Source organism: Peromyscus californicus, unplaced genomic scaffold (genome assembly GCF_007827085.1).
Source record: "Peromyscus californicus insignis strain IS unplaced genomic scaffold, ASM782708v3 Scaffold_22__1_contigs__length_63687245, whole genome shotgun sequence".
Lineage (NCBI taxonomy): Eukaryota > Metazoa > Chordata > Mammalia > Rodentia > Cricetidae > Peromyscus > Peromyscus californicus.
Genome location: NW_026294525.1, coordinates 54,363,619 through 54,651,976, shown reverse-complemented (window position 1 = coordinate 54,651,976; position 288,358 = coordinate 54,363,619). Strand labels below are relative to the sequence as shown.

Below are 288,358 nucleotides of genomic sequence, written 5' to 3'. Positions count from 1 at the left end.
ATTTTGATAAGTCCTGCCTTTATATGTTACTTTGTCTCTTCCCATTGCAGTTTTTAATATTATTGCTTTGTTCTGTATGTTTAGTTGTTTTGATTATGATGTGCCAATGGGATTTTCTTTTCTGGTCCAGTCTATTTGGTGTTCTGTATGCTTCCTGTAACTTTATATGCATTTCCTTCTTTAGGGTAGGAAAACTTTCTTCTATGATTTTGTTGAAAATATTTTCTAGGACTCTGAGGTGGGATTCTTCTCCTTCCTGCTGTCCGTCGTCTTCTTCTTCTTCTTCTTCTTCTTCTTCTTCTTCTTCCTTCTTCTTCTTCTTCTTCTTCCTCCTCCTCCTCCTCCTCCTCCTCCTCCTCCTCCTCCTCTTCTTCTTCTTCTTCTTCTTCCTTCTTCTTCTTCTTCTTCTTCTTCTTCTTCTTCTTCTTCTTCTTCTTCTTCTTCTTCTTCTTCTTCTTCTTCTTCTTCTTCTTCTTCTTCTTCTTCTTCTTCTTCTTCTTCTTCTTCTTCTTCTTCTTCTTCTTCTTCTTTAAACATTTTTTAAAGAAAATTTTTTGTTCATTTTATATACCAACTACAGACCTTCCTCCAATACCTACTCCTGATGCCCCCTCCCAGTCTTCCTCCCCTGACCCACCCCCATCCCCTCTTCCAAAAGGGTAAGGCCTTCCATGGAAAGTCAGCAAAGCCTGGTACATTCAGTTGAGGCAGGACCAAGGCCCTCTTCCCTGTATCAAGCCTATCCATAGGTAATGGGCTCCAAAAAGCCAGCTCATGCACCAGGGTTAGATCCTGATCCCACTGTCAGGGGACCCCTCAAACAGACCAAGCTACACAATGGTCTCCTGTATGAGAGGGCCTAGTCCAGTCTCATGCAGGCTCCATAGCTGTTGGTCTAAAGTTCATAAGTTCCCATGAGCTTGCTTCATTTGTCTCTATAGGTTTCCTCATGATCTTTGCCCCCATTGCTCATATAAACCCTCTTTCTTCTCTTCAACTGGACTCTCAGAGCTTGGCCTAGTGACTGGCTGTGGATCTTTGCATCTGCTTTCATCAGTTACTGGATGAAGGCTCTATGATGACAGTTAGGGTATTCACCAATCTGATTATCAGGGAAGGACAGTTCAGGCACCCTCTCCACTATTGCTAGTAGTCTAAGCTGGGGTCATCCTTGTGGATTCCTGAGAATTTCCCTAGCACCAGGTTTCTCCCTAACCCCACAATATCCCCCTTTATCATGATATCTCTTTCATTGCTCTCCCACTCCATCATTCTCTCAACTCAATCATCCCATTCTCTCATGTCCTCATCTCCCATGCCCTACCCTGTATTGCTGCCCCTCACCCCCAGTTTACCCAGGAGATCTCATCTATTTCTCCTTCCCAGGGCAATCCATGCATCCCTCTTAGGGTCCTCCTTGTTACCTAGCATCTCTGGAGCTGTGAGTTATAGTCTGTTTATCCTTTGCTTTACCTCTAGTATCCACTTATGAGTGAGTATATAACATGTTTGTTCTTCTGAGTCTGGGTTACCTCACTCAGGATGATATTTTCTAGTTCCATGCATTTGCCTGCAAATTTCATGATGCCATTGTTTTTTACTGCTGAGTAGTACTCCATTGTGTATATGTACCACATTTTCTTTATCCATTCTTCAGTTGAGGGGAATCTAGGTGGTTTCCAGGTTCTGGCTATTATGAATAATGATGCTATGAACATAGTTGAGCATGTGTCCTTGTGGTATGATTGAGCAAACCTTGGTTATATGCCCCAGAGTATCATTGGGTCTTGAGGTAGATTGATTCCCAATTTTCTGAGACGTTTCCGAAGTGGCTGTACAAGTTTGCACTCCCACCAACAGTGGAGGAGTATTCAGCTTGTTCCACATCTTCTCCAACATAAGCTGCCATCAGTGTTTTTTTTTTTTTCAATTTGTTTGTTTTTTGTTTGTTTGTTTGTTTGTTTGAGACAGGGTTTCCCTGTGTAGCTTTGGAGCCTGTCATGGAACTTGCTTTGTAAACCAAGCTGGCCTCAAACTCACAGAAATCTGCCTGCCTCTGCCTCCTGAGTGCTGGGATTAAGGGCGTACACCACCACTTCCAGGTACCATCAGTGTTTTTGATCTTAGGCATTCTGACAGGTATAAGATAGTATCTCAGAGTTCTTTTGATTTGCATTTCCCTGATGACTAAGGATGTTGAGCAATTCCTTAAATGTCTTTTAGCCATTTAAGATTCTTCTGTTGAGAATTCTCTTTAGATCTGTACCCCATTTTTAAGTTAGGTTCTTTGGTATTTTGATGTCTAGTTTCTTGAGTTTTATATATATTTTGGAGATCAGCCCTCTGTCAGATGTGGGGTTGGTGAAAATCTTTGCCCATTCTGTAGGCTGTCATTTTGACTTATTGACTGTGTCCTTTGCCTTACAGAAGCGTCTCAGTTTCAGGAGGTCCCATTTATTAATTGTCAGCCTCAGTATCTGTGCTACTGGTAGTATATTTAGGAAGTGGTCTCCTGTGCCAATGTGTTCAAGACTACTTTCCATTTTCTCTTCTATCAGGGTCAGTGTAACTGGATTTATGCTGAGGTCTTTGATCCACTTGGACTTGTGTTTTGTGATGAGTTTTGCCATAGATATGGATCTGTTTGCAATCTTCTACATGTTGACATCCAGTTTTGCCAGCACAATTTGTTGAAGATACTTTCTTTTTTCCATTGTACAATTTTGGCTTCTTTGTAGAAAATCAGGTGTTCATAGGTGTGTGAATTAATGTCAGGGTCTTCAATTCTGTTGGTCCACATCTGTTTTTATGTTGATACCAAGCTGTTTTTATTACTATAGCTCTAGAGTAGAGTTTGAGGTCAGGGATCATGATGCCTCCAAACAGGCTTGTTTTAGCTATCCTGGGTATTCTGTTTTTCCATAGGAAGTTGAGTATTGTTTTTTCCAGGTCTTTGAAGAATTGTGTTGGGATTTTGATGGTGATTGCTTTGAATCTGTAGATTGCTTTGATAAGATTGCCATTTTTATTATGCTAATCCTATCTATCCATGAGCATGGAAATCTTTCCATTTTCTAATGTCTTCTTTAATTTCTTTCCTCAGAGACTTAAAGTTTTTGTCATACAGGCCTTTCACTTGCTTAGTTAGAGTTACCCCGAGGTATTTTATATTATTTGTGGCTATTGTAAAGGGTGATGTTTCTCTGATTTCTTTCTCAGTCTGTTTATCATTTGTATATAGGAGGGCTACTGATTTTCTTTTGAGTTAATCTTGTATCCTGCCACTTTAGTGAAGGTGTTTACCAGCTATCAGAGTTCCCTGGTAGAATTTTGGGGGTCACTTATGTATACTATCATATCGTCTGCAAATAGTGAAATTTTGACTTCTTCCTTTCCAATTTGTATCCCCTTGATCTCCTTTGCTGTCTTATTGCTCTAGCTAGAACTTCAAGTACTATATTGAATAGATAAGGAGGGAGTGGACAGCCCTGTCTTGTTCCTGACTTTAGTGGAATCTCTTTGAGTTTCTCTCCATTTAATTTGATATTAGCTGTCGGTTTGCTGTAAATTGCCTTTATAATGCTTAGGTTCCTTTTATATCTGATCTCTCCAAGACCTTTATCATGAAGGGGTGTTAGATTTTGTCAAAGGCTTTTATCAGCATCTAATGAGATGCTCATGTGCTTTTTTCTTTTAGTTTGTTTATATGGTGGATTACATGGACAGATTTTTGTATGTTGAGCCATCCCTGCATCCCTGGCATGAAGCTCACTTGGTCATGGTGGATGATTTTTTTATGTGCTTTTGTTTTCGGTTGGCCAGTATTTTATTGAGTATTTTTGCATTAATATTCATGAGGAAGATTGGTCTGTAATTCTCTTTCTTTGTTGCATCTTTGTGTGGTTAGGGTATCAGGGTAACTGTAGCCTCATAAAAAGAGTTTGGCAATGTTCTTTTTATTTCTATTGTGTGGAACAATTTGAGGAGTATTGGTATTAGCTCTTCTTTGAAATTCTCGTAGAATTCTGTGCTGAAACCTGGCCTTTTTTTGGTTGGAAGACGTTTAATGACTGTTTTTATTTCCTTAGGGGTTATAGGTCTATTTAAGTTGTTTATCTGGTCTTGATTTAATTTTGGTATGTGGTACCTTTCCCAAAAATTGTTCATTTCTTTTAGATTTTCCAGTTTTGTGGAGCACAGGTTTTTGAAGTATGACCTGAGGATTCTCTGATTTCCTCATTGTCTGCTATTACACGTCTCTTTTTGTTTCTGATTTTGTTAATTTGGATAGTCTCTCTCTGCTTTTTGGTTAGATTAGATAAGGGTTTGGTCTATCTTTTTAATTTTCTCAAAAAACCAACTCTGTTTCATTGATTCTTTGTATTGTTCTCTTTGTTTTTATTTTATTGATTTCAGCTCTCAATTTGATTATTTCCTGGCATCGATTCCTCCTGGGTGAGTTTGCTTCTTTTTGTTCTAGAGCCTTCAGTTGTGCTGTTAAGTCACTAGTGAGAGATTTCTCCAACTTCTTTATGTGGGCATTTAGTGCCACGAAATTTCCTATTAGCGCTACTTTCAAAGTGTCCCATAAGTTTGGGTATGTTGTACATTCATTTTCATTGAATTCTAGGAAATCTTTAAATTCTCAATTTCTTCCTTGACCTAGTGGTGATTCAATTGAGAATTATTCAGTTTCCATGAGTTCTTAGGCTTTCTGTAATTTGTGCTTTTTGTTGAATTTAAACTTTAAGCCATAGTGATCCAATAAAATACGGGGGGTTATTCCAAGTTTTTTGTGTCTGTTGAGATTTGCTTTGTGATCGAGTATGTGGTCAGTTTTAGAGAAGGTTCCATGAGATGCTGTGAAGAAGGTAAATTCTTTTGTGTTTTGGTGGAATGTTCTGTAGATGTTTATTAAGTTCATTTGAGTCATAACATTTATTAGTTCCCTTATGTTTCTGTTAAGTTTCTGTCTGGCAGACCTGTCCATTGGTGAGAGTAGGGTGTTGAAGTGTCCCACTATCAGTGTGTGGGTTTGATGTGTGAGTTAAGCTTTAGTAATGTTTCTTTTATGAATGTGGGTGCCCTTGTATTGGAAGCATAATTGTTCAGAATTGAGACTTCATCTTGATGGATTTTTCCTGTGATGAATATGTAATGTCTTTCTTCATCTCTTTTGATTAATTTTAGTTTGAAGTCTATTTTGTTAGATATTAGGATAGTTATGCCACCTTGTTTCTCAGGACCATTTGATTGGAAAGACTTTTCCCATCCTTTACTCTTAGGTAGTGTCTGTCTTTGAAGTTGAGGTGTGTTTCTTGTATGCAGCAGCAGGGTGGATCCTGATTTCTTATCCATTCTGTTAGCCTGTGTCTTTTTATAGGTGAATTGAGTTCATTGATATTAAGGGATATTAATGACCAGTGATTGTTAATTCCTGTTATCTTTTGGTGTGTGTGTGTTTCCCTTCTTTGGGATTTGTTGTTGAGAGATTATCTACTGCCTGTGTTTTTGTGGGTGCATCTAACTTCCTTAGGTTGGAGCTTTTCTTTTAGTGCTTTCTGTAGGGCTGGATTTGTGGATAGATATTGTTTAAATCTGGTTTTGTTGTGGAATATCTTGTTTACTGTGTTTATGGTGATTGAAAGTTTTGCTGGGTATATTAGTCTAGGCTGGCATTCGTGGTTTCTTAGTGTCTGCATTATGTCTGTCCAGGACCTTCTGGCTTTCCAAGTCTCTATTGAGAAGTTGCATGTTGTTCTGATGGCTGTCTGGTGATGTATTGTGTCCCCCATTATACTGTATCTCTCAATAAAATTTGCCTGGAGATCAGAGGGAAAAGCCAGCCACTATATAGAAATCAGACAATAGTAGCATATGCCTTTAATCCTATCACTTGACAGGCAGGGATCTGTCTGGATCTCTGTGAGTTCAAGGCCACACTGGGAACAGAGCCAGGCATGGTGGCATTTGCCTTAAATTCCCACACTAGTTAACCATGGAGGTACAGATGTTTGTACAGACAGACAGGAAGTGACAGAGCTGGGCAGAGAGAGCAAATCAGATGGCAGAACAGCAAGGTATATAGGTATGTATTGGTGAAATTATTAAGGCCACTCCATGTAGTTAAAAGGAGATTTATTTAATGGCGTAACTTACAAATTAAGGAATAGGTAGGTCGCGGAGTCTGGGGAAGGTGTATCACAGTCCAGCGGTGTTCTCTGGAGCTCTGCTCGGTCCACCTCTCCAGTCCAGGGTCCCGCAACAGAGAGAGCTCCCGCTGATCCAGCTCTCAGATCCCCAGGCGCCTCCCTTGGCCCCACCTTATAGGCGTGACAGTTGCCGAAGTCTCAATGGGGGTTGGAACTTCCAGATCAAAGCTGGAATGGCTACCCACTACAGTTATGGGTAGACAGGAAGTAGCTCACTGTTGGAAGCTACAAAGTTGATGAGGTAAGGTTAGCTGTGGCTTTCCCTATTTCCCTGATCTCTCAGGTTTTCACCCCCATATCTGGCTCTGTGTTTTTTATTTAATAAGACCATTTAGAAATTTATCTACAGGTCTGCCTTTCTAAGTTACTTGGCCTTTTTCCTTTGCAGATATTAATATTCTTTCTTTATTCTGTATGTTTAGTGGTTTGATTATTATATGATGAGGGGACTTTTTGGGGGGTCCAGTCTATTTGGTGTTCTGTAAGCTTCTTGTATCTTCATAGGCATTTCCTTCTTTAGATTGGGAAAATTTTCTTTTATCATTTTGTTGAATATATTTTCTGTTCCTTTGAGCTGGTATTCTTCTCCTTATTCTATCCATATTATTCTTAGGTTAGGCCTTTTCATGGTGTCCCAAATTTCTTGGACATTTTGTGTTTGACTTTGTTGGCTTTAATGTTTTCTTTGACCGACAAGTCTATTTCCTCTATTGTACCTTCAATAGCAGAGATTGTCTCTTCCATCTCTTATAGTCTGTTGGTTATGCTTGCATCTGTAGGTCCTGTTCATTTATTCAGATTTTTCATTTCCAGAATTCCCTCAGTTTGTGTCTTCTTTATTGTTTCTATTTTAAATTTCACATCTTGAACTGATTCCTTCACCTGTTTGATTGCTTTTTCTTGGCTTTCTTTAAGGAATTTATTGATTTCTTCCAATTTTTTGTTTGTCTTTCCCCTGATTTCTTCAAGGAATTTTTTTATTTCCTCTTTAAAGGCCTCTAGCATCTTCATAAAGTTGTTTTCTTCTGCTTCATCTGTGTTTGGATATTCAGGTCTTGCTATGGTAGAACTTCTAGGTTTTGGTGGTTCCATGTTGCTCTTTATGTTGTTGAGTGTATTCTTGCACTGGCATCTTCCCATCTCTTTCTCCAATCTGTGCAGGCACAGATTTGTTTGTGTCTCAGGGAGCCACTGAGGTCACAGGTGGATGAGTGGGCTTGAAGGATGGAGTGGGACTTGTAGATTACAGGGTCTGATGTAGGGGGTGGGGAGGTCTACCCACAAGTTTTGCCTGCAACTGGGGCTGCAGTGGGTGGGTAGGGGCTATTCATAATATTCTTAGCTTTGGTCTTTTCATAGTGTCTCAGATTTCCTGCATGTTTTGTGTCAGAAATTCTTTTTATTTCACATTTTCTTTCAGCGATCTATCTATTTTTTCTATCACATCTTCAGTGCCTGAGAGGCTCTTTTTCCGTGTCTTATATTCTGTTGGTGAGGCTTGCCTCTATAGTTTCTGTTCAAGTCTTAAATATTTCATGCACAGAATTCCCTCAGTTTTTTTTTTGTGTCTATTTTCCTTTTAAGCTCTTGAATAGTTGTGTTCATTTCCTTCAACTGTTTTTTTTCTTGGTTTTCTTTAAGAGATTTGTCATTTCCTCCAATTGTTTGTTTGTGTTTTCCTGAATTTTAAAAGAGATTTATCTATTTCCTTTTAAAGGACCTCTATCATCTTCATACAGTTGGTTTTAAGGTCTTGTTGTGTGTCTGTGCTTCCTCTATGTTGGAATATTCAGGACTTGCTGTGGTAGAATAGCTGGGCTCTGGTGGTGACACATTTGTTGCCTTGGCTATTATTGATCATGTTCTTATGCTTGGCATCTAGGCATCTGGGTTTGTGATGATTATGGTTCTAGGTGCTGATTTCTGGATCTTTTTTGGCCCTATGTTCTGTTTCTTGGTTTCTGTTTTCTCTCTTCATTTCCCAATGATGTGGTGGCTGTATGTTGTCTGTTTCACTGGCCTACTCAGCCATTGTGTTCACAGGGAATGCTTGCTGGTGTTGGAGGGTGGCATGCAAGAATGACTGGGCAGAGGGTGCTTAGAAGGGGATCCACAGGAGATATGATGTTTAATTTGATTGTCAACTTGAGTGGCTCTGGGATTACCTAGCAGATAAGACTCTGGGAGTGAGAGTTTTCAGATTGGGCTAATTGAAGTGAGAGGACACATGTGGGTGGCACCAATCCATGGGTTGAAATCCCAGACAGAATAAGAAAAAGAGAAGATGAGCTGAGCACTGACATTCATCTCTCTCTCTGCTTCCTGACTGTTGTCACATATGATCAGATTATCTGAATTATACAGATCTTCCTCGTCTTGAGGGACGGTACTCTCAAAATATGATCCAAAATAAACCTTTCCACCCTTTAAACAGATATTGTCAGGTATTTTGTCCAGCAACAAGGGAAGTAGCTAATACAAATGGACATCAAGAAGAGTTACAAAGGGCATAAATAAACTAGTGTGGAGTATGGGTAAGTTCACTGTCTTGATTTGGTTGATGCTCCCATGGGTGAATAGATGCTTAGCCATTAGTCATGTTGGATACCTTAAACACTTGCTATTTATTATATCTCAATGATATCTTAATTAAGCAACAGATTTTGGTCATAGTCATTTAATAAGATCTAGTTTCTCTAAACATATGCACATAGATATAAAGATTCAGAGCATGTCTCCCAATGACTTCACTACATTTCATTGTTCTCTAGTCTCCCTCCATCTGTAGGTTCAGATAATTGAGTAAGCAAATGTCACCCTCCACTTTCTATCTCAGGGCCTACAGGCTTCCTTCTGTACATTTATTCATGTGTATTTTATACATATCAGATCTAAACTGCAGATGCAACATGCACTTTTTACCCATTCATGTGATTGGGTGAGAGAAGACCTCTCATCCTCACTTACTTCAAGCTGCACCTCTTTGGTCGGCTCCTAGAGCACCATATAAAGTGCTTCTTGGATTTCTTTTTTTGATCTCCCTCCTCTCTCATTCCAGGAAAAATTAATGGAGCTGAGCCCGGAACAGGTATCCAAGACACACAACATACTGTTTTACGTGTGTGTGTGTGTGTGTGTGTGTGTGTGTGTGTGTGTGTGTGCAAGTGTGCATGTGTGTATATGTATAGATTTAGAAGGTGAGGTGTAAAGTAAAGTAAAGTAGAAGAAAAAAAGCAAATTAAAAGTAGATTTGTACATCTTTAAATGCTTATTTGGGTTGGATGGAATCACTATTATATTTAAACACATAAGTTTGCCATTTTTCCTATTGTGATGAAAACTAATTTTGTTTGATCTTTCTCTGTCCTCCTTCTCACACTATAAGATGAGATATCTTTGATTAGTTTAGAAAACTAAAACAAGTATTAAATCAGCCATTTATAGAAAACCCAAAACGGTACCAACAGCTCGTTAGAATAGCATGCCTACAAGTAATTACCTCTCTTACACCCAACTCCCTGATAGCTCTCTATTTATGGAAAAGAAAAACTGCTGGGGTAGGAAGCACAGAGTGTGGAAAATGACTTCTACAAACAGCCAGGAGGTTAAGCTCAGTGTTTCACTGATAACAGCAGCTTCCCCACCAGGAACACAACCTGTCCTCTGCACTTCATTCTTGGGATGACAGCTTACTTCCTTTTGTTTGTTTTTTACTCTTTTGGGGGGCCCACCATCCAGCTTCCAAATAAATCACACATGGAGGCCTATTCTTAATTATAAATGTTTAGCCTTAGCTTGGCTTGTTGCTAGCCAGCTTTTCTTAACTTAAATTATCCCATCTATCTTTAGCCTCAGGGCTTTTCCTGTTCTTTTACTTCTGTAAATCTTACTCTTACTCTGTGGCTTGCTGTGTAGCTGGGTGGCTGGTCCCTGGAGTCCTCCTCTTTCTCTGGCTACTTCTTTTCTCCCCACCCCCAGATTTCTCCTTCTATATATTCTCTCAGTCTGCCAGCCCCACCTATCCTTTCTCCTGCCTAGCTATTGGCCATTTAGCTCTTTATGAGACCATCACATGTTTTAGACAAAGTAACACAGCTTCACAGAGTTAAACAAATGCAATATAAACAAAAGTAACACACCGTAAAATGGTATTATACAATAATTTCCTTTTAGTTCCCTGGGTTCTCTTTATCCTTGTGTGATTCCATAACCCAATATGGACATCCATCCAGTGATGACAGTGATGGACCCTCTTTTTCTTGGACAATACCACTGGGACCTGCTCCTGGAATGAATTTTACATTCTAGACCATTTACCAATGGTGACTGTCTCACCAAAGATGAAGCCTCAGACCCATCCTAAGATGCTGTCCATGCCACCATATTCTTTTAAACAGGAAAATAGAGAAAGGAGGCATCTTTGGTCTGAGAAGCTTGGCTCCTGGTGTAGTGGTGTTGGGAGGTGCTAGGGACCATTAACAGTTGGAACACAGCTGGGCAGTGGTGGCACATGCCTTTAATCTTAGCACTTTGGAGGCAGAGGTAGGTGGATCTCTGTGAGTTCGAGGCCATCCTGGTCTACAAAGCAAGTTCCAGGACAGCCAGAGCTACCCAGAAATACTATGCTCAAAAAAAAAAAAAAAAAAAAAAAAAACCAAAAGAGAGTTGGAACATTATGCAAGGTAATTAGATCCTTAGGGATACTGCCTTTATGAGGGATTAATGCAGTTCTGTGGCTCCCAGCTTAGTTCCCTTAAGAGTAGTTTTTTTGAGACAGGATCTCCTGTAGCCAGACTTACCTTGAATTCCTCATCCTTCTTCTCCAACTTCCCACACCAAGGACTGTAGGCATGTGCCACCACACTTGGCTAAGAAAGTGAGTTCTTACGAAAAGAACAAACTTGGTCCCTAAGCCTCCCTGGCTCATGCAGCCCAGGCTGATCTTGAACTTGCTATGTAGCCAAGGATGAGCCACTGGCCTTCATCTCCTGAATGCTAAGATTGCAGGCTTGCACCACAATGGCCAGTGTTGTCTTTGCTCTGCCCTCTGTCCTGGATGCTTAGGTTATCCTCATGCTATCTCCTCAAATCACACAGTTCAGTCTTTTGATGGACATGAGGAGAAGCATTGTGTGTTGTTTCCAGCTGTTCTTCATAAACATAGACCATGTAGTTGCTGAAGATTTTCATGCTGACAGTCTTTCTACAATAGTTCTTTGGGGTATCATGAAAATCTTACCTTACAGGACAGTGTATGTAATCTCCTGAGAAACCATAAACCTCTAGGAATGCAGTTCTGTGAGAGTGTGTTTTCATATCTCTTGTAATTCTCCAGAGGCAGAAGACTGACAAATACATGAAAAGATTTAGAACTCCAAAGGTTTTAAACATACTTGAAATTCTTGAAAGCTTCAGGAAGAATTGAATTATTTAGTCCAGGCAGGTGTTTCTGTTTTTTTGTTTTTAAATAGGGCTCAGTTCCAATATTAGACAAATCAGTCCACTCAGCTCTAGCTGACCTGTTTTTTCATCCCTCCAAGTCATTACCATAATCTCTTTGTAGCTTCTGTGTTCTGTAAGATGACTGGCACCCCTGGAATCCACTTGTAGCTGGCAGTGCTACCTACTTGACAAAATGATTAATTAGCCTAAATGTATGTATTTATGAAGAACTCTCTCTGAGATGACTGACTGATGGATCAAATGTGAATGCGTTCTGTGTATCCTGGTGACAGGAACACTGCTCTATAAAGCACCAGTGAGACCCCTGACTATATGACTTAGTATCCTCAGTACCATGTGGAGGCGTAGCCCAGTGCCAGGAGTGACCACGCCTGCTCCACTAGACTATATCAAACCTTCTCTTTCTTTCTCAGTTCCAGTGACTTACTGACACTCCAGCTTCCCTTTCTTCCTTTTCAATGTTTGTTCAACCACCAGTCTCTCTTCAGAAGCCCATTCCCCACCAATGGAGACCTGCTTCTTCCTTCTTTTTGCCAAAGAGTCTTTATCCAGCCTCAGTTTTCTTTAAATCTTCCATATTGGCAACATAGATTCTCATCACATCCATCTTTAGCATCCTTTATTCACATTTCATGCCTCTCACTTGGCATTGGTTCCCATATCCGTGGCTAGAGGGACAGGGATGTTGTAGTCACCCTGGGTAGTCTGTTTATAGAAGTATTGTGGAATAGTTGTTTACACTGTAATGATATGCCTCTGCCTAAAGTGTCTTCTGATTGGTTTAATAAAGAGCTAAATGGCCAACAGTTAGGCAAGAGAGATAGGCAGGATTTCTGGGGAGAGAGAGGAAGAGGAGGAGGAATCTAGGTGCACAGATTATGCCAGAGAGATACAAAGAGACTCTGAAGAAGTTGGGCATGTGGTACAGGGCAGAGGTAATCAAGCCACATGGCAGAATGTAGATTAATAGAGACAGGTTAATTTAAATTATAAGAGCTAGTGGGTCAAGCCTAAACTAATGGCCAAGCTTTCATAATTAATAATAATAAGTTTTTGTTGATATTTGGGGGCTGCTGACACAAAGATAGTCTACCAAGAAAGCTTGCTATGTAGAAACTGTATGTCAGCGATTTCCTCTTTTCACTTACAGGACCCTTCAGCTGTTTGAGTGAAGTGAGTGCCATTTCAAATTCCACATGGCTCATTGGTATCCCCAAGGTTAGGCCCCTCTATCATGTATAGGTGACACCTGGTGCAGGTCTCCTGATTATAAGGTAGATGCTGACTGTCTCCCCCAGAATTCAGAGTTTCACAGAGTTTTGATTTGACCTTGTGCATAATAGGGTTTTTTGTTTTTGTTTTTTGTTTTCTGTTGTTACCATGACTTTCACACAGCAGGGCCCTTCCAGGTTTTTTCTAATATGTGAATATTTTGCTTCACAAAAGTAGAACCTTAAGCTGGAGAGATGGCTCAATAGTTAAGAGCACTTGCTGCTCTTTCAGAGGGCCTGGGTTTCATTCTCACTACCCACATGGTGTATATATAGCTCCATACATAACTCCAGTTCCATGGGATCTGATAGCCTCTTCTGACTGCCTCAAGGACTGCACACACATGGTGTCCATACATACATGCAGGCAAAATACTCATTTGCATAAAATAAATAAATAAATTGCAGAAGTAGGACTGGTGGACAAAGGAACTATGTGAACATATATATATATATATATATATATATATATTAATGTATTTGATATATATCTTACATAATCATCATTATATATGAAAGTCTATTTCTTATACATATGTGCCTATGCACATACATATTTCTCCCACATAGTATAGAAGGAAAGATTTAGTTTCTTGGATTGCTGCTTAACTTGCTCTGACAGGTCAGAGGTCAATAGAGTGGTGAAAGTTCCGCTTTGAGTTTTCTGTGTGCTCCTGTGCGTACTACACTCAGAATAAACAAGAAAAGAACTCTGCTTGTCAGTCCAAATACAGGTGGTAAGACCACACAGTATCTTCAAGAGAAAGGTGTGCTGTGCCTTTAGGAAGCCTGTTGTAGCCCTGGTTCTAGTGATAGGCTCTCAACCTAACACTTCTTTGGGCCAAATAATTCTAATTTTCATCTAAATATTTTTCTTGCAGGAGTTGGCAAACTAGGTCTTATGGGCTAAATTTAGCTAATGCCTATTTTCAAAGAAATTATACACTAAGGATTAGGTTTATACTTTTAAATTACTGTTAAAAAAAGCAACAACAGAACTGAAGGTTTTATCTTAAGAGTGTTTGTTTGTCTGACATGTGAGAAGCCTTGGATTCAATTCCAGCACCATGAAACAGTAACAAAAACAAGAAAGGGTTGGCAAGATGGCTCGGCCAGTTACACCATAGCAGATCCATCACAGAGGTCCATGGAGTCTTATGGTAGTACCACAACATTTGCATTTATGAGACATGTCAGTAATGCTGAGAAACGAAGCTGGCATGTGGTCTCATGTAACATGTCTTTGCTAATTTGATGAACCCTGACTTTATAGTTTTCTAATTCTCGATCTCTGAAAAAGAGGCTGCTGACTTTTTTTTTTTTTTTTTTTTTTTTGAGACAGGGTCTCACTGCATAGCTTTGGCTGGCCTGGAACTCCTTACATAGACCATTTTTGCCTCTGTTTTACCTCCCAAGTGCTGAGGTTAAGGAAGTGCACCACCACACCTGACTGGTGTTAAGGACCATGCACACACTGTGCTCTTGCATTGTTTCTTCTAAAAATGTTTATTTCATGCACATTTATGAGATTGTGTAGATTACCTTCTTGTCCTGGATAAGAGATGGTATTGTCTGTCACCAGTCTAAAGGCCATGGGACCTGGGAGGATGGAGCCAGGAAATGAGGTAGGCTAAAGTCTCATGCAACAGCCAACTTTATTCAGAGCCTCAGACAATTTATACGCTTAGGGTTAAGAAAGGTCACATGAGTAAAGTTCTTATGAGTTCAAGTTGTATACAATCACAAGGACAAGCTGTACTTGGTAAAAACATGTATTTTAACAAGGGCAAAAAGGATAATTCGAACATTTAAATGAATAACAATAGCAAGCAATGATGAGCAATTGGCAGTAAACTCACTCCTATCTGCTATGTCTGGGGGGAGCACACAAACACATTACAAGAGCAATTCCATGTTTTGAAGAAACAGGTCACAAGACTCTTGTCTTACTTTCTTGGAGTGTTCTCACGAGCACTTAGAATTCTCCTCATATGACTCTTGAGAGGTTAAAAAAAAAATGAAGTGAAACAGCTGAGAAGAGAGTAGAGAATCAGCCTTGCCTTCACTCACCAGTGTTCACACCCTCGATCTTTCCTTGGTCTTTCCACACTTTAAATTCCTATTTTCTTGATTCATGTCTACTTATTCTGTATGCGTGAGTGTATGCCACATGTGTGCAGGTAGAGGCCAGAAAAGGCTAGAGTTACAAGTGGTTATGAGCCACCAGACATATGTGGGAGCCCACAACTGACTCAGTTTCCCAGTTTGAATCTGAAGTCTATTCTGAGTCAATAGAGTTCAAGCTTGCTTGCTCCAGGACTGTGAGAAAGGAAGGAACACATTATCTAGCTAGATGCAGGCTGCTAACACTAGCCAGAGGTACATCGAGATAGAAAATGAAACTGCCTACTCCTTGACACAAGGCAGGATAGATAGTGGCTGAATGCCTGTGCTGTGCATTGTTCTACCTCTGTCCTTCAAAACTGTATATAAGCTGGCTGTGAAATAAACTCGGGGCTGTCTGGCATTGACCAGCAGACTTCTCAACTCTTTTCTGTTTTCTTCATTGTCTCTACAATCCTCACACCTCTACCCAGCTACCCAGCTGACTATCGGCAGGCTCTGACAAGTGGTGCCCAGTGAGGGGGCGGGGCATGGAGGAGCCTGTGACAGACACCACAGAAGAAAAAGGAGTGCACTCCAAAAAAGTGGAAGCTGTGGTGAGTGCAACTTGAGAGTAAAAGTGATAAGTGCAAATAAAAAAGCAGATGCGGCCAAGGAAATAGAAAGCAGCTGTTTATACATTTACTTAAAGATGTCTTAAAGGCTAGAGGTACTAAGTAGTATTAACCAACTGTGTAAATTTTTTAGAATTTGTAGAACCTATTGGAGTTAAGATACAGCAGTATTATGATAAGCATGGTCCAGAAAACTTCCAACAGATATTTTCAGTCTCTGGACACTCATTCAGGACAGCTTAGACCTTTGTCCTGAAAGGTATCAAGTGTTTCCTGAACCAAGTAAAACTGAAACTAAACATTCTGCTCTGCCAGAGGGACCGCTTCATGTGAATGCTTTTACAAAGATATTTGATGATAATGACCAGTTAGATTTTGGCAACAAGGCAGAATTAGAGGAAGAAGTTGCTAAGTATTATAATGAAGATTCTCCTCTGACTCAAGATTCTCCCCCACTTCCATTTCTGACTATGAATGGTTCCACTGGAGAGATTAAGCAGGTCATGACTGCAAACCATTATCCCAATGTCTCACTTTCAGATCTGTTCACCATGGCTGGTAAATGTAAATGTGAGCGCTCTTTGTCTTGGTCTGTGTTCTGAATGTTACCATGTTACTGTTCTGTTCCATGTGTTTAAGGGGACTGGGTCCCCCTGACTGAACTGAGATAAGCAGGTAGCTCCTGCCAGGTGTGGCTTGCATATTGCAAGAGAAGCCATCTATTAAATGGGACTTGCTAACCACAAGTGAGGACATCATCTCAGTGTTGAAGTACCAGTGCTTATGTCTATGCAAGTATTACTTGTTTCTTTCTACTAATCTCCCTTATTTTCCTGGAAGAGAAGGAGAGAGAGGCATGGCAAGGGCCACCCCCCTCCATAGCTCTCTTGCTATCAGGCCCACAGCACGGGTGGATCTAGTCTTGGCCAGCAGGAGAAGCCTGCAGCCAGCCAGCAGTTATCAAAGGGTGAGGGTATGCCCTCTCAGAGCAGGAAGGGCAGAGATGGAAGTTGCAGACGAAGCATCACGGAGTTTATACCTACAATTGTCAAGCTGAATAAATGCTGAAAAAGAACCTGGGGTTAATTGTTAATTTTAGTCAGAGGATTTAACAAAATATTTTTTCAGGAACGCTGGCAGCCAAGGACGCACTCTGTGGCCACTGTCCTCCTCTCTTCCTTCCTAAGCCAAATTCTTCACTGTGATAACTTCAAGGTCTTTCCTGCTGGCCAACAGTATCCTTCTTTAACCCTTCTGTGTCCTGATACTGCTTGAGAAAAAAAAATGTTGAATTACCAGCCTGCATACTCTGAAAAGCTTTTACTTAGGATAAAAGTAAAAAATATATTATGTTTTGAAAAAAAATTATGCTTTTGCCTCCACAGGAAAAGAAAAAAATACATGGATTTTAGTCATTTGAGTTCAATGGGTTACAAATACTTGTCATCATTAAGAGAATTGATTACAAATTATTATTGATCAAGATAAAAAAACTATTGCTAATCTGAAATGTTTCACCTTGATACAGGTTTATATATATGCAAAAATAAGTTTTTTGTTATGATATATGCTTATATCTATATGTTTCTATTCTCATTTAAAATGTTATACCTATGCAATGTTTTAAACTGCTGGGAAGAAACCACAAGAAAAAGGACTTTGAAGGAAATTTGCATGATGTCTGAAAAGCAAGAGGAGGCAAAAGACTGGAATAATGAAAGGAAAAAAAAAAAGGGAATTTGTCTAACCAGAAGAGAAAACACAGTGAAAGGCCGACCTGAAGGTAAGTGGTAAGTTGTAGAGGGTCAGAGGGGATGTGAACTATGCTGAGTGGGAAGAAAAACTGTAAGATGTATTTGGAATTTAACCATATTGTGTTAATTCCAGTTTTCTTCATTTCTAAAAAACAGCTGATGATTCTTTATTGCAAAATTTTTGTTAAAAATGGAAATATATACATGTTTATATATGTGAACACTCAAGTGATGTAAATTTAACTCTTTAACTCCATATGGGAACGAATGAAAGTTGGATCCAACTGTGTGTATGTGTGCTTGTAACTATTGTTTAATTTTAAACAGCAACGACATGGCCTTCCTCTATCTTGGCTGGTGACCTCATCATGAAGTGGGCAGCCATGTGGCTGGTACCAATCTTTTAATAAGGTTAAAGAATATCTCCCTTAGCCATAATGAGCTCCCTGTTCACTGTATCTCCTTTTAGATACAGTGAAGTTGAGGAAACAACAAGTCTCAAATATTTTTGATTGAGATAGATTTCCATATGATAATTCATGTTATAAAAATAAGGTTTATATAAGATAGGATTTAAAACAATATTTATTTAATAAAATATTAAAGCTGCACCTCAATGCTTTTATACACAAGAATGCACCTTGCTCTGCGAGGTACACTTCGCAATATAAGAGTCTTCCAGATGATAAAAGTCTTAAAAACATGAAGGGATCATGGGAAACAGCTGAGGGTTATGGATCTTAACAGTTTTGCCAAGTGATGGCAATGATAAGCACAAACCACAGGAAAATGGCATAGGTTGATTATAGAAGGTATTTTGGAAAGGAACCAAATGTAATAAATGTTCCATTTACTAAACAACAGATTGATTGGCTATTTTCAAAAATGATTCCACCGGGCTCTGGTGGCACATACCTTTAATCCCAGCACTCAGGAGGCAGAAGCAGGTGGATGTAGCAAAGCTACACAGAGAAACCCTGTCTTGAAACCTCCTCCCCCCCAAAAAAAAGATTCTTGGGCAATTGCTTTTGCTCAGTCTTTGGGTCAAATTGATAATCATTATCCTGCTGATCAATTATTACAGTTTGCTCAGATGCATTCTTTTTTTTTTTCTAAAGTAGTAATGCAAACTCCAGTGAAAGATGCTGCTTTGGTTTTTACTGATGGTTCATCTTATTGGGAAAGCAGCTTATGTGAATATGGTACAAGATATGGAGTTCAGACTACTCCTGATTCAGCTCAAGTTGTTGAGTTGAGCTGTTGATCTTTCAAGTTCAGAAAGATAATTCATTTAATTTATACACAGATAATGAATATATTTATAGAGTTCTTCAAGTTATAGAAACTGTTTCTTATATTAAAACTATTAATGAGCAAATAAGAATGTTATTTCAACAAATTCAGGATGCCATTCATTTAAAAAAATTGACATATTTTGTGGGACATACTAGAGCACAATCAAATCTCCCTGGTCCGTAGGCTGAAGGTAATGTTTTAGTTGATAAATTTACTCAATTGATCACTTTATCTCAAGTTGAGCTTGCTCAGTGATCACAGGCTTTGCATCATAGAAAATATGATGCAAAATAGTAAAAGCTTAAGAAAACAATTTGGTATAACAAGAGAAACTGCTCATCAAATAGTTAAAAAATGTGCTATGAGTCCATAATATTTGAATGTACCTCACTTTGGAGTAAATCCTCAAGGTCTTCTTCCTTATCATTTATGGTAAATAGATGTTACTCATATTGCAGAATTTGGAAAATTGAAATATATGCATACGAAAATTGATATATATTCAGGATTTTTAATGGCTACTGCTCAAACTGGTGAAGCTACTAAGCATGTAATAGCTCATTGCCTGAAATGTTTCTCCAATATTGGGATACCAAAAGTTATTAGAAGTGATAATGGATCTGGATATATTAATAAAGCTTTTTTACCAATTTTGTTGTCAGTGGCAAATTGAATATGAAACATGTATTCCTTATAATCCTCAAGGACAAGCATTTTTGAGTGAACCTCTGGCAGTCTCAAAATGCAACTTCAAAAAATGAAAAAGAAGTTGCCACATAATGCTTTGAATCATGCCTTATTTCTTTTAAAATTTTTAATTGTGAATGCTGCTGGAAAATCTGCAGCTGATTGATTTTGGAATGAAGGCACCACCACAAAATTTGCTGAAGTTAAATGGAAAAATCCTTGTACTGGTTTATGGAAGGACCCCAACCTTGTTTAATATGGGGATGAGGGCATGTTTGTGTTTTCTCACAGGATAAAAATGAATCTTGTTGGTTGCCTGAAGGATTGGTGCAGTGTATTAAGCAGAGAGATGCTGATCCTGATGTTGCTGATGACCATCCAGAGATGCCAGAGTGAAACCTATTGGGTCTATGTTCCTGATATATCAATTTTACATCCTGTAACTTGGGAAGGAAAAGAAATTGTGGTCACAGTTAATGACATCAGGCTTTGAGATCGATCTGCCACCCGAGAGTTCCAGATTGCTCACAATTTTTCTTATGTTGGATATGATAAAGGGATTCCTGTATGTTTTGCAAAAGTATTTCTTTGAAGGATGTCTTGGATTGCTTCCCCAAAGGTAATTGGATAAATAATATTTCACCCCCTCACCGATTTCCTCCATGCACAGAAGAAATTTGAGAGTCTAACAAAACTTTGTTTTGGAGATAATGTACTGGCATTGTTCCTTTAAATCATAACATCACAGGGACACAGCAGTATATTCTTGATTGGTCTGGAAATCAGGACAGTTATAATGACTCTTATTCTGTGTCTACAGCAGAATCTTGGGACCAAGGACTGTCAGCTGGAATTTGGTATTCCAGTACTGGATCTCCACAAACTTATGTTTGGAAACTTGCTGCTCCCATGGGAACAGTGGCAGGACATTCCAGTTGCTAGAAACCCATTTGTCCTTTCAAAGGAACTGTTTTAGCTTGTGTTAAAATTGCCCTATGTTCTTTTAGTTGGTGAAGCAAATATTTCTATGAATAGTTCTATGTTTAATGTATCATGTCTTAATTGCATTTTGACCAACTGTATTCCTCAAATGGATAATCATACTCATGTAACAGTGTTAAAACAACCTTCCTTGGTAATATTGTCAATATATATGAGTGATCCATGGTTTCATGATAAAGGGTTATAAATGATTGAAAAAATCAAGAAAGCTTTAAGCAGACAGAAGCATGTTGCTGGATTAGTTAGAAGGAATTGTAGCTCTTGTTACTATGCTTGCTATGACTACTGTTGCTTCAGTGGCATTGTCTCAATCTATTCAGACAGTAGGGTTTGTTAATCAATTGTCTATGAATGTTTCTATGACATTAATGACTCAAGAAGACATAGATGTAAAAATGGGACATAAATTGAATGCTTTGCATGATGTGGTACAATTTCTGGGAAATGAGCTCCAAAGACTGAAAACTAGAGTACATTTGAAATGCCATGCTAATTATGAATAGATTTGTGTTACATCTTCTGTGTACAATGAAAGTGGTATTGGATGGGAAAGAGTTAAGGCACTTCTTAAAGGAATTTGGCATGATTCGAATGAATCCTTAGATTTGGCTAAATTATATCAAGAGATTATAGACATGAAAAAGGCTAAATTGGAGTTTGATGCAGTTAAAACAGTTGAAGATATTGAAAAATTCAAAACAGTTGAATAATTCAAAAGGGCTATTCCATCATGATCATCATTTACTTCACTCTTTAGTTTTGTAGTTATTGGAGCATGTGTCTTAGTAGGCATAATCTGTTTGACTATGATTTTCCAGCTGATTTTAAACTCCTGTGGAGATTGGGCTCAGAACTCCACTGAGTAAAACTCCGCACGTTCCTCTGACTTGACACCCACCAGAGGTTGGTAGCCAAAGACGGGAAAGGTTTTTTTTTTTCTTTTTTTGCCTCCTTTCAACCTAAGACAGGATGTGAATGATGGAATTCATGCTCCCATGATGGGTAAGATTGGAGTGTGGTAAGGAAACACCTAAGACAGACACAGTCATCTGAGAGACTCAGTGGCGTCTTAAAATAAATAAAAAAAGAAATTGTGGGAGCCCACAACTGACTCAGTTTCCCAGTTTAAATCTGCAGTCTATTCTGAGTCAATAGAGTTCAGGCTTGCTTGTTCCAGGGCTGTGAGAAAGTCTTGATTAGCCCATAGGAAGGAACACACTATCCAGCTAGACACAGGCTACTGATGTCAGCTGGAGGCACATTGAGACAGAAAATGAAACTGCCTGCTTCTTGACACAAGGCAGGATAACTAGTGGTTAAATGCCCGCACTGTGTATTGTTCTACCTCTGTCCTTCAAAACTGTAAATAAGCTGGCTGTGAAATAAACTCAGGGCTGTCTGGCATTGACTGGCAGACCTCTCGACTCTCTTCTGTCTTCTGCATTGTCTCTACAATCCGCACCCCTCTACCCAGCTACCCAGCTGACTGTCAGGAGGCTCCAACAGACATGAGTGCTGGACACTGAATTCAAGCCCTCTAGAAAAACAACGAGTCTCAACCACTGAGCCATCTATTTATTTCCTGCCCTCTACTATTTAAAAAATTGAATTTTAATATGGGATCCTATTATATAACCCACAGCCCAGGCTGGTCTTAAACTTGTGAGCCTCCTGGCTTGGCTTCCCAAGTGTTGGATTTGTAGGCTTGTGCCTCCACACTTGGCTTCATTATTTTTTCTTTATCTCCTCTGAAATAGTGCAAAAGAATTGATAGTGATTAAGATACCTGCTTCCATATGTCAAGATCCATATGTCAAGAGATCCCGAGGGCTGAGGCCACAGGGATCTGTAGTCACTAGCATCTGTCCAGTCCTGTTCACACATGGGAACCCTGAAAATCTGTCCACACAGGTTCATGGTCTTAAACCTCACTCTCCTTGTCATGGCATGCATTGTGTGCTTGGGGATTTAAACCAATGTGAGTTGAATTCAGCCATAAAGAAGGAAGACTTTCCTACCTACGCACTGTGTGAGGACCTGCTTGCTTGCTGCTCTGCCTGAAAGTGCTGCTTCTCATTCTCAGCTCTGAATTGCCTTCCCTCTTCTGCTTTATCCAGAATTGGCTGATGTCATGCTCATTATTTGTTTTGTCCTCACGTTTAACTTGTCCTCTCTCTTACAGCTTTTATCCTTCTTCTACCTGAGTTCTGTAGGTGCCATATTGGTCTCCACAGTTGACTTTCTAAATGGGCCAATGCTTTGGCTCCAGTCACCGCCACACATGGTAACAGATGCCTTCCCTATTGGGCTGCTAGACATAGTGAGGGTGGTTCAGAGGTGTGTGCCTGCATATGTCTCTGTCCATGGTTCTGAACCACCACTACCCCATCATGGGTTTGGTTGGCTAGTTGGCTGCTTTTTCTTTGAATTGTTTGCATTCTTTTCATCTTGTTTCCAGTCCAGTTCATGGTCAAGGCCACACATGGGACATAAACACCATTTTAAATCTAGAATACGTCTAGAAGGATGCTATGAGGGGACATTGAGATAGTAAACTCAGCCTGCTGCTGTCTCCTGAATTTAACAAAATCTTGAAAGAAAATATTGAATGCAGATATAACTTTGAGGTTATTTTCTTCAAAGTTTTCTTTTGTAGTCCTCTTTATTTATTATTATTTATTTTTATTTTTAATACATGGATGGTTTGCCTGCATGCACGTCTATGCATCACATGTATGTCTGGTGCCTGCAGAAGCCAGAACAAAGCATCAGATCTTCTGGAACTGGAGTTAGAGACAGATGTGATGTTCCATGTGGGTGCTGGGAACTGAACCTGGGTCCTCTACAATAACAGCCAGTGCTCTTGACCACTATGCCATCTCTCTAGCCCTGGGTTACTGAACTCTACACACTGAAAACTCCTGCATAGGCCCGAACAGACTGTCCAGTCCTCTGGAACTGGAGTTGCAGACAAACATTAGCCACCATGTAGGTGCCAGAAGCTAAGCCCAGGTCCTCTGCCAGAGGAGCCAGTGATCTTAACTACTGAACCATATCTCTAGCCTTTGCAGAGAATTTCTTAAAGATGCAATTTATTATTATTATTTTAATTATGTGTAGGCATATGTGTCTGTGTGTGGGTGTGTGGATAACTGGAGTTACAGATGGTTGTTAGTTGCCATGTGGTTACTGGGAATCAAACCTGTGTTCACTGCTAGAGCAACAATTGATCTTGACCACTGAGCACTATTTCCAGCACCACTTGCATGGAACTTTTATAGTTGTGAGTTATGGAGACAGATAGAATCTTAAAATAATTAAAAAGCTCCCCATCCCCTGCACCCAGATGAAGTTATGTTATCTAGGCATGAGTCAAACTTCTGTGCTCAAATGATGCTCTTACTTCAGGATCCCAAGTGGTTGTGCATTACCATGTCCAGCCATATTTTAAATAAAAAATGTTGAGAATAGTAGGCATATCAGAATCTGTGTACAAAATATCTTGGGAAAAATATGATCAAAAGAGAAGTTACATGAGGGGAGAAAACAAAGCTTTCATTTTGGGTAAAGAAGTCTACATGGTCACACCGAGAGTCATCAAAGCTTGATTATAGACAATTAGAGATTCCCAATGTATATTCATTCTACTTTCGTGTATATTGGGAAAGCATACCAAAGTTTTAAAGCTGTTCATGATGATACACACATGTAATGTTGGCACTTAAGAGTCTGATACAAGAGGACTGCCCAAAATCCAAGGCCATCTTGGTCTACAGAGTAAGTTCTAGGTCAGCCAAGGTTATATAGTGAGACCTTGTTTCAAAAAACAGGAACACAGGACTGGAGAGATGGTTTAACAGTTAAGAGCTCTTGCTGTTCTTGCAGAGGACCTGGATTTGGTTTCTAGCAACCACATGGTAAACACAATCATCTATAACTTCAGTTCCAGGGAATCCAACATCCTCTTCTGACCTCTGCTGGCACCAGGCATGCACATACAATATTTTACTTTTAAATTAATTTTAAAAACCCAAGAAAACAAAACGATCTTAGTTTAATTTCTTTTGATATGATAAAACACTGACCAAAAGCAACTTGAAGAGGAAAAGTTCTGTTTGGTTTACATGTCCTGATCACAGTTCATCACTGACTGAAGGCAGCAAAGGCAGAAACTGAGCAGGGGCCATGAAGGAGTACTGCTTAATATCTGCTCTGTGTGCCGGATAGTTTTATGTCAACTTGACAAAAGCTAGAGTCATTGGAGAATAGAGAATTCAACTGAGAAAATGCCTCCACAAGATTAGGCTGTATGCAAGCCTGTAGGGCATTTTCTTAAGTACTGATTGATGGGAGAGGGCCCAATCCATTGTGGGTGGTGCCATCTCTGGACTGGTGGTCATGGGTTCTATAAGAAAGCAGGCTGAGCAAGCTATGGGGAACAAGCCAGTAAGTAGCACCCCTCCGTGGCCTCTGCTTCAAATTCTGCCTCCAGGATCCAGCCCTGCTTGAGTTCCTGTCCTGACTTCCTTGAGTGATGAATACATTGTGGACATGTAAGGCAAATAAAGCCTTTCCTCCCAGTTGCTTTGATTGTGGTGTTTAGTCACAGCAATGGAAACCCTGACTAAGATGCCCTCCTTGGCCTGGCCATGACACTCACTATGTACACAAGGCTGGTCTGTAATTTACAGAGATTCTCCTGCCCCTGGCTCCTGAGTGCTGGAATTAAAAGCGTGTGACACCTTATCTGGTCCTGCTCAGCATTTTAAGATGAAAAGATGGGAACAGCTGCAGACGCAGCAAAGCTGTTTTCCAACTTCACCTTTTCTCCCCTAAATCAGACATACAAGAGTGCTCTGACCTAGAAAGTAGGTTTGAAGACCTTCACTGCAGAGAAATTCTGCTCTGTGCTTAGACTCAGAATCTGAACCTAGGTTCTGTGAGGTCTGCTGCCATCAGATAACACCCTTTTGTCCTACAATCTGACTTCCTCATGATCATCTATAAAAATACATAATTTTCCCTGAGTCTCATGTATTCATTTCTGAAGACTCTTGTGTCATGCAAGATTTATATTAAGTAGATGTATCATGCTTTTCTCTTATTAATCTCTACAATACTGTGGTGATGTCAGCCTATCAACCTTGTACTGGGTAAAGAAAATACTAACTTTCTCTCCTTCATTATACATTAGTCTTATAGAGCTTTAGAAACAGGAATTAAAAGCTATATTTTCATTAAATATAAGATTATTTTTATAATGTTTTTTCTGCCTCTTGATTTTAAACTTATTTTATTTCAGAGTTTAAGAATTTTTTAAAAAAACATTCTGGAGGAGTGGGGATCTAGAGATGGATAGTGGTGGAAGTTGTACAGTACTGTGGAGGCGCTTAGTAGTTATTGGTAGGAACATAAGAAACCATTTGTGTGACTTGGATAATGTAATGTTTGCAAGATAAGGAGCCAGCCACAAAGCAGCTCCAATATGAACCAAGCCTAAGGCAGGCTCTGATAAACCAGCTCCAAGGTGGCTCTGAGATGTTACTGAACCCAGATTGTGCAAAGCTGATATTCTTTGGAACAATAAAACAAAACAAAACAAAACAAAACAAAGCAAAACAAAGCAAAAAAACAAACAACTGGAACTTGGAAGTGATGCTAGGATTGTACAGGCATGCTCCCGAGACACAGGCACCTCGAGCTGAGACACAGGCGCCTCGAGCCTCTGCCCTGATCCCCATCATCAAAGGGACTTTGAGACTGCCCACTGTGTGTGTTCTGGCTCTGGTGATCATTGAGTTTCTAGCACCGTTGCTGAGTTCACAAATGCCTGCCTGTCAGTGCTACAAGCTGTCCAAAGCTCTCAAGGACCTTCTGGAACTTCCAACAGTGGTATCCTCCCTGCCATCCTCCTGGCCTATTATAGCTGAGGGACTTCCAGAGGGACATTGGTCGAGCTCATGAAGCACCCTCACAAGAGGATTCTCCAGGGGAAGTCTGAAGCATTTCTTGTCCACTGTTCTGCACTTGGTGGAATGTCTCTTCATGTGAGATTACTGTAATCTTTTTTGTTTTTTGTTTTGTTTTTCTAGACAGGGTCTCACTATGTAGCCCCAGCTGTCCTGGAACTCACTCTATAGATCAGGCTGGTCTCAAACTCAGAGATCTGCCTACCTCTGCCTCCCGAGTGCTGGGATTAAAGGCATATACCACCACTACCTGGTTTGAGATTACTGTAATCTTTACAATTATGATGATATTTTATTTGTGCTGAAAAGTGATTTTATTCTTATGTTAATAAAGTTGCCTGGAGATCAGAAGTCACAGGAGCCATAATCGGGAGTCAGGTGGTGGTAGCACATGCCCTTAATCTGATCACATGGCAGGCAGAGTCTCAGTGGTAAAGGACACATCCAAAGCAAGGTGACCTGAACATTTAATCCCAGTACCAACCATAGAGACCTGGAGGTCTGTATAGATAGGCAGTGACAAAGAAATCATGTGGTTAGGTTTAGAGCCAATGAGAAGGCAGAACAGAAAGGCAGAACAAAGGAAGAAGGTCTCTCTCTCAGGGGAAGGATGGCAGTGAGTGGTAAGATAAGGTGGTCTTAGTTCTTGGCTATTGCTCTTATCTCTGGGCTTTTAACTCCTTATTTGGCTCTGTGTTCTTATTTAATGAGACCATTTAGAATTACACCTACATTTGGCACCCAAAGTGGCAAGAATTCATTAAAAACCATTGGTAGTTATGGCCCTGGCTTGGCCCTGGCTTGGCCCTGGCTTGGCCCTGGCTTGGCCAGAGTTTACAGGCCCCAGGCCCGGCTGGAGCTACTGGTCCAGCTGCACATGGTCAAAGCTGCACTCAACTGTAGCTACAAGCGGTTACCCACAGCTGGAGCTGCTTGCAGCCAGATCATCAACTCAGTGGTTGGAAGCTGGAGTTCAAACCCAAATCGGCTCAAGCGGGAATACATGGTATGTAGCTTTTTTCTCTTCTCCTGGTAGATAGTAGATTCTCTCTCTCTCCTCTCACTCTCTCTCTCTCTCTCTCTCTCTCTCTCTCTCTCTCTCTCTAACCACACTAGGTAGCAGTTTTGAAATTCCCTCAGATTTCTACTGTTCTATACAGACTTGGTAAGTCAATTAAGATATCAGATATTTTAAAGGGAAAAACTACTTAAAAGAGAAAATTTTTCCCATATTAAAGAAATGGGTATTATCTGTACAATAGAAGGATATTGGTCTTTGTTTGATAAAACTTTAGGCAGTCTGAAAATGGAACAATTATATGAGAACATTAATGTTGATGGGATGTACATTACACCAATTATGCATCTTATTAGTTTACTTATCCTTATTTACAATTTAAAAAGATAGTCAATTTAAGTGCCAGGATAAAAGCTTTAGAAAAACTTGTTAAAATGAATTATAGAGAAATTTAGATTCAGACAGAAGAATTTAAGGGTGAAATTATTTCAGGATTGGATTATAAGGTTACAGAAAGAAAGCCTGTTTTCAAACAAGCAAACTTAATTTATCTGGTAACCGTACAGCAGGTACCTGCTCAAGTGCATGTACAAACTAATTGGATTCCAATTGAAATGTTAGATTTAAGAAGGTTTAAGGAGGCAATAGTCTCTTATGGCATGCATTCATTTGTAAAGCAAATGTTAAACTCCTGGTCAACTTGTAATAGGATTATCCCCCAAGGCAGGAAAGAGCTGGTAAATGCTGTCCTGGAGCCCGGAGCATAGCTGTAGTGGTGCATGTATTACCGTGATGAGGCTTAAACCATAGAAAGTCAATGGAGGGCTAGAGGTGTGGAAATCTCCCAGAATCAGCTTCTTGGAGAAGGCCAATATGCTGAAATACAAAGACAATGTTTATATGATAACCAAACCCTAATTCTGTACAGCATGTTGGCCATGAAGGCATGGGACAGAATTGAGGTAGCAGGAAAGAAAATTGAGTCATTCACAAAAGTTATACAAGGCCCTAAAGAATCCTTCACTAATTTCTTACAAAGACTGTCTTCAGCAGTAAATAGAATGGTCCTGAATTTAGAAGCTAGCCAGATAATAATTGAATCTTTGGTGTTTGAGAATGCAAATACAGCATGAAAAAGAATAATCAGGCCATTAAAGGCAAGATCTGCACCCTTGGAGGATTGGATTAGAGATATGATTAATGTTGAGTCTCACGGCCATGATGATATGTAGATAGGAGAAGCAATTTCAAGAGGTTTGAGGAATGTCAGATATTTTGGATGTGGAAAGCAAGGTCATTTGAAAAGGGACTGTAAACAGGGCATTCCTAGAAACAATGTTTCTTCAAGAAGCAAAGGCAACACAATGTCCCTTCCTTCTGGAGTATACAGAAGGTGTGCTAAGGGTAAACATTGGACCAACGAATGTAGATAAACAAGGGACAGAAAAGGTAATCCTTTGCCTCAGTCTTTGGGCCTCAGGCAAGTTCCCACAGCAAATCCAGTTCAGACCTTTCCTGCCATCATAGAAGAAACCCCTACTCAGAGCAATTAATTAACCAAATGCCTATCGGAATAGACTGGGCTGCTCAGGGTGATAGAACAGCTGAGACAGAGAGAACAGAAAATTCAGGAGAAACCATAAAGAAAAAATTTTGACAAATATCAATAAATGAACAAAGACCAAAATTAACAATAAGGATAAATGATGTTTTGTTATCTGGTCTAGTAGACACAGGTGCTGATGTGACCATCCTTGCACCAGAATTTTGGCATCCAACTTGGGCTCTTCAGGAGGTAAATGTTCAGCTGTTCAGGATTGGAACATCATCTCAAGTGAAACAGAGTGCAAGATGGCTTGAATGTATAGGTCCAGAAGGACAGAGAGGAAAATTAAGACCATATGCGGCTAACATAGCTATGAACTTATGGTGTCGAGATCTGTTACAATAATGGAATACTCAGATTAACATCCCTCCAAACTGAGAAACAAATCATAAACTAGCACATGTTTCTGAAAGAAATATTAGAAGGTATTATTCTAATGAGTAGTCACCAGCCATCCAGATTGTACAAGAACAGGGCACAACAACTAATGATCTTTCAAAGACACCAATAGCTCTACCTATAAAATGGGTATGGGTTCAGTAATGGCCTTTAACAACAGAGAAACTCCAGACTTTAGAAGAGCTGGTAGAAGAGCAGTTAAATACTCAGCATATTGAAGAATCAACCAGCCCTTGGAATTCTCCTGTATTTGTTATTAAAAAGAAATCTGGTAAATGGAGAATGGTAACAAACCTTAGAGCAATTAACAAAGTAATTCAGCCAATGGGCTCCCTACAATCTGGAATTCCTCTGCCTACTTTATTACCTAAAGGATGGCCTCTTATAGTTATTGATTTTTTTTTTTTTTTGGTTTTTCAAGATAGGGTTTCTCTGTGAAGTTTTGCACCTTTCCTGGATCTCACTCTGTAGACCAGGCTGGCCTTGAACTCAAAAAGATCCACTTGACTCTACCTCCCAAGTGCTGGGATTAAAGGTGTGCACCACCACCATCCAGCTAGTTATTGATTTAAAAGACTGTTTCTTTTCAAAACCCTTACAAGAAAAAAACAGAGAAAGATTTACCTTCATAGTGCCTACTTACAATAATTCTCAACCAGTTAAGAGATATCAATGGAGGGTCCTCCCACAGGGAATGCTGAATAGCCCAACCCTGTGCCAATATTTTGTGCAACAGCCATTGGAAGTGATACATAAAAAATTTCCTAAATTTATAATTTATCATTATATGGATGATATTTTTTTACAAGCTGATTCAAATGCAGATACTTTAGAAAGAATGTCTGAAGAAATAAAGAAAATTTTGCCTTGCTGGGGATTACAAACTGCTCCTGAAAAGATACAAAGAGGAGATTCTATTAATTATTTAGGATATAAAATAGGTCAACAAAAAATTAGACCCCAAAAGGTACAAATTAGGAGAGATCAATTACAGACTCTTAATGACTTCCAAAGAATATTTGGAGACATTTCTCATCTATGTACTATTGTTGGGATAAAAAATTATAAACTGAGTAATTCCTTAGAAGCCCCATGTCTTTCTTGGGGTCCTGTTTTCCAGGTAGCCTCCCTGGTGATGTGAGTAGCAGTCCAGTCATCCTTGTTCCACATCTAGTATCCTGCTATGAGTGAGTACATACCATGTTTGTCTTTCTGAGTCTGGGTTACCTCACTCAGGATGATTTTTTCTAGATCCATCCATTTGTCTGCAAACCTCATTATGTCATTGTTTTTCTCTGCTGAGTAGTACTCCATTGTGTATATGTACCACATTTTGTTTATCCATTCTTCAGTTGAAGGGCATCTAGGTTGTTTCCATGTTCTGGCTATTACAAACAATGCTGATATGAACATAGCTGAACAAGTGCTCTTATGGTGTGGTTGAGCATTCCTTGGGTATATGCCCAAGAGTGGTATAGCTGGATCTTGGGGGAGATGGATTCCCAATTTTCTAAGAAAGCACCATATTGATTTCCAAAGTGGTTGTACAAGCTTGCATTTCCACCAGCAGTGGAGGAGAGTTCCCCTAGCTCCACATCCTCTCCAGCATAAGGTGTCTTCAGTGTTTTTGATCTTAGCCACTCTGACAAGTGTAAGGTGGTATCTCAGAGTTGTTTTGATTTGCATTTCCCTGATGATTAGGGATGTTGAGCAATTCCTTAAATGTCTTTTGGCCATTTGAATTTCCTCTGTTGAGAATTCTCTGTTTAGTTCTATAGCCCATTTCTTAATTGGACTGTTGGGCATTTTGATGTCTAATTTCTTGAGTTCCTTATATATTCTGGATATCAGTCCTCTGTCAGATGTGGGGTTGGTGAAGATCTTTTCCGGGGATCACCCAATGACAGAGAAATGGAATGAGATCTACATGAACAGCCTGGACATGAGTGGGGGGTAGTAAAGGGTGAGGGTCGAGGGAAAGAGAGCTTGGGGGAGCAGGAGATCCCAGCTGGATCAACAACAGAGAGGGAGAACAAGGAATAGGAGACCATGGTAAATGAAGACCACATGAGAATAGGAAGAAGCAAAGTGCTAGAGAGGCCCACAGAAATCCACAAAGATACCCACACAACAGACTGCTGGCAATGGTCGAGAGACAGCCCAAACTGACCTATTCTGGTGATGGGATGGCCAAACACCCTAATGGTCATGCTAGAAACCTCATCCAACTACTAAGGGATCTGGATGCAGAGATCCATGAGTAGGCCCCGGGTGGATCTCTGGGAGTCCAATTATCGAGAATGAGGAGGGTTTATCTGAGCAAGAATTGTTGAGACCAAGGTTGGATAAAGCACAGGGACAAATAGCCAAATGAATGGAAACACATGAACTATGAACCAATGGCTGAGGGGTCACCAACTGGATCAGGCCCTCTGAGTGGGTGAGACAGTTGATTGGCCTGATCTGTTTGGGAGGCATCCAGGCAGTGGGACCGGGTCCTGTGCTCATTGCATGAGATGGCTGTTTGAAACCTGGGGCCTATGCAGGATCGCTTGGCTCGGCCTGGGAGGAGGGGACTGGAATCCATGGCTGATATGTAGAACTGAATTGTATTGCAAAATAAAAAAAAAAATAAAAAATAAAAAAAAAACCTTAGAAGGTGACAAGGACTTAAATAGTCCAAGAGAATTATCACCTGACTGAGAAAGAATTGGCCTTGGTAGACAAGAAAGTACAGGAAGGACACGTGGATCAGGTCAATGTAAATTAAACCTGCACCATTATGAGTGTGGAAAAGCAGTACTTAGATGACATCTGTATTTATTTGATGAGTATAGAATGGTTTCCTTGGGCTCCAGACATAGGCTCTTAGAGTATATGCATACAAGCCACAAGACACATGGTAGCTAGCACATATTCATATATTCTAGCACACACACACACACACACACACACACACACACACACACACACACACACTCAAGAGGCAACACTTACTGAAACAAACCTAAGCACAAATAAAACTGGATAGGATCAAATATATCAAGTTCAATGATATTAGTTTTCTTGAAACCATTATGTTTTGTTTTGGAAGATATGTGACCTTGGCTGCTCCCCTTTCAAATGATCACTGAAGTAATTGAACTTACTTTAAACCAGAAAGGTCAGTCCCTAGTTACTGATTTTATTTCATTTGTTACTGATTTTATTTCATTTGTTATAAAAGTCACAAAGGTCTATAAAGGCTTTAAGGGTTAAAAAGTTTAAATGCAGGAAGGTAGTGGTGCACGCCTTTAATCCTAGCACTCAGGAGGCAGAGGCAGGCAGATCTCTGAGTTTGAGGCCAGCCTGGTCTACAGAGTGAGCTACAGGACAGCCAGGGCTACACAGAGAAACCCTGTCTAAAAAAAAAAATGTTTAAATGCTCAGCATGAGTCAGAATGTAGATGTTGCCTGTATCTACTCCTAATATTTCTATGTCTAACAAGACTTACTTTGGAAGATACAGCACTGATTTTAATATTATCACAAACCATGGCATTTTTTTATAGATATATGAAAGATTGAAACACCAAATTTATTGTAATCATAACCAGGACCTCTGACTTAACATAGTCACGATTTATGTGATTTATGGAAATCCTATAATTCCTGTTTCTCCTAAGAATAAATACATTCTAAGATCCAATCATAACATACAAACAGGCTTGTAATAGAAAGCTTTGGCGGCCTGCAGCCACATCCACAAAGATCAACTGCTGTTAGCATGCACCTCTCATTGTAGATGGCAAGAGAATATTCATAGGCTTTGAATTCACAGAATTCAATATGGATTCTCTCTCTTTTTAATTGACTGTGTGTGTGTGTGTGTGTGTGTGTGTGTGTGTGTGTGTGTGTGTGTGTTTGTGTGTTGCATCTGTTAACTACAGTTTCATCTTCTAGGTACAGATTTTTCAATTTAGATGGCCTCAATATTTGTGTGGAATCTCATGTCAAGAAAATAGAAAACTAAATTTAAACACAGCTAGATTTTTTTCCCTATGGTGAATTCTGTCCATATGTCAAGGTACATATTAACCTGGGAAGGAGGAGCTTTACCTGTCCCTGGATTGCTTCATCTTAGTCTTGGATAAGAAGCTTCTTGCATTGATGGAATACATACTCACTTGTGTCATGAAGATAACAGAGATACTGAATAACTTCCTGTACTAGAAAGCCTTTCTGACTTACTTTCTCTCTCTCTCTCTCTCTCTCTCTCTCTCTCTCTCTCTCTCTCTCTCTCTCTTTCTCTTTCTTTCTTTCTTTCTTTCTTAGTTTTTAGTCAGGGTCTCTCTATGTAACCTTGGTTGTACTAGAACTCTCTATGTAGACCTTGAACTCACAGAGATCACACTTTATACTTATATAGAGAGGAAGTATACAGACACAGAGTCATGGATTTTGGTTGCTTAAAAGCATTTTATATATTTTTATAGGTCTGACTAAGCACTGAATTCTTAGAGGAAAAAAAAGAGACTATATGGGTGCATGTAGAAGAATGGAAATTGATCCATGTTTACCACCCTGAACAAAACTCAATTCCAAATGGATCCAAGGACACAAATAAGCCATATACATACATTGAGTCTGATAGAAGAGAAAGTGAGGAATGTCTTGAACTCGTTGGCACAGGAAAAGACTTTTGAAACAGAACACCAATAGTACAGGTGCTACGAACAATCGACAACTGGGACTTCACAAAACTGAGACGCTTCTGTATGGAAAAGGATGCCATTATTTGGACAAAGTGACAGGCTACAGAATGGGGAAAAAAATCTCTTTCCCAACTACACATCCAATAGAAGGCTAATATCTAAAATATAAATAACTAAAAATCAAAACCAAAACCAAAACCAAAGTGACTATCAAGAAAACAAGTAACCCCATTTTAAATGGAGCACAGCCCCACTAGCTACAATACTCAGGAGAGCAGGCCCTGCACCTCAACAGAGAGGCACAATGTAGCCAACCCTGTCAGTGCAGGTGTAGGTGAGCCAGCTCTGAAGATGTGAGCATGGAAGAGCTGCCCCATTTCTCCTCTGTCTTGTGGAGGCATGGGTGGAAAAAAGAAGCCCTTTCCCCTGCCCACCAACACCAGGGGCAGGTGGGAGAGCTGGCCCTGTGGTCATAAGAGAAGGAGAGCTGTCTACAGTCCCCACCAGCTACAACACTCAGGAGAGCCGGCCCTGTACCTAATGGAATTTTTCCCAGGGGCTTGCCTTAAGAAAATCCCTCCCAGGGTCCTTGGGAAGACACTACATCCAGCATGGGATTATCCAGCATGAGGCAAAAGAATCTACATACACCATGCTCTTTCATGTGTTTACTTTATTTCTCTAAGACAAAATTCTATCTATACAGCTTCAGTTCCGACCTCATATTCAGCTGCTCTCTGTACCTACTGGGCCTGCTGTGTAACTGTCCTAACTAAGCTCTTATGCTTTTGACCTCATCTTTGTCCTCTGTTCCTTCATTCTCCATCTTTCCTTCCTTGCTCCTTACCCCTGGCTCTGAGAAATTCTGTCTTTTTCTCTTCTCTCCTGCCACACAGCTCTGTCTACCATCTACAGAAATTCTCCTTGTTCTCTTCTCTCTGGCCACAGGGCTCTGCCTCACCAGGAATTCAGCTCCAGTCTTTATTGCACCTGGTTATGCAAAATGCCCTACTGTCCTGAATCAATAGCTTTGCAATGCTACTAGGCCTGAAGGCAAGGGATGGTCTGAGTTTCATTTGCACAAGAAACAAGGCTATGCATCTACAGCCTACCTGTCTCATAGGTACTGTAGGGGTATTACCTAGTAGATCAGTAGTAGTTCTGAGAAGCTTAACTGTTTGCCATTTGGCCTAGTAGTATATGGGCACACAAGAATTTCATAGCAGAAGACAGCTGATATATTAAAAACTGAATAAAATCAAATATTCCTTGACAAATGGCTTCTACTAAAATTCCTTGACTTTCCTAGGTATAGCTTTAATATACAGCTGAATCTCTATAATATATTCTTGTGGCCTGCTGCATGCACCCCATCAGGGCAGCACCCAACCCTGTTAGTAGAGGTGTGGATAAGCCACCTCTGAAATCATGAGCATGGGACAGCTGGTCCATTTCTCATCTGGCAGACCAACTCTTCAGCTGCCCAGGTCCAGACCCAAGGTTATGACTTGGCCTGCCCTAACATCTACCTCATCTATGATTTGATAGAGCACATGAAGGGACCTGACCCATGGACCCAAAGCTGCAGGATCTCCACAACACAGAGTGCCAATGGGATGTTCAAAAAGAGTCCTAGTGGGGGCCCCAGTATCAATCATGTAATGGATACCAGGGGCCTCAAACCAGACCAATGACTCTTTCAAAGAACACTGAAAGTAGAGATGTATGGATCAAGGAATATACAGTTGTTGGGTCACACTGCAGCTTCCATGGCAAGATTTTTAATTTCTTTCCTTTTTAAAATTTTTTTCTCATTTTAATTCTTTATTTTTTCTCTTGAATTTTGTTTTATTTTATTCAGTGTGTGTGTGTGTGTGTGTGTGTGTGTGTGTGTGTGTGTGTGTGTGTGTGTATGTGTGCATGCGCACGTGCACAGAGGTGGAGGGCAGATGCAAAGGGATAGGGAATGAATGGGATCAAGATACATGATGTGAAGAACACATAGAATAAAAAATTTTATCAACAAAAAATAAATAAAATAGGGTACAGATCTAAACAGAGAAGCCTCAAAATATGAAAAACAATGGCTGAGAAATACTTAAAGAAATGCATAATATCTTTAGTCTTAGGGAAATGAAAATCAAAACTACTTTGAGATTTCATCTTATACCAATGAGAAAGGCCACCATCAATAAAACAAATGGCAGTTGATGCTGGTGAGAATGTGCAACATACATCATACATTCAGTACAACCACTATGGAAATTACTGTGGTGGTTCCTCAGAAAGCTGGGAATAGATATATCACAAGATTCAGCTGTACCACTTCTGGGAATATACCCAAAGGACTCTATATACTACTATAGAGGCACTCATCTATCCATGTTCATTGCTGCTCTATTCATAATAGCCAGAAATTGGAAAAAGCTTGAAATTCTTTTCAGTTGTTAAAAAATCAAATTATGAAATTTGCAGGTAAATGAATGACCTAGAAAAAAACAACCTGAGTCACATAAACTAGACCCCAAGGACCAACATTGTATATATTCTCTTATATATCTTAGCTTTTAATCCTTAGATATGTATGCTACAATCACTATAACCACAGAGGTTAGATATATGTATACATATCAGTAACATTTTACAGACTGGGCAGTTTGGATTTATGTGTTTAGAGGAAACACACACACACACACACACACACACACACACACACACACACACACACATACACACACACAATTAAAGAAAAAAAAGGAAGGCAAATGGGAGGGTTTGGAGGGAAGAAGGGGAAGTAGGAATGATGTAATTATAATCTCAAAAATAAATAATTCAGAAAAGAATGTAGGGTGGTCAAGGGCAGTGGCACATGCTTGCATTCCTAGCACTTGGGAGGCAGAAGCAGGAAGAGCAGGTTTGAGTGTAGCTTGCTTTACAGAGTAAGCTCCATCCCAGTTAGGGCTACAGAGCCATATCCCGTGTCAAACAATCTGCCACCAGCATCAACAAGAGCTCACAGTGAGCCACTTCCTCAGTATTTAGTTTTCCACTCAGTAGTTGTCCTGCCTGTTCCCCTCTTCCACCAACCCCATCAATTTTCTCACACATGTTTTTGTTTTGTAACAGGGCCTCACTGAGCTTAAACTCGAGGCAATCTTTCTACTTGGCATCTTGAGTGCTGGGATTACAGGTGTGCATCACTGCTCTGGTTTGCACATCATTCAAAGGCTTTAAAATGTTATAGCACATAACATCACAACTTACTGTGTAAGTTTCTTATTGTTAGACTTTTTTAATTCTTTACTCAAAAGCTTACTGTGCTTTAGAATTAACAGGATTGATAATTATTTCTCTAAAATAGTCTATTCTTTTCAACCAGAGAACATAAACCTCCCTTAATTATCTGACAACTAAAAACAAGAACAATAAACTAAATACCTCCCTCTACCCCCACATCTCACCACATGCCTCTCTCTTACTCTTTTTTCTTATTCTATGCAAACATATCAATATTTTACTGGGATTAACTGATTCACCATTGAGCTTTTTAGGAAGCTAATTCCCTTTATGGGAGGTTAAGCTATAGGGATGCCTTGGACACATTAACCTCCCTTACTTTCCACTTTCAATATCTTCTGAGGCTTCAAATATCACCTGTACATCTCCAAATACATCACTACCCCTTGATAGCCATGACATCCACTCATCAGCTGGATACTCATGCATCAATATCTCTGAGGTTTCTCACCATTCTATTATGTAATGTCCTCCTCCAAATCTGGTTCTATTCCATTGTTTCCTGTTCCTGGGAAAGATACTATAGTTCACGTAATTGGGTAAGCTATCTTCCATATCCAGTATGTCATTAATATTGACTTCATTATAAAACATTTCTCAATCCATCCAATTTTCTCTATTTTCAGAGTCATCACACTGTCTAATATTCAATTACTCATCCGTCCATCTGTCAATCCATCCACACATCATCCATCCATCCATTTTTCTACTTATGTATCCACCTATCTGTAGAGAGACATAGACAGGATCTTTCTAAGCTGTCTAGCTGGTCCCAAACCCTTGGCTCAAGAGATTCTCTAGTGGCTGGGACTACAGTGCTATCATGGCTGCCTTTAACATAACTATTTTACCCGACAGTGGTGGCACATGCCTTTAATCCCAGCACTTGGGAGGCAGAGGCAGAGGCAGAGGCAGAGGCAGAGGCAGAGGCAGAGGCAGAGGCAGAGGCAGAGGCAGAGGCAGACTGATCTCTGAGTTGGAGGCCAGCCTAGTCTACAGAGTTCCAGGACAGCCAGAACTGCACAAGAAACCCTGTCTCAAAAAGACAAAAAGTAAAACAAAGAAGATAATAATTTCTTCTGTGAACCATTTAGTAATCCACTAGCTAGTCTTCCTTTATCTACTTAACTGTCAATCTAACACATTCTTCATATATTAGCAGGAATGAAATCTTCCCCTGCCTAGAATTCTTAATGCTTTTTGCATTGTTGTTATGCCAACAGCATAAGGCTCTATCATGTCCTTCAAGGACTAGCATGGATGGCTTCTTCTGCCATCATTTCAAAAGTATATATACTGCTTTGCTTTTGTCCACACAGCCTAGAGACAGCTGCGGTTTAGGTTTCTTGAACATTCCAATTATACCACATTGGTATAATTATATCACAATTATATCACAAATTCCATTTTTCCACCCAAACATTTTTCATCTTCATCCTTTTACATATTTAAAAATCATTTTGGAACCTGTGCTGAGTACACTACAAAGGAATTACTAGATTATTGCTTGCCTCATCTTTTGCTGAGTGTTGTGAAAGTCTTTCCTGATATTCTTAGTCATTCACATAATTTTTTTTAAGTCACAGAACACTTATTTCTAGCTTTAATAGTATGAGTGCAATTATTTGGAAAATGTTTAAGAACTCTCTATGCTTGCTTGGCATGTTTCTACATACATGTGATGCTGTGATCCCAAGTCTGGAGAGGCACAGATAAGTTTAGTTCAGAATTAGCTACATAGCAAGATATGTCAAAAGCTAAAAAATCCGGGGCTGGAGAGATAGAAAAATGATTAACAGCACTCGTTACTCTTCCAGAGGACCCAGGTTTGATCCCCAGCATCCACATGTCAGCTCACAATCTCCTGTAACTCCAGTCCTAGGGGATTCAATGCCCTCTTCTGGCATCCAAGGGCACTGTACACATGTGATGTATAGACATAATGCAGGTGAAACATTCATCTACATAAAGTAGCAATAAAGGTTAAAAAAAAGCACTACAAATTCTGAAGGAAAGACAGAAATAGATAGTGATGTCAGATCTGTCATTATTATTTTTTGGTTCTCTGAACTGTGTCCAGAGAGGAAATGAAGGAGCTTAAAAACTTAACAATTGTTCTAATGATTTTTCAATATATGATCAGAGCTGTGGACAAGACAGGCAGGTAGTTCAGTTTGTAGAGTGCTTGCCTAGAATGCACAAAGCTCTGGGTCCAATTCCTAGCACTAAATAAGCTGTACCTGGTGGCATTTGCCTATAATCTCAGCACTTAGAATTCAAAGCAGGAACATCAGAAGTTCAAGGTCATTCTGAAGAGCTTGGTGAGTTTGAGCCTAGCCTCGACTACAGAGAATCCTGTCACAAACAAACATGTCGCAACCACCTCGACCAGCAAGGAAGACACAACACCGAGCTCTTCTTTCTGCTGTTTATTCAGGAACCTTGAACGATCTTCTGACCCCTGGGAAAGCCAGCCCACGCCCTTTATAGCCACTGGGCAACCAACCCCGTAGTGCCACGTGGACAATGCCGATAGGGTCAGACATATGCAAGCAAGCCAGATTCTACGCCCAAGCCAAATAAGGAGTTGTTTATCCCAGAGAACACCTGCCATTGGGAAGGCAGAAGCCAGATGCCGGCGCCATCTTTGAGGCTCGGCTGTGCACGGCTCTCTACAGTTCCCCCTTTTTTGTTTTAAGCAGCAGGCAAGAGCAGAGGTCTAATCTCTGCCAAAAAACTTGGACATTGTACTGGTGTTAGTCCAGGTGTCATCCACCCAGAGAACACTTGACCTGTCCGATACCCTTTTTTGCAGAGGTGGGAATTAGGGTATCAACCCACATGCAATTAGACTTGCTCTTCTTGGGTTTTGCAATATAGCTAGACCCAAGTGCAGTGCACTAGCCTCACATCCTGCGCAATCAAGCTTTTAATGCAGCCAGCCAGGCCTGGGGAGACTGTCCAGCCTCTATGGCTGTAAAGGCTTGGATAATCATGGCTGCATTGCGCTGCTGAGAAACCCTTAAATGAACAATGCACCACAGGCACATTAGGGAGACAAGTACCAGTAGGCCTGCCAGGGCACCTAATCCTGCTCACTCCTTTAAAAAGGTGATAGAATTTCACAGCCAAGACATCATTTACACAGCGGAGGCCAGGTGCACACAGGTGGAGTTGACCGTAATGATCTCATTGTGCAGGATCTGGGTTCTGCTCCTGCAGCAAGTCAACTCAAAAATAAAGCAATACACTAGAATGTGATGTTATGGGTAAAGGGTATGACCAGGCTTTTATAAGAGCCCAGAATAGTCAATCCTCAGCTGCTCCCGCTGGCACGCTTGTCAGAATCAGGGCTATCAGGATCAGGCACATCAGCTTCCGGGGTGTCATCACGTCTCTCTGTCTGAGGGGCCCGTTGCACCAATTGTTCAGGTACCCAGATAGGGTCCAGCCGGTCCTGTGGGAAAACACAAACAGAACCTTGTGCCCGTGTCAGCACGGGATCGGGGCCATGCCAGCTACCCGTGAGGATATCTTTCCACTTCACCATGCCCTTCATAGGGCTGTGTGGATTATGATGCCTATCTTCTGATGAACTTCCCGAGGCATCTAAATTAAAAAAATTTAAGGTGAATAATGCCAGAGAGAGTCTTTCTCTTGGGGTTCGGTCACAGCCTATTCCCCCTTTTTGTTTTTGAAGAATTTCTTTGAGGGACCAATGTGCATGCTCCACAATGCCTTGGCCTTAACTACTTGGCGTGCAGCTGCATGGGAAAGGGAAAATTTAGCCTGCAATGTGCGTGCATTCACGATCCCAGTAAGACCTCTTATGGTGGTGGAGGATCTTCCCATCAATAAACCCACCATGCCCGGCTTCAAAGGGCCTTTAAAATCAGACTCCACTAATTGTACTCCCATCTGCGGAGTCAGTAATTTTAAACCACCCCGTTTTCGCTGTTGGCTCAGGTTTTTCTGTGTTGCATTGATTTTCCACAGATCTCAACTGCGGATGCCTTGTTGTGCTGGTTCTGGCGTCCACCATTCTTAGCTTCTTAGCGGCTTCTGGAACTTTTGAAACCATTCAGACTGCCTACTTTGCAGTCTACTGGGACACTAAACTTCTGTGTCTCAGGTTCTTTCACCACATACATTAAGCTTAGATTCACAATCAACATTTACACCTTTTCACAAACTCACATATAACATGTGCTTAAGCCTAAACTCACACTCAACATTTACACATTTTTACAAACTCGCATATAACATATTAACATCCACTTATTTATACTCTTTAATGAAACTATAGAACTACTTTAGCAAATATATTTCTTATTACTTCTTATATACTTCTTATATTTCTTATTTAAACTTACATTTACAGCTAACATCTTTTCTTCTTACAAGCTTATTACTACATGTCTTAAGACTACCTTAGATACTTCTTGCAAGCTTATATTCTTTTTTTTTTTTTTTTTTTTTTTTTTTTTTTTTTTTGGTTTTTCGAGACAGGGTTTCTCTGTGTAGCTTTGCGCCTTTCCTGGAACTCGCTTTGGAGACCAGGCTGGCCTCGAACTCACAGAGATCCGCCTGGCTCTGCCTCCCGAGTGCTGGGATTAAAGGCGTGCGCCACCACCGCCCGGCTGCAAGCTTATATTCTTAAAGGAACTCTATGGATCTATCTTACAAACTTATATAGGGCTACCATTAGCATATATTTAACTTAGCAAACACCTAAAGATTTCTTAACACAGACTTAACAAGACAGAATAATTTCTACAAACTCACATATCTTATTTTCATCCTGGACAGATTCCGCTAGAGACTTGATGACCTTAAAATCCAAAGGTTCATGGTATCTCTGTTGAGTCTGGGCATTGAGAAACACTGGGTGAGCTAGCTGCATTTCAGTTCTATCCTGTCTCCAAACCTCCGGGTTAAAAGAATTCCCCATAGAGACAACTCTAGACATGGAGGCAGATTCCAGATATGGTGGAGGAGCTGAGGGAGCAGCTCCACACTCAGACTCACATCCTTTAATTCTTTCTCTTTCTCCTTTATCTCTACCCCTTTTCTTTCTTATTCTCATGCTCTGCAAGGTTTCACATAATGAATCTACATCATCAGAATCAGGGGAAGAGATAGGGGACTCGGAACGCTCTAGGTCCGCAAGGTCAGGATATAGCCTTGTGTTTTCTTCCCCCTTTTTTGTTTTACTTCTGGTAGACGCTGCTTTAGCAGACATGGCCTTTTCTGATCTTTCCTCCTGCAACATTTCTAAGGCTGCCTGCCCATTCTCTACTGCATCACTGCAGTGCTGGCCTTCGAGACACCCTCTCACTAATTTCCAAACTGGTCTAACCCCATGTTTAAGCATCCCTTGTTCTGCAGCGAAGTCTAGATCGTGTCCCAACCTTTCCCAGGAAGCTACCGTGAGGCTTCCGGAAACTGCGAACCAGGGTGCCATGACATCACATTCCTCTAGAAATCTTTCTAAAGTACTCTTCTTAATCTTTAATTTCTTTGAAAGTGCAGCTCGTTAAGAGCCAGAAAAATTGGGTGCAAAGAAGTTGCACCCATGATACTAGCAGCACTTTTGCCTTCACTTGCTTTCACTTTCTTTAATTTTCCCGTCCACTTTTGTTGCGGCTCTACTCTTTAATTTTCCTGTTCGCTTTTATCGCGGCTCTACTCTTTAATTTTCCCGTCTGCTTTTATCACGGCTCTACTCTTTAATTTTCCTGTCCACTTTTGTCACGGCTCTACTCTTTAATTTTCCCATCCGCTTTTGTCGCGGCTCTACTCTTTCCCGCTCTCTCTTTATCTACAGATGAGAGCAAAATCTGCTTTTATCGTGGTTCCCCAAATTACCTGAGGATTTACCAGTATATCATCCTGACAGCAAAAAGTTCTGAGCTCCACGAAGAGGCTGAGGTTCCCCGTACAGGCCACCACTTGTCGTGACCACCTCAACCAGCAAGGAAGACACAACACCGAGCTCTTCTTTTTGCCGTTTATTCAGGAAGCTTGAACAACCTTCTGACCCTGGGGAAAGCCAGCCCACACCCTTTATAGCCACTGGGCAACCAACCCCGTAGTGCCACGTGAACAATGCCGATAGGGTCAGACATATGCAAGCAAGCCAGATTCTACGCCCAAGCCAAATAAGGAGTTGTTTATCCCAGAGAATACCCGCCATTGGGAAGGCAGAAGCCGGACGCCGGCGCCATCTTTGAGGCGCGGCCATGCACGGCTCTCTACACAAACAGATGATGAGTAGCAATAGATGAAAAAAACTCACCCTCAAGAAGTCCTCTAATGAATCAACAATAATCTAGAGACTTAGGTAATTTTAATGATAATTTTAAAACCACCAGTTTTAATGATTTTTTTCTCTCTCAGTCCCCTTGTTTCAGAACTATTATTGTACTGTTTATTATTGTTATTATTATTATTGTTATTAATTATTACTTCTGGTGATTTAACCCAGAACCTTGTGCATACTAAGCATGTGCTATGCCTCTCAATTATACTCCTCAACTTTGTTCAATTCTTTAATCTGACTTAAGTCCCTACATGAAGAGGGAGCTTGTCACAGCTGCACAAGATACACAGCACAGGCAAACACAATAGATGGGTTCCAAAGAGCTCATGTTATCATAATGGCTCCCATAGTACAAATAAAGGATCCCGAACTCTGCTGCTCAGGGGCAGCTTGACCCTGCGGTGCAGTGAGACTGCCGCTGCCTGCGGCTGCCTCTCATGGCCCAGGGTTTCTTCTGCTTGCAGTGTGTCCTGCCTTTCTTGCAGTGTTTCTGGTCCATAGACTGCCTTGTTTTCCTCTGACAGCGGCCTTTGTGCATCCCATTCTTTTGGTTCTCTCCTACCCTAGTCTGCCTTTCGTTACTGTTTTCCACAGTTGCCTTCTCACTGAAGCTGTTCAAAAAAGAACTATTGTTGTTCTTGGTATTTTTATAAATATAAGATAGAAGAGGATATCAGAGAGAAGGGTGTTAAAAATCCACCCCAGTGGGGATGAACTTCCTTCCTGTAGTTTGCTTAGTGACGTTTTATTTTTAGCCTATGTTGTTAGTTACAGGTTCATATTATCAACTCCCTAGTGATTCTGTAATGAACATTTTTTCTTCCTTTTAAAGCTGACTTTGCTCATACTGATGTTGTTTATGATGGCAAATTTTATGTGTCAACAGATGTTTTTGCAAGAGGTTAGCATTTAAAGTATGTTTAATTTTGTGTGTGTGTGTGTGTGCACGCATGTGCGTGCATGCATTTGTGCACACATGGGTGTGTACACTCATGCCACAGCATATAGAGAGAGTTCAAAGGACAACTGTGGTTGCTGTTTTTTCTCTTTGGAGGACCTGCCACCCAACTCACAAATAAATCACACAGAGGCTTACTCTTACTTATAAATGCCTGTACACCTACTGTATACCACTCTCCACAGACTCTAGGGGAGCACCTCCATGGTGAGTCTGGTTCCATTCCCAGTGAAAGGGAGTGGCTGCATTCTTGCCACACAAGGGAGCAGCTGAGTCCAGTCCTGTGGCAAGCTTAGCCCCTAGACCAGTGATAGCCTCTGTGAGTGAGCTCCCCCTGCTCCAGGAGCTGGAGGTGCAGCCACCGAGCCTGACCCAGCTACCATCTGAGCCTCCAGCATCCACTGTCGCTTTCTAAAGACACTCAGAGGCTGCCCGGTTAGAATAGATGACAAGGAGGCAAGGCCCACTGCCACTGCTGCAGACACCGCCCAGCCGGTGCTGAGAGGGGTTCTGGGCTTCAGCCACCACCATCTCTAGCCTGCTGCCCCAGGCCAGCCATAGTCGGCCTACCTGCTGGCCCCAGGCCAACCTCGTTACCGCCCCTGGCCACTTACAGCTCACCAGCTGCCTCTCAGGCACTTTCCTGCCCCAGCTAACCTGCCAGGCAATAGCCTCCACCCAATTCGTGCCATGGCTCAGGTCTCGCTAGGCTACTGGCTTCACTGTGAAGCCGCACAGCACCAGCACCAAAGACGGCCTTCATGGCCACTCCCATTCTATTCGTAGTGCCAGGGAGCAGCTGTGTCCAATTCTGAGCTTAACTCTTACCCACAGCTGGCAATCTTCCCCCGCTTCACTGTGGGTGCCATTATCAAGCTTGCACTATAGCCTATTTAAGCAAAACAAGCCACAGTCTTCAGAAGAACCTGCTTTAGCAATACACTGGTGATAACTGCTGGCCAAAAAGCACTACTATCACCCAAAAAACCATCACAAGGATGGTAATACAAGCAAACCAGTGTTTCATTTCAGGTAAGAGTACTTGGTAATTTTACAAATTTTGAATATTTCTCATATGGCAGAAAATATTACTTCACAGGAATTTAAAAATTTTTGACTGTTTGATTAATGACATTTTACAGGAAATATACGACCTTCCTGGGGTGTATCTGGCATGCACGATTTTGGCATTTACCATAATACCACATAGCATTGAAAAACTGGTTTAATAATAATAGCAAAGGTGAGTCATTATTGGGACTGATATAGGCTTTACAAGATATCAATGAAGACTTACATAAAAAGATTCTTTCTCTGGAATCTGCTAACCAGGATTTACAAGGTAGTAATAAAGACTTACATAACAGGTTCCTTAGTTTGAAATCTGCTGACTTATTACAAGAACTTCAGCCCATTAATAATAAGTGTATAGCCCAATTTGATTTTATTGATAATAATTATGAATACTTAATGGATAGAAAAATAATTCTCCAGGGTGAAGTTGTTGCTACTCAAACACTTTTAAGGAAGAAAGATTATCACTATCTAATAAAATAAGGTCTATGGAATCATGTGTTTCAGAAGAACATAAAAGGTTGCTTGATTCCATGAGAAATCTGGAATCCCTTGCAACAGAGGAAGTTAACTCACTGGGACAGACCCTAGGTCTTCATTGGAAGCCCTGGAAGAAATTCTCAGTAAGGATGATAAGGGACCTAATAAACAGAAGGGCAAGACCATACAGGTCATAACATCTCCAGATGGCTCTCATACAATGGCTTATCCTGTTATCATCTGTGAGAGGCCAACAGATGATAGACACCCTTAGCCATATGTAAAATATATATTACAACCTTTTCCAATGAGAGATTTTTTTTAACATATAAAGGAAGCAGTAGTCACGTAAAGCATACAATCAACATTTGTAAGACAGATGTTAAATTTGTGGTCTACCTCAAGTAGAATCATACCAGATGACTGGAATCAGTTCATTTCAACTGTTCTAGAATATAGCCAGCAGTTGTAATGAAAAAGCTGGTTGACAGAGAAGGCTAGGAATCTTAATTAGAGGTTTTGAGATCTCCCAAGATCAAATTCTTAGTGAGGGACGTTTCCCTGATAGGAATGTACAAGCCCCTTATGATGAGCATACAATATCCCTATGCCATACAGCAGCTCTAAATGCTTGGGAAAAAATTCCAGATCAGGAAAACCAACTGAGGTATACACAAAGATATTCCAGGAACCACAAGAACCTTTGTCTGATTTTTTACAAATGCTGACCACAGCTATAATGAAAGCTGTGCCAGATAAAGAATTAAGACAAATATGAACTGAGTTTTTGGCATTTAATAATGCTAATACAGAATGCAAAATAATACTTACACCATTAAAGGTCAGATCAGTTCCTTTGGAAGAATGGATTTAGTACACTAACATTGTTGAGTCTCTTAACTATAGTAATGAGGTTTGGATAGGAGAGGCAATTTCCAGAGGTGGAAGAAGGCCCAGAGGTACCAAATGCTTTAAATGTGATACACCAGGTTATATAAGTAAAAACTGTACACAGGGTGCTTGTAGAAGTAATACTCCTTCTAGAAATAACCCAGACGGGAGACCCCAATCTTCTGGATTATGTAGAAGATGTGGCAAAGGCTGACACTGGACCAATGATATATATATTTATGAGGCAACACTTTACTGGAGGGAAATGCTTCAAGGGGTCTTTTGCAGGCCCCCAAATCAAACATGATGCAAACATTTCCAGCCACTGTGGAGGAAATTCCTCTCCAGAATAATTAATTAAATAACCCAGTGTCTAATGTAAAGAATGATACTGCACTGGATGATAGAATAGCCCTGATAGATGAATCAAAAGTTCCAAAAAAAAACCCCACAATAAAATGAATATTTTGGCAGACTTCCATAAGTGAACAAAGACCAAAGCTTAGAATTTGAATTAATGGCATTGTTCTGGAGGGCCTGGTAGACATGGGTGTGGATGTGACTATAATTACACCAAAATCAAGGCATCCAAATTGTCCTCTTCAAGAGGTAGTTGTCCACTTTCTAGGGATTGGACCCCTATCTCAAAATCGGCTGAATGCATAGGGCCAGAAGGACAGAGAGGAAGTTTGAAGCCATATGTGGCAAATGTAGCAGTGACTCTTTGGGGCTAAAATCTGTTACAACAGTGGAATACCCAGATTAAAATTCCCACACACTCAGAAAGGGAATACAGACCAATGCATGTTTCTAGAAATAATAGCATAACATGTTATAAAAACCAGTAATGAACTGTTCAGGTTGTACATAAGCAGAGCACAACTGCTGTTAAACTATCAGAAGTATTAACAGCCTTACCTTTAACATGGCTCCTGAAAGTTGCTTGTGTTTTTCTCCTGTTTTTCAGGTATTATTATATTGCTTCTCAGATCTCTGATGGGTTTGAAGACTTAGTTATAGTTACAATCTTCTTGTATCTTAGCTAGAACATATAAAGTATTAGATTCAGGTTCTTCAAGATAGGACACCTTTTGGAATGATCTCTGTAACATGCATGCCATTTACTTATGTTCCAGACTTCTCTGGATTTTAGTATGTGTCTCCTGTTTGATACCATTCATGTTGGTTGTAGTTCCATCTTGTCTAGTTCATTATCCCTTATTACTCTTGGACAATATTTGATAATAATTCTATTGTATATAGTTTTGTATTAGGTTAGATCTTTATTATTTAGACAAAAGGGGGAGATGTAGTGGGCAGCTGTTCCAGGTTTGACCTTGAATCACTGCCACTAGTGATGAAGCTAGAAACTGCCATGCAGGCCTATGAACTGCCCTGGGGTGTGGTCAAGATGGGAGTGCTTAAGACCTGAGATGTGTACTTGCTGGCTCTCTTGGCTCTTCACGATCCTGGATGCTGGATTGCAGAACAAGTCAGAGTTCTCCAGAGAACCACGCTGAACCTCACCTCACCTCACCTCTCCAAGATCCTGTAACTGACCCCTTTACTAGTTGTAAATTACCCAGAAATAAACCTCTTTTAACTACCAGATAAACTACATGGAATTGCCTTGTTATTTCCATGCTTTTCTTTTCTTTCTTTCTTCTTTTTTCCCCCCTCTTTTTTGGGCCAGTCTTATTTGGTTCTACCTTAGGACTTAGGGCCACCCAGGAAATGTCATGCCTGACATTTCCTGGGTGTGGGCCTCAAGTTAAACCAGAGCCACAAGCTCTGTGCCCCCATTGGCCCAGTACATTTTGTAGGCATGACAGACTGTAGGTCAAGGATTTTGTGGCTGGGATGGTGTCTAGGTTTCTCTTTCCATAGCCTGCAGAGTACTTTCTTGCACCAAAGAGACTAGAACATAGGGGCAAAGGCTCCATTCATGCGCTAGCTAGACCTCTCTATGTTAAATGAGCTGTGTGAATGTTGGCAATATGGCTTCACTGTAAGTTCTCAAACAGTGACCCTCTGTGTTAGCATCAGCCTCAGTTGTTTAGGAATCTCCACAGGACATCCCTTGGCCAACAGCTCAACTGAATGCAACCCACTCCCACCACTGAAAGCCTTGCCTAGCTACAGAAGATGGCCAGATAAGATTCCATATCTTCCATTGCTTGGAGTTCTCACTAGGGTCACACTCACAGATTCTAGGAAATTTCCAATGCTTTAGGTTTCCACACTGCCCCCCAAATGTCCCCTAATTCCAGCCATTTCTACTTCCACCTCTTCCCCCATGCCCAGACCTGATTTCTCCTGCTCATCCACCCCAGTCCACCTAAAAATTAATTCTATTTCCTCGTCCAAGGATATCCATGGCCCTAGCTTGGATGGAGCTGCATGTGGCCAGAGTTGCAAATGGCTGGAGCTACACCCTACCAGCACTGCATATTGCTGGAGCTATACATGGCCAGAGTCTTTTTGGATTTCTTTTTCTCCTGGTGGGTGGTGGGCTCTCTCTCTCTCTGGATTCCCATCTCAGACTGCCACCACACTAGGTAGCTGCTTTAAAATTCCCTCAGACTTCTACTGTTCTATGCATTTGGCAGAATTGGTGAGTCAATTAAGTTATCTAAAAGGGTGAAATTACTTAAAAGAGAATTTTTTCCCACATTAAAAAATGGGAAACAATTTTACTATGGAGGAAATTTGGTCTTTGTTTGATAACACATTAGGCAGTGTGATAGCATGTGAGAGCAGAACAATTAAATGAGAAGATAATTAACATTGATGTGATGAATGTAACATCAATTATGAATATTATTTGCTTGATCATTTTTATTTTAGCATTAAAAAGGTTGGTCAATTTAAGTGCCAAGATAAAAGCTTTAGAAATTTAAGTGCCAAGATAAAAGCTTTAGAAAAACATGTTAAAATGAATCATAGAGAAATTCAGACCAAGACAGGAGAATTTAAAGCTGAAATTTTATCAGGATTGAATTATACAGTTACAGAGAGAGACTGTTTTCAAACAACCAAACTTAATCTATCTGGTGACCTTACAGGAACCACCTGCTTAAGGGTGTATACAAGATAATGGGACTCTAGTAGAAATGTTAGATTTAAGGAGATTTAAAGAATCTGTAAGTATCATATGGCATGAATACTCCATTTGTAAAGCAGATGTTATACTCATGGTCAACTTGTAATAGAATTATCCCTCAGGACTGGAAAGAGTTAATTACAGCTCTCCTAGAGGCCAGTCCACAGTTACAGTGGAGAACATGGTTTCAAGAGGAGGCTAAAATGATAGAACAACAAGGTAGGACTAGAGGTGTGGAAATTTCCCAGGATCAGCTTCTTGGAGAGGGTGATTATCCTGATACACAAAGACAATATTTATATGATAACCAAACCATAATTCTATGCTGCATGTCAGCCATGAATGTGTGGGACAGAATTGAGGAAGCAGGAAAAAAATTGAGTCATTTACAAAAGTTATACAAGGCCCCAGAGAATACTTCATGGATTTCTTACAAAGGCTGTCTTCAGCAGTAAACAGAATGATACCAAATTCAGAAGCTAGACAGATAATAATTGAATCTTTGGCTTTTGAGAATATAAATGCAGCAGGCAAAAGAATAATCAGGCCATTAAAGGCAAGATCAGCACACCTGTAGGATTGAGTCAAGGGCACAATTAATATTGAGTCTCATGACCATGATGATATATGGATAGGAGAGGTTATGTCAAAAGCTTTGATGAAAAAAAATAATGTCAGATGTTTTAATTGTGGTAAACAAGGTATTTTTAAAAGGGAGTGTAAATAGGGCATTCATAGAAAAATGTTTATTCAAGGAACAATGGCAACACAAAATGCCCTTCATTCTGGACTATGCAGAAGGTGTGGTTAAGGGTAAACATTGGACTAACAAATGTAGATCAACAAGAGACAGACAAGGTAATCCTCTGCATCTGCCATCAGGAAACTCCCTGAGGGGCTTTATGCAGACCCCCACAGCAAATTCAGTTCAGACCTTTCCTGAAATCGTAGAACACCCTCCTCAGAGCAATTAAATAGCCAAATTGGAGTAAACCAGGCTGCTCAGGGTGATAGAAAGGTTGTAGCAGAGAGAAGAGGAAATTCAAGAGAAACCATAAGGAAAATTTTTTGGCAAACTTCCATAAATGAACAAAGACCAAAATTAAAAATACAAATAAATGACATTCTCTTGGAAGGTTTGGTAGACACAGAGGCGGGTGATACAATAATTGCACCAAAATTATGGTATCCAAATTGAGCTCTTCAGGGGGTAAATGTTCAGCTGTTAGGAATTGGAACATTATCTCAAGTGAAACAGAGTGCAAGATGGCTCAAATGTATAGGGCCAGAAGGACAGACAGGAAAATTAAAGCCATTTGTGGCTAATATAGCTATGAATTTATGGGGTTGTGATCTATTACAACAATGGAATACCCAGATTAACATTCCTCTAACCTCAGAAACAAACCACAAACTAACACATGTGTAGCTAGAGTTTTCCTGCCTGGCCCACAGTCAGGACAAATCTCTCTCACCTGCCAGTCCCACAGCCACTCAGACCTGACCAAGTAAACACAGAGACTTATATTGGTTACAAACTGTATGGCCGTGGCAGGCTTCTTGCTAACTGTTCTTACAGCTTAAATTAATCCATTTCCATTAATCTATACCTTGCTACATGGTTCATGGCTTACCGGCATCTTCACATGCTGTTTCTCATCATGGTGGCTGGCAGTGTCTCTCTCACTCAGCCTTCCACTTCCCAGCTCTAGTCTCCTCCTTGTCCTGCCTATACTTCCTGCCTGGCTACGGGCCAATCAGTGATTTATTTATTGACCAATCAGCAACACATTTGACATATAGACCATCCCACAGCACACATGTTTCTGAGAGAAATATTAGGAGGTATTAATATAAAGAACAGTCATCAGCCATCTAGATTGTACAAAACAGGGCACAACAACTGATGACCTTTCAAAATCACCAACAGTTCTACCTTTAAAATGGTTAACAGACAAGCCTGTATGGGTTCAGCAATGGCCTTTAACAACAGAGAAAGTCCAGGCTTTAGAAGAGCTGTAGAAGAGCAGTTAAATGCTCAGCATATTGAAGAATCAACCAGCCCTTGAAATTCTCCTGTATTTGTTATTAAAAAGAAATCTGGTAAATGGAGAATGATAGCAGACATAAGACCAATTAACAAAGTAATTCAGCCAATGGGCTCCCTACAATCTGGAATTCCTTTGTCTACTTTATTACCTAAAGGATAGCCTCTTATAGTTATTGATTTAAAAGACTGTTTCCTCTCAATACTCTTACAAGAAAAGGAAAGAGAAAGATTTGCCTTCACAGTGTATAGCACAAATCTTAAAAGATTGTATTAATAAAAACAAACCCAGAGCCAGATATTGGGGTGAATGCTGGAAGATCAGAGAAGCAGAACAAAGCACAGCTTCCTCACCTCACCAGTTCCTCAGCTGATTCTATTTCCTCAGACAGGAAGCCTCTGAGTCCTCATCTAAATGGATCTCAGCTGAGCTGCTGCTCAAAAGCCTAAAAGTTTAACCAGGCACAGTGCCTGCTTATAATAATTCTCAGCCAGTTAAGAGATATCAATGGAGGGTTCTCCCACAGGGAATGTTGAATAGCCCAACCCTGTGCCAATATTTTGTATGACAACCATTGGAAATAATATGTAAACAATTGCCTAAATCTATAATTTATCATTAAATGGACAATGTTTTACTAGCTGATCCAAATGCAGATAACTTAGAATGTTTAAAGAAGTAAAGAAAATTTTGCCTTGTTGGGGATTACAAATTGCTCCTGAAAAGATACAAAGATGAGATTCTATTAATTATTAGGATATAAAATAGGCTTACAAAAAATTGGACCACAAAATGTGCAAATTAGGATAGATCAATTACAGACTCTTTTTTTTTTTTTTTTTTTTTTTTTTTGGTTTTTCAAGACAGGGTTTCTCTGTGTAGCTTTGCACCTTTCCTGGAACTCACTCAGTAGCCCAGGCTGGCCTTGAACTCACAGAGATCCGCCTGGCTCTGCCTCCCAAGTGCTGGGATTAAAGGCGTGCGCCACCACCGCCAGGCCAATTACAGACTCTTAATGACTTTCAAAGTTTATTTGGAGACATTTCCCATCTATGAACTGTTGTTGGGGTAAAAAATGTTGAACTAAATAATTTGTTGAAAACCTTAGAATGTGATAAGGTTTTAAATAGTCCAAGAGAATTATCACCTGAAGCTGAGAAAGAATTGGCCTTGGTAGAAAAGAAAGTACAAGAAGGACATGTGGATCATGTTGATCCAAAGTTTGATTGCATTTTGGTTATTTTACCCTCTAAGCATTCTCCTACAGGAATTTTCATGCAGGGGGAAGATATTATATTGGAATGGATATTTCTACCAAATAAACAGAGTAAAAAATGAAAAACTTATGTGGAAAAGATCTCTGACTTGATTGTAAAAGGAAAATTGAGACTTTGTCAATTAGCAGGAATATACCCAGCAGAAATTGTCATACTTTTAATTAAGGAGGACATTGACAAATTATGGGCAGAAAGTGAACCTTGGCAAAGAGCTTGCAGTAATTTTTTGGGAGAGATTAACAGCAAATATCCCAAAAGTAATAGCATTCAACTTATAAAGAGAGCTGATTGAGCCGGGCGGTGGTGGCGGCGCACGCCTTTAATCCCAGCACTCGGGAGGCAGAGCCAGGCGGATCTTTGTGAGTTTGAGGCCAGCCTGGGCTACCAAGTGAGTTCCAGGAAAGGCGCAAAGCTACACAGAGAAACCCTGTCTCGAAAAAAAAAAAAAAAAAAAAAGAGAGCTGATTGAATTTTGCCTTGCATTGTATGGGAAGTATCCATATCTGGAGCCCATACATTTTATACAGATGCAAACAAACAAGGAAAGATAGGTTACAAGTCAGAAAATTTAAGCAAAGTGGTTCAAAGTTCTTATAATTCAGTTCAAAAATCAGAATTGTGTGCTATTCTGTTGGTATTAATGGATTTTTCAGAAACTCTCAACATAGTTACTGACTCTCAGTATTTTGAAAGGGTGGCATTATATATTGAGACTGCAGAATTTATCCCTGATGAGTCAGAATTAACTTCACTATTTATTCAGTTACAAGATACAATCAGGAAAAGGAGTCATCCCTTATATATAACTCACATCCGATCCCATACTGGTCTGCCAGGCCCTCTAGCACAAGGTAGTGATGAGATTGATAAACTATTGATAGGAAATGTGTGGGAGGCCACAGAATTTCATAAAAAACATCATGTCAATAGTAAAGGTTTAAAAAAGGATTTTTCCATAACCTGGCAACAAGCCAAGGAAATTATAAGGAAATGTCCTACTTGTTCCTTTTACAATCATACTCCTTTACCAGCAGGATGTAATCCAAAGAGTACTCAGAGGAATGAAATCTGGCAGATGGATGAGTTTCACTTTGCAGAATTTGGAAAATTGAAATATGTACACTATACCATCGATACTTATTCAGGATTTCAATGGGCAACTGCTTTGAGTTCTGAAAAAGCTGATTTTGTAATTATGCATTTGCTAGAAGTTATGTCCATCATGGGTATACCTGCACAAATTAGAACTGACAATGCTCCAGCATATGTCTCTGGTAAAATGAAACAGTTTGTTGCTTATTACAATATAATGCAGGTTACAGGTATACCACATAATCCTACAGGTCAAGCAGTTATAGAAAGATCAAATTGAACTATAAATGATATGCTAAATAAACAGAAAGGGGTAATAAAACCTCCCAGAAATAGATTACATAATGCTCTGCTAGCTTTGAATTTTCTCAATGCTAATGAGAAAGGAACAACAGCTGTAGAGAGACAGTGGATAATAGAAAAAACTACAGAATTAAATCAGCCTATATACTTTATAGAAGTGCTGACCTCAGAATGGAAACCAGGATATGTTTTACTTGGGGTGAGGTTTTGCATTTGTTTCTACAGGAGAAGATAAGCTGTGGATACCATCAAAATTGATAAAGGTTTGATTTGAACAAGAGAAACCTCTTAATTAGAGGAGGTGATAGTTCATCAACCAGCATGATCATCCAATTTAAATTAACTTATACCACTAACAAATGCTTTTCATTGAATCAGATATAATGTGACAAAAGGGACCTCCCCAAAGTTAGGCTTGGGGAAGCGTTTTTGTTTTTGTATTTCAGGAGAATGAAGGCTAAGGAACCTGAAGAACACTGGACGAATGAGATATCTGAAGAAAAAGGACAAATTATCTAAAAATACTGTCCCAAGAAAAAGAGTAAATTGGCCTATTGGTATATCACATATAAAATTTCCTAAGTCTTCCTAAATGTTTGTTTCTGCTCTTCTCTATGAACACTTAACACAAATGGTCTTTTTGTAGTCCCATTTCAATTAAAAATTAAAGTTTTCTTTGGAGTTGGAGAATGCCTCTCTCCTTCTCTAAACCCAAGCATGTTGTTAAAAGGAAAATGCCAAATCTCTGTATTGTGTCAGAAGAGCTATCTGATATGGGACAGAAAAAAACAAAATTAAGAGACTAGTCTATTGCCACTAATCTCAATTCTTTGGTTCTATTTTGATTCTTTAAAACTTTTCTTAAGGTATGAATTTTATAACAAAATTTATAAGATTAATATATATATATATTAAACTTTTGTTATGATATTTATGGTCATATAGAGTACTAACTAATTCTAGAAGAAAGGGTTCATTTATCTGCCTATACATGTTTTTGTGTTGGAGTCTCTATCAGTTTTCTGCAGGGGATCATGACTTGGCCTAACAGTGAATTTGAAGTCTCCAGAAAGATGATTAGACCCCACAGTGACGATTCCACATGAACAGTAATAATACCACTGTGGTGGTATTGTGTTCCCCAAAATATTGTGTACCCTAATAAACTTATCTGGGGTCAGAGATCAGAAAAGCCACTAGATACTTAGGCTAGAAAATGTTGGCACTCACGCCTTTAATCCTAGCATTCCAGAGGCAGAAATCCATCTGGGATCTCTGTGAGTTCAAGGCCACATTGGAAACAGCAAGGCATGGTGACACACACCTCTAATCCCAGGGAGTGAGTCTTTAATCCCAGGGAGTGATGGTAGAAGGCAGAAAGATATATAAGGCATGAGGACCAGAAACTAGAAGCATTTGGCTGGTTAAGCATTTGGCTGGTTAAGCTTTTAGGTTTTGAGAAGCACAGTTCAGCTGACAGCCATTCAGATATGAGGACATAGAGGCTTCCAGTCTGAGGAAACAAGATCAGCTGAGAAGTTGGCCAGGTGAGGTGGCTGTGGCCTGTTCTCTCTGATCTTCCAGTGTTCACCCCAATACCTGGCTCAGGTTTGATTTTATTAATAAGAACTTTTAAGATTCATGCTACATACCACTAAGCTGACAAACATCATGCAAAGATCAGCTTTGGACTACAAACTACTCAGAACAATTTCAAGATGGCTAGCTGAGATGATCCAGACTCACAGACTATTCAAGCGACCAGTTGAGATAAGCCCTGCACTTTTGCATTATGCAGAGATTGGACAACAAATGATACAGCTACCTCTCCAAGGACTTGACAGTTAACCCAAAATTTTTCTTTTCAGGATCCTCTTAAGATGCCTTTGCCCACAAACAGCAGGAAGCAATTTTAAGAACATGATGCCCACATTCCCAAGAGGTGGGGAGGGTCATTTATGGTCTTTCAATGGGTTTTGGGTTTGGAATAATTATCATTGTTTAGGATGGTTGGTTACAAGTTGTTATTGTTAATGGTCAGGAAAAAGACTAAATAAAGGAGATTAGATTTAACATTCATGTTTGAAAAAAGAAGATATATATAAGAGGTAGATTATTGAATATACTCTGAAAAAAAAGGTATAGAAATGATAGACTAAAGGGTAGATTATTGAATCCACTTTTAAAAGGCAAATACTAGTTTTAAATATTTTATATTGGATTGGATTTTTGTATACTGTTTACAAATTATATATATTGATGCAAATTTGAGACTGATTTTGTTAGAAAATACTGTGTGTATATTTCAAATCTTGTTCAGGATATTGTACCTATACAGTTCACTTAACAATGCAATGCAATTTGTTAATCTTTGAATGTTATTACCAACTATTAGGATATAAAAGAAATGAAAGTTAGTAGTTAGATATTACAATTGAACTTATAGTCATATTAGGTATGTTTTCAAGGTCAAGCAGAGATATATTTTAGATAGACAGGTCATCTTCAAACCCTTCAGAGATCTACAGAATATAGCATTTAAAATTTTTTAATAACAGATTTTTTTCTTTTTTTAAATGACTATGAGACATATCTGCTCCTGGCAGCATCAATCTACTTCAGAAAAGCTATGGGCATTGAAGAAAGTGCATATGGAGTTAACTTTCATTGTGGCAAAAGTTAGCCACTGGACAACAAAGTGTCCTCGAATTGACTGCTGACAGTATGCTGTCCAAAATGGACAAGCCTGACACCAGAGGACTACTAATATTTGCCAAGACAAGTGTGGTTGCAGCTTTGGCAACAGACATCCTCTGAGGCCAGGACAATATGGCACAATCCCTGAAGTGGCTTCACAATCTGGAAAAGGTACAGTGCCCTTTCCTTCGATGGCAGCTGAACAGGCAGTGGACCAGTGGCTTCTGGTGTGCAGTGGAACAGTAGCTGGAACAGTTATTCTTGGAGGAGTGACTAGGCTGACCGTGTCTGGCCTCTAATGGTAGACTGGCATTTAATAAAGGAAATGAAGCAACCCACAAACTGATTAGAATGGGAAGCCCAATTACATAAACACCAGCAATATCTAGAATTTAAAATCCTGAAACATGACATGACACTGGTGGAATTCAAGTTTATCTGGTACATGGAATACTCGCACTGAATGTGAGGTTGAGCTATAGACCTTGTATACACCCTACTTCAAAAATTAGTCACATATGCTAAGCCTATAGGCTGAAGATGATGCCCCTACGCTGCAGAGAAACCTTGGAAAGTCACTGTCCAGGCAGCTGGCTGTTTCTGTCAACTCACATTTTTTTGGAAGTCACTTGTTTACACTTCCTGTTTTACTAGGTAATATTATTTCCTTCTTGGGTCTCTGAGGGAGTTGAAGATTAGATAGTTGTAGTTACAGTTTTCCTTGTTAACAAATTCAGAAAAGAAACTCACTAAGAAGTGTTAAGTGTGTAAGTTTGAAAGACATCATAAGATAGTTGTCTGTTGGTAATATGAGATAGGATAGAATGTGAATTAGGTACATTTTGGACTCACCAAAATAATGGAATATTTTCTCTGAATTTGTCAATTGCAAATGGACTAGACATTATTGATGTATTTATTGCTTGTATATTGTATATAGTTATTGTACTCATTGTATATAGTTTTCTTATATTAGTTATAACTTTTTTATTTTTTATTAGACAAAAAGGGGAAATGTGGTGATATTTTATTAGTGCTTTAATAAATAAAGCTTGTCTAGAGATCAGAGGAATAGGAACATTATAAGTAAACAAAGAAGTCATGCAGTGTTAGCACACACCTTTAATCCTATCGCTTGGCAGGCAGGATCTCTGTGTGTTCAAGGCCACACTAAAAATAGAGCCAGGTGTGGTGGCATATGCCTTAATTCCAACACTAGTTAACCATGGAGGTTTGGAGGTCTGTACAGACAGAAAATGACAGAGCTAGGCAGGAAGAGGAAGTGATGTAGCTGAATGGAGAAAGCAAATCAGATGGCAGAACATCAAGGCATATAGACATGGGTAGACAGGAAATATCTCACATTTGAAAGCTGCAGAGTTGGTTAGGTAAGGTTGGCTGGTGGCTTTCCCTGTTTCCCTGGTCTCTTTAAGTCTTTCACCCCTATATTTGGCTCTGTTTTTTTTTTTTTTTAATTTAATAAGACAACTTAGAAATTCATCTAGGGCTGGAGAGATGGCTCAGTGGTTAAGAACACTGGCTGTTCTTCCAGAGGTCAAGAGTTCAATCCCCAGCAACCACATGGTGGCTCACAACCATCTGTAATGAGATCTGGTGCCCTCTTCTGGTCTGCAGGAATACATGCAGGCAGAACACTGTATACATGAATAAATAAATAAACTGTAAAAAAAAAAAAAAAGAAAGAAAGAAATTCATCTATATATGGGTCCTCCCTAAAACCCTTCTCTTTACCTAACCTCTCTGGGCCTATGGATTGTAGCTTGATTATCATTTACTTTATGGCTAATATCTACTGTAAGTGAGTACATGTCATGTTTGTCCTTCTGGGTCTGGGATACCTCACTCAGGATTTTTTTTTTTTTTTCTGGTTTCATCCATTTGCCTTCAAATTTCAAGATGTCACTTTTTTTTTGGAAGATAGGGTTTCTCTGTATAGCCCTGGCTGTCCTGAAATTCAATTTGTACACCAGGATGGCCTCAAACTTACAGAGATCCACCTGCCTCTGCCTCTCAAGTGCTGGAATTAAAGGCATGTGTCACCACTGCCCAGCAGTCACTTTTTTTTAAACATCTGAGTAATACTACATAGTGTAAATGTACCACATTTTCTTTATCCATTCTCCTGTTGAAGGATATCTAGGTTGTTTCCAGGTTCTGGCTATTATGAACAGAGCAACAATGTACATGGTTGAGCAAGTGTCCTTGTTGTATGGTGGAGCATCCTTTGAGTATATGCTCAAAAGTGGTATAGCTGGGTATTGAAGTAGATTGATTGCCAATTTTCTCAGGAACTGCCATATTGATTTCCATAGTGCCTGTACTAGTTTGTACTCCCATTAGCAATGGAGGAGTGTTCCCCTTGCTCCACATCCTCACCAGCATCTTAGCCATTCTGACAGGTATAAGATGGAATCTTAGAGTAGGTTTGATTTGCATTTCTATGATGGCTAAAGATGTTAAACATTTTTAAGTGTTTCTTGGCCATTTGAGATTCCTCTATTGAGAATTCTCTGTTTAACTCTGTACCCCCATTTTTTAATTGGGTTACTTGGTTTTTTGATGTCGAGTTTCTTGAGTTCTTTATATATTTTGGATATTAGACTGCTATTAGATGTGGAGCTAGTGAAAATCTTTTTCCATTCTTCTGCTTTGTCCTATTGATGGTGTTCTTTGCTTTTCAGTTTCATGAAATTCAATTTATTAAGGATTGATCTTAGTGCCTGTGCTATTGGTGTTTTGTTCAGAAAGTTGTCTCCTGTGCCAATGAGTTCAAGGCTATTCCCCACTTTCTCTTCTATCAGGTTCAGAACAAAAAGAACTCACATCCAAAAGTAGTAGACAGCAAGAAATAATCAAATTCAGGGATAAAAGCAACAAAACATAAACAGAAGAAAAAAATACAAAGAATCAATGAAGCAAAGAGTTGGTTCTTTGCGAAAATCAACAAGATAGACAAACCTTTATCCAAACTAACTAAGAGACAGAAAGAGAAAATACAAATTAATAAAATCAGAAACAAAAAGGGGGACATAACAATAGATAAAAAGGAAATCCAGAGAATCATAAGGACATACTTTTAAAACCTGTACTCCACCAAATTGGAAAATCTAAAATACATGGACACATTTCTCTCTATGCACCACTTACCAAAGTTAAATCCAGAGCAGATAAACAATTTGAATAGACTTATAACTCCTAGTGAAATAGAAGCAATTGATGAAAATCGCCCCCCAAAGCCCAGGGTCGGACAGTTTTAGTGAAAAATTCTACCAGACTTTCAAAGAAGAGTTAATGCTAATACCCCTTAAATTATTCCACAAAATAGAAATAGAAAGAACATTGCCCCAAATCATTTTATGAGGTCAAAACAGATACCCTGACACGTAAACCACATAAAGACCCAATAAAGAAAAAGAATTACAAACCAATTTATCTTATGAACATAGATGCAAAAATACTCAATAAAATATCTGCAAATCCAATTCAAGAACACATAAAAAGATTATCCACATGATCAAGTAGGATTCATCCCAGGCATGCAAGGATGGTTCAACATATGAAAATCAGTAAATATAATCCACCATATAAGCAAACTGAAAGAAAAATAAACCACTCATCTCAAATGAAAATGCTGAAAAAGCCTTTGAAATTATCTAACACCCTTTCATGATTAAAGTCTTGGGGAGATCAGAGATACAAGGGACATACCCAAATAATAAAGGCAATTTATAGCAAGCCTATAGTTAACATCAACTTGAATGGAGAGAAACTCAAAGCAACTCCACTAAAATCAGGAACAAGACAAGGTTGTCCACTGCCTCTGTATCTCTTCAATACAGTATTTGAAATTTTAGCTACAGCAATAAGACAACTGAAGATCAAGGGATACAAATTATAAAGGGAGAAGTCAAAATATCTTTCTTTGCAGATGATATGAGGGTATACATAAGTGACTCTAAAAATTCCACCAGAGAACTCCTAGAGCTGATGATAAGTATTTTTAGCAAAGTGGCTAGATACAAGAATAACTAAAAAAAAATCAGTGAGGCTCCTATACAAAATGAGAAAGAAATCAAGGAAACAACACCTTTCACAATAGTCTCAAATAGTACAAAATATCTTGAGGTAACTCTAACCAAGCAAGTGAAAGACTTGTATGATAAAAAGTTTGTCTTTTTTTTGAGACAGGATTTCTTTGTATAGCTTTGCACCTTTCCTGGAACTTACTCTGTAGCCCATGCTGGCCTCGAACTCACCAAGATCCACCTGCCTCTGTGTCCTGAGTGCTGGGATTAAAGGCATGTGCCACCACTACCCAGCTAAGCTCAAGTCTTTGAAGAAAAAAATTGAGGAAGATATTAGAAGATGGAAAGATCTCCTATGCTCATGTATCAGTAGGATTAACATAGTAAATATGGCCATCCTACCAAAAGTAATCTACAAATTCAATGCAATCCCCATCAAAATTTCAACACAATTCTTTACAGATCTTGAAAGTACAATTCTCTACTTCATATAGAGAAACAAAAAAAACCCAGGATAGCTAAAACAATCCTGAACAATAAAAGAACTGCTGGAGGTCTCACCATTCCCCATTTCAAGTTGTACTACCCAGCTATAGCAATAAAAACAGAATTCTATAGCACAAAAACAGACACATTGATAAATGGAATTGCATTGAAGACCTAGACATAAATCTACACACATATGTACATCTGATTTTATTTATAAAGAAGTCAGAAATACACACTAGAAAAAGGAGGGCATCTTCAACAATGTTGCTGGTCAATCTGGATGTCTGCATGTAGAAGAGTCCAAATAGATTCATACTTATCACTGTGAATAAAACTCAAGTCCAAATAGATAAAAGATCTCAACATAAAACCATATATACTGAACCTGATAGAAGATGAAGTGGGGAATAGCCTTGAACTCATTTCACAAGAAAATAGTTTTTTTAAAAACAGCACAGGTAAAAAGATCTATAACCAATAAATGTGGCCTCATGAAACTGAAAACTTCTGCACAGCAAAGGACACCATCTCTCAGATGGAGAGGCAGCCTATAGAATGAGAAAAAAATTGTACCACCAACATGTAGTAGAATATTATTTTAAGGTGTGTTACCTTTGTTCATGTTGCATTTGTTTAATTCTGTAGAGCTCTGTTACTGTGCCATCTAAAACATCTGATGATAAATAAAGAAATGAACTGTCAATAGTGAGGCAGGAGAAAGGATAGGCAGGTCTGATAGGCAGAGAGTATATATAGAGGGAGAACTCTGAGAGGAGAGAAGAGAAGAGGAGCCAGAGAAGGAAAGGATATCAGGGGCCAGCTACCCAACTACACACACAACCAGCAAGTCACAGAGCAAAATTAAGATTTACAGAAGTAAGAGAATGGGAAAAGCCCCAGAGGCAAAAAGTAGATGGGTTAATTAAAGTTAAGAAAATCTGGTTAGAAACTATGCCAAGCTAAGGCTGGGCATTCATAATTAAGACTAAGCCTCTGTGTGTGATTTATTTGGAAGCTGTGCTGGGGTCCCCAAAAGAGTAAAGAACAACAACAACATATTTGAGAGAAGGCTAATATCCAAAGTATATAAAGAACTAAAAAACTGGATATCAAGCAAACAAATAATCTAATTACAAATGGGGTACATATGTAAAAAGAGAATCCTCCAAAGAGGAAACTCAAATGGCTGAGAAAAACTTAAATTGCTGAAGATAACACCTATACAGTTCATTGATCATGGAGACCTCGAGCTGGTGCCTACATAGAACCTTCACCTCTACATTCTAGAGTCTTTGGTACAGGAAGGTGCTCTGCATGGTACCAAAGGAAAAATGTAAACACCAAGACAGCCATAAGCCCTTTGATCTACAATGGTATCTTGCCTGGAATATATGTTAGGGCAATGGTGGCACAAAGCTTGTGGGAGTAACATGATATGTGATTGGACTTAAGGATCACTTCATGAGATGGAACCCATACCTGACTTTGCTTGGGGGACCAAGAACCAGAGACTAGATAACCCAGGGTCCTAGGGTAAAACTAAACTCTTACCTCTCTAAAAACAAAACAAAACAAAACAAAAAACAGAAAATGTAGCAATAAAGTGACTCATAATGATATTCTGCTATACTCATAGATCAATGCCTTGCTCAGCCACCATCAGAAAAACTTAGTTCTGAAGCAGATGAAAACAAATAGAGACCCACAGAACCTATTATGTAGAGCGAGAGACCTTTGAACACTCAGCCCTAAGAGGAATATCTCCATCAAATCCCTCCCATCAAATTTCTGGGAACCCCACAGAAGGGGAGGCAGAAAGAGTATAAGCACAGAGGGGATGGAGGATGCCAGGAGATCAAATCCCTCTAAATCAACATGAGCAACATGAGCACGACCCCCATGGTCGTGCAAGCCCAGCGGGATACTTAGTCATCTCTGCCTAGTCATTTCCGGGTCATACATCCTGCGTGACCCATGCCCCATGGTTATGTGGTCACGTAGTCGCCGAGTGATCTATGTTCATGCATGGAATAGCCACATGGGCCTGTGTGCTGGTGCGTCCTGGCCTTTATAAGGAGGCGCCATGTTCCCCCAGTCTCTTTCTTGCGCATGTTCTTCCACAGGCCTGATCACATCTATCCCTTTCTCTTTGTCTTGATAAAACAAGTTAGTGGATTCTGTCGTGTGTCGTGACTTTTCCTTGGGGGTAAGAGCACTGAAAAAAAAAATCACAAAGTTCACGTGAACTCATAGAGACTAGGTCTGTACCCGGTCTTCTGCATATATACTATAGCTTTCAGGTTTTTGTTCTTATGGGGTTCCTGAGTGTGGCAATGAGTGGGTCACTGTCTTTTGTGCCTTTTTTGGTGGGGGGTCCTTTCCTTCTATCTGTTGGTTTTGTCCAATTCTAACACGTTAGTTTTTGTTTTATCTTATTGTATTTCACTATGTTGTATTATATTCCCTTAGAATTCTGTTTGTGTGCTGGACAGATGGCTCAGTGGTTAAGAGCACTGGCTGCTCTCCTAGAAGTCCTCAGTTCAATTCCCAGAAACCACATGGTGGCTCACAATCATCTGTGGTGAGATCTGATGCCTATTTTCGGCATGCAGACAGAGCACACACACACACACACACACACACACACACACACACACACACACACACACACACATCACATCACATAAATAAATCTTAAAAAAGAAGCCTGCTGACTTTTTAAAAAATATTTTTATTTTATAATTAATTTAATTTTACATATCAGCCACAGATTCCCCTGTCCTCCCTCCTCCCACCCCCTAGCCTTCCCCCCCAATGCATCCCCCATTCCCACCTCCTCCAAGGCAAGGTCTCCCCTGAGGAGTCAGCCCAGCCTGGTGGATTCAGTTGAGGCAGATCCAGTCTCCTCCTTCCTACACCAAGGCTGAGCAAAGTGTCTCAGCATAGGCCCTGGGTTCCAAAAAGCTGACTCATGCACCAAGGACAGGTCCTGGTCCCATTGCCTGGGGGCCTCCTAAACAGTTCAAGCTAATCAACTGTCTCTCTTATCCAGAGGGCCTGGTCCAGTTCCATGGGGGCTCCTCAGCTATTGGTTCACAGTTCATGTGTTTCCACTAGTTTGGCTAGTTGCCCCTGTGCTTTTTCCAATCATGGTCTCAATATCTCTTGCTCATATAATCCCTCCTCTCTGTCCTCGGTTAGACTCCTGGAGCTCCACCTGGGGCTTGGCTGTGGATCTCTGTATCTGCTTCCATCAGTCACTGGATGAGTGTTTTTAAATGAGAAACCAAAAGAGAGTGGATCCAGGTGGGAGAGGACATGGGGAGGAACGGGAGGAGTAGAAGGACAGAAAACCGCAATCAGGATGCATTAAGTGTGGGAAAGAAAAGTATTTCCAGGGGCTAGAGGCATGGCTCTGTGGTTAAGAGTGCTGACTGCTCTTCCAGAGGACCCAGGTTCAACTCCCAGCACCCACGTGGCGGCTAAAGTCTGTAACTCCAGGATCCAACACCCTCACACAGACATACATACAGGCAAAAGACCAATAAGATAAAATAAATAATTTTAAAAAGCATTTTTAATAAAAGGATAAAGTAAAAATGAAAATAATCTTCAAAAAAAGTACACAAAGCTTATCTTTTATGTTTATGATTAAACTTTTGGACTAGTCAGGATGACGTAAAGTTTCTGATACAGGCTCATAAGTAACTAAATGCTGACACCACTTACATTTTTTTCTTTCATACTTGTAATCTAAGACCTCTTCTTTATTTTTTTTTTTGATTGATTTTTTTAAAAGTGGGGTCTTATTTGACCCAGGCTGGCCTGAACTTGCTCTGTAAGCAAAAGTGACTGAACTTCTGATATTTCCAACTTCACTTCTAGAGTCCTGTGCTGGCAGGGTTCCAGCATTCTGCCTGAACTATACATTCTGTCGATTGCACTTATTTCTAGACCTCCCTGTCTTAATGGCTGAGTTTACTCAATGTACTTTGAATAAATTTGGATATACTATATACTATCTTAATTTGGAATTTATTTTTACAGTTTCTTTTGGTCTTTGTTGAATTGATTACTTTCTTATTTTAGGAGAACTTTAAGCTTGAGTACTTCTAATATAACAATTTTTAGGGTGGTAGGGAAAAGGAAAACAGAAATAGAAAAAAGAATGTTAAAATCCTCTGAACTACAGGTGAATGTGGATTTTTTGGTTGTTTTCTATTTCTTTTTAAATATATAATGTTTTGGTTTCCTTTTAGTGTTAAAGAGTTCTTCCAATTTGTTTTATTTTATGTGCTTGAGTGTTTTGCCTACATGCACTTATATGCACATGTGTATGCAGGTTCCCTTGGAGGTCAGAAGAGGGCCCCAGATACTTTAGAACTAGGCTTAGGCACACTTGTGAGCCACTGTGTGGGTGCTGGGAACCAAACCTGGGTTTTCTGGAAGAACAGTAAGTTTTCTTAACCAGTGAGCCATCTCTCCAGCCCCTTGACTTGTTTCGTTTGGCAGTAAGGACTTTCTATATAGCTGTGCTAGAAACTTGTTATGTGACCCAGATTAACCTCCAACCCACAATCTTATTTACACCTTTGTCTCCTGAAGATGGGGATTATATATGTGTGATCTGTGGCTCTAAGCTAGAACCTAGATTTTTTAATTATTTTTTTCATGCAATATATTTGATCATATTTTCCCCTCCTACAATTCCTCTCAGATCCTGCCCACCTCCCTATCCACTCGACGTCATGTTCTTTACCAGGAAGATACAAATACCCAAACAAAACAAATGAAACAGAAAGCCCACGTAAAAACCATGGAATCTGCTTTGTGTTGGTCTAGTACTTCAGAGCATGAAGCCTGCCCTGGAGTGTGTGTATGTCAATACTCAGGGACACTCCATTGGAGAAAACGATTGATTTTCCCCTTTCCAGCAGGCATCAGTGGCAAATAGCTCTCTTAGTCAGCAGTGGGACTTCGGTGTCCACTCCACTTCCCAGTCCTGGGCTAGATTTGGTTTTTAGCAGACTATTTTTCTCTCTCTCTCATTTTTTAAATTAATTTTTTTATTATTTATTTTTATCTTATTGGTGTTTGCCTGCCTGTATGTCTGTGTAAGGGTATTGGAGTGACAGACAGTTGTGAGCTGCTATGTGGGTGCTGGGAATTGAACTTGGGTCCTCTGGAAGAGCAGTCGGTGCTTTTAACTGCTGAGCCATCTTTTCAGCCCCTCCCTCTCTCAACCATTTTAAATAAAAGTTATGCATATGATTTCTTTAATATGCCAAAATATTTTAGCTAAAAATCTGGTGCCCACCACCTTGAGGCAGATCCTGAGGATTTCCCTTAGTGAGTAAGGTGAAATCTCAGCTATTGTCCACTGGTAGGAAATTTCCATTGTATGATTACTTGGTAGCTCCCCAAACATTGATTTTTGTAAGTGAAAAGCTTTGTTCGTTTTCATAATCGAACTTGCAATAATACATAGTGTCCTTTTAAATTTTCCATTAGATATGTGTGATATGTTGTTCCTCTACCTAACCATATGATTACTCAATATATATATATATATATATATATATATATATATATATAGAGAGAGAGAGAGAGAGAGAGAGAGAGAGAGAGAGAGAAAGAGAAATTTTTCCATACAGTATATTCTGATCATGGATTCCCCTCTCACAGCTCCTCCCAGATTGTCTCCACCTCCACATCCACCCAAACCTACACCCTTTCTCTCTCTCTCTCTCTCTCTCTCTCTCTCTCTCTCTGTCTCTCTCTGTCTCTGTTTCTCTCTCTCTCTCTCTCTCTCTCTCTCTCTCTCTCACACACACACACACACACATACATACACACACACACACACACACACACACACACACACACACACACAGGCAAGCAAAAACTCAAACAAACTAAACTAAAAAAAGAAAAGTAAAAAAATAAAGACAAAGCACAAGAAACACACACACACACACCATAAAAACAAAATTGGAAACTGTAGTATACAAGTAAAAATCTAGAAAGACAAAAAATGCCCAAAGTCCCACGACACAAAAAGTCTATAAAAATACCATTGAGTTCATTTCGTGTTGGCTGTCTACAGCTGGGCATGGGGTCTATGTGTTTAATATCCCCAGTGAGATTCCATTAGAGAAAGATAAATTTTCCTTGGCTAGTAGTTCTTAATGGGAGATAGCTTCTGGGTTAGGGATAGGAGCTTATTTCCATTTCCCCACTCAGCACTGGGAACCCATCTGGCTTGAACCTGTACTGGCCCTGTGTAACCCTGCCAGTCTCTGTGAGTTTACATATGAACTCACAGGTGTAGATGTAACCAACGGTCTTATAAAATAAGAAACACAGAGCCAATTCAGAGAAGAAAGCCAAGAGGTCAGAGCTAAGAGCCTCACCCTTCCTGATTCAGGGATCCTCTCCAGCCAAGAGAGCTCTCCGAAAAGGACCTACTTCCTGTGTGTCTGTCTTTAAAGTCTTCCTGTTCTGCCTTGTCATTGGTTGTAAACCCAAACATGTGACTGCCTCGTCACTGCCTGAATGTACCGCCCTCCAGGTCCTTAAAGGCGTGTGCCACCGCCGCCATGCACTTGCTATGACTCTAATAGCTCTGACCCCCAGACAACTTTATTTATTAACATACAATTAAAATCACATTTCAGTACAAGTAAAATACCACCACATTTCCCCTTTTCTATTTTAATAAAAAGGAAAAAAAAGAAAAAGGTTATAACTAACAAAAGAAAAACTATATACAAAAGTACAATGACTATATACAATATATACAAGTAATAAATGTCTAAACAATGTCTAGTCCATTTGTATTTGACAAATTCAGAGAAAATAATTTCATTATCTATCCTATTTTGTTAAGTCCAAAATGTATCTAATTCACTTTCTATCCTAATTAATCTTCAACTATAACTAACTAACCTTCAACTATAACTACCTAATCTTCAACTCCCTCAGAGACCCAAGAAGGAAATAATATTAGCTAACAAAAATAAAAACAGAAAGTGCATGCAAGCAACTTCCAAAAAATTTGTGAGTTGACAGAAACAGCCAGCTGCCTGGACAGTAACCTGAGGTTTCTCCACAGTGTTGGGGCATCATCTTCAGCCTATAGGCTTAGCATATCTGACAGACTCATTTGTGAAGTAGGATGTACACAAGGTCAACAGTTCAACCTCACATTGGGTGAGAGCAGTCCATGTACCAGAAACACCTGAATTCCACTAGTGTCATGTCATGATTCAGGATTTTAAATTCTGGAAATTGTTGTTGATTTTTTAATTCAGCTGTCCACTCTTCTTGGCTGTGTATATATGGCTTCATCTTAGCATCCCGTTCTTCTCCACATCCCTCTGTCAAATGCCAGTTTACTATTGCAAGGCGTGAGCTTAGTTACTCTTCAAGAATAACTGTTTCAGCTGCTGTTCCATTGCACATCAGAAGCCATCGGCCCACTGCCTGTTCAGCTGCCTTCGAAGAAAAGGGCACTGTACCTTTTCCGAATTGCGAAGGCCACTTCAGGGATGGTGCCATATTGTCCTGGCCTCAGAAGATGCCTTTTGATAAAGCCATAACCACACTTGTTTTGGCAAGAATCAGTAGTCCTTTGTTTCATGTCCTGTCTGTCCATTTTGTCAGCAGTTGATTCAAGGATCCTTTGTTGTCCAGTGGCTAACTTTTGCCACAATGAAAGTTAACTCCATACACAGTTTCTTCAATGCCCATATTTTCGCTGAAGTAGATTGGTACTGCCAGGAGCCGACATGTCTCATAATCATAACAAAAAAGAAAAATTTTCTAAGTTATTAAAACATTTTAAATGCCATATTCTGTAGATCTCTGAAGGGTTTGAAGATGACCTGTCTAAAATATATCTGCTCAATTTTTAAAACATATCTAATATGACTACAAGTTCTATTGTAATGTCTAACTACTAACTTTCATTTCTTTATATCCTAATAGTTGGTAATAATAACATTTAAGGATCAGAAAATTGCATTGTTAAATGAATGGTATAAGTACAATTAGAGATATACATATAGCATTTTCTAACAATATCAATTTCAATATATATAATTTGTATACAATATAAAACAATCCAATCCAATGTAAAGTATTTAAAACTAGTAATTGTCTTTTTCTTCTTCTTTCTTTCTCTTTTTTTTTTAAACAAGAACCTTAAATCTAATCTCTTTTGCTTAGCCTTTTTCCTAACCATTGACAACAACTTGTAACCAACTCCCCTAAACAATGAAAATTATCCCAGACCCAAAACCCATTAAAAAGACCAAAAAAACACCCGCCCCACACCACCTCTTTGGGAATGTGGGCGTCGTATTCTTAAAATTGCTTCCTGCTGGGTATGGGCGAAGTTATCTTTATCCTGAAAGAAAAATTTTAGGTTAATTGTCAAATTCTAGGAAAGGTAACCATATCCTTCATTATCCAGTCTGTGTATAATGCCAAAGTTCAGGGTTTATCTCAAGTCTTTATTCAAGTAGTCTTTGAGACTGGATCATCTCAGCTAGTCATCTCAAAATTGCTCTGAGCACCTTGTAGTTCAAAGCTGATCTGTAGATGATGTTTGTCAGCTTAATGATGTTATTATTGTCCACGTGGAATTGTTGTTGTTGTGGGGCCCCAACTTCTTCCTGGAGACTTCAGTTGATGTTAGGCCTGGCCGTGATTTCCTGCAGAAAACTGATAAGAGACTCGAACACAAAGACATATATATGCAGCTAACTGAAGCCTTTTTTCTAGAATTAATTAATACTCTATATGACCATTCATATCTTAACAAAGGTTAAAATGTATATATATCTATATATCTATATATTAATCTTGTAAATTTTGATATAAAATTTATACTTTAAGAAAAGTTTTAAAGAATCAGAATAGAATCAAAGAGTTGAGATTAGTAATAGAATAGTCCCTTAGTTAATTTGGGTTTTCTCCTGTCCCATAGCAGAAGATGGCTCTTTTATTCTGGCATGATACAGGGGGTTTGCATTTTCCTTTTAACAACATGCTTGAGTTTAATGAAGGAGAGAGCCATTCTCCAACTCCAAAGTCAGCTTTAAATTTTAATTGAACTGGGACTATTAGAAGACCAATAGTATTAAATTTTTAGAGAAAAGCAGAAACAAACATTTAGGAAGACATAAAATTTTTTAGATAATATATACCCATACGCCGTTTCACTCTGTTTCCTGGGATAGATGATTTGTCCCTTTTCTCAGTTGTCTCATTTGTCCAGTGTTCTTCAGATTCCTTAACCTTCATTCTCCTAAAAGACAAAAACAAAAACCTTTCCCCAAGACTAATTTTGGGGATGTCCCTTTTTGGCAAGTTATTATCTGATTAAATGAAAAGACATGTGTTACTGATATAAGTTAGTTTAAATTGGATGTTCATGCTGGTTGAAGAACTATCACCTCCTCTAATTAAGAGGTTTCTCTTGTTCAAATCGAACCTTTATCAATTTTGATGGTACCCACAACTTATCTTCTCCTGTAGAAGTTCTGTTTGATCTTTCTATAACTGCTTGACCTGTAGGATTATGTGGTATACCTGTAACGTCTATTACTGCTAATTGACGAAGTCTCAATTTTCCTTTCCAAATCAAGTCAGAGATTTTTTCCACATAAGTTTTTAATTTTTTATTTGGTTTATTTGGTAAAAATATCCATTCTAATATAATATCTTCCCTCTGCATTAATATTCCTGTAGGAGAATGTCTAGAAGGTAAAATAACCAAAATGCAATCCAGCTTTGGATCAATACGATCCACGTGTCCTTCATGTACTTTCTTTTCTACCAAGGCCAATTCTTTCTCAGCTTCAGGTGATAATTCTCTTGGACTATTTAAGTCCTTGTCACCTTCTAAGGTTTTGAACAAATTATGCAGTTCATCATTTTTTACCCCAACAATAGTTCTTAGATGAGAAATATCTCCAAATAATCTTTGAAAGTAATTAAGAGTCTGTAGTCGATCTCTCCTAATTTGCACCTTTTGGGGTCTAATTTTTTGTAGCTCTATTTTATATCCTAAATAATTAATAGAATCTCCTCTTTGTATCTTTTCAGGAGCAATTTGTAATCCCTAGCAAGGCAAAATTTTCTTTACTTCTTCAAACATTCTTTCTAAAGTATCTGCATTTGAGTCAGCTAGTAAAATATCATCCATATAATGATAAATTATAGATTTAGGAAATTTTTTACGTATCACTTCCAATGGCTGTTGTACAAAATATTGGCACAGAGTTGGGCTATTCAACATTCCTTGTGGGAGGACTCTCCATTGAAATCTTTTAACTGGTTGAGAATTATTGTAAGTAGGCACTGTGAAAACAAATCTTTCTCTGTCTTTTTCTTGTAAGGGTATTGAAAAGAAACAGTCTTTTAAATCAATAACTATGAGAGGCCATCCTTTTGGTAACAGAGTAGGCAAAGGAATTCCAGATTGTAGAGAGCCCATTGGCTGAATTACTTTGTTAATTGCTCTAAGGTCTGTTACCATTCTCCATTTACCAGATTTCTTCTTAATAACAAATACAGGAGAATTCCAAGGGCTGGTTGATTCTTCAATATGCTGAGCATTTAACTGTTCTTCTACCAGCTCTTCTAAAGCCTGGAGTTTCTCTGTTGTTAAAGGCCATTGCTGGACCCATACAGGCTTGTCTGTCAACCATTTTAAAGGTAGAGCTGTTGATGTCTTTGGAAGATCATCAGTTGTTGTGCCCTGTTCTTGTATAATATGGATGGCTGGTGACCACTCAGAATAATGCCTTCTAATATTTCTCTCAGAAACATGTGCTAGTTTAAGATTTGTTTCTGAGATTGGAGGGATGTTAATCTGAGTATTCCATTGTTGTAACAAGTCTCGACCCCACAGGATCATAGCTTTGTTAGCCACATATGGTTTTAATTTTGCTCTCTGTCCTTCTGGACCTATACATTCGAGCCATCTTGCACTGTTTCACCTGAGATAATGTCCCAATTCCTAACAGTTGAATGTTTACCTCCTGAAGAGGCCAAGTTGGATGCCAAAATTCTGGTGCAATTATGGTAACGTCCGCACCTGTGTCTACCAGACCAGACAACAAAACACCATTTATTTTTATGGATAATTTTGGTCTTTGTTCATTAATAGAAGTTTGCCAAAAAATTTTCTTTATGTTTTCTCCTGAATTTTCTATTCTCTCTGTTTCATCATCCTGACCAGCATGACTTATTCCAATAGGCATTTGGTTATTTAGTTGTTCTGAGTTGGGGTTTCCTCTACGACTGCAGGAAAGGTTTGAACTGGATTTGCTATTGGGGCCTGCATGAGGCCCTTCTGGGAGTTTCCCGAAGACTGAGGCAAAGTATTACCCTGTCTGTCCCTTGTTGATCTACACTCGTTGGTCCAGTGTTTTCCCTTACCACACCTTCTGCATACTCCAGAAGGAAGGGGCAGTCTGTTGCCATTGTTCCTTGAAGAAACATTGTTTCTAGGAATGACCTGTTTACAGTCCCTTTTCAAATGTCCTTGCTTTCCACATCCAAAACATCTAACATTCCTCAAACCTCTTGAAATTGCTTCTCCTACCCACGTATCATCATGCTCATGAGCTTCAACATTAACCATGTCTCTAATCCAATCTTCCAAAGGTGCAGATCTTGCCTTTAACGGCCTGATTATTTTGCATGCTGCATTCGCATTCTCAAAGGCCAAAGACTCAATTATTATCTTACTAGCTTCTGAATCCGGGACCATTCTCTTTACTGCTGAAGCCAGTCTTTGTAAAAAATCTGTGAAAGATTCTTTTGGGCCTTGTACAACCTTTGTAAATGACTCAGTTTTTTTTCCTGGTTCCTCAACTCTGTCCCATGCATTCAAAGCTGCTGTACGACATAAAATTAGGGTTTGGACATCATATAAACATTGTGCTTGTGCTGAAGCATATTGACCTTCTCCAATAAGCTGATCCTGGCAGACTTGTATTCCTTTATCCCTCCACTGTTTTTCTATGTTTTTAGCTTCATCCTTGAACCAAGTTAGCCACTGAAGCCTTTGACTGGGTTCAAGAACAGCTTGTGCCAGCTCCCGCCAATCCTGTGGTACAATCCTATTATATGTTGACTAAGAGTTTAACATTTGCTTTACATACGGGGAATGCATGCCATAAGATACTATTGCCTCCTTAAACCTTCGTAAATCTAACATTTCAATTGGAGCCCAAATATTTTGTGTAGTCATTTGATCAGGCAACTGCTGTACGGTTACTGGACAAACTAAGGGTGACTGTGTGAAAACAGGCTTTCTTTCTGTAACCCTATGATCTAATCTTGAAGCAACTTCACTGTTAGTTTCTTCTGTCTGAGTTTTTACAGGTTTATCAAGTTTTTCTAAAGCTGTCATCCTGGCACTTAAATTGACTATCTTTTTAAATAGTAAAATGAGAATAAGCATAGTAATAAAAAGCATAATTCGGTCAACAGTAATCTTCTCATATAGCTGTTCCATTGTCAGACTGTCTAAAATTGCAAACAATGCCCAATTTTCTTCCAATGAACACAGAAAACCCATTTTTTTTAAAATGTGGAAAAAATTTCTCTTTTAAATAGTTTCCTTTAAAATATTCGATATGTTAAATGACTTACCAAGTCCTCGTAGAACAGTACCAATCCAAGGGAATTTCAAAACAGCCTCCTAGTGTCCGAGGTGTGAATCCAGAGAGAGAGAGAGAGAGAGAGAGAGAGAGAGAGAGAGAGAGAACACGCAAGAACCGTAGCCACAAGTTCTGCCTAAGAACTTGAATCCAGCCACGTGTTCCTGCCTTGGCTCTGGCTACCTTAAGCTCCAACCATGTGTGTTGGCTTTACAGGCAGGGGCCCTGTTCGGCAGGGCAGGCCTGAATTGTCTGTAGCACCGGCTTTAAGCAAGTAGCTCAAAGTTAGTCTGGCCTGAGGCCAAGCCGACCTGGGCCCGGGCTAGGGAGCCGGCCGCCCTGGCAGAAAAGGGGACCTGCCGGCCGCCCTGGCGGGAGACCAGACCTGCTGGCCGCCCTGGCGGGAGACCGGACCTGCCGCCAAGCCAAGTTAAGCGTTTTTTAATGGATTCTTGTCACGTTGGGCGCCAAATGTAGATGTAACCAACGGTCTTATAAAATAAGAAACACAGAGCCAATTCAGAGAAGAAAGCCAAGAGGTCAGAGCTAAGAGCCTCACCCTTCCTGATTCAGGGATCCTCTCCAGCCAAGAGAGCTCTCCGCAAAAGACCTACTTCCTGTGTGTCTGTCTTTAAAGTCTTCCTGTTTTGCCTTGTCATTGGTTGTAAACCCAAACATGTGACTGCCTCGTCACTGCCTGAATGTACCGCCCTCCAGGTCCTTAAAGGCGTGTGCCACCGCCGCCATGCACTTGCTATGACTCTAATAGCTCTGACCCCCAGACAACTTTATTTATTAACATACAATTAAAATCACATTTCAGTACAAGTAAAATACCACCACACACAGGGAAACTCTCTGCACGCTGTCCAGTTGTGAGTTTCTGTGCTCCCATCTACTGCAGGAGAAAGTGTCTCTGATGATGGGTGAGCGAGGCACTGATCTATGAGTACAGCAGAACATTATTAGGTGTCATGTGATTGCTATGTTCCTTTAGCAGAACAACAGTAGTTGGGTTTCCCCTAGGCCTATGGTCTATCTAGTCTCAGGTTCTTGGTCACCTGAGCAGTGTCAGGCATGGGTTCCATCTCATGGAGTGGACCTTAAATCCAATCAGATGGTGGTTGGTAACTCCCACAACTTTTGGGAGGTTCACCACCCAGCTCCCAAATAAATAACACATGGAGGTTTATTCTTAATTATAAATGCCCGGCCTTAGCTTGACTTATTTCTAGCCAGCTTTTCTTTAACTTTAAATTATCCCACCTACCTTTTGCCTCTGCATTTCCTTTTCTATTCCTGTATACTTTTCTTTGTTTCTTACTCTGTGGCTTGCTGTGTAGCTGGGTGGCTGGCCCCTGGAGTCCTCCTCCTTCTCTGGCTACTTCTTCTCTTTCCTCCCAGGTTTCTCCCTCTATATATTCTCTCTGCCTGCCAGACCCACCTATCCTTCCTCCTGCCTTGCCATTGGCCATTTAGTTCTTTATTAGACCATCAGGTGTTTTACAAGGTACAGTAACACAGCTTCACCGAGTTAAGCAAATGCAACATAAACAAAAGTAACACACCTTAAAATAATATTCTACAACGCTGTCAGGCATGGATTCCCTCTCATGAAGTGGACCTTAACCAATAAGATGGTGGTTGGTAACTCCCATAACTTTTGTGCTACCATTGTACCAGTATATCATACAAACAAGCCACATTGTAAATTGCAGGGTTTGTGGCTGGGTTGGTAGTTACCTTTCTCCTCTGTTAGTGTGAGGAGTACTTCCTATACCATGAATACTATTCAGTAGGGATGAAGGCTCTAGGTAGGCCCCAGATCAGCTTCTCCAAATTAGGCCTTACTATTTGTTTCTGGAGCACTATTAATAGCCTTGACAATAGCCTGAGTTGTCTGGTTTTTTGTTTTTTTTTTTTCTTTTTTTGTGGTGTCTCTTTGACCAACAACTTTACTAAATGTAAACCATTCCTGGCACTGGATGTTTTGTTTGTTGGCAAAAGATATAGACAGTTACAGTTGGGGCATTATCTCCCCTGTAGTTTGGAGACTTCATTTAGATTTTTTCATGTATGTATATTTTATAAGAAGCTTCTAATGTCGTAGGTTTCCATATGACCCCGAAATGGCCGTTAAGGTTAGTTGTCCTTCCCCAATTCCTCCCTTGTTCTTCTTTTCTTTTCTGCTTCCTCTTTCATCCTCTTGCTCCAATATCCCCCACTACGTCTCTCCATAACCATATGTTTTATTTCTCCTTCCCTAGGAGATCCTCCCAACTAGTCCCTTACTCTATACCTAACCTATGTGGCTATTGGGATTGTAGCATGCCAATCAAAGGCTTAAGAGCTAACATCCACATATAAGAGAACACAAATAAATGATACTGATTTTTGGGGGTCTAGGTTACGTCAATCAGGATGATTTTTTTCTAGCTCCATTCATTTACTTGTGAATTTTACAGTTTGATTTTTGTTAAGATGGATAATATTCCAAGGTGTTAACGTACCATGTTTTCATTATGCATTCATTTATTAAAGGACATCTACATTGTTTCAAATTTCTGGCTACTATGAATAGAGCAGCAATGAACATGGATGAGTGAGTGCCTCTGTAGTGGGATATAGAGTCCTTTGGGTATATGCCCAAGAGTGGTCCAGCTGGATCTTGAGGTAGGTCTACTCCTAGCTTCCTGAGAAACTACCACTCTGATTACTATGATTACTAATAGTGGTTGTACAAGTTTGCATGCCCACCAACAATGGATGACATCCTCACCAGCATGAGGTGTCATTTGTTTTATTGATCTTGGCCATTCTGACTGGTGTCAGATGAAATCTCCCAGTAATTTTGATTTGCATTTCCCCGATAACTAAGGATGTTGAACATTTCTTTGCTTCTCAGCCATTTGTGTTTCATATTTTGAGAACTCTTTGTTTAGTTCTGTACCCCATTGGGTTATTTGTTTTCTTGATGTCCAGTTTTTTACAATTCTTTACATATTTATACATATATATATATGTATATTATATTAGCCTTCAATTGGATGTGTAGTTGGTAAAAATCTTTTCCCATTCTGTAGCCTTCCATTTTGTCCAAATGATGGTGTCCTTTGTAATACAAAAGCTGACAGGGTCCTTTGTCATATAGAAGTTTTTCAGTTTCATGAGGTTCTATTTATTGTTTGTTCTTTTTGCTTGTTTGTTTGTTTTTAAGACGGGCTCTCTCTACATAACCTTGGCTATCCTGAAACTCACTATGTAGACCTGGCTAGCTTGGAGTTCACAGAGATCTGCCTGCCTCTGCCTCCTTAGCGTTAGAATTAAAGGCATGTGCTACCATTCCTGGCCCTGTTTATTAACTGTTTTCTTAGTGTCTGTGTTATCAGTGTTCTGTTTGGAAAGTCTTTTCCTATGCCAATGAGTTCAAGACAATTCACCCCTTTCTCTTCTATCACATTCAGGCTGTCGGGCCTTATGTTGAGATCCTTGATACACTTGGAGTTGAGCTTTTGTGTAGGGTGATAAATATGAATCTGTTTGCATTCTTTTACATTCAGTCATTTAATTTGACTATCACCATTTGTTGAAAATGCTCTTTTTTCTTGTGTGTATTTTTGGCCTCTTTATAAAAAAAATCAGTTGTCCATAGCTTTGTGGACTTATATCTGGATCTTCAGTTTGATTCTATCGGTCAACATGTCTGTTTTTATGTCAACACCATGCTGTTTTTATTCCTATAGCTCTATAATACAACTTGAAATTGGAGAAGGTGATACTGCCAGCAGTTCTTTTACGATTAAGGATTGTTTTAGCTATCCTGTGTTTTTTGTGTTTCTATTGAAGTTAAAGATTATTTCTTTCAATTTCTATGAGCTTGTGTTGGAATTTTGAAGGGAATTGTATTGATCCTGTAGCTTGATTTTGGTAGGATGGCCATTTTCACAACATTAATCTTACTGATCCATAAGCATGGGAGATCTTTCCATCTTTCGATGTCTTCTTCAATTTCTTTCTTCATTGTCTTAATTTTTTTTTAAATTATGGATTTAAAATTCAGTGTACCAGCCACATGTATGCAGTATGTGTGCAGTATGTATATAGTATGTAGTAGCTTTGTTAGGTAGTGTTTACTGCTTTGAACTGTGCAGATTATAGACCATTTCTATCACTGTTGGAATCTCAACTGGAAAAACAGGTGATAAGTCTATTGTAACACTATTCATATGCCCCAAACAGAGCTATTTGGGAGACTGTTCTATATTGTAGAATTTGGAACTACTAATCTATAATTCTGTAAGGTTCTTCCTGTATGTCTCAGTCCTATAATAAACAGCGACCAACTTGGGGAACATTGCTTACAGTGAACTTGGCTTGGGGTCTACCCTGCTCACACACTCTAGGCTTGATGCTCAAAGACTTTGGAGGTGATCTATGTGGAGCCCAGGGAACTATTGTTATCTTGGTTATTAGTGCCAACAGACTAAATTTCATGTAACAGTGAAATCCTTTCCACTTACCCCTTGTTTTTGAGACTGGCTTTCTTTGTGTTGTCCAGACTGTCCTGGAACTTCTGTGTTCATGTGGGGCCATGTTATCACACCTGGCACCAAAACATGCTTTCCTTTTTTATATTTATTTTTAAATTCACTTTTATATATTTTTCTTGGGTATATGTGTGTGCACTGCCTGTGTGTCTGGTACCCAAGGAGTACAGGAAAGTGTGCTGGATCCCCTGGGACTGGAATTATGGATGATTGTGAACCATCACATGGATGCTGGGAACTGAATCCACGTCTTCTGCAAGGGCTCTTAACCATTTAGCCTTCTTTCCTTTCCTTTTAGTGTGTGCGTGCGTGCGTGCGTGCGTGCGTGCGTGCGTGTGTGTGTGTGTGTGTGTGTGTGTGTGTGTGTGTGATGAGGACTGAGATCAGCGTGCTAGGCTAGGGACCTATTGCAGGTCTCTGACCCCACCACAGGAAGCTGACCTTTTAGGTGATTTAAGGAGGACAAACAGAGCGTGAGCGTTTTCACTTGGGGTCAGGTTGCAAAGTCTGACATCGCCCTGGTTGGCTCACTGCCTTTGTCCTTCCTTTGAGGTTTTGGCTTTCCCAAACGTCTTGCCGGACAGGTTTTTGTCTCATCTGAACCAACTGGTTAAGTGAAGATGGTGGAGGTCCGCCTCCAGCCTGTAGCACACATGAGTGACTGATTTAGAACCGCCCTGGGAAGGAACACCCGTGGGCCACCTTCTTCGTCTGCACATACTGCACTTGAGCTTAGCAAAAGTCAGAGAAGTAATTCCTCTGTGTATACGAGGTGGGCAGGTAAGGTTTGCTCTAACACAGGTGAGTTCATTGAAGGGGAAGCTTGGTGTCTGAGAGAGAAAGGTGAGCAAATGGGTTCCTTTGTGTCTCACTCCAGTCCCTCTCAGCACTAGTGATGGACAGGAGAAAGGCTTCCTTCCTTGACCTTTCAATTTCAGCAGTGTTAGCCCTTCTCATATTCACCACAGATTGCATTGACTCAAGTTTCAGATGCTCAAATTTTTGCCCTTTTGAATTTTTTGATTTATTATTTTTATTATATGTGTGAGTGTTTTGCCTCTTGTAAGTTCAATATGCTTGCAACACCTGCAGAGGCCAGATCATGTGATTCCCTGGAACTAGACTAAGGACAGTTGAGTCACTCTGTGGGCATTAGAGAAGAAGCCTGGGTCTTCTGTAACAGCATCGGTGCTCTTAACCGCTGAGCCATCTCTTTAGGCCCTTAAACTGTTTTTAAAAAGATGTTTTATTTTGAATTATGCGTTCTGTGTGTGGGCATGGGCACTCAAGTATGTCCGATTCCCTGGTGCTGGACTTACATGAGCTTTTGAGGTGCCAGGTGTGGGTGCTGGAAACCATACGCTGGAAGAGCAGTACATGCTCTCGACCACTGACCCATCGTTTTTATGCATTTGCCTGCATGTCTGTCTCTACGCCATGTGCATGCAGCGCCCAGGGAGGCCAGAATGGAGCATCCGATCCCCCTGGAACTGGATTTACAGAGGACTGTGTGCTGCCACGTGGGAAGGAAATCTGGTTCTCTGGAAAAGCAGCCTGTGCTTTTAACCGCAAAGCCATCTTTCCAGCCCTAGCTTAAACTTTATTAAATTTTTTTTTTTTAATTGAGGCTTTGTGTCTGCCAGGCCGGTGGTGAGCGCCTGGGATCCTAACGCCTGGCAGGTGGAGGTAGGAATGTAGCAGTGTCAGCTACATATCGACATTAAGGCTAGCCTGGGCTACACGTGATGTGCTCAAAACACATACTGCCTCCATCTCAAAATATCATGTGGTCCAGACTAACCTCAAACTTAGGATCCATCTGCCTCTGCTTCCCGAGTACTGGGATTACCTGTTACCATGCCCAGCTTGGACATTTCTGTTTTTCTATGACTTGTTATACTCACGAAGTCAAAGTCTTTGCAGTTCCCATTGGGGCCTGTCATAGGAACTGAGATTGCATTTTACCAGATAAACATTTTTTTCTTTAGCCATTCCTATCTTCCCCAAAGTTTGGGGTGGGTGTTACCTGCAGTGCTAAGTACAGGGATATACAACAAAGCATACGATAGAGCCATGTCTCTGTTCTCAGAAATGTACTCAGCAAGTGAAACAAATAAGGTACTGTTAAGTCACAATAAAGGAAAAACCCACAGTTTGCTTTCGAATTTGAATTTTATTACTCTTCAAATTTTACGTATGTAAACATGATATTTAAGGCACTCGTTTACCTGAACAAGTGCATCAATTCTAGCACGGTGGTGATGGATTTAGGAACAACTGCAATTCTTTAATCTGCTTTACTGGGGTGTGTTAGGACTGAGGGGAAAATGCTCTTGTACAACTTCGCAGGGAAGAACGAGAGGGCGTTAGAAAGCCTGGAAGTCTTTCCACACACTACCGCGGCTCAGAGGCCGTAGAGGCGGGGCTCCGCCAGGGTGTGGGGCCAGCCAGCCCGGAACTACAGTTCCCAGAAGGCCTCGCGAGCCCAGGAGGGAAGCGGGGCCGCGGCAGGAAAGGCGCGAGCGAGCTAGCGAGCGAGCGGAGGCGGCGGCCGGTGCCCACCCCGGCGCGGTCTGGCTGGCTGACTGCCGTCGGTGCCGCGGGCTGACTCGGCGTAGCACCCTAGCGCTCCGGAGCTCCGCCCGCGGCGAGCTCACTCCTTCGCCCGCGGGCCCGGCCAGGGTCGGGATGTAGGGCGCGGGGCTCCGCGGAGGCCGCGGGCGCGGCGGGGGCTTCGCGGAGGCCGCGCCGAGGATGGAGAGAGCGATGGAGCAGCTCAACCGTCTGACGCGCTCGCTGCGCCGCGCGCGCACCGTGGAGCTGCCGGAGGGTGAGGCGCCCCGGGGACGCGCGCTCCGCCGTCGGGGGCGGGCGGCGGGGGTCCGCGGGGCCGTGGGCCGGTGCCGGCTGCTCGCTGGAGGTGGGTCCGAGCGGAAGTGGCCCCGCGCCGGGGCAGGGTGCGGTGGCGCGCCCCGGACGGGCGCGGCTGCGGACTCGCAGTGTTTGCCTGAGCTGCCGATGGGGCAGGCGGGCTAGTTTTTATTTATTATTTATTTATTTTAAATATGGGGCGTCGCTGTGCTTTGGCAATGGGCAAAGGCTGTCAGACACCAGACAGGTGTTTCTAAAGCGCTGTTGGCGTGTGTAGCAGGCATTCCTTCGGTAGGCATGCCTGCTGTCTTCATCGGTTTAGTCATGAAGACTTGTGTTGAGTGGGCTGGGTGAGAACTGGGGTGAATTCACACGGAGGAATAAAAACTGTTCCGGACTTTTGCTTTGGAAAACTCCCAGGAAAGCATATGGGGGGTGGGGAAGCCAAAGTGTTTGCTGCCTTGTGAAGTCGGACGTTTTCGTGGCAGTGGGAGATTATTTGTAGCCCAGGCTGGCTCTAACTTAGGGAGCTTCCTGCCTTAGCCTTCCAAATATTGGAATTCCAGGCATTCTTCCACCGTTCCCTGTGTAGTTTGTTTCATTCCATTTCCCCCAAAACTTTGTTTCAATTACCTACGGAGAGTGATGAAAGAAATGTGGAGCTGGAGAATTTGGGGATAATTCTTTTGAAAAAAAAGTTTTATTCTCTGTGATTCTGAGTAGAGAAAGTTTGTAGCAGCTATTTCTCAGAAATAAATTTGTATTTGTTAACTGTGCTAGAATGAAACAATTGATTTAGAATAATTCGAGTTTTATTAAGTAAACTTCAGCTTCCCTTTTTCCTCTATGTCCGCCTGTGAGTCTTTTCACTGAGGACTGTGCTCACTCATTTTCTGATGTCACCCTATTGATGACAGCTGATGAAGGCTGTTTATTGACATTGCTATTTTTGTATTGCTATCTTGCATAAATATGGCTTTGATAATATTTCCTGGTTTTAAAAGTTAGTATATTTTCATTGTAGAAAATTTTGATAATAAAAGTAATGAAAAGTCTGTTATCCACTCCCAGTAGTAAACAATGTTAGCATTTTCTTTTTTTTTTCTTTTTTTTTTGGTTTTTTCGAGACAGGGTTTCTCTGTGTAGCTTTGCGCCTTTCCTGGGACTCACTTGGTAGCCCAGGCTGGCCTCGAACTCACAGAGATCCGCCTGGCTCTGCCTCCCGAGTGCTGGGATTAAAACATTTTCTTTACTTTACATATTGCATACAGTATTTTGTTTTGCATTTAGAAAACATCACAAATGTGTACCCATAAATATGTTTAATGATTTGGCAGGACTTGGTAGGAAATATGAAACAAAACTTGCATCTAATTTTTTTTAACTGACTGTATGAAGAGTAGCTTTGTATTTAAGACTTACTTTTCTGCTTCCTTAGGGTTTGTTCCTAGAAGATGAGCAGTATTTAATTATATAATCAACATTTTAAAGACATAATTATGCATTTCTTAACCTATTCTTTGGGAAGTTCTAGTCAGCAGTCTGTGCTTGGAAACTTGAATATTGCAATTAAAAATAAAGTGTTTCCCCTTGTTGCTAGGCAGGAATGGCATATTGCTTACATCTTCTTTTTGATTACAAATTTTCATTTGATTACAATGAATTTGTTCATTTTGTTCCTTGAATTTATATTTGTCTTTCAGTTTTGATGAATCTTTGAATTCTCTTAGTTTGGCTTTTTCAGGTAGATCATGTGTAGGGCTTTCTGTTTGTTTTTGTTTTTTCTTAATTGAGAAAATATTTTATTCTTATTCTTATTCTTCTTATTATTTTTACATCCCAACTGCAATTTCCCCTCCCTCCTCTCCTCCTCCTAGGTTTCTCTTCAGAAAAGGGCAGGCCTCCCATGGATATCAACCAAACATGGCATATCAAGTTCCAGTAAGACTAGGCACCTCCTCTCTTATTAATGCTGGACTGGGCAGTCCATTATGAGGAAAAGGCTCCCAAAAGCCCTCAAATGAGTCAGAGACAGCCCCTGCTCCGACTGTTAGAGGAGTCCCACAAGACAAACAAACCTGTTACATATATATAGAGGGCCTAGGTCAGTCCCATGCAGGCTCTCTGGTTGTCAGTTCAGTCTCTGTGAGCTTCTAGGAACCCAGGTTAGTTGATTCTGTGGGTTTTCTTGTGTCCTTGACCCCTCTGGCTCCTACGTCCTTCCTCCCCTTTCCAGAAGTGTTTAGTTGGGGGTCTCCACATCTTCATCTGTTTCCTTCAGGTGCTGGATGAAGCCCCCCTGATGACAGTGGGCTAGGCACCAGTCTGAGTATAGCAGGATATCATTAGGAATCATTTCATTGATTTTTTTTAAATTTATATTTATTTTTTATTTTTTTTGCCAGTCCTATTTGGTTCTATCCTAGGACTCTGGGCTATCCAGTCTCTGGGGCATGGCCCTCTAAGCAGTGACAGGCATGGGGTCCCTCTTGTCTCTTGTGGCATGGGTCTCAGGCTGGACTAGTCATTGGTTGACCACTCCCCTGATTTCTGCACCACCGTTACCCACCCCAACACATCTTGTAGGTAGGATAAATTGTAGGTCGAAGGTTATGTGGCTGGGTTGGTGTCCCAGTCCCTCCACTAGTAGTCTTGCCTTGTCACAGAAGAGGGCCAGTTCAGGCTCTGTATCCCTCATTTCTAGGAATCTTAGCTAGGGTCACCCTTGTAGATTCCTGGGAGTTTCCATTGCACTAGTTTTCTAGCTCATCCCCGAGATGCCCCATGAATTCCAGCCCCACCAATTACAGTCGTCTCTCCCAGTACTCTCTCCCTCTACCTGATCCCTGCTGTTCTTATCCCCCTTCTCACCCCCTTCCACCCTCCATATCTATTCTTTTGTCCCTTCCCAGGGAGATTCATGCTCCCCCATTTGTGCCCTCCTTATTACTTAGCTTCTTTGGGTCTGTGGATTGTAGCATGGTTATCCTTTACTTTACAGCTAATATCCACTTATGTGTGAGTACATACCATGTTTGTCCTTCTGGGTCTGGATTACCTTACTCTGGATGATTTTTTTTTTTAGTTCTATCCATTCCCCTGCAAATTTCATGATGTCATTGTTTTTAACAGCTGAGTAATACTCCATTGTGTAAATGTATCACATTTCTTTATCCATTGTTTGGTTGAGGGACATCTAGGTTGTTTCCAGGTTCTCGCTATTACAAATAAAGCTGCTATGAACACAGTTGAGCAAGTGTCCTTGTGGTATGATTGAGCATCCTTTGGGTATATGCTCAAGATTGGTATAGGTGGGTCTTGAGGTAGATCGATTCCCAATTTTCTAAGAAACTGCCATATTGATTTCCAAGGTGACTGTACAAGTTTGCACTCCCGCCAGCAGTGGAGGAGTGTTCCCCTTGCTCCACATCCTCTCCAGCATGAGCTGTCACTTGTGTTTTTTCTTAGCCATTCTGACAGGTGTAAGATGGGATCTCAGAGTTGTTTTGATTTGCAGTTCCCTGGTGGCTAAGGATGCTGAACATTTCTTCAGGTGGTCCTCTGTTGTTTGAGATTCCTCTGTTGAGAATTCTGTTTAGATCTGTATCCCACTTTTTAATTGGATTATTTAGTTTTTTGATGTCTAGTTTCTTTAGTTCTTTATATATTTTGGATATTGGCCCTTTGTTAGATGTGGGGTTGGTCAAAATCTTTTTCCATTCTCTAGGCTGCTGCTTTTTCCTATTGATGGTGTCCTTTTCCTTACAGAGCTTTTCAGTTTTATGAAGTCCCATTTATTGATTGTTGATCTTAGTGCCTGTGCTATTGGTGGTCTCTTCAGGAAATTGTCTCCTGTGCCAATGAGTTCAAGGCTATTCCCCACTTCTCTTCTGTCAGGTTCATATCTGGATTTATGTTTGGTTTTTGATCCACTTGGACTTGGGTTTTGTGTAGGTTGATAAGTATGGATCTAATTGTGTTCTTTCGTGCTGACATCCAGTTAGACAAGCACTATTTGTAGAAGATGCTTTCTTTTTTCATTGTATAATTTTGGCTTCTTTGTCAAAAATCAGGTGTTCATAGGTGGGTGGATTTATGTCTGGGTTGCTGATTCGATTCCATTGATCAACAAGTCTTTATGCCAATATCATTTGGTTTTTGTTACTATAGCTCTATAATACAGCTTGAAATCAGGGTTGGTGTTATCTCCAGAAGTTCTTTTATTGTAGAGGATTGTTTTAGATATTCTGGGCTTTTTGTTTTCCCATATGAAGTTGAGTATTGTTCTTTCTAGGTCTGTAAATAAATGTGTTGGGATTTTGAGGGAGATTGTTTTGAATCTGTAGATTGCTTTTGGTAGGATTGCCATTTTTACTATGTTAATCCTGCTGATCCATGAGCATGGGAGATCTTTCCATCTTCTTATGTCTTTTCCAATTTCTTTCTTCAAAGACTTGAAGCTTTTATCATACAGGTCTTTTTCTTGCTTGGTTAGAGTTACCCCAAGATATTTTATATTATTTGTGACTATTGTGAAGGGTGTTGTTTTCTTGATTTCTTTTTCAGCCCATTTGTCGTTTGTATACATGAAATGAAGGCTATTGATTTTTTTGAGTTAGGGCATTCTATTTTATTTTTAATTTTTTAAAAAACTTTTAGCCAGCAGTTGTGCTGTACACCTTTAATCCAAGCACTTGGGAAGCAGAGGCAGAGGCGGGTGGATCTCTGTGAATTTGAGGCCAGCCTGGTCTACAGAGATAGTTCCAGGACAGCCAGGACTGCTTCACAGAGAAACCCAGTCTAAAAAACAAAACAAAAAAACCCCCCAAAACACAAAAAAACCTTTTATTCTTGTCACATACATTACATCCTGACTACAGTTTCACCTCCCTCCACTCCTCCCAGCCCTTTCCCCACTGCCCCTCTCTCCCAGATCTATTTCTCCAACAACAACAACAACAAAAAACCCCCAAAAAATTATTTTAGCATATGTATATATATATATATATATATATATACACACACACATACATATATATACACACATACATTAACACATATATATGTTTTAACATCCTAGTGTTTAAATTTGGGGTGCTAAAATTTCCCAAACTATACTTATTAACAATAAAACGTGTTTAAAAAAGTACCTCTTTGGAAATAAAATGTCACTTGCGAAAGTTACGGGAAACACTAGATCTCCAGTTTTGTCTTTAGCTTGTGGTCAAGCTAAGCTTTTCTTTGACAGTGTAGAAGGCAGAGGCAGCAAGAGAGGCAGAAATTCTGTGGTGGTGTGAACCCTGCAGCATCTTTGGTCACACTATTCTTGCCTTACTGGATCTCTTCACTGTTTACAGCAAACACTTTACAAGGAAACTGTAATTGTTGGTCTCGTTGTTGCAGAAGTAGGGGATACTTTTAATTCTTTTCTGTTTATTGTTTTACTCAGATAATGAAACTGCTGTCTACACATTAATGCCAATGGTTATGGCTGATCAGCACAGGTAAGTATGCACCCGTTTTTAATTTATGCCATCATGCTTTTTTCTTGTTGATTTTTGAAGTGTTGTATTAACTGTCATTCTTCAGAGAACTGTTAGGATTAATCAATGTTGGTAAAGAGCTCTCAACTTGATTTAATATGTTTTAAAAATGTTTTTATTATTCACATATCAGTTCCTCTTTTTATCTTTTTTGGGGGTATAGGTCTGTTTCTGAACTCCTGTCAAATTCAAAATTTGATGTCAATTATGCATTTGGACGTGTGAAGAGAAGCTTGCTTCACATTGCAGCAAAGTAAGCCATTTTTGTCATTAAAGTCTGGTCTAGAGTAAGGATGTAAGCCTTGAATCTGTTCCCAACAGCAGCTGGCAGCCAAGGGTGCTTTGTCTTGCTTAGCCCTTGGTGTGCTGTATATTTGCTTCGTAAATTGTTAGCCGTGATGTGGAATTCATGTCCTGTGTTCATGTGATCATAGCTTGTTTTAGGTGAAGCACAGGGATTTTCTAGATGAGTGCAGAGTGTGCATTCACCACCATTCCCTTTGTCTTACCACTGTCAGGGATTAAAAAGGGCATGGTGAATGCCTGTGGGCTTAGCAGTTTTATTCTTCTTACCAGGATGGGAGTATTGGTTTTATTAACAGCCTGGCACCAACTGACCAATATCTGTCTTCCTTTCAAGATTTAGGTGGCAGTCTTGAAACTAATTGTTCACAAGTAACTAGCTCCCAGAAAGTCAAGAATATTGTATAGTTTCTTTCAGAAACTAATTGTTTATTTTGCTTTATTTGAACTTTCATTCATAGTAGAATGTAACATCTTGAAGGCAGAGGATAATTAATTTTTGTTATGAGTTAAATGGTAGATAAATTGGGACTTAATAATGTGTTTGATAGATTTTGTTTTTAAATTTTGTCTAGAATGGCTGTTTGTTGAATGTATCTGAACTGTCTTTTAATAATGTTTTAGCTGTGGATCCGTGGAATGCCTGGTTCTTCTGTTAAAGAAAGGAGCAAATCCTAACTATCAAGATATTTCAGGCTGTACACCCCTTCATCTGGCTGCTAGAAATGGGTAAATTTCATTTTTCTAATGATGCACTGTAAGTCCTGACTAAAATATTCATGGAACTCATTCTTGATTTTTTTTTTCTTCCCAACATTTGTCTTTAGGAAAATTACAAAAATGATATATTATTATAACTATTTTTAGTTTTTTAAGGATATTTGTTTACTTTTTCTCCTTAAAATTATTAAACTTGCAAATGATAACCATATTTAATAATTTATTGAATTTTTCTCTGATAGTTTCCTTTTTGGAAATGGAAATTTATTATTACTTGGATATAAGGACAGTCTATTTTGTGTTTTTCTTGTCTCTTTCCCTGTTAATCTTTCCACTTTCCTTGGCTTATTTCTAAAACTATTTAGTTAATTTTATTAGTGGAATTAAATTAATATATTACACAGTTTACAGTTGTTGGAGAGTGACTCGTATAAGAGTAATCTTTCTAGGGAAGGGTAGCTTTCTACACCAAAGCTGCTCTTCATTTTATTTATTTACTTATTTACTGACAGTGCTGGAGAATGTGCACAAAAGCTACATGTCCAGTAGCTCTAGCCCCACCCTGTTTCTCATTTAACTGTTGTGGCAGTTGCTTTTCTTGTTGCCCTAATAAAGTGCTCTAACAGGAGCAATTTAAGGGAGAAAGGGTTTATTCTGCACGCAGCTTGGGGTTTTAGTTTGTCATGGTGTGGAAGTCAAGGTGGCAGATGGCAGCTGAAGCAGCTGATCATGTCACATCCACAGGCAGGAAGCAGGATGTCAGTCCCAGAGTGGTGCAGGGCTTCCTCGGCAATTAGTGAATCAAGATAATCCCCGAAAGCGTCCTCGAGACTTCCCAGGTTATGTCAGACCTGCGACAACTGAAATTAATCATCACAGCTTTGAAAAAGTTTCCTCAGTGTTTAAAGGAAACAACAAAACTAACACAATACTAGTATTTCTAAAGTGTGAAAACTTAAAGATGCCGTATTAGGTACATGGTTTGCCTCCTCCTGGTAATATTCTGGTCATTATTGATTAATATCATTGCCATTTTGTGCTTTTTAAAGCCCTACTGTGTTGTTTTCTTGTCTTTTTCTGCCACATATTTCAATAGTGTTACATCTCGTGGCCTTTATCCCTTGTGCTGGTAGTTCTTTGTCAACTTGACACAGCCTGAGTCATTTGGGAAGAAGAGAACTTCAGTTGAGAAAATGCTTCAAAGAGATTGGCCTGTAGGCAAGTCTGTGAGGCGTTTTCTTGATTAATGATTGCCGTGGGAAGATCCGGCCCACTGTGGGTTGTATGACAGCATTCCTCCATAGTCTCTGTTTCAGTCCTTGAGTTCCTGCTTTGACTTCCCTCAGTGATTGATTGTGATTGAGACATGGAATCCAAGTAAACCCTTTTGTCCCAAAATTGGTCAGCATGTTAACACAGCAATAGAAAGCAAACTAGAACACATTGGTATTTGTTTGCTTTTTAAAATTCTGTTGGATTAAGGAATGATACCAAAATGATGGAATAAAATTCAAAATGAAAACAAGCAGTTGTTGATCTAGGCCTTGATGAATTTAGATTTATAAGTCTTTTTCAAACATTGTAAATTTTCTCTGTCAATATACTTCCTGTTGTGTATCTTTTAATTAATCTTACAGATATTTTTATTTTCTGTTCTGAAGAGGAATTCTATATAATTGAAGTAGCCTCATATATGAATGGCTATGGAGATAAAAATTGTCCATCTCATAACTTAAGGCCAATTTTTTTTCATTTTATACATATACATATATATATATATATATATATATATATAGAGAGAGAGAGAGAGAGAGAGAGAGAGAGAGAGACCTAAGACGACATAAACCATAGTTATGGTTTATGGGTAGGGGAAAGGTATAGTATTTGGTCTAAAGTCTATTGATGTGTCCCACATCATGAGTAAGCCAATTTGATAGGTAACAAAGTACCAATTAAGCAGCTATTTTATATTAGATATGTTGCAGTATGTCACATCCAAAGTCACAAATTATTCATTACCTTTTAGATACGTTAACTATATTGTTAGGATAATGGCAGAGCTCTTTCTTGAATGGTTACTACACATCTCACAGTGTTTTTGAACAGCTACAAAGGAAAGGATAGCTTGGTGCACGGGAGGGATGAAAAAGTTCTCTTATACACACAGTGTGTGAGGATCAAGGAGTAGGTGTCAGACTCGAAAGACAGGATGGTCTTGGTCGTCTGCAAAGACTGTTTAGGTACAGTTCTTCTGAAATAAAGGACTTTTAAGTAGAACATACAAAGTACTTTTGATCATTCATGTCAACACTAGTTGAAAAAAGTTAACATTTTGAAGGTTCAGAACTAGGGCAGATAATACATAATTCACTTAGCAATCAGCAGGATGAAAAGGAGCAGACAACCTGTTCTCTGATTTGGATGCCTTTCTTATGTCTACCAAGACTACTTGGGATGTTCAGTACATTAATATCTTAACTGATAAGCCTCCTGAAGGCCTCTCTGCCGATGCAGCAAACCTAATCAGACCGAATTGGAAAGCCCAGGTTTAATGAGTAAAGTGCTCCCAGGCAGTTCCCCAGCCCACAGAGAGGAGACCGAGACTGGAAGAACCACATGTCTCTTTTCGGGGATTCTGCTTATATACCCTGTGTGAGTGGTCTTGAGCCTCTCTGGGGGAGGAGCTGTATTTCAAGGGCTTTGAAGGGGCTGGTTTAGGGAAAGAGATTGGGGAGGGGAGTTGAAGTGGATCTTTCACCAGACTCTTTCCAAACATCCAGACTCTTTGGGTATAGGGCCACTGGTTCAAGTCTGGCTACTTCCTGCGGGCATGGGATGATGTGTGGAAGTGGGGAGTTGGGAGTTGGTGGGCTTATATTCATCAGGAGGTGTGAGGGGAGGAGCATCTAGTTAATTGTCATCCTGGAGACCTCAGGCATCTGTTTCTTGAGGAAGCAAAGAAGGCAAGTTTATAGGAAAAAATAGATCATTAACATCTGCCCTAGTTGTACTGTAAAGATGAATGTACAGAGCAGAAGAGCAGGTAGGCCCTTTAGTGGGACATCTTGGAGGGCCAGGATAACCTGAGTTCAATGGAGAACTTGGTGAGCTGTTGTTTGATGAGTCCATTGGCCTTCTCAACCTTTCCCAAGGATTGTGGGCGATAGGGAATGTGGAGCTTCCAGGAGATGTTGAGAGCATCCAACACAAGCTCCGTGACTCTGGAAGTGAAGGCTGGCCCATTGTCCATTTGTATGGTCTGAGGCAGGCCAAATCTAGGAATAATGTGTTCCAGAAGTATTTGGGCCACCATGTCTGCTGTTTCCCTGGAGATAGGGAAAGTTTCTATCCATCCTGTAAAGGTGTCAACCATAGTTAGGAGGTAATGGAGTTTTTTATGTGTGGGCATGTGAGTGAAGTCCACCTGCCGATCCTTGCCTGGTTGGTGTCCTTGAAGCTGGTGCAGAGGCTGACATATCTCGAGGGCCCCTGTGAATGGACCTGTGAAATCCCCAGGAGAGTGTGGGGGCCAAGGTGAGTGTGGCCCCCAAAAGGCTGAGAACATTGTGACCAAGCAGAGGTGCAGGACAAGCAGGTATGACCAGAAGAAGAGTGTGAGAAGAATCGCCCTGCAAGAATGCAGGGAAGTGTCAGGGTCTTAAGTGGGAAGGAAGGGATCCTGTCCACCCCTGTGACAGAAATTGGTGAGGAACTGTAGGACCTGAGTGAGATGTCAAAACAAAATAGGTAGCTCCTGTGTCCAAAAGAAAGTCAGTGGACTTACCCATTACCTGCAGTGTCACCCTAGACTCCGAGAGGGCAATGGGAGTCAGCAGGTCTGGGCCATGTCAGTTCTCCGCCAGACTTAGGAGTTCTCAGTTGTCTGTGTTGGTGAGGCTGAACCTTCATGGCATGGCATAGAGGATGAGCCTGCATGGGGGCATTCCGATTTCCATTGCCCATCCTGGGCAGCTGGGAGTCAAGACAATATTGTGACCAGTGGCCCTGCTTGCTTTATTTGAAGTAAGTTTTTGGTGGAGTTGACTTGGGCTGAGCTCTGGTGGGATGGAGCCTCGTGGCCAATTTCCCTTGTACCCCTTGTGGGGCCCCTGGTGGCCTCAGAGCAGCTGCTGAGGCTTGGGCTTGGAGCGTATTCTGTTGCAGCCTTGTCTGTTGGGTTGACTCAGCTGTCATTCCCGAGCATTAAAAACTTCAAAAGTCATTTTCACCAATTCCTATAGGGGAGTTTGGGGACCCTCCTTGGCCTTTTTAAGTTTTTTCTAACATCTGGAGCTGACTGAGAAATGAAATGGGTGGGAAGGAAGGCAGGAGTCTGGCGAGATCGAGTATGAGAGGAAACTGGGGAAGATTTGGGGTGTTAGGACAGGGTGTAGGTTGAGGCATTGGGAGATAGGGGAAGCAGTGGGGGGAGGGGAGGGCAGGAAGGAGGGTAAGGAGGAGGAATTTGATCTTAGATTTGTGATCCTGGAGGAGGGGGTTGGGTAGGTAGAGTCTGGGGGAAGTGAGGGAGGAGTCAGTGTCTCCAGCAGTGAATGGACTCGTACTGTGAGACATTGGCCCCTGTAAGGAGAGCAGGAATGCAAAACCAAAAAACCATGGACATAGGACAGTTCTGTCCAATTGTATCAGACAGCCCCAATTTGAATAGATTTTTGTAAAAGACCCCGCAGCGTGGTGTTTGGGGATCAGGCTTTGAATGGCAAGTGCCGTTTCTCAAGTCTATGCTGGGGAACCGAAGCCTAGCATACTGCATCCACTGTGGTCTTGGGTCAAAAATGGGGGGTGGGGGTGTGAAATGCCCTTCAACAGAATGTCTTCTGGAGAAGGGGTCCCGTGGAACAAAAGCGGTCCTTCACTCTGGAATAGGTCAGGTGGAGCGAAGGCAGCCCTCTGCCCCGGAACGGGTTGGGGACCTGGCACAGCTGCATCTCCAGCAAGACACCCTGAAAAATGAAGAGGCCCAGGGCCTCCTAGGCAAGAACTTGGAAAGGGCAACTTCGCAGCCCAGAACCGATCTTACTCTGGCGGAGAGCAGGTGTTGGGGAGAGGGGTGTTTTCCCACCAAGTGTCCCTGGGCCAATGAGGAAAAATCAACCCCTACTTGGTGGAACTTCCAGACGATAAGTCTTTGGCCTCCTGAAGTCCTCTTCGCTCACGCAGCAAACCAAATCAGACCCAATTGGAAAGCCCAAGTTTAATGGGTAAAGCACTCCTGGGTGACTCCCCCGTCCTCAGAGTGGAGACAGGGACTGGAGACCGGAAGAACCATGAGTCTGTTTTCAGGGATGCCGCTTATATACCCTGTGTGAGTGGTCTTGAGCCTCTCTGGGGGAGGAGCTGTGTTTGGTGGGCTTTGAAGGGGCGGGTTTGGGGAAAGAGATGGGGAGGGCAGCTGAGGTGGATCTTCTACCAGACTCCTTCCAAACATTAATGTTTATTGCTTATTGAATGGCTACCTTTTTCAATATGGAAGTGCTTACTGAGTGTGATGAATGATTGAGTATTCAGTACTTCTGGAGCTGCTTGTATTTTCAGAAATAGCTTTTTACTATAATTGTATTATAAAATCAAATTTGTCTGTCTTGAAGTATAAGTCATGCAAGAATTTTGTCATTTTGGCTGGTGTAGTTTGGTTTCTTTGGGTCCTTACCTGTTGCTGTGTGAAGGGTAGTGTGTGTCTGTTGGTCTGCCTCAGCTCTCCGTCTCTCCTGTCAGCATCGGTGTTGTCTTGGATTGCCCTCCTGTCCTGCTTTTTTTTTTGGTTTTTCGAGACAGGGTTTCTCTGTGTAGCTTTGCACCTCTCCTGGAACTCACTTGGTAGCCCAGGCTGGCCTCGAACTCACAGAGATCCGTCTGGCTCTGCCTCCTGAGTGCTGGGATTAAAGGCGTGCGCCACCACCGCCCGGCTCTGTCCTGCTTTTTTAAACACAATACCTTTGTAGCTCGAGCTGGCTTGGATTTTCAGCAGATCTGCGTCAGGCTTCTAAGTGGTAGGATTGCAGGTGAGAGCCATCATGCCTAACACCTCCTTTCTAGTGTAAGTCCCATAGGCTTTCATAGGACTCTGTCGTTTAGGCCACTATAAGCTTCCTATAATTGTTTATTATCTGGGCAGGAAAATAGTTGTTTCTTTATGTAGGAGATTGAGCCCTACTCCTGATTATATGAAATATTAAAAGGAAAGACTTTGAGTTATCATTTATCTGTAGGTTACAAATTGGTCAGGTTAGAAACATGATTTTAAAAATATTTGGAGGGTAAGTTATGAGTTCATAAAGAGCAAAACTAGCATCAGTATTTTAGCTGTGGATCTTAGCAAAAGAGCTGCTTAGTTGTTGGGTTGTTTTGACAGAGATTGTGGAAAGTAGTGATAGTGGTTATTAAATAAGAAAAGCAGGGTAGATTTTTCTCCTCTTGCCCTGTACCTTCTGCAATTTGTTTTTGGAAGGGAGAGCATTACACATTGTTACTTGCTGTGGGATGGTCTTTCTGTATGCTGTGAATATGTATTGCTACCATTGGTTAATATAGATGCTGCTCTGGCCTATGGCAAGACAGGTAATAGCCAGGTGGGAAATCCAAGCAGAGATACAGGGAGAAGAAAGGTAGATTTGGGAGCCACTGAGAGTCTCTAGGGGAAGAAGATGTAATGGAATACAGGTAAAGCCACGAGACACATGGTGATACATAGATTAATAGAAATGGGTTAATTTAAGATGAAAGAGCTAGCTAGCTAGAAGCCTGAGCCATAGACCAAACGGTTTTTAATTAATATAAGCCTCTGTATGTTTATTTGGGACCGAGCGGCTGTGGGACACAAGAAAACTTGTAGATGTAACCAACCTTCTTATTAAATAAGAAACACAGAACCAATGCAAAGAAGAAAGCCAAGAGGTAAGAGCTAAAACCTTACCCTTCCTCCTGCAGTGGTCCTACCTCTCCGAACCAGAGCTACCCCTGTGTTAAAGTCTTTATATAGAGTTCCTGTTCTGCCTTCTCATTGGTTGTAAACCCAACCACATGACTGCCTCCTCACGGCCTGTCTGTATAGGCCTCCAGGTTTTCCATGATTGGTATTGATTAAAGGCATGTGTATCCAATAATGGCTGTATCCCTGAACACACAGAGACTTACCCAGCTCTGCCTACCAAGTGCTGAGATTACAAGAGTACGCCACCACTGCCCTGCTTTCCTATGGCTTCCTTATAGCTCTGACCCCCAGGCAACTTTATTTATTAACCTACAAGTAACATTTTAATACAAATAAAATATCACCATAAAAACTTCCAGCTACAGTTACTTTTCTTCAACCAGCCTGCTTTAAATGCTTTCTCAGGTCTGTTTCCACCCAACTGCTTATTTTGGAGCTATGCCAATGGTCTACGTTGGATTCTGAATAGGTTTTAAAATGCCATCTGGATGGACACAGTCACAAACGTACATTTAGAACAGAATATTGTTTTTAAAATTGAATAATTATAGTCGGCCTTTCTTTGGACCGCCAGCTCCCAAATAATGATACGGAAACTTATTAATTATGAAAGCTTGGCCGTAGCTTACGCTTGTTCAAAGCTAGCTCTTTTAAATTAACTTGTTTATGTTAATGTATGTTCTGCTAGGTGGCTCATTACCTCTTCTTTTTTTTTTTTTTTTTTTTGGTTTTTCAAGACAGGGTTTCTCTGTGTAGCTTTGCACCTTTTCCTGGAACTCACTTGGTAGCCCAGGCTGGCCTCGAACTCACAGAGATCCGCCTGGCTCTGCCTCCCGAGTGCTGGGATTAAAGGCGTGCGCCACCACCGCCCGGCTTACCTCTTCTTAATATAGTGTATATTTGACTTCCTCTGCGTCTCCCCAGCGAATCTCTGCCCCTCTGATTCCTTCCCAGAAAGTTCTTATCTTTGCCCGAAAGTCTCTCCTATCCTCTTCTGCCTAGCTATTGGTCATTCAGCTCTTTATTAAACCAATCAGAAGGTGCTTTGGCAGAGACCCATCTTCACAGTGTACAAAAAGATTATCCCACAACAGTTTTATTATTTAGAGGATTTCATACATGAGCACTATATCATCATCATTCCCGTCCCTCCTCTTTCCCTCCAACTCCTCCCCGTCCCCTTACCAAGTTCATGATCTTTTAGTTATTATTGTTACATGTATATATGTGTATGTATAATACTAATATACATACATGTATATAATAGTAACTAGAACTGAATCAGGCTGTAAGGAAGTTTTGTTTTACTGAGTTCATTTTGCTTTGTTGTATGTGTGTTTGTTCAGTGCTGACCACTTGTGGTCTGTGTGGGAATTCATCCCTTTAGGGGGCTGGTTCTCTTTCCCTCAGCATGCAGTGACAATTTCATTTGGGGTGAGACTGTGTGGAATTTCCCTTCCACATTGTCTTGTCAATTGATGTTGGCACTATGCTGGTCTTGTTTAGGCAACCATATTGTTGATAGGTCATAGATGTAGCTTCCTTGTTATATATGGAAGGCACTATCACCCAGCAAATGTTCTGGTCTTCTGTAGAGGTTTTGCATATGTATCAGTTAGGACTGGGTATTAGTCACTTAATAGAGCTGTCAGATGTGTTTCTTATGATTATGTTTATTATGAATTTCTAAGATCATTAATAACTGTTTTAGATAAAATTTGTAAGTAAGAATAAATGTGAACATTTATTCACAGCTTTATTTTTCATTTCTTTGAGTATAATGCAGATTTTTAAATGAGATTTAACCTTGTTTCAAGAGCAAGAATAAAAATGAGAAAAGTAGTTGTTTTGCAGTACTAGCTATTTACTCTCAGGTTGAATGTTTATTAATAATCAATTGATAAAGTTTTATTAAAAATTTCTGCATCACTGGCTATGTTTGGCACTAATGTGATTAAACAGTTATATAATCCATGACACAAAAAAATTGTTGAACTAGTTGAGTAAATATTTGTTATATGCTATATACTGTGTTTGGTATACTACTGTATGATAATACTGTATACATCATATAACACATACATGATATACTATATTATGACTTAGTCAATTAGATTATAAATAACTTCATGTCATGGATTATATCATAGCTCCTCAATTCACTACTTAATATATATCAGTTATCTGTCTGTCTTGTAAGTGGATTGCCATGTGAGGGATATGTAGAAAATGAGTCTTAGAAAGTATGCGGTTCCTTCTAGTTCATGGGAATCTTGAGCAGGTATTATTAATGAAGGTGAATTTAAGATAAATATTAGATAGTAACTAGGAATGGATCAAGTTACACAGGAGTTTTATGAGCAAGATGAAGTGGGTAGGTTGTTCAGAAGCACAGAAGACTTATTTGAATAGACATCTATTCAAGGACACACAAAGATCATTGAGTACATGAGAAGATGCTTAGCATCAGTAGTTAGGAAATGTTGAACTAATGAGCTACCAGCTCCACTATAAAATGATAACTATAAAAAAATACACCATAAAGCAAAGCATTGTACCAGCTCCATTATAAAATGATGACTATCAAAGAACACAACCGTAAAACAAGACATTGGCTAGGCTGTGGAGAAATTGGAACCCATGTCAGCGATGTAAAATGGCGGAGCTGCTGTGATAGTGCCTCAGAGATGTAAATGTAGAATTGCTGTGTGCTCTAGCCTTTTCGTGGCCATATCTACTTAAAGAATCAAAAGCAAGTCCAAAATTTTTTTTTGTTATATTTATATCAACATTATGTATAATGGTAAGATGTGGAAGTAGCCAAGTGCCCATCAACTGATGACAGATAACAGAATATTTATCAACCTTAGATGATGCTACAATAATTAAATACCATATAGATCTGTACAAAGAATCAATCAGTACATCAAACAAAAATGGTTAAGATGATAAATTTTATATTAGATATATTTTACCACATAACATTTTTAAAAAATGTGGGTAGAGAGGGGTACATATATTTCCGTTTTACCAATACTCTGATTATGTTTTTAATCTTACTGGGGATCAAACCCAGGGTCTCAAACATCCTAAGCAAATGCTTTACCACCATATTATACCCCCAGCCTGGTTTTGTGTTTATAATTTGTCTTAGTATTTTAAACATTTTACAGTCAAGAAAGTAGGGATACAACAGTGTGGTATTTTGCTTTGTCCATTATATATCTTCTTATATTTCAAATGAAGATTGTTACTCCATTTAGTTAGTCAGCGCTAGAAATTTCTAATAATTTGATTTATTTAGTCAAGACTAGCAATTCCTCAGAAGTTTGGATGATAACTTTGTCCCAAATGAAATGAAAAACAGATTGTATTGTTTCTTTAATCTGTCATTTGGGTCATAGAGACAGTTTTCTATTTTATTTCAAAATAGTATTCATTTACATATTGGAGCCATAGTTTGAAATTGTGGATAGAGATATTATTTAATATTGGTAGTTGTAATCTAATATTGGCTGAATATAGTATATAATAATTCAGTGAAATAGTTGTCATTTATACATTTCTCATCTTAGTTATCTGTTACTGTCTTTTTTTCTTTTCAGACAGAAGAAATGCATGAGTAAATTACTGGAGTACAGTGCGGATGTCAACATTTGTAATAATGAAGGCCTTACAGCAGTATGTGCTATCAATTTTATCTGAGACTTAAAAAAATACTCTAGCAAATAATGGTGATGTGCTGTTAATGCAAATTATAGTACAAGTGTTTCTGTGGGTTACTTCTGTAAAGTGCTTGTGAGGTATATAATGAGTTCATTCAGAAAAGTAATATTCACCATGTTCATCTCGTCTCTAAATTTATAACTTCCATTCATTTTGAAGCTGTATTCCTGTACTTTCTGTCAGTGACTTTCAAGGGAGTTTTTCTGTTCAACCAGCTGGGCTGGTGGTGGCACACACCTTTAATCCCAGCACTTGGGAGGCAGAGACAGAGGCAGTTAGAGCTCCGTGAGTTCTAGTTTGAGGCCAGTCTTGTCTACATAGGAAGTTCCAGGATGACAGCCAGGATTACGTAGAGAAACCCTGTCTCAAGAAGTGAAAAAGAAAGCAGGAAAAAAAAAGATTGCCCGTTCATTATACAAGAGCTATTTTCCATGTGTTTTTAGGTAATAAAGGGAATGAGAGTTCACTCTATATATCCTGAACTCAGCATCCGTATCCTTTCAGGTTGTTTTATTGTTTTTAAACCAGTGGTTTTTAAAATCCATTGTGCTGTTATCATTTTTCATGCAAAAATAAGTTAGAATACTTTTGATTTATATACTGGGAAGTGATATTGGATACTCCTGAAGGGATTGTTAAAAAAATCACAAAATTTTAATCAAATAATTATAATTTATTTGAGTAGTATTTGTTTTTGAAGTAGAGATAAAATAATGTCAGCCGGGCGGTGGTGGCACACGCCTTTAATCCCAGCACTCAGGAGGCAGAGCCAGGCGGATCTCTGTGAGTTCGAGGCCAGCCTGGGCTACCAAGTGAGTCCCAGGAAAGGCGCAAAGCTACACAGAGAAACCCTGTCTCGAAAAACCAAAAAAAAAAAAATAATAATGTGATCATTGAGCAGCTGTTTTGAAGACATAGCAGGTGTGCCTCAGCTCCTTTATGCTGGGATTTCAAGTGTGTCCTAACATGCCTGGCTTTTATTACATCTTTTTCTTTTTTTTTTAATTGTGGCATAAGAGAAAGCCTCCCTGAGATTTGAAGTATTATGTTAGTGGCTTAGTTTAGAATGGGTTCAATCATGAACAGAATCTGTAATTCCTGTGAAAATCCAGATTTGTATGTATTAGCAGTATAATAGCATCTTCTCATAAGGTAAGGTTGCATTCAGAATACAGAATGCTTAAAGATGCGGTATATACCATAGAGTTATAAAACCCTAGAGCTGACATAGATCTTTTTCTAGGACAGTCAATTGAGGCAAGCTTAAAATGTCTACTTCTATCATTTTAATGGCATAATTTTATATCTGCCAACTTTTCTTCATTCTTGAACTTTAAGGAAGATAGAATAGAAACATTTTTAAGTCTTTTATTTAAAAAAAATAGTGATGCATATAACTAAAATGATTTTGCAAGGCCTCTCACAAGGTCTCTTAAATTTCCTGTCTCCTTAGGAAATTCTTTCAGCTCTTTTAGTAGATTTAGAAGTTATGTGTCTCTGTATTTGAACAATGCATGGTAGTAATCTTTTTGTTTTTAGACATCGCCACTTAACATTTAGAGATGAATTTATTCTTTCTTTCCCCTGTCTTTCCGCTTATTTCTTCATGTATAAGCACACTTTTCATGGCCTTCCAATATAGTCATTGTAATTTTAGTTCACTTTTCAAAATCTAGCTTTGACTGAATATGGTTCATATCTATGCTAAGAATTTGCTGTAGTTACTTTTTTTCCTTGCATAGCATTTTGTTCTGTGGTTGATAATTGCCTTTAAAATATTGAGGTAATTGTAGACTGTTAGATCGGTAGTAGGTAATATGTAGAAAGCCTTTGCACATTTTTACCAGTTTTCCTGAACATTTTATAAAACTATATAGTATGGTGCTGTAACCAGGATACTGATACAGTCCATCTTATTGAGATTTCTCCAGTTTCATTTGCATTGTGTTCTATGTGGTATTCTTACCTGTGTGTTCATGGGTTTACCACCATAGTCGTAGTTTGAAGATTTGTAGTCCACAAAAATAGTTGTGCTGCTCTTTCCCCACCTCTCTCTCCATCTCCTTCACTCACCACGATCAGCCATTGGCAACCATTGATCACCTTCTGTTTCTAAACGTCTGCCATTTCAAGGATGTTAATTAAACAGATCCTGCTGTATTGAAGCTTTCAGGCTTGGCTCAGTTTGTGTTTATTCCCTGGAAATTCATCTGGCTGTTGTGTATGTCAAGAGTTTTTTCCTTTATAATGCTAGATAGAATTGCATGTTGCTTATGCTGCCCTGCAGCCTTCTCACCTGTTAAAAGACATCTGAGTCCTTTGGGTTTGGGCTGTTATCAATAAAGCTGATATAAACATGTGGTAATGTATAGGTTGTATTTCTTCAGGATAAATGCTTAGGAATGAAGATGCTGGGTTTCGTGCTTTGAAAGCACAGTACCTAACTGTTGGCTATGGAGGTTGTGCCACTGCCAGTGCTGAGTATCTTTTCATAGACCTGTTTCTCATGTATGTATCTCTTATGTGAAGTGCTTTATTTATTTTAAAAACGACTTTTATTTTATTATTTTATATGTATGGGTATTTTGCTTGCCTGTTTCTCATGTTTGTTTGTGTACCACACGCATGCACGGTCCACTGAGGTCAGAAGAGGGCATTGGATCCCCTGGAACTTGAGTTAGAGACAGTTGTGAGCTGTCATGTGTGTGCTGGGAATTGAACCTGGGACCTCTGGAATAACCACTGAGCCATCTCTCCATCCCTGAGAGTAGTGCCTTATTAGATATGTGGTTTGCAAGTATTTTCTCCAAATCTTTAGTTTGTTCTTCCAAATACTTAACAGAGGGTTTTTTTTTTTTTTTTTTTTTTTTTTTTTTTTTTTTTTTTTTTTTTTTTTTTTTTTATAGACAGTCTCATCATATAGTAGACTGCCCTAAAACTCAATTCCTGCCTCAGCCTCCCAGGTACTGAGATGACAGGTGTGTGATGTCACGCTGGTTTAACAGGGTAACTTGGGAAGTAAGCTTTCTTTCTTTTTTTTTTCTTTTTTCCCTAAAAGACTTATTTATTTATTATGTATACAGTATTCTGTCTGCATGCATGTCTGCACACCAGAAGAGGGCCATAGGTCTCATAGATGGTTATGAGCCTCCATGTGGTTACTGGGAATTGAACTCAGAATCTCTGGAAGAGCAGCCGGTGCTCTTAACCTCTAAGCCATTTCTCCAGCCCAGGAGTAAAAGATTTTAATTTTGACAGGTTTTTCAATTTATACATCATGCTTTTGATAACAATTTTAGGAACTCTTTATCTAGCCCTAAATATTGAAAGTTTTCTGTTTTTCTCCCTGAAAGTATTACTAGTTGTACTTTTTTCTACATCTGCAGTTTCATTTAATGTTGTTATGAAATGCAAAGCTTAGGTTGAGGCTCACTGTTTTTGCCTGTGAGTGTTCTGTTCCACTAGTACTGTTTGTTGAAAGGTTATAGTCTTATCTATAATTTATCTGTGTATTTATAGCCAGGTGTGGTGGGTCATGCCTTTAATTCCACTTTTAATTGCACTCTAGAGGCAGAGTTGAGTCTTATCTCTGAGTTCAAGCCAGCCTGGTCTACAGAGTGAGTTCCAGGCCAGTCAGGACTACACAGAGAAACCCTGTATCACAAACAAACAAACTTTATGTATTTATTCCTTTATGAAATTGGTTTTGTGTCTTCCTCAAAAATTCAGCTGGGTATATTTGTGTAGTCCTTTCTAGGCTATGTATTAGTTGTGTTGATGTATGCATATGCTTCTCTTCCTGTACCACACAACCTTGGTTCTTATTATTATAGGTATGTTGTTGTTGTTATTGTTATTATTATTATTATTATATGTATGCATATGTTTCTCTGCCAGTACCACATGGCCTTGCTTCTTATTATTGTAGATATGTTGTTATTATTATTGTATGTATGTATACATTTTTCTGCCCATACCATACTATACAGACTTGATTCTTATTATTGTAGGCATATTATTACTATTACTATTATTATTATTATATGTATGCATATGCTTCTCTGCCTGTACTACACAGCCTTGATTTTTATTATTGTAGGTATGTTATTATTACTGTTATTGTATGTATGTAGTAAGTCTTAATACTAGAAGAGTAATTCTTCCCATCTTGTGTGTGTGTGAAGATTACATTACTTATTCTGGTTTGTACCTACAGAAGCACTTGCCAGGATATGATTGGAATTACATTGTACATTAATTACATTTAATTACATTAAACTATTGTACTTACTTGTCTAGGTCTTTGCTTTCTTTCATTCGCATTTTATATTGCTAAGCACAGGGACTTTGTGTGTGCCTTGTTAAGCACATAATAAAGTGTTTCATTTTCTTCAGGGCGTTTCTAAGTGCTACTGTTTTTAATTTAGATTTCTGCAAGATTACAATATTAAATTTATGATATTTCGGTGTACACACATGTATGTATGTTTTATATGTGTGAGTATAGGCACACATATACTATGACATACATGTAGAGGTTAGAGGACACTTTGGGAATTGGTTCTTGCCCTCTACCTTTTGAGGCAGCATCTTTCTTGTTTTTGCTGCTTTACAGCGTTTGCCAAGGCAGCTTGCTTGTGAGCTTCCGATTTGCTGTCTCTGCCTCCCATAGGAGTGCTGGGATTACAAACGTGTGCCACTACACTTGTCTTTTTGTGTAGGTTTGGGGACTTTGACGATTTCCTCATCCCTGTCTCTAACTCTCACTGTTTGGATAGCAGATCTCTCAGAGGGTCAATTTCAGTCCAGTACTACTGTTTCTATTGTTTCTCCATTTCTTTCTGCAAGCTTTGTGGGAGACTTCTTTAACATATCCCTTTGAATCGCCTTTTGAGGTTGCATGTCCCTGCCACAATATTGATTTCTGAAAGTTTTTTTTTTTTGTACACTTTTAAAAAATTAGTAATACCATTCTTGTTTTTAAGGGTACAGTCAGTATGTTTTCTCTCTGAGAGTATTAAAGTAAGTTTTTTGATATTCATAATTCCATTTTTTCCCCTTCCCCTTTAGGTTTTATTTGTGCTGTTTTATATGTTGTCTTTCAAATTAGATGCATGGGAAAGCAGTTTGAAAGCCTTGTCTGCATACCTGTTTGTTTCAGTGGCTTCAGTACCGGGAATGGGTTGGGGTTTGCAGTAGGACCTTCCCTTGGTGCTGCTTTCCTTAGCCTGTTAACTCTGAGCTGGTCACTTTCCTCAGAGATACTATCAGGAAGGTGTTCGCACACTGGGTGCTGGCAGGGAAGAATGTTCCGGAGTCTCAATCAGTATTTAGGCTGTAAACTTGTATTTAATCTCCCTTATAAAGTGTGTCATGTGTTCTTGGCTCCATGTACTTAGTCTATAATTTATATATTATGGTGAAATTTTATTTGTACTGAAATGTGATTTTATTTGTATGTTAATAAATAAAGTTACCTGGGGGTCAGAGCTAATAGCAAGACATAGCAAGAGCCGGGCGGTGGCACATACCTTTAATCCCGATCACATGACAGGCAGATCTCTGTCTGTTCAAGGATACAGCCAGCATGGAGACACACACCTTTAATTTCAATAGCAACCATGGAAGACCTGGAGGTCTGTATAGACAGGCATTGACCAGGCGGTCATGTGGTTGGGTTTACAACCAATGAGAAGGTAGAACAGAAAGTCAATAAAAAGACAGACACACAGGAAGTAGGCCTCTTTCTGAGGGGAAGGACGGCAGCGGCAGGAAGGGTAAGAAGGCGGTTTTAAGTCTCAGCTCTTAGCTACTGCTCTGACCTCTTGGGCTTTTAACTCTGCATTTGGCTCTGTGTTTCTTATTTAATAAGATGGTTACATCTACAATAGATTTCTTAGATTTTAACTCTCTTTTTTAATAGTCTGTGAGATTAATGAGGGACTTTTCCTGTCCATGTCAAGTTGGTAAGTGGTAGAGATCTGAGAGTCTGAAGTTTTATTAAACATATTTTCAACTGATGTATTAGTTCCATCTATTTCAAGAGGCCTATACTACCTACTACCAATTCTGGATGGACCCTTTTAGGGGTTCTGTCGTCTAAGTCACATGCCTTCTTTAAAAAAAATCTTTAAAAATTTATTAGTTTTCATTTTATATGTATGAATGTTTTATCTCTGTGTATTTCTGGTCCGTTCTGGAGGCCAGAAAAGGGCATTAGATCCATTGGAACTTGGTTTTCAGATGCTTGTGAGCTATTGTGTGGGTGCTCAGAACTGAACCTAGGTACTCTGCAGAAGCGTGTGATCTTAACTACTGAGCCCCCTCTCTAGCCTCCTCACATGCCTTCTTAGCTTTGCTCTTGCTTGCTTAGGATTCTGTTTTTTGTTCTGACACAACAATAAATATTATCTGGCAAGATAAAATGTAATACATGCTTTCCAGATTCCCAAAACTTCTGTTTGTCCCTTGTCTGGATGGACAGGTTCCTTTAAAACTGCTCTTTTACTGTTATTTTAGTGGAGTTGTGTTAAAGCTGATAGATATGTAATCAGTCTGCACTTTAAAGTATTTGTAATGGGGAAAAAAAAACCCAAGTGAAAACTACATATAATACCTAGTCTGAAATTGTCTGCTCCACATCCCAGTTTTTAGTTCTGAGTATTGAACTTGGAGCCTGTATATGCCAAGCAGGAGTTTAATATGAGCCATAATGTTAATTTCTGTGTGGCTCAGTCTTTGTCATCTTGACACAAATCAGAGTCACACGGCGAGAAGAACCCCCAGTAAGGATTTTCCTCCATCAGATTGGACTGTGAACATGTCAGAGGAGGCATTATTCTTTTTAAAAAGGATTAAAAAAATTATGTGTGTATATGAGTACAGTGTCAACTGAGAACAGAGACATTGGATCTCTCTGGAGTGGCCCCTATGTGAATGGCACACATTTTAAATTTTAATCTTAGAAAAAAAAAAAGGAAACAGTGCCTACAGTTCAGTGTGATGGAGGTAAATCCTTAACTGAGGTTATATCTTGCCAGGCAATTCTGATTTGTGTCAAGTTGACAAAACCTAAGAAGCACAGATAGCATTAGAAATAGCCTGCCTCTGTGTGTGTGTGTGTGTGCGTGTGTGCGTGTGTGCACACGCACACACCTGTTCAGTCCTTAGAATGTCACTTGTATGCATGTTTTTAGGGCTCACCATTTGGCATTGGACTACGTGTTGCTTGATGTGCTCTTCCCTAGGGAAGACTACCTCTGTTGCCCCCAGCTTTACTCAGTTGCCTGTATTTCTTTGTGTGCAGATGGGGTCCAGCATTTTCTTAATTAGTGATTGATGTGGAGGACCCAACCCACTGTGGTAGATAGACCTGGGCTGTATAGGAAAGGTAGATGAGCAAGCCTGGGGAAGCAGGCTAGTAAGCAGTGGTCCTCCATGGTCTATGCTTGAGTTCCTGCCTCCACGTTTTTCTGCTTGGGTTCCTGTCCTGACTTCCTTCAGTGATGCACTGTGATGTGGAACTGTAAGCCAAATAAACCCTTTGTATTGCACGTTGGTTTAGATCAGTGTTTTATTACAGCAACAGAAAAGCAAACTAGAGCAGTCCTTTTTGAGACAGGGTTTCTTTCTTTCCTTTTTTGAGACAGGGTTTCTCTGTGTAGCCCTGGCTGTCCTGGAACTCACTGTGTAGACCATGCTGGCGTGGAACTCAGAGATCCATCTGTCTCTGCTTTCCCAGTGCTGTGATTAAAGGCATGTTCTTGATACCGGGTGCCTTGTGATTTAGGCTAGCCCTGATTTACTGTGTGGCTAAGGCTGGTTTTGAATTCCTGATCTTCCTATCAGTGCTGCAGTTACAGGTCTGATCCGCAGCATCCTCCATTCTTCCTAATTGGAAAGTTAACATTGTCTCTCAGTGCTTCAGGTATTTTATAGTTCTTTTTAAAAATTATTCTTACATATTTTATTAGTGTAGGATATATTTGCTGTTTATAACTACAGGAAGTGTGTTTTATTTGAATGTCCATTTTCTTCTGGAAAAGAAAGAGTACTAACCTGTTTTTTCTAACAGCAGCTATGTTTAGAGGCCGGTATCTTCCAAGAAGCAGAGTATTTGGTGATCTAAGCTGAGGATACTTACTGTTTTGAGTCCTTTGATTCTTGATTTTTGTAATACATGGTGGTATAGCCACTGTTTTCTTGCATTTGTTTTTCTCATTTAAAAGCAGGAAAATGTTATTACAGTATCTTTTTTGAATATTTCGCTCAGCAGAGAAATAGTATTGTTTATGTATACTTTTAAGGAAACACCACCAAACAAATGCTAATAACGAAATGGCTTCGCAGATACACTGGCTGGCTGTGAACGGGAGGACAGAGCTACTCCATGACCTCGTGCAGCATGTCAGTGACGTGGATGTTGAGGATGCGATGGGGCAGACAGCACTGCATGTCGCCTGCCAGAATGGGCACAAAACGGTAAAGTCCTCCAAGAAGATGTTAAAGGAAGGGCATGTATTTGTTTTAAAAATTTCTGAATTCACGAGAAGTTTTTCATTTTGCATATTGGAACATGCAGTATTATAGCAAAATACTATTTTCTGTTTTCTATGGCTTTCTGACTAACATTCTGTCTGGGCAGAGGCAATAGAAAACAGTGCTTTTGCCTTTGCTCAAAATAGTTTCCATTTTGATTTTAGTTCTGATCTATTTTTAGTAAATGACTTTCCTTTAATACATCTTTACGTAATAAAAGTATGTCTTTACATGTATTTTAAGCAATTATGTTTACTCTCGACTTTAACAAGTACCTTTTCCATTTTTTATTATTAAGTGTTAATGATGGAGTCAGTGAGTAAGGTGAATATTGATACTGCTTTGCAAGATTTCCAGTTACGTTATCATAGTTTGTGTTCTCTCCTAATGGAAGTAACTTCCTGCAGACTTCTGTAACCCTGCATTTGTTCTGTGGTGTTACCTCCTGTTGTTGGTGTCTAGACATTGGTAATATAGTTTTCATTAGGAAACTACTGTTTTGTATAAAGATGGATAACTTAAGGTTTTAGATTTTCTGTTTTATTGTATTTCCTGTTCTGTTGATGCTACATTTTTTCTTTCACGTTTAACCTCAAAGATGAATGTAATTTCTTTACTTGCTAGTTAGCCATAACAATAACAAGATGAACTGAAAACAAAAGTTGTTACCAGTAACTAAAAAAAGTTTATTTGTACATCTTCATATAGGTGCATACTTTTATTTATTTCATTTTATTTTTTGAGACAGACTCACTGTGTAACCCTGGCTGGCAGGAAGCTCCCTATGTAGATCAGGCTGTTCTTGGACTTAGAGTATCTTCTGTGTCTCCTGAGTGGTGGGATACAGGCATAATCACTATGCTCGGTTCACCGTTTATTGATTTATTTTGGGTCAACTCTCTGTCTTAATCTCTTCTGTGGGGAGACAATATTGGGATTTAGGTTTCTATTTCTGTGTACGTGTGCATGAGCATGCACAACTTTGAGTGTTATTCCTCAGGTACCATTCCCCTTTCTTTTACTTTGAGTTAGGGTCTTTCATTTTCCGGGAGTTTATTGAGTAGCTTAGGCTGCCTGACCTTTGAGTTTGGTTGATTTGCCTGTCCCTGCTTCCCAGAAGCTAGGATTGCCAGCTGTATCACCACACCTGTCTGTTTTTCAAAGGATACCTGCCTTCTTTAAGATGGTGAGGACAGGGTGAATTTGTGTTTAATAAGGGTCTGGGGAAAAGAGAGATGGAAGAGCTTTTTTTGTCTTTCTTGGAATATCTTCTGAATACCATTGTTCATCTGTAGATTTTTTGTTTTATCATCTGAAAAATATCCAAGCATTTTCAAGTAGCATTTCTTCTCACTAGTTCATCATTTCTTTCATTCTCTCATCAGTATTATTGGATTTGAAAGTATTATATGTGAAAAAAATGAAGTGTCTTGATTTGAGTGACTCAGCTTTTCTCCCTTCCCTTGATGGTACCAGAGTTCAAACCCAGGGACTCATGCATGTAGTGCTCACTGCCTGAGCTGTGCCCAGTCCCAGTGGGCTAGGTTTCATAGGAATTTCTGGATATTAGAAAATGAGTCACTGATAGCCCTCAAGGGATAGGAAAAGAACCTCCTTTAATGTCAGCATTCTGCCATACCAGATGAACAGAACATCACTTGCTAAGACCTACAAATCCCACAGAACCTAACTTCAGCTGTTTGAAGCTAGTGTAGAAATAAGGGTTAGTAAGAAAATCTTGTTTTAAAAATACTTGGAGGTTGTATTATAAATTTAGAATTGCCTTCTAAAGTTATTGACAGTTGGGAGTTATAATAGTATTCCATGTGGTTTACATCCTAAAGCTGGCATTGTAAAATAATGGAGAATTCCTCATAGTCATTGAATGATTGAATGCTCAGAGGATTCATAGTGAACCTGAGTTCATTGAGTCTAAAAATGCTCTGTTAACATCTTAGGGACTTTCTTGGGTAGTGAGTTAAAATAGCCTTTTTCTCTTTGGCTTTTCAAGATGGGGTTTCTTTCTGTAACAGACCTGACTGTCCTGGAACATGCTTTGTAGACAAGGCTGTCCTCAAACTCACAGAGATCTGCCGCCTCTGCCTCTCCAGTGCTGGATTAAAGGTGTGTGCCAACCACACTTGGCTATTGTTTATGTATTTATAGAACAAAATATAAAACTTTAAAGGGGAAAGAAACTGTATTAAAATATCTTTGAAAAAAGTCTTACCAGCTATTTCAAATTGAAGAAAACAAAATAATATAATAAAAATCCACTGAAATTTGCCCTTTAATTTTATTTTAGAGTAAATCTCAGGAGTTCATGAAAACGTTTTGAACAAATGCCTAAGAAGTCAAAAAGCTTTGTGGAATTTACAAATAAATATATATTCTTGCCTTTTTTTTTTTTTTTTTACAAGAAATGCTTTTTCAGCTCTATACTATTTTTCTAAAAGGTAAAAGACTTGGAAAACAGATTCTTTTTTTTTTTTTTATGATTACGAATTTAGGCCTAGGGTTGTGTAGTTAGCTCAGTAAGCAGCCACAAAGCTTTTGGTTTGGTCCTCAGCTCCTAGGGGCAAAAACAGAAACTGGGCACACTTTATCATGGTTGCCTATAGATGTAGCTGTTTCACTAGGGGTAGCTATAAAAGTATCTTTATCCTCTTAGTAGAAAGAAATGCTTGGAAGCAGTACATTTTACCTTTTGTCTTTATAGCATAAGGCACAGTGATTTTTAAGTAAATTCTTTTCCTATTTCAAATGATCAGATGAAAGAAATGAGCATAGCTCCTTAATCATTTGACTTTTTTTTTTTTTTTTTTTTTTTTTGGTTTTTCGAGACAGGGTTTCTCTGTGTAGCTTTGCGCCTTTCCTGGAACTCACTTGGTAGCCCAGGCTGGCCTCGAACTCACAGAGATCCGCCTGGCTCTGCCTCCCGAGTGCTGGGATTAAAGGCGTGCGCCACCACTGCCCGGCAATCATTTGACTTTTAAGTGATTTTCTTTATACACTCTTATATTGCACTAATAGGTACATAATATCAGTTTCATTATTTTGAAAATTAATTTAAATATCATTTCAGTGTTTGCTTTTCAGCTGGATCATTATATTTTCTTTGTCAACTTTTCTTTGCTATACTAATTCTCTTCATGGTATCTCTATCTGGTAATGATATAATTAAGGACAGTGTTGTGAACACTTCGGAGGACACTTAGAGCAATGATATGTATTGCTACTACCACCATTAATATCCATGATGTGGTCATGTAACAGCACAGAGAGGACTATCTGAATCTTTTACCTTTACAAGAAGCTAGGCTCATTGTGTTGTTTTATTTGTTGTTCTTGTTTGTTGTTCATTAATTTCATTGCTAGAAAGGATAGTAAGACCCTTGTTCACACACAAACAATCAATTCACTCAGATTTTTTTGTTCAAAAACTGAACTTTTTGCTAAACTTTTTTTGTTATTCTTTAAGATTTATAAATGTGTTGAATTGCAATGAATGATTGATTGGAAAATTTTGGATTTAGAAAACTCATGAACTGTCAGTCTCAATGTACATGTTAGATTATATAGAGAATTAAACACCAAACCACAATTTGTTTCAAAATAAATTCTACTTTTAAAAGAATAAATTTTAGTCCCTAAATTTGTATGACCTGATACATGAAACTTCTCAGGCAGTATCTATTCTGTTACAGTTTGATCATTGTTATTCTGAGAGTTGGCTGATAAAGTAGAGCTATTTTGGATTTTTGTGACTTGTAGTCTGTCATTATACTGGGTAGAGGTGGTCTCATTAACACCTTCAATTAAGTGACTTGAGATTGCATGTTAGTGTTCTACTTGGACGGTTATAAAATCTTTTAAAAATGTGTTGTGTCTTAAGGATATCTTACTATATGAAAATCTTTTTTTCCCCTTCTCCCTATGTTCCTCTGAGCATCTTCGCATTCTATAAGGAGAAGGGACCTATGTTTTGCCTAATCAGGAATTACTAGCTGAATAGGTTTTTCTTTTTTTAGACAGGGTCTCTCTCTGTCTGCCTCACTGACCTAGAAATCAGTATGTGGACCAGACTGGCCTTGAACTCACAGAGATCCTTGCCTCTACCTCGTGACTTCTGGGATACATGCATGCGTCACCCATCCAGAAACATTCTAACTTATTTTTAAAATCAGTGTTTGTGTTTACGTGTCTGTGCATGAGGTATGTGTGTCGAGATCAGAGAACACACATGGAGTTAGTTCTTCCACCTCACATGGGTTCTAGGAATTGACTCAGTTTGTCAGCCTGCATGCCCAGTACTCTATCCACCGAGCCATCTCTCTGTCCCTGAAACTCCTTTTTAAGAGCTTACTTACTTGCTGCTGTAATTTTGACATACAAAAATGACTTCTGTTCAGTATAGTTTTAAAAGTTATTTTTGTTAAGTTAACTTGAAAATGTATGGGCAAGACTGTTGGAGCCAGCCGATGAGTCAACTGGGTAGCTTGGTAGAGGTGTGAGGATGAAGAGACAATGAAGAAGACAGAACAAAGTCGAGAGAACGGCCAGTCAATGCTAGACAGTCTTGAGTTCATTTCACAGCTAGCTTATATACAAACTGAGAGGCAGAAGTAGAACAATGCACAGCATAGGCATTCAAACACTGTCTACCCTGTCCTTGAGTCAAGGAGCAGGCAGTTTCATTTTCTATCATGGTATGCCTCCAGCTGGTGTCAACAGCCTAAGTTTGGCTAGATAATATGTTCTTTCCCATGGGCTAATTAGGACATTCTCACTGCACTCAAGGAGACTGGAGCAACCAAGCTTGAATTCTCTGGATTTATGAGTCAGAATGGACTCCAGATGGAAACTGAGTCACTTGTGGGCTCCCACAATTCCCTCTTTTTTATTTTTTAAGATGACTCTGAGTCTCTCAGATGACTGTGCCTGTCTTAGGTTGTTCATTACTACACTCCAGTCTTACCCGTCTTTGAGAACATGAATTCTATCATTCATGCCCTATCTTAGGTTGAAAGGCAAAGAAAACTTACCTGTCTTTGACTACCAGCATCTAGTATCAGAAGTTATGGGAATGTGTAGAGTTTTACTCCACGAAGTTCTGAGCCCAATCTCCACAACGAGCTCATAATCAGCTTGAAAACCATAGGTAAACAGATTGTGCCTACCAAAATACATGCTTCAATAACTACAGTACTATTTAAGAGTGAAGTAAATGATGACCATGATGGAATAACCTTTTTCAGTTGTTCTAAAATATCTTCAGCTGTTTTAGCTGCATCAAAATCCCATTTAGCTTTTTTCATTTCTACAATCTCTTGATGTAATTTAGCCAAATCAAAGGATTCATTAGAATCATGCCAGATTCCTTTCTAAAGATGTGCCTTAACTCTTTCCCATCTAACAGCAGTTTCATTATACCTAGAAGATGTAACACAAATACATTCATAATTAGCATGACATTTCAAATGTGCTCTAGTTTTCAAACTTTGGAGTTCATCTCCCAGAAATTGTACGACACCATACAAAGCATTCAATTTATGTTCCATTTTCACATCTACATCTTCTTGTGTCTCTAATGTCATAGAAACATTAATAGATAATTGATTAATAAACGCTGCTGTCTGAATGGATTGAGACTTGGCCGCTGAAGCAGCAGTTGTACTAGCAAGCATAGTAACAAGAACTGGAATTCCTACTATAACTAGTCCAGCAGCATACTTCTGTCTGCTTAAATCTTTTTTGATTTCTTCATTCACTTGCAACCTTTTATCATCAAATCATGGATCACTCATATATACTGGCAATATTACAAAAGAAGGTTGTTTCAGCATTATTACATGTGTATGATTATCTACTTGAGAAATATAGTTAGTCAAAATACAATTATGACATGATACATTAAACATGGAACCATTCATAGAAATATTTACCCCTCCAACTGAAAGAACATAGGGCAATTTAACACAAGTGGGGATGGTGCCATTCACAGGGCAAGCAGGTTTCAAGCAACTGGATTGTCCTGCCACTGTTACCATGTCAGTGGCAAGTTTCCAAACATAAGTTTATGGAAATCCTATACTGGGATACCAAATCTCAGCTGACAGCCCTTGGTCTCATGATTCAGCTGTAGACACAGGATAAGAGTCATTATAATCATCTTGATTTCCAGACCAGTCAAGAACACACAGTTGTTTCCCTGTGATGTTGTACTTTAAAGGGACAATGCCAGTACATCGCCTCCATAACATAAGTGTTTTGTTAGACACTTGCAGTTCTTTTGTGCATAGAGGAAATCGTTGAGGGGGTGAAATATCATTTACCCAGTTACCTTGAGGAAGCAATAACTTTGTATAATATGAACACTGTTTATCGTGTCCCATTATTTGTTTTGGAAACACTTTGAGACATCTCTTCAAAGTAATATCTTTTGCAAAACATGTAGAAATTTCTTTACCATATCCAATATAAGAAAAATTGTGAGCAATCAGGAATTCTTGAGTGGCAGGTCATTCTAAGAGCTGGGTATCACTGACTGCAAACACAATGTCCTTTCCTTCCCAAATCGCAGGATATATCATAGGTGCATCAGGGACATAGGCCCAATAGGTCTCACTCTGGCACCTCTGGATGGCCATCAGCAACATTAGGACCAATATTCCTCTGTTCCACACACTATACCAAATGCCCAGGCAGGTAACAAGCTTCATTTTCTTCCTGCAAAAAAACACAAACATGCCCTCATCCCCATATCAAAACAGGGTCAAGGCCTTTCCATAAACCAGTACAAGGATCTTTATATTTGACTTAAGCAAAGTCAGCATAAGTGCCTGCATGCCAGATGCCAGAAGCTATCAGCTGCAGATTTTCCAGCAGCATCCACATTTAAAAAATTTAAAACAAATAAGCCAAGATTTAATGCATTATGTGGTGACTGAGGGTACAATTGCCTCCTTTTTAATTTTTGAAGATGCATTTTGAGACTGTTATGGGCTCAATGATACCTTGTCCTTGAGGATTGTAAGGAATACCCATTTTATGCTTAATTTGCCATTGAGAACAAAGTTGATAAAAAGCTTTGCTAATATATCCAGATCCATTATCTGTTTTAATAACTTTTGATATCCCCATATAGGAGAAACATTTCAGGCAATGAGCAATTACATGCTCGGTAGCCTTACCAGTTTGAGCAGTACCCATTAAAAATCCTGAATAAGTATCGATTGTTACATGCACATATTTTAATATTCCAAATTGTAATATGAGTAACATCCACTTGCCATAAATGATTAGGAAGAAGACCTCAAGGATTTACTCAAAATGAGGTACAGGCAAATACTGTGGGCACACAACACATTTCTTAAGAATTTGGCAAGCAGTTTCTCTTGTTAAACTAAATTGTTTTCTCAAGCTTTTACTATTTTGATATTGCTGAGCAATCTCAACTTGAGATAAAGCGATCAATTGAGTAAATTTATCAGCTAAAGCATTACCTTCAGCCAGTGGACCAGGAAGATTTGAATGTGCTCTAATACATCCCACAAAATATGGCAATTTTCTTAAATGAATGGCATCCTGAATTGTTGAAATAACATTCTTATTTACTCATTGGTAGTTTCAATATAAAAAAGTTTCTATAACTTGAGCTCTATAAATATAATGACTATCTATATATAAAATAAATGAACTGTCTTTAAGAATTTGAAAGAGCATAGCAGCAGCTCACAACACAACTACTTGAGCTGAATCAGGAGTAGTCTGAACCACATATCCTTTTCCATTAGTCACATAAGCTGCTCTCTCATTAGATGAACCATCAGTAAAAACCAAAGCAGCATCTTTCACTGGAGTTTGCATTACTGCCTTAGGGAAAATAAAAGAATGCATTTGAGCAAACTGTAGCAATCAATCAGCAGGAAAATTATTATCAATTTGTTCTAAAAATTGAGCAAAAACAATTGCCCAAGAGTAATTATTTTGGAATAGCCAGTCAATTTGTTGTTGGGTAAATGGCACACTAATAATCCCAGCTTCTCTGCCAAAATGTCTTCTAGATTCCACTCGGCTTTTTTGCACAAGACATGCTACAGCTTTATAACATGGATTTAATACCCTAACTGGTGAAACAGGAAGATGTGACCATGAAAGAGGGCTGTTTTGCCATAACACTTCTGTAGGAGTATGTTCAGTGGGCAAGATACATGCTTGCCAAGGTTGATCGTAATCAATATAATGTACCTGCTGATACTGAATATTATTTTCAACTTGTAAAAGAACCTGCCTTCCTTTCTCAGTTAACTGTCTGGGCGAATTAGTATCACTAATATTTATTTTATTTTATATATATTTCAGAATGCCATTCCAGGGTTCCAAATCAACAGTAGATCATTTTAAATAAGATTGTAACCATTGAATTTCCCCTAACAACTTTGGAAAATCATTCAAAGTCTTTAACCCATCTTTTCTTATTTCTAATTTTTGAAGCTTTAATTCCTTATGGTGTAATACATGTCCTAAATAGTGAAAAGGCAGAATCATCAGCTATTTTTAAAATGAAGAACACCAACCAGAATTAACCCAATATGGTTAAATCCCCAATATATCTTACAGTTTCCTTTTAAATTCAGTGTAGTTCACATCCCCTCTGGCCTTCTATAACTTCCCATGTACCTTCAGGTCAGCCTTTCACTGTGTTTGCTCTTCTACATCAGCCAGACATAGACACATCCTCTTTTCCCCTTTCCTTCCAGTATTCCAGTCTTGCCTTCTCTTGCTTTTCAGCCAACATGCAAATTTCCATCAGTGGTTTCTTCCCAACAGTTTAGACCACTGCATAGGTATAACTTTTCAAACAAGAATAAAAACATATACTTATGCACATATAACAAAAACTTATATTTGCATAATATATAAAAGCCTGTATCAATGTGAAACATTTGAGATTAGCAGCAGTTTTCCCCATCTTAACCAATAATAATTTGTAACCAGTTCTCTTAAATGATGACAAATATTTGTAACCCATTGAACTCAAATGACCAAAATTCATGTAATTCTTCTTTTTCTGCAAAAGTTTTGCGAAAGCATAATTTTTCCCAAACATAATGTGTCTTTGACTTTTATTCTAAAGTCAAAGCTTTTTCAAGTATTTAGGCTGGTAATACAACACTTTTTCAAGCAGTATCACTACAGAGAAGGGTTAAGGTGGGAAGCTGCTGGCTAGCAGAAGAGACCTTGACATTATCACAGTAAAGAAGAATTTGGCTTAGGAAGGAGGGGAGCGGGACAGTGAACACAGAGTGTGTCCTTGGCTACCAGTATTCCTGAAAAAAAAGTTAACTCTTCTTACTGTAATAATTAACAACTAACCCCAGATTCTCTGTTTGGCATTCACACAGCTTGTCAACTGTAGGCAGTGTCCCTGCCACCCTGCCCATACTGCGGGCCTGATATCAAGAGAGCTACGGAGGGAGGCGGCCCTTGCCATGCCTCTGTCTTCTTCTCTTCCAAGAAAATGAGGGAGGTTAGTAGACAGAAACAAGTAACAATGACACAGATAACCAAGTACCAGTACATCAGCACTGAGATGATGGCCTCACTTGTGGTTATTGTGCCTCGTCTAACATATTGCTTCTCCTGCAGTACACAAACCTCACTTGGCCAGGAGCTACCTGCTTGTCTCAGTTAAGTCAGGGGGACCCATTGTCCTTAAACACATGAAACAGAACAGTAACAGTCAGAACACAGACCAAGACAAAGAGCGCTCACATTTACATTTACTGTCCTGTGGTGAACAGATCTGAAAGTGAGACACTGGGCTAATGGTTTGCAGTGGTGACCGCTTAGTTTCTTCAGAGGATCCACCCATAGTCAGGAGTGGAGGTGGGGGAGAATCTTGAGGTAGGGGACAATCTTCATTATAGTAGTTAGTCTCTTCCTCTAATTCTGCCTCATTGCCAAGATCTAACTGGTCATCATCATCAAATAACTGTGTCAAAGCATCTGCATAAATAGTCCCTCTGGCAGAGCAGAAGGTTTAGTTTCAGTTTTATTTGATTCAGGAAACACTTTCTGTCCTTCAGGACAGAGGTCTAAGCTATCCCTAACTTATCTTCTAAAATTTTTTCTGGACCATGCTTATCATAATACTGCTGTATCTTAACTCCAATATGCCCCCAAATATCTGCATCCAAGGTACCCTGCTCAGGAAACCAAGGACAAATCTTCTCTACAAATTCTAAAAATTTACACAGTTGCTGATGTCCTACTTTGGTACTTCTAGTCTTTAAAATTCTTATAAGTAAATGTACAAACAGCTGTTTACTATTTCCTTGGCCCATGCTTACATTTACACTTGTTCTCAAGTTATTACTGTGTGTCTGCTTTTCTTTATACTTATCACTTTTACTCCTGAGTTTGGCTTACCACAGCTTCCACTTTTTCTGAAGCGCTCTAAACTCCTGTGGTGTTCATCACAGAATCCTCCATACCCAGCTCCTGTAGCCGGGCACCACTTGTCAGAACCAGCTGATGAGTCAGCTGGGTAGCTGGGTAGAGAGGTGTGAGGATGAAGAGACAATGAAGGAGACAGAACAAAGTTGAGAGGTCTGCCAGTCAATGCCAGACAGTCCCGAGTTCATTTCACAGCCAGCTTATATACAAACTGAAAGGCAGAAGTAGAACAATGCACAGCATAGGCATTCAGACACTGTCTACCCTGTCCTTGAGTCAAGGAGCAGCCAGTTTCGTTTTCAATCATGGTGTGCCTCCAGCTGGTGTCAACAGCCTGAGTTTAGCTAGATAATATGTTCTTTCCCATGGGCTAATCAGTTTTTAAAATACTTACGGGTTCACAAAATTGAATCAGAAATTTATTTTTTGTCAATTATGTTGTGCCCTATTGGTATGACTGAAAATTTTTAAGTAGCATTGCTTCAAGGCCTTTGATGTGTTGATTAATTGAGTAAATATTTAAAGAATGTGTTCCTCCACCTGAGTTTTGTCTGTTATGTACACACTAGCATGTTTACATCGTTGGAAACTTTTAGTATTTTGAAGATTGTTTACAGTCTTGAAATGTTGGTAAGGCTGGGTAGTAAATACCTCAGTGTAATTTTATGTAGGTTTTATTTCTCTTGATATTTCACTTCTAGATCATGAGGATACTTTGTTAGCAAGAAAAGAGTGTGCTCTTGTAGTTAGGCCTTTTGTTTTTTTGACACTGTTTATTGTCACTTTGGATCATCTGGGAATGACTTGCTTAATTATGGCATGAAAAGGGCTTCAGGAAGGCTCCTCCCCATCAGGGCTCAACAGGACCTGGCAGAGCTGGAAGGCGATGGGAGAGCTGTGGTGTGTCTTTGTTGCAGTGAGAACTTCTTGGATCCCTTTTACACTTGAATTATCTTTACTTGCCTCCAGAAGAAATCCTGTGATTAAGGTTACCTCTGACTTTATTGTTGCTTTTCCTATTATGGTATGGAATTAATAGTTGATTGAATTTTAACTGTCATTTTTCTACAGGTTTTAAAGCTTTCATAAAAAGAAATCAGCAAACAATTAAAAAGATTAGTGGTTGATGACCTTTCAATCACTTTAATGCCATAAGAATTAGAAAAGCAATTTTTTGCATTCAGATTTTTATCTATACTTTTTTTTCCTTCCTGTTAGAACAAGTAGTTTCCCCGTATTTTTCTGTAGGCAACATTTACCTACAAGTGACTCCTTAAAACTTACCTCTTTAATAGTTGTATAGCTGCCTGGTGTGGGTGCTGGGAAGTGAATTTAAGTCCTTTGGAAAAGCAGCAAAATGTTCTTAACCACTGAGCCATCTCTCCAGTCCATACTGAGGATATTAATTGGGATAATTTTGTTAAAACAGGAAGAAAAGTACCTGATGGAAAAGAAAATGCTAGAATAAGCAGTTGCCACTACCTTAATCAATGTCAGTGTCTTTTAAGACATACAAGGATATGACAAGTACATAAGAAAGGAATGGATTTTTAACATCTGTAGGATATACGAGGATATGACAGGAACATTGACAATTCCTATTGTAAGTCTTGCTTTTTTTCTATGATTTCCTTGAAGTTAGTCTAACCACTTTATTGAAAATAAATAGTAAAGGAATATGTTAGTCTATGGATAAATTAATTTTATCCTATAAGCTCTATAATATAAATGAAAATGCAGAAGTACTGTAAAAAGTATATGGTTTTAAAAATGGCATTATTTAAAAACCAAATAAGCAACTATTCAGCAGTTAGTTGGCTACTTAATAGACAGTGGTAAGGATTAGTGCATCAGTGGCGGCACGTTCCTTTTTAACATGTACTGAGATGAAACGCTGACAAAAGCAGCCGACGGGAGCAAGTGGTTCATTCAGCTCACGAGTCCAGGTCATACTCGTAACTGGAGGGATGTCATAGCAACAGGAGCTAGAGACGTGTGCTCACACCATCTCCACAGTCACAAGCAGAGAGAAGTGCGCCATGCAGATTGCTTGTTACTCAGCCAGACTTCTTCACTCTTTAACAGTTGAGGGCCCATCCCATGAAATGTTCAGGGCGAGTCTTCCTGCACTAATTGGTATTTAAGACAGTCCATCACAGACATTTCCACAGACCAACCTGATAAAAACAGTCAATTGGGACTCTTCCCAGGTAAGTCTAAGTTATGGCAAGTTGACATTTAAAAGCAAACAGCAATTCTATAATTAATGTAGTTTATGAGGATGAAACTATGGAGTAATATGAATTCATAAAAAAGTTAGAATTTTTACTTCCTGAAAAATAAGATAGTTATTTTGATGATGGGCTTCGGTTTTAACCTCTTTTATTGTGTGATAGAGTATAAATTATCTTTTTGGAATTGAGAATATCTTACAGAAATGGAGATATTAAATGAATTGATAGGTGCTTATTAGCAGTGTCTGAGTATATGTTAAGGTTATTTATATTATTATACCATTATGTAGTTTTAACTGTAATGTATATAAATAAATAGTATATTTTACTGTCTTAGCCTTTATGTTGTTAGGTTTGAGGTTCACATGAACCTTTCTTTCCCTATGGGCATTTTGCCTGCATATATGCCTGTGTATTACATATATGCCTGTGTATTACATGCATGCCTGGAGCACTAAGAGGGTGTCAGCTCCCCAGGACTGGATTTGGAGATGTTATAGCTACCATGTTGGTGCTGGGAATGGAACCCGGGTCCTCTGGGAAAGCAGCCAGTGCTCTTAACCTCTAAGCCATGTCTCTAGGCCCTGAACATGTATTTTCAAGGTACTTGCTTTCATCACCCCTGAATCTTCTGGGAGATTAAGTTCATTGTCTATAATTTCTGTAATACAGTGGATACTAGCTACTTTCTATCTCACTCCTGCTTTGAGATCAGATGCAGCTGTCGGGGTAGAAATCCAAAAGGTGAAGCTTTCATCAAAATGCTCACATAAGCATTTTCTTGAAAATCAGGGATCTAAATGTGCGTCTTACATGTGCCCATGCACACTCACGTGGAGGCCAGAGGAGGGTGTCTGGTGAAGCCGTCTCTTTCTGCTTTGCACCTCAGTTTGTGAGGCAGAGTGTCTTTCATTGAGCTCGAAGCTCACAGTTCAGTGAGGCTGGCTGACCAGTGAGCTCCGGACACCCACTTACTTCCTCACTGGGCTACAGATGTGACCATGCCCTGCTCGTATGTGAGTGCTGAGGATTTGAACTCCCGTTTCACAGCAGGCACTTTCACCCACTGAGCCGTCCCCTCGTCCTGCTTGTCTAAACGTAAGCAGTTGCATAGGGGATGCCGTAGTGTAATCTTCTGTGTTTGCTGCTGGGGACTGAGCCTTGTATATACTAAGCACACACCCAAATGTATTCCTACCTTGAGCCATTCTTACCTCTAGACATTCTCATTTTCCCTTAATTTATATTTTCTTGTTTTTAAAAAAAGCTCCAAGTGAGCTACACTGTTTAAATTTTAGAATTCATGTTGAGATATAAGTAAATGCAGGCACTACTATGTTTAAGTCGTTTACCAAAATCTTTTAAAGAAAACGTGATAGTCGGTTGAACCCCCTTTCTTTTAAACCAAGGTCATCCGAGGTGGTGAAATTCAAGTTTTAAGCTTATCTTTGGTGCATGTCTCCAAATAGTAAGTTGCTCTGACTGTCTTTCAGTTTTTGACAGTTGCATATTAATTTTTCTTTTATGGATTTACAGAGTTTCTTTAGGCAATGTTAATTTATATATAGTAAAGTAAATTTTTATTTTTTTGCTGATGAGTCAAGTTGCAAACACTTTAAAAATATATATACTTTATTGGAAAATTTTTTTTTTTTTTTTTGGTTTTTCGAGACAGGGTTTCTCTGTGTAGCTTTGCGCCTTTCCTGGAACTCACTTGGTAGTCCAGGCTGGCCTCGAACTCACAGAGATCCTCCTGGCTCTGCCTCCCGAGTGCTGGGATTAAAGGCGTGCGCCACCACCGCCCGGCGGGAAAATTTTTTATACAATATATTCTGATCATAGTTTCTCCTCTCCTAGCTCCTCCCAGATGCTTCCCACCTCCCCACCCACCCTGCTCCATACCCTTTCTTTTTCTTTCTTTTTAGAAAATAAAACAAAGAATAACAACAAATGCAAGAAACACAGACATGCATTATGTACACACAAGCAAAATCCATAAAAACACAAAATTGGAAGCCATAATATATAAGCAAAAGGTCAGTAAGGCAAAAAATGCTCCCAAAAAGCAATGTGAGATTAAAAGTCTATAAAAATACCATGAGTTCATTCTGTGTTGGCCGTCTACTGTTGGGCATAGGGCCTATCCTTAAGTGATTAATATACCCAGTGAGACTTTAGAGAAAACTACATTTTCCTTGGCAAGTGGTTGTCAGTGGGAGATAGCTTCTTGGGTAGGAGCTTGTGTTCACTTCCCTTCTCAGTGCTGGGACCCCTTCTGGCTTGACTCTGTGCGAGCCCCTGTAAGGCTGCCAATCTGAGTTCATAGGCGCATCAGTCTGTTGTGTCTGGAAGACACTGTTTCCTTGGTGTTTTCCATCCCCTCTGGCTCTTACAATTCATTTCACCTCTTTTCTGGGACCCTAAAGGGAGGGTTTGATAAAGGCATCTCATTGGATTGAGTAGTGAACACTCTTGAAGTTAGTAGTGTGTGTGTGTGTGTGTGTGTGTGTGTGTGTGTGTGTAGTGTGTTGTAGGTGTACCATCATGCATGTGCGGAAGTCCAAAGAGCAGTTTGTGAAGTCCTTTGTCTCCAGTCCCATGTAGGTCCTGGGCACTGAGCTCAGGCTTGTGCAGCGCACACTCTGCCTGCTGAACCCTGGGAGCCCCCATTTCTCAGTGTTCTTTGTGTGGATCGGCAGTTTCCCCTTCTGTCTCCCCGCAGTGTCACAGTGCTGTTGTCTACAAAGAGTCGTTTGTTAGATAACCTGCCAGTTCTGTTTTTTCTCTCATCTAGCACATTTTTTAATGCCTTTATGTTAGTTTCTTTTCTTTTGGTTTCTATATCATCTATTTTTTGTATTAATTCCTTTTTTGGGGAGAGCAAAGGTTCCCCTAATTTCTACTTCTTTTGAGAAAGAAGTATTTTAGGCATGAAAGAATATTATAGATAAGTACATTTTGACCATATATTTGAATAATAACGTGTATGACTACAGCTTTGTACTTTTGAAATAATTTAAAAACCTTGAAGGCTTTAAAAAATGGTTTAGATTCCAATGTTCTATTTATGAAGTTTAGTATTAGCCTGATTTCAGGTTGTCTCTGAGATCTTACGTCCTTCCTCCTAGAAATCTCACATTGACATTGCTTTGTTGAAGGTCTTCAGATTTGTTGAGACTGGGTACTTGGTGAGTTGTTAGATCTGGCTGTGTGGCTGCACAGTTGATGGTGGTGTGGTGCCGTGCCCTTCCACTCTGTATCGATTCACTGCTTGTCTCATCTTAGTTTCTGTTTATTTCCTTTTCCTTTCTTGTTGAGATCCCAAACATCATCTTTCTAAATGTTAGTTGGATTGTTTTGTCTTCTATAAAATTGTAAATTTTCTTATTTTCTAAATATTTTTCTCCCCAGGTTCCTACCCGTGTTATGTGGTTAAAATACCCTTTCTCCCCTTTTAAGTGTTTCTTCTTCCATTCTCCCTCCTGTTTGCCTCTCTCCATCCAGCCATCCTGTCTTTTTGAGACAGAGTTTTGCTGTTTAGTTCAGGCTGACCTCCGGCTTGCTTTGTAGCCCAGGCCGGCTTCATATTTGGGATACTCCTCCTGAGAGTTGAGAGTCGAGCCCAGTTACTTTTCTTATTTCTTTCTTCCTTTCTTTCTCTCTCTCTCTTTCCTTCTTTTTCTGTAGCTCTCTTTATTTTATGTATATTTTCGAGTTTTGTTTTGACTTGATTTTTATCTCCAGGTTAGAGGTTTGCTTTAGTTGTATTTTAAATATTGCCTGTTCATTCATATTTAATGGTGAGACACAAAGGGGCATTGCCTGGGAACATTTTATGTGAGATGAATTTATTCCTTTCTGGCTTTAGCTATACACCAAGGTGTGTAGTGAGTGACACTGTCCATATTTTTAACTCTTTTTTTTTTTTTGTGAGTGCTGTATTGCACATGATGGAATGTTTTCTTGTATTTCTGTTCTTTGTTCACTAGCTAACCAATAGCATCCTTTCTTCCCTAGTCATGAAAATGAAAATATCTCCTGGCATTGCCCAATGCTCACAGTGAAGAACTTTCTGACTTGCTCAGTGTGCTTTTGTGCAGTGTGCTTTTTCTTCTTTCTCTTGTGTGACATGCGTTGTGATTTTGTTATTGACATTGGACTAGGATTTAGAGCACCAGTATGTGTGGTCAGTCCAGAAGTAATTCTAAAAATTTTAATTCCAAAGCTGTTTTCTTTTTAATGTCTTTATATACTTTCTTCATTTTTTTTTTTTCCAGGAGAAACTCAAATGAGGACCATTAGGAATAAAACTAGAGAACATTATTTTTGAGGTTTTTCAGGTGGGCTTTGTTCTGTCCTGAATCTCAGATGTGTCTCTTCATGATCTTCTGTGAACTCAGTCTCTCTTGGTAGGAGTCAGGTGACTGCAGGAGAGGAGTTTCAGAGAACCAGAGGCAGCGTGGGCTTGTGTTGATTGACATGTTGTACCACTGTTACACTCTGGCTTTGGGAGAATTACAGCTCTGTGTCCATTTGTTTTTTCCCCAAGACATTAAAAAGTTTTAGTTTTAAAATTTAGATATCTAAAAGTGTCCAATTTGCTAGCCTTACATACTTATGCAACCTTAAATAATTATAATTACAAATAAAAATTCAGTTCCTTGGTTTCTCTAGTCACATTTCGAGTCTGAGTAATCATTTGACTGTTGACTGACCTATGATTGAGGACTCTCCCAGGCGAGCACACTTTGTATCACATTCACAGTTCCACATAGATCCTGGGGTCCCTGGGTGTCAGCTTTTTATAGAGTTGGACTTGTTCACCATCATACATCATGAGTCTGCACACTCATTTCCTTTTTAAAGCTTCAAATTGTGGGAGGAATTCTCCTTATGTGGATTAAAATTCTAATAATTGTGTCTTTTGTTTGACTTCTGTGGCTTTACGTTTAACCTTTTTCCCCCAGACAGTGCAGTGCTTGCTAGACAGCGGTGCTGATATTAACAGGCCGAATGTGTCAGGAGCCACTCCATTGTACTTTGCCTGCAGGTACGAGACTTTGTATTTCCAGACGTGCTTCCCTTAAAGAATTGTACGTTTCAACTATATTTTCACATGTAAATATTTGTGTATGTTTTCTCAAGCTCTCTTGTTTTCCTGCGAATGCTTTGCTTTCATTTAGCATGATAAATATTCTGTTTCTTAATTGCAGGAGAGAAAGCATTTTCTATTAATGTCGTTATTGATGTTCTGAGATAAGATCTTACTGTGTAGCCAGGTTATTTAGAACTCAACAATGTACCTCAAGGCTGGCCTCAGACTTTAGGTCCTCTTCCCCTAACCTCTATAATGCTGGGATTATAAGTGAGCCATTATGTGCAGCATTTTATTTAATTGCCAATGCTTTTATCTTATTGGTGGAACTGATTTTATTTACTTGACTACTTCAAGTTTAAGACAGAGCAGTAACCCAGTGAGTTCCATGGTAAGTACCTAGGTCTGTTCCCTTAGGATAAAGTGTTGGATATGACTTGGTATGTGTTGTGTATTCTGTTTTTTCACTCCCGTCTTGGTTATTTTTCTTGACTTGTTCATTTGTTTTCTAGCTCTTGTAAGGACTTGCCTAGCATGGGCAAGGCCATTCTTTGATCTCCAGCACCAGGATAGTGAATCACAACATCAACAACACAAAACAAATCAAATCAAAACAACACAAAACATACATGCCTGTATGTGTTTGTAATGTGTCACATAGAGGTAGTTTGCAGTTAGGAACAGTGCAGAAATCTATAGTCCTATGGTTGTCCCTTGGTGTCCTTGGGGATTGGTTCTCGAACAACCTTCTTCCCCTGATGGGTAGCCAAATCTAATATAAAGTCCCTGATTTAAAATTTCAAAGTATTTAGATGTAATCTTCCTGTATAGCTTAATCATCTCCGTGTTGCTTACATCTACTATAAATGCTGTGCCGATAGTTGTACACTGTTTGAGTAATGATAAGAGATAAAGTATGTACATACTGAGTACAGAGATAAAGTATGTACATATTCAGGATGGGAACAACTGTTGTATGCCTGACTGTATTTTCAGTGTGTCAATATGGAATCCATAGGTGTAGATGTCAGTTGTAATATTCATTCATTTAGATTTTTATAGACATTCTAGAAATTTCTTGTCCTATTTTTTGTATCATTTAAAAATTATTTATTTTTATTTTATACGTATGGGTGTTTTGCCTGCATGTATATGATGTGAATGCCTGGTGTCTGTGGAGCCCAGAAGAGGGTGTCTGATCTGGAACTGGAATCACAGATGGTTGTTAATTGCATATGGATCCTGTGAATTAAGCCTGCATCCTTTGCAAGAGTAGCAAACACTCTTATGTGCCTTTTTAAAATATCATTTTACTAGTTTATTTTTAACAGAAAGATGTGCTTTTTTTCTTGTTTTTCATTGGTGTCTCTGATATTACCTTGATCAGACTGATACAGATCATCTATTAATTTTAATTTTATCAATTTTAATTATGTGTGTGGCCATTGGGGGTATGGACCCATAATTATAGGTGCCTGTGGAGGCCAGAAGAGGGTATCAGATGCTCTAGAGGTGGAGTTAGAGGTGATTGTCACTGACCCCCTCTTTTGGAAACTGAACTTAGGCCCTCTGCAAGAGCAGTACATACTTTTAGCTATTGAGCTTTCTCTCCAACCCTCTTAAACCCTTTATTTGAGGCAGAGTACAAAGCACTGTAGTGATTCTTTTATATAAGTAATACATATTATTTTTTAAAACTATAACCATATCATTTCTGCCCTCACCTCACTCCATCCCCTCCCTTGCATTCCTACTTGTCCTCTCTCAAAATTAATGCCTGTTTTTCTTTGTTGTTTCTCTCTCTTTCTCTTTCTCTCTCTCTCTCTCTCTCTCTCTCTCTCTCTCTCTCTCTCTTTCTCTTTCTCTCTCTCTCCCTCTCTCTTTCCTAAGTATGCAAATATGACCTGTATATATATGATTTTTTTAATTTAAATTATGTGAATTGTAAAACTTAGTGAAGATGTTATATTCAAGGGGCTTTTACATACAACAACTTTTTGATTTTTAGTGTTCTAGTACATATCTGAGTTCAGTAGTCTCTTATTCTTAAATGATTTGATTGATTGGCTGATAATCAATTCCATGATGACATGAATTTATAAAAAATATTAGCTTGAGTTTCTGGAATAATATTCTACCTTTTATATTAAAAATTTTGAATATTTATTATTTTTATGTGTATGGGCGTTTTGCCTGTAAGTATGTCTGTATTTCATGTGCATGCAGTGCTCTTGGAGGCCAGAAGAGGGTGCCAGATACCCTGGAACTGGAGTTACAGACTGTTGTGAGACACCATTGTGGGTCCTGGGAATTGAACCTGGTTCCCTGGAAGAGCAGCCAGTGCTTTTAACTGCTGAGTCATTTCTCCAGCCCATTTACTTTAAAATTTTTCCCATGTTCTATCTTGGGTGTTTATTTTTAGATTAGACATTCCTTTGAAGTTCCCAATTTCATTGTTCACAGGCCAATTGCAATTATTATAAAATCTCAGATTTTAACATGTCCAGAATACAACATCTTATTTTTCTCTTCATATCTTTCTTGTGCCCTTTATTCTCCTACCTATTCAGTGCAGAAATCAGATCATTATTTCTTAGTACCTCTCTGACTCTGAACTTGGAGTCTGTTCTTAATAGTAAGTTCTTTAAAGTCGGCCTTGAGAACGTGTTCTGCATCTCCAGAGTCTGTTTAAAACCACCTTAGAGTGCTGAGGAGTTGGCCTGGTCCCCCCGACTCCACTTTTGCTTCCCTTTAGTAAATGTCTTCCTTGGCAAAGCGACCTTTTGGGGGAATGAAAAAGAATGAGTTCTGTCAGGTCAGAACCTGCCAGTGCTCTTCGTTGCACTTCAGATGAAACCTCTTTCCTCTGGGCCTGTGAGACTCAGTCAGCGGCACTCCCGGGCCTGAGCCATGCTGTTCTCTCTGAGTTCTCCGAGTGCACATGCCCACTGTGTTTTACACAGTTGTGCTTTACACAGTTGTGCTTTGCACAGTTGTGCTTTGCTGGGTGTTTTGTGTGGCTGACTCCTTCACGCTTTAGCTGTTACTTGATTCCCCCCTACCCCCCTTTTTGCTTGAGTTAGGAGTGTGATCCAGGCTGGTCTCAACCGTGTGATCCTCCTGCTTCTGCCTCCCTTGTGCTTGAATTAGAGACATGTGTTGCCAAACCTGGTGTCTTGGTGTGCTTTGTGTTACTCTGATAACACACTGACCAAAAACAACTTGGGAAAGAAAGGGTTTGTTTGACTTATGTGTGCTGCATCACACAGTACAACGAGGAAAGCCAAAGCAGGAATTTAAGGCAGGAACTGAGCAGAGACTCTGGAGGACCACTGCTTCCTGGCTTGCTCCTCCTCAGTTTGCTTTCTTTATCCATCTGTGACCGCTACCCCGGGTGTCACTGCCTGCTGTGGACTGCAGAGTTCAGTCTCTAAGAAGTCAATCATTAATTTAAGAAGATGCCCTAAGACTTGCCTACAGCATATTTGATGGAGGCATTTTTCCTAATTGAACTTCTCGTCCCCAGTAACTCTAGCTTGTGTCAAGTTGGCAAACTAACCAGGACACCTGACTTTAACCTGCCTTTTAGAAGCAAAATTCTGACCAATTTAAATAGATCTCTAATCAGATTTTCTGTTATAGTGTCATAGTATTCCCTTCATAGCATTTTGTAACTTCTACCTACTTATTTACTGTTTGTAGTCTATCTCAACTTCAGAGAAAGCAAAGAGTGTTTCTTTTTACCACTTTCTGTCTAATGTTTGTACAGTACTTAGATGTTTAGTGTGTGCTTGTGAGAGAATCCCTCTAGTTACATACAAAACAATGATTTAAAATAGTTAATACATTATTATATTATTATGTAGAACTGAAATATTCCTATAGCTAGTCTGAATACAAGAATATTGCTAAAAGATTGTTTTAAAAGTAGTTATTCTTCGAACTGTATTTATATCAAAGATTTTTTAAAACTCAAGTATGTGTATGTATGTGTGTGGTACTGGGGATTGAACCCGGGGACCTTTGCCATGCTAAGCCATTCTTAATTTTTACTTTAAAGACAGGGTGTTGTTGTAGTCCAGGATGATTTGGGACTTACTCCACATGGCCAAATGTGGTCTGGAACTCATAACAGTCCTTCCACCTCAGCCAAATGCTTGGCATTATGGGCATGAACCACCAAGCAGGCTCTTAAGTTTTCATTTAGCAAGCATTGGGTCTTTTTGATAAAGATAAGAAGTGAAAGGAAAAAGAGATTTGTCACTGTAGGAGAAGGATATATGGGGCACTGTTCATTTGAAGGCACTTCTTTTTTTCTAAACTTTTTATTTGTGTATGGTGGCACCTGAGTGTGTGTGTGTGTGTGTGTGTGTGTGTGTGTGTGTGTGTGTGTGTGTGCTGCTGCGTGCATGTGAGTGTGAGCTGCTGCGTGCATGTGGAGGTCAGAGGAGAATGATAAGTGTTTAATAAGCCCAAGTGATCCTCCTGTCTCTGCTTCTCAAACGGTGCTAGGGTTCTAGGTGTGCATGCCTGGCTGTTCACGCAGGTGCTGGGGATTTGAGATCAGCTCCTCAGACTTGCTTGATGAGCACGGTTAACTCACTGAGCCGTCTCTGCAGCCCTGAAGGCGTGCTTTCAGTTGTACTGTCGTGTCTAGAGTCTCAGTTATTTTCTCTATTTACAGATAACTAGGAAAAGGTCAATTGGAATATGTATGTATGTATGTATGTATGTAGTTAGTAAGATGTTGATGGAGTTTTAGAGGTCCTTGTAGAGTTACAAAGGTCTAAGCCTTAGAGCATAGAGTGTAATTCCTGTCAAACAATTCTTTTCAGTAAGTGAACTCAGAATCAAAATAGTGTGTAAAATAACCTTTAAATTTAAATCCACAAACTTAGGGAATAGTAAAATATAGTTTCTGTTCATAAGCAATTTAAAAAGTTACCACTCTAATTCCCATTATTATACACTCTGGTGGAAGTTCTAGGACAGTAAGGCTGAAAGTGCCCAAAGTTAGAAAGCTGAAGGATTTTGAGAAACCATTCTGTTGTCATAAACTACACTATCATGTCCTTGTAAAGAGTATTATCTCAATCAATATCAAAATGAGTCTAGGGAGAAAGCTAGTTTTGTTTAATGGTGTGGCCCCTGGAAAGTTGATGACTCTGCACTAGACAGCCCAGTGGCACACATTGAACTCAATGGGTTATTGACAATTTAAAAGAAAAGGACATGAAATTGCAGGGAGGAAGTCTGGAAGGATTTAGGAGGAGGTTAAATATGAAATTATCAGAGAATTAATAAAAATATATATGTATAAACTAGCCTTAATTTTCAATATGAATAATTGCCTATTCAGTAAACTTCCCTAGTTATTTGGATTAAAAATTTCTCGTGCCCCCAAATAATGCTGAAATATAGTCAAGTGTTCAAAACATCAGCCTACTTGGGTGTAACCCAAAATACACCACAGTGTTTCCCAGTGAGGAGACTTGTATTCCATTTATATCTTAGCTACAAGGCATTACATATCATCCGTGTGTTTCTGTGTAATATAATATAAAGCTGGGTGGACATAGTTATAAAGATGGCTATTAAAAATAGTTGACAATTTTAAAAAAATCTTAGCTAGGCGTGATAGTGCTGCTCTTTAGTTTTGACATTCGGGAGGCAGAGGTAAGTAGATCTCTGATTTTAAGGCTATCCTGGTCTACAAAGCAAGTTCCAGGCCATCTAGGACTACATAGCGAGACCGTCTCGAAAATCAAAACGTTCTTTCTGTAACTCTTTACAGCGCTGCGACTCTGCCATAGGGTAGTTGTATGTATTTTTACATGTTGTACGCACATAGTTTTACATATGTCGCGCTTGGAGCACTAAGTGTGCTCTTCACATTTTGTATGTTATAAACGATTGCTTCTTGTTTTTAATACGCTTTTGAAATGAAGTGTCCCATCATTATAAGCCTGATCTTCAGGTAGAATTTCGAAATCCAGCTTTCTTAAAATGTTGTAGTGGCATTTTGTTTTCTTCATGCTAAACATTCTTTTTTTTAATTCATTTTTTATAATTTTCTTTACAAAAAGATTTAAAAAATTTTTATATGTATTTTGCTTGCTTGTATGTCTTTGTACTGTGTGAGTGCCTGGTACCCACATCAGTCAGAAGAGGGCATTAGATTCTCTGGAACTGGAGTAACAGATGACTGTGAGCTATCACATGGATGTTGGGACCTGAACCCTGATCTTCTCCAAGAGTAGCAAATGCTCTTAACTGCTGAGCCATCTCTCCAGCCCCAAGATTTATTTTACTTTTACGTGTGTGTGTGTGTGTGTGTGTGTGTGTGTGTGTGTGTGTGTGTGTGTGTATCACCCAAGTGTTAGTGCCCACAAGTGCTATAGGCATTGGATCCCCGTGGTGCTGCAATTACAGGCATTTGTGAACCACCTGACATTGCAGGAACTGAGCTCAGGTACACTCTTAGCCACCAAGCTGTCTCTCCAGCCATCATGCTAATAAGTGGCTTTGTTGTATGTGACAAAAAATGTTTATATGAGGCTTTAAGAAACAAACCAATCGATGTATCTACTGTTTAATTGTTGGTCTTGAACAATTGCGTATACTCTTGAAAAACTGGGTGAACCTTTCAAAAGAAACTTTAGACAGATTAGGTTAAGCACAGTTGATGTGTACAGAGAACAAGCACTTGATAAACTGGATAGTACTCAAGCCAGAAGTGATTCAGAGAGCTCTGTGCTAGCCGTGTCTGAACAGTGAGCTCTTAGGATAAATTTGGATGATAACCTGAGTGGCTGCAGCAAAGCTTCAGGCTTATTTGAGCATGATTTGATGGATTGATCTGTGAACATACGGGTAAAACACTCAGTTTGTTCCACCCACCACACAGATGAGGAGTTTCCTCCCCACCAGGAGCCAACACTTGATTATGCAGTGGCCATCAATTGAACATCTTCTACGTCAGTTCTTACACCATCTACTGGGCGACAGTAACTGATCCTACAAGTTCTGGGCTCAGTCCCAGTAGAATACTGTGCACATTAGGTACTTGGCGCAAGACTGATCCACTGCAATTTCTGAACTGGCTGCAGGCCCAGCTTCCTAGGACTCTCTCCGTGGATTTCAGAAGTTTGCTAGAGTAGCTCATAGGACTCAGGGAAATAGCGTGCTTGCTTTTATTAGATTATGAAAGGTCTTTCAAGGGTTACAAGTAGGCACCAGACACAGACCTGTAGAGCAAGGTATAGAAGGTCTGAAGTGTAGACTCTTCTTTTCTTGTAGAGTTGAGATGCACTGTCCTCTGGGCAGTTGGGTGGCTTCTTCATCACCCTTCCTGCAAGGCTCTCAGCTAATCAGAAGTTCTCCACGATTGGAACGTGGACAATTGTGCAGAAATGTTATTGGACCAAAAGGGGTATGGCAATATATTAGGACAGAGTGGCAAACCCAGCAGGGTGTTTCTGTTCAGTGTTCATGGCCTTTGGGCAGCACTCCTCTCTGTTAGGTTAGAGGTAGGGCACCTTCTGGAAAAGGGATCTTACTTGCTCCTTTCTGTTAGGTTGGACAGCTTTTAGACTGATGGTCTCCGGCTTGTTTGACAGCTGTTATAGAACTGTAGCAGTTACGTCCCTGGAGACAGGACTGAGATAGTATTCGTCACCTGCTGTATTCTAGGAAGTTGTGTTAGGTTTCTACCTATTTTCCCTGTCATTCATTCTTTAATGCTTATTTATCAAGTGTATGAAATACTAAGTTCAAGCTTATAGTATAATTTATAGAATGTGATGTGTACATGTTATAAGCCAACTACCATTCTTGGTGGTGTTGAACAAGTCTGCTACTTAGCTATTGGTGGTGTAGGGCCTGGAGAGATCATACCACAGTCACGAGCACTTGTTCCTGCAGAGGACCAGTGTTCATTTCCCAGCACTCACATGGGGACTGACAGCCGTCTGTGGCTCCAGTTCCAAGGGATCTGACTTCCTCTTGACCTCTAGGACACAAGGAAAATATACATATAAAATAAATTAATTAAAAACACTTAAAAGTTGACAAGTTAATTGGAAAGATCAAACACATGGACATTAAGCAATTGTAAAAGTTACTGAAATTGGATAGTTTTTTATAAACTCATATTCTACAGAGGTGTCACTGTCTTCTGTCATAGATTAAGCTTACCTTAGTTAGTTTTTGGATTTATTTTGGGGCATGATAAGGAGCAGTCTAGCATAGGACAGTATGAATTAGCCACTGTTACAATAGCTGTGTAATATTTTGGCTGACACCACCAGCTTAATAACACCGATACCCCATGAAGACTTCTGAGCCTTCTTGCTTGAGGCCTGTTATGTCACAGCTGTGAGACTGAGTTTGGGGCTAGCCTGGGCTACAGAGTGAGACTCTTCTTGTTGAACATTAATAATAATGCAAATTACTGTTGTTTTCAGAGAACTGATCTACTGTTTTTTTCTGGTATAATTTGGATAATATTATTTTAAAAATTATTTATTTTATGTATGTGGGTGTTTTGCCTGTATGTATGTCTCTACACCACTCGTGTGCTTGCAGAGGACAAAGAGGGTATTATATCCCTTGGAACTCGGAACTGGAGTTGCACTCAGTTGTGAGCCTCCATGGAGGTCCTGGGAGTTGAACCCAGGTCCTCTGGAAGAGCAGTCTAACTGCTGAGCCATCTCTCCAGCCCCCTAGATATTATCCTTAAGTTAGTTCTGGCCAGTTGGTGCATGTATCAAGGAAGGTAGTTACTATTGTCATAATTATCAGCAGAATGATAAAACCTATTATAATTGCTCTTTGTGGCACTAGATTCATAGCAGGACACTATGAGAGTTTGATTCAAATTGGTTATAAATTATTTTTTATATAGTACCATTTGGTTGAAATACAATGAGCTTGTTTTTAATTTGTTTCCATTTCTGAGAAGTCTCTGTAGTCTTTATTGCTGTGAAGTGATATGCCTCTAGAGGATACTAGTGATCTAATTTATAGAGAAAAATTACAAGATTAGATTTTTAATTTGGTTCTATTCCTATACAGTCATGGTCAGAGAGATACGGCACAGATTCTTCTATTACGAGGAGCCAAGTATTTACCAGATAAAAATGGAGTAACCCCTCTAGATTTATGTGTACAGGTATGCTTTTGATATATTATTCTGAGCCCATTTATGATAGAAATTATAAATAATAAAATCATGTTTTCCATAAATTAGAGTGCAAAGATGTTTAGCCTGTGAGAACTGTGATATTTAAAAATCTCTTTGTTTTTTAACCTGAATAACTGTAAATCTTGTTTTTAGGGTGGATATGGAGAGACTTGCGAAGTATTAATTCAGCATCACCCTAGGCTTTTCCAGACTATTGTTCAAATGACACAGAATGAAGACCTTCGTGAAAACATGGTAGCATAAGCTTGCTAATAGGTTGTAAATGAATAATAATAATTTTGTTGTCATGGTTGTTTTAGTAACTTGAGTTTGTTGTACATTATGTAGCTATGAATTATAGTAAGTCCTCAGTACCTGGGGATTCTGCAGCCCCAAGCCAACCAGTTGTTGATCAAAAATACTGTTAAATATGGACAGACTTTTTGTCATTATTCCCTAAAGAATACGATATAACAACTGTTTATATAGTACTTACATTTTATTAGGCATGATAAATTATGTGAAGATGATTTTAAGTTTAGAAGAGAATATGCATTGAGTATATGCACTTGCTATGCCTTCATATATAAAATACTTGAGCATCTATAGGTTTTGGGTACTTAGGGACAAACTGGAATTGGTTACCAGGAATATTGAGGTATAACTGTATATAATAATGTATCTTGTCTGATATTTGGCCCTCTGAACCACTGGTTCACTGAGCTCTTTTTCCATTGTTTTTGTGGTCCTAGGGATTGAACCCAGGGGCTCACCAGTATAGTCCTGCTGAGCTACATTTCCGTAGCCCCGAGCTCAGTATTTTTAATAGTCTTGGAAAAATTGCAGAGTTGGAAACCTTCGTAGACATTAGAAGTTTAGAATTAAATTTCTGCATACATACTTGATTTTTCTGTATTGGCTCTTAAGTTTATATAAAGCAAAATAACTGTGAAGTTCTTGATTTTATTTAGCTGGCTTTAAGGCATTTATTAAATTAATATATGTGCACTTTTTTGATAGAATTGAATGGGTTTCTTACTGTGTAATCACTTTGTTTTTTATTTCTATCAAACCAGTTACGTCAAGTTTTGGAGCATTTGTCTCAGCAGAGTGAAAGCCAGTACCTAAAGATCCTGACAAGTCTTGCTGAAGTGGCTACAACAAATGGTCATAAATTGCTTAGGTAAGTGTTGCCGTAAACCAGTACATAGTAGTTGTCTTTGGCAGCTTAGAGAAGGGTTTATTTGGTTTAAGGTTCCAGAGGGATAAGAGTCCATCATGGCAGGAAGCGTGGCAGCCAGTAGCAGGTGAGGCAGCTGGAGCAGAAGCTGAGGGCTTCTCTTGACTCTAAATGGTGCACACTCTTAGACTCTCTGAGGCCCCTCCATTGCAGTAACATACTTCCTCCAATGAGACCACACCTCCTAAGCATACCCAAATGCCTCCAACTTCAGACCAAGCATTCAAACACCCCGACTATGGGGACATCTCATTAAAACTACACACTGACTGTTCATTGTTTTGTTTAAAAAGGCCTGGCTCATTAGCTCTTAGTCGAGAGACTTTTTACAGAAACCTGGAGCATGTTAACTTGAATCTTGGCATATGTGTATGGAATTTAATCCATATCTTGGGTGTGGCCATACTTCCTTTCAGTCCAGGCAGTTGGGAGCTGGAAGTAGGAGGACTAGAGGAGTTCAGGGTAATCCTCAGCTATATGGTTTGTGGCTAGCCTGGGCTACGTGAGAAAATTGTTGAGGAATCTGAATCTCTGACTTACAAAATTGGGTACATCCCACTGTTTAACCTTCCAGTGTTCCTTCGTGATTCTTTATAAAGTTTTTTCCCCTGTACTTTCCCTCTCCCTGGTTCAGGTCTTTTTTCTTGTTTTTAATAACTCATTGCTACACCTAAGGAGTTAAGCTTTGTATCTCTTGACTTTTACATGTAGCTCATATATATGCTATACGTCTTTGCATGTGATTAGCGTTATGGTTAGGAGAATAGGCAGCTGTTGCCAAGTACGTAGTTGGTTACTGTTTCTTAGCTTACGGATTTGACCTCTTCTAATTTGGATGTATACTTCTTTGTATTTCACTCTCACTAATGATTTAGCAGTGACAGTTTGTGACAACCTTTCACCTCCATAGTTGCTGCTGAACCTTTCTCTCTCTATCATCATAGACTCTCTAAAAGATATGACTAGAAAGCTACATTGTCAGGGTTACTGTTAGTCATGTTTCATTCTTCCTGGGGACTTTTTGTGTACCTAAGATGAAAGTCTTTCTGCCCCAGCCCCTGCTTTCTTTTTCTAGATAAGGTCTTGCTGTGTAGCCCAGGCTGACTTTGAACTTGTTGTCATGTTTTATGCTCAGGTGTGGGAATACATTTGGGAGCTACTTATTTCTAGCTACTTTCTGTGCTCCTGTACTCTTTACTTGAAAGGCCTTCTGCTAATTGATATAACCAATATCACCGTCTTGTTTGTTTTTCTTCCTAATTTGCTTTCAATACTCTGTTGGAAGCACTTTTAGATTTTTCATTGGACTCATTGGAGCTGAGATTTCCATTATATATTCCTTTCACTTCTTTTAGTTATTTCTAGTAATTCATGTATTTGATGAAACCTAAGATTTAGACAGGCTAATCAAAACATAGTATGAGGGTCTGGAGAGATGGCTCAGTGGTTAAGAGCACTGACTGCTCTTCCAGAGGACACGGGTTCAATTCCCAGCACCCACATGGCAGCTAACAGTTGTCTGTAATTCCAAGATCTGACACCCTCACGTAGACATACATGCAGGCAAAACACCAATGCACATAAAATAAAGATAAATAAATTATTAAAAAAAATAGTATGATAGAAGAGGGGGATGAATGGGGGCTATATTTGATCAAAGCACATTATATGAATCTATGAAATTCTGAATAAAAAACATATATAGTTGTTTCTATTCAGCTCCTTTATTATAATGAGTTAGAATTTGTGACTATTAAAATCATAAGTTTTTTTTTAACGGCACAAAAAAAAAACCCAAAAAAAAAAAAAAAAACCAAAAACACGGTCTCTGAGCTTTGGAGACAGCCAGATTCGAGTATAAGTTCAGACATACTGTTTACCAACTGTGATCTCAGCAACAAACGTTTTGGAGTTCCCTTCACTGTCTACCAGTACATCTGTTACATAGTTTTAAGTGCCTGCTGTTTACCGGGCCAGCTGTTAGGTAATTATGAATAAAACAGATGCTCTGTCTCCTTATACTGAATTTATAGTTTAAGTTGAAATTTTATCCCATTTTTTAAAAGTCAGTGTTAGAATTAACTGGGCTAAATGTACTTGCGGAAGACACAGTAAACTTGATGAGTAAATTTGCACAAAAGCATTCTCTTCTGCTCAAAAGTTTATGCAGCTTTTTTTTTTTTTGCACAGTAGTTGTAGAAGATGACTGATGTTAGAAATTTCAAAATAAATCGACTTTCTGAACACAAAAACTTACTGTGATACTCAGTATGGTTTAATATTAGATGAAATGGTCTTTGATTTTCATAGTGGAGAATATTTACAATGTTTATGTAGTTATAGGACAATCCATTATATAGGTAATGATCCTGATGCAGATGACTGGTAATATTAGCATACGTCTAATTTGGGAACGTCTCCTGTGAATGCTTCATTACTGCTATTCTGAGGGACTATAGGGTTATGGATAGAATGATGGGGCTTCAACCTTTAAGTTAGGATGGTTGTATTGTGTGTTGACCTAGAATGTAATGTTTATACTATTGCTTCTCTGGGATATTTTAAGAGTTCTAAACAACTGTTTTTAATTTACAAGTATACTTTTAGAAGTGAACAAATTGCTTTAAAGTTTATATCCAAAGATACCATCTGTGCTATGGGGGTAATTTTCTTCATAGATTGTGCTTTGATCATTGGTTATATTCTGGGTGCTAACAAATTAAATAATATATATCTAATAGTATATATTAACATATATTAATAATAGATTTTTCTCTTCAACAAACCTTTCTGTGGAAATTATCTTACCACAGTTAATGCATGAATTAGATGGTTAGTGGGCTAAATATGCTTTAAAATAAATATTTTAAAGTGAATTTGTTTGGCTCTACCTAATCTTAACCTTTTCATTTTCAGTTTATCTAGCAATTATGATGCTCAAATGAAGAGCCTTTTAAGAATTGTGAGGATCTTTTGCCATGTCTTTCGAATTGGCCCCTCATCTCCCAGTAATGGAATCGATATGGGCTACAATGGGAATAAAACTCCGAGAAGCCAGGTGTTCAAGGTCAGAAAAGTAGTTGTTAGAAGGTAGATGTAAAAGAGATGACTGTTAACACAGCATGCATTCCTTAGTCAGAACCTTACGGACACGATGTAAGTTGGCTTCCTAACTTGGGCACATATTTTCCCTTTCATCTCAGTCTAATGAACAGGATTTAATTGGTAAGTTTTTATCAATTCTTACACATAAATTGATCCCATTAGTGTTTTTAAGGATAGAGATATTTAGTATAAAGTGATTGTACTGAATCTCAGGTTTGCATATTTATTTTACACAGTATTAGATGTTGAAGGTAGGTCCATATACATGCTACACAAGCGTGTGACCTACTGAGTTAATCCTAGCTATTCCTTGTTCTGTAGCCTAAGCAGGGCTTGAACTTGCCATCATCCTGCCCCTCCGAAGTAGCTGGGATTACAAGTTTTAGCCACCAGGTCTAGTTCAAATGATGCGTTTTTAACGCATAATATAAGCCATCATTTTAAAATGTATTACTAGAAGATAAACTAATCTGGTTTTGTTCAATTTTATTATGTATATACTGTGTGTTTGTGTTATGTATTTTAGAAGAAAGGCTACTTTTTTCTTTTAAGATTTATTTATTTATTATGTATGTAGTGTTCTGTCTGCATCTATTCCCACAGTCCAGAAGAGGGCATAAGATTCTATTACAGATGGTTGTGAGCCACCATGAGGTTTCTGGGAATTAAACTCAGGACCTCTGGAAGAGCAGCCAGTGCTCTTAACCTCTGAGCCATCTCTCCAGTCCAGTACTTTTTCTTAATAGTTCTGTTAACAATTCCTGGGATTTCTTTCATGAAGAGTATTTGGGATTGTTTTAAAATTATTTATTTATCTATGTACATTGGTGTTTTGCCTGCATGTATGTCTGTGTGAGGGTGTTGGATCTCCTGAAATTGGAGTTACAGACAGTTGTAAGCTGTCATGTGGGTGCTGGGAACTGAACCTGAGTCCTCTGGAAGAGTAGTCAGTGCTCTTAACCCATATTTGAGATTTTTAAAAAATACATTGCATTATTTTGGCTGCCTGTCCTGTTTTTTGTTTGTTTGTTTTAAAAAAGATTTATTTATCTGTTTATCAATTTGTTTGTTTGTTTATTTAGTGTATGAGTGCTCTATCTGCATGTATGCTTTTATGCCAGAAAAGGACATCAGAATCCACTGTAGTTTATGTGAGCCACCATGTGGTTGCAGGGAATTGAACTCAGGACCCCTGGAAGATTAGCCAGTGCCTTAACTGCTGAGCCATCTCTCCAGCCTCCTAGATTCCTTTACTTATACAAGCATTTATGTCATTGTTGTTACACATGTCAAATTTTAAGTTTATGAACTAACGGCCTGTATTGCTATTGATTTTTTTATATATTTAATAAGACCATAGTGTGGTGGTATTATGTTCCCCCAAATATTATGTACCCTAATAAATTTATCTGGGGTCAGAGAACAGACAGCCACTAGATACAGAGGCTAGAAAATGGTGCCACTCACACCTTTAATCCTAGCACTCCAGAGGTAGAAATCCCTCTGGATCTCTGTGAGTTCATGGCCACATTGGAAACAGCCAGGCATGGTGACACACGCCTTTAATTCCAGGGAGTGGTCTTAGAAAGCAGAAAGGTAGGTAAGGCGTGAGGACCAGAAACTAGAAGCTTTTAAGCTGGTTAAGCTTCAGGCTCTCGAGCAGCAGTTCAGCTGAGAGCCATTGAGATGAGGACACAGAGGCTTCCAGTCTGAGGAAACAAGATCAGCTGAGAAGTTGGCCAGGTGAGGTTAGCTGTGGCTTGTTCTGTCTCTCTGACCATCCAGCATTTCACCCCAATACCTGGCTCCAGGTTTGATTTTATTAATAAGAACTTTTAAGATTCCTGCTACACCATAGCTTTGATTCTCAGCAGCAAAAAGCAAGTAGTGACAACAAAAAGCAGTCTCGTGTACAGCAGTGTTCTCCTGTGGGTCACATGTCATGCCTTTTACTTTCTATGATTTTTAAGGGTAATCTTTCTTAAGAGGTTTCTGTGTTATAAAATTTACTTTTGAGGTTCATGAAGACATCATTCTTGCAACTATCTTTAAGTTATTGCTCCAAGAAGAAATAAAAAAGTTTTTTATGTAGTATCATTTACTTGAAAAGATTTACTGTCTCTAAATCTTAAGTCTGATTAAGATTTAGTGTTATATGCTAAATAATTCTGATCTGTCTCACATGAAACTTTTGATATACCTAACAGATAAGTGGTTTGCAGGCAATTTAATACTTTATTTAAAAATTATTTGTGTATTATTGTTGTTGAATGGTGTGTGTATTGAACGCAGTCTTGTGGAGGTCAAAAGGCGGCAACTCTCTCCTTTCTGCCTTTCTGTGAGTTATGGGCATTGAGCTCATGGAGCAAGCCTTTATCTGCTGAGCCGTCTTGCAGGCCAGCCCTACACTCTTAGTGTGAAGAGTAGGCGTGACAGCCTTTAGGAGGAGTGTCTAAGTGTAGAGTAGTGTGACAGCCTTAGAGGAGTGTCTAAGTGTAGAGTAGTGTGACAGCCTTAGAGGAGTGTCTAAGTGTAGAGTAGGCGTGACAGCCTTTAGGAGGAGTGTCTTAAGTGTAGAGTAGTGTGACAGCCTTAGAGGAGTGTCCACGTGTCTTTATCTGTGTGTTTCACCCTCCCTCCTTTTTGAAATCAACAGAAAAGATAATTTCCAGCTATATTGTTTCTTTTCACTCCTTCCCCCTTCTCTTGTGCACCTTCTGGAAGAAGGGAATCAAGCATTTTTTCATTCAGATGACTTTAGTTAGGATTGACAGTTTACTGTTTTTGTAACAAAGTAATGATCTGCTCTTTCATCAGTGCTGTTTTAAGTGAGTTGCTTCACATCATATCATAGGAAGTTGTTCTTAATATATCCTGCATGTTAGGACTGATTCCATCCCTGCTTTCACTTTCTACTCATCTATAATGATAAGTAGAAAATCATATTAGGTATAGGCAATGGTCATTGTTCTCAGTATTGATTTTTTTAAAAGATTTATTTATTTATTATGTATACAGAATAGGGTGCCAGATCTCATTACAGATGGCTGTGAGCCACCATGTGGTTGCTGGTAATTGAACTCAGGACCTCTGGAAAAGCAGTCAGTGCTCTTAACCTCTGAGCCATCTCTCCAGCCCAATATTTTTCATTATTCTTTAAATGGACTCTGTGTAAGCACATAACACTTGGGTTAATGCTAGTTTTCTAAATAATCAGTACAGACTTAACTGTAAAAAGTATGTCAAAGATATTGTTTCCCACCTTGTGTCTTTTCAGTGTTTCAAATATAAGACCTCACATATGCTAGGTGACATGTTTTTTTTTGTTGTTTAATGAAATCTAGACATTGTGTTTTTGTCATATATTTATGGGTTTTCTTTCCGTTTAATTTATTTGTTTGTTTTTTTATTTTTGCTATAGTGGGAAATGAACTCGGGACTTCATATATTTTAGGCAAGCACTCTATTACTGAGCTATATTCTGATTAATTTTTTAATTAAGAATTTTTCATACAATGTTTTGATCATGTTGCCTCCCAACTCCTCCCAAATCCCCCACCTCCCTGCCCACCCAACTTTATGTTCATTATCTTTCTTCTCCCTCTCTTCCTCCCCTCTCTTTTTCTCAATCAAGTGAAAATCAATAAATCAATAACACAAAACATTATAGAACAAAACAAATAGCCCCCCAAACAAAAACAAAACAGTTAATTTTGTGTTGACCAGCTCCTCCTGGCCATAGGGCTTGCCCTGGAGTGTGGTTGATATACCTAGTGACACTCTATTATAGAAAATGGATTTTCCCTTTCACACCGAGTACCAATTGCACATAGCTTCTTGGTTAGGGGTGGAACCCCATGTCCACTTCCCCCTCTCTTTACCTACAAAAAGGCTTATGTGTGCTGCTGCAGTCTCTGAGTTCAAGTGTGCATCAGTCCTGTTGTGTCTGAAGACACTGTTTCCTTGGGGTCACCCATTAGCATTGGTTCCAAGTATTTCTGCCTCCTCTTTTGGACAGATCTCTGAACCTTCAGGGGAGGGGTTCAGTGACATCCCGTTAAGACTGAGTGCTCCAGAGTCTCTCACTCTACGTTGTCTAGTTGTGAGTCTCCATGTTAATTCTCATCTACTTCAAGAAGCTTCTCTAATGAGGGTTGAGCAAGGCATTGAATCTATATCACTTTTTTAATTTTTTTCTTAAGCTTAAGTTTTTTTTTTCTTTTACTGAAAATAGATTTTTTTTTTTCTCATATAATATATCTGATTTCGGTTTCTGCTCACTCCTAGCTCCTCCCAACTTCCCCTCCCATCTGAATGCACCCCCTTTCTGTCTCTCATTAGAAAACAAACAGGCTTCTATGGAACAATAATAAAATAAAATATAATAGGATAAAACAAAAACTAACACATTGGAATAGGACAAAACAAAGAAACAGAAGAAAATGAGCCCAAGAGAAGGCACAAGAAACAGAGATCCACTCATTTGCACACCCAGGAAACCCTTGAAAACACTAAACTGAAAGCCATAATATATATACAAAGTAGCTGGTGCAGACCCACACAGGCCCTGTGCTTGCTGCCTCAGTCTCTGAGTTCACATGAGCTTGGTCATTTGTATATAGGAGGGCTGCTGAGCTTTGTGAGTTAATTTTGTTTTCAGCTACTTTGCTGAAAGTGTTTATCAGCTGTAGGAGTTTCCTGGTGGAATTTTTAGGATTGCTTCTGTGTATGATCATATCATCTGCAAATAAAGATACTTGACTCCTTACTTGCCTATTTGGATCTCCTTCAGTTGTCTTATTGCTCTAGCTAAGACTTCAAGTACTATATTGAACAGATATTGGACAGCCTTGTCTTGTTCCTGATTTTAGTGCAACTGCTTTGAGTTTCTCTCCACTTAAGTTGGTGTTGGCTATGGGCTTGCTGTACATTGCTTTTATTATGTTAAGACATGTCCCTTGTATCCCTAATCTCTCTAGGTTTTTTTCTGTATGAGGAAGGTGTGCTGGATTTTGTCAAAAGACCTTTTGTGCATCTAATGAGATGATTATGTGGGTTTTTTTTCTTTCAGTTTGTTTATATGGTGGATTACATTGACAGTTTTTCATATGTTGAATCATCCCTGCATCTCTGGATGTAGCCCGCTTGATCATGGTGGATCATCTCTTTGATGTTTCTTGGGTTTGGTTTGCAAATATTTAAAAAATAACATGTATTAAAGAATAAAATGCTATAGTGTCTTAGGGTTTTTATTGTTGGAAAGAGACTCTGTGACCACAGCAACTCTTATAAAGGAAAACATTTAATTGGGGTGGCTCGCTTACAGTTTCAGAAGTTCAGTCCATTATCTTCATGATGGGGAGCATGGTGGCGTGCAGGCAGGAAGTGGTGCTGGAAAACAGTTGAGAGTCCTACATCTTACAGGCAACAGGAAGTCAACAAAGTCACACTGTGAGAAGCTTGAGCAAAAGAGACTCAAAACTCACCCCACAGTGACACTTCCTCCAACAAGGCCACAGCTCCTAATAGTGCCACTCCCTTTGGGGGCCATTTTCTTTCAAACCACCACATATAGAAATTAAGTATTAACTGTTGAAGTTTCTGTTAGTCTTTTTCAGCGTTATGAATAAACTTTGGCATCTTTGAGTGATGGGGAAATCATCTAACTTCTTGTGTATAAAGATATAAAGTAGAAACTGTGTGTTACTATCCATTCATATGAAGTTCGTTGTGGGGTTATCAAGTTGTAAACTCGGACCGTTTGCTGAATTGCTGTAACATTAGACTGGAGACACGTTTTAACTTTACCACGTGCTGTCTAAGGCAGCAGCTGATTCTGACTTGCCATCTCATTAACTGTATATTCTATCATGTCACTTTATTGTTAGGGTTAACCAATGCCCTTCCATTAGGATTGAGTGTGTTTACAGGCCATTAGTAGTTATCTGATTTGTTTTAGAAGTCCTTTAAGTTCATCTTAACACTTTGCCATTCTTTGAATGTTAAGAGATTTTTTTTCTAGTGTCTAGCAACTTTGGAGTATTTGAGGGAGAATCTTGTTTTTGTTGTTGGACCAGTGAGTATAGGGAAGAGAGGTTTCTCATGTGTTGATGTTTCCTTTTCTTCCTGTGAATAGTAGTTGTGACTTTTCATAGTTTCATAGAATTGTAACTTGGAAAAAAAATTCTCAGAAGCCAAGAAAAAGTTGAGAAATTTAGTTTAAAGCTCTTTTTTTGCTTGTGGAATTTGACATTATCTGGTTGAGAACAGGATCTGAAAGTGCTGTGATATTCGTGAACTTCAGTTATCCCTCTTGTCAGATTTCAGTTTCACTTCAGAGTATCTTGAGATTAAAAAGAAAGTTTCCCAGTAAGCTTGGGGTTATGTATGTGTCATATATAATGTGTATAATATTCTTAGTGTAAAACTTAAGGTTGTGAATCACATAAGTGTGTCATATCACTATTGCTGTGTGTAATTTTGTGGTTGTGATTTCTCAGTTTATGAAGTGAGTAGTTATTTTGATACTAGACAAAACCTATTATCATTGATTTATTTTCTTCTTTTAAAAATTATTTTATGTTTATGGATGTTGTGTCTACATGTATGTCTGTGTACTACACACATGCCTGGTACACACAGAGTCCAGAAGAGGGTGTCAGATCCCCTGGAACTGGAGTTGCAGATGTTTGTGAGTCATCATGAGGGTGTTGGGACCTGAACCTGAATCTTCTTGAACATCTGCCAGTGCTCTACCTGCTGTGCCATTTCACCAGCCCCAGCTCATCTTTTTCAGTAGCAGTTGGTATATATTCTTTGTAGCCAGTATATTTTGTTATCCATAAATAAATATTGCAAACACCATAGTTATGGCATGCAGTAGTTTATTTAACTTTTCATGTTTAAAATCAAGCCCAGAGCCCTTGCATCTACTAGACAAGTGGTTTGCCACAGAGCTACACTCTCTCAGCCCCAATACTTTATTTCTAATTTTCATTTTAATCTTTTTTTTGCCTGTTATTTATTATAGTTAGAGATTCATTATTTCACAATGTTCACTTTTGTGACTAACCACTGACTTATTAAATACTTGAAGAGGTAGGTAATTCCCTAGGTAAAAAAGTCCCATCTGGGTTGGAATTTGGCTTTATTGTGTGTGTGACTAAAGAAAGATGATCCAAAAGGGGGAAAAATAACAAAAATAGAAAAGTGCCAAATGATTTTTTCTTTTTTCTTCCATAAAAAAAAAATTCTTTGCTGTAATACTTTATTTCAGTCTCTAGCTTTTCAGTATTTTTGTCATGATCATTTTGATTCAGAGGCCAGTTACCTTTTTCTTCTGTTGGAGCAGTTTGACCGGACCCCTGTTCTTCCACTTGGAAGTTCACGTCTGAAGGAAAATTAAACGGTTTGCTGACATAAGGGGATTAAAAAGACTGTATAGGTGGTTTAATGTTTTGTCATGAAGAAAAATTCCTGGGTTGTGTTAGGACCCTGAGATATTTTCAGTGATGGCCTCGTGTTTGTGCCAACTAGTTCTTTCTCAAGCAGCAGGGATTCTAAAGCTTTGAGAACCAACCTTCCAGGTCAGAGGGTGCTCATTTCAACTTCATTGAAGGTAAAATTAATTTCGTTTAAAAGAGGATACTCTGGTTTCCTTTGTACCTTGAGCATAGTATTTATTGAGTCATGAATTAGGCTTTTGTTCAGTGTAGTTGTGATTAATTTTAATTTTAATTTTTTGTTTAATGTTTAAAAGAAAAAATAGGGATGAGTTAATTCTTTGCAAATTCAGGAAGTAAAATTCTCAGATTTCAGAAAGTTGAAGAAAAGCGAAAGAGGTGATGTGGTGAAGGTATTGTTACAGTGTTACTAATAGATAGGGTGAAGGTTTTCCTGGCAGAGCAGGCTAGTTAAACGTTTTCTGAGGTTTCTGTGATGGTTCCTGAAATCAAGATGATTTAGTTGTTATTTTTTAGGTGAGTTATTTTAAGGGTAGGTCTTCCGTAAATGTTTGGTCCAGTTTATAATATCTGATTATTCATTATTCAAAAGTAAGATTAAATGTTCACTTGGAGAAACACAGCTAATTCTTTTTCTTTCTGGTTTTTTGAGACAGGGTTTCTCTGTGTAGCCCTGGCTGTCCTGGATCTCGCTCTGTAGACCAGCCTGGCCTCTAACTCAGAGATCTACCTGCTTCTGCCTCCCAAGTGCTGGGATTAAATGCAGGCGTGTGTCACCACCACCTGGCTACAGCTGATTCTTAATAGGAATATTTAAAATAGTGTATACTGTGAAGGGTGATTTAACCTGTACTGGCCTCAGTAGCTGGGCATGTGTATTTTTGTGCACTTTATAAACTAATTGTTTTAGGTCTTTTGTATTTCATCTCTGATATCCGGTCTGTGATGAAATGATTTAAACAAAACGTAGTGTATGATTACCTCAAAGAAGACATTTCACTCTTCTCAGCAGGAATGTTCAGTATTTAGAAGTAAGATTCAGTTTATCTCTAGCTCCTGTTTGCCTTTAAGCCCAGCACTTGAGAAGTGGATGCAGGAGGATCCAGAGCTCTTCAGGGTTGTCTTAGCTACATATGTGGTGTGAAGCTCTCCTAGACTCTTTCAGAATTTAGAAAAACACCAACAATAGTTTGCTAAGGACTAGGTAGAGGTGCAGAGGAGTAAAGTGTACATGCTTAGCATGATGGATATTCTGGGTTTAATTCCTGGCACTGGGGGGAGAGCAACCCACAACATTATAGTCTGTCTTTGCGTGCGTGTGTGTGTGTGTGTGTGTGTGTGTGTGTGTGTGTGTGTGTGTGTGTGTGTGTGTGTGTGTGAACACACATTTTAAAATTTTACTGCATTTTTATTGTGCATTCACACATGTGTGGGTGTAGCCGTGTGTGTGTGTGTGTGTGTGTGTGTGTGTGTGTGTGTGTGTTGAACACACATTTTAAAATTTTACTGCATTTTTATTGTGCATTCACACATGTGTGCATGTAGCTGTGTGTGTGTGTGTGGTGTGTGTGCGCGCGCCACGGTATGTTTGTAGAGATCAAAAGGCAACCTTCAGAGTCAAGTCTCTCCTTCATGTATGTCCTAGAGATTGCATGAACACACGTTGTCAGGCTTGGTGGCAAGTGCCTTGATTTGCTGAGCCGTCTTCCTGTCCTGCTAAGTCTCTAGTTTGATGGTTCAGTCATTATATTTCTTAACTTAAAAATTTCCGGTTACTGGGCTAGAGCGGCGACTCAGCAGTTAAGAGAACTTGGCGCTCTTCTAGAAGATTGAAGTTCAATTCTCAGCACCCACATGGTAGCTCCCAGCCATCTGTGACTCCAGTCCCAGGGGATCTGACAACTTCTTCTGGCTTCACTGGGCACAGCATGCACATGGTACACAGAGAGGGATGTAGGCAAAACACCCACACTAAAATGATAATTCTAAAATCACTAATTACTAGAGGTGAATTTGTATGTGTAAATATATTTTAATATATACACATCTGCAGTATGTCCCACTTCATAATTTCATATTATAAGTTATAAAAAATGTAGGAATACTTTTCAAGAAGCACTGTGGACAGTTCATTAGGTTCTTTTGGAATTTTCAGGTTTTTAAATTAAAATAATACTTCTGCTTGCAAATTGTTAACATCTTGATAATAAGTTAGGGGATTCTGAAAGCAATAAGCATTTTAAAAATATGTATTTGAAAATGAATGATTGCTTATAAATTTTTGTTAGATTTTATTTTCCTTTTCATAAGGAATAATACAAGTTTTTCTGTAAATGAATAAATTTATTTATTTAACGTATGTGTACTTTTATTACTTTTAAGATTCTCAAGTCTCATAGACTTAGAAAGATAAAAGTGTCTATAGTAAATTTCTTATACTCTCCATCTGGATGTGAGGGTTTAGTTTTTGTCTTTTTTCTTTAAAAAAATCATGTACTTTAAGAATGTTGTTTAAAAAGCCTGTTTCTTTTCTTTTTAGCCTTTGGAATTGCTTTGGCATTCATTAGATGAATGGTTAGTTTTAATAGCCACAGAATTAATGAAAAACAAAAAGGACTCAACGGATATCACTTCTATCTTACTGAAACAAAAAGGCCAGGATCCAGGTGCCACTTCCATCTCACCATTTGAACCTTCAGGACCTGGGAGCTGTGGAAACCTGTCCACGGGCGCAGGGGAGTCCCAGCCAGATGCGCTCGCAGGGAGTCAGGAAGCCAGTGCAGATGGTCAGGATGTTGTTGCTATGACAGCCAACCGGCTGAGTGCTGTCATTCAAGCCTTTTACATGTGCTGTTCCTGTCAGATGCCTCCAGGGTAAGAAAACTTTGACTTAATGTTACTTTTCTGTGATAGATGAAGAAAAGCTTCAATAATTTTGTAATTTCAATAAAAACAAATATAATTTGTTGGATTTTTTTTTAGACTTTATTCTCATTTTGTTTCAGGATACTTACTGCACTAATACAAACGTAGTAAAAATATTTAAATTTTGTGAAAGTATATACATTTATTTTTATGTAAATATGTGAATGCTACTTCGTGAAGAGCTGCAGAAAATTTTACAGTCTCTAGAAGTCATTTGTTGATATCATTTGTTAATAATTGCTTACATGTGTTGTTTCATGGCACATACTAGGGAGCCTCAGCTGATAAGGAAGATGTGTATCTAAGTTCCTCCTTTTGTCTAGGATCCAATCCCACTTAATATGCATTTATTGGATTTGATATCATATCGACATCTTTGTCTGTGCATTCTGATTGCTTTTTTCTTCCCCACCCAGAATGACTTCTCCTCGTTTCATTGAATTTGTCTGCAAGCATGATGAAGTGTTAAAGTGCTTTGTGAATAGGTGAGGCTTTCGGGTTCTTAGACCGTCTGTTTATGCTTGCTCATTTAAACAGAAAAAGTTAGTTTTGTTACTGCTCAAAATGTGGTCATTAACAAAAGGATAGCAGGTAGAGACAAAGATGCTCTTTCCTTCTGCTTCCCCACTGTATGTCTGAATTTGCATTTCACTCGATGATAATTGTCATTGTTCTTTTTATTTTTTCTTTCAGAAATCCCAAAATTATATTTGATCATTTCCATTTTCTTCTTGAATGTCCTGAGTTAATGTCAAGATTCATGCATATCATAAAAGCACAGGTACAGACTTTATTCATCTTATTGTTAATATAGTGAAATAAAATATTTTTCTTTTTAAAAAATTAAGTAACCTTTTTTAATTTTAAAATTCTGGTGTTTTTTTTTTTCTTTTCTTTTTTTTTTTCCTAGACAGGGTTTCTCTGTGTAACAGTCCTGGCTGTCCTGGAGCTCACTCTGTAGACCAGGCTGCCTTGAACTCACAGAAATCCACTTGCCTCTGCTTCCCGAATGCTGGGATTAAAGGAATGCACCACCACTGCCCAGTTAAAATTCTGTTACTTTAAAAAAAATTTGTGCATATGGGTATTTTGCCTGCCTGTATATCTGTGTATCATGTGATGCCTGGTCCTATGGAGGCCAGTATTAGGTCCTCTAAAATGAAGTTACAGACTGCCATGTCTGAGCTGCCCTCTTAACCTCTGAACCATTTCTCCAGCCTTCTGAAATTAATTTTCAGACTTTGAATTTTGTTTAGTAATTTTACTTTAAACTTACTGCCTGAAAGACGGAGCTCCATGCTAGTTTAGTATAAGGAATGGGCTTTCTTCTTCCAGAAATGTGTGTTGAATGCCTGCTATGTTCAAAGACAGAGACAACAGAATACATTACCACATTTCTTAATTAGTTTAATTAGTTTTGTAAGGTCTTTGAGGAAAGGCTTTTATTCCCAAATACACTTAGGAAATAACATCTGTGCCCTTTAGGGATTTATAAAACACATTAGTAGTATGTTGAAGGACCATTAAACCCTTTTGTAAAAATAGTGATGTAACAGGACATGTCTCCAAATGGACTTGATTTGACGACCTCTGTCCTACTGGGGTTACACCTATTTACTCCACTTGTCTGTGTTTTGTGAACGCATGAGGGAAGCTTGGTTTACTCTTTTAGTCATGTGATTTTGGCCACATTTCTTAATATCCTTGAATGTTGATTTTTTTTTTTTTTAATTAAAAACTTCTTTTTGAGACAGATTCTCAAGTGGCTCTGCTTAGCCTCACTCACTGTATAGCTGAAGGTGATCTTTAAGTTCTGATCCTTTGCCTCCCCCTCCCACATGATCAGATTATGGGTATGTTTTATCACACCTGATTTATGTGATATTGGGATTAAACCAGGTTGTTGTACAGGCTAAGCACTCTGCCATTTGAGCTACATTCCCATCCTGTGGAAACCTTGATTTTTGTCATCTATAAAGCTTAGAGATCATTACACACACTTGCTAGGAATAATAAAGTCTAAAGACTGGTGTATATTTCCAGTATATGATATGATGGTAATTGGATAGAAATTCTTTTGTTCTCAAAGGGGACTTTTAAAAATAACTAGTGAGTGTTTTTGCCTGCATGTATGTGTGTACACCACATGACTACAGTGTACCTGGAGGCCAGAGGAGGTGTTAAGAGTCTCTGGAACTGGAGTTATTATACATGGTGAGGTCTTCTAGAGGAAGAGGAGCCAGTGATCTAATCACTGAGCTATCTCTTCAGACCCTCAAAGAGGATTGTAACTAAATTCAACAGGGAAGATAACAAATGTATCTATAGATCAGTAATTATCTTATTACTTCGTTCTTTTAAGAGAGGAGATTTCTTTGAGTGTTGTAGTGAGGGGGCATTTCAAAAAAGAAAGTAGATTTTTAAGTGACTCTGAAAAACTTGAAAAATATGTGAAATTTTAAATTGAGTGAAAGAGGATGAATTGAGTGGCAGAGTTCATGTCCCAGATTGCCGATCTCCTGTCCCTGGCATGGTCCCTTCTCTCTAGAATGCCTACTCAACCATTGGGCTCTGCCAAATACCTGGACAGCTGCCACTCTGCCTCCAATGACTTCCTCTTTTTTCTGAGTTACTCTCTGAGCCCCTGTTTTTCCTATACAGGGCCCTCCTAACCACAGGAAAACTCCACACTGGGCCAACACAATGCATGTGGACATTCTCTTCGCTTTAATCAGTCAACAAAGTTCCATTAACAAGGGTGGATATCTAAGGCAAATGCATTTTAACTGAATCATTCAGGAAGGGAAACAAAGGGAAAAGCAGAGAGACATTAAAATCACTTAAGAGTGTTTATTATTTTATGATTACTAATCAAAACATAATCTTCATTCTAATGTATTCATTTAATATATTATTTTCCAAAACGTTGGCAGCATTATCGATTGGTTTTTTTTTAAGTATAGTCACCAGTGACTCCTAGCCGCCTAGCAAACATATAAGACGCTTTAATCTATCAATCAAAGCTCAATACTATACAAAGCTCAATACTATACAAAGCTCAATACTATACAAAGCTCAATACATTTTGGCCACAGTAAGGATCAGTGCATGCAAATAGGAAGTACATAATACTGTGGTGACTGTAGCAGAAACTTTAATGCTGACTCTCAGAGTTTTGGAGACAGGTTTTGATTACATAACCCTGGCTGGCTTAGAGCTTACCATATAGACCAGGCTGGCTTTGAACTCAAGAGATCAGCTGCTTTTGCCTCCTAGTGCTCCTAGTGCCACCCTGCCCAGCCCTAGTTTTACTTCATAGTTAACGCTTTAAAGGTAAAAGAAGCAATATCTTACAAAGGCAAATATGTTTAGTCTCCTTTATAATAGTAATTGGCAGTAATTCTTTCACCATGTCCTCATTGTAGCTGGAAATAGTGCTCATATTTCTTTTCTTGGATGTTGAGTATTTATATAAGTTACTCAACCTCTAATTGCTTCACCTTTGTCTCCTGTAAAGTGAGGCTGAGTCTTTTTCTCAGTAATGTAAGCATCTGTATTTAGCCAGCGTCCAGTAACTTACGGTTATTGTGCTTTTTGAATTATTTAGTTTAGTTGGGTATTATTTCTTTTGTTTACTGGGCGACAGAATGAAAGCTGTGAGGGTTTCAGTGATTTCCTGACAACCACTAATTGAGTTCCAGAAACAGGACTTGAGAGATGTTTATCTAAATTCAGATCGCACGTGTAAAAGCATTGCTTTAGTGTCATGCTTTAGTGTGTCCTCTAGCATAGTTTTTGGAATAGTCAACATCACGTTCTCAAGTCCATTGAGCTGCATATGGATGTAGCTGCCTGTCATCCTCGTACGCAAGAGACAGTAGAGGATGAATGCTGGGATTGAGGCCAGTCCTGACTACGTAGTGAGCGTCTGTCTCAGAAAACAAATAGGAAAAAGAAGACTTCAAGGATATGGCACATTTCACTTTTATTAATAGTAGTTATATACACAGATGTTCACATGGTAATATATGTGTGTGTGTGTGTGTGTGTGTGTGTGTGTGTGTGTGTGTGTGTGTGTGTGTGTATACAAAGTTAATGTGTGTTACTCAAATATTTAGCTCAAAAACTAGCATTTTAGTTTAGCTTGAAACCCAGTGTTTAGTATGACTGAAGTGAAGAGATTTCATGGTGTCTTGAAACCTGATGGAAAATGTCCTCCATTGGGTATTGATGGTGTGACCACCGTCGGCTTTGTGCTCCTGCACTGCCTGGACCTCTCCTCTGACTTCTCAGGTTGTATGAATCACTTGCCAAGCAGATCCTCAGTCTTGATCTCTTGGTGTGTATTCTCTTAGTGAGAACCTCATCTCTCTCCATTGCAGCTTGGTTCATGATTGGTCAATTATAGCACAGTTAAGTGTTTATTTCCAAGCCCCTCATAATTATATCTTGCACCAATTTTAAGTTCAGGATGTAGAGCACCTTCCTCACTGTCTTTCCACCAGTGCATTCTAGGAGTGTAGCATGAAGTTGTGGGGGCAAAAGTTCATCCCAGCGTATGTTTGTCAGTAAGTTCTGTCTCCAGATCTTCCACTTTTCACCTTTCTCCAGTGGAGTATTATCTTTCACATTTACTTTCTTTTTCCTCTTTCCTGCTGCAGCCAGGGCCCCATCACAGCTTCCGGTGTGATCTTCTTTTATACTGTACTACTCATTTTGATTACCTTATTTACCATGCTTCCTCTGACCAGGTGACCATAATAGTGATAATCTGGAACAGGTAGCTCCATGTTCTTGGCCTTTTACCCACGAATTGAAAATAAGGACTTGTACAAATTTGCACAAGTGGCAAGCTATCTTTACTAGAGGGAAGTGATAGTACAGATTATAGATGGGTATACTGTCCAGATTGACTGTGGACCTCATGAGTTGAGAGTATTAAGAGTCTCATTTGTTGTTAGCGTCTTCCGTTTATGGAGTTTGGTCGCTAAGGGAGCGTAGACAGTTCTCTGTTTTGATTTGTAGTTCAGAACATATAACCATTTTTTTTCTGTTTTACGTATCTCTTCCCATAATGTATCTGATTTTAATCATATGTATGACCAATTATACACAGGCATAAGATGGTAAATAGGGGATTCTTCTAAAAACTTTACTCGAGGAAACAATTACTTCTCATGAACCTAAAACCAATTCAGGCCAGATTTGTCCTATTCTTTGTACTGGATACATTAGGAGTGCACTTGAATAGAAGTCTATACTGGAGTGCATATAGCCCAATACAGGAGGGGATTTTGAGGTAGTTCTGAGGTTTCTTGGTACACTGTTTGGAGAGGGGTGTGTGTGCTTACTATGTGCAGATGAAAAATTAGGCCATCAAGAGCAGTTTTAAAGGGGGATGTGTTCATAGGCAGAATGAAATGGGGCTCCACACTGAAGTATCTCCTGTAGTTGACTGTCTCAGCCCCTGTATCTTTTACATAGATCTCACTCCTGTTAACGATGTGCTCAGTTCACCTTCACAGTCACTCCTCCTTCAGGAGGTTAGGGTACAGCTCCAGTTATGCCAGCACCTTGGCTGTATCTTCTGCAGGGACCCGGTTTCCCTATGTGCTTTCTCTTTGTCTCCTTAAATTGATGTGCCTGTTTTCCTGTGTCCTGAGCAAGTTCTACCCAACATTAAGTCGTAGTTCAAACTGTGATACTGCAAAGTCCATGTCCTCATCCTTTGCATAATTTCTCAGTCTTTAGTGACTTTGCTTGTCACTGTAGAGAACTTGGTATTGTGTACATATTTATATTCTGTATTACCTCAACTTTTTAACTTTATCAAGCAGTTTTCATCTGTAATTAAATTTTCTACTACTCTTATATACTCAGATAACCTGTAGTATTTGCATATACTAGATCTTTAATATTAATTTCTGATTAATCATAAAACTTGAGTTTGCTTTCCTTGGCAGATGAGTAAATACAGTAAAATTTTCAAGAGTTCTTAATTTTCTGTTTTTTTTTTTTTTTTTTTTTTTTTTTTGGTTTTTCGAGACAGGGTTTCTCTGCGTAGCTTTGCGCCTTTCCTGGAACTCACTTGGTAGCCCAGGCTGGCCTCGAACTCACAGCGATCCGCCTGGCTCTGCCTCCCGAGTGCTGGGATTAAAGGCGTGAGCCACCACCGCCCGGCCAATTTTCTGTTTTTAAGGTAAAGGAAGGAAAGGCTGTAAGATAATAAAATTGTATCTATTGCCTAAATTCCTAAGAAAAGAAGTAAGAATGACATAGGCATAAAAGATTTGTTTTAAAAAATATTTTAATTATGTGTATGTGTTATATGTGTGTATCTGTGTGTTCTGTGTATGTGAGTACAGGTGTCCATGGAAGCCAATATTTTAGTTATGTATATGTTATATGTGTGTGTGTGTGTGTGTTATTGTGTGCATGTGAGTGCAGGTTCTGTGGAAGCCAATATTTTAGTTGTGTGTGTGTTATTGTGTGCATGTGAGTGCATGTATCCATGGAAGCCAATATTTTAGTTATGTGTATATGTTATATGTGTGTTTGTATGTTGTATGTATGTGAGTGCAGGTGTCCGTGGAAGCCAAAAGAGGACATGGAGGACATGGGCTGGAGTGACAGACATTTGTGAGCCATCTGGTGGGGATTCTGAGAATCGAACTCAGGTCCTCTACAAGAACTGTATGTTCTTATCTACTGAGCTATTTCTCAAGCTCAAAAGTTTAATATTTGAAAAATTAAATGGAACAGTCAGTATAATTTTTCTGGGTGTGAAAATGTATTCATATAAGCATTATTTGACTTAAAAGAAATTTAGTGTATGTTACATATCTGATATTAAGTTCTTTGATATAATTTATCAGTTGAAAACAGGAATTAAAAATACATTAAGTAAGCTATTTAAGATCACTTCTTTGTGAATGCTTATTGAAAAGTTCGAACACGAATGGCTGCATCTTTTTTCTGATGTGGTAATTATGTGGTTTAAATACTGATAACATATTTTTACTGTCATTTTTTGGGGTAGCCATTTAAAGATCGTTGTGAATGGTTCTATGAACATTTGCACTCAGGACAGCCAGATTCAGACATGGTACACAGGCCGGTGAATGAAAATGATATTCTCCTGGTTCACAGAGGTATGTTTAACAAAGAATCAGTTAGATGGATAAGCCATAAAGTAGTTGTTATTGCAAGTTTTAATATGTTAAAATTAACCAGTGCTACATATTCAGATTCTATTTTTAGGAGTAGCTGTGAAATTGTATCAAAAGCAAATTGTGCAAAACTAAAGCAGGGGATTGCTGTCCGATTTCACGGAGAGGAAGGCATGGTGGGTACACAAGCTATCATAACACACTTTCAGAGTTTAGTATTTACCTGATATCATTTAAATTTTGTTATTATTTAAGAGAAAATGTCTAAGTGCAGTATATTTCTGTTGTTGCTAAATTTTATTTTCTTGAATTCAGGGTCAAGGTGTTGTGCGTGAGTGGTTTGATATTCTGTCTAATGAGATAGTCAATCCTGATTATGCACTGTTTACCCAGTCAGCAGATGGTAAGTTGTATAGTCTACACCTTACTGTTACTGCCATATTCATCAAACTATGTTGAAGAATTTTGTCTTGATTCCTTTAATAGCCCTGTTGTCTAGGTGGATGTTTCCATGTCATAGGAGAGAAAACTGAAGTCTAGAGTTTTGTCCTCACATAGCTTTCTTCTAAACAGTTTCCAAATGCTTGTCTCAGGGCCCTGAAAACTTCTCTCTAGAACTTGAAAATTTATTCAATTTGAGGGTTGTCTGTTACTGTATTATTACTTTTAGTTAACATTTTCTTTTATAAAATGGTAGTAGATGGACTTTAAAAGAGTCTTGATTTGAAAATAAAAATTTGCTAACTCTATTTTCATTTCCAGGTTGTAAAGTCAGAGTCTAGTATTTGTGATGTTCCATCTTAATTCATTTATTCATAACGGCCTCATTTTTAGTCCTTTTAAGAAATCAAAATCAGGCAGCTAAAAACATGCACTTGGGCTGGGGAGATGGCTCAGCCATTAAAGGCTAGGCTCACAACTAAAAATATAAAACATGTATGTAACTATATAATAGATGAATCACTATTTGTAGAAATGGTTCTTGCAACCTATATAAAGATATAATTTGATACTGTAAACTAAATACTGATGATTACCAACTCATTTGAGAGATAACTTGATAAAGTGAAGATGGGATTTCAGTTTTCAAATGCTATGTATGGTTGCTTATTTTTCCTGAAAATATTCTCTCCCCAGTATTTGCACTTTTGAAAGAAGAGAATATCTTAACTATTTATGACTTCAGACTGCAGCACCCAAAGTAGCAGCAAGTGCTTGCTTAATGGGGAGAGTCAAGCGAGGCCCCACAACGGGCTGTGTGGGGCAGAAGTCTGTAGGCATGTCTCTGTTGAACAGTGCCCCTGCCACACCTGGAGTAATGGAGATTACTTCAGCTCTGTAGCCTTTCATTGTTTGCTGAGAGGTGAATTTGGTGTTTGTAGTTTTCATGACAAGTTTAACAAAACAACAAGTTTAATTACGTAGGCCTAGTCTTTAAAGCTAGAGTCAGCACACTGTGGGTCTCTGTTCTTTGCAGTTTCTTACTGAGGCAGTTGAGTTGCACATGTCCTTCATTAGATGTCTTTGTAAATGATGGAGTGAGAACAGAGTATGTGCAGTCATACAGACTAAGACTTTGATTTGTTCATTTCGTAATTCATGTAAGTCTTCTCTTGGGGACCATGGTATTAGTAACTTAAAATCCAGGTGAAATATTCCCCGTTATTAGGTGTGGTTGTCATGAAGGAATTACATTTGGGATTTAAGAATTCTTGATGTGGGGAATGTTTAGGTAGACCTAATGTTTATAGTATTGTAAAAAACTTATTTTCTTATCAAATTGAGACACATGTAATTTAGTGGTTAAGAGTTTGGCCTTTGCAGTGATAGTGGTGTGAATCCTGGCGCTCTCACTTTTCTTCCCATGAATATTGGGCCAGGAACTTAACCATTCTGAACCTCAGACTCCTCTCTTAATCATGATGATAATCTGTGTGGTAGAATAAGAATTTAGTTCGATAGTACATGAAAACACAGCTCAGTCCCTGGCACAAGGAGAGTGTGAAGTAAATATTAGATGTTCTTACTTATGTTTTTGAAATGCTTTCTTATGCAATAGGATTTCTGTTTTGAAAAATGTTCACTATTTCTTGAAAAATATTTCAATAAACCTATTTGTTTAAAAAAATTACCAGTTTTTAAATTTTTTTTTTTAGATTTTTTGTTTTTCAAGTCAGGGTTTCTCTGCATAGCCCTGGTTGTCCTGGAACTCTCTGTGTAGACCAGGCTGGTCTCGAACTCACAGAGATCCACCTGCCTCTGCCTCCTGAGTGCTGGGATAAAAGGTGTGCATCACCACTGCCCAGCTTAAAAATTTTTAGATTTTTAAAAATTATTTTTAATTATGTGTATGTGTGTGGGTATGTTCATGTAAATGCAGATGATAATGGAGGCCAGAGGTATCAGATTTCCCTGAAGCCGGAGTTACAGGCAGTTGTGAGCTACCAGATGTGAGTGCTGAGCTCTGAACTCTGGTCCTCTGGAAGAGCAGTAAGTGCTTCTTACCACTGAGCATCTCTCTAGCCCAGTTAAACAGTTTTTAATACTGAAACTCAGAAGCTGGCAGGGTCACAGGTATATTTAAACTTAATGTTTAACAAACTTTTATTGTTTTAAGTGATCAAGTAAAAGTTCCTTTCCTTAAGATTTTTGTCTATGTACTTTTAAAAAAAATTTCTTTTATCTCTTCTTATTAAGAACCTAGTTTTTTCAGAAACTTGTTAGTGAAAGAATATACAGAGCTAGGAGAAGAAAATAGAGTCTCCAAAATCTTTGCTGGTACATCTATAATCTAGCATTATTCCTTAAAAAGGTAAAAAATAGAATTATTTTCAGCACTTTTTTGGAATTATGATTACGATTATCTTTGAAGTCTTTGTGGCTATGATGTCACATCTTGCCTTGAGATAGGAAGTTCTTGTGAGAGGCAGTTCAGAGTGAACAGCATGCTTCACGTGCCTCTTAAGTCATTCAACAAGTGTCCAAATTTTTACTTCACACCTGTATAAACAGTCACAGCAGTTTAGTTCTGTGTTGCACTGGCAAATCAAAGATCTCTGAAGCACCAAGTGAATTGTTGTCCAAGTATTTCGTTTTCTTTTTTTTTTTTTTTTTTTTTTTTTTTTTGGTTTTTCGAGACAGGGTTTCTCTGTGTAGCTTTGTGCCTTTCCTGGAACTCACTTGGTAGTCCAGGCTGGCCTCGAACTCACAATGATCCGCCTGGCTCTGCCTCCCGAGTGCTGGGATTAAAGGCGTGCGCCACCACCGCCTGGCGTATTTCATTTTCTAATACCTGCCCACTTTTCTTTGCTGCTGTTTCATTAGGTTTTTCAGTTAGTCTTTGTTTTAGTCTTGTTGTCTGGAATAGTACTGCAAAGCTTGAACTCAGTGTATATTTTACTAGATGAAGGAGTGAATTTGTAATCCACGTTAATGGCCAGAAAAAGTTTTGAAGGAGAGATAAAGTCAAGGTGTGGCTTTAGATTTTCCCATTTCACCGTCGAAGCCGTTTGAAAGTAGACCATGTGCTGACATTAAATACGTTTGCTGTACTATGCAGTTGTCACCGCTTCTGATTCCAGAACTTTCCCATCAGCCCACGGGGAGATGTTGTACCTCTGAGTCAGCTCCCTCTAGCCTCAAGTAACACTAATTTGTGACTGTTCTAAATTTGTCTGTTCCATATAGTTCATAGAAATGAATCACACTGTTAGGTAGTTTTTATCAGTAATCATACCCTTGCTGTTTTTACTTTCACTTCTTTAGTAGTCGTTTAAACTTGATTATTTGCCTTTTGAAAGAATTGGATGAGTTTTAGGTGTAGCAGATTTTCTGATCATTAGTTGGCATTAATAGGCATCACATTCAGTGATTAGGTCTATTACTAAAGAATGGTTCTTTCCATAGTATTGTGTATCTTAACATGCAAAATCTAGTGAGTACTGGGCATGTATAGATGAATGAAGCAGTATCTGCCTGAGGTTATAGCTGAATAGCTACTGCCACAGTTCCTAGAAGACTGTGTGTATATGTGTATGATCTTTTATTTTATTTTACCAGGATCTCTTTGATGTAAGTCAGAAGTATCTTATAACTTTCTCTTTATACACAGATTATCCTGAGAAATATGAATTGATGGTTATCTTTTATACTCCAATTCTAGTTTGTTTATATATTCCACAAAGAACTGCATAATGTAACCATGGCCTCTGAGTTACCTGTGAATAAATTTACCTGCGTTGGACTGTTCTCTGTTGTGCATACGGATCTTACTGCTTTGTATTTATTTCAATAGGAACAACTTTTCAGCCCAATAGCAACTCCTATGTCAATCCTGATCACTTGAACTATTTCCGGTTTGCTGGACAGATCTTGGGATTAGCTTTGAATCACAGGCAGTTGGTCAATATTTACTTCACACGATCATTCTACAAGCACATTCTTGGTATGGGTTTACTATACTTCTGTAGACATTTACAGTGCTTATAACTTTTAGAGAGGACTGATAAGCATTGCCATTTTTATTGAAATAACTGCTGTTATGATTAGAGACCATATGTGTTCCTAAGGCATCTGGGGGCTAGAGGGAGAGAAAAATGTCCTTCTTTTAAGAAGGAGTACATTTAGACATTTTCCACTTGCATTTTAGTGTGTATATGTTTACATAAAGCATCCATTTTTATGCGGGTGTACCTAAAGTAATTGTCATTTCTGAAGCTTAGAGCAGTTTCCTAAATAGCTGTTTCAAAGAAAGACTGCATTGTAGAGATGTAGAGGGAGCAGCAGCTTCATTTAATGGATTTCTAAGTTTAGAAATTAGCATCCATTTAAAACATACCGCAAATTTGATTATATTTTGCTCTTTTTCAGAGTATCTGTAGAGGGCAGCATTTTACCACTAAATAGGTAAAGGAAAGTCAGAAGCGTGTATTGTAACTGCTGTTTTTGCAAATTTTTAGGTATTCCTGTAAATTACCAAGATGTAGCATCTATTGATCCAGAATATGCCAAAAATTTGCAATGGATTTTAGATAATGATATTAGTGACCTGGGTCTAGAGCTGACTTTCTCTGTTGAGACTGATGTGTTTGGAGCAATGGAAGAGGTGCCTTTGAAGCCCGGGGGTGGAAGTATTCTTGTGACACAAAATAACAAAGTGAGTATTCAGATTTTTACCTCAGCCACTCTTAAAATGGCCCTGATTGCCAGTTTCTCTAAATCACTCCAGTATTTGCCAGAAAAACCTTGTCATTGCTAGTAGATGAAAGTGCTTTAAGTTAACCAAACTACCACATTGGAAGACTCAAGTTAGAAGACTATTTCGGTCTAGTACTATAATGAGATGGTTAGCAAGGCAGTCTAGAACACTATTTAGTTGATTGTGGAAGTTAGGCATCTGCACTTTAAAAAAATCTGATTGGAAATATAAGCTAAATGATGATCATTGTGCAGTAATCACTATTGTATATTTTAAAGTTAGATATTACAGCGTTTTGTATTTGAAAGTATGTATGTGGTGTATACATGTGAGCAGGCATGTCTCCAGTGCAGATGTATGTGGAGGCCAGGTGTTGACAGCGGGTTGTTTTTATTAACAGTTGCTTTTTTACCTTTATTTATTGGTGGGAGCATTTAAATGGTATTTATTGACACTCAGTTTAACTGTGTACTTTGGTGTGGCAGTTGTTTTAGAAACTTATACTTTGGGGACACTTGCATGGGAGCAGGTGCATGTAAAGGAGTTCTCCCCACCAGTGGGTGTGATCTGAAAAGAGGCTTACATGCACATCAGTTACTGTGTGACATATGTCTATATAATGCTTTCTAGAGTCCATTGGTAAGTGAGAAAACGTGTGGAGGGTTAGTGTGTGAAGTGGACGTTAAGCTCTGTGGGTGCACACTGACTTCCTCACATACTTGCAGCGACACCTGAGGACAGGTCTGTAGCAACTCAGGGAAGGTCTTCAAGGAGCAGGGGGTGGCTGAGAGGAAACCTACCCACTGTGTCCTCTCTGTGTGTCTGAGTAGTGACTGCACACTGTTTGTGTTTGTTCGGCCCTATTTTCTGAGGCAGTGTCTCTCAGGGAAACTGAAGCTTGCCATTTTGCTATACTGTCTGGCCAGTTGTCCCCTGCGAGTCGCCTTTGGCTATCCCCCTTAAGTTTGGGCTTACAGATCCACACCTCCTTTCTAGGTTTTCACATGGGTTCCAGGGATCTGAACTCAGGTTCCTAAGCTTATGTAGCAGACACTTTATTCACTGAACTGTCTTTTCTGAACCAAATTAAAGTGTTTTGACACAGAAAAGAAATCTCAGTGTTTAAACCTTGTGTGTGCTTTCATGTTCCAATAAATCCTACCTCTTGATTTTATATATGCAGTATACACATGTATAACAATTGTTTTTATTATTATATGCCATCTCTACATGATATTTGTTTTAAATTTGACTTAAAAATCGATGACATTTAATACAATACGATTTTATATTGCTGTATATGTCTGTCGTAGTTAGGGTTCCTATTGCTGCGTGAAATACCATAACCGAAAAGCAAGTTGGGAGGGAAAGGGTTATTTGGCTTATACTTCCACATTGCTGTTCATCACTGCAGGAAGTCAGGACAGGGACTCAAACAGAGCAGGAACGAGCTGATGCAGAGGCTATGGAGGAATGCTGTTTCCTGGCTTGATTCCCATGGCTTTCTCAGCCTGCTTTCTCATAGAACCCAGGACCACCAGCTGAGGGAAGGCACCACCCATCATGGGCTGGACTCTCCCCATTGATCACTAATAGAGAAAATGCCTTACAGCTGGATCTCATGGAGGCATTTCCTCAACTGAGGCTCCTTCCTCTGTGGTGACTCTAGCTTGTGTCAAGTTGACACACCAAACCAGCAGTAGAATAGCTACTGAATTTTTGTAAATTTGTAGATTTAGTAAAATGTGGAATATTTTTAAAAGGCCCAAAGACATAGGCACATTTTTAAAAAGTATGTTTATTCTTTGAGATTTTATGCAGTGTATTTTGATCCTATCTTCCACTCCTACTGCTCCAAGATCCACTCCCACCTTCTTTACCTCCATCAATTTTGTCTTTTTTTTTAAATAGTCCATGAAGATCAATTTTTGCCATTTATTTCCTCCTTTACTTCAGCATGTGGGGCCATCTAGTGGTGTCTGGCCCACCTGTCAGGAGCTGTACCCTTAAATAAAACTGATTGTTCACACCCCCATGTCACCCCAGAAGCCATCAACTTGCAGTAGCTCCTCGGTTAGGGTCGTGGCTCACAAACCCTTCCCATCTGTACTAGACACCACTCCTATGAATTCATGAGTGTAGTTAGTGGTCTTGTCATGTTCAAAAGAACAGGTTCTAGTTGATCATTGCTGATCTCTAACTCTTACAGTCTTTCTGTCTCCTAGGGATACCAGAGCCTTGGGGAGGGGTATGATATAGATGTCCCATTTTTGGCTGAGCACTCCACTTACACTATTCTCTACGTGTTGACCAGTTGTGAATTTCTGTGTTAACCACCAGCCACTGACCCAAGAAACTTACCTGATGAGGTGTAAGAACTGCACTAATCTATGAGTAGAGAGTGATACAAAATTAGAGGGAAGTTTGATCCTGTGTCCATTTAGCAAAATAATAGTAGTAGGTTCATTCATGGGGCCTCTGAGCTCCCCAACCCTGGGTTCTTTGCCAGACTTACAGTACCAGGCTGTACTGTGGAGTGGGCCTTAACTGCAATCAGAAAGTGGTTGGTTACCCCCATGACATCTATGCTAGTATTATCCCCGTTAGCAGATCTTGTCATGTTGGTCATGATTATAGCTCACAGGGTTCAGAGCTGAGAAAGACGATTGATGACTCTTACCCCACAGGAGCACCTTCTTCTTAGCACCTTCTAGTTCTGTGAAAGCTAACCAGCAAGGATGAAGCTTCCTGGTCAGTACCAAGTTGATTTCTCCATGCCCTATGATCAGTGTTGGCAGCGTCTTCTGCAGTAGGGACTTAGATCAGATCAAGAGCAGTTGTAATAGCCTGTACTGAAAACAGGTTTCACAGGTGTGTTTGACTACAACTTGAGCGGAAATATCCCATCCCTTGCATTGAGATTTTATTTGTCAATCATGGTCACATTTTAAAACTCATTGACTTTAATATTCTAGTCTACTGAATTGGGATAATGATAGAGAATTTTAACATTTTTGTTAAGTGAAAAAAATTAGTTGTTTTGGGTAATAGTTTATAAAATATATTCTTAGTTTTACATAGTTGTGAATTGAAAACTTTAGACTTTACATTTTATATTTACACAGAAAGGTCAAGTTCAGTTTCTGGAAATATAATTGGGAGCTGAGGTTTTATTCACTCATACTTAGAGATATTTTTAGTCTTCATGTGACTGTATACACAAGGACATAGAAGCCCAAAGCCACGAACATGGCAGCCCTGATCAGCCAGCCCTGGGATGTTTTGGGCTGTCGGGAACTTCGGTCAGTGCTGGGCAAGAGAAGCTTTTTCAATAGTGTTGGTAGCCATGACTCAGTGCAGCTAGCCTTTGGGTAGAGTGAATGTTGTAGCCATGATTTATCACTCAGGATTTGGAGCCCACGGGTCTAAGCACAGGACTGCAGTAGCTCCAGATCCTCCTCCACCCTTCAATGACACAAGTGGTGGCCATTCCAGCCTACCAGGAGAATACCCAGCCACAGGAGCTGATACAGCCCTCAGTGTCACCACCTGTGTGGTGACCCAATGGCCAGTTTGGCTATGGCAGCTCCATAGCATCCTGAGGAAAGGACTTAGTGTACCAAGAGTTGCTCCACTTTGTGTCTGGGAACAAACTCAAATATTTTTTTGCTGTGGACATACCAAGAAGCTGAGGTTATTGGTCTTCCCCTACATACATCAGAACTGGAAAAATGCAATACAGTCATGATGTGCTTCTGCCCCCACAGAAAGACCTCAATGTTCCTGACCTCTATGTCCCCATAATGACCTTCTTCACATATGTGCTGCTGGCTAGGATGACACTGGGCATTCAGAAAAAGTTCTCTGATGTTTTTCTGTCGGCTTTGTAGCTGCACATGAATCTCTTGATATTTTAATTATTGTCTTCAGGTGGGGTCCGCAGTCAGCAGCACCCCACTGGTCACTCAGGCCATGGCTTGGCAGGGCTTTTGGTTCTATGGCCCCGGCTCTGCCATGGCCACAGTATGTAGGTTTAAATTAAGTTTCTGTGGTTCTATTTATCAATAAGACTCAGGAGTCAAAGGCTGGGGTGAAAACTTAGTAGCTCAATGAGGTTGAGTAGCAACTAGCTGACCTTAAATTTTGGCTGGAGACACAAGAGATGCATCTCCTCCCTCATTCCAGAACCAAAAGCTCCAACTCTGGCCCCCTCCCTTCCCTTCCTGTGCATCTTCTCTTCCAAATTGCTGGCTTCTCTATGGCTAATTCAGGGCAGCTAGTCACTGACTCTGCCCCCTTGATTCAAGGTAAACTTTATTTAACTGTTATTTAACAGTCTTGGAGTGTCATAGTGTGATCAAAATTATCCCACAATAGTTCTTCCAGAGGTGTTGGGCCTTTGTGCAAGCACAGCATTGGTGTGGGTGTTAATAGAGATGTTGGTCCTACTTTTGGACCTCTCCTTGGCCACTGTGTGCAGTGAACTGAATACCTTTCATGTCTTGGCTTGTAGTGGTTACATGTGGAGATGATCCTCAGTGTGCTGTAAGGGTGCTCTTTGGCAGTGATAGCTACTGTGTGGCCTTGGCCTGAACAAGTGCTTATGTACCTTATTGTGCATTCTATGTGGACTGCAGCCTTTGGCTCTTGACATCATGGGGGCCCCAGCCCCTCAGCAGTGTCTCCAGGTTGACATGACCCTGGGAGTAGCTGTCTTTCAGTTCCTCATCATATACTGGCTGACCTTCCATCTGGTCTAGTGATCCTGGCTCCAGGTGACACTGATTTTTCCATATATTGAAGATTTGGTTTTTTTGAAGAAAAAAAAAAAAGAGGAAGAATGAATGGCAATGTGGTGCCAAAGCCTAGACCCCATAAGTTCAAGTCCAGTGGCCTTCATCCTGTGTGCAACAGTAATTGATATTGAAGAAGAACGTGATTTTTTTAAAATATAATGAGTCAAGTCCTGTTAAACTGTGGCGCATGCCTTTAATCCCAGCACTCGGGAAGCAGAGGCAGGCGGATCTCTGTGAGTTCAAGGCCAGCCTGGTCTACAGCGCGAGATCCAGGACAGGCACAAAGCTTACACAGAGAAACCCTGTCTCTAAAAACAAAAACAAAAACAAAACAAAACAAAACAAAAAAAACCTGTAAATTGAAATAATAATAATAATAAAAAAATAGTAATCTGCCTATATGTTTAAATCTGTATGAGCATAGTGAATGAAACAGTGACATTTCTTCTTATTATTGTTGTGCATGTGATGTGCTTGTGGGAATGTGCACCTGCCGTGTTGCATGTGTGGAGGTCAGAGGACAGCTGTGGAGTTGGCTCTCTCCTTCCACCTTTGTGTGGGTTCCAGGGATTGGCTTAGGTGGTCAGGCTTGCACTACAAGTGCCTTCGCCCTCTGAGCCCCCTTTTCATTGTCAGATTGGCCACCCTGCGTTACATTTACTGTTTCAGTTCACACTGAAGGTCACACTCAGACAAGAGTATTGAAATCATAAAATCTTTGTTAAGTAAGTGATTACATTTCAACAAAAAAACGGTAGACATTTTAAACATGATTCTTCAATGTGAATGCTGTGTCTGGTGAGTAGATCTACCTCTCCTTTCAGATACATGTAATATGACAAAGTGGAAAGATCCTTCCATGCTACTCTGTGCTCTTCAGCTCTGTGTTTATGTGCATCTCCTAGCAGCCCCTTCCACCCTTAACATAAGTTTTGTTTAGATTTTTTAAATATTTATTTTATTAGTTATTTTGTATATATGTCTTTTGTTGAAAGCTAGAGGAAAGGAAAGTGATAGATAAATAATTATAAATAAATGATAATATGCTCATTTTGAGGGGGGCCATTTATTGTGGTCTCATCTAAGGTTGGAATACTATGGTAATAAGGATCTCAAAACTTTATTTAACTAGTTACTTGGTTGATTACAGAATTTTGTAATGATTAGGATTGGTAGTAGCTGTTAAGCATTAGTATGTTAATAATTCTGTCTCTCTTTTGAGATAGTGTCTTAGTTTCTTTTCTAATGCTGTGAAGAGATACCATGGCCAAGGCAATTTATAAAAGAAAGCATTTAATTGGTGGCTTGCTTTCAATTTAAAAGCGCTAGAGTCCATGATAATCATTGCTAGATCCTGGCATCAGGCGGGTAGGCATTGTACTGGAGTAATAAGTAAGATCCTGCAGCCTGATCCGCAGTTGGATGGGGGAGGAAATAGTGAGTGAGTGTGTGTGTGTGTGTGTGTGTAAACTGAGAGTAGCTTCAGCTTTTGAAACCTCAAGAGTTATTCCAGTGACACACTTCCTTCAACAAGGCCACACCTCCTAGTCCTTCCTAGTTTCACCAATTGCAGACCACACATTCAAATATATGAACCTGTAGGGGCCATTCTCATTCATATAGGATCTTCTGATGTATTACAGGCTAGCCTTGAACTCTGTGGGGACCAGGTTGGTCTCAAGTTGTGTAGTCCTCCTGTCTCAGCTTTTCTACAGTGCTAGCTAGCATTACAAGTGTATGATGTCATACCTAGCTAAGATGTAAAATCTTTAAAATGTAACACATCTTAAATTAGTTCATTTGTCTTAAAATTGATACTAGCATTCACAAGGCAAAGATAGGAGGCTCCTGAGTTCCAGCTGGGGTGTTAGTGTGAGTAGTTGTGGGTGTTTGAAGTAATCATTGTCAAGAAATGTTGATTTTTGTTACCTTGTTTTGTTACCTTATAAAGAGATAAGGAAACACTTTAGAAACAATTTGGGGTTTATCGATCAATGCAGTTTCTATCGGTCAAGTCGTAAGAGTTTGTAATGCTAGAATTTTTATTATTCTACTGAAAAAATAATTGACACCAAAATTCATTTGACTTTAGTGTGAAAATTGGGATACGAAGGAGCTGATATACACAAATCAACTGGTAATCATGGTCTGGATACTGAAGTAAATGTAGGAAATCATATTAGAAGGAATAGAAGGAAATGTGAGGAGAGAGTAGTATAATTGCAAGAATTAATTTAAAAACAAAATGTGTGGAGATAGTAGGAATATGTACTATTCCGATAGATGTGGAATGCAGCTATGGTACGTAGAGTTCAGTTGAGTAGTGAGAATATGTTCAGGCTTCACATGAAGATTTTTTGTGTATAAGTGTATGGATATTTCGTATGTACATGCATATGTGTGGAGTATATGTGAATGGTTGCCCTAGTCCCCTGAGACAGGGTCTCTTACTGAACCAGGAGTTAGCCCTAGTGATGGTTCTGTCTGAGTCTCCAGTGCTAGGGGTTGCAGACCCGTGTGCTGGGGTCAGGTCCTATTGTCCAGTGAGCATTCACCCACCGAGCTACCACTTCTCAGTCCTGAATGCTTTGTCATTGGATATGGTCTCAGACAGTAGTTATCAATAATACTTCATAAAATCAAAACCTTAACAAAAAAGTAATTTTTGTTTAGGGAAAGTAGGATCTTATATAGCACTTTAAGCATATTTCCCCCTTTTATTAAAAATAGATTCTTTGTTCATACAATAATATATCCTGATTACAGTTTCCTCTCCCTTTTCTCCTCCTGGTTCCTCTCCACTTCCCCTCCCTTCCAGATCCACTCCCTTTCTGTCTCTCCTTAGAAAAGAATGGGTTTCTAAGAGATAACAAAACATAATAAAATATAATAAGATTTAAAAAAACCCCATCACATTGAAATTGAACAAGGCAATCCAACAGGAGGAAAAGAGTCCTAAGAGCAGGCACAAGAGTCAGAGACCCACTTGTCCTCAGTCAGGAGTCCCATAAAAATCCTAACCTAATAGCCATATTATATATGCAGAGGGCCTGGTGAACTGGTGTAGGCCCTGGGCTTGCTGCTTGGTTCTCTGTGAGCTCATATGAGCCTTGCTCAGTTGATTTAGAGGACCTTGTTCTCCTGGTGTCCTCCATCCCCTCTGGCTCTTACACATTTTGTACCTCCTCTTCTGCAGGGTTCCTGTATCTTAAACATATTACTATCAATATAGTTTTAGTGAGAGAGTAGACATAGAACTAGAAGGTGATGGATGCTAGTAACGAATGGACAGTTCTGCTGTTGTCACTTGCAGATGTTGTGTGGGTGTGTGTATACACACACTCCCTGAGGTCACATCCTGGAAATTTAGTATATATTACTGTTTGATTGTCTGGTACACATGTTGATCTCTCAAATAACTGCCTGAATGTAATTGGTAATAACGGATTAGTCCCTGTTGTAGGAAAATACTTTTGAGCGGTGGGCAAGTAGGATTCAGAGATGGTGGAGGGTTGAAAATAGAAGTGGCTGCTTTCCTTGTGCCAGATGAGGTGTGGCGAGGCATTGACTGTGACAGTTGTGTAGCCTCAGAGTTATGGAGAAATCCTGGTTTGCAACTGTATATAACATACTGGCTCAGTGCCTTGAACAGTGTGAGATCAGTGCCAGAACAGTAGAAGGAAAGGGAAGCAGGCATCCCACTTTGCTTCCCTCTGCAGTTTGGGGATCACAGACTGGCGTGGAGGAAAGTCTGAGCAGAGATCACAGAGGAGTGCTGCTTACTGGCTTGCTCAGCCTGCCCAGGAGTGGCTCCACTCACAGTAGGCTGGGCTTTCACACATCAATGGTTAATCAAGAAAATGCCCCACAGACTTGGCTATCTGATGGAGACATTCTCAGTGAGGTCTCTTCCCAGACGATCTGGCCGTCACCACAGCAGGCTTTCTTCATTCCTGCGGGTGAGGAGTGTGTATAGTATCTGCACCATAGTTTTTAACTCTTGGAAGCATTTTAAAAAAAGACATAAGTGATCTAACATCTGATAGAGTTTATGTACACATGTGATAATTCTGTGCCAAATACATTTTTTTATTGCTTGCTGAATTTTAAGTGATTCAGCTTCCTATGAGGAAAATATGGTTTAAGGTAAAATGCATTATAATTCTAATGTTTAGGAAATTGAAGCAGAAGGTTTCTAAGTTTAAAACAGTCCTAGACTACATAATGAGATCTATTTCAAAAGAGAAAGAAAGTAAAAATTTTTAAATAGTAGATAAAGTAAGCTTTTTTTCGTTTGTTTTTTGTTTTTTTTTTTTTTCGAGACAGGGTTTCTCTGTGTGTCCCTGGCTGCCCTGGAACTGATTCTGTAGACCAGGCCTGCTTTTAACTCAGAGATCTACCCGCCTCTGCCTCTGAATTGCTGGGATTAAAGGCATGGACCACTGTGCCCAGTTTTAAGTAAGCTGTTTTAACTCAGAAGTGAATTGACTATGGTAAAAATTGGCCAGATTCAAAGTATGCACAAAGCGTATTTGATAGATGTATACATTTGTTTTATAACGTATTATTATTCAATAAGGTAGCAGTAAGGTAGCAGCTCCTGTTTTTGCATCTTGGAATATATGCTCATAAAGAAAGCCTTTGTCTTCAGAGATACTACATTCTAATGAGGTATTTTGTTCCAAAGAACTGGAAGTACTCCCACTCAGTACTCCAAAATTACTTCTGCTTTTATTTTCTGTGGTTCTGGGGATGAAACCCTCTCCTTGTATATGTTAAGCAGATGTTCTACCAGTAGATTACATCCTCAAGCCTCAAAGGAGACCTAAGCAGGCTTCACTTGGGGAATAGCCATAAGGCCAAGGAAACAGGAGTGGAATGGGATGCTGTTAGCAGCAAGGTAGAGTCAAGATTATTTATGGCCTTAAAGACTAGAAAGTATATTTGGATTTTGTCTTCAACTCCCAGAAAGTCAGTAAGGAAAAGAGCACTATGACTTTAATGTATGTAATCTATGTGTCTTCAGTCCACTGTGGCTGTGGTGTGGAGGAGCAGCAGTTCAGAGGTGCAGATGGGAACAGGGATGACATGTACAATAATCTGTTGGTGTGCTAGAGTGGAGTTACTGCAGCAGAGCCAGATCGAGAGTGCTTATGCTTGGTGTGCAAGGAGTCATGGGGATAGTTGCAAAGATTTGGGCCTGATGGCTCAGCAAATGTGTTTACTGGTTTGCTGAGGGGTGAGTATTGGTGCCAAGTTAGTTCTAAACCCTTGTCTCTTACATGAGAAACAGCTGTATCACTACTGGCTTAGCTATATGAAATTTAAAATGTAATTATCACAAAACTTTCTTTTTTATAGGCGGAGTATGTCCAGCTTGTTACTGAGCTCCGAATGACAAGAGCCATTCAGCCTCAGATCAATGCTTTTTTACAGGGTTTTCATATGTTTATCCCACCGTCCCTCATACAACTGTTTGATGAGTATGAATTGGTAAGGAAGAACACGTTCTTTCTTGTTACACTGGAGTACAACTCACATTTAATGCAATTTAGAAATCCCTTGAGGCTTAAGGATGTAGTCTACTGGTAGGACACTTGCCTAACATATACAAGGAAGGGGCTTCATCCCCAGAACCATAGAAAATAAAAGCAGGAGTAATTTTGGAGTACTGAGTGAAATTTATTTAATGAGGCATTATTGTTTAGAATTTATTAACAATATTAACAATTCTTAATGTGAAATGTCGTGAGGTAGGATAAAGAGAAAAATGAAAGAAGTTTTTGATGTCTTTGATATGGAAGATGTGGAAGGCCTGTCTTTCCAGAAGCTATGTATTCCATGTTGTTTCTGAAACTGTAGTTTGGTTACATGGAGGTAAAGGTGGCTTTTCCTAGCCCCGTATTTAAAGAGTTAAGAGGGGCTTTTCTTGTATTTGTGTATCTTCTCTACTTTGTTATTTTAATGTGTGTGTGTGTGTGTGTGTGTGTGTGTGTGTGTGTGTGTGTGTGTGTGTGTGTGTATCTGTGTGTGTATTTACACCATTATCATATATATAATTTTATAATTCTTTATTTCCATCCTTTGAGTGGTCTGGTCTACTTTCTTTGTTCGAGTCCCCAATGGATGTTTTGTTTTGTTCTTCAATTTGCCTGCCTTTTACTGTGACCTAATAGAATTTATACTTTTATATTATCTGTGTCCGATTTTTGCTTCCTTTTTGTTGTTATTAATAAATTACTGTCAAACTTATTGAGTAGTCTAAAACCTTAACAAGACACAGTATTTTAAAGAGAGCATGCGCAGCTGCTGTGGTAGTTACTGCTCTACTACTGTGACAGGTGTCTGAGAGGGACGAGCCTGAGGGAGGAAAGGTGTGAACTGATTCATATAGTTCATTATGGTGGCGAAGGCATAGAGCAGGGCTACTCCTCGCTGTGGGAGCAGGGGCATTAAGGATGCTTGTTCACATCTCAGCAGACCAGGGAGGAAAGACCCAGAGACAGATCTGGCTGAGAGCAGGGGACTTACCGTGGAATAACTGGGCAAGGATTGTGTTAGCTCTTTAAAGCATGGGAGAATTCTGCTTTCTCTATTTCTCCTAGAGTATCCAGTTCAGTGTAATACGGTTTCAGGGTATGTCTGTGGTTTTCTGGATTGGATTGGTAACTGTTGGTGCCTTCACTTTCTTCTCTGAATCTGTGAGCTTGAATCTTCTCTTAGTTTTGCCATAGGTGTCTTTATTTGTTTATATTTTCAAAGAATCAACTCTTTGTTTCATTGATTTTTGTATTTTTTAGGTTTCTATTTCAGTAATTTCTACCATGATTTGAGACCTGTTATTTTTTATTATTTTTAACTTTAAAAATTGTGGGGCTGTCTGTCTTTCTGCTTGCTGTGGCATGCATGTGATTGCATGTAGGGACCAAAGGACAACTTGAAGTAGTCGGTTCTCTTCTTTGGCCATGTGGGCTTCTGGGTTCTAATCAGGTCATGAGGTGTGGTGACAGGTGCCTTTACCTGCTCAGCTGTCTCTCCAAATTTCTGTCGTAAATGTAGTTGTTTATAGCTGTCAACTTCTCTCTTAAGACTGCTTTAATTTATCTTGCAGGTTTTGGTGTGCTGTGTGTTCTTTTTCTTTCAATTCTAGGAAGTTTTTTTCTTTAATGATTCATTCATTATTTAGTAGTGCGTTGTTTAATCTCCCTGAGTTTGTATAGTTTCCCTTGCAGCTTTATTCTGTTGTGGTCAGATAGAATGCAAGAAGTTAATTTAGTTTTGTGTGTATTTGTTGAGACTTGCTTTGTGTCCTAACATCATCTACCTTAGAGAAAGTTGAGTGGACTGCTGAGAAGACTGCGTATGCCTCAGTCAGTGTTGGACACATGTTCTGTAGTCCACTTGCTCTAGATGTCATGTGATTCTAATGTTTCTGGTGTGCTTCTGCTCTGTTGATAGCAGTGCTACATACCCAGCCCCAGGGGAGAGTCTTCTTTTCCCCTTTCTGCTGTTGCCCTGAGTGGGGCTCTTTTTCCTTAGCTGTTTAGAATGTCCCTTGCTTTTCTACTGTCTCCTCCACACCCCACTTTTCCCCAGCTTACTTTCTTGTGCCTTTGGCCAAGTGTTCCTGAATGTTGCCTGCTCTGTTGCATTTGGCAGGTTTACCTGTTTTGAAAATAAGTGAAAAACAAACAAAAAATACCTCAACCTTTTTTGGTGAAACTCATATATATATATTGTTGTACATAATTATAATTCACTGAACAGTACTTTATTATGTCAGTTTCCTTTTGTCGTTCATACTCTTGAACATTGATGGGGTCTTTACAGTTCAAGACTGTTTCAACTAGTTGTGCTGTAACTATTGTAGTTTCTCTTTATGAGAGTATGTGCATATGTTCTGTGTACATGGAGTTCTCATCATAGAACAGGGTCATGCTACACCAAGAAAGGAAACTTTTTATAATTTTGTGTACTTACTTAAGGATTCAGATTTGATTCTAGAGTTTTAGTGAGGAGAAAGCACATAGTAGCTCCAATATCCTATCATCAGTCCCTGTCGGTAGAGAGTCCAAGTAGAGATGAATGTCAGATTGAAAGTAATAACAGAGGTTATCCCTAGGACATATGTAACACAATTCCACTTAGAAGCCTCATGCCAGATGTTGGCATGGCCATCCTCCCATATTGTGCTGCCTCTATCATACCTGAATATCAAAACTCCGAGTCAGAGGAATTCTAGTCAATCTAATTTCTATGACTCATGTTCCATTAGTGTAGCCTTTATAATATGTCTAACAGTTGTTTTGTATGTGTATCTGTGAGTATTCACACACATTTGTAGTTTTTATTTGTGTTTAGAGACAGGGTTTCATGTAGCCCAAGCTGGTGTCAAATTTGCTGTTTAGCTGAGGATGACTTTGAACTTCTAAATCATCCTGCCTCTACCTCCAAAGAGCTAGGATTACAGGTGTAGGCCACTTTGTTGTATCTTAAAACATTCAATTTTTTTTATTGTATTAAAAATAAATTATTGCCTAGGAGTGGTGGTGCATGTCTTTTAATCCTAGCATTCAAGGGGGCAGAGACAAGCAGATCTCTGTGAGGTCAAGGCCAGCTAGGACTACACAGTAAGACCCGGTCTTATTCCCTGCCCCTCCCCCCCAAAAAAACCCTCAAAACAATCTTGTTTAAAAAAAAAAAAAGAGAGATTAATTGGAACTTACAGTACTTTTGCTATATGAACTTTATTGTGAATTTCTCTTTTGTTATATGTCATCTTAACTTTTTCCTTAGTTCTAAGGAATTAAGAAATAAATCATTAAATGTCACCGCTCTAGAGGTGGTGGAAGCTGGGAGAATGGAGCCCCCAAATGAGGTGGATAAACTCTGGTGCAATAGCCAGTTTGATTCGCAGCATCAGACGATTTATAGTCTGAGGGTTAAGTGTACATGAGTAGAGTGTGCAGTCACAAATCACACGTGGCAGGTAAGTTGCACGTGGTAGATAAGCCACATGCAGCAAAAACTTTTCCGTAAAGGCATATAAACAAGTAACAGTAGGCAGTTGGAACAGATAAGCTGAAGTAAATTCATTCCTTTTTGCCACACCTGGGAGGGCCATGAAAATACATGCCAAGAACAGATCTGTGGTTTTGAAGAAACTGACATCACAAGACTCTTGTCTTGGTTTCTTGGAGTTTTCTCACAAACATTCAGAAATCTCCATATATAGCTCCCTTCTTGGACTATGTTCTGACAATAAAATAATCAAGCAATGTCTATTAAGAGTGTAAAACAAAAACAGAACAAAACAAAAAACCCATGCTACCTTTAATTCTTCATGGAGACAAGAGGCCAGTGGATTTCTGTGAGTTCCAGGCCAGTCTGGTCTACACAGTGAGACTCTGTCTCAAAAAAAAAAAAAGAATGTTTTTTTTCTCTCCTTAAATTACAACAAATGTGATATTCATAAAAGAGTTCAAATTTTTTAAGAGTGCAGTTGTAGTAATTATTTCATAATTTTATTCATAATAATTTTATTCATTATTATAATGAATAATGATATTAAAAGCTTATCTTTAGTCTGAAAGGGAAGATGATTAAACTCATGAATTCTAAGAAACATGTAAAATTCATTTCCATGCTCTTTTGCAGATCTGTGTCAGCCTACCAGGGAGCAGAGTTTTCTCAGGGGGTTCAAGTAAAGGAGTCCCTTAACAAAGGGACTATTATAGCAGTGCTTATAAGGAATAAAGAAGATCTGGCAATAGTAGGAAGCCTTTGTTGTGGCTGCTGTTGAAAGAGACAGGTAGAAGAATTGTAGTGAAGGGCCCTGTGTGAGAGTGAATTGCCAAGGAGAGGCTCTGTGGTACTAGTTACAGTCTAAGAGACAGGGTTACTACAAAACTAGAGTGCTGAAGCAAGAAGGGAACAGAGATCTCCTAACCTGTGGGCCTACCTGCTTTTCAGTGGCCAGACTCTTCCCTGAAGTTAGTAAGGAAGAGAGCCAGTCTGCAGAGAGGAGCCTAGAGAGTGTATTAGGAGTGCCCAAAAGAACCACTCATGCAGCTGGCAAGGAGGACGGTGGATACTCACCGACAGTTCTAAATCATGTGGTCTTGGGATGAGCTCTTATACAAGGGCCTTTGTTTATGTGGGCTATTATACCAGTGGCTAATTGCTGCATTTGAAATTAAATTAGAAGTGAAAAGTGCTTTATTAATTATATTAACACAAATAACATATTTATTTATTTAGAAATTTAGAAATGAAAACTGTTCCAAGAACAGAACAAAAATAGTGAGAAAAGTGACCCTGGTTTTGTAAATTTGTGATGCCTGGCTAAATAAACCATAGATTCTCCTGTCTGCTTCTGTTACAATCAGTTGCACTTCGTTATTTGGTTGAAATAGATGAAGAAAATCCAGTTTCACGTGGAAAGCATCAAAGAGACTCTTACTGTCCTATTGAATAGATTTCAAAACTCCTCAAGGTTCTCAGACATCGTTAGTTTATAGAGCATAGACTGCTCTAGTCCTTACAAGTCATGACTTTGAATTCTTTCCCTCACCTCCCTGAGGTTTCCAACTGTGGAACGTGGACTGGTTCACATACATAGGTGCTCTCTTGGTTCCCTTCCCCATGGAACACTTGATGAGTATTTGGGCTTTCTTGATTAACTTCAGTTGTATGGTGTAGATTTGTGTGTTTGATGATACTTAGGAGGACTGAGGATGTTGCTTTGTGGTTGTGTGCTTGCCTAGTATATACAAGGCCCCCAGGATCCATGCCTAGCACTGCGAACAAAGCCACTTAGAAAATAGTGATTTTTTTTTTATTACATTGGAGAAAATTGACTTCAGAAGATATGAATTACTCCAAATAGAATTCATATGAAGCTAAATCCTTTTTTTATTAAAGAAGAAAAAGTGATTGTTTGTTGATGAACTTTCCATTTGTTTACTATTCAGGCTTTTGTTGTCACTTTCATGTTGAGAATATGATCTAGTGGAATTTAACATATTTGTAAAGAATATAAAAATAAAGTGAACCAGAGGGAATACTTACAGAATTGTTGCACATAGAAATTTTCTTGTGTATGTTTACTCTAAATATCCAAGCTACCACCCTTTTTATGTTTTATATTGTATCAAGTGGATCCATCCCCTCATGTCACATTTAAAATATCACCATGGAGGGTTCTTCCTTATGTAGTGCTTATTATTGATGACATGTAGAAATGGTCATAGAAATGAACCGGGTTTATATGGGATTAGTTTCTAATTAAGGCAAATTTACTGTTTAAATGGAATGACTTTTTTTCCCCAAAGAAGATTAATGAAATACTTTTCTTCTTCCCCCAAGGAGCTACTGCTTTCTGGCATGCCAGAAATTGATGTGAATGATTGGATAAAAAATACAGAATACACAAGTGGCTATGAAAGAGAAGATCCAGTCATTCAGGTAACACCCCTCTGGAGCTTAGAATGAAGTTAGGTTTGCCATTTAATTTTGTAAGCTCTTAGTTCTGTTGGATGGGAATACATATCCATTAACAAAATAAAGATTTTGCATAAATTCTTCTTTGGGGGATATTGCATATGAAAGTCTTATATGAAATCATCTTTGATAAATGAGTTTCAGAGAATGAAATGTGCTTTATGAATATTGCATGGTCTCTGTTTCTAATAAGTCTACATTTGCTCTGAAATAGCTAAATTGTGGTTATTCTTGGTAGTGGTTCTGGGAAGTTGTGGAAGACATCACTCAAGAAGAGCGAGTTCTTCTTTTGCAGTTTGTTACTGGCAGGTAAGAAGTGCTTTTATGATAACATTGAGAGAGTTATTGTATTGCATTTCTAAAGACCAAGACAGTAATCACAGAAAAACAACCAAAATGAAGAACCAATACTCTGAATTTGTTTCTTACATCTCTGTCCATATTTTAGGTATTAAACAAATGATTATTTACATATTGAAAGTAGAAATCATTTATAGTCGTACTAAATCTCTAATATATTTCAGAAACTTTAATTTTTAATATATTTTATGTTCTTGGTTAGTTTAACAGTAAAGGCAACTCAGTTTGTGCGGTCACATATGAACACACAGAGTCTCTCTGATTCACACTGTCTTAGTTTGGATTTCTATTGTGTGACAAAATACCATGACCAGAAAGCAAGATGGGGAGGAAAGGGTTTATTTGGCTGAAATGTCTACATTGTAGTCCATCATTGAAGGAAGTCAGGACAGGAACTCGGGGGCATGAACCCAGAGGCAGGAGCAGATGCAGAGGCCTTGAGGGGGCTGCCCTTGCTCCACATGGCTCTCTCAGCCTGCTTTCTATACAGCCCAGATCTACCTTCCTACCCTCAAAGTGGGCTGTGCTCTCCAACATCTGTAGATGTAACCAGCAGGAAAACTCTAGCTACAAACATCCATCATTAATCAAGGAAGTAGCCCACAGACTTGCCTACAGGCCAATTTGATGGAGGCATTTTCTTAATTGAAGTTCCCTCTTCACAGATGACCTAACTTCTGCTCAAATTGATAAAAAACCAACCAGCACAAGTGTGAATCTATATAGTATATACGTAGTTTTTAAAAGACCGTTATTTTCTTATTTTAAAAGTATTATACAACCATTTTAGACAATTGGAAAATGGAGAACATGAAAGAAAATGAAGTTCCCATCAGGTAATCTCACCATCCAGAGGTGGCCACACTGATCCATTTGTCCCATGCTCCATCTTTAAGCCATATAAAAGAAAGCTAGTTGAAGTCATTCTGTAATCAGGTTTTATTAAATTAGTAAGACATGACAGTTGACAGATTATAGACTAAAGATATGAAAGAAAGCCTTGTTAAATTTTTTTTGCCTTTGAGTATTAAATACTCAGAGATTTTGAATAATTTAAGCATTATATTTTTAAGGCTAGATAATTTATATAGATAAACCAAAAAACAGACAAAATAAACAACCTAATCACCTCTAATCTCAATCCCTAAAGATAACCAGTTAATTTTTATGTTACCATCCTATATATGTAAATTTTAACTTTTTAAACCATGTTTCTTGTTTTATAACTTTTTGAAATTTTCAGTGTTTCTTATATAGATTTATTCAGTTTTAATAGCTTGTGTGTTCTTAGGTCTTAAACTTTATTAGTAAAGCTTCCTGTTTCATATAATGCTATAAAAATTAAGGAATTCTAATATATGTATTTATATAGGGTGACATTAGTATGGGAAGATTGGTATAAGATTATGTTGGACTGGGAATGTAACTGAATGATAGGAGTGTCCAGTGAGCACATAGAAACTCCTCAGCACAACACTACAGAAAACAAGAGGATATTCATTCTTATACCTCAGTCTCTGTAATAGTTCATTTACCTTTCAGAAAGGTGTCGACGTTGATGTTGTTGGGGAATGAGAACTCAGTTCCCTCTTTGCTAGGCAGGAGATTGAACTTCCTCCCTCCCTCCCTCCCTCCCTCCCTCCCTCCCTCCCTCCCTTCCTTCATTTATTTGAGACAGGGTTCCACTGTGTAGCTCTGACTACCCTGGAACTCACTCTATAGGCCAGGCTGGCCTCAAACTCACAGAGATCCACCTGCCTCTGTCTCCCAAGTACTGGGATTAAAGGTGTGTGGCACCACTGCCCAGCTCAAACTTTTTTTGTTTTTAAATCAACACAATATGTGTTCATTTGAACTTTTTTATTGTATACTTTTTTGTATAATTTCAATTCCTGTCTTAGTTTTGCCCATTACTCCAGTCATTAAAAAATTAGCATTAAGCATCTTTTTAATATATTGACATTAGTTGTGCATATGTTTTTGTGAATTTATCATTTTTCTTTTGACTTTAACATACAGGATCTTAAAGAATTTAATTTTATAAACTGAAAACCTTAAATTACTGTTAGCAAATTATCAGTACTTTATATAAATCCTTTATTCTCAAGATTATATTTTTAAATGTGTGTGTGTGTGTGTGTGTGTGTGTGTGTGTGTGTGTGTGTGTGTGTGTGTGTGTGTGTTCTGTGTGCACTTCTTTGTACAGGCACACATTCACATCAGCATTCATGTGTGGAGATCAGAAGTCAACAGCAGCTGCCTTCTTTTATTGTTCTTCATCTTATTTTTTGCCATGCTTTCCCAGTGAGCCTGGAGGGCACTGATTGGTAGTGAGCTCAGGGGATCAGCCTGTCTCCACTTCCACAGCACCAGCATTACAGATGTGCCACTGTGCCCTGCTTTTATGTGAATGCCAGGAATTTGCACATTGGTCCTCATGCTTAGGCAGGCAGCAAGCACTCTATCAACTAAGCCACCTCCCCACCCCTATCGATATTTTTTGTTAGCTGTTTAATTTTTACATCCCCCCCCATTTTTTAAATTTAATTTAATTTTTTTTCAGGTTTCTCCCTAACCCCTGATGGCTCATCTCTTTCATTACTCTCCTCCTCTGTCCCGCCCCCTATTGGTTGTTTTTGCTCTTCTTAGGGGGCCCACTACCCAGCTCCCAAATAAGTCACACATGGAGACTTATTCTTAATTATGAATGCCTGGCCTTAGCTTGACTTGTTTCTTGCCAGTTTTCCTTAACTTAAATTAGCCCTTCTGCCCCTGGGCTTTGCCCATTCTCTTACTTCTGTAAATCTTACTCTTACTCTTACTCCGTGGCTGGGTGTCTGGCCCCTGGAGTCCTCCTCCTTCTCTGGCTACTTCTTCTTTACTCCCAGATTTCTCCTTCTATATGTTCTCTGCCTACCAGCCCACCCATCCTTTATCCTGCCTTACTATTGGCTATTCAGTTCTTTATTAGACCGTCAGGATTTTAGACAGGCACAGTAACACAGCTTCACAAAGTTAAACAAATACAACATAAACAAAAGTAACACACCTTAAAATAATATTCTACAACAGCCCCCAACCCACCCAACCTGATCCCTCATGTTCCTATACCCCCCTCCTCCCTGGCCCCCGACTCCCCCACCACCCCCAGTTTACTCAGGAGATCTTTTCCATTTCCCCTTCCCAGGGAAATCCATGCATCCCTCTTTGGGCCCTCCTTGTTATCTAGCCTCTCTGGGGCTGTGGATTATAGCCTGGTTATCCTTTGCTTTATAGCTAATATCCACTTATGAGTGACTATATACTATTTTTGTCTTTCTAGATCTGGGTTACCTCACTCAGGATGATTTTTTTTCTAGTTCCATCTATTTGCCTGCAAATTTCATGATGTCATTGTTTTTTACTGCTGAGTAGTATTCCATTGTGTAAATGTACCACATTCTCTTTATTCATTCGTTGGTTGAGGGACATCTAGATTGTTTCCAGGTTCTGGCTATTATAAATAATGCTTCTATGAACATAGTTGAGTAAGTGTCCTTGTGGTATTATTGAGCATCCTTTGGGTATATGCCTAAGAGTAGTATCATTTGGGTCTTGAGGTAGATTGATTCCCAATTTTCTGAGAAACTGCCATATTGACTTCCAAAGTGACTGTACAAGTTTGTACTCCCACCAGCAGTGGAGGAGTGTTCCCTTTGCTCCACGTCCTCTCCAGCATGAGCTGTCACTTGTGTGGACTTTTGTTCACAGTATACAGAATAGTAGGGCTTTAGGGGTGCTTTGTGCCATAAAGCTTAAAGACTAATTCAACTTAGATGTTAATAGTGGGAGACCTTCTGGTACTCACTTATTCATATATGCCAAGGACTGAATTCAGGACTCACCCCTGTGTGTTGGACAGGCAACCTTGCACCGAGCTCATCCTCAGCCTGTTTGTTTGTTTGTTTGTTTAACTTGTCTTTTAAATTCGGTTGTGTGAAGAACAGTAGTAGACTGTTTATCCAGACACTGAAATACCATGGTACCATTTGTGTAAGGGTTAATGACAGCACTTCTTTTCTCCTCTTGTCTTAATAAAGTGATGATACTCTTGAATTTTGCCTTTATAAATAATTAGAACAGTTTAACATTTTATTCCTGGTCACTCTTAATTTTATAGCTAAAAGTGATAACACATAGACTAATTAATATTGTGTTTTTAATTTTAAAAGATATATCTGTCTATTCTATTATCCAAAGGAAGAATGCTCAGGCATTTGTGATTTATTAACAAGTTCCAGATTTTTGCTCCCTATATGACTGGGGATTGAACCCAGGGCCTCATGTATGCTAGGCCAAGTGCTTTACCACGGAGCCACATCGTAGAGCCCCCTGTTTACTTTATCTTTTTTTAAGTTGAAAATAGATTTTTTTCAGACAATGTATTCCGATTATGGTCTCCCACCCTGAACTCTTCCCAGGTCCTCCCCCTCTCCAAATCCACACGCTTTAGTTCCTCTGTTAGAAAACAGAGGCTTCTAAAGGAAGAAAGAACGCCAGACCTGAAGCAGGACAGAACAAACGGGGAAAAGATCCATAGAAAAGCACAAGAAACAGACAATCCCACACACAGACAATCCATAGAAACAGAACTGGAAACCATGATATATATATATATATATAACCTTACAGGTTAAAAAGACCTGATAATATAAGACAAAGAACGTATAAAATATTATTGAATTGGCCATGGGACATACCCTTCAGTGTAGTTTGTATACCCAGTGAGACTCCATTAGAGAAAACTAATTTTCTCTTTGCATGTGGTTGTCAATTGAAAATAGCTTCTGGGTTTGGGATGAGGATTGTGTCTACTTACTCCTGCAGCACTGGAACCCCATCTGGCATAGACCTGTGCAGGCCTTGTGCATGTGACATCAGTCTCTGAGTTCCTGTCTAGAATGTTATGTCTAGAAGACCTTGTTTCCTTGGTGTTCTTCATTCTCACTGATTCTTACAGTCTTTGTGCCTCCTCTTCTGCAGTTCCCTAAACCCTAAAGGGAGGGAGTTGATGGTTAGGACTGAATGTTCCAAGGTCTCTTACTCTCTGCACATTGTCCCATTGTGGGTCTCTGTATTTGTTCCCATCTACTGCAGATGGAAGCTTCTCTGATGATGGCTGAGTAAGACACTGATCTATGAGTCTAGCAGAATGTTGTTAGGAGTCATTGAACTACTATGTTCCTTTGGCAGAACTGTAGTGTTTGGGTTTCTTCTAGGTCCATGACCTCTTGTTCTCAGGTTGTTGGTGCCCTGAGCAGTGTTGGCCATGGGTTCTATCCTGTGGACTGGACCTTAAGTCCAGTCAGTGACTCGGTACTCTCACAGCGTTTGTGCCGCCGTTGCCCCAGTGTATTGTGCAGGCAGGTTACAGATCCAGGGGTTGTAGCATGGTTAGTGTCTACCCTTCTCCTCTGGTAGTGTGCAGAGTCCCTTTCAATACCATAAATACTAGCCAGTAGGGATGAAGGCTTTAGGTAGGCACCGGCTCAGCTTGTCCGTGGTCAAGCTGTTGGGTCGGTGTCCCCTTACCGTCAGTTTCTGGAGAGCAGCCAGTATGCCTTGGCAATAGCCTGGGTTGTTTGAGTGTTTCCATGGGACCCTTTGGCCAACAGCCTGATTAGATGTGGACCTGGAGATTTCATTTGGTGGTGAGAGCTGTCTAGTAGGGGCTTAATCTCCGTGTTATTTGGTAATCCCATTTAGATTTCTTTCACATATGAGTATACTTTAAGTTCCACTGTATTACGTTTCCATATGACCCTTCAAATAGCCCTTAGTTTTAGTTTTCTCTCCTCGTATCCTCCTTCCTTCCCCCTCCCCATTTGATCATTCCATTTGATCTCCTACCCCATCCATCCATAGCTGTCTATTCTTTTTCCCACTACTAGGGAGATTCACGCCTCTGCAGTCCCTTACTCTATACCAGTGATTCTCAACCTTCTTAATGCTGTGACCATTTAATGCAGTTCTTCATGTTGTGGTGACCCCTCCCCACCATAGCATTGTTTTCATTGCTACTTTGTAACTAAATTTGCTACTGTTATGAACCATAATGTAAATATCTGTATTTTCTGATGGTCTTAGGTGACCCCTGCAAAAGGGTCATTTGGACTCCAAAGGGGTCGCAACCCAAAGGTTGAGAACCACCGCTCTACATCTAACTTCTGTGGTTACATGGATTGGAGCCTGCTTATTGAGGAAGACTCAACAGCTAACATCAACATATAAGCAAATACATACCTTACTTGTCTTTTTGGGTCTATTACATCACTCAGGATGGTATTTTCTAGCCCCATCCATATTGTGGGATATTACTTTAACTATGTAAAGGTTTGTTACATTTGTTTATGCTGCATTTGTTTAATTCCGTAAAGGTGTGCTGCTGTTTTGCCTTGCCTGCCTAAGGCAGCTGATTGGTCTAATAAAAAGCTGAACAGCCAATAGCTAAGCAGTACAGGGATAGTCGGGGCTGGTGGACAGAGAGAATAAATAGGAGGAGGAATCTAGGCTCGAGAGAGAGCGAGAGAAGGGGAGGATGGGAGAGATGCCCAGGGCCAGCCAGGCATGGAGTAGGACATACAGAATGAAAGAAAGGTAAAAAGCCCTGAGGCAAAACATAAATGAAAAAAATCAGGTTAATTTAAGTTATAAGAGCTAGTGGGACAGTCATAAGATAAGACTGAGCATTCATAACTAGTAAGTCTGTGTCATGATTTGGGAACTGGTTGGTGGCCCAAAAGAAAGCCTGATACACATCCATTTATCTGCAAATTTCATTTTTTTAACAGTTGAGCAGTAGTCCATTGTATAAATGTACCACATTTTCTTTATCCGTTCATCCTTTGATGATCACCTAGGTTGTTTCCAGGTTCTGGCTATTATGAATAAGCAACAGTGAACATGGTTGTGCAGGTGTCTGTGTAATAGGATGCAGAGTCCTTCGGACATGTGCCTGAGAATGGTCAAGTTAGAGCTGGAGGTAGATCTGTTTCCAGCTTCCTGAGGAACCACCACACTGATTACCTAGAGGGTGTACAAGTGTGCACTACCACAGACAACAGATGAGAGCTCCCCTTACCCACATCCTTAACAGCATGAGCTGTCATTTGTTTTATTCATCTTGGCCATTCTAACATGAAATCTAAAAGTAGTTTTGATTTTCATTTCCCTGATGACTAAGGGTTTTGAATATTTCTTTCAGTGTAACTCAGCAATTTGTGTTTCTTCTTTTGAGAATTTTGTTTACATCTATACCCCACTTTTATTTTTATTTTTTTAAGAATTTTTTTATTCATTTTATATACCAACCACAGATCCCCCTCTCATCCCTCCTTCCACTTTCCCTCAGCCTCCTCCCCCCAGCTCTCACCCCTCCTCCAGAAGGGTAAGGCCTCCTATGGGGAGTCAGCAGAGCCTGTTACATTCAGTTGAGGCAGGACCACGCAGGTTCCACAACTGTCCGCCTAAAGTTCATGAGTTCCTACGAGCTTGGTTCAGTTGTCTCTGTAGATTTCGTCATCATGGTCTTGACCCCCCTTGCTCATATGATCCCTCTTCCCTCTCTTCGACTGAACTCCCTGAGCTCAGCCTGGTACTTGGCTGTGGCACTCTGCATCTGCTTCCATCAGTAACTGGATGAAGGCCCTATGATGTCAGTTAGGTATTTATCAATCTGAATACTGGGGTAGGCCAGTTCAGGCACCCTCTCCACTATTGCTAGTAGTCTAAGCTGGGGTCATCCTTGTGGATTCCTGGGTATTTCCCTATCACCATGTTTCTCACTTACCCCATAATGTCTCCCTCTGTCAAAATATCTCTTTCATTGCTCTCCTACTCCATCTCTGTTCCAGCTCGACCATCCTGTTCCCTTATATTCTCATCCCCATCCCTTACCCTCTATTGCCCCTCTTGTCCCCAGTTCACTCATGGAGATCTCTATTTCCCTTTCCCAAGGTGATCCATGTGTCCCTCTTAGGGTTCTCCTTGTTTCCTAGCTTCTCTGGAGCTGTGGATTGTAGTCTGGTTATCCTTTGCTTCACATCTAGTATCCACTTATGAGTGAGTACATACCGTGTTTATCTTTCTGAGTCTGCGTTACCTCACTCAGGATGGCATTTTCTAGTTCCATCCATTTGCCTGCAGATTTCATTATTGTACCCCATTTTTAATTTTTTTTTTGTGGGGCGTGGGTCTTCAACTGAAACTTTACCTATTAAACACTACATTTATCTGTGGATGCCAGTATTGCCTCTACATTTTAGCCTTGGTAAAAATTGTGTCTGTGAACATGGATATAGAAATATTTCTTTGAGTCTTTGTCTATAGTTCTTTTGAATATAAGCTTAAAAATGGAACTGCTGAATCATATTGTAGCCTTGCCTCCCTTTCTGAGACGGTGTATCCGAGGGTAGTGATCTTGAAGTCTCTACTTGATCTTCCTGTCTCTACTTCCTGAGTGCTGGGAATGCAGGCATGCAGTGCATGCCTAGTTTTATGTGGTTCTGAGATCTAGCTCAGAGCTTTACTCATGCTTTTAACAAGCACCTTACCAAGCGAGCTCCATCCCCAGCTGTGGTTCTGTTTATAATTTTGAGGAATTGTCAAACTGTTTCTTACAGGGACTGAAATGTTGTCACCTGAGAGGTCTCCACATTTTTACTAGTACTTTGTTTAAAATGTAAATGATCATCTTACTGAGCATGAACTGATGTTCTTTTGTAGCTTGGATTCCCATTTCCCTGAAGATTAATGATGCTGAACTTCTTTTGTGTGCTGAACTAGCCATATATCTCTGGAGGACCTAGTCCAGCCCCCTGATAATGTTAAGCAGCCTGGGTTTTGTTGTTAGGCATTCTTTAGGGATTCTGGGTATCAGTCCTTACCTGTTGTTACTCTCAGCAGATGTTCCTCTGTATTTTCTTCTCATGGTTTTTTTTTTTTTTTTTTGGTTTTTTTTCGAGACAGGGTTTCTCTGTGTAGCTTTGCGCCTCTCCTGGAACTCACTTGGTAGCCCAGGCTGGCCTCGAACTCACAGAGATCCGCCTGGCTCTGCCTCCCGAGTGCTGGGATTAAAGGCGTGCGCCACCACCGCCCGACTCTTCTCATGTTTTTATAGTTCTAATTATAAGGATGTTTAAGTCTTTGATCTGTCTTTAGCTAATCTTTCTATGAGGTACAAGTAATAGTCCAACTTCAATTAAAATTATTATAGCAAATAATCTAGCTGTTGCAACACATCTTGTTGAATGAGTGCTTTCCCCATTGAATTTTTTTTTTTCTGAGAATGAGAGGGGGCATTGAGACAGGTTCTCTTGGAAACCAGGCTGCCTTTGAATTCACTGTGTAGGTAAGGATGACCTTGAACTTCCTGATTCTCGTCTTCACATCCAGAGATGTGATTTCAGCCACTATGCCTGGTTATGTTCAGTACTGAGGCTTAAACAAGGGTCTCCTGCATGCCTATTGCATGTTCTTGGCATTCTTGTCAAAAATGGCTAGACGATGTTTGAAGGGGCATATTTCTGGGTTGTTTTATTTATCTATATGTCTGTCATAACATTCTTATGACTATACTTCCATGATAAATTTAAAATCAAACTGTGTTGCCAATCAACATTTTTTCAAATTGTGCTGAATTATATTGGTGCTATGAAGATCTTGAACTTAAGTTTCTTTTGCCTTATGTCTTATGTTCCTGAACAGCAAGGACTCAAGCAGCATGCACAGCCACCTGTATGCTGTGATTTGTGTATCAGAAAACCTTTTAAGTGTGGTCACATTTGGCTCACTCTAGATGTCCATTAAAAATTTAATAATTTTAAAAAAATTTGTGTGTGTAAAATGAAATTTTATCCAGTTACAAAGAAAGAAAATGAATCAATGACAAAAAGAAACTATCACATGACTTCTGTCATATGCAGAATCTAGATTTAAATTATGTATAAACATGTATGTATGTTGGCCATGAAATTAAAGAGTACTATGGGAGGAAAAGAGGTCTGCAAGGAGAGGAGAAGGGAAGCAAGAGAAGGCAGTAAAATTTACATCTAACATGGAACTGGGAGTCAGGGCTGTTGGGGAAATGAAGGGGACCAGCAAGGAGGAGGGGGGTATTGGGGAAAAGAACTATGAGGAGGGTGAATAAGAACAAAATATAATGAGATATGTATGAAAATGTTATAATGAAGCCCAGTGACTTTGTATGATAACAATTAAAAGATGTGGAAAAGTACACATTTAATATTTATACATTAAATGTGTATCATATTCTAATTTCCTCTAGAGGTACTATAGCAGCTGCCATTGTAATTGAGTCATTTTTTCCATTATTTTTTGTCATGCTATAGCTCTCACTCGGTCTTGTGTCTTCTGAGCAAGTACATTTCCATTGGCTACACCCCCAGTTCCATGATTAATTTGTTTAAACATGACACATACATAGAGTAATTTGAAATAATTTATTTTAAAATGCATAGAACTTGAAGAGTTGTAATTATACTTTGTATAGCTGTGTACCCAGGATTAAAAACTTTAGTTGGCCTTAAATTTTGGCCTTCTTGTGGTCTTAAATTTTTTACACAACAGTTAAAAATAATATTTGAGGGTAGGGAAGATGGTTTGTGGTAAACTGCTTGCTATACAAGTGTGAGTACCTGAGTTTGGATCCTCAGAACCCATGTAAAAGCTGGGTGTGGTAGCGTGTGCACATAAGCCTGGCAGCAGTGGGCAGAGGCAACCAGTGCAGTGGAAGTGGTGAACTTCAGGTTCAGTGGGAGACTGTCTCAAAAAATAAGGTGGAAAGAATAGAGGAGATGCCTGAAGTCACATCTGTGTATCTACACATACATGCACAGGGTGAGCACACACATGAACCACACACATTGTGTGTTTGCTCTTCTCCGTATCTGGAAAGATGAATGCCAAATGCTTTGTGCCTGGGTATTTTTCACAAAGAAGGAAATCACTGGATGACAACATGTAAGGAGAAAGGGTTTATTTTCTCCCACAGTTCCAGGAGGGAGACCATCCCTCATGGTGGGGAGGATGTGCATAGCAGCAAACCAAGGAGGACTGGGACAGGAGCAGGAAGCAGGGCCAGGTTATAAAACATCAAGACTGACCCTCACCGACAAACTTTCCCCAGCAAGGCTACCTCCTAAAGCAGTGGTTCTCAACCTTCCTAATGCTGTGACTTAATACAGTTCCTCATGTTGTGGTGACCCCCACCATAAAATGATTTCACTGCTACTTCATAACTGTAATTTTGCTCCTGTTAGGAATCGTAGAGTAAATATCTCTGTTTTCGGAAGGGTCTTAGGTGAACCCTGTGACTCATAGGTTGAGAATCACTGTCCTAAAGGTCCACAACACTCCCAAATAGTAACGCCAGCTGGGGACCAAGTATTCAACCACATGAGTTTATAGAGGACATTCCACATTCAAACAACCACAGTCCATTTATTCAGCAGCTATGAGTGGACAGGCAGTTTTGCTAACCCCAAGGATATAAATCCCACTGATATGGATGTAAAATAGGACGTGCTTGAGAGTCGTAGTTTAATAGGGAGGCTCACAAAAGCAAACCTTTTGTCTCAGGATTTCTGTTGTTGAGATAAATCACCATGACCTTAACCAACTTGGAAAGGAAAGGGTTTATTTTGCTTACACGTCCACATTTGAGTCTGTCAGTGAAGAAGTCGGTGCAGGAACCTGGAGGCAGGAGCTGATGCAAAGGCCATAGAGGAGTCCTGCTTGCTTAACCTGCCGCCTTAGAGCACCCTGTACCACCAGCCAAGGGGTGGCACTGCCCACAGTGAGCTGGGCCCTCCCACATTAATCACTAATCAAGAAAACGCATCACAGGCTTGTCTACAGGACAGTGTGGTGGGGACATATTCTCAATTGAGAGTCCTTCCAAAATGACTCTCGCTGTGTCAAATTGACACAAAACTAGCTAGCACATTACCGTAAACACATCGTGTAGCCAGTTAAAAGTATAGTTTAGCTGATGGAAGAATAGAGAGGTTTCTTCTTGCATGCTTACTAACTGACCGTAAAGCAGCAGATAAGAATGAGGTGGGAGTTTTCAGACTAGAATGTGTCATTCGGTCGTTGTTTTGAGTTGACTGTTATTCTTACCCTGACACAGAACTTAGCATGCGTCTGTCAGACTAAGATTTTCTTCATGATCACAACTGATGATACACACTCTTAGTTCCAGGGTCCCGCATGGTGGTTTTGCCAATATTATGGGTGGAAGTGGTTTGCAGAACTTCACCATTGCTGCTGTGCCATATACTCCAAATCTTTTACCAACGTCCAGCACATGGTAAGTTAAGCTAACTTATTTGAATAAATTATGAAATATTGCTATTAATTTTAAATGATAAAGGTAATTGTTGTATTTTCTTTTTGATGGTTGAAATGTTAAATTTATGTATATTTTACTATAATAGAAAAAAAGAAATGACCAAAGCCTGCAGTAGTTACATCCCGTTGCTTTGTTATGCCATTCATTATCCTTGAGAAGGTATTTTTTTAACTTCATTCAAATATAAAATGCATAATTTCCCCCTTCCTCTTCCTCCTATTTCTCTCATATACTCCCCCTTCCCTCCCAAATTCATGGAGCCTCTTTAATGTTGTTGTATACACGTAGAAATAAATAAATTTAAGACTGCAACCTACTGGGTCTGCTCAGTATTGATTTTATGTATGTGTCTGGGGTTGACTATTGGTATTGGAAAACCAGCCAGGGAGCACATCCCTGGGGAAGACTAATTCTCTCTCTCAGCAATTGTTAATTGCTTGTAGCTCTTCATATAGGGCCAGGGCCCTGTGAGATTTCCTCCGTCTACTTGGGATGCCAGCTGTTGGTGGAATTGTTCTGGTCTTGTTTAGGCAGCCATGTTGTTGAGATTCGTGACAGGCTGCTTCCTTGTCGTAGCTCTGTGTCACAGTCTTACAGCAGATCTCCTGGTTCCTCTGTCTCTTAGTCTTTGTACGCCCTCTTCCTTGATGTTCCCTGAGTCCTAGGTGCAAGAGTTGTGCAGTTGATGCATCACTTGGGGCTGAACACTGCCCAGTCAGTTCCCTGCACTTTGACTAGTGGCTTTCTGTAATGGTCTCCATCTTCTGTAAAAAGAGGCTTCTTTGATGGGGGGCAAAGTCTTCATTTACCTGTGTCTGTGCCATGTGTGTTGGCTGTGGTTCCTGGTAGAAACAAGGTCTAGGGTCTCAGTGACTCCCGATGGTGGCAGGACCACGGGAACCCTGGCTGCCTGCCACACGTGGCCTGCTGTAATCCTAGAATGAAAGGAAGATTTCACCCATCATCTCTCCTCGGGATTTTGCGCCTGCAAATGAATCAATGGTTTCGTAGTTTTGCTCTTCTTCTAGTAGGGAAAGTTCGGGAGGGAGGCACAGACTACCTGAAACTTAATTGAATATGGCTGAAGTTAAAATGCCATATCAGTTGCATCGGCACTTTCATGGATACCGCCCTGGTACTTGTTGTAAGTGAAAATGGGTTTTCATGCAGTGCGTTTGCGTTCTGAGAGGAGCTGCTCGGCAGCAGTTTCTCCTTCCTTTTTAAATACCACTTCAGGGCTTTCCAATTTCAATGCAAATTTGAAAGAGTGGTTTTATGTTAATTATGAGCAGTGTTTTTACTGCTAGATAAAACAACGAGAAATGTCAGAGATTCTCTGTTTAATGGGGCTCTTTTTTTTTTTTAAGCATCAATATGCTCAAGTTACCTGAATACCCAAGTAAAGAAATCCTCAAGGACAGACTCCTCGTGGCACTGCATTGTGGCAGCTATGGTTATACGATGGCATGATGACGTCTGGAGAACTCACCCGACACTGGTGCGCAAGCCGGAGTGCCAGGGGTCTGTTAGGGAACTGTCAACAGAAAAGGAGCCTCAGTGCAACCCGCAGGCAGAGCTCTGTTTAAAATTCATAAAGGATCGGGTTTTCTACTTTATATTTCTTTTCCCTGCTTTGTTTTTCTCTGTTTGTGTTATAATTAGAATATATAATTAGAACCATAGTAGACTTCATTTTAAAAAATGCTAATTGGAAGTAGAAACTTTTTTTTAAAGTTTCTTTAATCTTATCCAAAACTGTATTAAGGCAAAATCTTTTTCTACATTCCACCTTTGCTGTGAACCTGTCTTGTTTAAAGGGTATTTTCTGCATATTATAGGAGGCCATCCGGCAGGTTTGTTCTATTGCATGTAAAGTACCATTTATATTTTGGAAAACTATTGTATAGAATGGATTAATTTAGATTGTGTAAAGCCACAAATATGTATTTTTCCCACACTATACCTATATTGCAATGGGTTTTATTTTTTGTTGTTGATTAGCTTTTTAGTATTTTGATATATGATGTTAAATTTAGACTGGTGTGACTAACTGGATAAAGTGACATCTAATTTATATATTAAAGCTTATACTATATGAATTGTTTGCATCTTTCTGTGCTCAGTTTCATGTATATATAGTGTGTGGTATCAGTTTTTCTTATGCCTTAATTTATAATGAAAATAAAACTAAAATATATTTATTATATTTCTCTTCATTATTTGATCTAAGCTTGATGACACATTTGAAGAAGCAATATAAGGTGCAGATTATAATTTAAATATGAAATGTTTTCTTAAGTTTGCTTATATGGTTAAAATGCTATGTTTAAGTGATATCTGTGGATGGGCATTTTGGAAAAGACACACTGGCCCAGTTAGAGCATGAGTAGTAGTAGCCTGACTTGAGGGGGGGTAGGAACACACATACAGATGAGATGGTGTAGGTGTTTCTGATGTCTTGAACTCTGGGAACACATAAAAGACCTGGTGGCATCACATTTCTCACATGAGCAGCCAGTGTTATTTACGCAGTGATATTTGAGAGAGTAAATTAAAACCCAAAATTCACACAAAAAATGTATCATTTGGGGTCTTTTTTTATTTTTTTAATATAAGAAAATAACTTTGCATTAAAAGGAAATTTCTTAAACTTACAAGTAGCTCTAAAATTAAGATTCAAATACTTTATTTTTTCTAATTACAGAAAAGGCCACTACCTTGTTAAAAGAACATTGTAACAGACCTAGCTTTTGAGACTGTAACTGACTTTTGTGATTCTAAAATCCAGCAGTTCTCAGCACCAGGACATAGACCAACAGCTCTGGTGTGGTCTCTACGTGATGCTCTGGTTGGAACCAGAAATGAGGTAGAAGTACTCATTCCTTACAACTCTGCATTTACTGTGTGGAATAATGTTGTAGACTGTTATTTTAAAGTGTGTTACATTTGTTTATGTTGCATTTTGTTTTTTCGAGACAGAGTTTCTATGTGTAGTTTTGGTGCCTGTCCTGGATCTCGCTCTGTAGACCAGGCTGACCTCGAACTCATAGAGATCTGTCTGGCTCTGCCTCCCGAGTGCTGGGATTAAAGGTGTGCGCCACCACCACCTGGCATGTTGCATTTGTTTAACTCCATGAAGCTGTGTTACTTTGCCTGTCTAAAACACCTGATGGTCTAATAAAAAGCTGAACGTCCAATAGCAAGGCAGGGGAACGGATAGGTGGGGCTGGCAGGCAGAAAGAATATATAAAGGAGAAATCTGGGAGGAGAGAGATCTAGGAGCCACCCATCTACACAGCAAGCCACAGAGTAAGAATAAGAGAACAGGAAGAGCCCAGAGGCAAAAGGTAAATGGGACAAGTTAAGTTAAGGAAAACTGGCTGGAAACTAAGCCAAGCCAAGGCTGGGCATTCATAAGTAATAATAAACCTCTGTGTGTGATTTATTTGGGAGCTGGGTGGGACCCCCCCAAAAAAAGAATAAAAAATGACAACAGGATAGTTTAAGCATCTGGCCACCCGCAGTTGACCACAGCTCTCCTGCTGCTCTGCTGCAGGGGTGAGCTCTTAAACTGGGGTTCTGTTGTTTGTATCCTAAATAAGGGTACTGTTGTCTTTATGAAATTGGGATTTTATAATTGCAAATTATGTGGGATTACAAGCTGGATATAGTCTAATCATTTCTCCCTCTTAGCTCACTATTCTGAGAGATTGACTAAAACTTGGAGGCACTGGTATCTGTGTGACTTATTTGATCTTAGTGTGGAATTCACAAGTCAGCATCACAGGAGTCAAACAAGGGAACATACTCAGTTATCAGTTGAATAGTACTCTTGCTGAAGTAGGTGAAGTGAGGACACTCAGCAGTCAGTGAATGCAGACATGTAAGATGTGACAGGGTGCAGTTCAGGGGACTAATATGGAGAATATCCGGAAAGACTAACACTTGCTGGACGAAAGTAAAGTGAACCATTCAACATCAACACAGACAGTTGAACAGTGTCTGAATCAGTCTGCTCTATACAGGGTGCGATGGTGTTACGGTAAAAACGTCTTATGGAGTATTAGGGCTGAAATGGTGAGTTTGGGACTGCTGTGGGGGTCCATGAGTGCGAGAGCCTGGCTGGCTAAGTAGGTGAGAAAAGGGTGGGGCTGTCAGAAAACCAAGCCCTTGGCAGCATCCAGCTGTTTCCCGTGAAGCCCCTCTTGAGAGACATAGGGGAGATGTTGCCTTTCTTATACCCTCAATGGTTGGCAGACATGGCTTCTAAAAAGCCTTTACCCATTTCAGGAAGGAGACCACCTTAGAGTGTCCTGCAGGTAGAGCTACATACAAAGTAACCAAAACAAACAAACAAACAAACAAAACCTGCAGCTCCTCCTTGGTAGTAATGGTAAGAGCAGTGTACACAAGGGTAAATCCAAGTTGACTTCTAGTCTAATTAACAGCTGGCAGACTTGCCAAGGTTGAGGACCAGCAACACCTGCAAGGCCAGCCACTGACAACAGCTAGGGTTATCAGTGAAGGGGCGAACCAGAGATGGATATGCTACTGGGTGAGCTGCATGGTCATCTCCCTGGTTAGGCTAAGGGGACATGTCAGTACCATGCGGACCTGCATTGGTTTGGCATATAGTATGCCCACGGAATTAATCAGCCTCTCAGTGGAAGGCGTCTGTTCAATTTCTGCAATAAGTCCTATAAAAAGCCTCTAGACAAGCCCTCCAACCTTCCCATTATATCCTGGAGTCTTATATCCTCTGCAACTCTCCTGATGTTTAGGAGCTCTGCTTGACTTCTGTAATAATTCCTCTTTTAAATTTTCTATTTTAAAATTTCTAAATTAAAAAATTAATATTTATTGCAGATGTCTATATGAATGATGTATATGTACACATGTGCATATGCAGAGGTCAGAGGTTAGAGGACAACTTTTGGGAATTGGTTCTGTCCCCTTGTGCAATCTGGGGGTTAGACTTAGGTTATCAGGCTTGTATAGCAAGCATTTTAACCACTGAGCCCTCTCCTCAACCCAGATTCTTGACTCAATGAAGATAGGTATCAACTCATGTTGTTTACAGGAATATTGTGTGTGTGTGTGTGTGTGTGTGTGTGTGTGTGTGTGTGTGTGTGTGTGTGTGTGTGTGTTTATAATGCCTCTGATTTGGGCAATCCAGGTGTGGTGTTTTGAATAGATATAGTTCCCATAGACTTCATGTGTTTAAATGCTTGGCACATAGGGAGTGGCACTGTTAGGAGGTGTGGTCTTGTTGGCAGAAGTGTGTCACTGTGGAGACAGGCTTTGAGGTCTCATAAATGCTCAGGCTATGCCCAGTGTGACACACAGTTGCTTCTGCTGCCTGCTAATCAAGATGTAAAACTCTCAACTCCTTCTCCAACACCATGCCTGCACGCCACCTCTGAACTGTAAACCATCCCCAATTTAATGTTTTCCTTTATAAGAGTTGCTGTGGTCATGGTGTCTCTTCACAGCAGTAAAATCCAAACTAAGATACCAGGTGAGTGAGCTTTGCTCAGAGACATATTTATAATAATTAGCTGTGTTATAATAAGTAGCTGTGAAATGATGACTCTATCACAGTTCAGGGGGGAATTCTAAATAACTTCTGTTGCTGTTGTAGCATGAAGCTTCTTGCACAAGAAAGTTGCTAGATAATCACAAAATGTGCACTAAAGGTGAAACAACCCACCAGGTTAGAAATGTACTTAACTATTGTCTGCCCAAGATTATAGGTTTGATAGACCAAGCATTGGCCATAACCCATTTTAGCAATTTTAGAATTCATCACACCAGTGTTTATTTTTATTTTTATTTATTTTTACAGTTTGGACCATTTTATCTCTTCATGATGAATCTTGAGTGAAGAGCTGTGCTGATGATAGATACTTCAAAGACTCAGGAAGGACCAGGCAGTTGTTCTCATTGTCAAGGAAGCCTGAATTAATTAATGATTTATATCTTAAATTCAAGTTTTATTCTTCAGTTCAGCTGTATAGGACTGTTTATTCAATACATTATCTTGGATAATTTGACTTGGGTTTGCCTTACAGAGTTCATTTAAATTGTGTGTATCTTTTGAGATTAAGTTGACTTCATGTGTGTATATTATATAATTATTTCAGGACAAAATTTCACAACAAAACCATAGTTTTGTTTTTTTTTTTAAATGTCTTTCTTCCATTGCCTATCAGTTAATTCCCAAAAATTAAGTAGAATGCTTGATGATCTTAACTTATAGTTAAAACTTTGGAAGTAAATTTGTAAAAGGTCATTCAGTGTGTGAGTGTTTTGCCTGCATGTATGCCTGTGCACAGTGTGTGTGCCTGGTGCCTGTGCACTGTGTGCATGCCTGGTGCATGTAGTGGCCAAAAGACAGCATTGGATCCCCTGGGCCTGGAATTGCAGATGGTTGTGAGCCACCATATAGGTTCTGGTATTGAGTCTGAGTCCTCTAGAAGATCAACAAGTGCTCTTCACCACTGAACTGTCTCTCCACTTCCTTTGGAAATGATTTTTTTAGCCATCTATATGACATGACAGCATTTTATGAAGATATGTTTGGTAATTTCTAGAAACAAATAGAATTTTTTTCCTCATGTAGAGACTTCTATTCTATTCTATTCTATTCTATTCTATTCTATTCTATTCTATTATTCTACTCTACCTCTACCTCTACTCTACTCTACTCTACTCTACTCTACTCTCTACTCTGTTCTGTTCTGTTCTGATCTGTTCTATTCTATGTTGTTGGTTATTTTTTGCTCTTTGGGGAGACCCACCACCCAGCTCCCAAATAAACCACACATGGAGGCTTATTCTTATGAATGCCTGGCCTTAGCTTGGCTTGTTTCTTGCCAGCTTTCCTTAAATTGTCCCATCTACCTTTTGCCTCTGTGCTTTTACCTCTTTCTATTTCTGTTTATCTTTCTTTCTTGCTTGCTCTGTTACTGGTTGTGTAGCTGAGTGGCTGGCCCCTTGCATCCTCCTCCTTCCTGTGCTTCTAGATCTCTCTTCTCCCAGATTTCTCCTATGTATTCTTTCTGCTGGTCACCCCTGTCTATCCTTTCTCCTGCCTTGCTCTTGGCCATTCAGTTCTTTGTTAGAGTATCAGGTGTTTTAGACAGGCAAAGTATTACAGAATTAAAACAAATGCAACAAGAACAAAAGAAATACACCTTAATATAATATTCCCCAACAATTCTATTCTATTAGTTTTTGTTATTTGGTGTTGATGAGAATCAAATCTGGAGCCTCATACAGTTTAAGTAACTATGAGCTGTCCCTGACCATTTTATTTCTATATGCAATAGGACATATTGGTCAATGGGCCAAGTATATTTTGCCTTAAAATATTTATTTTGATATATATGGATGTTTTGACTGCTTGCATATCTATTCATGCACCACATACTTTCTAGTATCCTCACAGGCCAGAAGAGAGCATTCAGATTTCCATTGGACTGGAGTTAGAGATGGTTGTGAGGTACCATGTGGATGCTGGGAATTGAACCCAGGTTCTCTGGAAGAGCAGCAAGTGCTCTTAACTGCTGAGCCATCACTTTTCATGGTTTCAGTCTCCTATGGTTTACTCTAGTCCACAATTATTAAATGGAATTTGTTCCAGAAGTAAATAATTCATAGATTTTTAATTGACTGTCCATATTGCGTGATAAAATACTGTACCATTCTGCACTGTCTCATCTGAAGGTGAACACTTATTCTGAGTATCTGTGCTGTGTATGGTACCCACTCATTAGTCACTTAGCTATTTCAGTTACCAATTGTTCCTGAACTTGGAGGTCACAAGTGAACTCCAACAAACCAATTTCAGCCACCTGCTCTCAACAAACCAATTAAAATAGACGAAATTATAGTAAGAAGGAGATCAAAAAGTTGTAGTAACCTCCAAGTTTATCTCTGGGGCCTTAATATAAGGTTATGGTTTAAATCGAAAGTAAGAAATATTAATAACTAAGCAGTCTGGCCAAAGTGTGGTCCCTTTCCCACCATCCCAGCTCTAAGTCTCTCCTTTAACAGTCTTCTGCAGAGTCACTTAACAGATTGTAAATCTTTCTCCAGGAGACAGATTCTTTCTCTGGATGTCTCTAGGCCTTTGGCCCCTTCTTCCAACAGGAGATTCCCAGGGACATTGTAATTTCTTGGAGTCCATTCTTTCAGTAATCTGATAGCCAAAGAAGGAGCCCAGTATCCTCTTTAGAACACGCTTCTGCCGGACAGGTGGTTACGCGGTCAGCTGGTGTAGTGTGGCTACCAGGGCTAGGCGAAAGGCCTGATTACTCTTAGTGTTTTCACTCTTGAAGGGGAAAAGAGAGATACGATAGATATATGTCTAATGTAAACACTTAAGAAATTAATTGCCTAGGTGCAGAGTTGAGCCTAGGACTGGACAGATTCACACCAGATTTTACCAACTCCTTAAGAAATATCTAACAGCAGTGCTCCTCAAACTGTCCCATGAAATAGAAGAAGGAACATTAACAAACCCGTTCTATAAAACCAGTATTATTTTGATACGCAAACTAGATAAGGACACAACCATAACAACAAAGAAAATCACTGACCATTTTCTCTGACAGACACAAAATGCTCAATAAAATACCTACAAATTGAATTTTAAAATATATTAAAAAATTCACCAGACCAAAATATTTTCATTCAGAGTTCAAGATTGTTTTCAAATATGTCAATAAATAAATGTAACATAACAAATAGCAGAAAAGGCCATTGACAAAGTATCCCTTCATGATAAAAGTCCTAAAGAAGTTAAGAATAGAAGGATTATATCTCAATATGATACAACCTATATATGACATCCTACAGCCAGCATTGTATTAAATGGGGAAAAGGTGAAAACATTTCCCCTAAAATCAAGAATGAGACAAGGATGCCTACTCTCAGTGCTCTTTAGAATAGTATTCAAAATCTTAGCTAGAGTAACAAGAAAGAGAAAATAGGAGTTATGTTTAGGAAGGAGGAAGTCAAAGTTTCTGGTGATTTGAATGAAAATAATGGCCCCAATAGGCTTGTATATTAGACTACTTGGTCCCCAGTTGGAACTGTTTGGGAAGGATCAGGAGGTGTGCTTTGTTGGTGGAGATGTGTAACTGGGGGCAGGCTTTGAGGTTTCATGTTGTGGATCAAGATGTGAATTCTCAGCTGTTCCTTCACTCTGCCATCATGGACTCTAATGACAAATTAGAAACCACAAGCCAAATTAAATGCTATCTTTTATAAGTTGCCTTGATCATGGTGTTTTATCACAACAATCCCTATTTGTAGATGCTAGAATACTAAAAAGATCCTAACAATTCCAACAAAGAAGTCTTGGGTCTGATGCCTTCAGCAAAGTATCAGGAGACAAAATAAGCACAAAATGTCAACAGCCTGTCTTTATAGCAGTAATGGACTTGCCAAGAAAGAAGTCAGGAAAAAAACTCCATTCACAGTAACTTCAAATAAGCAAACAAATAACCTTGGAATAAACTTAACCAAGGAAATAAAAGACCCCTACAATGAAAAATTTAAGAGTCCAAAGAAAGAAATGAAAGGAAATGCTAGAAGATGGGAAGAACTTCCATGCTTCTGGGTTGGCAGGATTAATATGGTAGGTAATACTTGGTTGTTACTCAAAGTGATCTACAGATTCAGTGCAATTCCTGTAAAAATTCCAATGATGTTTTTCACAAAATTATATAAAACAATCCCAAAATTCATATGTAAGCACAGGAGACCCTAAATACCCCCCAAACAATCCTAAACAGAAAGAATAATGCTGGGGGTATTACAATACCTGATCTCAATAGCCACTTCAGATATTGGTCCCAGGAAAGCTGGATATCCAGAAGTAAAAGAGTGAAATTAAATTCGGATGTCTCATCCTAAGGAAAACCAATTCAACATAGATAAAAGACCTTTTGTAATATCTGTTACTCTGAAACTATCAGAGGAAAACATAGGAAAAACACTTCAAGATAGAGGCATAAGCCTCAAAGCCAACCTCTAGCGACATACCTTCAACAAGTTCACATCCACTCTAACAAGGCCACACCTACACCAACAAAGCCACACATTCTAATCCTTCATAAAAAGTTCACTAACAGGACCAAACGTTCAAATATATGAACTTATGGAGGCCATTTTATTTCAAATCACCATATTATTTATCGAAAATACTTAAGAAACTAGATATCAAGAAAACAACCCAGCTAGGCGGTTGTGGCCTGCGCCTTTAATCCCAGCATTTGGGAGGCAGAGCCAGGTAGATCTCTGTGAGTTCGAGGCCAGCCTGGTTTACAGAGCGAGATCCAGGACAGGCACCAAAATTACACAGAGAAACCCTGTCTCGAAAAACAAAACAACAACAAAACAAAACAAAGCAAAGAAAACAACCCAGTTAAATAATTTGGTACATATCTAAAGAGAATCAATAGAGGAAATGACTGAGAAACACTTATGTCCAGCATCCTTAGCTATCGGGGAAATACAGGTCAAAACTACTTTACGATTTCATTTTATACTTGTCAGAATGGCTAAAATCAACAAAACAAGTGACAGCTCACCCTAGGAAGGATGTGGAGTAAGAGAAACACTCACATATTGCTGGTGGGAGTGCAAACTTATAGAGCCACTATGGAAATCAATGTGATGGTTCTTCAGGAAGATGATAATCAATCTATTATTCCAAGATCCAGTGATACTACTCTTGGGCATATTACTAAAATGATGCTTCATCCTACCACAGAGACACAAATCATATTCATTGCTGCTCTATTCATAACAGCCAGAAATTGGGAGTAACCTAGAGATGTCACTAAACAGAGAAATGAATAAAGAAAATGTGGTACATTTATCAAATGGAGTGTTACTTAGACATTTAAAAAATGACATCATGAAATTTGTAGGCAAATGGATGGAAATTCTGAGTGAGGTATCCCAGACCCAGAAAGATAGGTATGGTATATATTTGCTTATATGTGGATACTAGCTATTAAATCAATGATAACTATGCTACAATCCACAGAACTACAGAGAGTAGGTATAGAGTAAGGCTCTAGAGGGAACAGATACATCTTGTTAGGGAAATAGATATTTGTGGATAGATGGGAGAGGTCAGAAATGGGAGGATCCAGTCAGGACTGGGAGGGGTGAGGAGATAGGAGGAGGAAATATAGGGAGAGAGAGCTGAAAGTAAGGACATTTGAGGGGCAGTATGGAAACCTAATACAGTGGAAACTTCCTAAAACATATACATACATGAAGGTGATCTGAATGAAATCACCAAATAATGAGGGAGAGAGAATCCCAACTGGACATCACTGGTCACCAAATGAAGTTTCCAGTACTGGATTGGGTTACATCTAATTGACTTGTTGACCAAAGGGGCCCAATGGGAATGTCCAAACAACCCAGGCTGTTGCCAAGACAAAAGGTTGCTCTCCACAAACCCACAGCAAGGGCCTGTTGCTAAAGACAACACCTACACAACTCATTGAAGATGGAGAAGTTGAGCTGGTGCTTATATAAAGCCTTCACTTATGATCCAACATCTTTGGTACATGAAGGTACTCTCCATGCTATCAAAAGGGAAACATAAACACCAAGCCAGCCTCAACCCCTTTATCTACAATGGTGTCCTGCCTACAGAATATGCTAGGGCAATGGTGGGACAAAGCCTGTGGGAGTCACCAACCAATATCTGAATTGACTTAACGCCCACTCCACAAGATGGAACCCATACATGACAGTGCTTGGGTGACCAAGAACCTGAGAATAGATAGCCCTGGGACCTAAGGTAAAAACAAAGAATATTGATCTGAGGAAGAGAAGGGGTAAGGGAGGGAGGGGGAGGGAGGGAGAGATAGAGAGAGAAACAGAGAGAACAAGAATGTAGTGATAAAATGACTCTTAATGATATTGTGCTATACTCATACATAGATCAGTGCCTTTTGTTTAGCCATCATCAGAGGAGCTTCCTCCTATACAGATGGGATCAAATAACGAAACCCAGAGACAGACAGATGTTCCTCAGAGAGTTAGAGACTTTGGAACACTCAGCCCTGAATTAGTCCTCTCAGAGCTCAGAGAGTCCTGAAGAAGAGGATGTAGAAAGAGTGTAAGAGCTAGAGGGGCTGGAGGACACCGAGCAAAAAAGACCCTCTAAATCAACATGAGCAGATCTCATAGGAACTCACAGAGACTGAGGCAGCAAGCACAGGGCCTGCACGGGTCTGCACCAGACCTTCTGCATATATATATATATATATACACTATGGCTTTCAGTTTAATATTTTTATGAGATTCCTGAGTGTGGGAATGAGTGGTTCTCTGATTTTTGTGCCTTCTCTTGGAGCTCTTTTTTTTCTGTCCAACTATGATGTGATAGTTTTTGTTTTACTTTATTATATTTTATTTTGTTATGTTTAAAAAGTGAATGAATGAATGAATGAATGAATGAATGAATGAATGAATGAAAACCTAGGCACTAGGGTAAAGGTTAACAACTGAATTGTCATTTATTCCTGCTGGTAGAGGGGAAATCATTTTTCTTCAATGGAGTGACACTGAATGTATCAACCAATCTAGGACAGACCTAATGTTCAGGAATAGTTGATCAATAAATAATGGGTTTTTGTTTTGTTTTGTTTTGTTTGGGGTTTTTGTTTGTTTGTTTTTTGTTGTTGTTTTTATTTGTGTGTGTTTATTTGGTTACAGTTTTTTGGTCTTTTGGTTTTGTTTTGGGGTGTTTGTTTTATGTTGTTTTCTTGATTTGGGCATATAGGTTTGTTGTTGCATTGGGTTTTTATTTTTTGAGGAAGAACTTCAAATTGGGTGGTTATAGAGGGTGAGGGGATCTGGGAGGACTTGGGGGAGGGGAAGAATATGATCAAAATATATTTAAATTTAAAAATTGTTTTAAATAATAATTTTTTTAAAAAGCAGAATAGGAAGCTGAGCATAGCTTATTTTATTTATGATAAGTCTTCCCCAAGTCATGAGAGAAATATGGGAGAAAAGTTCTTAATTACTCTAAGTAGAATAAAGTGTGACACTCAGAAAAAAATGAGAAAAGTGAATAATATTTTCAGAAAAAAATGCATGAAACTAGAGATAACTGAATTAAACAAAATAAGTCAGATTTATAAAAACAAATACTGCATTTTTTCTCATGTGAAGGATGTAGTTTTAAATTTGTGTGTGTGTGTGTGTGTGTGTGTATCCATATATATGTATATATGTGGGTCATGAAGAAGAAAGGGGATCATGAGAGGGAAGGAAGAGATCTTAGGGGAGGAGATTAACCGAGAAGGTTGTGGAGTGAAAGTGATTGAAGACAGAGGGGTGCAGACTACTTGACGGGAGGAAAAGGGACCAGCCGAAGGGGTCACAGAGGGAATGTGGAGGTCAGTGTGGGAGGGAGTTGAATAGAATATATACATTTAAGAATACCATAATAAAACCTAACATTCCGTCTACTAACTTAGAAAGTTTATAAAATACTTTGAAAGTTACAGAAAAACTTGTCTTTTTTATGATATAAGCCTATTTGTAGGACTCAGAGTTTTAGCATTTGCTGTACTAAGGGTCATTTGTTCTCTTGTGAGCTAAATGAGAAGCCCCATCTCCATTTATGGTTTCTAGAAATGGACTCCTAAGCCCTTGAAATGCAACATTTTGCCAGTTGGAGAGTGTGTATATAACTATCTTTATCAGCAACTGTTTGCCAATATTAAATGTTTATCTATTTTCAGCATGATTTAAGGCACTCTTGTTTTAGTAGTGAATTTTTTTTTCTTGTCTGAAACACGTTCCTGTATGTGTGCTTCACAGCTACTGGGCAACACAGTTCTCTCCTAGGTTTAACAGCAGTAAGAGAATTTCCAGTTTCCTTCTGTGGTGGAAGCTATTTTTAATGTGGGAAGATTTCTATTAGATTGTTCCTGGTATTCTTTGAGGTACTAGGTTCATGTTGTGGTTATTGGCCTGCCAGTCTGGTCTGCTGCTGAATGGCATCACTTTAGTTTATAGTAAGGCCTTTGATTTTACAAATGAGAAAATTGGAGCCAGTTAGGTAGTGACTTGCTTAAGGCTTCAGATATATTTGCTGCTAAGCTGGAGTTTGAAACCTAGACTTTTAAATTCTTAGTGCAGCAGGTGTTCCCATACGCCACACTGTCTCTTTTTGACATGGCTGGTTTTTAAAAAGACTTTTATAAAACCACCTGCAGCTTGTTAGAAGTCCTGTACAACAAGCCTGTTGAGAGGCTGTAACTCCATAAGCTGGTAGTTAGGCCTGATTAATAGAACTAGGTTTCTTTTGTCCCGCTAGGCCACAGTACACAGGGTCGGTATTCTATCATCTCCAAATGAGAAGGAACAGATGTATTGTCAGATCATACATCATGGCTAGTCATTAACTTTTATTATCTTTATAAAAATGTTCAATTTTAAGCATGCCTGGTATTTGGAAGTGTGTTGTACATTCATCACACTTCCAGTGTTTCTTTTCCTTTTCTTTTTTTCATTTTTGGTTTTTCAAGACAGGGTTTCTCTGTGTGGCCCTGATTGTCCTGGAACTCATTCTCTAGACCAGGCTGTCCTTGAACCCAGAGGTCCACATTCCTCACCTCCTAAGTGCTGGGATTAAAGGCATGTGCCACCACTGCCCAGTGACGGTGACATCCATTGTTTTGAACAGCATGACTCTGAACTGAGTGTCTGACGATTATTGGTGTATGCCTGTCTGAGAGGACTGAGTCTAGTGGGCAGAAATGGAGGGATGGTGGTCCTAGGGGGGATCAGATACACAGCTGCTTCTCAAATCAGTTCAGTAGCTTCCCTTCAGTGTTTCCTGTGTATTTAACATTGGTTTAGGGACTGTGGACTTGGTAAATTTCATTTCAAGCAGTGTCTAAAGCTGTACACTATGGTAGATAATTAACCTGGACATGTATCAGTGCAATAAGACCTGCACAATATGGGGCCGGTCAGCATTCCATCACAGACGGGAATGGGGCTCATGAGACTCCACCCCTTCTTGAAGAGCTACTGACACTAATGGTCAATAGCGGGAGGGGGGGTCACTTTTATTAGTGGTATAGTCACTGATAAGGTGTCCATGCTCCAGTAAATAACTCCATCCGTGCTTATTCTAGCAACTCTCAACTAGGAGAGGCACAAGAAAGAAAAACAGAACAAACACAAGATACAAACATCGGACTTGTTAGGAAGAAGTGGGTTCAGTGAGCGTGGATGAGAGAGCAGAGCTGGTAAAATACCAAGTACATCATCTACTTACATGGAACTGTCAAAGAGTAATGAGGTTTAAAGGGGAGCGTGTGAGTGCGGAGCAAGGGGTTTTGTTCAAGGCAAATAGCCGGCCTAACTGAATTCTTAAATTTTTCTCTGAGTGTGGAGAAAAATAAATTGATAAGGTTGTTGATTAAACATTAGGTGGAAATGATAAATGTGGTAAAATAAGCCTGTGTGGCAGCTTCATGGGTCTCGTATTTTTAATTAGCAAATTCAAATTATTAGTTTTCTCGGTTCTTGTTATTCCTTGAGAATCCTGACACTCTGGAGTTTTCTTGATTTGGAGATTGTTGTGTGTCCATGTGGCCATCTTAATTGATGGCTCATTTTTAGCTCTACATTTTTCTCAAGGGAGTTACAATATCTGACTTTATGGATAGAAGCTTACTGCAGAAATGGGGATGCGCTCTTGAGTGGCATTTGTACAGTGTCCCTGTATAAAACATATCTCCCGATACCTAGAAATAGAGTCAAATGCCAAAATTCTGCCCACAGTGGCCATCATGATGCTGTCGCCAACAGTCACTTCATCAGGAGTGCTGGCCCTTCAGCCAGGGACAGCTCTGCTTCTCCATCGCCACGGCTGCCACCTCATCCTAATCTGCCCTCACCCACACGGAGAAGGCATCCTTCATTCTTCCTCTACTTTCATCTGATAGCTCTAACTCTGGGTAGCTATGGATGGAGCCCAATGAAGAAGCACAAACTTACTTAAAACATTAGGAGAAAAGGTTTTTGTTTTTGTTTTTTGGTTTTTGGGTTGTTTTGTTTTGTTTTTGTTTTTTGTTTTGCATTTTTTGGTTACCCAATTGTGTGGTTCTTGAGTATGAACAATGATATACAAAACAAAATGTACATATATGCTCACTATTTAGGCTGGTGTATGGCTTCCATTTCAGGGTGGTGTGCAACTTCCAGTGTTTATCTTCCAAGTTCAGGGTAAGTAGCGCCATAAGGTGTTGCCTGTAGAGGCTAGAGACATGGCTCAGCAGTTAAGAGCACTGGCTGCTTTTGCTTGATTCCCAGCACCCACATGGTGGCTTACAACCCATTGTCATTCCAGTTCCAGGGGATCCAACTCTCTCTTCTGGCCTGGGTCCCTATCACCCACATATGCTGTGTGGGTCTGGCAGCCTGCCTGCAATGTCATCCTGGGGGAAAAAGAGATAAGTTGAAGAAAGCTGACTAGCTAGACTAGCTGAATTGGTGAGCTCTGGGTTCAAGTGAGAGACACTGTCTCAATACATAAGATGGAGAGAACAAGGAAACCACCTAGCTCCATTCTCTGTCCCACAAACACACATATTCACCTGCACACACGTGCCTGTGTACATGTAAGCATGCATGTTCCTGTTCATACAAACCATACACATGCAAAGAGAGTAAAATTAGAACCAAATCATCCAATGAGCACTTGAGAACTCACTCAGAATTGCAGCTCCTCCTATCAACCCAAAAGTCTCTTGCAACCAAACCCAAACCTGTGTTTGATCTGGCTCACACAGTGGAAGGAAGATACTGATTCCTACAAGCTGCCTTCTGGCCTTCACACACACACACACACACACACACACACACACACACACACACACACACACACACAGTGGTACATGTGCCCCACTATCTAAATAAATAAAGTATAATAAAGAATTTAAAAACAACTATTGATGCATTTATTTCTCAAATATAAAATACCCCACTCATTTTATCTTTTCTTTAAAAAATATTTTTATTATTTTTTGAGAATTTCATACAATGTATTTGATTATATCCACCATTATTCCTCCCCCTAACTTCTCAGACCCACTCTACCTCCCTTGTCCTAGCTTCGCATCTTCTTGTTGTTGTAGACTCACCACAACCATCTTCTCCTGGGTGAGGGACCATCCACTGGAGCATGACCATTTGTCAAGGTTCATGTACTTAAAGAAAACCTGACTCTTCATTCTAGAACCACCAACTGTCAGTAGCACCTTAGTTAGGGGTGCTCACAAATTCCTTTCTCACCCATGTTAGAATGCTGATCTGCTTGGTCTTGTACAGGCATCTGTGAGTGCAGGGATCCTGGCAATTCTGCTCCAGCCCTCCCTGACCTCTGGCTCTTACAATCTTTCTATCTCATTCTGACATTCCTTGAACCTTGTCATGAGGGGATGTGATACAGATATTCTGCTCTGCACTCTGACCCATTGTGAGTTACCATGTTAACCACCAGCCACCGCACAAAGAATTTTTCTGGTAAGGTGTGAGAGTTTCACTGACCAATGGGAAGAGAGTGACACAAAGTTAGAGGGCAGTTTGATCCTGTGTCCATTTTGTAGTGGGTAGCTGCTCCAGCGTTGATGTGGAAGTACTACCCCTAGTGAGGCTTCAGGTAACTGCCACACCTACCTATAACGTGCCCCTGGGGTGGGGCCAAGATGGGAGCCCTTAAGACCTGAGATCTGGATGTGCCGGACGTCTTGGTTCCTGGTGATCCTGGATGCTGGAAGACAGACCGAGTCAGAGTTTTCCAGAGAACCCTGCTGGACTGCACCTCACGTCTCCCTGATCCTGTAACCAATCCCTTTACTGGCTGTAAGTTACCCCAAAATAAACTTCCTTTTTAACTACGTGGAGTTGCCTTGATAAATCCCCACATTACCATTTAGCAAAATAATAGTAGTAGGTTCATTCCTGGGGCCTGTGAGCACCCCAACCATGGGTTCTTGGCCAGATTTACAGTACCAGATATGTGATTCCTCCTGTGGCATGGGCTTTAAATCCAATCAGAAAGTATTGGTTACCCCCTGACGTATGTGCTACTATTGTATCCAGGGCGTGATCTTGCCACATTGATCATTCTTATAGCTGACAAGGTTCACAACTTCTCGCCATCCCCCAGCAGTCTACTTAACACCCTCCAGTACAATAAAAGCATCCAGGAGGAATGAAGCAACCTGGTCAGTGCCACCTTGACTTCTCCATGGCCTGTGACCCATTTTTCTTTGTAATAATGCCCATTTTCCTTTTAGTGATACTTGGGATCTGGTCCATAGTTTAAAAAGACTCTAACAAGGCATTGTATAATTAGAATTACTATGTGAAGACTTTTTCTTCTTATTTGTGTGGCAACTATCACAAAAATTATACACAGACCTTGATTTGTTCATTTTTGCTCATCAACTTTTGGTATTTGTATATTTAATGTGTGGTTCAAGACAATTCTTTTTATTTATTTAAAAGATTGTGCATTTATTTTATATGTATAGTATTTTGACTGCATGTATGTAGAGGCAAAACATGCATGCAGTGCCCATGGTGGTCAAAAGAGAACATCAGGTCTCCTTGGTACCAGAGTTACAAACAGTTGTGAGCTGCTATGTAGGGGCTGAGGCTGCTCTTCCCAGTCCTCTGGAAGAGCAGCCAGTGCTCTTAATCACTGAGCCATCTCTCCAGCCCTATGCTAATTCTTCATCCAATGTGGCCCAGAGAAGCTGATAGTTTAGATAGACACCCACTAGCTAGCTCACACCAACTATTGTTGAATTTCCCTGTCCAGTATATAGTTAATTAATCAATTTGTGCCTAAGCTGCCACGATCAGCCCTTAGACTACAACTGAACACAGAAGAAGAGCACAGTAGCATGCTGGTTGTACAGATGTAGGCGCTAGCCGGCCTCAACTTAGTTTCAGCTTTTACAGTTAGCTGTTGCCAGGATCACGGCAGAATCAAGGAAGAAGGCTGAGCTATCTGGAGTTAGAGCACCTGACAAAAAAGCTGTATATAAAAGGGTCTAGCCTTTAATCACGCACTGCGACGGTATAAGCAAGACACTAAAAACAGAACTGGTACTGGCTTCCTCAGTTCCACTTCCCCAGTGCAACTGTGCACAGGCAGAGGGTAGGTTAGCGTCGGTGCTAGGATGGACTCACTGTTCAGAGTAGCTGCTTGGGGAGCCCAGATGCTCGCGGGGGTACTGTACAAGTCAGCTCTACCAACGGCCATTTGTGTTCTTATGAGCTAAGCCAGACACCTAGCTTTCATTCGTGGTGTTTCCAAAAACGCATTTATAAGGGACTAAGTAGAAAAAGTGTTTTCAAAGTTCCTCCTTTGAATTCTTCGTGAGGAGGATTGGCAGAAGCCCCCAAAGCACTCTGCCCAGGGCCTCAGGTTATAAAATCGGGGGTGGGGTGGGGTGGGGTGGGGTGGGGTGGGGTGGGGTGGTGGTGGTGGTGGTGGTGGTGGTGGTGGTGGTGGTGGTGGTGGTGGTGGTGGTGAAAGTGCCCAGGCTTGGAACCGAAACACGCCTGCACAGCTGACCAGACTTCCTGGTTTGGGACTGCGGCTCCTTGCAAAGACAGCAGTGCATCGTGCTCAAACTGTTAAGGGGAGGGCAATTTCCTCAACAGGAACTCCCAGGCAAAACCTTTGCAGTGGTCAGGCTTATGTGCAGGCATGCACGCACACACTCAGGCGTGTGCCCGTACACACACACGAGGCAGGCTCATTAGCTGTGTGAGCTTCAGAAATTTCAAACTGGATTAATGTTACACCCAACAAGAAGCAATTTTAGGGCAGAGGAATTATTTCGGCTTAGGGTTTGAAACTGTCAGTCATGGCTGAAGGAGAGACTCAGGACTGTGCCGACATGAGTATGAGAAAGGATAGGAAGCAAGCCAAGATATACACTCCAAGCCCTTTACTCTAGCTGTCTACTTCCTCCAGCTAAGCACTACCACCTAGACTTTATACAGCACCTAAAAAGAGCATTACCAGCGATTATCCAAGTGTTGAAACAGTCTGCAGGATAAGGGAGCATTTTACATTCAAACCATAACTCTAACGTTTCTATATCAGTTTGTAATGAGAATGCAAAATGAGAATTGCATATTACATTCATTTCTTCTTGCTGCAGTAACAAATCACCATGAATTTAGTAGCTGAAATAACACATATTGATGATCTCATCAGCTATGGGGTTCAGAAGTACGAGATGAGTATAACTTGACCAAAATCAAGGAGTCACCAAGGCTATGTTCGTTTCTGGAATGGAATCTTTCCCATCTTCTTAGTTTATGGAGGCTTCTTGCATTCCTTGGCTCATGGCCCCCTTATACCCTCAAAGCCAACAATAATGCCAGTTGGTTATTATATCCATTACTTCTCCTGCCTCTCTCTTCCACATTGAAGGATCTGTTATGGAGTACCTAGGGTCCCGGGGGATTAACTACTTTCGATGTGGGATAGCTGAAGGAAGAAATCTTATGTCTGTTAATTTTATTCCTCTAAGACAAAGTTCTATCAATACAGCTATAGCTCCATCAAGCGTTCAGGGCAGGAACAACTCTGGACATATCAAGCTCTATATCAGACTACTTTATTTCTCTGGGATGAAATCCTGTCTCCATAACTACAGTTCCATCCAGTTCCCTAGCTCATAGTCCTGCTAATGACTAATTCCTATGCTTCCAGCCTCATCCTTGTCCTCTGTGTCCTTTTTCTCCATCTCTGCTACTCTCTACTCCTGACTCTCAGAAAACTCTACACAAGATCTGCTTATCCTCTACGGAAACTCTGTCATCTTCTCTTCTCTCTCCTGCGATGATGTTCTGTCTCTTTCTGCAGAAAAATGCCTGCCCTTTTGTCCCTGGGCACGTGGTTCTCTGCCTCCTCAGGAATGTTATTCTACCTCTCACCTTGATATGTAAAAATCTCTTTTGTTCCCAGTCAGTTGCTCTGAAGAGCCACTAGGCCTTGGGTCAGGGGCATGGTCTGAGCTTCATTTGCAAGAAGCAAAGCTATGCGTTTCAGCCAGGCCAGCTTGTCTTAGCTTACATGACCTTACCCAGGTACTGGCTCCTGCAGGGAAGTTACCTAGAAGTTCAGCGGGTCTGAAAATATTTGGCCATGCTTGAATTTCATAGTAGAAGACAGCTGGAATATTAAAGGCTGGATAGCACCAAATATTCATAATAAATGGCTTGCCTCTTGACAGACCTTTGGCCGGTCAAGGTATAGCTTTAATACACAGCTGAATCTCTATGATATATTCTTGCAGCCTGCAAGAATCTGTGATTACATTCGATCTACTCAGATACCACACTACTATCCCTCCACCTCAAGGTCAGCATATCAGCCACTTTAATTCTGTCCCTTTAATTCCACTTTACCATGTAACATAACCTTTCTGAAGATTCTGGGGTTAGGGTGTGGACAAGTCTCTTGTGTGTAGAGTTGGGAGGGGGGTTACTTCAGGGATCTACAGTGTTGAGATATATTTATGATGGAAGCATTTTTAATACATGCTTCTCCCTTTCCATTTATTTATTTATATTTACTCTGTGTGTGTGTGTGTGTGTGTGTGTGTGTGTGTGTGTGTGTGTGTGTGTGTGTGTTTGTGTGCATGAGTTTGAGTGTGTGCATGTGAGTCATGTATCATGGCATGCATGTGGAGGTCTGAGGACAACTTGGAGGAATCATTTTTCTCCTTCCCTACTGCTAGTCCCTTGGATGGATCTTCAGGTTTCAAGGCCTCAGGGCTGTTGGAAACACACCTGCTGAGCTATCTCACCCACCCAAATGGTGGAAATCTTTTATTTCTCCCTTTTATTAAACAGACTCTTCTCATGCAGTATAATCTGAATACACCCCCCCACACACACACCCCCACACACTCCTCCAAGTTCTTTCCCACCTCCTCTCCCATCTGGATCTATTCTATTTCTGTCTCTCATTAGAAAAGAACAGACTTTTAGGATAACAACAAAACATAGCAAAATAAAATATAAGATAAAATGAAGCTGAGCAAGGCAAACCAACAGAAGGAAAAGAGCCTCCAAAGAAGGCACAAGAATCAGAGACCCACTCATTCACACATTCAAGAGTCCTATAAAAGTACTAAACTGAAAGCTAGAGTATATATGCAGAGGACCTAGTGCAGACCCCTGTAGACCTTGTGCTTTCTGCTTTAGTCTCTGTGAGTTCATATGAGCTTTGCTCAGTTGATTTAGAGTGCCTTGTTCTGGTGTCCTCCATCCCCTCTGTCTCTCCCACTCTCGCCTTCTCTTCCATGGGATTCCAAGAGCTCTGAGGGGAGGGATTTGATGGAGACATCTCATTTATAGCTGTGCCATCCAAAGTCTGGAGAGACGAGACATAATGTCTTGCTGTGATCTCTTTATTGTTCCCATCTGCTGGAGGAAGCCTCTCTGATGATGGCTAAATAAGGCACCAATTTATGATATAGCAAAAAATCATTAGGAGTCATTTTATTGTTACTTTTTTTTTTAACCAGTTGTATTTGACTTTACCCTAGGTTCTCTGGGCTGTCTAGACTCTGGTTCTTGGCCACCCAATTAGTTTCATGTATGGGTTCCATCTCATGGAGTGGGCCTTAAGTCAACCAGTGAGTTGGTTACTCACACAATGTCTGTGACACCATTGCCTTAGCATATTTTACAGACAGGATAGGTTGTAGATCAAAGGTTTTATGGTTGTATTGATGTTTAGTTTTCTCTTTTGGTAGTCTGCAGATTACTTTCCATGTCATAGGCATTAGAACATGGGGTAAAGGTTTGGTGTAGGCAGCAGCTTGACATCTATCCATATTCAGTAGGTTGTGGGGTGTTGTCTTCAGCAATGGGGCCTTGTCAGTTTGTGGAAGGCAGCCTGTTGTCTTGGCAACAGCCTGGGTTGTTTGGGGATTTCCATGGGACCCTTTTAGTCAACAACTCAATTGGATGAAACCCAGTCCCAGCACTGGAAGCTTTGTTTGGTGATAACAGAAGGCCAGTAGGGGTTCTGTCTCCCTCAATATGTGGAGGCTTCATTAGGATCACCTTCATAAATTATAGGAAGTTTTCAGTGCACTAGTTTCCACACCACCCTTGAAATTCTCTTCAATTCTACTTGTCTCTCCCCTCATTCCTTCCTATATTCCATCTTCCCTCCCTATCCCCACCTAATCCTCCCATTCTCATGCCCATCCACCCATAAGACCTATTCTATTTATCCCTCCTAGGGAGATCCATTTGTCTTCCCATCATCCCATCCTTTATGCCTAACCTCTCTGGGTTAGATTGTAGCCTGGATATCTTTTATTTAATGGCTAGTATCCTAATATAAGTGAATACATACAATATTTATCTTTCTGAGTCTGGGTCTGGATCTGGATTGCCTCACTCAGGATGATTTTTTTCTAGCTCCATCTATTTGAGTACAAATTTAATGATGTCCTTATTTTAAAGATCTGAATAATATTCCATTGTGTAAATGTACCACATTATTTAAATCCATTGTTCTGTTGAGGAACTCTAGGCTATTTCCAATATCTTGCTATTATGAATAGAGTAGCAATGAACATGGATGAACAACTGTCCCTGTGGTAGGATGGAGCATCCTTTGGGTATATACCAAAGAGTAGTGCAGCTGGATCTTGAGGTAGATTGATTTCCCTCTTTCTAAGGGACCACCACACTTATTTCCACAGTGGCTGTACAAGTTTTTACTTCCACCAGCAATGGAGGAGTGTTCCCCTTACTCCATACCTCACCAGTGTAAACTGTTACTTGTGTTATTGACCTTAGCCATTCTGATAGGTGTAAGATGAAATTTCAAAGTAGTTTTGATTTGCATTTCCATGATGGCTAAGGATGGTGACCACTTGTTTAAGTGTTTCTTGGGCATTTGAGTTTCCTCTATTGAGAATTCTCTGATTAGATCTGTACCACATTTTAAATTAGATCATTTGGCTTTTTGATATCTACTTTCTGGAGTTCTTTATAAATTTTTAATATTAGCCCTCTATCAGATGTGGAGTTGATAAAAATCTTTCCCGATTTGTAGGCGGTTGCTTTGTTCTGTTGACAGTGTCCTTTGCCATGCAGAAGCTTTCAGTTTCATGAGGTCCCATTTATTAATTTTTGATCTTAGTGCCTGAACTATCTATGTTCTACTCAGAAAGTCTTGTCCTTTGCCAATGAGGCTATTCCTCACTTTCTCGTCTGTCAGGGTCAGTGTGTCTGGTTTTATGTTGAGCTCTTTGGTCCACTTGGAGTTGAGTTTTGTGCAGAGTGATAGATATAAATCTATTTGGATTCTTCTATGTGCACTCATCCAGTTAAGCCAGCACCACTCGTTGAAGATACTGTCTTTTTTCCAGTGTGTATTTCTGGCTTCTATATCAAAAATCAGGTGTCCATGAGTGTGTGGGTTTATGTGACTGAAATCTTTTAACCACCCGCATTACAGATGTGAAACCAAGGCACATACTGATCAAGTTCATTAAAGCCACACATCAGGGGCAGAGCTGAAATTTAAACCCAAAGAGTCTGGCTGAGAAATCCTCAATAAAGTGCCATACTAGGCTGCTTTTCAAAGGCTGGACATCATGATAATACCGTGTATGCCAAGAAATGAGTATTAAAAAGGGAGTTATTAACTCCTTAGGATAATGATACCTAAAGAACAGCTACTTTCACTGACTCTTAGTGATGAAATGTCACATACTTCTGTATAAAATGGGGACACATTGGAGCCGATTAATCTTGAAGCAAATGCATTTTAGAATTAAAAAAGAGACACATAAAAATAAAGGTGCACTGGACACTTTGAACAGAACAAGCCAGCGTGTTTCATTCCTCCAAACAGATGCCCCTAGTAATTGGGTCTGTTCATGTCCAGACTTTGTGGATTTTTCCCTCTGTGAACTGAGCTGAGAAAGTTTTATAGTTGTGTTCCTGGGCTGTAATTTATCTAGGTGGATTTTACTTTTTAAAAGTATAATTTGTTCTTCCTAAGTTGGCAAGCTGGTGCTCCACAGCACAGAGCCTTGTCCAGCTACAGTATGGACTTGAAATCTGACCATTTGCAGCTCCAATAAGAAAACTGAAGCTGGTGGTGGTCCGAGACCTATCAGAATTTTTGTTCCTGCTCCTCAAATGAAATTGTTCCAGAAAATCCAAGTCTGGCTAGTGTGTTAATTGGAGGAAGAGCCCAGTGGGAAGCATATGGCTTTTACTGCTTGGAGAAGTCAGCCTTAGCCAACTCAAGAAGCCAAAGCGCCCCAGAAGCTGGCTCCTGGTGCATGCACCATGTCATTCTTCAGGACTAGTCTTCCAAAGTGAAACTGTGGCCAAGAGGGTCTTGTGACTTCCCAGGCCTCTGAAGCTTCATCCAGACAGAGCACAGCAGAATTCACTATGTACCCAGGCTGACCTCAGATTCAGCATCTTCAGGCGATGGTCTCCAGGGTGGCCTTAAGAGCAGTAGAACATCTGTTGCCCCCACATCCTCAGGAGTTTTGTCATAGTGACTGAAAGCTGACTAATATACATGAGTTCTAGTTACTCCCCACTCTCTTTATTATAATTGATCTTTTTATATTGACCTTTATATTATAATTGCACTTTTGTCTTTTATGTGTGTGGGTGCTTTGCCTGTAAGTATGTCTGTACACCATTTGAATAATAGCATAAATAGACAGATTACACACTGAGCAAAGATAGCTATAATGTCTAAATCCAGCAAGATTATACTATACTATTATATTATATCATTGTAAGCAAATCCTGTTTATCAACAAGAAGACAGGAAATCCAATAGCCAATGGGCACAGGATAAAATTAGGCACTCTGTAGAGGGAGATTCCTAAAGAAATCTATTATAAGATGCAAATAAAAAAGACAAATTTAAAATAAAAATAAGATTCCATATCAGAATAACAAATATTAGAAAGCAGAAAATACCAAACTGTAATGAGGATGCTTGATGACTACTGGTTTGAGCATTTACTGGTATGGCTATTCTAGAAAAGATCCAAGAAAAAAAAATCAATGAAATTCTGTGTACTATGACATATACAGCATGTCATTCATTCATACTTTGCATTTCCCAGAGAAATTTCACACATGCAGAAAGGAATGCTATCTTTTGTTAGACATTTTGATTAGTTCTGCTTCTATTATTAAAACAGCATTGCTATGGAGATTATCCATTTGCTTTTGAGCTGAGCCTTTTGGAGTGAAATTGCTGAGTTATAGGGAAAGTGTAGGTTCAGCTTTAAGGATCCTGATTGCTTTTTAAAGTGGTGATATCAATCAGTATTCTTTCTAGCAGTATGAAGAGAAGTACAATTCTAGATTTTTCTTTCTTTTTTTAACTAAGAATTTTTAATTCATTCCACATACCAGCCACAAATCCCCCTTTGTCCCTCTTCCCACTGCCCCCTAGCCTTCCACACAAGCCCATCCCCCATACCCTCCTCCAAAAAGGTATAGCCTCCCGTGGGGAGTCAGCAAAGCCCAGCACATTCAGCTGAAGCAGGTCTCTGCATCAAGGCTGTGCAAGGTATCCTACCATAGTCAGTGGGCTCCAAAAAGCCAGCTCATGCACCGGAATGGATCCGATTCCCACTGTCAGGGGGCCCTCAGACAGACCAAGCTACACAACTGTCTCACCCATGCAGAGGGCCTTTTCCATTCCCATGCAGGCCCCACAGCTGTGGGTCCAAAGTTCATGAGTTTCCACTGGCTTGGTTTGGTTGGCTCTGTAAGTTTCCTCATCATGATCTTGATGCCCCTTGCTCATAGAATTCCTCTTCCCACTCTTTGACTGGACTTCCAGAACTCGGCCTGGTGCTTGGCTGTGGCTCTTTGCATCTGTTTCCACCAGTTACTGGGTAAAGGCTCTATGATGACAGGGCATTCACCAATCTGATCACCAGGGGAGGCCAGCTCAGACACACACACCCCCACCACTGCTAATAGTCTAAGCTGGGGTCATCCCTGTGGATTCCTGGGAACTTCCCTCACACCAAGTTTCTCCCTATCCCCATGATTTCTATCAAGATATCTCCCTCATTGCTCTCCCACTCTGCCCCCATTCCCACTCAATCATCCCATTCCCACATGCTCCCATCCCCCATCGCCTACCTCCCATTGTCCCCCTCACCCCCAGTTTGCTCAGGAGATCTAATCTATTTCTCCTTCCCAGGACAATCCATGCATCCCTCTTAGGGTCCTCCTTGTTACCTAGCTTCTCTGGAGCTGTGAGTTGTAGTCTGGTCATCCTTTTGCTTTACATCTAGTATCCACTTATGAGTGAGTACACACCATGGTTGTGTTTCTGAGTCTGGGTTACCTCACTCAGGATGATATTTTCTAGTTCCAGCCTGCAAATTTCATGATGTCATTGTTTTTACTGTTGAGTAGTACTCCATTGTGTATGTGTACCACATTTTCTTTATCCATTCTTCAGTTGAGGGGCATCTAGGTTGTTTCCAGGTTCTGGGTATTACAAATAATGCTGCTATGAACACAGTTGACTAAGTGTCCTTGTGGTATGATTGAACACACCTTGAGTATATGCCCAAGAGTGATATCATTGGGTCTTGAGGTAGATTGATTTGCAATTTTCTGAGAAACCACCATACTCATCTCCAAAGTGGCTGTACAAGATTGCACTCCCACCAACAGTGGAGAAGTGTTCCCCTTGCTCCACATCCTCTCCAATATAAGCTGTCATCCTGTTTTTGATCTTAGCCATTCTGACAGGTGTAAGATGGTATCTCAGAGTCGTGTTGATTTGCATTTCCCTGATGACTGAGGATGTTGAGCAGTTCCTTAAATGTCTTTCAGTCATTTGAGATTCTTCTATTGAGAATTCTCTGTCTAGCTCTGTAGCCCATTTTTAAATTGGATTGTTGGATATTTTGCTGTCTAGTTTCTTGAATTTTTCATATATTTTGGAGATCAGCCCTCTGTCAGATGTGGGGTTGGTGAAGATCTTTTCCCATTCTTTAGGCTGTCATTTTGTCTTATTTACTGTGTCCTTTGCCTTACAGAAGCTTCTCAGTTTCAGGAGGTCCCATTTATTGATTGTTGCGCTCAGTGTCTGTGCTACTGGTGTTGTATTTAGGAAGTGGTCTCCTGTGCCAAAGCATTCAAGGCTACTTCCTACTTTCTCTTCTATCAGGGTCAGTGTAACTGGATTTATGTTGAGGTCTTTGATCCACTTGGACTTGAGTTTTGTGCATAGCAATAGATATGGATCTATTTGCAATCTTCTACATGTTGACATCCAGTTATGCCAGCACCATTTGTTGAAGATGCTTTCTTTTTTCCATAGTACAGTCTTGGCTTTTTTGTCAAAAATAAGGTGTTCATAGGTGTGCAGATTAATGTCAGGGTCCTCGATTCAATTTCATTGGTCTGCATGTTGATTTTTATGCCAGTACCAAGCCATTTTTTTAAAAAATTACTATAGTTGTATAGTAGAGCTTGAGGTCAGGGGTGGTGATGCCTCCAGAGGTTGCTTTACTTTACAGGATTGTTTTGGCTATCCTGGTTTTTTTTTGTTTTTCCAATGTGAAGTTCAGTATTGTTCTTTTAAAGTCTGTGAAGAATTGCTTTGGGATTTTGATGGGGATTGCATTGAATCTGTAGATTACTTTTGATAAGATTGCCATTTTTATTATGTTGATTCTACTTATCCATGAGCATGGGAGTTCTTTCCATTTTCTGATATCTTCTTTAATTTCTTTTTTCAAAGACTTAAAGATCTTGTCATACAGGTCTCTCATTTTCTTAGTAACAGTTACCCCAAGGTATTTTATGGTGGTATTTTATTTGTACTGAAATGTGATTTTAATTGTATGTTAATTAATAAAGTTGCCCAGGCGTTAGAGCTATTAGAGCCATAGCAAGAGCATGGCGGTGGTGGCGCACGCCTTTAATCCCAGCACTTGGTAGACAGAGCTAGGTAGATCTCTGTGTGTTCAAGGATATAGCCAGCATCGGAGACACATGCCTTTAATCTCAATACCAACCATAGAAGACCTGGAAGTCTCTACAGACAGGCAGTGACGATGAAGTCATGTGTTTGGGTTTACAACCAATGAGAAGGCAGAACAGAAAGACTATATAAAGACATACACACAGGAAGTAGGTCCCTTTCAGAGAGCTCTCTTGGCTGAAGAGGATCCCTGAAGCAGGAAGGGTAAGGCTCTTAGCTCTGACCTCTTGGCTTTCTTCTCTGAATCGGCTCTGTGTTTCTTATTTAATAAGATGGTTGGTTACATCTACAGTATTTTATATTGTGAGGGGTGATGTTTCTTTGATTTCTTTCTCAACCCATTTATCATTTGTATATAGGAAGGCTACTGATTTTTTTTAAGTTAATCTTGTAACCTGCCACATTGCTGAAGGTGTTTATCAGCTATAGGAATACCTTGGTAGAACTTTTGGGTCAGTTATGTATACTACCATATCATTTGCAAATAGGAAAGTTTGACTTCTTCCTTTCCAATGTGTATCCCCTTGATCTCCTTTTGTTGTCTTATTACTCTAGCTAGAACTTTGAATACTGTATTAAATAGATATGGGGAGAGTGGATAGCCTTGTCTTGTTCCTGATTTTAGTGGAATCGCTTTGAGTTTCTCTCCATTTAATTTGATGTTGGCTGTTGGCTTGCTGTAAATTGCCTTTATTATTATGTCTAGGTATGTTCCTTGTATTCCTGAACTCTCCAAGATCTTTAGCATGAAGGGGTGCTGGATTTTGTCAAAGGCTTTTTCAGCATCTAATGAGATGATGATTTTTTTTCTTTCAGTTTGTTTATATGGTATATTATATTGACAGATTTTTGTATGTTGAGCCATCCATGCATCTCTGGGATGAAACTTGATCATGGTAGATGATTTTTTTTGATGCTGGATTCAGCTTGCCAGTATTTTATTGAGTATTTTTGCATTAATATTCATGAGGGAGATTGATCTGTAGTTCTCTTTCTTTGTTGCATCTTTGTGTGGTTCATGTATTAGGGTAACTGTAACCTCATAAAAAGAGTTTGGCAATGTTCCTTCTGTTTCTATTGTGTAGAACAGTTTGAAGAGTATTGGTATTAGCTCTTCTTTGAAATTCTGTTAGAATTCTATGCTGAAACCATCTGGTCCTGGGCTTTTTTTGGTTGGAAGATTTTAGTGACTGTTTCTATTTCCTTAGGGGTTATAGATCTATTTAAATTGTTTATCTGGTCTTGATTTAACTTTGCTATGTGGTACCTATCCAGAAAATTGTCCGTTTCTTTTAGATTTTCCAGTTTGTGAAGTACAGGTTTTTGAAGTATGACCTGATGATTCTCTGGATTTCCTCATTGTCTGTTGTTATGCCTCCCTTTTCATTTTTGATTTTGTTAGTTTGGATATTCTCTCTTTGCCTTTTGGTTAGTTTGGATAAGGGCTTGTCTATCTTGTTGATTTTCTCAAAGAACCAACTTTTTGTTTCATTGATTCTTTGTATTGTTCTCTTTGTTTCTATTTTATTGATTTCAGCCCTCAATTTGATTATTTCCTGACATCTATTCCTCCTGGGTGAGTTTGCTTCTTTTTGTTCTAGAGCTTTAAAGTGTGCTATTAAATTGCTAGTGTGAGATTTCTCCAACTTCTTTATGTGGGCAGTTAGTGCTATGCTATTTCCTCTTAGCACTGTTTTCTTAGTGCCCATAAGTTTGAGTACGTTGTACATTCATTTTCATTGAATTCTAGGAAGTCTTTAGTTTCTTTCTTATTTCTTCCTTGACCCATTGGTGATTCAATTGAGCATTACTCAGTTTCCATGAGATTGTAGGCAGTCTGTAATTTTTTGTTGCTGTTGAAATATAACTTTAAGCCATGGTGGTCTGATAAAATACAGGAGGTTATTCCAATGTTTTTGTGTCTGATGAGATTTGCTCTGTGACCAAGTATGTGGTCGCTTTTAGAGACAGTTCCATGGCGTGCTGAGATGAAGGTATATTCTTTTGTGTTAGGGTGGAATGTTCTAAACATATATATTAAGTCCATTTGAGTTATAACATCTGTTAGATCTCTTATTTCCCTGTTAAGTTTCTGTCTGACAGACCCGTCTACTCGTGAGAGTGAGGTGTTGAAGTCTCCCACTGCTAGTTTGTGGGGTTTAATGTGTGATTTAAGCTTTAGTAATTTTTCTTTTACATATGCGGGTGCCTTTGTATTTGAGGCATAAATGTTCAGAATTGTGACTTCAATTCTTGGTGGATTTTTCTTGTAATGAATATGTAATGTTCTTCCCAATCTCTTTTGATTGATTTTAGTTTGAAGTCTATTTAGTTAGACATTAGAATAGCTAATGGACTTGCTTCTTAAGTCCATTTGATTGGAAAGTCTTTTCCAGCTTTTTATTCTGAGGTAATTTCTGTCTTTGAAGTTGAGGTATGTTTCTTGTATGCAACAGAAGAATGGATCCTGTTTTTGTTTCCATTCTATTAGCCTGTGTCTTTTTATAGGCGAATTGAGTCCATTGATATTAAGGGATATTAATGAATAATGATTGTTAATTCCTGTTATCTTTTGGGGGTGGTGTGTGTATTTCCCTTCTTTGAGATTTGCTGCTGTGGGGTTATCTATTGCTTCTGTTTTCGTGGGTGTGTCTAACTTCCTTAGGTTGGAGTTTTCCTTCTAGTGCTTTCTGTAGGCTAGATTTGTGGACAGGTGTTTAAATCTGTATTTGTCTTAGAATATCTTGTGCACTCTGTCTATGGTGACTGAAATTTTTGCTGGGTATAGTAGTCTGGGCTGGCATCCATGGATTCTTAGTGTCTGCATTATGTCCAGGACCTTCTGGCTTTCAGAGTCTCCATTGAGAAGTTGGTGTTATTCTGCTGGGTTTGCCTTTATAAGTTACTTGGCCTTTTTCCTTTGCTGCTCTTAATATTCTTTCTTTATTCTACATGTTTAGTGGTTTGATTATTATGTGGTGAGGGAACTTTTTTGGTGTTTTATAAGATTCTTATATCTTCATAGGTATTTCCTTCTTAAGCTGGGAAAGTTTTCTTCTATGATTTTGTTGAATATATTTTCTGTGCCTTTGCGTTGGTATTCTTCTCCTTCTTCTATCCCTATTATTCTTAGGTTTGGCCTTTTCATGGTGTCCCAGATTGCCTGGATGTTTTATATTATTACACTTTTGGTTTTAGTGTTTTCTTTGACTGATGAATCTATTTCTTCTATTGTATCCTCCATGCCAGATTCTCTCTTCTATCTCTTGTATTCTGTTGGTTATGCTTGCATCTGTAGTTTCTGTTCATTTACTCAGATTTTTTATTTCTAGTATTCCCTCAGTTTGTGTCTTCTTCATTGTTTCTATTTCAATTTTCAGGTCTTGAACTGTTTCCTTCACCTGTTTAATTGTTTTTTCTTATCTTTCTTTAAGGGATTTATTGATTTCTTCCAATTTTTTGTTTGTCTTTTCTTCAATTTCTTTAAGGAAAATTTTCATTTCATCTTTAAAGTCCTCTATAATTTTCATAAATTTATTTTTAAGATCACTTTCTTCTGTTTTTTCTACATTGTGATGTTCAGTTCTTGCTGTTGTAGAACCACTAGGTTCTGTTGGTACCATATTGCTCTTTATGTTGTTGTGTGTATTTTTGCACTGGCATCTACCCATCTCTTCCTCCAATAGGTGCAAGAGCTGTCTGTGTCTGAAGGAGCTGTTCTTGGTCCACTATGTGCTGGCTGTGTCTGTGTCTCAGGGGGCCACTCTTGGTCCAATCAGAGCTCTTGGTCAAATCAGGGTTGGCAGATTCTGTGTCTCAAGGAGTCTCTCTTGGCCTTATCAGAGCTGATGGATTCTGTGTCTCAGGGAGCCACTGAGGTCACAAGGGGATGGGTGGGTTTGGGGCAGGGAGTGGGTCTTATAGAATGCAGGGTCTGATGGGGGGTTTTGGTAGGGATGCCTGCCCGCAGAAGTCTTCCCTGCTGACTTGTACCTAGGGCAGTGGTAGATGGGGGAAGGGGGACATGGGTTGTGCCCCCAGGCCTGGGTCCCAGAGACAGGCTGGGAAAGGAGACACTTACCTTTTGGTCCAATTAAAGTAGGCAGATTCTGTGTCTCTGGGAGCTTCTAAGGTCACAGGGATCCAATTCTAGATTCTTATTCTTATTCTATATTCTTAACTAACGTTTAAGATTGTTGGATTTTAAAAAAACTTTCACTATGATTTGTATGAAATGGTATCTCTGTATTTTTAATTTCTATTTTTTTAATACTAAAAAGTTGAACAGCATTTTTATAATTTACTGACCATATTATATAAATTCTACAAATGCCCATATTCTTCATTCTATAAATTGCACTGGCTAACAGATAAAAAGAACTTATAAGAAAGTAATCCTTTATAATTAGTTTAATCTTGTTTTATAGCCTCTAATGTTTAATTCTAGTAAATTACCATCTCAGCTTCAAATACCTGTCCATTCTTTGCGCAAAACGTTCTGAATGTGTTTATCTTTGCTTGTTTTCTGTTGCTACATAAGATACCCAAGGCTGTGTAACTTATAGAGAATAGAAGAATAGAAGTTTATTTGTGCCACAGTTCTGTGGCTGGTAGTCCATGAACATGGTCCTGGCAATGTTCCAGCTTCTTCATGTGTCACATGGCAGCCATCAGAGCGAGTGTGTTAGCATGGGGACTTTTGTTAATGCCACTACCACCATCATAGGTGTCTGACTCTAATGACCTCAGGTCCTTATTACTAACCTAGATATCACTGACACCAGTGAATTTGGGAGTTGTCTCCAATACATGAAACTGAGTGACGAGTTTCCAACCATGGCAACATTTTTAGAAAGTATTTTAAATTTATTCTTTGAAAATTTCACACATTTATATAACTCTCATATTATACAATTTTATACATTATATACATCCGCCATTAATCTCTCCTACTGCCCCAAATGCCTCTCCACTTTGTCTCCTCCCCAACTTCATGTCCTCATTTTTTGATTATCAATAACCCCCTAAGTACAATTGCTACTTCCCATATGCACACGGATGTGAGGCCATCGTTTTAGCATAAGAAACATGCCAGGGGCCATGTCCTTGAAGGACATGTTCCTTCTCTCAGCAGCCACTAACTGCCAACAGCTCTTTTGCTAAGAGTGGGGTCTTGAGGGCCCTTGACTGGTCTTGTGTAGGGTAATCATAAGTTCTGTGAGTTGATGGGCACAACAGCACAACAGCCTTGTGATGTCCAGAAGTTGGTGTTTCACGGCACTCACCTGTCTAACAGCTCTTACATCCTCTTTTCCTGCTCTGTGATGTTCTGTGAGCCTTAGACAAGGAAGGATAAACAGATCATTTATCCACATCTGAGCACCCACAGTTACTTATAATTGACATTTTGATTAAATATGAGTTTCTATATTAACTGCTACCCATTGTAGAAAGAAGCTTTTCTGACCAATGTTGAGAGCAACACAAATCTATGGGCACAAACATTAATACATAAAAGGCAGTTTGACATCATGGCCATTTAATACAATAACAGTAGATTCCTCTTAGGGCCTATGAGCTCCCCAGCCATGGACTTTTGTATAGATTGAAGCCATTTTATTTTTTTTATTTGAACTAGAAATGCAAATAAAGCATAAGTTATATCCATCTATTTTGAAAATCTTAGGTGAGAATTATTTCTTCTTTACTAGCATTGGGTAGTGAGAAATAATTTTTTAAAACATCTAATGTGAAAAAGAAGACTTTGAGTTTCCAACTTCATTCTGACATCAGCTGTTAGGCTTAATATTGGATGGGCCCCCATAGCCAATGACTTCATGAAAAGTCAGTGAACACTTCTAGGGCCAGACTTATTGTTGCTAGAGTTTTCCTGCCTGGCCCACAGTCAGGACAAATCTCTCTCACCCACCAGTCCCAAGCCGCTCAAACCCGATCAAGTAAACACAGACACTTATATTGATTACAAACTGTATGGCCGTGGCAGGCTTCTTGTTAACTGTTCTTACAGCTTAAATTAATCCATTTCTATTAATCTATACCTTGCCACGTGGCTTGTGGCTTACCAGTACTTTACATCTTCCTTGTCCTGATGGCGGCTGGCAGTGTCTCCCCTCCAGCTTCCTGTTCTCTCAATTTTCCTCTCTGTTAGTCCCGCCTATACTTCCTGCCTGGCCACTGCCAATCAGTGATTTATTCATTGACCAATCAGCAACACATTTGACATACAGACCATCCCACAGCACCTCCCCTTTTCTTTTCTTAAAAAGGAAGGTTTTAACCTTTACACATCTCCAAAGTCAGCTTGGTATATTTGGGAATTTGGGCGTAGCTTCTCTTACTACTTCCTGCTGGAGGGGGGCGCTGTATCTTTTGGGGAAACAAAGAAAATTTTAGGATCATGGAGTAGTCCGTGAGGCTGTATCATCTGAGCCAGTTGCCTTGAAACGGTTCTGGATGTTGGATCATCTGGGCCATGGTGTCATCGGAGACCTTTCAGGTGGTCTTGGCTGGTCAAACCTGATGTGTCTTAATCTGGAACAAATCCATAGCCTCTTGCTTTCTGTGGAAACAAAAGAGACTCTTTTCCAAAGCAACATATCCTTACATCCAAATTTTGAAGTCAAAGTATCTTTAAAATATACATACTGGTTTAACTCAGTTTCCTTTATAATCAAATATCTCTCTGTAGTTAAGAATCCCAAAGACAACACAATCCAGACTCTCTGTGTAATAGTCATCTCTACGTGGCTTATTTTTTATATTAATTTTACTGTCTCTTTAAAGACTTTATTTTTTAAAACCATGTATTTGTTTCTATACTGTATATATCACCTTTTTTTTTCTTTCAAGCCTACGTATATTTTACACACATTTTAAACTATTACATCTGAATCTGTCTTATTGTGAATCTATTGCTTTGAACTGCAGCCTTCTAAGCCTGAAAGGGCGCTGGTGCTGTGGCTGCTGGCTCCGCCCACTTCAGCTTCCCAACATGGCGACGGCGGTATGCTTACCGCCAGTTCTGGGAGCCATCGTGGGTCTATGTTTTTATCCAAGCAGCATGTAGCCCAGAAACCTCTTTTTTTTTTTTTGTTTTGTACTAGCAAAGGCTAAATCCACAATGTAGCTTAATGTGCCACTTGCAGAGGCCTCATTCCCGCCATACTGCAGGTCGAGCGCGCACGCCAGCAACCCGCCAGTAGCTCAAACCGGCAGCTGCCGCTCATTTGAGAGAGACAATTAGGAAGCTGTTTTTAGCTCCGTTTTAGAATCTTTTTTTTTTTAGGTTTTAGGTGGAAACTCTTGCCACCACGTTGGACGCCATTTGTTGCTAGAGTTTTCCTGCCTGGCCCACAGTCAGGACAAATCTCTCTCACCCACCAGTCCCAAGCCGCTCAAACCCGATCAAGTAAACACAGACACTTATATTGATTACAAACTGTATGGCCGTGGCAGGCTTCTTGTTAACTGTTCTTACAGCTTAAATTAATCCATTTCTATTAATCTATACCTTGCCACGTGGCTTGTGGCTTACCAGTACTTTACATCTTCCTTGTCCTGATGGCGGCTGGCAGTGTCTCCCCTCCAGCTTCCTGTTCTCTCAATTTTCCTCTCTGTTAGTCCCGCCTATACTTCCTGCCTGGCCACTGCCAATCAGTGATTTATTCATTGACCAATCAGCAACACATTTGACATACAGACCATCCCACAGCAACTTATGATTCATCTTAATCTCTGGGCTTCACTTTCTTATAATATTAGGCCCTCCTGTGTCCCTTATCTTCTTGCTAGTGCATTGGCACATTTAAAAAAATCCTTTTAGTTTAATGCAGTTTTTGGTGTTTTTAATAACAGTGTCAGACTACGTAGGTTGTAAAATTGCCTGAAATGAAAGTATTGTTTTTGTAATTAGAAAGCTAATGAAAATTCCCTTAGACAAAGGTCCTCTTAAATTCTTCATTATTATCACATGATAATCAGAACACTAGCTAAAGAATAAGTTTGTGTAGGTTGGAATCTTCTAATATTCATAAGTAAGCAAATTAAACAAATTCCCATTGTCTACTTTTCAAAAAACTAATACCCATTTTGTGGAGTTATGATGAAAATTCAGTAAATAAGGACATATAATGCATTTAGATTTGTGAAAAATATTAAGGGCTCAATGTATTAGCTAGTCTAATTTTTATCAGTCTTCTGGCATTGCTTTCTAGTTAATAATCTGCTTTTTCTTCATCCTTTGGTTGAAATGAATACAGGTTATATACTTTTTAAAAACCACCTTCAACTGTTAATAAGAGGAAACCATCAAAGAACACCTGGCCTATTGGAGAGAATGTTCTCCTGAGCCCCAGGCAAAGTTCATGCTTCATTGGCTCTCATTTTCTCAAGTAAAGTCTAGTAGGCTTCTGTGAAAGCTGGACACAACACCACCCCCACTCACAGACAGGACTTTCAATACCACCATTTTCCCTACCCCTAGTGGTGTCTTGTTCTGTTTGATGTAACAAGATGCAGAATACTTGATTATCTTTTCAACACATATTTTTACTTGAGCTAGTAATTCCAAGATTAAAGCACTGGCAAGTTTGGTATCTGGTAAGGGCCTGCTCACAGCTTCCAAAATGGGGTGTAAATGTTGCTCCTTGTAGGATGGAGGAGTGAAAGGGTGCAGACGAACTACCAAGAGCTCCTAGATTTATTTTTATTTTAAAATTATTTGTGCATGTGTGTGTCTTCATGTAGGCATGTCCACACAGAATACACATAACTGGAGAGTTAGAAGAGGGTGTTGTTTCCCTGACTGCTAAGCCATCTTTCCAGTCCCCCTGAACACTTCTTTATTGTGGCATTGATGTTGTAACCAAGACAGAGACTTCATAATCTCAATGGCCCTTTTTAGTCTCTACTTCCCAGCACTACTGCAACTGAAAATGAAGATTTACGTTCTGGAGGTTGTAGCATGAATCTTAAATGGTCTTATTAATAAGATCAAACCTGGAGCCAGGTAATGGGGTCAATACTGGAAGATTAGAGAAGCAGAACAAACCACAGCCACCTCGCCTCACCAGTTCCTCAACTGATCCTGTTTCCTCTGTGTCCTCATCCAAAAGGATCTCAGCTGAACTATGCTGCTCAAAGTCTAAAAGCTTAACCAGCCTCTAGTTCCTGGTCCTCATGCCTTATATACCTTTCTGCTTTCTGCCATCACTTCCTGGGATTAAAGGCATGAGTCACCATACTTGGCTGTTTCCAATGTGGCCTTGAACTCACAGAAATCTGGATGGATTTCTGCCTCTGGAATGCTAGGATTAAAGGCACGTGCTACCACTGTCTATTCTCTATGTTTAATATTATGGCTGTTCTGTTCTCTGACCCCCAGATAAGTTTATTGAGGTGACAATATATCAACCACAGGAGGTGACAGATGTCCAAGCCACAGTCCAGTAATAGTAATATTAGAACAAAAGCCTCAACAACACAACTCAAAACGTCAGGAGGACCACGCTGGAAGTGATCAAATCTAGGTTTGTCAGTCCCGGGACTTACATACATTGTAAACGTTACTACCACCCATTGGCTTCTCTGTGCTATAATAAACAAGATAACACACTTAAAAACTTCTGGTTGCTATAAAGTTCTGAATTGGTACAGATGTTTCTAAGACATTGGAGATCCTGGTGTAAAAGATACGAAGTGATTTTTGACAGAAAACAACCCCTTGTGCCTATCTAGACTCCAGATTCTAGAGGGATCGGGAATACTGCTGATCAGTGGCCAGTGCAAATATGAGGCCTCGTTGCTATAACATCATTGAATGTGAATTGACACCACTGCACACAGCAGAGCACTTCTTCACTAGCTGACTGCAGTGATCTTTAACTTACACATGAGAGGCTAGAGAGTGAGTGTCAACACAGAGTTCAGCTGTATGTGCTTACTCCTCTAAGTGCTTGTGACATGCTATGTCGGGAGTTCAGTGGTTGAGTTTCAAGTAGGGCAGTGTGATTCGTCGGGATCATTAGGATCCTCCTGAAATAACTTCCTTGAGTTGATTGCCTTTGACAGATCAGTTTGCTTAGATTAAAAGGCAATTGCTGCTGTCTAGTCAAATTTAAACACTTTGGCTAGAAGAAGCTGAACTCTAACTCTGTCCAGTCTATAGAAACACCTTGATGTGAAAATTGCATCGAATGTAGTGAAGAGAAAACTGACTTAGCAAGATCCAGGCGTGTGGTTTTGTAATAACAAGAGGAAGAAATTTACACTAGGGAAAGAATGCCAAAAGCCAGTGTGGAGGGTGTGAGGAGGCAAGAGTACATTGTTTTTAATAACAACTTTGCATCTAATGTGCTAAATCATTACAACGTTTGTGATATGACTGTTTTGTATTCATGTAACATTGACCATGTTAGTTTGGGGCAGAAAAGACTGGTCTTCTGAGATGAACAATGAAAGGTATTTTGGTATATAAGTGTCTCCTCCTTCCCCTTTATGAACGGATTCAGGAATTTAATAAAAGAAACAGTAGCACTGACAGAATTGGAACAGCAGTGTTCAAAAATCTAAATCCCCTTAAACAAGACCGAGCAGAATATCTGGTTTAAGTGAGATTTAAACTTGACTTAGTTAGGGTTTCTATTGCTCTAATGAAACGGCATGACCAAAAGCAATTGGTGGGGGGCATTATTTGGCTTACACTTCCACATCATAGTCCATCACTGAAGGAAGTCAGGACAGGAACTCAAATAGGGCAGGATCCTGGTGGCAGGAGCTGAAGCAGAGGCCATGGAGGAGTGTTGCTTACTGGCTTGTTTCCCATGGCTTACTCAGCCTGCTTTTTTATAGAACCCAGGACCACCAACCCATGGATGACACCACCCACAATGTTCTGGGCCCTCCCCCATTGATCACTAATCAAGAAAATGCCTTACAGATCTACTTCTGATTGAGGTATTTTCTCAACTGTGGTTCTCTCCTCTCCAATGACTCTAGCTTGTGTCAAGTTGACATAAAACTATCCAGCTAATGACTAATGACTTAAGTTACATCTGCAGCCTTCATGGGCTGGTGACAGACTGGATGCTGAGAGAGACAAGCTGACGTCTATCTGTGACACATAGCAAATAGTACAGATTTGGAACCAGTGTGAGAAATGAGACATTCTCAAATGGACCCTTAGTTTTGTCACAGCTTCTCTTTGTATTTAGATTGCTTGATCTTTGGACTGGGATGATAAAAGGGAAGAGCACAATCCTTATAGACCCAGGCTACAGAAAGCATTGGCTCTCTAGAGTTGATTAAAGAGAGTGTGGTACACATTATCCTTACACCGAGAGAAGGCCTACCATGTCCATCATGGAATTTTGCAGACATCAAGAGATCTAACATTATAACAGTTCCATCATTCAAAGAAGCCTAGGCGTCCATTCGGCATCATCCCTTCCATTGTAGACAACCACTAATCCACTTTATTCCTTTACAGATTTGCTTATTCTGAACACCAGGTGAGAATCATAAAGTAGATGCTCTTTCAAGACTGATTTCTTTGACATGTATTCAAAATCGACCCAACTGGAGCCAATGTCAGTTCTTCATTTTCCTTGCTGAATGATTGTCTATTGCTTGGGTGTAGCACATTTTATATATTTACTCACCAGCAATAGCACTTTTTGGCTTGAGAATGACAGTGTATGAACATTCATGTACAAGTTTTAGAATGGGGAATTTTTTTTTCATTTCTCTCAGACACATAATTTTCAGTTGTATGCTAACTCTGTGTCTAAATTTTTGAGTAATGCCTGTGAAATACACCACTTTACATCCCAACAGAAATGTATGAGGATTCCAACTTCTTCACTTTTGTGATCACCTATGATAACCCGTCTTTTTAGTCAGCTCTCCCAGTGATCATAAAGTATTATCTTGTAATTTTAATTTCATTTCCTTAGTGATGATGCTTCTGCTTAAGCATTTTTCATATATCTTTGCTTGGAGAAATGCCATTCAAATCCATACTGACTTTTAAATTGGTTGCCTTTACTGAGTAGGACATGCTCTTCATGTTCCTTAAGTCTCTATATCAAATAGATAATCTTAAAATATTTCTTCTTTTCCTGTGGCATAGGACAAAAATTTTAGTACCTTATATAGTTCAATTTATCTTTGTTTTCCTTTTGTGGCTTACAATTGTATTTTGGTGTTGTGTATCATAGACCACTACCTGATGCAAGGCAATGGATTTATTTTATTATTTATTTGTGTGTATGTGTTCATGTGTATATGTATGTGAAGCTACGAATGCATGAGTGTGTGTGCATGTAGAGGTCAGAGGCCAACTTTGGGTATTTTTTCAATTGTTCTTCTCCTTGTTTTTTGAGATAGAGTCTCTCATTGAACTTGGATCTTTCTTTCAGATGACTAGAGTGGTTGGACAGTGAGCCCCAGGTATCCTTCTGTCTCTACCTCTATGGAATATCCAGAGGTCCTGGAGGTTTAGCTACATCCGGAGTAGGGTATCTGAGGGAAAAAAAAATCTATGTACACTGTGGAACCAAAATAAGACCAAAATGCTTTCACCCCAAAACTAAGGCCTAAGACTGCTCCTTTTAGCTACAGGCCATAAGTTACTGGAACAGACCAGAAGTTACTGAAACCAGTCAGTTCAGATTCCAGAAACCAGGAAGTGTAAAAGTACAGAGTCACAAGGTAGTCAGGAGGTAATGACTGCCAGACTATGGAATGTCCTCTCCCTGGTCCCCTAGGTAACTGCTTGACCATAGAATGTCCCAACCCTAGTTTCCATAGTGACTGTGTAATCACCAGATGCCCCCATCTGGGGGCAGCCAATGAGAAATGGTGGCGGGCAACTACCTCCTTAGAAGGAAAATTGAATTGTGATTTCTGGAATTCCTAGACACAAGCCAATCAGAATTGTACCTGTACTAGCACCCCTAAATGATGTAACCTTGTGATTTTTCCCTTTAAAAACTGAGCTTGCAGATAGGTGGGCACTTCCTCCAGCCTCCACTGCGTTGGATCTGTTGGACGAACTCCCTGCCTAGGCTTGTATTGCATTTGGCTATCCCAAAATTAAACCTTGCTTTTGCATTCCGGCTTGCCTGTCCCTCTGGGGGTCACAATCTGGGCACAACATTTGGGGGCTCATCCGGGATCCCCAGAGACCCATCCCCCCCCCCGCCGGGACCCCTAAGAGCCCTGGATGTCCATCTGCACCAATCAGTAAGAGAAAGCGCTCAAGTTTTTCTGTTTCTGTCTTTGTTTTTACTTCCGTTTTCTTATCTGAAGCTGGCAGTTGAATCTGACAGGACCTCACCTTGGCGGACGCATCTGTAAGGTGACCCTGGAGGAGTCGAGAGATGTCTCGACACCTCATCAGGATGTGGGGGGCCTTGAAGGACCCCTCCTCCATCAGAGGATTCCCATGTGGAGTCCATCCATTTTGTCTGTAGGGGACCAGGAACCCTTCTTAGAGTTCCTTGGCCCCGTCTGTATGGTGTTTGGATCCGTGTACGTCAACGCGGGGTTCCAGAGACCCTCTGTTGCACCCCGGGAATCTGTTAAGGCCTTGTCATTTCCTTATTGTCTGGTTCTTGTGTTTATTCTTTTTGTTTCTCTTCCCTTTGTTCATTATCTTCCTAAACTAACCATGGGGACAACTCCATCTTCCCCCTGGGATTTAACCCTTGCTCACTGGCAGGATGTGCGAGACATGGTGAACAACAACAGTGTGAATGTCAGGAAGTGTAAGGGGGTGACATTTTGCTCTGCAGAGTGGCCAACTCTTAATGTTGGCTGGCTGGCGGAGGGCATGTTTGATCTGGCCATTATCCAGAAAGTAGAGGAAATAGTTTTTAGACCCTGTTAGGGACACCCGGACCAGATTCCATATGTAGTTACCTGGCGGGGCCTGATTGATCGGCTTGAAGGTCCCCTGCCATGGGTCAAACCTTTCCTCCCTTCTAGGGCCCTTACCCAGACTCCAAAAGCTACGGAAGTTCTGCCAGTAGGGCCCGCCAGGAAAGCCAAACAGACAGATGGCATGTCTGAGGTCCTGCAGGGAGGGACTGATGAAACTGAACTTTTCCCTCCACCATACTCCCCTAGGGCACAGCCAATGGCACAGCCGACAGCGCCACCACCGGAGCCAGCTTTGGCCCCACAACCCCCGTGGGGTCCCTCACAGGCAATGAGAAGCCACCAAGGGACGACCCTTCAACCTGATACTACAGTTGCCCTCCCTCTGAGGCCAGCAGGAACTCCAGATGAGGACGGGAATCAGCTCTTCCATTACTGACCATTCACCACTAGTGATCTTTATAATTGGAAGGCACAGAATGACCCTTTCTCTAAAGACCTCCAAGACTTAATTAAACCTTTTAGAGACTGTTCTTTTCACGCACCAGCCCACCTTTGACAATTGCCAGCAACTCCTGGGCATTCTCTTCATCATTGAAGAGAGGGGACAGATCCTGGAACATGCCCGAAAGCTTGTCCCCAGGCCTCCTGGAGACCCCCGACTGATCCAGCTGTTATAACTGCTGCTTTCCCTTCTACCCACCCAACTCAGACTATAACATGGCAGAAGGTAAGGAGAGTCTCCGGGTTTATCGCCAGGCTCTGCTGGTGGGTCTCAAAGCAGCGGCACGAAAGCCGACAAATATGGCCAAAGTCTACGATATAAGACAGGGAGTGGATGAGAGTCCGGCTGCCTATTTAAAAAGGCTAATGACCACCTTTAAACAATACACCCCGTATGATCCTGAGTCTTGGATGACAACACAGGCGGTCATACTAGCCTACATAAACCAGGTGGCACCAGATATTAGAAAAAAGTTGCAGTCATTAGAGAGACTAGGAGAAAGGAACCTCAGGGAGCTAGTAGCAGTGGCTGAAAAGGTGTATAACAAGAGAGAGACAGAGGAAGGAAGGAAAAAGAAACAAAGACAACAAAGAGAGGATAGACGAGATAAGAGGCAGGAAAGGAATCTCACTAAACTATTAGAACAACAGCAGGCACAATTGGAGAGTCCTGTTGGCAACTGAGACAGGAATTCCCCAAGGAGCCGGAACGCCCTGACCCAAGCCAAAACTCAAGCCAAAACTCAAGGTAGGAAGAAACCAATGTGCATATTGCAAAGAAGAAGGACACTGGTTCAGGAATTGCCCCAAGAAGAAAAAGGTACCCCATGTCCCAACCCTAGCAACCACTCTGGAAGAAGAAAGTGACTAGGGGGGATGGGGCTCAGCACCCCTCCCTGAGCCCAGGGTAACCCTAATGGTGGAGGGGAAGCCAATCCAATTTATGGTAGACACAGGAGCTGAGAGTTCGGTCCTCCTGGCCCCTGCCGGACCCCTGTCCTCAAAACGAACCTGGGTACAGGGAGCCACAGGAACTAAGTCATATTCATGGACTACTCAAAGAACTGTGGACTTAGGCATGGAGAAAGTAACCCATTCCTTCCTGGTGATACCAGAATGCCCATATCCCTTGCTTGCGAGAGATCTCCTGTCTAAAATGAGAGCTGAAATTCATTTCTCAGACGAGGGGGCTTGGCTAATGGACCAAAAAGGGAGGCCGGTACAAGTACTCCTGACAACTGACTAGTCGAGGAATACAGGCCCCACCTAGATCCTGAGGCTCCCGGGCAGGAAATTCAGGCTTGGCTCCAAAAATTTCCCCTCACTTGGGCAGAAACTGGGGGAATGGGACTAGCGAAGCATAGGCCTCCGGTCTATGTAGAGATCCAATCAGATGCTGACCCAGTCAAAGTCCGCCAGTACCCCATGTCCCTAGAAGCAAAGAAGAGAATAACACCTCATATAAGGAGGCTTCTGAGTTTGGGAGTCCTGCGACCAATTCAGTCCACGTGGAACACTCCTTTGTTGCCAGTCAAGAAACCCCACACAGGGGACTACAGGCTGGTCCAGGACTTAAGGGAAGTGAACAAGAGAGTGGTGGATATTCACCCCACTGTGCCTAACCCATATACCCTACTGAGCTCACTACCTCCAGACCGGCAGTGGTACTCTGTTCTGGACTTGAAGGATGCCTTTTTCAGCCTCCCTTTAGCCCCCAAGAGCCAACCGCATTTTGCCTTTGAGTGGCACGACCCTGAGATAAGGATCAGCGGGCAACTGACATGGACTAGACTCCCTCAAGGGTTCAAAAATTCTCCAACCATATTTGATGAGGCTCTTCATGAAGATCTGGGTGAGTATCGCACCCAAAATCCAGACATCAGCTTGTTACAATATGTAGATGACTTATTGATAGCTGCAGTCGACAGAGCAGCCTGCTTTAAAGGGACTGAGAACTTGCTGCTGATCCTAGGATGCCTAGGGTACCGAGCCTCGGCCAAAAAGGCCCAAATTTGTAAGAGGCAGGCCGGGTGTCTGGGGTATGTCCTTAAGGAGGGTCAAAGGTGGCTGTCAGATGCCAGGAAGAAGACGGTCTTGAAAATACCCACTCCTACAACACTGAGACAGGTGAGAGAGTTTCTGAGGACAGCAGGATTCTGCCGCCTCTGGATTCCCGGATTCACTGAACTGGCTAAGCCCCTATATGAGGTCGCTAAAAACACAACAGATTTTGTCTGGACAGAGAGGGAACAACAAGCATTTGAGGAACTGAAACAGAAACTGCTGGAGGCCCCAGCACTTAGCCTACCAGACATCAACAAACCCTCCCACCTTTATGTGGATGAGAGTAGGGGCATTGCCAAAGGGGTCCTCACCCAAACCTTGGGACCCTGGAAAAGACCAGTGGCATATCTGTCAAAAAGGTTGGACCCAGTGGCTGTGGGATGGCCTCCATGCCTAAGAATAATTGCGGCCATAGCTCTGCTAGTTAAAGATGCAGACAAACTGACTCTTGGTTAGAGACTGACTATCGCAACCCCGCATGCCCTGGAGGGAATCCTTAAACAGCCCCCAGATCGGTGGATCAGTAATGCAAGGCTCACTCACTACCAGGCCCTCCTTCTTAACCCAGCCAGATTGATTTATCAAGTCCCAACAGCTTTGAACCCAGTCATCCTACTGCCTGATCCTACTCCTACTACCTGGAGGCTCCACTCCATGACTGTGCTGGGATCCTGGCTCAAGTGCACTGCATATGCCCAGACTTGTGAGATGTCCCACTACCAGATGCAGAGGAAAACTGGTTCACGGATGGGAGCAGCTACATGAGTGATGGACAAAGGTATGCAGGGGCAGCAGTGACTACCAGTGAAACCATCGTGTGGGCCACTGCACTGCTGCCAGGGACTTCGGCACAAAAGGCTGAATTAATAGCCTTAACAAACGCCCTCCAACTCGGGAAGGACAAGAAGCTGAACATTTACACTGACAGCAGGTATGCATTTGCCACTGCACATATCCATGGGGCTATATACTTGGAGAGGGGGCTGTTAACTGCAGAGGGAAAGACTATTAAAAATAAACAAGAAATCCTAGAGCTACTAAAGGCCCTCTAGGCCCCCAAGAAACTAGCAATCATACACTGCCCAGGGCACCAGAAAGGAGAAGGGCTGATTCAACGAGGAAATAATTTGGCTGACCAGACAGCCAGACAGATGGCCATGACGGCCACTATAGTTCCCATGCTTGTGAACCCTGGGGCCCGTGACCTTCCCCCTTTACCCCGGTACACGGATAAAGATGAGGCATGGGCAAGATCTCTACCCATGACACACCTGGTAGAGGGATGGTGGCGTACAGCTGACAATAAGATCATTCTGCCTCAAGAACTGGGACGAACAATGCTCCGAAAAATACATCGGGCATCCCACCTGGGAATCAGGAAAATGCAAGATCTCCTCAGACACTCTGCAGTAAAAATTAAAGAGGGAAACCAGATTATAGGGGACATTATAGGGGACAATTGTGGCTAGTTGTCATGCTTGCTGCCTGACTAACACCAACCCACACCCTGCCAACCCAGGGAGTCGCCTCCAGGGCACCTGGCCAGATACGTACTGGGAAGTGGACTTCACTGAAATCAAGACAGGAAAGTTTGGCTATAAATATCTGTTAGTCTTTATAGACACCTTCTCAGAATGGACTGAAGCGTACCCCACTAAACATGAAACTGCAAATGTGGTGGCTAAGAAGATACTGGAAGAAATTCTGCCCAGGTTTGGCTTTCCAGTTATGATAGGATCAGATAATGGTCCAGCCTTCATTTCCCAGGTAAGTCAGGGAGTAGCCACTATGTTGGGGACAGATTAGAAATTACACTGTGCTTATAGATCCCAAAGCTCAAGGCAAGCAGAAAGGATGAACAGGACACTAAAAGAGACCCTAACTAAATTGGCCTTGGAGACTGGCAGTGACTGGGTGACCCTCCTTCCCTTTGCCCTTTTTCAGGTTCGGAATTCCCCTTACCAACTGGGATTAACACCCTTTGAAATCATGTATGGGTACCCACCTCCCATTATACCTAGTCTTCACACTGATTTAGTGGCACAGTTGGAGGACCAGGACCTCCTGGATGCACTTTGGGGACTCCTCCAGGCCCATAAAGAAGTATGGCCCAAGCTCCAGGCTATTTACCAGGCCGCTTCTCCTCCTACTCCCCACAGGTTCAGACCGGGAGACTGGGTCTTGATCCAAAAGCACCAGCACAAGTCACTGGAGCCGAGGTGGAAAGGACCTTACATGGTGATCCTGACCACCCCGACAGCCCTGAAGGTGGACGGAGTCACAGCCTGGGTCCATTACTCACACACGATTGGCTGACCCCTTCGCGCTCCCTGAGGAGTACCAGGGAGAGGCGTGGGAAGCTACTCAACATCCCTCTAATCCACTGAGGCTCAAGTTATGCCGTGCCAGGAAAAATGATCAGTCTCTACCTGATTCTCCTACTTCTGTCTGGTGCCACAATGGAGATCGGCCAACCTGATAATCCCCACACAGCTTGGAACCAAACTTGGATCATCATCTCTGGAGGGTCCAACCCTAACAGGATAATTAACAGAATCTCGTCTGTGGCCCCACGAGACACCTGGTTCCTTGATCTATATGCAGACCTTTGTGATCTAGGGGGGCGGATGTGGGGACCTTCTGGAAACGAACCTGACATACTCCCAAACAGCAAGGAGCTCTCGGCATTCACTGTAGGATATGACACACCTGGAGGACGCGCCAAAGCAAGACAACTGCAATTTTATGTTTCTCCTGGCCACTCTATGACCAAAGAATGGTGTCAGAAGTGCAGAGGAGAAGACTATGCTTTCTGTGGTAGTTGGGGATGTGAGTCAACTGGATCAATAAGCTGGGACCCCCCAACAAAAGGAGACTTTATCATGGTACAGCAGGTAGGAGATGCGTCCATTCCAGGAATTGGGTGGTATGGAAATCAGCACTGTGGAAATTGCTATGATATAGAACACTTTTCCACGGGGCTAGACATGGTGGGCTCTGCAACCCCCTAATCATTCGGTTTATAGAGGCCGGTAAGTAGGCAGATTGGACCACTGGACAGACATGGGGACTGCATTTACACCCAGGGTCAGGCCAGCTAACCTTTACCACAAAGTGTACCCTTGCACCAGTGGAAACAGTAGCAGTGGGACCCAACTGAGTACTTAACCCCACAATAACACAAAGTCCAACCAAACCTGCCCTGATTTCTGCCAAAGGTCTAACTGTTGCACCTAAGAAACCTGCAGAACAGCTCCACTCCCCTCCGATTCCATCAGACGAGAGTGCCCTGCACACCCTCCTCCAGAAATCTTTCTTGCTTTTGAATGCTTCCAAGCCTGAATTAACTGTTTCATGTTGGCTTTGTTATGATGCACGACCCCCTTTTTACAAGGGCACTGCAGTGGAGGGCAATTATACAATGACTAGCAAACCACAGGAATGCCGATGGCAGGCTAAGGCCTCACTAACTATCCAGCAAGTACAGGGCCAAGGCCTCTGTGTAGGGACAGTGCCAACCAAGTAAGGCCCATTGTAATAATACCCGACTCCTCCCTGACCAGGACATTTACCTGCAGCCTCCTGATAACACTTGGTGGGCATGTTCCACGGGACTAACACCCTGTGCACATGTTCTAGTCCTCAATAGAACTAAGGGCTTTTGTATAATGATCCAGCTTCTGCCATGGTTGATAGACTATTCCGAGGAAGAGCTAGAAAGTCTTGCCGGACCAGTAAGCCTCTGCAGGTCAAAAGAGAGCCCTTAACTGCCCTCACATTAAGCATACTGTTAGGGACCAGTATTGCTGGGCTAGGAACAGGGGCTCCTACAACAATAACACTACTCTAGTTTACGTGATGAGTCTATAGATGAGGACATAGAAAAACTAGAATTTCAGATAACTCACCTCCAAGAGTCCCTGACCTCCCTAGCGGAAGTTGTCTTACAGAATAGGAGAAGACTAGACTTAATATTCTTGAAAGAAAAAGGACTATGTGTTGCTTTAGGTGAGGAATGTTGCTTCTATATAGACCACTCAAGAGCAATAAAGGACTCAGTAGCCAAGGTCCAAGAGGACATAGCCCAACGAAAGAGGGAACGAGAGGCCAACCAGGGATGGTTTCATGCCTGGTATTCTAAATCTCCTTGGTTCACTACCTTAATTTCCAGTATCCTTGGTCCCCTTATTCTTTTGATATTGCTGTTGATATTCGGGCCTTGCATTATAAACATTGTTAGTACGGTTCATGAAACAAAGGTTGGGGACGATTCAACTCATGGTACAACATGGCTATACACCTGTTAGCCTCACTGAACCTTATACAGAATCAGAGGAGTTAGGACAAGAATCTTATGAGCTACTTGAGGCCCAAGATTGAGCCTCCTTAGGACCATGAGAAGGGGGAAATGTGGAACCAAAATAAGACCAAAATGCTTTCACCCCAAAACTAAGGCCTAAGACTGCTCCTTTTAGCTACAGGCCATAAGTTACTGGAACAGGTCAGAAGATACTGAAACCAGTCAGTTCAGATTCCAGAAACCAGAGTACAGAGTCACAAGGTAGTCAGGAGGTAATAACTGCCGGACTATGGAATGCCCTCTCCCTAGCCCCCTAGGCAACTGCTTGACCATAGAATGTCCCAACCCTAGTTTCCATAGTGACTGTGTAATCACCAGATGCCCCCTTCTGGGGGCAGCCAATGAGAAATGGTGGCGGGCAACTACCTCCTTAGAAGGAAAATTGAATTGTGATTTCTGGAATTCCTAGACACAAGCCAATCAGAATTGTACCTGTACTAGCACCCCTAAATGATGTAACCTTGTGATTTTTCCCTTTAAAAACTGAGCTTGCAGATAGGTGGGCACTTCCTCCAGCCTCCATTGCATTGGATCTGTTGGACAAAGTCCCTGCCTAGGCTTATATTGCATTTGGATATCCCAAAATTAAACCTTGCTTTTGCATTCTGGCTTGCTCGTCCTTGATGGTCTCTCTGGGGGTCGCGATCTGGGCACAACATATACTATGTTCTTATGTCTGTCAACTTTATTTCTCTAAGACAAAATTCTATCAATTCATCTATAGCTCCACCAGGCATTCAAGGCAGGAACAACTCTAGACATACCAAGCTCTATATCCGTCTACTTTATTTCTCTGGATTGAAATCCTGTTTCCATAGCTTCAGTTCGGTCCAGTTCCCTAGCTCATTCCCCTGCTAAGTACTAAACTCCTATGCTTCTGGCCTCACCTTCATCCTCTGCACTCCCTTTCTCTAACTCTGCTATTCTCTACTCCTGGCACTCAGAAAACTCTACCTGGGATCTGCTTACTCTTTACGGAAGCTCTGTCTTCCTCTCTTCTCTTTCATCATGCTGTTCTGTCCATTTCTACAGAAAATGCCTGCCCTTTCTTTCCCTGGGCAAATGGTTCTCTCCCTCCTCAGGAATGTTGTTTTACTTTCCACCTTGATATGCAAAACCTCTTTTGTTCTCAGTCAATTGCTCTGGAGAACCACTAGGCCTCCTAAAGGTGAGGGGTTGGTCTGAGCTTCATTAGCACAAGAAACAAAGCTATGTGTCTCCTAAACTCAGCAGGGGAGTTAGTAACTTAGTAGTTCTGCAGATCTGGGAAACTGAACTGTTTGCCAATTGGTCTGGGCACACAAGGATTTCATAGCAGAAGACAGTTAAAATATTAAAGGCTGGGTAACACTAAATATTCATAATAAATGGCTTTGCCTCTTGACAGACCCTTGACTGGTCAAAGTTTAGCTTTAATGCACAGCTGAATCTCTATAATATATTTTTGCAGCCCACAAACTACCTCTCCAGCATTGGGATGACAAGGTACATACTGCCATGCCTCAGCTTTTACTTGGATTCTAGGGAATTGAACTCTGGTCCTGATGCTTGTATGGGAGGCACTTTACTGGTTGAACCATCTCCTCAGTCCAAAGATTTATACTTATGTGTCCTTCTGAGTTTTATAGCACTATGATCCAGGCATGTGGCTCAATAGTAGATGCTTATTGTGATGGCTATTCCTGGCTGTCAACTTGAGTACATCTGGAATTAACTAAAACCCAAGGGGCTGGGCACACCTGTGAGGATATTTTTTTCTTATTTAAATCATGTGAGATGGGAAGACCCATTTTTAATTTACATCTTTTGAGATAGGAAGACTCACCTTTATTCTAGGTCACACCTTCTGCTGCCAACCTATATAAAGGACATAGAAGAAGAGAGCTTAGCTTGCTCTCTTTGCCTGCTTGTTCTCTCTGGCAAGTCTATTCCTTCATTGGCATTAGAGTCTACTTCAGAATTCTGGCATATACTGAAGACCATCTGAGACACCCAGCCTTGTGGAGTGAACAACTAATGGATTTTCGTCCTTCTGTGGGAGACAGACATTGTTGGAATAGCTGGACAACAGTCTGTAAGCAATTCTAATAAACCCTTTTCCATACACACACACACACACACACACACACACACACACACACACACACACACACATTCATTGTCTGCTACACTAGCAATGACTTTCTCTGAAGGAGACACCACATAACAATACTTTTGTGGTAGTTTGAATGTAATTGGCCCCTATAAGCTCATAGGGCCTGGCACTAGTGGGAGATATGGCTTTGTTGGAGTAGGTGTGTCCTTGTTGGAGGAAGTGCATCCCATAGAGGGGAGCTTTGAGATCTCATATGTGCTCAAGTCATGCCCAATATCTCAGACCCATTTCTGTTGCCTGTTGGATCAAGATGCAGCTCCTCCACTCTCAACTCCTTCTTCAGCACCATGTCTGCCTTCATGTCATCATGTCCCACCATTGTGATAATAGACTAAACCTCTGAACAGTAAGCCACCCAATTAAATATTTTCCTTTATAAGAGTTTCTGTGGCTATGGTGTCTTTTGACATCAATAGAAACCCTAACTATGAAAATTTCTCTTCTTCATGGCCCACCAATGATTGCAACTGGACCTATAACCAGACTTAAGGCAAAACAGGCTCTTAGAGAGAGATAAGAATTATAGTCCACTAGGAGGTGTGCAACGCTATTAAAGAGCTTAATGAGTTTGCTAATTCATTCAAGCAGAAGTCTGGGAAATATGTGTGGGAACGGATTCTAAGGTTGTGGAATAATGGTGGAAGGAACATAAAACTGGATCAGGTTGCATTTATTGATCTGGGCCTTCTGAGTGGAGATTCTAGGTTTAATATGGAAGCTGTCACAGTCAAGAAAGGTGTCAAAAGTGTTTTTGAATGATTGGCTAAAGCATTTGACAAAAGATGACCTACTGAAAAGGCTTTGGTATTACCTGATATCCCTTGGCTTAGGGTTGATGAAGGCTCAGGGAAATTGAAATGCCTTTGGATACTGTTGGTTACGCTGTGGTGCTGCTCCTCATGACTGGTGGCCACCCGCAGCTGCCATACCGGCAGAGGACCATGCTGATTGAAAGAATCACAGCCATGGTTACCTTTTTAGAGCTTTATTGGGAAAGGGGGGGAGAGAGAGAGGGAGAGGGAGAGGGAGTGAGGGGGGCCGATGGGAGGAAGGAGCAGAAAGGAGAGGGAGAGAGGGTGCACAGAGGGCCTACCTGCTTTTCAGGCTACGACACCGTCAAAGGCTGATGACGTAATTAAGGACAAAATCCTTACAGATACACTATGTAAAACCTAATCCTCCACAAAGGGAAGACCCAGAAGACAAGCCTGTCACTCATCCTGTAAGACAAAATGGTGAGATTGGCACCAGAAGATTTGAAGAGCTATGTTGTCATCCTTTTTCTTGTGCCAGAGGCCTTAGGGCTGGAGATGCTATTGCTCAGTTGGATGAATTAAATGCAATGGGGTTAATTGGGCCCCAAAGTAGAAGGGGCCCGGTGGCAGCACTGAATCACCAAAGGAAAGGTGATAGTAGTTATCATAATCAACAGCATAGATAAATGCAACTGCTCATAATGGCCTTATCTATGAAGGTCAGCTCAGGCAAAGTGACTTATATGGTGGTATGACTCATACGGACTCTTGGTATTGGCTAATCAATCATGATGTTTCCAGGCATGAAATAGATAAGAAGCCTACTGAAATTTGTTTAATTTTTATAAGTGGAAAATTCTCAGACAAATGAAAGAAAGGCTACATCAGAGTGTGGCAAAGTGAAATCTCAGACTGTAAACCAATTTCCATACATGAGCCAGTTTGAAGATCCACAGCCCGTTGAATGAAGGCAAGGCCAGGTTCCCCTGAGGAAAGACCTTGATAAAATTCCTCAGAGTTTTAGCCTTCTTCAGTCCTCCCAAGAGGGACCTATGGCCTTTTCCAAGGGTAACTGTATGCTGAGGGAGAAGAAACAGTTAGACTTTCTGGGGTCTGTTAAATAGTGGCTTTGAATTGACGCTGATTCTGGGAGACCCCAAGTAGGCTTATGAAAGTCAGGTGATTAATGGAGTTTTCACTGAAGTCCAACTCCAACTTACAATTTGTCCAGTGGGTCCCCAAACTCCTCCTGTCATTATTTCCCCAGTCCCAGAATGTATAATTGGGATATTTATACTTAGAAGTTGTCAGAATTTTCAGATTGGTTTCCTGACTTGTGGAGTAAAGACTATTATAATTGGAAAGGCCAAATGGAAGCCTTTAGAGTTGCTTCTGCCAGGGACAATAGTGAATCAAAAACAGTATCACATCCCTGGAGGAGTCACAGAAATTAGTCCCACCATCAATGACTTGAAAGGTACAGGGGTGGTGGTTCCCACACACCTCCCTGTAACTCCCAGTGCAAACAACAGATGCACCATGGAGAATGACAGTTGACTATTGAAAACTCAATCAAGTAGTGACTCCAATTGCAGCTGCTGTACCAGATATAGTGTCTTTACTTGGGCAGATTAACACATCTGGTACATGCTATGTAGCTATTGACCTAGTAAATGCCTTTTTCTCAGTACTTGTCCATAAGGACCACCTGTAGGTGGAGTTTTCCTGCCTGGCCCACAGTCAGGACAAATCTCTCTCACCTGCCAGTCCCACAGCCGCTCAAACCCGACCAAGTAAACACTAAGACTTATATTGCTTACAAACTGTATGGCCGTGTCAGGCTTCTTGCTAACTGTTCTTACAGCTTAAATTAATCCATTTCTATAAATCTATACCTTGCCACATGGTTGTGGCTTACCGGCATCTTCACATGCTGTTTGTCATCGTGGTGGCTGGCAGTGTCTCTCTGACTCAGCCTTCCACTTCCCAGCTTTATTCTCCTCCTTGTCCCGCCTACACTTCCTGCCTAGCCAATGGCCAATCAGTGATTTATTTATTGACTAATCAGCAACACATTTGCCATACAGAACATCCCACAGCAACCACCAGAAGCAATTTGCTTTCAGTTGGCAAGGCCATCCATTTATCTTTACAGTCCTACTTCAAGAATATATTAACTCTTCAGCTGTGTGTCATAACTTAGCCTGCATGGATCTTGATCATTTGTCTCTTCCTCAAAATATCACATTAGTTCACTATATTGATGACATTATGCTGAATGGACCAAGTGAGCTAGTGGTAACAACCACTTTGGGCTTGTTAGTAATACATATACATATTGGAGGATGGAAAATAAATCCAACCAAAATTCAAAGGGCCTTGTGCCTCAGTGAAATTCTTAGGAGTGATGTGAGACATGCAGAGGTATTCCTTCCAAGGTGAAGAATTAGTTACTGCACCTTGTCCCTCCCACCACCAAGAAAGAAGCACAACATTACTGGGCCTATTTGGATTCTGGAGACAGCAAATTCTTACTTGGACATGTTACTCTGGCCCATATATCAAGTGACTTGGAAGACTTCTAGCTTTGTGTGAGGCTTGGAATAGCAAAAGTCTCTTCAATAGGTCTAGGCTTCTGTGCAGGCTGCTCTATCACTTGGACCATATGATTCAGCAGACCTGAAGGTACTTGGGGTGTTAGTGGCAGACAGGGATGCTGTTTCAAGCCTTTAGCAGTCCCCAACAATGAATCACAGAAGAGACTTTTGGGATTTTGGAATAAGGCTCTATTATCATCTTCAGACAACTATTCTACCTCCCACTATTAGGCCTTAGTGTAAACTTAATGTTTGACAATGGGCCACTATGCTACCATGCTACCTGTGGTGGTTTGAATAAGAATGCCCCCCCAATAGGCTCATGTATTTGAATGCTTGGTCACCAGGGAGGGGTACTCTTTGAAAAGTTTATGAAGCATGGCCTTGTTGGAGGAAGTGTGTCACTGTGTGGGCTTTGAGATTTCAAAAGCCCATGTCAAGCCCAGAGTCTTTGTCTCTATCTCTCCCTGCCTATGGATCAGGGTGTATTTCTCATTTACTGTTTCAGTGTCTTCTTGCTTCCTGCGATGATAATGGACTAAACCTCTGAAACTGTAAGCAAGCCACCAATTAGATGTTTCCTCTTATTGTGGTTGCTTTGATCATGATGATCCTTGATAGGAATAGAAGAATGACTAAGACAGAAGTTGGTACCAGGGACTGGTGTATTGCTGTAATAAGCCTGACCATGCTGCTTATTGGCAGAATGTAGACTTTGGGACTTTGGATTAGGAAAGCAGTTGAATGCTTTAAGCAGAGATTAATGGAGCATACTAGTAACCATATGGAAGACAATTCTGTGAGCAATGTAGGTTATAACAGCTCTACTCAAGAAGTTTTAGAGGAGAAGAATATTAGTAAGTAGCCTACAGATTGTTCCTGTGATATTTTGGCAAAGAATGTGGCTCCTTCCCATCCCTTGTCCAAAAAATCTGCCAGAGGCTAAATTGAAGTATTTTGGATTAATGGTGTTGGCAGAGGAGATTTCAAGATAGCCTAGTTTTGACTGTGTCATGAAGCTATTAGTAGCCACTCTTTTTTCCTTTTACTAAAAATATATTCTTTTCTCATACAATATATCCTGACTATAGCTTCCTCTCCACCTACTCCCCCAATTTCCCACCATCTCCCTTCCCTTCATACCAATTCCTTTTCTGTCATCAGAAAAGAAAAGGCTTCTAAGAGATAACAACTGAGCATGACAAAATAAAATATAAGGTAAAGCAAAAACCATCACATTGAGGCTAGACAAAGCAACCCAACAGAAGGAAAAGAGCCCCAAGAGAAGACACAAGAATCAAAGACCTACTCATCCACACACTGAGGAGTCCCATAGAAATACTAAGCCAAAAGCTACAACATGTACACAAAGGACCTGGTACAGACCTGTGTAGGCTCTGTGCTACTGTGAGCTCATATTTGCCCTGCTTAGTTGATTCAGAAGGCATTGCTCTCCCAATGTCCTCCATTCCTTCTGGCTCTTACACATTCTTTTTGCTACCTCTTCCAAGGGGTACCCTGAGCTCTGAGGGAAAAAATTTGACGGAAATATTCCATTTAGATTCTCTCTATGTAATGTCTGACTGTGGGTCTCTGCATCTGTTACCATCTGCTGCAGGAGGGAGTTTCTCTGATGATGACTGAATAAGGCACTGATCTATGGGTATAGTAGAATATTAGTAGGAGTCATTTTATTGATCCTTTTTTCTTCTTTTTTAGAGCAGTAGTATTTGGTTTTACTCTAGGTCTCTGTGTTATATAGCCTCTGGTTCTTGGTTACCTAGGCAGTGTTAGATATAAGATATGACTTATGGAGTGGGCCTTAATCCAAATCAGACATTGGTTACCTATTCCCACAAGTTCTGTGTCACCATTGCCCTATCATATTTTGTGAATAGGACAGTCTGTAGGTCAAAGGTTATATATTTGAGTTGGTGTTTATGTTTCTCTTTTGGTAGTCTGCAGAGTACCCTTCCACATCAAAGACACTAGAATGTAGTGTTGAAGGTTCCATATAGGTACCTGCTTAACTTCTCCAAGTTCAGTGAGTTGTGTGGGTGTGACCATTAACAATGAGGCCACACTGTCAATTTGTGGAGAGCAACCATTGTCTTGGCACCAGCCTGGGTTGGTTGGGGATTTTCTAGGGATGCCCTGGGCCAGTAACCCAGTCCTGAAACCTCATTTGGTGACAAGAGATGGCCAGTTGAGACTCCACATACTCCAATACTAGGAGATCTCATTAGGTTCACTTTCATATATTTTAGGAAGTTTCCACTGCTCTAGGTTTCCATATCATCCCTCAAATGCTGCTCAATTCCAGCTGTATCTCCCCATATTCTCTCCTTCAACTCTATTTCTTTTCCTCTCTCCACCTGATTCTCCTGTTTCTCCTGTTCCTGTTCCCACCTACCCCCAGTCTACCCATAAAATCTATTCTATTTCACCATCCCAGGGAGTTTCATGTGTCCCCCATCCCCCTGACCTTCCTCTATACCTAAGCTTTCTGGGTCTATGGATTGTAGTTTAATTATTAATTATTTAATTGATAATGTCCAATACAAACAAATCCACACCACATTTATCTTTCTGGGTCTGGGCTACCTCAAGATGATTTTTTTTCTAGTTCCATCCATCTTCCTGGTGTAGTTTTTTTAAATAGCTGAGTAATACTCCATTGTGTAAATGCACCACATTTTCTTTATCCATTCTTCTACTGAGGGACATCTAGGTTGTTTCCAGTTTCTGACTATTATGAATAGAGCAGAAATGAACAGGACTCGGCAAGTGGCATTGTGGTAGGTTGAAATGTCTTTGGTATATGTCCAAGAATGATATAGCTGAATCTTGAGGTAGATCAGTTCCAAACTTTTTGATTCCTATAGTGGCTATACAACTTTGGACTCCCAGCAGCGATGAAGGATTGTTCTCTTTGCTTTGCATCCTCACCAGCTTGAGCTGTCATTTGTGTTACTGATCTTAGCCATTTTGACAGGAGTAAATAGAATCTCAAAGTAGTTCTGATTTGCATTTCCATGATGTTGAACATTTCTCTAAGTGTTCCTCAGTAATTTGAGCTTCCTCTTTTGAGAATTCTCTGTTTAGATCTGTACTCCATTTTTAAAATTGGTTTATTTGTTCCTTGATATCTGCTTTCTTGAGTTCTTCATACATTTTGGATATTAGTTCTCTATTGGATATAGAGTTGGTAAAAATCTTTCCCCATTCTGTACGCTGCCACCTTCTCCAAATGACAGTGTTCTTTGCATTAGAGAAGCTTTTCAGTTTAATCAAGTACCATTTATTAATTGTTGATCTTAATGCCTGTGCTAATGGCATTCTGTTCAGAAAGTCTTTTCCTGAGCCAATGAGTTCAAAATTATTCCCTGCTTTCTCTTCTATCAGGTTCAGAATTTCTGGTTTTATGTTGAAGTCTTTGATCCATTTTGAGTTGATTTTTGTGCAGGGTGATAAGTGTGGATCTATTTTGGTTCTACATGCAGACATCCAGTTTGACTAGCACCATTTGCTGAAGATGCTGTCTTTTTTTCCCAATGTATTTCTGGCTTCTTTCTAAAAATCAGGTGTCCATAGGTATGTGGACTTATGTCTGGGTTTTCAATTAGATTCCATTGATCAATGTGTCTGTTTTGATGTTAATACCATGTCATTTTAATTGCAATAGTTCTGTAGTACAGCTTGAAATTTGGGATGGTGATAATTCTTCTACTTTTCAGGATTGCTTAAGCTATCCTGCTACTTCTGTGCTTCCATCTGAAGAGGAAAGTTATCATTTCCAGGTCTGTGAAGAATTGTGCTGGAATTTTGATGAAGATTGCATTGAGTCTGTAGATTGCTTTTGGTAGGATGGTCATTTTTACTATGTTAATCCTACCAATCCATTAGCACAGGAGATCGTTCCATCTTCTGATATCTTCTTCAATATCTTTCTTGAAAAACTTGAAGTTTTTATCATATATGCCTTTTATTTGCTTGGTTAGAATTATCCCAAGATATTTTATATTATTTGAGGCTATTGTGAAAGATGTTGTCTCCTTGATTTCTTTCTCTGTCCATTTGTCATTTGTATACAGGAGTCTGATTGTTTGTGTTAGTCTTGTATCCAGCTACTTTATCATCAGCTATAGGAGTTCCCTGGTAGAATTTTTAGGGACACTTCTGTATACTATCACATCACCTGCAAATAATGATAGTTTGACTTTTTTCTTTCAAATTTGTATCCCTTGATCTCTTTTAGTTGTCTTATTGCTCTAACTAAAACTTCAAGTAATATTTTGACAACCTCATCTTCTTCCTAATTTTAGTGGAATTGCTTTGAGTTTCTCTCTACTTAATCTGTTGTTAGCTATAGGCTTGCTATAAATTGCCCTTATAATGTTTAAGTACATCCCCTCTATTCCTAATCTCTCCAGAACTTTTATCATGAAGTGGTGCTAGATTTTGTCAAAGGTTTTTTCTTCATCTAGACTGAGATGATCATGGTGTTTTTGTTTTTCTGTTTTTTAACATGGTGGATTACATTTATTGATTTTTCATATATCAAATCATCCCTGCATCTATGAGAGGAAGCCTACTTGATCATGGTGGATGATCTTTTTGATGTGTCCTTGGATTCAACTTGTAAGTATTTGACTGAGTATTTTTGCATTTATGTTCATAAGGGAAATTGGTCCATAATTCTCTTCCTTTATTGGGTCTTTATGTGGTTTGTGTGTCAGGGTATCTGTGATCTCATAAAATGATTTAGGGTAATGTTCCTTCTGTTTCTATTTTGTGGAATAATTTAAGGAGTATTGGCATTAACTCTTCTTTCAAAGTTTAGTAGAACTGTGCACTAAAGCTACCTAGGATTGATTTGTTGGTTGTTGTTGCTGTTTTTTCTTTTTGGTTGGGACACAAGTCTATTTACATTGTTTATATGCTCCTGATTTATCTTTGATAATTGTTACTTATTGAAAAAATTATCCATTTCTTTTGATTTCTCCATTTGGTGGAGTACTGTTTTTTAAAATATGTCCTTATGATTCTCTGGATTTCCTCAGGGACATTTGTTAGGTCCCACTTTTCATTTCTGATTTTGTTAATTTGGATATTCTCTCTCTGCCTTTAAGTTAGTTTGGATAAAGATTTGTCTATTTTATTGATTTTCTCAAACACCCACCTCTTTGTTTTATTAATTTTTTTGTATTGTTCTCTTTGTTTCTATTTTATGGATTTCAGCCTGAGTTTGATTATTTTTTGCCATGTATTCCTCTTAGGTGTGATTACTTCTTTTTGTTTCGGAGCTCTCATGTGTGCTATTAAGTTGTTAGTATGAGATCTCTCCAGGTTTTTTTTTTTCTTTTTTTTTTTTCCATGTAGGCACTTAGTGCTATGAACTTTCCTCTTAGAATTCATTGTGTCTCATAAGTTTGGGTCTATTGTGTATTCTTTTTCATTTAATTCTAGAAATCTTTATTTTTTTTCTTTATTTCTGTCTTAATCCAGTTTTTGTTTAGTAGAGAGTTGTTCAATTTTCATGAATTTGTGAGCTTTCTGTTTCTGTTGTTGTTGATATCCAGCTTTAATCAGTGGTAGTCTGATAAGATGTAGGGAGTTATTTCAAATTTCTTGTATTGCTTTATGTCTGAGTACGTGGCCCATTTTGGAGAAATTTCCATGAGATGGAAAGAAGAAGGTATGTCCTTTGGTGTTTAGTTGAAATGTTCTGTTAATATGTCGACTCCATTTGGTTTATAACATTTGTTCCAGCATGTCTTTGTTCAGTTTTTGTCTGGATGATCTGTCCATTCATGAAAGCAGGGTACTGAAGTCTCTTACTGTCACTGTGTGAGGGTCAATATGTGATTTAAGCTGTAGTAGTAGTATGTGTTTTACAAACTTGGGTGCCCTTATGTTTGCAAAATAGTAAGAATTGTAATACCATCTTGGTGGATTTTTCCTTTGATGAGTATGTAGTGTCCTTTCTTAACTCTTAATTAATTTTGGTTTGAACTCTATTTTGATGCTTCTTGGGTCCATTTGCTTGGAATATCTTTTTCCAGCCCTTTACCCTGAGGTAATATCTCTTCTTGATATTGAGGTGTGTTTCTTGGATGCAGCCGAAGGATGGATCCTGTATTCTCATTCACTCTATTAATTTGTGTCTTTTTTATTGGGGAATTGAGTCCATTGATATTGAGAGATATCAATGACCAATGATTGTTGATTTCTGTTATTTTGTTGTTGCTGGTTGTGGTGGTAGTGTGTGTGTGTGTGTGTGTGTGTGTGTGTGTGTGTGTGTGTCCCTTCTTTTGGTTTTACTTGTGTGAGATTATTTATTTCCTGCATTTTTATAGGTGCAGTTAACCTCTTTAGGTTGGAGTTTTCTTTCTAGCACCTTCTGTAGGGCTGGATTTATAGATAGACAGGTATTGTTTAAATTTGACTTTATCAGGGACTATCTTATTTTCTCCATTTACGGTGATTGAAAGTTTTGCTGGTATAGTAGTTTATGGTATAGTAGTCTAAACTGGTATCTGTGGTCTCTTATAGTCTGCAGAACATCTGTCCTGGCCCTTTTGGCTTCTAGAGTCTCCATTGAGATAATAGGTGTAATTGTAGTTGGTCTACCTTTATATGTTACTTGTTCTTTAGCTGTAAGGGAAAAGATCAAGTAACATATAAGTTATGAACAGAATTATATGGGCTTTGAGCCACTTCACTTAAATTTTCTGACTTACAACCTGCCTTTTTTGATTTATTTGCATGAGTATAGAATGTTGGGGGATCCAGAAATTGGTGTTCTCTGCACAATGTGAAGAAGAATCCTGCAAAATTCCATATAACCAGGGAACACTTACACAGTTCCATTCCCGAGAAAGGGAGCAGCTAGTCCGGTCTCAGTTCCCTAGCTTAGCCCCGAGATCAGCGAAAGAGGCACTCCCCCGCTTCCTGAGTGCCGGCTCCAGCTCCTGCCATCTTGACTCCAGCGAGCTGCAGTCAGCCAAGATCACCAGCAGGCCCTGCTTTGGAGCTGTACCAATGCCACCTGCTGGCTGAAAAGTGCTACTACACCCCCCAAAACCACGAAAGGTAAACACATTGTTTCAAGTAAAAGTACTTGATAATTTTACACCTTAAAATTGACTAACAAATTTTGAGTAATTCTTGTAATATGGCCAACAACATTACCTCAAAAGAATTTGAAAACCTTTTTGCCTGTGTGATGAATGACATCTTCCGGGAAATATACGACCTTCCTAAGCCATATCTGGCCTGTACCATTTTGGCATTCATCATAATAATTCACACAGTGTTCAAACACTGGTTTAATAACAAGAACAAAGATGAGTCATTATTGGGACTGATACAGGCTTTAAGAGATAGCAATGAAAACTTACAGAAAAAGATTCTGTCTCTGGAATCTGCTTTAAAAAATAGATATACGAGGCAACACTTTACTGGCAGGAAATGCCTCAGGGGGCCTCTTGCAGGCCCCCAAATCAAATGTGGTACAAACATTACCAGCCACTGTGGAAGAAGTTCCTCTCCAGGACAACTGAATAAACCAATGCCTAATGTAAAAACCGATACTGCAATGGATGATAAAACAGCTCTGATAGGTGGATCACAGTTTACAAAGAACACTATAAAACAAATATCTTGGCAGACTACCATAAATGAACAAAGACCAAAGCTTAGAATTCGAATTAATGGCCTGGTTCTGGAGGGCCTGGTAAACACAGGTGCAGATGTGACTATAATTACACCAAAATCATGGCATCGGAATTGACCTCTTCAAGAGGTAGATGTCCAACTTTTAGGGATTGGCACCCTATCTCAGATAAAACAGAGTTCGAGATGGGTTGAATGCATAGGGCCAAAAGGACAGAGAGGAAGGCTGAAGCCATATGTAGCAAATGTACAGTAAATCTTTGGGGCCGAGATCTGTTACAACAGTGGAATACCCAGATTAAAATTCCTACACTTTCAGAAAGGAATATAGACATATTAACCTTGAATTTTCTCAATGCTGATGAGAAAGGAACAACAGCTGAGGAGAGACACTGGACAACAGACAAAACTCCTGAGCTCAACCAACTGGTTTATTTCAAGGATGTGCTGACCTAAGAATGGAAACCGGGATATGTTCTACATTGGGGAAGGGGTTTTGCCTTTGTTTCTGCAGGAGAAGAAAAGCTACGGATACCAACAAAATTAATAAAAATTCGATTCGAACAGGAAAAACCCCTTGATGAGGAGAAGTAAAAGATCATCCACCAATGTGACATCTCTACAAGTTGTAAGAAAAATTTAACAATCAAAGATTGGGGTAGGGTTCTGTTTTTGTCTTTCCAGGATAATGGAAATACCCATCTTCCAAAAATCATAAGGCCTTGGATATCCAGATGTTTACAGCAGGAAGAAAGAATCTATTGGTACCAATCTACACATGGTAAAATCTCACTGTCTAACATCGATCTCTCTATCAATCTAGAAAAGTTGTGGTTCCAATTCAATTATAAGCCAAGCTGGCTTTGGAGATGGAATTGGCTCACTCCTTCTCTAAACCCAAGCATATTGCTAAAAGAAAAGTTTGAGAGATTCTTCAGTCCCATATCAGAAGAGCCCTCTGGTATGGAACAGAAGGAAACCAATAAAAAGGGACCACTGTCTTCTAGATTCTAATTCTCTTCATGCTTACTCTTGATTTCTCAGAATCCTTTCTGACATGTTATGTCCTCTTTAAATCCAAACCTTCTATTTTGATAACAAATAAGTTTTTCTAATAGCAATCTTGGAAGTCTCCAGAAGGAAGATGGGGCCCCAATAACAACAACTCTACCCAATCCAGAATGATGCCATGGTAATCATCATCATATTACACCTCTTGCCAGAATTTCAGACAATCTTACCCATTACTCTAAGACTTGCTGCAGAACCTACAGTTAGTCTAACTGAGATTTAACTATCTGAGCTTTCTCACAGTGCCCAACAGAGATAACATCACCCCCTAAACAGCAGGAAACAATTCTAAGAAAACGACGCCCCTTCTCCCTTAGGTTTCATAATTCTCAGGGTTATGGATGATGGTTATAGGGTTGGGGGTGGAAAAAAGTATTAGACTCAGTATTCTAAAAAAAAAAAAGAGAAAAAAGGGAAAAGAAATGGAATGGATAGTTATAGGTATAAGATATTATGGTAGATTATTGTATATACTAGTAAACAAATTTAGTAAAATAGCAACCTTAGATAATTTGCACTGTAATTTGCACTGTTATGGATTCTTATATGTTGATACAAATGTAAACTATTTTTATATTCCTGTTTAAGATAATTTGTATATTGATACAAATACAGAACTATATTTGTTATAATGTACATATATTTCTATCCTTATTTGAAATATTTGTACATTGATACAAATGTAAATTTATATCTGTCATACTTTATGTATGTTCTACTTCTGTTTAGGATATTCGGTATATTGATATATATTTAAGATTATTGTCATATTGCATATCACACTATATACTCCTACCTCTGTTATAAATATTGATATATATTTAAGATTATTGTCATATTGCATATCGCACTGTTATAAATATCTTGTGTATTGTCACAATTTTGAAGTCATCGTTCTTTACCATACATTTGCTTATAGACTGTTTACCTTGTTTACATGAAGCCTTAGTCCTTAGGTTATTTCAGTAGATAAGACTTATAGATTTATAGTCACCTATGCTTGTCATCTCTATAGTTACGTTAGTTAGGTTATCCAGATTTATAGATACATAGGTCAGATGGACAGGTAATCTTCAAACACTACATAGACCTAGAGAATATGGCATTTAAATAACTTAGAATTCTGTTGACGTGAGACACAATTGCTCCTGGCTGCACCAATTTGATCCTGAGAGAAAGTTGGGCTTCTAAGACATTTCCATTTGGAAGTTTGTCTTCTTGGCACAAAATGGCCTACTGGGCAAAGATCTGCCCTTGCCTCAACGGCTGACAGTACGAATGCAATGCTGTCCTTTCTGGACAAGCGGGACACAAGGAAAGCAACCACTGTACTCTGCCAAGACAGGGTAAGATGGTCTTTCAGAATTCCTGCTTCTGAAAATGGTCTGTCAGATACTTTAGGCCTGTAGCCAATTTGAATGCACCAACAATGCTGAGAAACATTAGGTGATTGTCCAGGCTGCCAGCTGTCTCAGTTTACTCTTGCAAGATTCCCGAAAGTTGCTTGCATCCATCTACAATTTCTCAGGTACCATTATATTCCTTCTCAGGTCTTTGATGGGATTGAAGACTAGCAGTTATAGTTACAACTTAGTAGATAGAACATATTAAGTATTAGATTCAGGTTCTTTAGGATAGGACACCTTTTGGAATGATCTTTGTAACATGCCATTTACCTATGCTCTATACTTCTCTGGATTTTAGTATGTTTTTCTTGCTTGATATTGTTTGCATTGGTTGTAGTTCCATCTTATCTAGGTCATTATCCTTCATTATTCCTGGACAATATTTGATAACCATTCCTTTGTATATAGTCTTGTATTAGGTTAGAACCTTCTTATTTAGACAAAAAGGGGGAGATGTAGTGGGTAGCCATTCCAGCTTTGATTTGGAAGTTCCAAGCCCCATTGAGACTTCGGCAACTGTCACACCTACAAGGCGGGGCCAAGGGAGGTGCCTGGAGACCTGAGATCTGGATGGGCCTGCACTCTCACTCGGTTCTGGGACCCTGGACGGTGGAGGTGGGCCAAGCAGAGCTCCAGAGAACACCGCTGAAGTGCGATACACCTTCCCCAGACCCCACAACCTACCTATTCCTTAATTTGTAAGTTACGCCATTAAATAAATCTCCTTTTAACTACGTGGAGTGGCCTTAATAATTTCACCAATATATGACCCTAGCTTTCTCTCTCCACCATGTTTTCCATTGTAACTGAGAACCAGATTCCAATATTGCTGTAACTAAATATTTTCAGTTTTGTGGAATAATTCTGTTCCAAGTTGGCCATGAATTTAACATGTGCTTCACAAAAGGTGAATGCATACAATATGAAACTACTGCTTCCTTAAATATCTTTTGACTTAGCATTTCTACAGGATTCTAGTTAACTTCTGAATAGCCTTCGGGTGCATATCATCTGGTTGTTGTTCTTGTATGCTAACGGAATAAACTAAGATTGGTTTTCTACTAACATTGGGCTGCTCCTCTTCAGTTTCATAATGCAATGATACAATAGATTATGTTCTAAACTCTTCTGTGTCTGTGTAAATATTTTTCTTTGTTTCATTATTAGGTTTTTCTAAGGATTGTATCTTAATTTTTTGGTATTGGGCACCTATATCAAACCACTTTTTAAAGGATAAAACATGAATTACCAATCTGATAGTGAATATAATCAACATTATGACAATCCTCGCTAAGTTGATTATCCTTTCATTTAATTTTTCCATTTACAAACTATCCATTTGGAACCATACAGAGACCTAACTCCCTGCACTGAAATATTGTTCCACATTTTTAATGTGAGTAAAAAATCTCTTTAAAAAAACAATGAATTCCCCCCTTTAAGAATTCCCATGTGTTCCACCAGATCTGCTGATGATGACAATGAAGTGTGAGGCTGGCTGTCACTGCACCACACAGCTGGGCAGACAGAGCCCATCGTTGGTGGGTAGCTAACTCCAACTGCATTTGGGGTCCAGGATGGGCAGCCACTGCAGGCTGCTATAGAGAGGCTATAATAGGAAAACCCAGACTTGCACAGACAGCATGGCAGGGAGGGAGGGAAAGTCAGTCAAGTGACTCCAGTGGCTGCAAAGCAGTCAGCAAGTGATCTTGTGCCCCACATTGGACACCAGGTGAAACATTATCTATTCTTTATCAATAAAAACATGGGAGTCAGATATTGGGGTAAGAACATGAATGATCAAAGAAGTGGTAGAGAAGCAACCAGTGACCTCCTTTATCTCTCTTTCCTTGATTGAAAAGGGTCAAGAATCTTTCTAAGCCCCTCCCTACTACTTCCTGTGTCTCTCTATATGTCCTCAGACCTCCAAACCCTCTATGACTAATTTTGGTCATCTAATAGCTAGCTCCATCCTCTGATTCAAAGCTAACTTTATTGTCCGTCTCAAGAGTGTCAGAGTGTATTCAAAATATCCCACAACAACCTACCAAGTCATAAAATAGAATATGTACTGCATCAATCCATTATGAATGAGAGTGGTATTTACATGATTTAGCCCAAGAAGGTCATAAAGGCACTATCAACTTACATGAAGAAGTTGCCCAGATGCCTGTGGTTTCTATTCCCATTACAATGCTGTCTACTTCCAAGCATGTACCTCATGTGGTATACTTTGATTGGTTGTTTGAGAAAGAGAAAACTAGGGCCTGGTTTACTGATGGTTCTGCACATTATGCAGGCACCACCCAGAAGTGGACAGCTGCAGCATTAGAACCCTTTCCTGGGACAACCCTGAAAGACACCAATGAAGGGAAATCTTCACAATGGGCAGAACTTTTGTCAGTATACATGGTCATACACTTTGTTTGGAAGAAGAAATAGCTAGGTGTGCAGTTTTTCACTGATTCAAGAGCTATATGTAGCCAGTGTATTAGCTGGATGGCCAGGGAATTAGAAAGAGCACAACTGGAAAACTGGTGAGAAGGACATCTGGGGAAGAAGTATGTGGACTGATCTCTCCAAATGGGCAAAGGATGTAATGATACTTGTGTCCCACGTAATGCTCATAAAAAGGTGATTTCAGAAGAGAAGGCAGTCAATAATTAAATACATAGGATGGCCCATTTTGTGGACAGCCAGCCTCTTTGCCTAGCCATCCCTGTCATTGCTCAATGGGCCCATGATCAAAGTGGCCATGGTGGCAGAGATGAAGGTTATGCAGGGGCTCAACACATGGACTTCCACTCACCACCGTAGACCTGGCTACAGCTGCTGCTCAGTGTCAGATATGCCAGCAGCAGAGGTCAGCACTGAGCCCCAGATATGGCACCATTCCCTGGGGTGACCAGCCAGCGACCTGGTGGCAGGTGGACTACATTGAACCACTTCCTCCATGGAAAGGACAACACTTTTTCCTTACTGGAGTAGATACTTACTTTGGTTATGGATTTGTTTTCCTTCATGTAGTGTTTATTTATTACTACGGACTTAGAGAAATTACAGAATGCACAGAATGCCTTATACACCATCATTGTATTCCACACAGAGTTGCCTTCTGACCAAGGAACTCACATTTGAGGTACTAGAAGATGTCTCTTAAGGGATATTTCCCTCTCTTTTAAAACTTACAGTGCATTTGTAGTTTTATGAAGGGTAGTTATTATTTTCATTTGGAAATTAAGCATGACATAAGAAAATATGTTTGTGTGTCCAGTTGACAAGGGGTCAACTTCTTGGTTGAGTGGCTACATCTGGATTTAACTAAAACCCAAACTGCTGGGTACACCTGAGAAAGATTTTTTCCTTAATTAGCTCATTTGAAGTGGGAAGGGCCAATTTTAATCTGAATCTTTTGAGGTAGGAAGATCCATCTTCAATCTGGGCCACACCTTCTACTAGTGTGCAATATAAAGGACATGGAAGAAGGAAGCTTGCTGTTTTTGCCTGCTTACTTTCTCTTGCAAGTCCATTCCTGGCTAACTTTTTTTGGGATTTTGGCATTTACTGAAGACTGGATGAGACATCCAGTCTTGTGGACTGAACATTTTACTTGATTTTTGGACCTTTCATGAATAGATAGCCACTGTTGGCTTACTGGGCCTCAGCCTATAAACCATTCAAATAAATCCCTTTCACACACACACACACACACACACACACACACACACACACACACACACACACACACTATAAGTTCTGCTTCACTAGAGAACACTATCTAATCCACTTACCTAGCATGCACAACTGGTATCAATTGTCAGTTCTAAAAATGAAGACAGGATTGCTGACTTTTGCTGACATTTAGTTGTTCTTGCATCATTTGTTGAAAAGATTCTTCTTCATTGAATCATGTTGACACTTTTGTTGAAAGTCACTTGGCCACATGCTTGAATGTCTTTCTGGCTTTTCAGTTCTATTCCATTTATTTATGCGTTTATTTTGTGCTTGATTCGATCACTATAGTTTTTAAGAAAATTTTATTAAACATGTTTGTTATTGCTAAGATAACAATATCCTATAAGTTGATCTGCATATCAATGTATTCTTCACCCAAATCTTTACTATCTTTTTTTTTGTCAAAAATTGTCACAATAGTTATAAAATTAATACATGAACTTAGAGTCACCCAAACTAGCCTGGAAGAGAAAATAAAGTTTAGTAAAGTTTCCTTAAAAAAATACAGTAATTGAGTACAACGTCTATCTTCACTTTCTTCACTGTAGGGACTGCATGTGGGCAAGTGTTCTACCCCTGAGTTACATTTCCAGCTCTTCCCTGTTCATTTGTTTATAGAAAATTAGATTTTCTGTTCTTTTTGTAGTCTTGGAATTTTTCTATTTTACCGTAGTTATCTAATTTATTAGTGTAGTGTCTTCATAGTGTCCTTTACAATCCTTTATATTTCTGTAACATTCTAATGATAGTCTCCTCTGATTCTTGAATTTGGTAAATACGACTTTCCTTTTTTTTGTTCTTTGCTTTTAGTTTCCAACAGTATTTCATGTACAAGATACCCTGTGCTGAACTTGCTTAAATACAGGGATTAGACAACCACAACCACACAAATCCGGAAGGCTTTTTTCCTTGTTTCTCTGTCCCCTTGTGTGTGCCTCCCTCTTTTCTCTCTACCATAATTGTAAGGTCCTTTGTACATCAGGACGAATTTTTATCTTGTATTCTGAGATCTAATTAGGGGTTAATTGAAATTTATTTTCACTGCCCATTTCTGTTTATTTGGTATCTTTTGTGTAGCCCAAGAAACTCCAGCCCAGCCATTTTAAGGAATCACTGTTCATGAACTCAGTTGGCTTTGAAGAGACATTCTGCTTCTGGCTTAGGGATTCAGATTCTATTTGAATTCAGAGTTCCTAACAGATTCAGTGCAGTTATTATAGAAGCTCAGAACTTTTTCCTGGAAGGGGTTTAGATGAACTTAGCCTATGAGCTGGGCAACACCTACTCTGTGTCAACCAGTTTTGTCAGGAGGGAATGGGGACTTGGTATGGCTGTGTCTTCTAGTACACACACAAAAGCAAACCCAACTGCACTCAAAAGAAACTGACACCTGGATATTCGTTTGAAATTTATCATCATTTTATGTGGCAGAAATAAGTTCAAACACTCAGTTCAGTTAAGTCTCAGGACAATGTTTATTCATGTCTTGCTTTGCCTCTAGAGTGCTTCAGGCTGGTTACAGATCCTTCGGATTAGTTAGTGGGATTCAAGGAGACTCTAGGTTGCCCTAGATCTGAAGACAAGAAAAAAGTTACTAGAGTTGATCTTTAATTCAAATATTAGCTCCTAGGAACATGTGGGAATGAACTTCCTTTAGGTTTTTAAATGTGATGAGTCAGTGGTCTATAAGGTTGATCTTTGATGAGTCAGTGGTCTACAAAGTTAAATCTTCAAAGACACTTCATGTTAGTCCTGGTGATTGTTCCTCCTCCTCAGCTAGAAATTGAGGAGATACTTTAAAATCAAACTTCAAGTTTATTCAGCTCAAATTTTATAGGTTAGTGTCATTTGAGAGTGAGGTTCTCATTAAGAAGCATCCTGGGCAATTTGACCTCCAAGGAGAATGGCATTTGAAGCATGCCCAGACAGAGCCTGGCACCATTATTGAAGGCAGAGCTCTCGATATTTGAAGTCATACTTGGAAGTGAATGAAGACCTCCCACTTTCAAATTTCAGAATAGGCTCCTTTTCAGATAAAGATAGTGTTCCTTGTGATCTTTTTCTCTGTCTCCTTGGCTGGTCTCAAAATTTTATTTCTTAGTTTTAAAAAAAAAAAAAGGAGATGGTTGAACATTTGCTCCCTGAGTATTTTTAGCTCCTTAAGGGTCATCACTCGCATGGCCTGCAGTTTCCTAATACCCGTTTTTATTTAAGACTTCCTTCCTGGGGAAACTGTCTCACAGCGGAAGAGGAAGCCTCTGCCCTCATCCTGATGCTCTGAAGTGGGGTGAGCAGCCCTTTAGACCCAGGGAAAGGCAAATCAACGCTGGCTTCTAGCCCTTCTCTCTTACACCTGTACACATTGCAGAATGAGAGATCTTTGAACTAACGTGATTTGGTGGATAAATATGTTTTTACCAAGACAGAAACTTTCATTTATAAGTTATTTTACTTATATATATTTGTACACATTAAAATTAAACAGAAAAATAAAATTATAATTAATTACATCAAGGAAAAGTTACTTGAGTACAGATGACATTTCAGTATTTTCCTTTTCTCTGAAGTCTTTTTTTGTTGGAAAAAATTTTTTTGTATTCTAATGGCTGTTGTCCCTCCATGTCTCCTCCCAGTTCCTCTTCACTTTCCCACCCATCTTTCCTCATGCCTTTTTTTTTTTTTTTGGTTTTTCGAGACAAGGTTTCTCTGTGTAGCTTTGCGCCTGTCCTGGAACTCACTTGGTAGACCAGGCTGGCCTCGAACTCACAGAGATCCGCCTGGCTCTGCCTCCCGAGTGCTGGGATTAAAGGCGTGCGCCACCACCGCCCGGCTCCTCATGCCTTTTTATCTCTCTCTTAGAAAACAAACAAATCAAAATGGAACAACGCACACACACACACACACACACACACACACACACACACACACAGAGAGAGAGAGAGAGAGAGAGAGAGAGAGAGAGAGAGAGAGAGAGAGAGAGAGAGAGAGAGAAGCAGAAGCATATTCACAGGCATAGACATATGTCCAGGACACACACAAACAGAGAGAGAGAGAGAGAGAGAGAGAGAGAGAGAGAGAGAGAGAGAGAGAGAGAGAGAGAGAGAGAGAGAGAGAGAAAGCAGAAGCATTTTCACAGGCATAGACATATGTCCATGCAGAAAACCCATAGAAACACAAAATTGGAAGTTGTGATGGCTAAAATTATGTTCTAAGTTTTAATTACTGTGCTTAAGAAATACCTCTAACCTGTAAGCCCCACTTACCCAAGGACAGATAGTTTCTTGGAATACTGGGGCTGTTGTTCATGTTAGATAACAAGCTACATGTTTTTGCTTCTGTAAACAAGCTTGGTTGCACCTACTGCACGGGATGTGCTTGATCACATGTAGGTGGGATGTAGGCAGGAAGTACGTCAGAATGGATGCTTGCTCCTAACTGGATGAAGGTGGGAAGTACATAGCCTTGTGGGTTTTGCCTTTGTAGCCTTTGACTAATGTAATTTGGCACCATATTTTGGGAATTTCGTATATGGACCTTGCCAGTGTCCATTGTCCTGGCCAGTATTTAATAAAACTTGTTCTAAATTTGGCTCAAAAATTGTGGTATTGGTCTTACTTTTACCTGGAGGAATGAATGAAACCATATATTATAAGCCAGTGGGGGATTGAGGACAGCAAGGGAACCATGCCTTCCAAATGGAAATGAGGACGTGACCACTCTAGGTATGGTCGAGGAGAAGGGCTTTATTGTAGATGTGAAGAGAAGTATAGCCAGAGGCATCTACAAGGGTCCAGACTGAAGAGGAGAGAAAGAGGGGAGAAGAAAGAGAGATGAGGAAAGGGCAGGTGGACCAGGAGAGGAACTGAGGATCAAGAGAGCCCATGACTGAATGGCAGGGTTATATAGGAATCAGAAGCTGTGGGGAGGGAAGCCATGCCCAGCCCCTGGGCTGCAGAGGTTTAGGGTAGAGGGTGGGCGAGGTGAGAAGCACTGGGAGGAGCCACAGGTACTGAGTGAGGCTTCTGGGTTTCTTTGGGACCTGACAGCTTCCAGGTACAATCAGACTGATGCACATACGAACTCACAGAGATGGTGGCAGCATGCACAGGGCCTGCTCAGATTCAAGCCAGATGGGGTCCCAAGCGCTGAGATGGGGGAGCAGACATGATATCCCATCCCTAACTAAGAAGCTGTCTCCACTTGACAACAACTTGCAAGGTAAAAATGAGGTTTCTCCAACAGAGTCTCTCTGAGTATACAAATCCACAGTCAAGGGCAGGCTTCTTGCCCAGAGGCAGATGGCGGACAAAACTAACTCAATGGTGTTTTGGTAGGTGTACGCGCGTGCGTGCATGCGTGTATGGGTGTGTGCGCGCGTGTGCGTGTGCGTGTGCGTGTGCGTGTGCGTGTGTGTGTGTGTGTGTGTGTGTGTGTGTGTGTGTGTCTGTTTGTCTCAGAAGGCTCTTTTTGAAGGGACCAGCCAGTAGTAAACATGAAAACCTTAAAACATGTGGCCTGGAAGTTGACTGAAGCTGGAGCTACAGCCAACATCCTTTAAAAATCTCAGAGTGGAGGTGATTTTGCACCTCGTTTGTAGCTTCTGTTTTATACTTCACTTTGGTAATTTGGCATTTTTCCCTCTTAGCAAACAGCAATTGAGTTACACATGTAATACACAAATAGGTGATTGTAAGACAGTTTTGAATATTAGTTGCTGCAAGTATGGTTTATATATGAAGCAACAATGAAGCAGATGGACTCAGCTTTAAACCGAGACCTGTGTGAACCCTGATTTCAGAACCACAATTGAATTCCACATGGGACACCAACAGACCTTCAGGCAGCCGAGAGAGCCTGGTATAAATCCACAATGTGCGCAGCATACTGGATGAGATGGCTGGCGTTTCCTAAAACAATGAATCCAGAGGCTAGACACCTGGTGTCTCGTTTATACAAAATGCTTTGTAAAACTGCAGCATGAAGGAAAACATAATGGTCATTCTCTTTTGGTACATTTCTCCCAGGAGCATATTATTGCCTGTTCTCTAGTCAGAACTGTGTTAAAAATAGTCATAAAAAAATAAGCCTTGCTAGGCAGTGGTGGCACATGCTTTTAAGGAGGCTGAGGCAGATGGATCTCTGTGAGTTCAAGGCCAGCCTGGTCTACAAAGCGAGTTCCAGGACAGCCCAGGCTACACAGAGAAACCCTGTCCTGGGGGGGGGGGGGAAGCCTGTAGATTTCTAAACATTCTTGATTGGTTGCCCTAAGGCATATGACCTATAACCTTTGCTCTGGAGCATAGCAGATTCTTTCTTGTGCAAATATAAGGTCTTTTCAAAGGGTGAGCAGGAAGGTGTATGTCAGTTCCCAACTCTGTTTCCCACCTGCCATCAGTTAACTCAGGAAGACACCTTCAACCCCTTCTGAGAGTACCCTATTCTGTTCCTTTGTGCTGTGCAGCTCAAATTAATATTTATATCATTTTGAATATCTTCATAAATATCTACCAAGTTATTAGTTTTATTTTTGTAAATATAGCTGTAGTACAAATTCTAACTGGTCTTATTAATAAAAACCCAGAGTCAAACATCAGGGTGAAAGCTGAAAGATCAGAGAAACAGAGCAGCCAGCCACTAGTTCTTACCTCTATGGAATCTTCACCCGAAAGGGAAAGAGCTCCTGTCTCCTCCTGCCTTATAGCCCTCTCTCTGACCAGCCATGTCACTTCCTGTCTCCACTTCCCAAGTGCTGAGATTAAAGGTGTGTGCCACACCACTGCCTGGCCTCTATGGCTAACTAGTGGCTTAGCTCTGCACTCTGATCTTCAAGCAAGCTTTATTTGTTAGATGACAAACAAAATACCACAAGTAACTTCAAATTATTATTATTATTTTATCCTTTATAAATTTCCTTTAGGAGTTTAATTTACTGGAACTTCAGAGTACTTAACTTGATGAAGGCGATGGGGTGTGCTTTCCGTCCACCATCCTAACCCCAAGTTTGAAATGTTTGGAATGTGAAATGAAAGGATGTGACTTGATCTGTGTTGATTTATCTCTTGAGTTAAGATCTTAGGTCAGAGGGGAGGCAAGCGGGTGTCCACTCAGTTCTGCCTGAGGACTTCTTTCCTTGACTGACACTATGTGTTGGTCAAGTCCTACCTGTTCTCTGAGTGTCTTAGTACCTTGGCAGCATTAATTATGTGTTCTTGAAGATTTTTGTTTAGATGCACAGTAAAAAGCATCTTTTGTTCAATGTTTCTTCAAGTAGAAGTTTTAAATGGATGCCAGGGACCTTGCTTTCCAATAACACTCTGAAAAGACTTTTTCCAAATTGCTGATGTCAAATAGAACCAAGACCTATGCTAAAGGAGGAGAATAAAAAAAAATATCAATGCAAAAAAAAAGCAGACTTTATTGGAATCACTAATTGTTCACCAACCAGAAAGGCGAGCACTATTTTGGAGATGTCTTCCAGAGTCTCAACTGACATTAGCTGAACAGTCCCGACCCCGGGGCAGTGGGTCTCTGCCCCTAGATGAAGTCTCTTTGTTGTTGTGGTTGTAAGTTTTCGCTCTTTCATAGTAAATCCAGCCCAAAGACACCTCTTTCCTGTAAAATTGTCTCCTCTGAAGTGCTCGTAAACAGTACCTGTTTCCATTTCCTGCAGTGCAGTCGTGTAGAGCATTTTGTAGAGTGAGCATATGCACTAAGAATCAATATGTGTTTTATTAGCAGCAAGAGACTCGTTGGATTGATTTTTTTTTCTTTTTACCTTTATGGGCATTTGCTATAAAAAGGTAAATTAAAAAGTTAACCATCTGCTACCCCACTTTTCATTTAAAATCTTTTATTTGATTACTCTTTCCAGGTAATCAATGCTTTCTATTTTGCTATTATGCTGGCTAGTGAATGAAGGTGGCTTTAATTTATAGCTTTTATTTGTCTAACGGTATTGTCAGAGTCACAATCTTTATGCGTCCTATTAGCAGTCTGGAAAATATTTCTTACTACATCGAAACAGAACAAAATTCAATTTAGAAATATAATTTCCTGCCACGGAGACACTTGATAACAGGGGGGAGATTAATGGAGCCCAGTGACAGAGACTTGATATAAAGCGGGAGATTAATACCGCTTTATCAGCCTGCACTGTGAGTGGATCGGCTCCAGCGGGGGGAAAAACCTGCTCGAAGCTGCTGAGTTGTCTGTTTGTCAGTGGGAGAGGTCTCTGGGCATTTATTTTGTTAGTGCTGAGGATTCTCTGTGTGCATGTCTATTTGACAACATAAGGACAAGCCTGCACACAGCACCACACTTGCTTATTTTACAGTAGAAACATGTTTCTTATTATTCCTTTTGATCCCACAGGAAGTTTGAATGCTGCGGAGGTCAGCTTCGGAGCTAAGGGGATTATGTGCAGTAAATCACGTCAAAACTAACGAATAGAATTGTGCTGACACTTCAGTTTGGTTGGATTTAGGTAAAGTGTTTAAATGGTATTTTTAATTGCAAACCTCCTGTCCTTAAGTCCCATTATAAATATTTTTTTTTATCCTTTACAGAAGTCATTAATTTCCTTTCCCAACTATAGCAGTGCATACTTTCCAGAGGAATTGAGAGCAAATCTGTAGATTACTTCTTCAGCAGGGCGAAACACCCACGCTCTAGATTCTGAAACAAACTGAAGAGATTATTGAACTGTTAGAAGTGCGCTGACGGGATGGAGTCCACGTTTTGGTTTTGGATTTAATTCAGGATATTAAATTATTATATTTCTGGAATTGAAGTTTTTTGAACTTGCTCTTGAGCTGTGTGAATTTTTAAACTTTCAATTTAAGGAAGAGTTTCTCACCCAATGGCTTCACAGCCATGGCTAGGTGTTTTTAAAAGCTTGAATTGTACCATGAATAGCACACAAGCTAATTACTTGGCTGCAGAATTACGGTGGGAAAGAGATATCTTTAACAACTCTTTCTTGTTTTTAACGGGCTGAGTTAAAATGAACTGAAAAAATATTTTGCATAAATTCTAGTAAGTCCTGTAATTGAGAGTTTTGTCAGAAGTTAGACTATGGGTCGCCGCTCAAGATCATTTAACAACTCTCTGTATTCTCATTATTTCAAAACTACTTTCTGTTTCTAAGTGAGCTGAATGGTTCTGAAATATCTGCTTTAACATACCACAGGGCTGTTGAGAAAAACAAATTAGGCAGCTTTTGCAAAATGTTTAAATATTGAAAGGGCTCTAGGAATACAATCAACTTACTTAAAATAATACTCATGTACAGACTACTTTAAATATTCTGTGTTTAGGATATTTTTTGGGGAGATGCAGAATTTCAGAGATGTTTTCCTTAGTTTTATGTGAGTGCAGCTATGAAGCTGTGCAGCTACCATTATTCTTAGAATTGAGCCATTGGAGATTGTTTATACTTGAAAAATACGGAGAAAAAGAGCCCATGATGCACTTCTCTTTGTAACTAACATGGTGTTAACTGATGTCAGAGAAATTTAGGCATGATTTGACTTGTTCACCATGGGCTCTCAATATTCTAAAATATGTTGTAATGACTGACTTTGAAAATCGTCACCCTGGTGGGCAGAGGACTCAGGCAGGTACCTTGGGAGGGGCTGCCCTTCCGCAGCTGACCTCCTACTGTCCTGTTATCCAGCTTGCACACTGCTTGTTTGATGCTACCCACACAAGCCTGCAGGAAACGCTGGGCTCCGGCAAAGTTCTCTTCTTGTCTTAAAGCACACAGCCAAACATCTTTAAGTGGCTGAACCTTCACTCAGAAGGGAAGAGGCTTAAAATAATTCCCACCCATAGGATTTAGTAGAGAGGAAAACTTGAAAGGGCTATTAATTCCAGTGAACATGCATCTGATTTTCCTCCCTCTTCTTCCACCGGTCCAGTGGGACCTCTGGCGAATATGCCCTTTGACCTTTCCTAGTCAGGCAATTACCTTCATCCTGCCTTTTCTCTCTTGCACTTCCTTTTCCAAATGGCCTCTCTTAGGAGATGCAGTTAAATTGTGCAGTGCCTGCTCCAGACAGAGCCTCTTGGATTAATTTTAATCCCCTCCATCCGACTGCTGGGACGTAACCATCAAATGTGCTGCCTTCTTGGAGTTTTGCCTGAGGGTCACAGCACCCCTGCACATTTACAAACATTTTATTTTCCATCCTTAGAAAGATGGAGGGTTCCCTCCCCCACTTTATTTCTTCCTCAACTTTCTGTTCTCTGTGTAAGAGTGATATTTGGGAGCAAGATAAGGGTTGCCATGTGCAGCAGCTCAGCTGTGGTTGTAGATGATGTGGACTAGTTACAGTCAGCATATACGACAGGTTCTAATCTAACGCTGCTGCCACTCCGCTGTCTAAAGGACATAGACTGCAGCCAAGCATGGAGACATAGCATTTTCCCATCACGGGACGGTCCTGCAGCTACCCCAGAAATAGCTTATTTTATCCCCCACCTATACACGGCCAAGTATGTGTGAGAGCCAAGGTGTGTGGGGCAACCTTGTGATAGAGAAGGCACAATTCATTCCTCCCCAGCTGCATGTATGGTTTTCATCAGTCCTGAGACACGTGTGCCAGCTCACAGGTCCCCTAACTCAGGTTTTTGTTTCACACAATAAGGGGTGAGAGACCATTTTTCCCCATTTGTCTTACTCCACTGTTTCCAAGGAAACAGGGATCTGCGACACAAGGTCATTCTCAGGCAGTCCTGCCTCAGCCATGGCCTCATGCTAACCCTTTGTTCACACTCATACTTGCTTTTACTGCTGTAGCAATGGGGCCGTTCGCTCTGTGAAACATTAGTTCACAGCATCAATGTGCTGATAGGGTCCTCAATATCAGCTTCACCTCTTTCTTTTCTAGGGAAATCCATGGAAAGAGATAGGCTGAATAAGTCTCCACCGTCACATTCTTCAGGCTCTGTACATCTACTGAGCGTGCATCTCATGTTTCACTAGATTAGATAGGAGGGAAAAATGAACAGAGCACATGTACCCCAGGAAAGAGCTGATGCATACTCTAGAACTGTGGCACAGGAACTCTGGTATGAGTTACTGTAACAGAGATCTTTACGTTCTGAATGGGATGAAGTGACATGGGAGCAGAATCTTGTCTGCCATGTTTTCTATATTATAGATCTCAGCCAGCCTTTTCTGAATAAGTCTATAGAGAATATAACTCATATTCACAGTGATTATTGTGAGATGTGACAAGATCCTAAAATGGCCTGAATCACTAAAAAACAAACAAACAAAACAATACCCTTATGTCATCTTTATTTTACCATATTCTAGGTACAAAACCATAAGGGTCATCTTTGATCTCTTTCCAGCATATTTATGTAATATTAGGTATTTTGGAAGGTGGGGGATAAAGTTTTGTTGAATTAAATCTAAATGACACTAGGGCAGCAACTCCAAATGTTTAAGATATGGAAAAGTAGAAGTCTCTACTTCATTCAAATCCACAGACAGGAATCTTGTGACTTCCAACAGTTCATACCTGCAGTTCTGGAAGGGGAAGCTCTGGGTCTGAGCTACTCTTTCTGGCTATATTACTTAGAATATTATTTGTAACAGACAGACAGACAGATGAACACACATACATGAGCTGTTTCCCCACTTCTGCATATTTGGGTACAATGCTAATTTAGGAATCTTGTGTCATTGTGAGAAGAATCCAGTTTTATTGTTGACTAAGAACATGATCAATCTTTGAATTTGGTTTCAACAAAGACAAAGCTGAAGAAATAGCTAGAATATGGATCAAAATTTTCCTGAATCCAAGAAATCAGGGACCCAGGAAAGTGTAAGCAAAACAACCCAGAAGTTCTGTCTAACTGTGGCGCGGGAAGGAGGGATAACTGTAGGGGGGTAGTGTTCTCATCACAAGGTGTGACCATCTGACCATTTAAAATGTGTGTGAGCGGAATAGGGGCTCAGCAGTTGAGATCACCTGCTGCTCTTGCAGAGGGTGAGTTTGGGTCCCAGCATTCACACAGTGGCTCACAATCTGTAGTTCCAGTTCCAGGGGATCCAACACCCTCTTCAGACCTCAGTGGGTGCCAGGCACACACATGGTGCACAAACAGACATACAGGTGAAATGTTCTTACAAAATAAAACCCGAGACCAATTTAAAAATACATATGTGCATGCAACTGTTAAAATTAAAACCCTTCCTACACAGCCATCATCCCCGTCCTTCTCTTTTCACAGCAAGAGTACTTACTGTCTCAGAGACTCTTCTAGCTGCAGAAGAGATGTTTGCTTCTGAGCTTTAGATGACTGCAACTTTTGTAGAGAAGAAAACTACCACCCACGAGAAATTAAATACTTGTTCGACACAACTTGTTCTGCCATGTACCCCTGACTGTCTTAGACTTCACTCTGTGGACCAGGCTGGCCTCAAATAGAGATCTGCCTACTTCTGCCTCTCCAACTGCTGGAATTAAAGGTCTGTGCTACCATGCCTGGCCTAACACAACTTCTGTCTGATTACAAAGTCTACACAGTTCTTTAGTTTAACTTCCCCAGCCAGTGGTCTTGTACCCATTTGGAGATATGTATTTCTCTGTTTTACTTGAAACTGTAGCTTACTTATCTTTGCTGTGGGACATATCCAGGATAGGGACAGACAGTAGGATGCTGTGAATGTGATTACAATAAGCAGCAAGTTTGCTTGCTTATAGGAATAGTAGGAGAATCCAGGGGCTTCTCTGGCCACTGAAGTGAGAGCCCATGGGTGCCAGGGGCCATCCCAAGAGAAGATGTTGTGTGGAATTATGAGCAGATGTTAAGTGTCAACACATGAATGATTCCTGACCCTTGATTCCTTCCCTTGCTCTTTCTCTTTTTTTTGTGAGCTAGTTTTTAGACGGCTGGGTTTTATACAGGCAACTTTGAGTAAACTGGAACTGACAGACAATGAACATATAGCTGGGGCTACAGCAACAGAAATCGATGCATTTCAAAATCCCCATAAAATGAAGCAGTCAAGGTGTTTCAAGGCCCTTGAGAGTGATGAATGCAATTTACACAATAAGCAAAAAAAACATGATTGGGAATAGATAGTGAAAGATCTCATCTAGGAGGCGGAGGAGAGGTGTCTGAGGAGGTGATGTTGCTAACCTCAGAAGCCAGCTGCAAAGTTGGTTCTGAAAGTGGTAACAACAATAACAACAACAACAACAACAACAACAACAACAAAATAAAGCTTATGAAACAAAACCTGAACCAAACCAAACAGAAAGAATGCACTGACACAAGACAAAGGCACAAGAAAAGCTTAGGTTGTGTGTGGTTCCACACCAGCTTCATAATGAGAGAGGGCTCCATCTGAATCGTGCAGCCGAGTGAATTGGTCTAGATGGTTCTCATTTGCACGTCCAGTTGAAGTGAACCAAATGACAGTCACATCTAAAGACACATAAAGACATTTGCCAGCAGTTCCAGGAGAAGCCCGTGTCTTTCCAGAGACTTTCCCCTGGCCGCTGCCAAACCTTTTGCCACAGTTAATCTGAATGGCACTTCCCGAGGGGAGCTACCATTGGCCATAGAACAAGTGTTCACTGAAGAGTATGATGACATAGGCCTCCTGCAACTCCAAACTGTAACACTATACATTTCTTTTTTCTCCTTTTCCTTGTTTTTATTTTTATTTTTTGAGATTATAATTGTAACATTTCTTAGCTTTCTTCCCTTCAAATCCTCCCACACATCCCTTCTGCTCTCTTTATAATTCATGGCATCTGTTTTCACTGATTATTATTGCATACATATAATATTGCATGGTTCTCAACTTGTGGGTTGTGACTTCTTTGGGGCTGGAATGACCCTTTCACAGAGTTTGCCTAAGAGCACCAGAAAACACAGATATTTACACTACAATTCGTAACAGTAGCAAAATTACAGTTATGAAGTAGCAACAAAAATAATTTTATGATTGGGGGTCACTACAACATGAGGACTGTATTAAAGGGTCATAGCATTAGGAAGGTTGAGAACTCTGCTGTATATACATATGTTCCCAAACCAGGTGATGGCACTTGAGGGTAAGAATCCTCTTTACCCTCAAAGGGGCACTGCTTCCTCTTCCTTCTCCTGTAGAGAGAGCTTTTCAGAGGTAATGTGTATTTTGTGGTTTAAGCTGGGGTTTGCTGTTGTCAGGGTAGAGAGGCTCTGTGCAGGGCTTTGACTCCCTTTCTGCTCTGCCACGCTGTGATCCAGTTACTACTTCTGTCAAAGCAGGCATCATCTGTTTTAAAACAGGGCTGTGATTCCCTCCTTCAGAGCATGGTGGTGAACATTCTGTGGGATGATGCCCTAGAACACACAGTAGAGGTTAGTCATAGCCAGCCCTGCTGTGGGATGTTCTGTATGGCAAATGTGTTGCTCTGATCGGTTGGTAAATAAAACACTGACTGGCCAGTAGTCAGGCAGGAGGAAGTATAGGCGGGACAAGGAGGAGAATAAAGCTGGGAAGTAGAAGGCTGAGTCAGAGACACTGCCAGCTGCCATGATGACAAACAGCATGTGAAGATGCCGGTAAGCCACGAGTCACGTGGCAAGGTATAGATTTATGGAAATGGATTAATTTAAGCTATAAGAATAGTTAGCAAGAAGCCTGCCACGGCCATACAGTTTGTAAGCAATGTAAGTCTCTGTGTTTACTTGGTTGGGTCTGAGTGGCTGTGGGACTGGCAGGTGAGAGAGATTTGTCCTGACTGTGGGCCAGGCAGGAAAACTCTAGCTACACAGCCCGAAGCAGATGTTAACTTTACAAAGTTACTACATTTGCCCAAGTTCCCTATTGTTACTCCCAATCCATCTTGTGAAGGTGGGAAGTCTAATCTGTGAGGACCCCCTCCTGAGAAGCAGCCATGATTCCCTAACCCTGCAAACTCTGTCACAGATTAGACTTGTAGGGTTCATAAGTATAAACATTTAAAAGACAAGTAGATGGAGGAGACTTAGGTAAATAGATAAGGATTTTCCTCACTCTTTTTACTTCTGTTTAGCTCTTAGTTGACATAACACTGCTTCATTGGTTCCAGCTTGAGGCTCTACCCTGGAAAGTGACTCATCTGGATTTGCTTGTTTTTTGGGTGCCAGGCCTGGCAGCTCTCTTAAATTATCCCTTTGTCTTTTAATAGCTAAGAGAGAAAATGAAATGCTCCAGGTAAAGGCTTTATATCCATCCTTGTCTATTCCTGTCTTTTTTCTTGAACTCATACTTAGGACTTCCTGGTAAAATGGTGGATTAATATCTACCTCCGTGTAGCACAGTGAGAGAGGAGAGAGAGCATAAGAAAGAACAGAAGTCAGACAGAGTGGGAGACATGAAGAGTCACAAAGGGAGTCACAGGGCAGCTGAAGAGTGCAGGGAGAGAGAAGGACGACCGGACAACACAGACCGGACAACACAGCCATGTGATTCCACAGTAGGAGAGGAGAAGCAGAAGTCCCTTACAAAAGGTTCCTTTTGGGGGCTAGAGAGAAGGCTCAGTAGTTAAGAGTGCTTGCCACTGTTCCCAGCACCCACAAGGCGGTTCACAACTGCCAGTAACTCCAGTTTCAGGAGATTGGATGTCCTCTTTCACTTTTCAAGGGCACCAGGTTCCTGTGTGGTGCATAGACATATATCCTGGCAAAACACCCATACACATACAAAATTAAAGTTTATTTTTTCTTCTCTGAGTGGCATTGAGAAATGAACCTCAGTAAAAATCTCCAAATGAAACCAGAAGAGATATCTGCACCCACAGACAAACAAATTTAACACAAAAATTCAGGAAACAAAAAAAAGCAAGGCAACAACCCCCCATTTTCTTAATTACTAAATTAAAAGATATGAACATGGATAAATCAATAAAGAATCAAAACTTCCTTGTAAAAACTAGCAGTGACTTCAAATGAGATACAAATAAGCAGATGGCTTAAATCAAAAATAAATAAGTAAACTCAAGACCTGAAGGAGAAAGTTGGGACTGTGGACAAGAAAGTCAGAAAAATGGATAGGGTAGAATGTACGGTAGAAGAAAGCAGAAACATGGATGAAAATTTCAGCAAAGTGGATGAGAAGCTCAGCAAGACACATGCGAGAGTCAACAACATGAATGAGTCAGCAACATGCGTGCTAAAATAAGCAATGTGGATGAGAAAGTTAATAATATAGATAAAAGAGTCAGCAACACGGGTGAGAGAGTCAGTGGCACGGATGAGAATCAGCTACACAGATAAAAACATTAACATGGATGAAGGAGTCAGCACCATGGATTAGATATTTGGCAACATGAACTTTTCAAGTTGTCAAGGAAATTAAGATTATAAAGGGAAACCCAAACTGAAGTGTTGGAAATTAAGAATTTAATAAATCAAATAAAACATGGAGGGAAGTACACCAGAAGAATTAACCATGCAGAAGAAAGACTATCGGGGTGAAAGACCATGTTGAGAAAAGACTTTACTTAACATCAATAAAGAAAAATAATAAGTAACCCCGAATTACAAGAGCTCTGAGATGTGACTGAGACAGATTCCATGTGGTGGAAGAAAGGGCTTTGTCCTGACGGGGAGGATGGCTCAGCAGGCAAGGGCCTTTGCTGCCAAGCCTGATGATCTGAATTTGATTTGCAGGAGTAGATTTGCAAGGTAGAAGGAAAAAACTAACTGTTGTAAATGATCCTCTGACCCCCACACTCATGCTGTGACATTCGAGTACCTACATAAAGGTACTGCAAATAAGGAACTGCAAATAAGAAGGAATTGAGATAAATTCAAAGGGCGTAGAAAACCTAGTCAATAAAATTATAGCAGAAAATTTCCAAAATCTAGTAAAAGAAAATGTACATGCAACCACAAAAGGCATTTATAGTCCCCAAACAGACATGACCAGAGAACTTCTTCATGACACATTGCAGCCAGTATCCCCAGCGTACAAAACAAAGAAATATTAGTAAAAGTTATAAGAAAAAAATGGCAACTCATTTAAAAAGAAATATGTCAGAACAACATCAGAACTCTCAAGAGAACCCCTTACAGTCAGGAACGCATGGAACAATATATTTCAAGCCCTGAAAGTGAATAGCTGCCAACCAAGATTGCTTATCCCTAAAGTACCTTTCAAAATCAGCAGAAATAAAGACATTTAAAGAAAAGGACAAACTTGAGGAATTCATGGCCATCAACCCCGTATGGAAGGAACTTAAAGGGATCCTACACACAGAGAAGGAAGAAAGACTCTCTAGATTATGAGAACACAGGAAAGAGTGATTTCCTAAGGAGAACTAAGAAAGATACACTACAGAATATCTGCATATCTGTGAATACCAATAGAGGAAAAAAAACAATAATTTAATTGACCAGAAAAACAACAAAATTACAGGAGTTAACAAATGTGTTTCAATATAATCTTAAATGTAAATGGTATCAATGTGCCAATTAAAAAACACAGACTAGCTGACTATATTAAAAAAAATCCTACCTGCTGTCTATCACCCACCCCACCTACAGTACTGACCTGGGACATAGACGAACCACATTTCTCTATACATCAAAAATGAATTTGCCATGAAAAAAAAATCTTTTCACAATAGCTTCAAGTAAACAAATGAAACAAGCAAATCATTAGCAGATATAAAACAAAAACCAAAGCAAAACAACCCCACAGACACCCAGGAATAAATCTAACCAAGGAGATGGAAGACCTCACAATGAAGACTGCAGGACACCAAAGAAAGAAACTGAAGACACTAGAAGACCTCCCATGCCTTTGGATCGGCAGAATTACTTTTGCAAAAACAGGTATCATACAAAAGTGATCTATAGATTCAATTCAGTTTCCATCCAAACATTAATTGCATTCTTCATAGAATTATAAAAAAAACCTATAAAATTCACATGGAAATACAAAAGACCCAATTATGCAAAAAAGAACCATGCTGACGGCATCACAGTTACCCGATTTCCAATTACAGTACAGAGTTGTATTAATAAAATCAGCCTGGTGCTGGCACAAAAACACAGAGGCCAGTGCAGTAGAGCAGTGGACTCAGACAAGATGACACCGAGACAGCAAACTAAGTTTTGACAAAGAAGGAAAAATAAGAAATAAAAAATAAACCGAAACAAAAAATATACCCTGGAGGAAATACAGGCTCTTCAACAAATCTTATTGGGATAACTAGCTACCCCTGCTGAAGAGTGAAACTATTCCCTATCTTTTATCCTGTTTAAAAAACAATTCAAAATGAATCAAAGGCCTTAATGTAAGGCCTGACACAAAATATGTGACCATATGGGCACAGGACTTTCTGAAAATAAGATCAGTGACAAATTGATGGAGTTACATGAAATTAAAAAACTACTACATAACAAGGGATTCAGTTACCAGCACAGAGATGTAACACATCTGTAAGGTTAGTGTATAGACCCTGTAAACAGCTCTACACATTAAACACCAGACTCTCAAACCATTCAAAGGATGATGGGCAAAAGATGAAATAATTCTCAAATGAAGAAACACAAATCATCAATAAATAAATGAAAAAAAAATGTTCAACTTCTGTAGGCACCAGGGAAGTGCAAATTCAAGCTGTATTGAGATTTGCACCAAGCAAATAAACAAGGATTTGACATGATGGCGTACATCTGTTATCCCAGCTCTTTGGGAGGTGCGGACCCACCTCGATCAGGAGTTCACTGAGGCCAACTTATACTATGTGAAACCCTGTCTCAAAACCCTCTCCACACCCACTCCCTAAAGGAAACAAAAAATAGTAACAAATACTAGTGAGTATGTGGGGAAGAGAAAACTCACGGCATTGCCGGTGGAAATGTGAATTGGTGTAGCCACTGTGGACACTGGCACAGAAACCTCCTCAAAAATGAAATATGTGGCTACCCTTTGATCCAGTTTTGGAAATTCCTGTGGATATGCTCAAAGAAACCTAAGTCAGCAAACAACAGAGATCTCCGAAAGCTGTGTTTGTTGGGGGCACTGTTTGCAATAGCCAGACAGCAGAATCACTATGTGACTATATCATGGAGGCATGGACCAAAAATGTGGGCTAAACACAGTGGAGCTTTATTCAGCAACACAGAAGAACGAAATCATGCCATTTGCTGGAAAACGGATGACATGGGAAATCATCACGTTGAGCAAAATTAGCTAGAGTAAGAAGCACAGGCATTGCATGTTTCATTTCATATGCAAAAGTCTAAATTCTTATATATGTATAAGTCAATATAAATGTTTATGGATACAGAACATGAGAGTAGATTATGAGGAAGGAAGAGGAAGTATAAAAGAGAGGTCAGCAGGATAAGAGAAGGAAATGGATGAGAAAGACAGAAGATGGCATGTTGTAACATCATATTCAAAATTTATATTCAACTACACATGCACACACACACACACACACACACACACACACACACACACACACACACACAGGGCATGAAACAGACGGAACTTACTGCAGTGAGTGAAGGAGGGGAGAACAAGGAGGAGGGACAGGTTTGCACGCAGAATACCTGAGGGCAAATCTGAGAAAGCCCAATCACACATATGTATGAAAATGTGAAACCAATTTTTTGGTATAACAACTAAATTCAATAAAAAGCTGAAAAAAATGAACTCATGCTTTAGTTAATAATATCTGGCCTTTCACAAAGTGTCATTTCTATTAAACTTATTTTATAAGAATTCAGCTTAACATTTGCAGCTTAACATTAGCACCGCCGGTCTTTTAGCTTCATTCACAGTATCTGGTGTGGTTTTGGATAGGTTCACTTGGGTGCCGTGGCTCTGGGTCTGTCCTGTGTCTGTAGTGGGACACAGGCTGCCAGGGGACCAGGAAGGCCTGAGCAGTTGAAGGCTGGCTGAGCATGTCTTTTTCCAAGCTTGAAATCTCGGCACTCTGCAAAGTTCTCTTTAGGTGGGATAGTTGACTTTTCTCACAGCATGGTGGATTCACAGTCATTTAGAGGGTTTATGTGATGTCTTCGATGGAACCTAGGAGATGCATGGATTTGTATAGCCTGCCTCAGAAGCAGGACCAATGTCATAATTTGCCCAATGCAAAATGAAAACACCAGTCCCTCCATGAAAAAAATTTTCATGTATCTGTAGTAGTACTTTTATTGTTGAGATTGCCAGCCTGCAAATAATGACACAGAAACTGAATATTTATTGTGAAAGTTTGGCCTTAGCTTAGGGTTTTTTTTTCCTAATTAGCTCTTATAACTTAAGTTAACCTGTTTCTATTAATCTCTGTCATGTGGCTTTTATCTGTCTTTCAATTCTGTATGTCTGACTTGCTCTGCATCTTGCTGATGTCTCTGCCTCTCTTCCTCCCAGAGTTCTCTCTCTCCCTGGAAATCCCGCCTATTCTCTCCTGACTAGCTATTGGCCATTTAGCTCTTTATTAAACCAATCACAGTGACACATTTTCACACAGGGTAAAGAAATATTCTGCAACAAGTATCTGGACATTGCAAGAGCAGAGAATCAAACTAAGAGAAGGCTCATTGGCTCACTTGAGTGCAGGGCCCTCTGGAACTTTCTGGGTCTTACTCTAGGGAAAATCACACAGTGGCATTCTTACAATATATTGGTCAACTACTCACTGAGGACAGTCTGGACTTGGAGAGAGGACATAGAACCACCCTTTGGTGAACAGATTATCAAAGGAATTTTTTAGATGTGTATTAAAATTTTCACGTCCGCATTCATCTGCCCCTCCTCACATACTCTTGATCAATCCTATTTGTCTTTTGTGTGATTATCATTTTGTCATGTTAGAATTATTAGTCTTGTTTGTAGGTTTTAAAATCAGTTTTCAATTGAGGCTAAACTTAGATCTTAACAACATGTCTTTAACATGGCTTTCAAATTCATTGCTTCCCACTCAACCTGAAAACAGCTTGTCAGGGCTTTCTCTGTTACTGAGCCCTGCTCTATGACCAGCTGCTTCTGGGTCATGTCCTTTTGTGCTCAGCATCTGCCAGGGGAGAGGGAGGAGATGAATTCATTAGAGTCTTCAAAGAGGAAGAATTTCTTGATTGGGATTCAAGCTGAATAGAAAAAAAAAGACCCTTTTCCCCACGCCCATTACTCTGGACATGTGTGAACAGTGCCCCCTACTTGGGTGTCCTGAACATCTTTGCATCTGTAACTAAGGGTTCTAGCAAATCCTCACTGTCATTTAGCCTTCATTACATTCTCCAAATTGCTTTCCTCTGTGCAGGCTACTGAATCTCTAATAACTAGCTTGTTTACGTCTATTTTAAGTTCACAAGGGACTTGAGGTTACATGGCCCAAATGTTAGAAAACCACTTGTATTACAGTTCCCACAAGTTAATGTTTGGACCAGTTTTTCCTTTTTTTTTTTCAAACTTATTTGTTGGAATAGATATACATATATTACAACATTATGTGGAATAATACAAATCATACAATATATACATACACATTAGATGATATATATGTATACACACACACACACACACACACACACACACACACACATATATATATATATATATATATATATATATATATATATATATTTCTCCATTTGCTATCCGTAAGCCAGGAAAAAGGGGTGTGTAGGTAGGAGACCAGTGTGTGAAAATACCTTGAGCATACAAGAGGAAAGAAACATGGTGGGCCATTATTTTCCACCCTGTGATTACTTTCTATATAGAAATTTAAAGTTGCTGAGGCCAACTTCATGATTTAAAACCCATAGCTTTGAAGTAGTTTCTCAAGCATCTTAATCTGTTATTGTAAAATTTTCTCCAGTATTTTCTTTTAGCAATTTTAATGATTTCATTTTGTATGTTGATGTCATTTATAGACACATAATTAATTTTTATAAATAGAAAGTAGAAATATTTCTCCCTGGATGGTTTCTTAATTGTCCTCACAACTTTCATTGGGCAGCCATCTCTATCTACCAACTTAGAAAGACACATTTTCTTGGGTCTGGATGTGTCTGTCTGTGTTGGTTCCAGCCCATAATGCTCTGTTCCTTTCTCCTTCAGTGTGATGCAATATTGCTTTAACTAGTGAAGATTTCTAATTATCCTTTCCTATCTGCTTGGCTTTACTACCTTATTTCTTTGGCTATTCTTGATTATTCTTATAGTTTGCTTTTCCATATTAACTAGAATTAGCTTCTTTCTTTCCAAAGCTTTGTTCTTGTTGGTGTCTTTTGTTTGGGCCAGTATCATGGTTTAAATGGCTATGAATCATTAGAGGCTTGGTCCCCAGCTGGTAGCTCCAGTCACTGAAAACTGATTGGATATCAAGAGTTCTGATCTCATCCATAGGTTAATCCACAGATGGGGTCATAATTTGGTGGTGTTATGGGGATATGGTAGAACTAGGAGGTGGGTCCTAACTGGAAGAAATAAGTAACTGGAGGTAATCCTTTGGCAGTACATCTTGTCCCTTTCTTCCATTCCTGAGATGAACTTGTTTATTCTTTGTATGTTCTTTGTCATGCTCTTCAGCCTCTCTGTGAGATCAGAAGCAGCAGAGTCACATGATATGGGTCCAAACCTCTGAAACTATGAGACAAATGAATCAGCTCTTCTCTGAGTCTCTCAGGTGTTGTTACAGCAAGGAAACCAACACTGAAGGCAAGGGATGGATACCCTTGTGTAAAGCCTTGCTAACTAACCAAGGATACATCAAGCTGAGTTTACTCAAATTTAATTGATGGATGAGTCAACTATAAGTCCAGTCTTACAGAGGAAATAGCTCAGCTAAGAGGCCATAAGCATATCTTATTCTCAAGGTTACAAGCTTGACTAGTCTTGGAGAAGGTGTGAGCCCAGAAAAATAATACAAGTGGAATAACCCTTTTGTACACTGTAAAGATTTGTCACTCAAACTGATTTAATAAAATTCTGATTGGTTAATAGCCAGACAGGGAGTATAGGCAGGACAACCAAACTGAGTATGATGGGAAGAAGGACAGAGTCAGGAGATGCCAGCCACAAAGAAGCAAGACATGCTAGAGGATAGGTAAAGCCACGAGCCATGTGGCAATACATAGATTAATAGAAATGGGTTTAATTTAAATTGTAGGAGGTAATTAGTAACAAGCCTGAGCTATCGGCTGGGCATTTATAATTAATATAAGCGTCTGTGTGGTCAGGACAGGAAACATCCATTTACATAGATGTGTTTGGATATACATTTGGTTTTCTACGCCAATCGTTATCTACAAATATAGCCAGTTTCATCTACGTCTTTATGACAAGGAAGGACCTGGATACCAGAGTCACACATGTGATGGAATGCAGTCCTGTAAAGAAACAAGGTATAGTTAAAATAGTGTAGACTTTGGTCCTTTAAAGGCCTCAGTTTCCCCTGTCATTGCTGTGAGATCGCGATAAAATTTTCAGCTTTTGTGAAAATTCAGTTAGGTCTTCAAAACAGTTGTCAGCTGATAGTTCTCCTATAGAGAAAGCATTGGGTGATGTCCCCGTTTGATATTGGGAGATATCTGAGATCACTCTGTGCTGTTAAGTTTACCAGAGAGTAGCCACTATGGAAATCAGAATGGAGGTTCTAGAAGTGAACGATAAAAACAGCATACCTTATGACCCAGATTCACTGCTCCTGGGGAGATTCCTGCAGTCAGAAACCAACAGAGATGCTTGTACATTCCGTGTTTGTTGGGGCACTATTCACAATAGCCAAATTATGTAATTAGCCTAGCTGTTCATCATCAAATGAGCGGATAAAGAAAACGTGCTGTACACTCACAGTGAAGTTTTATTTAGCTACACATAACAACAAAATCATGTCACTTTCAGGAAAGTGGGTAGAATTGGACATCATCGTGTGAAACAAATATCATCCAGACTCAGAAAGAGGAACACCGCATGCTTACCCTTTCATTTACGAAAATCTGGGTTTAAGAAAAAAAAAAGTCAGGGGACAAAAAAAAAAAAAAATGGAAGAGAGATAATTTCAAAAGAGGAAGGACACAAGCCAGCTGCATGAGCATGATCAAAGTGGACCACATACATGTATGACAATGGAATAATAAAGCCGTCATTGTGTACAGTGAACATATACAATTGTTTTTGTAAAAAGAATCAAAAGTAAGTTTTCCAGACTGGTGAGTTCCCCGCCACCCACCCACACACACAGATGAAGTTTTGGGTAGACGCCTCAGTTGTGGGGAAAATGTTTGGGTCGCACAGGGAAAGGGCCCTGTCCAGGGTGGCCTGTGCTCTCCCTCCTGCACATCTGAGAGCTGTGCCTTTGGCGTCTAATATGCTCTTTTTGGAGGTTTGCCAGCACCCCTCATCTTTTCCTAGGGCTAATTTTTGCTAGAAAATATGTACTGAAAAAAGAATCCACTTAGCATAGGGGTCAAAGTTTATAGAGAAGAGTATTTTTAAAAATTGGTTATTTTAAAAATCAAATTCAAAAGTTGTGACAATAAGTTTTTGTTTGGGGGTAAAATTAATGTAATTACAAAATGAAGATAGGAATGAGTGAATCAAGATTGACTCACTTTTGGTGAAAAAAATGTTTGCAGACAAATTTATGATTACACGTTTTATATTTTCACATCATGAGCAAAACTCTAAGGGATCCATCATTTTCCCTATGTCCTTAATCAGGTGGAATTTAAATAACTTTGCGTTGCTGTGCCCATCTGTTATTTTTCTTGCTAATTTCCTATTACTTTAATTGCAAAGGGCGATCCTCCAGGACTGATTTCACAGTGACTTTGCTCATAATCCCAGTAGTTCTCAAGCATAACTTTTGTTGACTATGGATTTGTTAATGTTTTGCAAATTTGGCAGTTTTCCTTTTCAATCACCTCACACTTGCATGGATGGGCTTTTTAAAATGAGAGTGTGTGACATCTGGAAGTACAGGGGAAGGCTGAATACTGTGGTATGAGCAAAACCCTGAGTCTTGTGAATGTTGAGTAGTGAGGGGTACTTTGCATCAGTGACTGAGTTAAGGATCTTGAGATCTTAATGACCTTATTCTGGGTTATTCAGGTGGTTCTGGTGTAGCCACAGGAGTCCTTATGAAAGACAGGAGATTAGGGTGGATATAGCTGATGCCATAATGGAAAATGGAGGTTGGACTGATGAAGCCATGAACCAAGGAAAAATCTTCTTGCCTCTGGAAGTGAGAAGTGGCAGGAACATGTTCTCCTCTGAACTTACAGAAGGGAAGAAAAGCTTAGCCATTTTAAGCTACATGGTGAGTGATGTACTTTAGCTGCAGTGTGAGAGGGATTATACCAGAATCCTGACATGAACCAGGAGTGAATGAGTAGAGTGGGCTAGATAGAATCAGTCCACCAGCAAATATTTGAATGACCAATTTCTTCAAGTATCTTAGAACTATGGTAATGGGATTAATCTATGGAGTCTATTTAACGATCGAAGGAATTTATTTGGTGGTTAACTCACAAGAATAAAGGAATTTGTCACAGGATCTTGGAAGGGTGAGGCACGGTCCAGTGTGGCTCTCTGGTGAGCTCTGCCCTGGTCTGTACCAGCATCCAAAACCACGAGGTAGTGAAGAGAGAGAGAGTGTATATGCATCCCAAGTCTTAAGCATCTCCCAGGGGCATGTACTTCAAGGTCATAGGCAGGTATAAGAGCCTCCTGCTACCTCATTAGGGGCAGTGCTTCAGGGCATGGCTCAAACAGCCACCCACTACATCTCCTTTTGTCTTAATAAGAAAGATGAGAATCTGTGGCTTGCTTCCAGGCTAATATGGTTTGGTCAGCCAAGTCCCACTGAAAGGTTTCTGATGACACCATGGCCCAGATGATCCAACATACAAAATCAGCTTCAAAGCAACTAGCTGAGATGATCCATCCTCACAGACTACTACAGCCAAGATTTACCTATAATTCTTAATTTTCTCAGGATCCCCATAAGATTACCAGCACGCCCATCAGCAGGAAGTAGTAGGAGAAACTACACCCAAATTCCCCAAGTATTGTTTACAAATGTTTATTTTTATTTAAAGGGGGTTGATTATAAATAAATCTCTTTCTAAAGAAGAAAAGTGGGTATTATAGATATGATAGGATGAAAGGGTAGATTATTGAATCTTCCTTTAAAGAGCAACAACTTGTTTAAAATGTTTTACATTGCTATAGATTTTAGTTTATTACAAATTTAAAATGAATTTTGTTATACTGTATTATATTTCTACTCTTGTTTAAGGTATGATGTTTATGAAGCTCATTTAAAATTGTAATATATAATTAAGAAATAGAGATTAATAGTCATCTAGGATAGTCAAACTTATAGTTATGTTAGTTAAGTTTTTTAGATATATAAAGATATATTTCAATTAGGTAGGTAATAGTCAAACACTTCAAAGACTTATAGAATATGGCATTTAAAATGTTTTAAAAACTTAGACTTTCTGGATAGTGAGACACATCTGCTCCTGGCAGCACCGATTTACTTCAATGAGGAAGATGATGGGCACCAAAGACATTCCACATGGAGTTCATCTTCTTCTTGGCACAAAATGGCATTCTGGGCAAAGAACTGCTCTTGCCTAGACTGCTTGACAGTATGTTATACGGACTGGACATGCAGGACCCATGGAAAAATTACCACTAAATTTTGCCAAAACAAGGCAAAATGGTCCTTTAGGTTCCTGCTTTGCCGCGGAAACTGCCAGACATTCTACAGGACACAGAGAGAAGCAATTGAGAGTCTCCAGGCCTATAGGCTGAAGACGGGTACCCCAAGGTTACAGAAGGACTTTGGGTGACTATTCAGACATGCAGCTGCCTCTGTCATTTTCAGAATTTTGGAAGTTGCTTACAATGCATTTCCTGTTTACTTAGGTAATATTATATCCTTCTGGGGTCTTTGATGGAGTTGAATTACAGATACAATTATAACTAGGTAGTTATATCCTTAGTCATGATAAAAGATAAATTAGATATAAAACTTTAGACTCACAAAAATAAGACAGATGGTAGAATATTTTATAATTTTTCCAAATATAAGTAGACTAGATACTATAACTGTAATTTTTGTTCAATAACTGGTTTGTTATATATAATTTTACTATGTTAAAGTTAAAACTTTCCTTTTTGATTAGACAGAAAAGGGGAAGTGCTGTGGGATGTCTTTCTCTATGCTGTGAATATGTGTTGCTCTGATTGGTTGATAAGTAAAGCTGCATTGGCCTATGGCAGGGCAGGATGGAGCCAGGTGGGAAATCCATGAGAGACAGTGAAAGGAGAAAGGAGAGTAAGGGGAGACGTCAGCCTGTCGCCCAAGGAGCAGCATGATGCCAGTAACGCCACGGAACATGTGGCAAAACATAGATTAATAGAAATGAGTTAATTTAAGATGGAAGAGCTAGCTAGCAAGAAACCTGCCATAAGTCATACAGTTTGTAAACAATATTAAGCCTCTGAGTGATTATTTTATATGTGACTGTGGGACTTTGGGTGAGAGAGATTTGTTCTGACTGTGGGCCGGGCAGGACAGAGGAAATCTTCCAGCTACACTATGGTGTATGAGCGTCTCTGTGTGCACTTAGCAGGTGCCTGTGCATGTGTATGCATGTGCGTGTGTGTGTGTGTGTGTGTGTGTGTGTGTGTGCATATGGTTTATAAAGTAAAACAAGCATTAAAGAGAAATATATAGAGGCCTTTTCGGATTTTTTATTTTGCCTGCAGCTGTGGTTCCTCCCAGTTTGGGAAGTGGCCAATGACACATATTGAAGAAGCCAATAGATGTGTGAGCTGTGTGAGAAAGGCTGAAGCTACCTGAGGAAGAAGGACGAGTGAGCACTACTCCACTGACCTGGGAGAATGGTGGAGTCAGAAGAGGGTAAGTGCTGCTGTGCCAAGGAGCAGTCACTGGTGGGGGCAGAGGTAAGGGGGGGTGGGGGGCAGAGGTAAGGGGGGTGGGAGCAGAGGTAAGGGGGGTGGGGGGCAGAGGTAAGGGGGTGGGGGGCAGAGGTAAGGGGGTGGGGGGCAGAGGTAAGGGGGGTGGGGGGCAGAGGTAACGGGGGTGGGGGGCAGAGGTAAGGGGGTGGGGGCAGAGGTAAGGGAGGTGGGGGTCAGAGTTAAGGGGGGTGGGGGGCAGAGGTAATGGGGGTGGGGGGCAGAGGTAAGGGGGTGGGGGTCAGAGGTAAGGGGGTGGGGGGCAGAGGTAACGGGGGTGGGGGGCAGAGGTAAGGGGGGTGGGGGGCAGAGGTAAGGGGGGTGGGGGGCAGAGGTAAGGGGGTGGGGGGCAGAGGTAAGGGGGGTGGGGGGCAGAGGTAAGGGGGGTGGGGGGCAGAGGTAAGGGGGGTGGGGGGCAGAGGTAAGGGGGAGTTAGACAGTTACAATTTACACCCCTGCCACTCCCAAGCAGCTGTCCTTCATGGAAGTCACCGACCCCATCCAGGGTTTGGTTTGTACGTTACCTTTTTATCTATCTATCTATCTATCTATCTATCTATCTATCTATCTATCTATTTATCATCTATCTATCTTTCATCTATCTATCTATCTATCTATCTATCTATCTATCTATCTATCTATCTATCATCTATCTATCTTTCATCTATCTATCTATCTATCTATCTATCTATCTATCTATCTATCATCTATCTATCTATCTATCATCTATCTATCTATCTATCATCTACCTATCTATCATCTATCTATCAATCATCTATCTATCTATCATCTATCTATCTATCTATCAATCATCTATCTATCTACCTATCTATCTATCTATCTATCTA

At 39.9% G+C, this 288,358-nt stretch overlaps 2 protein-coding genes and 2 pseudogenes across 5 annotated transcripts; 3 read left to right on the top strand and 1 right to left on the bottom strand.

Annotated features, from left to right (window-relative positions):
• Positions 1-12,219: 12,219 nt before the first annotated feature.
• On the bottom strand, positions 12,220-12,880 carry LOC128118184 (diazepam-binding inhibitor-like 5). Its single transcript, XM_052750663.1, is given in 3 exon segments — positions 12,220-12,287; positions 12,290-12,393; positions 12,792-12,880. Coding segments are annotated over 3 exon segments (261 nt in total).
• Positions 12,881-81,907: 69,027 nt separating this feature from the next.
• On the top strand, positions 81,908-193,415 carry Hace1 (HECT domain and ankyrin repeat containing E3 ubiquitin protein ligase 1). Of its 4 annotated transcripts, XM_052751387.1 has the most exons (24): positions 81,909-82,243; positions 87,734-87,788; positions 87,991-88,080; positions 88,755-88,859; positions 99,408-99,483; positions 107,878-108,009; positions 125,729-125,811; positions 134,932-135,028; positions 135,194-135,295; positions 136,117-136,223; positions 139,197-139,347; positions 149,388-149,722; positions 150,190-150,258; positions 150,467-150,554; positions 156,813-156,924; positions 157,021-157,118; positions 157,258-157,345; positions 161,237-161,386; positions 161,901-162,097; positions 172,297-172,428; positions 178,303-178,401; positions 178,676-178,746; positions 191,054-191,167; positions 192,577-193,415. In XM_052751387.1, exons 1-24 carry the CDS (start codon positions 82,168-82,170, stop codon positions 192,677-192,679), a joined length of 2,730 nt encoding a protein of 909 aa, XP_052607347.1. In that variant the 5' UTR covers positions 81,909-82,167; the 3' UTR covers positions 192,680-193,415. The 4 variants fall into 4 exon arrangements, with proteins under 4 accessions (XP_052607348.1, XP_052607349.1, XP_052607347.1 ...); XM_052751388.1 differs by lacking the exon at positions 107,878-108,009 and having other exon boundaries at positions 81,908-82,243; XM_052751389.1 differs by lacking the exon at positions 172,297-172,428 and having other exon boundaries at positions 81,908-82,243.
• LOC128118638 (protein YIF1A-like) lies at positions 162,104-172,286 on the top strand (annotated as a pseudogene).
• Positions 193,416-235,653: 42,238 nt separating the features above from the next.
• LOC128118190 (uncharacterized) lies at positions 235,654-239,117 on the top strand (annotated as a pseudogene).
• The last annotated feature ends 49,241 nt before the right edge of the window (positions 239,118-288,358 follow it).

Coding starts and splice junctions, on each gene's coding strand:
- Hace1 (XM_052751387.1), top strand. CDS start 82,168: ATGGAGAGAGCGATGGAGCAGCTCAACCGTCTGACGCGCTCGCTGCGC. Junction 87,789..87,990: donor GTTATGGCTGATCAGCACAG/GTAAGTATGCAC, acceptor TTGGGGGTATAG/GTCTGTTTCTGAACTCCTGT. Junction 125,812..134,931: donor CCATTGTACTTTGCCTGCAG/GTACGAGACTTT, acceptor ATTCCTATACAG/TCATGGTCAGAGAGATACGG.